At 40.8% G+C, this 288358-nt stretch overlaps 6 protein-coding genes and 2 long non-coding RNA genes across 19 annotated transcripts in view; 3 read left to right on the forward strand and 5 right to left on the reverse strand.

Moving 5' to 3' along the window:
- Positions 1-26900: 26900 nt before the first annotated feature.
- On the forward strand, positions 26901-44113 carry TMEM123 (transmembrane protein 123). Its single transcript, XM_061457837.1, has 6 exons — positions 26901-27117; positions 32795-32863; positions 35613-35678; positions 40897-41088; positions 42517-42670; positions 43609-44113. The coding sequence occupies exons 1-6, from the start codon at positions 27045-27047 to the stop codon at positions 43631-43633; spliced, it is 579 nt and encodes a 192-aa protein (XP_061313821.1). The 5' UTR covers positions 26901-27044; the 3' UTR covers positions 43634-44113.
- Positions 44114-54491: 10378 nt separating this feature from the next.
- On the reverse strand, positions 54492-62548 carry LOC133271584 (inhibitor of apoptosis protein-like). The gene is made up of 8 exons (XM_061457812.1): positions 61072-62548; positions 60872-60971; positions 59639-59717; positions 59026-59065; positions 57760-58002; positions 56116-56370; positions 55919-55960; positions 54492-55126 (listed from the first exon to the last, which is right to left on the reverse strand). Exons 1-8 carry the CDS (start codon positions 61943-61945, stop codon positions 54933-54935), a joined length of 1827 nt encoding a protein of 608 aa, XP_061313796.1. The 5' UTR covers positions 61946-62548; the 3' UTR covers positions 54492-54932.
- Positions 62549-63004: 456 nt separating this feature from the next.
- LOC133271586 (uncharacterized) lies at positions 63005-64924 on the reverse strand. The gene is made up of 2 exons (XR_009744193.1): positions 64758-64924; positions 63005-63150 (listed from the first exon to the last, which is right to left on the reverse strand). It is a non-coding gene; the product is annotated as an uncharacterized LOC133271586 (long non-coding RNA).
- Positions 64925-65705: 781 nt separating this feature from the next.
- Positions 65706-73377, forward strand: LOC133271587 (uncharacterized). Its single transcript, XR_009744194.1, has 3 exons — positions 65706-66019; positions 66726-66786; positions 70651-73377. It is a non-coding gene; the product is annotated as an uncharacterized LOC133271587 (long non-coding RNA).
- A 24538-nt stretch (positions 73378-97915) lies between these two features.
- On the reverse strand, positions 97916-184048 carry YAP1 (Yes1 associated transcriptional regulator). Of its 8 annotated transcripts, none has more exons than XM_061457814.1 (9): positions 183384-184035; positions 180336-180583; positions 136483-136598; positions 128287-128400; positions 116698-116879; positions 115193-115240; positions 104962-105092; positions 102606-102718; positions 97916-102005 (listed from the first exon to the last, which is right to left on the reverse strand). In XM_061457814.1, exons 1-9 carry the CDS (start codon positions 183699-183701, stop codon positions 101767-101769), a joined length of 1509 nt encoding a protein of 502 aa, XP_061313798.1. In that variant the 5' UTR covers positions 183702-184035; the 3' UTR covers positions 97916-101766. The 8 variants fall into 8 exon arrangements, with proteins under 8 accessions (XP_061313798.1, XP_061313797.1, XP_061313802.1 ...); XM_061457813.1 differs by having other exon boundaries at positions 116686-116879; XM_061457818.1 differs by lacking the exon at positions 128287-128400 and having other exon boundaries at positions 116686-116879; positions 183384-184048.
- Positions 184049-184821: 773 nt separating this feature from the next.
- On the reverse strand, positions 184822-207213 carry CFAP300 (cilia and flagella associated protein 300). Of its 4 annotated transcripts, none has more exons than XM_061457825.1 (8): positions 206778-207111; positions 206460-206565; positions 206259-206340; positions 204526-204598; positions 198731-198897; positions 196131-196303; positions 189263-189329; positions 184822-185131 (listed from the first exon to the last, which is right to left on the reverse strand). In XM_061457825.1, the coding sequence occupies exons 2-8, from the start codon at positions 206552-206554 to the stop codon at positions 185000-185002; spliced, it is 789 nt and encodes a 262-aa protein (XP_061313809.1). In that variant the 5' UTR covers positions 206555-206565; positions 206778-207111; the 3' UTR covers positions 184822-184999. The 4 variants fall into 4 exon arrangements, with proteins under 4 accessions (XP_061313809.1, XP_061313807.1, XP_061313808.1 ...); XM_061457823.1 differs by lacking the exon at positions 206778-207111 and adding an exon at positions 206655-206741; XM_061457824.1 differs by lacking the exon at positions 206778-207111 and adding an exon at positions 206655-206671 and having other exon boundaries at positions 206482-206565.
- Positions 207214-235112: 27899 nt separating this feature from the next.
- Positions 235113-276275, reverse strand: CEP126 (centrosomal protein 126). Its single transcript, XM_061457826.1, is given in 10 exon segments — positions 235113-235313; positions 236984-237048; positions 239455-239664; positions 245812-247948; positions 259601-259799; positions 264003-264035; positions 264037-264106; positions 265432-265577; positions 274739-274864; positions 276101-276275. Coding segments are annotated over 10 exon segments (3144 nt in total). The 5' UTR covers positions 276199-276275; the 3' UTR covers positions 235113-235253.
- Positions 276276-278961: 2686 nt separating this feature from the next.
- ANGPTL5 (angiopoietin like 5) overlaps positions 278962-288358 on the forward strand; it is a 19982-nt gene continuing 10585 nt past the window's right edge. The window contains exons 1-5 of one of the 2 annotated variants that reach the window (XM_061457828.1): positions 278962-279188; positions 280198-280238; positions 281926-282073; positions 283077-283180; positions 283730-283823. In XM_061457828.1, the coding sequence (XP_061313812.1) occupies positions 279134-279188; positions 280198-280238; positions 281926-282073; positions 283077-283180; positions 283730-283823 (442 nt within the window). In that variant the 5' untranslated portion in view covers positions 278962-279133. Of the gene's footprint in view, positions 279189-279526; positions 280239-281925; positions 282074-283076; positions 283181-283729; positions 283824-288358 lie in introns of those variants that run through there. The other variant, XM_061457827.1, reaches the window with a different exon arrangement.

A 288358-nucleotide genomic window follows, 5' to 3' on the forward strand; every position in this document is an offset into this window, starting at 1 on the left:
TACAGAGGACACTGACACAAAGTTATGTCGCCGAGACCTGCAGAGCCCTGAGCAGGGGTTACCCATGTGAGTGACTGTTGCTGCTGCTTAGTTTGCTGTCCTGCCTTTTACAATTGCAGGCCCAGACCAGGACCGGACCCAGCAATGGCGCTCTCTTCTCCTCCACCACACTTCCAGAGGTTAAACGCCTTCCACAAGGAGAAAGACCAAAGATAAGTCATTCACTGCGGCAGAGCCATGCGCAAGACTCGCCATGGTGAGTCAGGGTGTCTGATGTCTACATTCTTATCCTGTTTTAAACAGCTTCATCCCCAACAGGGAATGGACCAGACCATGGTGCGCTCCTGTCCTCATCCACACAGTCAGAGAGTCACTTCCTTCTACGGAGGACACTGACACAAAGTGAAGTCGCCGAGACCTGCAGAGCCCTGAGCAGGGGTTACCCATGTGAGTGACTGTTGCTGCTGCTTAGTTTGCTGTCCTGCCTTTTACAATTGCAGGCCCAGACAAGGACAGGACCCAGCAATGGCGCTCTCTTCTCCTCCACCACACTTCCAGAGGTTAAACGCCTTCCACAAGGACAAAGACCAAAGATAAGTCATTCACTGCGGCAGAGCCATGCGCAAGACTCGCCATGGTGAGTCAGGGTGTCTGATGTCTACATTCTTATCCTGTTTTAAACAGCTTCATCCCCAACAGGGAATGGACCAGACCATGGTGCGCTCCTGTCCTCATCCACAGTCAGAGAGTCACTTCCTTCTACGGAGGACACTGACAGAAAGTTAAGTCGCCGAGACCTGCAGAGCCCTGAGCAGGGGTTACCCATGTGAGTGACTGTTGCTGCTGCTTAGTTTGCTGTCCTGCCTTTTACAATTGCAGGCCCAGACCAGGACAGGACCCAGCAATGGCGCTCTCTTCTCCTCCACCACACTTCCAGAGGTTAAACAACTTCCACAAGGACAAAGACCAAAGATAAGTCATTCACTGCGGCAGAGCCATGCGCAAGACTCGCCATGGTGAGTCAGGGTGTCTGATGTCTACATTCTTATCCTGTTTTAAACAGCTTCATCCCCAACAGGGAATGGACCAGACCATGGTGCGCTCCTGTCCTCATCCACAATCAGAGAGTCACTTCCTTCTACGGAGGACACTGACACAAAGTTATGTCGCCGAGACCTGCAGAACCCTGAGCAGGGGTTACCCATGTGAGTGACTGTTGCTGCTGCTTAGTTTGCTGTCCTGCCTTTTACAATTGCAGGCCCAGACCAGGACAGGACCCAGCAGTGGCGCTCTCTTTTCCTCCACCACATTTCCAGAGGTTAAACACCTTCCACAAGGACAAAGACGAAAGATAAGTCATTCACTGCGGCAGAGCCATGCGCAAGACTCGCCATGGTGAGTCAGGGTGTCTGATGTCTACATTCTTATCCTGTTTTAAACAGCTTCATCCCCAACAGGGAATGGACCAGACCATGGTGTGCTCCTGTCCTGATCCACAGTCAGAGAGTCACTTCCTTCTACGGAGGACACTGACACAAAGTTAAGTCGCAGAGACCTGCAGAACCCTGAGCAGGGGTTACCCATGTGAGTGACTGTTGCTGCTGCTTAGTTTGCTGTCCTGCCTTTTACAATTGCAGGCCCCGACCAGGACAGCACCTGACAATGGCGCTCTCTTCTCCTCCACCACACTTCTAGAGGTTAAACACCTTCCAAAAGGACAAAGACCAAAGATAAGTCATTCACTGTGGCAGAGCCATGGGCAGGACTCGCCATTGTGGGTCAGGGTGTCTGATGTCTACATTCTTATCCTGTCTGGAACAGCTGCAACCCTAACAGGGAATGGACCAGACCATAGTATGCTCCTGTCCTGATCCACACAGTCAGAGAGTCACTTCCTTCTACGGAGGACACTGACACAAAGTTATGTCGCCGAGACCTGCAGAGTCCTGAGCAGGGGTTACCCATGTGAGTGACTGTTGCTGCTGCTTAGTTTGCTGTCCTGCCTTTTACAATTGCAGCCCCAGACAAGGACAGGACCCAGCAATGGCGCTCTCTTCTCCTCCACCACACTTCCAGAGGTTAAACACCTTCCACAAGGACAAAGACCAAAGATAAGTCATTCACTGTGGCAGATCCGTGGGCAGGACTCGCCACTGTGCGTCAGGGTGTCTGATGTCTACATTCTTATCCTGTCTGGAACAGCTGCAACCCTAGCAGGGAATGGACCAGACCATGGTGCGCTCCTGTCCTCATCCACACAGTCACAGAGTCACTTCCTTCTACGGAGGACACTGACACAAAGTTATGTCGCCGAGACCTGCAGAGCCCTGAGCAGGGGTTACCCATGTGAGTGACTGTTGCTGCTGCTTAGTTTGCTGTCCTGCCTTTTACAATTGCAGGCCCAGACAAGGACAGGACCCAGCAGTGGCGCTCTCTTCTCCTCCACCACACTTCCAGAGGTTAAACACCTTCCACAAGGACAAAGACCAAAGATAAGTCATTCACTGTGGCAGATCCGTGGGCAGGACTCGCCATTGTGGGTCAGGGTGTCTGATGTCTACATTCTTATCCTGTCTGGAACAGCTGCAACCCTAACAGGGAATGGACCAGACCATGGTGCGCTCCTGTCCTGATCCACACAGTCAGAGAGTCACTTCCTTCTACGGAGGACACTGACACAAAGTTATGTCACCGAGACCTGCAGAGCCCTGAGCAGGGGTTACCCATGTGAGTGACTGTTGCTGCTGCTTAGTTTGCTGTCCTGCCTTTTACAATTGCAGGCCCAGACAAGGACAGGACCCAGCAATGGCGCTCTCTTCTCCTCCACCACACTTCCAGAGGTTAAACACCTTCCACAAGGACAAAGACCAAAGATAAGTCATTCACTGTGGCAGATCCGTGGGCAGGACTCGCCACTGTGCGTCAGGGTGTCTGATGTCTACATTCTTATCCTGTCTGGAACAGCTGCAACCCTAGCAGGGAATGGACCAGGCCATGGTGCGCTCCTGTCCTCATCCACAGTCAGAGAGTCACTTCCTTCTACGGAGGACACTGACAGAAAGTTAAGTCGCCGAGACCTGCAGAGCCCTGAGCAGGGGTTACCCATGTGAGTGACTGTTGCTGCTGCTTAGTTTGCTGTCCTGCCTTTTACAATTGCAGGCCCAGACCAGGACAGGACCCAGCAGTGGCGCTCTCTTCTCCTCCACCACACTTCCAGAGGTTAAACACCTTCCACAAGGACAAAGACCAAAGATAAGTCATTCACTGAGGCAGAGCCATGCGCAAGACTCGCCATGGTGAGTCAGGGTGTCTGATGTCTACATTCTTATCCTGTTTTAAACAGCTTCATCCCCAACAGGGAATGGACCAGACCATGGTGCGCTCCTGTCCTCATCCACAGTCAGAGAGTCACTTCCTTCTACGGAGGACACTGACACAAAGTGAAGTCGCCGAGACCTGCAGAGCCCTGAGCAGGGGTTACCCATGTGAGTGACTGTTGCTGCTGCTTAGTTTGCTGTCCTGCCTTTTACAATTGCAGGCCCAGACAAGGACAGGACCCAGCAATGGCGCTCTCTTCTCCTCCACCACACTTCCAGAGGTTAAACACCTTCCACAAGGACAAAGACCAAAGATAAGTCATTCACTGAGGCAGATCCGTGGGCAGGACTCGCCATTGTGCGTCAGGGTGTCTGATGTCTACATTTTTATCCACTCTGGAACAGCTGCAACCCTAACAGGGAATGGACCAGACCATGGTGCGCTCCTGTCCTCATCCACACAGTCAGAGAGTCACTTCCTTCTACGGAGGACACTGACACAAAGTTATGTCACCGAGACCTGCAGAGCCCTGAGCAGGGGTTACCCATGTGAGTGACTGTTGCTGCTGCTTAGTTTGCTGTCCTGCCTTTTACATTTGGAGGCCCAGACAAGGACAGGACCCAGCAATGGCGCTCTCTTCTCCTCCACAACACTTCCAGAGGTTAAACGCCTTCCACAAGGACAAAGACCAAAGATAAGTCATTCACTGCGGCAGAGCCATGGGCAAGACTCGCCATGGTGAGTCAGGGTGTCTGATGTCTACATTCTTATCCTGTTTTAAACAGCTTCATCCCCAACAGGGAATGGGCCAGACCATGGTGCGCTCCTGTCCTCATCCACAGTCAGAGAGTCACTTCCTTCTACGGAGGACACTGACACAAAGTTAAGTCGCCGAGACCTGCAGAGCCCTGAGCAGGGGTTACCCATGTGAGTGACTGTTGCTGCTGCTTAGTTTGCTGTCCTGCCTTTTACAATTGCAGGCCCAGACCAGGACAGGACCCAGCAATGGCGCTCTCTTCTCCTCCACCACACTTCCAGAGGTTAAACACCTTCCACAAGGACAAAGACCAAAGATAAGTCATTCACTGCGGCAGAGCCATGCGCAAGACTCGCCATGGTGAGTCAGGGTGTCTGATGTCTACATTCTTATCCTGTTTTAAACAGCTTCAACCCCAACAGGGAATGGACCAGACCATGGTGCGCTCCTGTCCTCATCCACAATCAGAGAGTCACTTCCTTCTACGGAGGACACTGACACAAAGTTAAGTCGCCGAGACCTGCAGAGCCCTGAGCAGGGGTTACCCATGTGAGTGACTGTTGCTGCTGCTTAGTTTGCTGTCCTGCCTTTTACAATTGCAGGCCCAGACCAGGACAGCACCTGACAATGGCGCTTTCTTCTCCTCCACCACACTTCCAGAGGTTAAACACCTTCCACAAGGACAAAGACCAAAGATAAGTCATTCACTGAGGCAGATCCGTGGGCAGGACTCGCCATTGTGCATCAGGGTGTCTGATGTCTACATTTTTATCCACTCTGGAACAGCTGCAACCCTAACAGGGAATGGACCAGACCATGGTGCGCTCCTGTCCTCATCCACACAGTCAGAGAGTCACTTCCTTCTACGGAGGACACTGACACAAAGTTATGTCGCCGAGACCTGCAGAGCCCTGAGCAGGGGATACCCATGTGAGTGACTGTTGCTGCTGCTTAGTTTGCTGTCCTGCCTTTTACAATTGCAGGCCCAGACAAGGACAGGACCCAGCAATGGCGCTCTCTTCTCCTCCACCGCACTTCCAGAGGTTAAACGCCTTCCACAAGGACAAAGACCAAAGATAAGTCATTCACTGCGGCAGAGCCATGCGCAAGACTCGCCATGGTGAGTCAGGGTGTCTGATGTCTACATTCTTATCCTGTTTTAAACAGCTTCATCCCCAACAGGGAATGGACCAGACCATGGTGCGCTCCTGTCCTCATCCACAATCAGAGAGTCACTTCCTTCTACGGAGGACACTGACACAAAGTTAAGTCGCCGAGACCTGCAGAGTCCTGAGCAGGGGTTACCCATGTGAGTGACTGTTGCTGCTGCTTAGTTTGCTGTCCTGCCTTTTACAATTGCAGGCCCAGACCAGGACAGCACCTGACAATGGCGCTTTCTTCTCCTCCACCACACTTCCAGAGGTTAAACACCTTCCACAAGGACAAAGACCAAAGATAAGTCATTCACTGAGGCAGATCCGTGGGCAGGACTCGCCATTGTGCGTCAGGGTGTCTGATGTCTACATTTTTATCCACTCTGGAACAGCTGCAACCCTAACAGGGAATGGACCAGACCATGGTGCGCTCCTGTCCTCATCCACACAGTCAGAGAGTCACTTCCTTCTACGGAGGACACTGACACAAAGTTATGTCGCCGAGACCTGCAGAGCCCTGAGCAGGGGATACCCATGTGAGTGACTGTTGCTGCTGCTTAGTTTGCTGTCCTGCCTTTTACAATTGCAGGCCCAGACAAGGACAGGACCCAGCAATGGCGCTCTCTTCTCCTCCACCACACTTCCAGAGGTTAAACACCTTCCACAAGGACAAAGACCAAAGATAAGTCATTCACTGCGGCAGAGCCATGCGCAAGACTCGCCATGGTGAGTCAGGGTGTCTGATGTCTACATTCTTATCCTGTTTTAAACAGCTTCATCCCCAACAGGGAATGGACCAGACCATGGTGCGCTCCTGTCCTCATCCACAGTCAGAGAGTCACTTCCTTCTACGGAGGACACTGACACAAAGTTAAGTCGCCGAGACCTGCAGAGTCCTGAGCAGGGGTTACCCATGTGAGTGACTGTTGCTGCTGCTTAGTTTGCTGTCCTGCCTTTTACAATTGCAGGCCCAGACCAGGACAGCACCTGACAATGGCGCTTTCTTCTCCTCCACCACACTTCCAGAGGTTAAACACCTTCCACAAGGACAAAGACCAAAGATAAGTCATTCACTGCGGCAGAGCCATGGGCAAGACTCGCCATGGTGAGTCAGGGTGTCTGATGTCTACATTCTTATCCTGTTTTAAACAGCTTCATCCCCAACAGGTAATGGACCAGACCATGGTGCGCTCCTGTCCTCATCCACAGTCAGAGAGTCACTTCCTTCTACGGAGGACACTGACACAAAGTTAAGTCGCCGAGACCTGCAGAGCCCTGAGCAGGGGTTACCCATGTGAGTGACTGTTGCTGCTGCTTAGTTTGCTGTCCTGCCTTTTACAATTGCAGGCCCAGACCAGGACAGGACCCAGCAATGGCGCTCTCTTCTCCTCCACCACACTTCCAGAGGTTAAACACCTTCCACAAGGACAAAGACCAAAGATAAGTCATTTACTGTGGCAGATCCGTGGGCAGGACTCGCCATTGTGGGTCAGGGTGTCTGATGTCTACATTCTTATCCTGTCTGGAACAGCTGCAACCCTAGCAGGGAATGGACCAGACCATGGTGCTCTCCTGTCCTCATCCACACAGTCAGAGAGTCACTTCCTTCTACGGAGGACACTGACACAAAGTTATGTCGCCGAGACCTGCAGAGCCCTGAGCAGGGGTTACCCATGTGAGTGACTGTTGCTGCTGCTTAGTTTGCTGTCCTGCCTTTTACAATTGCAGGCCCAGACAAGGACAGGACCCAGCAATGGCTCTCTCTTCTCCTCCACCACACTTCCAGAGGTTAAACACCTTCCACAAGGACAAAGACCAAAGATAAGTCATTCACTGAGGCAGATCCGTGGGCAGGACTCGCCATTGTGCGTCAGGGTGTCTGATGTCTACATTTTTATCCACTCTGGAACAGCTGCAACCCTAACAGGGAATGGACCAGACCATGGTGCGCTCCTGTCTTCATCCACAGTCAGAGAGTCACTTCCTTCTACGGAGGACACTGACATAAAGTTAAGTCGCCGAGACCTGCAGAGCCCTGAGCAGGGGTTACCCATGTGAGTGACTGTTGCTGCTGCTTAGTTTGCTGTCCTGCCTTTTACAATTGCAGGCCCAGACCAGGACAGTACCCAGCAATGGCGCTCTCTTCTCCTCCACCACACTTCCAGAGGTTAAACACCTTCCACAAGGACAAAGACCAAAGATAAGTCATTCACTGCGGCAGAGCCATGGGCAAGACTCGCCATGGTGAGTCAGGGTGTCTGATGTCTACATTCTTATCCTGTTTTAAACAGCTTCATCCCCAACAGGGAATGGACCAGACCATGGTGCGCTCCTGTCCTCATCCACAGTCAGAGAGTCACTTCCTTCTACGGAGGACACTGACATAAAGTTAAGTCGCCGAGACCTGCAGAGCCCTGAGCAGGGGTTACCCATGTGAGTGACTGTTGCTGCTGCTTAGTTTGCTGTCCTGCCTTTTACAATTGCAGGCCCAGACCAGGACAGGACCCAGCAATGGCGCTCTCTTCTCCTCCACCACACTTCCAGAGGTTAAACACCTTCCACAAGGACAAAGACCAAAGATAAGTCATTCACTGCGGCAGAGCCATGCGCAAGACTCGCCATGGTGAGTCAGGGTATCTGATGTCTACATTCTTATCCTGTTTTAAACAGCTTCATCCCCAACAGGGAATGGACCAGACCATGGTGCGCTCCTGTCCTCATCCACAATCAGAGAGTCACTTCCTTCTACGGAGGACACTGACACAAATTTAAGTCGCCGAGACCTGCAGAGCCCTGAGCAGGGGTTACCCATGTGAGTGACTGTTGCTGCTGCTTAGTTTGCTGTCCTGCCTTTTACAATTGCAGGCCCAGACAAGGACAGCACCTGACAATGGCTCTCTCTTCTCCTCCACCACACTTCCAGAGGTTAAACACCTTCCACAAGGACAAAGACCAAAGATAAGTCATTCACTGTGGCAGATCCGTGGGCAGGACTCGCCATTGTGCGTCAGGGTGTCTGATGTCTACATTCTTATCCTGTCTGGAACAGCTGCAAACCTAACAGGGAATGGACCAGACCATGGTGCGCTCCTGTCCTCATCCACACAGTCAGAGAGTCACTTCCTTCTACGGAGGACACTGACACAAAGTTATGTCGCCGAGACCTGCAGAGCCCTGAGCAGGGGTTACCCATGTGAGTGACTGTTGCTGCTGCTTAGTTTGCTGTCCTGCCTTTTACAATTGCAGGCCCAGACAAGGACAGGACCCAGCAATGGCTCTCTCTTCTCCTCCACCACACTTCCAGAGGTTAAACACCTTCCACAAGGACAAAGACCAAAGATAAGTCATTCACTGAGGCAGATCCGTGGGCAGGACTCGCCATTGTGCGTCAGGGTGTCTGATGTCTACATTTTTATCCACTCTGGAACAGCTGCAACCCTAACAGGGAATGGACCAGACCATGGTGCGCTCCTGTCCTCATCCACAGTCAGAGAGTCACTTCCTTCTACGGAGGACACTGACATAAAGTTAAGTCGCCGAGACCTGCAGAGCCCTGAGCAGGGGTTACCCATGTGAGTGACTGTTGCTGCTGCTTAGTTTGCTGTCCTGCCTTTTACAATTGCAGGCCCAGACCAGGACAGGACCCAGCAATGGCGCTCTCTTCTCCTCCACCACACTTCCAGAGGTTAAACACCTTCCACAAGGACAAAGACCAAAGATAAGTCATTCACTGCGGCAGAGCCATGGGCAAGACTCGCCATGGTGAGTCAGGGTGTCTGATGTCTACATTCTTATCCTGTTTTAAACAGCTTCATCCCCAACAGGGAATGGACCAGACCATGGTGCGCTCCTGTCCTCATCCACAGTCAGAGAGTCACTTCCTTCTACGGAGGACACTGACACAAAGTTAAGTCGCCGAGACCTGCAGAGCCCTGAGCAGGGGTTACCCATGTGAGTGACTGTTGCTGCTGCTTAGTTTGCTGTCCTGCCTTTTACAATTGCAGGCCCAGACCAGGACAGGACCCAGCAATGGCGCTCTCTTCTCCTCCACCACACTTCCAGAGGTTAAACACCTTCCACAAGGACAAAGACCAAAGATAAGTCATTCACTGTGGCAGAGCCATGCGCAAGACTCGCCATGGTGAGTCAGGGTATCTGATGTCTACATTCTTATCCTGTTTTAAACAGCTTCATCCCCAACAGGGAATGGACCAGACCATGGTGCGCTCCTGTCCTCATCCACAATCAGAGAGTCACTTCCTTCTACGGAGGACACTGACACAAATTTAAGTCGCCGAGACCTGCAGAGCCCTGAGCAGGGGTTACCCATGTGAGTGACTGTTGCTGCTGCTTAGTTTGCTGTCCTGCCTTTTACAATTGCAGGCCCAGACAAGGACAGCACCTGACAATGGCTCTCTCTTCTCCTCCACCACACTTCCAGAGGTTAAACACCTTCCACAAGGACAAAGACCAAAGATAAGTCATTCACTGTGGCAGATCCGTGGGCAGGACTCGCCATTGTGCGTCAGGGTGTCTGATGTCTACATTCTTATCCTGTCTGGAACAGCTGCAAACCTAACAGGGAATGGACCGGACCATGGTGCGCTCCTGTCCTCATCCACACAGTCAGAGTGTCACTTCCTTCTACGGAGGACACTGACACAAAGTTATGTCGCCGAGACCTGCAGAGCCCTGAGCAGGGGTTACCCATGTTAGTGACTGTTGCTGCTGCTTAGTTTGCTGTCCTGCCTTTTACAATTGCAGGCCCAGACAAGGACAGGACCCAGCAATGGCGCTCTCTTCTCCTCCACCACACTTCCAGAGGTTAAACACCTTCCACAAGGACAAAGACCAAAGATAAGTCATTCACTGAGGCAGATCCGTGGGCAGGACTCGCCATTGTGCGTCAGGGTGTCTGATGTCTACATTCTTATCCTGTCTGGAACAGCTGCAACCCTAACAGGGAATGGACCAGACCATGGTGCGCTCCTGTCCTCATCCACACAGTCAGAGAGTCACTTCCTTCTACGGAGGACACTGACACAAAGTTATGTCGCCGAGACCTGCAGAGCCCTGAGCAGGGGTTACCCATGTGAGTGACTGTTGCTGCTGCTTAGTTTGCTGTCCTGCCTTTTACAATTGCAGGCCCAGACAAGGACAGGACCCAGCAATGGCGCTCTCTTCTCCTCCACCACACTTCCAGAGGTTAAACACCTTCCACAAGGACAAAGACCAAAGATAAGTCATTCACTGAGGCAGATCCGTGGGCAGGACTCGCCATTGTGCGTCAGGGTGTCTGATGTCTACATTTTTATCCACTCTGGAACAGCTGCAACCCTAACAGGGAATGGACTAGACCATGGTGCGCTCCTGTCCTCATCCACACAGTCAGAGAGTCACTTCCTTCTACAGAGGACACTGACACAAAGTTATGTCGCCGAGACCTGCAGAGCCCTGAGCAGGGGTTACCCATGTGAGTGACTGTTGCTGCTGCTTAGTTTGCTGTCCTGCCTTTTACAATTGCAGGCCCAGACCAGGACCGGACCCAGCAATGGCGCTCTCTTCTCCTCCACCACACTTCCAGAGGTTAAACGCCTTCCACAAGGAGAAAGACCAAAGATAAGTCATTCACTGCGGCAGAGCCATGCGCAAGACTCGCCATGGTGAGTCAGGGTGTCTGATGTCTACATTCTTATCCTGTTTTAAACAGCTTCATCCCCAACAGGGAATGGACCAGACCATGGTGCGCTCCTGTCCTCATCCACACAGTCAGAGAGTCACTTCCTTCTACGGAGGACACTGACACAAAGTGAAGTCGCCGAGACCTGCAGAGCCCTGAGCAGGGGTTACCCATGTGAGTGACTGTTGCTGCTGCTTAGTTTGCTGTCCTGCCTTTTACAATTGCAGGCCCAGACAAGGACAGGACCCAGCAATGGCGCTCTCTTCTCCTCCACCACGCTTCCAGAGGTTAAAAACCTTCCACAAGGACAAAGACCAAAGATAAGTCATTCACTGAGGCAGATCCGTGGGCAGGACTCGCCATTGTGCGTCAGGGTGTCTGATGTCTACATTTTTATCCACTCTGGAACAGCTGCAACCCTAACAGGGAATGGACTAGACCATGGTGCGCTCCTGTCCTCATCCACACAGTCAGAGAGTCACTTCCTTCTACAGAGGACACTGACACAAAGTTATGTCGCCGAGACCTGCAGAGCCCTGAGCAGGGGTTACCCATGTGAGTGACTGTTGCTGCTGCTTAGTTTGCTGTCCTGCCTTTTACAATTGCAGGCCCAGACCAGGACCGGACCCAGCAATGGCGCTCTCTTCTCCTCCACCACACTTCCAGAGGTTAAACGCCTTCCACAAGGAGAAAGACCAAAGATAAGTCATTCACTGCGGCAGAGCCATGCGCAAGACTCGCCATGGTGAGTCAGGGTGTCTGATGTCTACATTCTTATCCTGTTTTAAACAGCTTCATCCCCAACAGGGAATGGACCAGACCATGGTGCGCTCCTGTCCTCATCCACACAGTCAGAGAGTCACTTCCTTCTACGGAGGACACTGACACAAAGTGAAGTCGCCGAGACCTGCAGAGCCCTGAGCAGGGGTTACCCATGTGAGTGACTGTTGCTGCTGCTTAGTTTGCTGTCCTGCCTTTTAAAATTGCAGGCCCAGACCAGGACAGCACCTGACAATGGCGCTCTCTTCTCCTCCACCACACTTCTAGAGGTTAAACACCTTCCAAAAGGACAAAGACCAAAGATAAGTCATTCACTGCGGCAGTGCCGTGGGCAGGACTCGCCATGGTGAGTCAGGGTGTCCGATGTCTACATTCTTATCCTGTTTTAAACAGCTTCAACCCCAACAGGGAATGGACCAGACCATGGTTTGCTCCTGTCCTGATCCACACAGTCAGAGAGTCACTTCCTTCTACGGAGGACACTGACACAAAGTTATGTCGCCGAGACCTGCAGAGCCCTGAGCAGGGGTTACCCATGTTAGTGACTGTTGCTGCTGCTTAGTTTGCTGTCCTGCCTTTTACAATTGCAGGCCCAGACAAGGACAGGACCCAGCAATGGCGCTCTCTTCTCCTCCACCACACTTCCAGAGGTTAAACACCTTCCACAAGGACAAAGACCAAAGATAAGTCATTCACTGAGGCAGATCCGTGGGCAGGACTCGCCATTGTGCGTCAGGGTGTCTGATGTCTACATTCTTATCCTGTCTGGAACAGCTGCAACCCTAACAGGGAATGGACCAGACCATGGTGCGCTCCTGTCCTCATCCACACAGTCAGAGAGTCACTTCCTTCTACGGAGGACACTGACACAAAGTTATGTCGCCGAGACCTGCAGAGCCCTGAGCAGGGGTTACCCATGTGAGTGACTGTTGCTGCTGCTTAGTTTGCTGTCCTGCCTTTTACAATTGCAGGCCCAGACAAGGACAGGACCCAGCAATGGCGCTCTCTTCTCCTCCACCACACTTCCAGAGGTTAAACACCTTCCACAAGGACAAAGACCAAAGATAAGTCATTCACTGAGGCAGATCCGTGGGCAGGACTCGCCATTGTGCGTCAGGGTGTCTGATGTCTACATTTTTATCCACTCTGGAACAGCTGCAACCCTAACAGGGAATGGACTAGACCATGGTGCGCTCCTGTCCTCATCCACACAGTCAGAGAGTCACTTCCTTCTACAGAGGACACTGACACAAAGTTATGTCGCCGAGACCTGCAGAGCCCTGAGCAGGGGTTACCCATGTGAGTGACTGTTGCTGCTGCTTAGTTTGCTGTCCTGCCTTTTACAATTGCAGGCCCAGACCAGGACCGGACCCAGCAATGGCGCTCTCTTCTCCTCCACCACACTTCCAGAGGTTAAACGCCTTCCACAAGGAGAAAGACCAAAGATAAGTCATTCACTGCGGCAGAGCCATGCGCAAGACTCGCCATGGTGAGTCAGGGTGTCTGATGTCTACATTCTTATCCTGTTTTAAACAGCTTCATCCCCAACAGGGAATGGACCAGACCATGGTGCGCTCCTGTCCTCATCCACACAGTCAGAGAGTCACTTCCTTCTACGGAGGACACTGACACAAAGTGAAGTCGCCGAGACCTGCAGAGCCCTGAGCAGGGGTTACCCATGTGAGTGACTGTTGCTGCTGCTTAGTTTGCTGTCCTGCCTTTTACAATTGCAGGCCCAGACAAGGACAGGACCCAGCAATGGCGCTCTCTTCTCCTCCACCACGCTTCCAGAGGTTAAAAACCTTCCACAAGGACAAAGACCAAAGATAAGTCATTCACTGAGGCAGATCCGTGGGCAGGACTCGCCATTGTGCGTCAGGGTGTCTGATGTCTACATTTTTATCCACTCTGGAACAGCTGCAACCCTAACAGGGAATGGACTAGACCATGGTGCGCTCCTGTCCTCATCCACACAGTCAGAGAGTCACTTCCTTCTACAGAGGACACTGACACAAAGTTATGTCGCCGAGACCTGCAGAGCCCTGAGCAGGGGTTACCCATGTGAGTGACTGTTGCTGCTGCTTAGTTTGCTGTCCTGCCTTTTACAATTGCAGGCCCAGACCAGGACCGGACCCAGCAATGGCGCTCTCTTCTCCTCCACCACACTTCCAGAGGTTAAACGCCTTCCACAAGGAGAAAGACCAAAGATAAGTCATTCACTGCGGCAGAGCCATGCGCAAGACTCGCCATGGTGAGTCAGGGTGTCTGATGTCTACATTCTTATCCTGTTTTAAACAGCTTCATCCCCAACAGGGAATGGACCAGACCATGGTGCGCTCCTGTCCTCATCCACACAGTCAGAGAGTCACTTCCTTCTACGGAGGACACTGACACAAAGTGAAGTCGCCGAGACCTGCAGAGCCCTGAGCAGGGGTTACCCATGTGAGTGACTGTTGCTGCTGCTTAGTTTGCTGTCCTGCCTTTTAAAATTGCAGGCCCAGACCAGGACAGCACCTGACAATGGCGCTCTCTTCTCCTCCACCACACTTCTAGAGGTTAAACACCTTCCAAAAGGACAAAGACCAAAGATAAGTCATTCACTGCGGCAGTGCCGTGGGCAGGACTCGCCATGGTGAGTCAGGGTGTCCGATGTCTACATTCTTATCCTGTTTTAAACAGCTTCAACCCCAACAGGGAATGGACCAGACCATGGTTTGCTCCTGTCCTGATCCACACAGTCAGAGAGTCACTTCCTTCTACGGAGGACACTGACACAAAGTGAAGTCGCCGAGACCTGCAGAGCCCTGAGCAGGGGTTACCCATGTGAGTGACTGTTGCTGCTGCTTAGTTTGCTGTCCTGCCTTTTACAATTGCAGGCCCTGACCAGGACAGCACCTGACAATGGCGCTCTCTTCTCCTCCACCACACTTCCAGAGGTTAAACACCTTCCACAAGGACAAAGACCAAAGATAAGTCATTCACTGCGGCAGAGCCATGGGCAAGACTCGCCATGGTGAGTCAGGGTGTCTGATGTCTACATTCTTATCCTGTTTTAAACAGCTTCATCCCCAACAGGGAATGGACCAGACCATGGTGCGCTCCTGTCCTGATCCACAGTCACAGAGTCACTTCCTTCTACGGAGGACACTGACACAAAGTTATGTCGCCGAGACCTGCAGAACCCTGAGCAGGGGTTACCCATGTGAGTGACTGTTGCTGCTGCTTAGTTTGCTGTCCTGCCTTTTACAATTGCAGGCCCAGACCAGGACAGGACCCAGCAGTGGCGCTCTCTTTTCCTCCACCACATTTCCAGAGGTTAAACACCTTCCACAAGGACAAAGACGAAAGATAAGTCATTCACTGCGGCAGAGCCATGCGCAAGACTCGCCATGGTGAGTCAGGGTGTCTGATGTCTACATTCTTATCCTGTTTTAAACAGCTTCATCCCCAACAGGGAATGGACCAGACCATGGTGTGCTCCTGTCCTGATCCACAGTCAGAGAGTCACTTCCTTCTACGGAGGACACTGACACAAAGTTAAGTCGCCGACACCTGCAGAGCCCTTAGCAGTGGTTACCCATGTGAGTGACTGTTGCTGCTGCTTAGTTTGCTGTCCTGCCTTTTACAATTGCAGGCCCCGACCAGGACAGCACCTGACAATGGCGCTCTCTTCTCCTCCACCACACTTCTAGAGGTTAAACACCTTCCAAAAGGACAAAGACCAAAGATAAGTCATTCACTGTGGCAGAGCCATGGGCAGGACTCGCCATGGTGAGTCAGGGTGTCTGATGTCTACATTCTTATCCTGTTTTAAACAGCTTCATCCCCAACAGGGAATGGACCAGACCATGGTGAGCTCCTGTCCTCATCCACAATCAGAGAGTCACTTCCTTCTACGGAGGACACTGACACAAATTTAAGTCGCCCGGACCTGCAGAGCCCTGAGCAGGGGTTACCCATGTGAGTGACTGTTGCTGCTGCTTAGTTTGCTGTCCTGCCTTTTACAATTGCAGGCCCAGACAAGGACAGGACCCAGCAATGGCGCTCTCTTCTCCTCCACCACACTTCCAGAGGTTAAACACCTTCCACAAGGACAAAGACCAAAGATAAGTCATTCACTGAGGCTGACCCGTGGGCAGGAATCGCCATTGTGCGTCAGGGTGTCTGATGTCTACATTCTTATCCTGTCTGGAACAGCTGCAACCCTAACAGGGAATGGACCAGACTATGGTGCACTCCTGTCCTCATCCACACAGTCAGAGAATCACTTCCTTCTACGGAGGACACTGACACAAAGTGAAGTCGCCGAGACCTGCAGAGCCCTGAGCAGGGGTTACCCATGTGAGTGACTGTTGCTGCTGCTTAGTTTGCTGTCCTGCCTTTTACAATTGCAAGCCCAGACCACGACAGCACCTGACAATGGCGCTCTCTTCTCCTCCACCACACTTCCAGAGGTTAAACTCCTTCCAGAAGGACAAAGACCAAAGATAAGTCATTCACTGCGGCAGAGCCATGGGCAAGACTCGCCATGGTGAGTCAGGGTGTCTGATGTCTACATTCTTATCCTGTCTGGAACAGCTGCAACCCTAACAGGGAATGGACCAGACCATGGTGCGCTCCTGTCCTCATCCACACAGTCAGAGAGTCACTTCCTTCTACGAAGGACACTGACACAAAGTTATGTCGCCGAGACCTGCAGAGCCCTGAGCAGGGGTTACCCATGTGAGTGACTGTTGCTGCTGCTTAGTTTGCTGTCCTGCCTTTTACAATTGCAGGCCCAGACAAGGACAGGACCCAGCAATGGCGCTCTCTTCTCCCCCACCACACTTCCAGAGGTTAAACACCTTCCACAAGGACAAAAACCAAAGATAAGTCATTCACTGAGGCAGGTCCGTGGGCAGGACTCGCCACTGTGCGTCAGGGTGTCTGATGTCTACATTCTTATCCTGTTTTAAACAGCTTCAACCCCAACAAGGAATGGACCAGACCATGGTGTGCTCCTGTCCTGATCCACAGTCAGAGAGTCACTTCCTTCTACGGAGGACACTGACACAAAGTTATGTCGCCGAGACCTGCAGAGCCCTGAGCAGGGGTTACCCATGTGAGTGACTGTTGCTGCTTAGTTTGCTGTCCTGCCTTTTACAATTGCAGGCCCAGACAAGGACAGGACCCAGCAATGGCGCTCTCTTCTCCTCCACCACACTTCCAGAGGTTAAACACCTTCCACAAGGACAAAGACCAAAGATAAGTCATTCACTGAGGCTGACCCGTGGGCAGGACTCGCCATTGTGTGTCAGGGTGTCTGATGTCTACATTCTTATCCTGTTTTAAACAGCTTCAACCCCAACAGGGAATGGACCAGACCATGGTGTGCTCCTGTCCTGATCCACACAGTCAGAGAGTCACTTCCTTCTACGGAGGACACTGACACAAAGTTATGTCGCCGAGACCTGCAGAGCCCTGAGCAGGGGTTACCCATGTGAGTGATTGTTGCTGCTGCTTAGTTTGCTGTCCTGCCTTTTACAGTTGCAGGCCCAGACCAGGACAGCACCTGACAATGGCGCTCTCTTCTCCTCCACCACACTTCCAGAGGTTAAACACCTTCCACAAGGACAAAGACCAACGACAAGTCATTCACTGTGGCAGAGCCATGGGCAGGACTCGCCATTGTGCGTCAGGGTGTCTGATGTCTACATTCTTATCCTGTTTTAAACAGCTTCATCCCCAACAGGGAATGGACCAGACCATGGTGCGCTCCTGTCCTCATCCACTGTCAGAGAGTCACTTCCTTCTACGGAGGACACTGACACACAGTTAAGTCGCCGAGACCTGCAGAGCCCTAAGCAGGGGTTACCCATGTGAGTGACTGTTGCTGCTGCTTAGTTTGCTGTCCTGCCTTTTACAATTGCAGGCCCAGACAAGGACAGGACCCAGCAATGGCGCTCTCTTCTCCTCCACCACACTTCCAGAGGTTAAACACCTTCCACAAGGACAAAGACCAAAGATAAGTCATTCACTGCGGCAGAGCCATGCGCAAGACTCGCCCTGGTGAGTCAGGGTGTCTGATGTCTACATTCTTATCCTGTTTTAAACAGCTTCAACCGCAACAGGGAATGGACCAGACCATGGTGTGCTCCTGTCCTGATCCACACAGTCAGAGAGTCACTTCCTTCTATGGAGGACACTGACACAAAGTTAAGTCGCCGAGATCTGCAGAGCCCTGAGCAGGGGTTACCCATGTGAGTGACTGTTGCTGCTGCTTAGTTTGCTGTCCTGCCTTTTACAATTGCAGGCCCAGACAATGACAGGAGCCAGGAATGGCGCTCTCTTCTCCTCCACCACACTGCCAGAGATTAAAGCCTTCCACAAGGACAAAGACGAGAGATAAGTCATTCAGTCTTTCAGAGTCCTGGGCAAGGCTTCTCCTTGGTGAACTCTGATGGGTAACACATAGTTTCTTCTTCTGCCTTTTGCAGATGCAGGCCCGGACAAGGACAGTACGGGACAATGGCGCAGTCTTCTCCTCCACCACACTGCCAGAGATTAAACACCTTCCACAAGGACAAAGACCAAAGATAAGTCATTCACTGCGGCAGGACTCGCCATGGTGAGTCAGGGTTTCTGATGTCTACATTCTTATCCTGTCTTTAACGGCTGCTAATCCGACAGGGAATGGACTAGAAAAATGGTGCCCTGCTATCCCCATCCACACAGCCAGAGACACTTCCTTCTATGGAGGACACTGACACAAAGTTAAGGCATTGAGCCTGGCGGAGCTCTGGGTAGATGTTCCAGATGAGAACAAGGGTGGCTGATGCCATCTCTTGTCCTTCCTTCTGCCATTTCAGCTGCAAGCCCAGACAGGGAATGGACCAACCATCGTGCACCCCTCTACACAGCTACACCGACAGAGTTTAAATGCCTTCTACAAAGGACACTGACACAAAGTTAAGTCATTGAGCCTGCAGAGCCCTGGGTAGGGAGGTGGGTGCCGGGCTGCTGGGCCCGGCAGGGAGGCAGCTGCTGTCCCATGGGCGGCAGAGGGTGGCTGCTCCTCCTTTCACTTCCAGAGCCAGAAGCTCACACAAGGACAGGACCGGAAGAGGGCGCACTCCTGACCCCGGCCACACAGCCAGACACTCGCCTCCTGCTGCACGGACACAAAGTTAAGTCTTGGCGTGTAGCAGGGCCCTGCGCAGGGGTTGCGCGTGGTGAGCAGTGGCGGTTGCTCTGCAGTTCTCCTTTTCAGCCACAGGCACGCAATGGGAAAGGATCGGACCTTGGTGTGCTCCGGTCCTCAGGCACTCATGCAGAGAGATTTGCTGCCTTCCATAAGGATGCTGACACGAAGTTAAGTCATCAAGCCTGGCAGAGCCCTGGGCAGGCGTTGCCTATGGTGAGCCAGTGTGGCTGCTGTGTCATTTTTTTCTCCTGCTTTTTGCAGGCACAGGCCCAGACAGGGAATGGACCAGGCCACTGGGTGCATACAGAGCCAGAGATTCACTTCCTTCTATGAATGACGCTGACACAAATTTAAGTCAACTCTTGCTGAGCCCTGGGCAAGGGTTACCCAGATGAATGAGAATGGCTGCTGCCTTTGCTTCTTATCCTTTTTTTTGCAGATGCAGCCCCAGACAGCAAATGGACCAGACCATGGTGTGCTCCTGTCCTCAGCCACACAGACGGAGAGCCTGGATAAGCAGCTGATTTTCATGCTGTTGAGGAGAATGAGGATATCGACGGTGACATGCCACAGTTGAAAATTTAACTACCTGAACTACGTAGGCCCAGACAAGGACAAGATCAGACCATGGCACACTCACTGCCTTCTCTTCGCAGCCACATAGCCAGAGATTTCTGTAGCGTTCCATAAAGCCATTGACCTAAAGACAAGGAACCAGAGCCAGCCTGCACCATGCATCTTCCCTCAGGCATCTGGAAGCTCCCGACAGCCATGGATAAGGGGATCTCTCTGCTACTCACCCTCCCTGTGTGAAACTGACCTGGAATAAAATTTTCTGATTCCTGAACCAGGCTGATTCTTCTGCTTTGTGTGGGTTTTGGGGGCAAATCTGCTGGGCCCTTTCCTTATTATCATACAATTATAGAATGTTTTAGCCTGGAAGGAACCTTCTAATCCAACACCCCTGCCATGGGCAGGGACACCTTTTGCTAGACCAGGTTGCTCAAAGCTCCATCCACCCTGGCCTTGAACTCTTCCAGGGATGACACAGCCACAACTTTTTGGTCAACCTGTCAACCTGTCCCAGTGTCTCACCACACTCTCACCACACAACTTTTCCCTAATTTCTAAATGTACCCTCTTGCAGTTTAAAGTCATTCCCTCTTGTCTCATCAGTACTTGCTCTCACCAAAAGTCACTCTCCAGATTTCTTGTAGGCCCCTTTAAGTATTGGAAGGCTTTTGTAAGGTCTCCCTGGAGCCTTCTCCTCTTCAGGCCCTACAAGCCCAGCTCTCTCAACCTGTCTTCATAGGAGAGGTGCTCCAGCCCACTGATCATCTTCATGGCCTCCTCTGGACTTGCTTGAGCAGGTCCATTTTCTTCTCATGTGGGGGGCCCCAGAGCTGGATGCAGGATCCTCCTGGACCTTTTCCTTATTGTCCTGTATACACCAAATGGCTGTATCTTTGCATATGCCTATGTTTTAAAATACAGGTATCTTTATATAAAGACATATAGAAAGTGGACATTTCTTTTCCTGATGGGAAGGAAGTTAGGAGCCAGCCAGAGACTGCTTTGAGATCATGTAGGTAGGACACTTTTAAAAGAAATCAGGCTACCACTGGGTAGTCTGAAAACACAAATGGGAGCCAAGATCAGTGTCCTTGGGTCAGTGTGATGAGGCAGATATCAGCCTGTGGTACACAGGCTCCATGCACACTTCTCCACAAGTCGCTTTTTGTCAGTTGTGCAGCTGGGATGTTCTGTGCAAACTTACAGGCTTACAAGAAAATCAGGACACTTCTAGCAATGGCACTTCGGCCTAATTGGGCATAAAGATGTATGCGACTTTCTAGAAGTGTTTTTATTTCTTCTTCTTTAAAAATGAAGTCATTATTAGCAATCTGTTTTGATTTACAGAACAGTTCATTAACACAAGAATTCATAAAGGCAAGACTTTAATACTTAGGAATATGCACCCAACATTCTCTCAAGCAACCACTACTGACAAGTACCCTGGCTGCTGTGTTAGAAAGAAATGAAGAAATCTGATTTAAGTACAGAAAGAAGAAGAGCAAGGCCTGTGAAGAGCAAGGAGCTAGACTGATGTACATGGGCTGGTATGAAAGAATGGATGATAGCAATAGGCTAAAGCAAAATGATATGGCAATGTGAAACAAGACATACGGTTGCTCCAAGGGCTGTGCCATTAAGGTTCCATAACGAACTTTGTTAGAATAGGTGTTTCTTCATCCCATCAGACTGGCCAGGCTCTGAAATCCACTACTCACTTCCAGATCACTGAAATTTACCTGAAGTTCCAAGTAGGTGTCATGGGTTCAGCAGTAGCAGTCTTTTTTCTCCTTCTTGGTAACTGGTGCAGTGCTGTGTTTTGACTTTCGGCCTGGGAACAGAGCTGATAGCGATGTTTTGGTTCGTCCAAGGACTTTGTGAGCCTCATGCTCTGCCAGGGAGGAGGGGAAGCCAGGAGGAAGCAGAGGCAGGACACCTGACCCAAACTGACCAAAGAGGTATTCCATACCACAGCATGTCATGCTTGGGGTGAGGGGTAACTGGGAGTTACCCGGAAGGACACGGGCACCAGTTACCAAGAAGGGGAAAAAAGACTGCTACTGCTGAACCCATGACAGTAGGGTATTCTGTTGTTGCTGTTTCATTTGTTGCTTTTTTTATTATTTTCTGTTTTCCACTATAACAAACACCTGCGGTATCATCTCTGTAAGGTGGCTGCATTGCACTCAGCCAACAAACTTCTCTTTCAGTCACAGCACAACAGAATGACATTAGCTGTCTTGCTGAGCATCTTAAACTCCCATTCATCACTAAATTATCTGTGCACTTTCACTGGAAACTGTATAGTCAAGAAGTCCACCACATTTAATTTTCATAAACCATTTTCATCAATGCTTCAGTGTGGAAAAATTGTTGTGTAAGAGGAAACCACTCTATATTTATCATTTAAATTATCCATTCAAATTATGTCAATTATGACTGGAATTTTTTTCCTTCTGATAACCACACCACCACATAAGAGGCAGCTGGTTGTCACACTCAGTTTCTTACTCATTAGAGTACAAGACAACAGAAAGAAGTGGCTAAGGACTTGGCAGGTATGGTTCACACATTCCTGGCCATTCATACTCCAGACTCCATACAAGGCTCCATGCTTTACCAGATTCTTGGCTGAAAGGATGCATGCCTCAAGACATGCAAGCAAAATTATCTGCCAGGCACAGCACCCACAGAAATACAATGCTATTCAGTTTTAGTACAGAATTTGCTATAGGAGATAGCATTATAGAGTTTCCAGAACAGAAAAGACATCATGAGGTTCACACTTAACACCAGTACCATACAGTGATAAAAAAAAATTGGTGAATGGATTGGAAAATTTAAAGCTGTCCAGGAACAGAAAGAGTTACAGGCTTTTCAAACAACCACTCATACAGATCTTTCTGACTGAAACACTATAATTATGGCTGATTTTCATTACAGTTGTTCACTTCTGGGACAACACTGAGCTCAAGGAAACACAGTATTCATTCATAGGGTGACAATTCTTCATGTGGGCACTGCTGCTTAACAAAATATGGCTAATCCTGGCAGTATCAATGTAATTTAGAACTTAATTCCTTACTGTTTAAAATGTATGCATAAAAAAAAACCCTGACTAAGGAGACTGCCAGTGTGATCAACCTTGGTTCTTACCACTCCTTCTACAGAGCTGAAGTGTTAACTCTGCATTGCCAAGAAGCCTGAAGCTTAAAGCTATCCTTTGCTACCCAGCAAAACACATTGCATGTTCCAGTCTTTTCCTGATTAGAAATACTTTGCTGTTAGCTGGCAGTGTTGCTCTAACTCTGATGACTAAGAATATAAAAATGACACTGTCTGTAAAGTGAGGTGTTACCTGTTATATTTGGAATAAGACATTTTGGGGTGGGGAATAAAAACTTGTTTACAAGGTTTTTTTTCTGTCACAGCACAACAGAGAGAAGCTAGCCATCTTGCTGATCATCTTAAACTCCCAATTATCACTCATCTGTGCACTTTCACTGGAAACCAGAAACCGTAGAGTCAAGAAGTCTTTATAGTCAAGCACAAACAGCAGACATCAAGGTAAGTACATGTTGGGAATGACTGTTCTGGGTGTAACCTAAATTAGTATTCAAACACAGGAAGTCTGCTGATCAAGTATGTCAACTAGGAAAAATGACAGCCTGTGGAACAACAATGCGTTAATAGTTGATGAGATATATAGAAAACTAGTGGTCATAAAACTTTTACTGAACAAATAGCAACTCCACAGCTTTCAATACTGAGTGGAATTGGCACTTCTGGTTCCTAGGTTTGCCTTTGTAGGTCTTTCCTGAGGATCAGGTTTCAGACATGAAAAAAAGTTTTCCTTGTTCCAGCTGAGTGTTTCTGGTTGTTATTGATAGTCCTTGTGAGTTAACCCTGCCCTGGAGCTGTTGAATAAAGAGTTCTTGTTCCAACTGGGTGTTTCTCTTTCTTTATTGATCATTATCTTTGTGGGTTAACCCTGCTTTGGAGCTGTTGTTTAGTTTCACCTGCACCATCTCCACAAAGACATTTCAACATCTCATGGACAAAATGGATCTGAGATGCTTCTGTTTAAAACCCATGGATTTTGACAATTCCACTGTGGGACTTTAATACTTGTGTGAATGTCCTAGAAGTTATACACCTACCTCACCTACACCTACCTGATAAAGGACAGCCTTTGCCAATCAAAGACATTCCTCTAAGAGGTCAGATTGTACCTCTGAGTGAACTGCCTGAATGTCAGGGCCACGAGTGCACTAGTAAGCCTTACAAGGTTATAATAAGCCTTGACCAACCTCCATCCACATGCCCTCTGCTCATTCATCCAGGAGTGCTGCTTCAGCTCTGGCCTGAGCCTCAAGTCTGCCTGAGCTGCATCATAGCTGTGCCTGTCCTCAGCTGCCCTGATTTAGTGACTGCTTTTCCTGGAGGGACTCCAGACTGACAATCCTGTCTGATACCCTGTCCCCTGGACTGACACTGGATCTATACTATAACCTTGTTTGTGAGCCATCTCCTGCTGTTCCCTCCCAGCTGGACTCCCTGGATGAGGCTCATCACCTTGACTTGGCCAAGCCTGCCAGTGGACCCTGCCACTCTCACTGCCCTGCTCACATCCTGTGGGACTGTGCCTTGGTTGGTGACCTCCTGTGGCCACTCTCAGCACCCAGCTCATCTGCACTGTAGGGTAGCCCCATTCTTGCTGCTGACACTGGATATTGTGCCTAAAATTAGGACAGAATTTCCACCTCACCAATCCTATTTTCATGTGGGAATCCATATGAGAAATCATTCAGTATGCCATGTACCAAAAGGAGACGATAACTTCCTTGACATTTTCCCAGAATGCTTCCTTCTTGGCATATAAACAACTTCCAGCCCCCTCCAGACACACTGTCAGAAATTTGCTTTCCACAGAACAATAAATACCAGATCAAACAAGATCATGCCAAAGCAATCAACACAAGACCTTCCAACACCTCTGCCTTTACACAGGAAAGAGCCTTGCAACACAGCCTAGTTCCTGCTAACTTACCACTTCTGCTGTAGTTATGTCGCTATGTCCCACAAGGCTATGACTTCTCTTTGTTCCATGTATCTTAGCTACTCTTTTCCAGCAGATACAAGTTGGGCAACGTCAATTAGGCTGCTCCAAATTAAAATTGCTTCCAGTGTGTTCTAAGCCTGACATTCACTGGAGTTCTGCAAGAGCATTCGTATCTTTATCTTCTACATATACATTAGTTTAATAAAAATTATTAGAATCATAGAATAGTTAGGGTTGGAAAGGACCTTAAGATCATCTAGTTCCAACCCCCTGCCATGGGCAGGGACACCTCACACTAAACCATGTCACTGAAGGCTCTGTCCAACCTGGCCTTGAACACCGCCAGGGATGGAGTGTTCAGAGCTTCCTTGGGCAACCCAGTCCAGTGCCTCACCACCCTTACAGTAAAGAACTTCCTCCTTATATCCAATCTAAACTTCCAAAGTTTTAACCCTTTACCCCTTGTCCTATCACTATAGGCCCTATTCTTTCTATGAGCTTTGCCTCAGTAATCAGAGGTCTTTTATACTTAGCTGCATATGGGTTACTAGTATTTCTAAGCTTTACTGCAGTTAAGCTAGCTGCAGATACTACTCCTACTGTGCTCATAAAGAAAAGCTTTGGAAGATGATCTCAAAAAATTCACAGGAAAAAAATGCATGTTAGTCTTCAGGTACCTCAGTCATGAGAACCACACAGGAAACAATGCAGAACAAAGGTGCAGGAGAATGCTGGAAGTATAACACACACAGCTATTTTCACCAAATGAAAACTATGGGACCTATGTAGGCTAGAATTATTTAAAGCAAACAAAACAAAATCTTCATTCAACATTTTAGTTTAGCACTGGCTTGCTGACACTTACAGGGCAAATGCCTGTATAATTCTGTCATTAAGGAAGGGAACCAGATTTCACACAGTACCCAAGTAGTTTCACAGCCTGCCTGTGTGCTCCCAGGCCAGTCACTTTCTATTGCTGGCTCAGATGCATCACTTGACATGGAAACATCACTGTGCTGCAACAAACACAAATGTAGTAACATGTGGCAAATATTCTACCGCATTTTTGGTGATGATCACCCTTACAGTTATCCAAGTTACAAGTGGTTTTTTTTTTCTAATTTATTAGAAAGCAATATTTAGCAGTACGTAATTTTCCTTCCTTTTAAAAATAACCTGCAAGTTTGATTTTACTCTTAGGAACATATTAATAAATTCCCTTTCAAAGATGAATTTCTAGTATCAACTCTCTCTTAGATGGACACAAGAATTGAACATGGCTGCTACTTTTCACTTTTTCTTACTGCCTTTGTGGTTGGTTTCAGAATTTTCTAAGCACATAGTGAAATTTCAGAATACCTCTACTGCATTAGCTCTGGTGATTTAGCAGCATAAAACCCAACCAGAGAGTGTCTGAAAATTGGCACCACTTAAACAGGCTGTGACCACAGAATCATAGAACCGTAACTAGGTTGGAAAAGATCATCAAGTCCAACGGTTACCCCAGGACTGCAAAGTCCACCACTAAACCATGTCACTATCGGCCTCATCTACATGGTTTTTGAACAGCTCCAGGGACGGTGACTTCAATACTTTGCTGAGCAGCCTGTTTCAGTCACCCTTTCAGTGAAAAGAATTTTCCTAATATCCAATCTAAAGCACCCCTGGTGCAGCTTGAGGCCGTTACCTCCTGTCCTATCACTTGTTACTTGGGAGAAGAGACTGACCCCACCTCACTACAACCTCCTTTCAGGCAGTTGTAGAGAGCTGTAAGGTCAGCCCTGAGCCTTCTTTTCTCCAGACTAAACAACCCAAGCTTTCTTAGCTGTTCCTCAAAGGACTTGTGCTCCAGACCCTTCTGGAGCAATCAACAAAGCAAACAACCAGTTTTGTTTCTCTTCTTTGGACATGCTCCAGCACCTCAAAGTCTTTCTCGTAGTGAGGGACTCAGAAACAAACACAGGATTGAAGGTGCAGCCTCAACGATGCTCCAGTACAGGAGGATGGTCACTGCCCTGACCCTGCTGGCTACGCTGTTGCTAATACAAGCCAGGATGCCGTTGGCCTTCGTTAACACCCGGGCACAAGCTGGCTCATGTTAGGGGGCCGCCAGTCAGCACCTCCTTTTCCTCTGGGCAGCTTTCCAGCAGCTCTTCCCCTAGCCTGTAGCGTTGCGTGGGGTTGTGTGAGCTAGAAGGGACCGGCTCACACCAACAAGGTGAGCACTATTTGCAAGCCGCACTCCTGCTGCTCCCCTTGCGCCCGCTGGCACTCGCGGTGCCCGAGCACCTCCTCCAGCACTACCTGGTCTCTCCTTGCGGTACCACAACACGCCACCGGCCCGCCTGCTGTAAAACCGGCGGGACGATGAAGGGGGCGGACCTCGGCGGGACGTCCCCGTGGAGGGGCGGGCTGAGGTCGCGGCCTGCGTTGGGAAGGCGGCACCGCGCGGCTCAGCCTTCCGCTTCTCTCCGCTGTACCGGCCGGGGCAGGTGGCGCCCCGCGTGTTCCGCTGGTCCCGCGGATCCTCGGTGGCCATGCGGCTCCTCACCGGCGCTTCCAGCGCAGTGCCGACGGCAGCACTACTGCTGCTGCTGCTGCTGGCTCCCGGTTCCCGTGAGTAGCGGCCGCGGCTGGACGGGCGAGCGGGCGGCGACAGCGCTGCTTCTCTCTGGTAGCCGTGCGGACCCAGGCCTTGCAGTGCAGCCGGGAGCGGGGCCGGGAGTGCGGGTGCGCCCTCGCTCCCCGACGAGTGCCCCTTGGCTCGGGTTTCTAGCTGCAAGCTTGCGGGGTTGCCGGTTCCTTCTTCCCACCGGCACTTAAGAGCCGGGAGCGCACCGTGCGCCGGGCCGTGCCGTGCCGGGACCATAGCGAGAGTCTCGGCACTCGGGATGGGTTTGAAGTGCAAACCGTAACTGAAGAGCACAGAGAGAGGGATGGGTGGGGTGTGGGGGTTCGCACACAGCGGGGGATTCACAAACACGCCCGACCCTGCCCGCTCGCGGATCCCATCTCCTTGCTCCCCTGCGACTGCGAGCCTGAGCTCGGAGGCGGGGCGAGCGGGAGATGTTCCCTAGAGCCCGCAGGTGACGGGGCCTGCCCGTGGTGGTGTCCGGATAAGCGGGTCTTTGGAGAGCCGAAGAAGCTGCGGTGCCCTAGGCCGGGCTGGGAGGAAATGCTTCCCTTGCGTGTTGTCGCTGTTCCCCGAGGCACGCTGTCGCTGTCATTGTGGCCCGTGGGTTTTTGCAGCTTCGGGGATGTGGTGGTTTTGCTGCTGGGGCAGATGGTGTGTTTTGTTGTGCTTCTGCCGGACGCTTGCAGCGATGCCTCTTTCAACGGCAGATTCTAGTCAATGCAAAGCCTCCTGTTTTCTTGTGCGTTAACTCGGGTGGTAGGACACCAGATTCGGGGGATAACGATCGCCATTCATTCAAATAAAATGAGAGACAGAAAAGTCTGAGCTCCTAGAACTGCCTTTTCAGAAGACTGAAATGCCCCATAATTTCCCAAAGAAGCCAAAAGATAGGTACAATAATTAACTTGCCATATATAATGTTGAGGATTATCAGTCAGTCCAGCAGTGTTAATATGTTGTCTAGTCTAAATTATAGATCGATATTAAAAAAGTAAAATGAGGGACATGTACAGCTTTATAATTGCCCTAACAACAAAAAAAAAAAAAAAAGAGAAAGCCCCAAGCCAAGCTGTTTTTTAAGAAGTTTATCAGTATCCTGTTTACTGCTTTGCCTTTTGGATCTTATGGCCTTCATTTCACACAGTAGACTGTCATTTAATTTCATGTAAGATTGGCCTGATTTTCTATCATGCTGCTTCCTGAGTGCATGTGCTGGTTTAACTGAGCAGTTAGTGCCGTCTCCTGGGGCAGAGATGATCTCATCTGACTTTTGATGGTCAAATATAGTCTTTCCTTTATATGTGAATTTCTGGTATAGACCCTGTTTATAATGTATGGAGAGCTGTGCCCTTTTAAGGTTCAGTCTAGTGTGTCTATTGAAGTATCCTTTTTTTCTGCACACTTAATCAGAAACTTCCAGAAGCGGCTGCTGAGATTTGTGTTGATCTCAGCAAAAGCTATGATTCGCTAATGAACACACAAGAGAAAGTGTGAAACGCATCAAATACCACAATTCGCAAAAAGTGAAAGTGGCAGTAAGTTTGCTCTTACTCCCAGTAGATTTCTCCTTACTCCAGTTAATTTTTTGGGGCAAGCTGGTTTTTTCAATTTAATTTTGTTCTTTTACTCTGCTGGACAGTTTATTTCAGTATGTCGGTAAAGTCAGTAGAAGAAAGCTCACCAAAATGTTACGGTTTAGGAAAAATCCTTCCCACTATTATGTAAAGTCCAGCTGGCTTCCTGATATCTTAGCGAATAAGAAGAATCATGCTCCCTGGCAGAAAGGTGCTCCCATCCTCTTCCTGTTCAGACCAGATAGCTAGCAACGTCTTCCAAGAGCTTACCTGTATACAAAACGACTTGCAGTACAAAAAAGCAACAGCAGCCTCCAGACCTGAAAACAGGCATAGCATCTCCTTACTTCTCTTAGATTCAACTTCTTTTAGAAACAACAGCAAAAGATGTTCTTTTTCATTCTCAAATTGACCAGCGCTGAGGATTGGTTAGCTTCATTTATGCTTTTCCTTAAGCATCTATGCAATGGTGTTTACACTTCATTTTGCAAGACTGTGAGATAGTTTCGCAATGTTAAGGCATGTCTGTAAAGTTGCTGGGGTAATCCTGCCTGACCTTTGTCTCAGGATGACCTACTTTTTTGGTAAGTGAAGAATGCCACTTCAAATAGGTACCAAAAGGCCTTCTTGTGTCAAAGGGAAAAGAAATAAAGTTTCCAGATAGCAGGGATTTGATTTAAAATTTGTTAAAATTGCATGGCAGATGTTACAGGAGACTTGGGGTCCTGGGTTGTTTCTGTTTTAATCTCCAGAATTTGAGTTTCATTCATTTCAGCTGAGAAGAACGAGTATCCTGATGGTGGAGACTCTGTAGGCCAGAGTTATACTGAAGTTGCTGCTCTTACCATCTCTGCTTTAGCCATTGCAGCACCTCAACTGTTACTCATTTAAATTGCTTTGAGGTTGGTGTCCCAGTCTGAGATCTTCCTGATGGACTGTGCATTGTCAGTGCCTCTGTACTTTCTGGTTTTTAAACCAACAAAACTGTAATGACTTGATCATAAACCTCTCTTACTTACCAGCAATGTATCAAACTTGAGAAGATACAAAGGCAAAATTTTATGTATGACTTTTGAAATGTCCGCAAAATGAACCTGTAAAGTTGTGCTTAGCAAAAATGTGAGTTTATGTATTAATGTCTTTCTGTAAAGAGGTTCAGTTAAGACTAGACATAAAGCTTACAAGTCCTTACAGATACGTTTCTTTGTAAATCTTATTTGTCAAGATAAATATGTTTATCTTAAATAACTTTGCAGGAGTGGGTAAATTGACCCTTGTCAAATGCAGGAAATTGAATGAGTAGTAACCACCCATCTGTGGATGCTTCTTCTACCAGACTTCATCTACAGAGAACAGTAATTTTGTATTTGCCTGAGCTGGAAACCGCAGGTTCCTAACATTAAAGGTTCATGGGTGTTACCCACTGTGTTGATCTTGTCATGATCTGCCGAAATCAAGTCCATTTAAAATCTTGTTGTGTTCATTTTCAGTAAGTACCGGCGCTATCCCTGTCACCCTGCAGCTGAAAGAAGGCAGATTCAGATGGGGTATTAGGAAGTTCTTTACTGTGAGGATAGTGAGACACTTGCACAGGTTTCCCAAATAAGTTGTGGCTGCCTTTTCCCTGGCAGTGTTCAAGGCCAGGTTGGATAGGGCTTTGAGCAACCTGGTCTAGTGGAAGGTGTGCCTTTGGCAGAGTTTGGAACTGGATGATCTCTAAGGTCCCTCCCAACCCAAACCACTCTGTGATTCTGTGTGTTTAGCACAAACTTGGATCTTCAGCTCCTGTCTGACTGCCGCTTCTGGAAGCTGAATTCCAGCTATAAAGCTAGAAAAACTGTCCTAATTTTGCCCTTTTGAAAGTTTGCTTATCCGGATTGTCTCCAACTTCTGTCATCTTATGCAGTAGAGCAACAAAACTGCGAGGGGCCCCGCAGGCACTCGGTGTACCAGACTGTGCATTAGTGTTTCACAGGAAGCACACTTGCCTTCAGATACACCCCAGCCAGCCACAAGCAGTTATATTTTGAGCTGCAGCTGCACCTAGCCTTAAACACAGGAAAACAGTTGTTTGACAAAAATGTTGTTGATGCCTTTTCTCTATTCTTTTCCAGTATGTGGTGTGCAGTTTTACTTTGGGTATTTCCTTGGTTCGGTTCTGTTTCAGCATGAAAAATTAACAGGGAGATCCTTCGTTTCTCCTCGCCTTCCTCTTTTCCCTGCATCACAGGGGAAACAAGCATCAGCATGGAGTTTCCCTATCAGGGTTTGTAGAATCAAAACTCACACCTGTATGTGTACACCTCGGTCAGTGCAGAATTCTGGCCTTGGCACTTCTGCTCCCTGGAGAAGGCCAGAAACCCACACTGTTTTGCTTTGGGCCAGGTGCCCTGTGTAGTCTGTGGTCTTGAATGAGTCTCTGGCTCTTGTCAGAGCCATTGCTGTGTAAAAGCTTACACTGCTTTTCCTTTTGCCTTAACCCAGGAGTTCTTCCTGCCTCTCTGGATGAAGTCTCCTACTGTCCCTGCAGTAATACACACTGCTTCAAACCCAAAACCACAGTCTGAGGATAGACAGCAGTTTGGGAATAGTGTCATATAAAGATTTTCTTACTTGTCTTACTCAGTGCCATGTATTGCAGTGTGGCATATTCTTTTGCAGTATCCCATGTTAGTATGTGCTTGTATTTTGGAGCAGCTGCTAGTGATCCAAATTAAGAAACCTGTCAGTGTTCAGGGTTTTTTTGAGGAAGGAAAGAAAAAAAAAGTATCTTTTAAGCTGGATAAAGTCCTTGATGTCTTTTAAGGTGTGCAATCCAAGCTGATCTGAACTAGGACTAATACAGTCCTGTCTTCTCTTCTACCTCTAGTTCTTGCTTCTGTCTGTCATCTAATCATGCAGGGAGCACATTCTGCTGGTTGAGGCAGCAAAAAAACCCATTGTGTGCTGTTGTTGGCGGGGGGGGTAATGTTCTGTTGGCTTAGCTTCCTCAGATCATTGTTTAATGTGGGGTGACTTTCTCTGCAGGATTGGGTCCTTCGTTGGGAAGCTTAGTTTACCTATGTCCCATACTCCTTTTTTTCTTTTTTTTTTTTGTTTGCTTGTTTTGCCTAAGATCCCTAATTAAAAAGTCTGACATATCTTGCAGCGCTGCCCCCAGTCTTCATATTACAGGGGTAAGATACAACGAGTGGTTTGCCATTTGTGTTTGCAAATTTTACATTTCTGAGATCTTAACTAAGGTTTTGGAACCACTAAGAAAATGCCCTATTGCTGTGATACTTAGTTCAGGTTATTCGCTTGCCTTTAGCAGAATATTGTTGTAAGTGATCAAAACTGAACGCTGCTTAGCAAAGGCAGAATCCACACAAGCGATCCTCTTGCATGCGAGTGCCAGACTTTTCTTTTTGTGTCGTTTCTAAATTTTACCACTTGTCTGTAGACCAGGCCTAAGGACAGAGGAACCTTTTAGGGTATGATGATACTTCACTGGAGATGTGATCCTTCTCTATCCCACTTCCCACCTGTCAAATGCTCTGTGGACACATTAGCATGCTGTTAGCCCTAAACTAAGCAATGTAACTTCTGAATGGAGCTTAACTGTTTTACCATGCTGCCCATGTAGGGGCAGAGCAAGTGCCCGTCTGCCTGCAAAGGCCTTGCAGGTTTTATAGGAAGCGATTTACATGGGAAGTTCTTTCTCTTCTGCTGTAGGTAATGTGAGTCATGTTATGACTGAAGGAAGGCCTGATTTTCTGCCTCTTCTTTCAGTCTCCTTTCATCTCAAGGAAGAGAATTTGGGATGGCAATGATGGGGAAGATAAAACTGAGGATGGGAAGGAGTTTCCAGTTCATTTGATGATTGAGTAGTGCAGGTGTCATTTTTAATGTGCTAAGAGCAGGCTGTAGTGGTACCATGCTTTTACATCATCATTATACCTAACTCCTGTCCATAACAGTTTAGTCACTTCTATGCCCAAAGCAGTTGACAGATGCTGTACAAACTTCCTCCCCTCTCCCCCCACTTCTTATTAATAAAGCACCTAAAAATATCTTGTTTTTCTTGGGTTTTATGTAGGAAGTAAAGAGATGATGAATACCAGCAGTACTACACCCTTCACAACGATTCCAGACCCTAAGTTGAAAGGTAATATGCATTTCTGTTGGTGTTCCTCAGTAGCATCAAGAAAAACAGTATGTATTTTGTATACCTTAAACTGCCCTGTAATAGTTTTCCCTTTATTTCATTTTATTGAATTGTGAATAGTTGCAGGGTAGGAGGGAGGTACTCTAATTGCCACATCTATTCCAGGACAACTAAAGATATTTAGGAATAGCAGAACGCAACTTAATCCTCATATACTTAGGTACCCCAGAGCAACAGAGAAAAGAGAAGTGGGAAAATTTGATTTCTAGAACTAGAGAGACCAATTTACAGTTAAAAAGAGAACCACCAGCTCAATAAGTCTGCTAGGCTGGAATTGAGTGCTCTTGAGAAAAAGACAAGGCATTCTTTCATTTTATTTTTAATGTCAGAATGAATTCTAGGTCCACTGTGCTTGAATTCATTGCTAAAGCACACATTTATTTCATAGTGTAGTCTCACTTTGACAGCATTAAGCTGTACACCTTTAAGCATGTACCATGCAAAAGGCATATTCCTTGAGACATTTTTGCCCTGTACTCCTTCACTCATACCACTTGCTGTTGGCCATCAAGTGGAATATATAGCCAGTACTCTGCTCATTGACTCACTCGGTCATGAGTTGATTTCATCGCTGACTCCCAAACTCCACACCCAAATCGCAGGCTTCTTTTCACCTGTATAAGCATGCAGTCCACATCCAGTTGTTTTCCCAGGATTGCAGAAGTAAGCACTCTTAACATGGGGGAAACCCAAAGCTGTGTTCTGGTTACAGTAGTGGGCCAGTATGGGAAAGGTTTAGCCGCAGATATATCCATGGCTTACGTTGTTATAAAAGTCATCACATCCAAGAAAAAAAATGTATTTGTAATTGTACAGTCACAGACTGTTTCTCAAAGGCAGTTTAAATCTGCAACTTAATATTCCAGCTATGTCAGTATGTATCCAAGGGTTGTGTGTGCAGTACGCAATGGTGGGTGTCCTGGATTCAGCAGTAGCAGTCATTTTTTGTCCTTCTTAGTAGCTGGTGCAGTGCTGTGTTTTTGACTTTCAGCCTGGGAACAGCACTGATAACACTGATGTTTTTAGTTACTGCTCAGTAATGTTTACTCTGACCAAGGACTTTCTGAGCCTCATGCTCTGCCAGGGAGGAGGGGAAGCTGAGAGGAAGTAGAGACAGGACACCTGACCGAAACTGACCAAAGAGGTATTCCATACCACAGCATGTCATGCCCAGTATATAAACTGGGGCCAGTTACCCAGAAGGGCGAGATCACTGCTCGTGTCAGGCAGGGGATCGGTTGGCTGGTGGTGAGCGGTTGTATTCTCCTCCCTCGTTATTACCTCATTATTATTGGTGGTAGCAGCAGTGATTTGCGTTATACCTTAGTTACTGGACTCTTCTTATCTCAACCCGGGGGAGTTACATTCTTTTGATTCTCCTCCCCATCCCTCTGGGAGTGGGGGAAGGAAGGGGGGAGTGAGCAAACGGCTGCTTGATACTGAATTACTGGCTGTGCTTAAACCACAACAGTGGGTTATGTCAATGAAAACGCAAAGTGATTCCCTCTGTAATTTCCTCCCTCCTCTTTTTGGTAGGTGATATAAAGATGAAAATTTGTTGCATTTGTTTTTACACCTGAGCTTGTTCAAAACATATATGCAATTGCAAAGAGGGTTGCCAGAACTGGTTGAGACTAGACTTCTCCAGTGGTAAGAACAGCACGTCTGTTAAAAGGAAATAGGCTTCTTGATTTTGGTAGCTGTGTTGCTGTTCTCATCGTCTCTGAGGTCATGCGTTTTATTTTCCAGCTATGCCGGAAAGCAGTAGAGCTGCTGCAAGGCAGATAGCACTAGCAGTGTGGGATGATGCTGTAAAAGATCATTCACTTCAGAGAAAAGAATAATCACAGAATGGGCATAGACAACAGTGCAGAATGAAGGGAGGGAAGTACGGACAGTGGTACTCCCACGAATGGGAGTTACCAGAAAGCTCAGTAGCTCTTTGCCTGGAGGAAGAGACCATTAATCTGTAAGAAACTTGGAAGATGGGTGCAGCAATGAGGACAGAAGTGAGAGGGTGCCTGAGAACCTAGAAGTAGCATGAGTTGCTGAAAAGAAAACTGGTAAAGTAGAAGTGAAAGAAAGGAAGGAAGGACAAAACCATTAAGACTGAACCATGGTTTATATTTTAAGTTTTTGGAAACAGGTACATTCGTAAGACCGTCTTTGTGTAGAAAGAGCTTAATCTTACTGAAAGATGCTTCCTAGGGCATTGGTCTTTCCCTCCCTGACTACTCTGTGCCAGCATGAGACCAGTTTGTAGCAGAGATGGGGAAAAGTGAAAATAAAAAAAAAAAGATTGAGGGACAGGAAGCAGAACTGAAATAGAGGAATAAAAGCTAGGGGGAAAAAAACCCTACAGTGCTTATGTAGGTCAAGAATGTCAGTGACAGTATGGCTGGTAACAGCAACTGGAATAGGACATGGTGTAGACATGGATGAGAGAAAAAAGACAGGATGTAAAGAATTCAGATTTGGGCACTGCTGTACATACACTGTAACAATTTTCTTGCTGCGCTGAGATCTGGAAGCATTTTGCAAAGGAGTAAACCCATCTGGTTTGGGATGGAATACTTTCTGCTCTGCTCACACCTGTAGCCTTCAAACAGAGATAGCCCGACTATTGTGTTGTGGGTACATTAAAATGAAAATTAATAATATTTCTTTTCTTGTTTTGTTTTCCTTGCAGTCAGTAGTAGTTTGCCCTCCAGTCTCACTGTTTCATCATCTACAAAATCAACAACATCTACAGTAGGTATGTATGTGTTCATTTGTGTGTTACTATGAACCTAGAAGCTAGCTGCAAGTATACCCCAGATAACTCCAAATTTGAATGAAATACCCAACAAAAGTGGGTATTTGAGAGAGGCATTATCATTTTAGGGCTAAGAGACAACCTGTAAAACAACTCTGAAATTAAGCTATACTGTTTTTCAGGTTTAGATAACATGCTTCTCCAGTAGGAGCAATGATGTTTCTGGTGCCATTGAAAAACAGTTATCAAAATTAACTTTCAATTCTTCCTTGCAATTTTATGTTAATTTTTTCACTCTAAGTAAATTTCTTCCATTTTCATGCATCAGTTATTGTGCAAACAGTGTGTATCTCTTTAATGTTATTTGACACTGAAGAGATTTAGGGTATAATGAAGTCCTTACTCGTGAGTTTCAAGAGTAAGAGTCCGTTTCCTTTTAGGTAAGACTCATGGCGCCTTATACCATAGAAAATAGTCCTTATAGAGAATAGTCCTTATAGAGCTCATAACACCAAACACTGGAGTTAAGTGAGACACAAGCAGCAGATCTAGGACAATCTGTCATGGGTACTTTTCCCATTGTTCTACGACTGCCCTCTTCCTTCACAACTTGGCAAAAGAACTGTAGGTGAGCATGATTTCCCAAGGCAGCAGTGTTGTATCTGTGATGCTCCCACCTAAGTAATGTGTTTACAAAACACATCTTTGTAGGAAGCTTGAAAGCAGATATTTAACCTGTGACATGAACAGTTCATCCATTTGTATATGCAGTGCTCCAACTGTTGGATATGTCAATATGAGATTATTTTAAAAAGAAATAAAAAAAAAATTCATCTGGGCAAACTTCCACAGGCATATTTCACCACATCAGTAAAGATCAGATAAGAATTAACGTCATGCAGTTGTTCAGTCTGTGATGCACAGATCAAAGGTTGTATCTGAGGGAAGAGAAGCTATTTCCATGCATTAACTGGATCCCTTTTGTGCTAAGAGCCATGTGGAAGCAGGGCAGAAATATTGTGCCTACCCTAGGATTCTTTGTGCGTTTGTGGAGCTCTATGCTGATCATGAGGTCCCAGCTATGTCATGCCATTTCCAGTACAACTCTCACTTTGTGTCTCTCTAGTCTGCAGATGATAACCTCTGAGCTACCACACTCAGAAGTTGCTTGTTACTCATTTAAGAATAAAATACCCGTGGGGAGGGAAGGGAGGAGGAATCTCTGCAAAGATGCAAAGACCTTCCATTTGATAGCAAGGAAGTAGTGTGGTGTCTCATTCCATTGCCTGCAATGTACCAGTTTAAGCATGTCTAACTTGAATAGTGGAGAGAATTTTATAATCCCCTTCTTGCCTTAGGGCCTTCCAAACGAGTAAAGTCATTGTTAACACAGGTGTTTCATCCACCCTGTGTTCCAACCCTTCCACCCTCTGCTCCAGCACTGATTATGGGTTTCTTGCAGAGGTCTGAGCTTTGCTGTGTTTGGATAATAACAGTAAAAAGAGGCCAGAGCCTTTTTAAGCACAGTACAGCCTAACAGACAGCTGTGCCTTTCTTCACAGGGTTTATGATTCATAAACTTTTTTTTTTATTTACTTTGTTAGAAACTTCATAGATTTTAGAACATCCAGTTCATCCAGTGTTCATCCAGTTTGATTATCTGTCTTGACCTCTTCAGAGTAAAGACTGCAGGATATGTGTACTTAATTTTCTTAAAGTCTTTTTTTCTTTTAGTTTTTCTTTTTGGGGGGAAGCTTTTCATGGCAGAAGCAAAAGTCTCTTCCAGTTATTCCCCATGCAAAAGAGAGTATTTATTTGTTTTAGGAAGAGCATTCAGTAGTAAGTACTTTCTGTGTCAGCACCGTGCTTATACAATTTGAGTAGTGTTTGGTCTTACTGAGTTAGAACACCAAGGGAATAGTGCATGCTGCTAAGAAATCTTATCTTTATACTACATATATAATTTGATGGATATAGCATATCTAATAAAGACAGCATACAAAGTAAAACACTTATTTCTTTTAAAATAAAGCATCATAAACCTTAACTACATGACTGGCATGTCTGCTTTTTTAAATAATAAAATTCACTCAGGCAGTCTGGGTTTGATTAGAGTGAAGTTCTGTGAAGCCCAGCTGTCTTTTGGGTAAAAAATAATTAGGAAAATAAAAGATAAAAGGACAGATGTTGCTAGAAAATGTTCTTCATCTTAACTCTGTTGGTAAAATATCTTTCAAATACACAGAAGAACAGATTGGTGCCCAGTTCATGTTTGCTTCCCAAATTCTCCAGCTGCCTCAGTGAGCCTTCCACTGATGTTTCGAAATGACTGATGCTAAATACATCATGAAAGATAAGTCTGAAAGGGATTAACCAGATTTTGCTCTTTATGTTACATGAGCAAGTGCTGTAATCTTGGTAAAGTAAGAAAAATTGCTAGTAGGAGAGGCAAAAGGTAACACACAGATTTGCTGAAATTCCTCATGACAGCTGCTTGGATATTGTTTTTGCTGACTCAGGTTTTATGTAGGGTAATTTAATGTTTGTTAAATAAACACCATCTTTGTGTAACATCATTTGATAATGTTACATGTGGAACAATTAACCATTATATTGCTCAGAAACAGGAGCCAGTTTGACACTCAGAAATTATGGCTTAAAAAAAAAACCCAACAACAATAAGAAAAACCCACAGAAAACTGACTGGTTGACACTTGCTTTCAGAGTTACCTTTTTTTTTTTTTTTGGTATCCTTTCTATTAGGAATGCAGTAACCAGGTCTGGTTTCATGTCATATAACTGTAGATGGTTTCCACGTAGACATTTCTTTGCTTATTTCCTACAACGAAGAACCATTTGATATTTATAGATCATTGTGCCTTTGGGGAGTTTACCTGTCAAGTGTTAAAATGTGCCCTGAATTTTATCTGATGTATTTTACACATGCTTCATAGAGGAACTGAATTTCCTAATTGTGACAAGGTAAGCACATGAGTATAGTACTCCAACTGTTCCATCGCAATGAATGCTCATTTCAAAGCGTTTCCCAGGGTTATGGCACAATACAATTATAACATCAAAGAACAGGAAAATAAAAAACATTTCCTATGGGACTGAACTGGGCTGCTTAAGTAGTTTTAACGTTAAATGTGTCAAAAATGTTGTGTAGATCATTTCCTTTCTGAATGCTTACACTGTCATATTGTTTGGGTTTTATGTTTTTGATGTTCACATCTGTATTGTAAGAAGATATACATAAGTCTTAGCAAAGACACCATTCTGTGTGTAAGTTCACATGTTTTAAACAGTGCTTAAAGGAAGATTGTTCGATAGAGAAGAATTTTAGATACTGCATAAAAAAGCAGAAATTTATTAAGTGTGCAGTGGTATTGAGATGAAACTACCTATTGTTAGTTGTTTTAGAAAGTTTGAAGAAAACATGGGTATAATTAAACATTTGAATATCCATAATGAAAAGCTTTTGTGGCATTGAAAATTAATCCAGTTTGTGTTAGGTTATAGAAATAATACAGAAGAAGAGAAACTTATCATGGTTGATGAGAAACTTAACATGAGCTGCAGTGTGCACTTGCCACTTTCTGCCAACCGTATCCTGGGCTGCATCAAAAGGAGCGTGACCAGCAGGTCGAAGGAGATGATCCTGCCCCTCTACTCTGCTCTCGTGAGACCTCACCTGGAGTATTGTGTGCAGTTCTGATGTCCTCAACATAAAAAGGACATGGAACTGTTGGAACAAGTCCAGAGGAGGGCCACGAGGATGATGAGGGGACTGGAGCACCTCCTGTATAAAGACAGGCTGAGAAAGTTGTGGCTGTTCAGCCTGGAGAAGAGAAGGCTGCGTGGAGACCTCATAGCAGCCTTCCAGTATCTGAACGGGGGCTACAAGGATGCTAGGGAGGGACTCTTCATTACGGGCTGGGACAGGGACTGATAGGACAGGGGATGACAGGTTCAAACTTGAACAGGGCAAGTTTATAGATTGGATATAAGGAGGAAGTTCTTTCTTGTGAAGATGGTGAGGCACTGGAATGGGTTGCCCAAGGAAGTTGTGAATGCTCCATCCCTGACGGTGTTCAAGGCCAGGTTGGACAGAGCCTTGGGTGACATGGTTTAGTGTGAGGTGTCCCTGCCCATGGCAAGGGGTTGGAACTAGGCGATCTTAAGGTCCTTTCCAACCCTAACCATTCTAAGACAGCTGCAAAGTGAGCTTCTTCCTAAAATTCCTTCATACATAAAAGCCTCATACTGTCTTCTTAGAGAAATACTAGTTGCATAACAGTCTTTATGTTTCTTGTTTGTTCCTTCTTAGAAAAATAGGTAATTATTCTTAAAATCATTCTAGCTGATCGCCTTCTACTGAGGTTCTAAAGATTTTGCTATAAATATCAATCTCTATTATTATTGAATTTTGCTTCATGGCATTCTGAACAATTCATTATTGCTTTCTGAGGAGGGAAGGGGAAGTGTTAAGTAAAGCAAAGTAAAATTTAAAAGACATTAGGTGTCACTTAAACTTGTGAAACAACATTCCAGTCTTTGCTTTAACCTTGAAAGAAAGCTCACTACTAAGTAAATACCAGCCAGCAGATTTACTGTAGTTGAACTTCTGTCACATGTGGAAAACTTTTTGAACCTTAAGCTTAACATACATACAGAATTCTTTCTGGTAAGTTTAATATACATGCAGCCTTATTAACATCAGTGTTTCATTCAGAAGCAAATTAAAGATTAAATCATTAATAAACAGAGGTGGGAGGGAGGGCATTTTCCCACGGAATTCCTTCTTGTCAGAAAAGCTTACTTTTCTGGAAGGTTGTTTGCTTCAAATGGAAAGCTAATCTTGATCCAGGATTTCATCACATTTTAAAATACTGTAAGTTTGGCATGATTCTATGGAATTGGAGAGTGTTACAGGACCCTTCTTCTAAAAGTTATTAAATATTATCCAGATTTTCTTTACTACTTTTCCTTTGAACCACTCTTGACCTTGAGCCTTAGAAATCTGAAGTTAGGTCTTTCCAAATGAAATGCATAGGGGAAGAGTCTGTATGCAAGCCTGGATAGCCATGCAGTGGCATTTTCATTGTTACTCTGCCATTCTCTTTAGCCATGATAAATACTATTTTATTCAGTGAGTATGCAGTTTATTTTTTTAAGTATATTTTTCTGTGTGATATCACAAATAAAAATTTCCCAGGTACGTCCACCCATACTACTCACCCAACCAGCACCAGTCAGCCTGTCAACACCACTGTGTCTGTCATCTTGACGACTCAACCCACCAAAACCAGCCAGACAACAAGATTCACCACAGCTCCATCAGTCACATCATCACAACCGAATATTACAGTGGTGACCACTTCCAAGATTTCTTTCACTTCTGTAACAGGTGAGTTCACATTTCAAGATGCTCATAAAGGTTTGTGTACGTGTTGGCACACGTTATACATGAGTTTTTTAGAGTTGGTAATTTTATGAAAGAAGGCATTTGCATGCTGAAAAATGAGAGTAAGGTGGGGTTCTGTTAACTGAGTTGGCTACAATGATGTTGCTCTGAGCAATCCACTTACTTAAATAAGGCTTCGCTTAATCTGAGAGACCTGATACATTTAGGAAATAAAATGCAAGTGGTTTGAACCAGCAGCTACCAGCAAGGAGATTAGCAGTATTAGGAGAAAGCCTGGCTTTTAAATACAACTTCTGGATTTGTTCAGCTCTCCCTTCTGCAGCTTACTTGAACCCGTCTCTTAATACTTCCTTTTTCACAGCTGATAAGTGGCTCGAAATATGCCTGCTGCCTTGATAGAAAGACTGAGTTTTGTTAGTAGTGTACTGAATTTTATCCCTAACAGAGGATAGGGTATGACTATGAATGAATCTCTCTTAATGCAAAAGTTGTCAATACAGTTTCACAGTACTCAAAACCAGGTGTAGAATTCGGTATTTCCTTATGGTTAGTTCGCACCACTTCATGCTTACTCTTCCAAACAGGTTAGGGTGACTGACATGTCAGCAAAGTGTTGTCAGGTAGGTAAAGCTGTCATCAGCAGAACTTCTCGTTAGCCACGTAACACTCCCTGTAGCAGATACAACTAGAGACAGGCACAGACCAGGTCTTTTCATGGGAGTTTGTAGCAGATAAAAACAGTTTTCACACCAAAACTGCTACAGCTTACCTCAGGTCACATTATCTCTGTCAATATTTGTGTTGGCCTGCAGAGCTGATCTCACTTGGAGAGTGAGAGTACAGTTCCATGAGACAAAGTAAAGCAATCCAACGGCTCATTGCCACCAAAAGTATTTTACTCCCATCACATAACTACACTGGCTGACTTGGTGGTTGTTGGATCACTCTGCAGGCTGATGCATTATGCTCGTCTGATTTAAAGCAACTTCCTTTTCTTCTTTAGTTTCATTTCTGGCATGAATTTCAGGCCAGCTCGGTGAGTTAAATTGGCTCATTGAAGGGTGTATGAAAAACACCAGAACAGGCCTAAGAAGGGCAGGAGCTGCATGTGTGGAAAGAGGGGAGAGTAGGGGAGAAAATAGAAGGGGAAAGAGGGAAGCGGAGAGAAGTTACAGTCAGTCTTTCAAAGACAGCAAGCAGTTGAATCCTGTGTAACCAGAATCTGGCTCTTAAAAATGGAGTTCTAGGTTTCCGTGTGCTTGGCTGGTGTCCTGCCAGTTGATGTAAGTTAAAGTTGCCTGACTGGGTCTTTAGATGATATATCAGTGGGGTGGGCACGATATAAACAAGTCCCACAAAACACAGTTTTGCAAGCTCTGTAAAAAGTGCCTTTTGTTATCTTTTTTTCAGGCACATCAAAATCTAAGGCTGTCATAGCCAAAACCTCCAGATTTGATGTGGGCAGTTTTGTAGGTGGCATTCTGCTGACGCTTGGAGTCTTAGTTATTCTCTACATTGGATGCAAAACCTATCACTCTAGAAGAGGCATTCAGTACAGAACCATGTAAGTTCCCAGGGGACTGTCCTTGTTAATGTATTACTTTCTTGAGAAGACACAGACAAACTAAACAAGGAGAATGAACTGTTGCACACGTTGGTTTAATGTACATTATATTATCATCATTAAGAGGTTTAACTGTGATATTTTGTCTTTCACCACATCAGCTATTCCTTATTATTATGCCTCTCCTCTGTGAGAGAGCTTTGTCTTGTACCTCACCCCTTTTGTAGTGAATAGCTCAATCAAAATTGTACCATCTCATTTGCCATTTATACTCAGCTCTACATAGTTTTCTTCCAGGCTTCTAGACTTGCCTCCTTGTCTAATAATTACTTTAAGAACTGTGAATTCTGAAAAACAGGTTGCTTTTCTTTTTCCTATTGAGTATCCTCCGTCTCGGTTGAGAAGCTTGTTTTAAGTGAGGTGATGTCATTAGACTTGTTGGGATGTTACTGTTTAGGCCTCATGTTTTCTCTCTATCTTGAATTTTGCTTGGTGGTCATGGAATTTAACCAGTCCCTACTGCACATTTTCCCATGTTGGTGTTTGAATGGATATTACAGAATTTATATCAACAGTATCTAAAACAAAGGAAATCTGTCGCTGAGCTTTTAAACTGGCTTTGATTGCCTGTCACTACTGCATGTGGGTAAGATAGGATAAAAATGGCACTGCAACAGCTGATGTAAAAATATATACTTGAGTGAAAGCCAAAATGAAGCTAGTGAAGCTGGAGGAGTGTTGGCAAAATGCAATTGTTCTGTTAACTTCAGATTTGGCTCAGAGAGGACTGTAACTCCCAGAGCAATGTGCCCTTAGTCCTTCCAGCAAGATGTTCTCTGTTCACAAAATAACCTCCTCAGTTAGCAGCAGCTGGGTGGCTCTTTCTCATTGACAGTTGCTTGTACTGCAGAACATTAATTACTGTGTTTCTATTACAGTGATGAACATGATGCCATCATTTAAAGAGACTTCAGGGAAGAAGAAACCCATTCTGTCACAGCTGTTTAACTTGCTTCTGGAAGAGTATCTTTCATAAAGATGATACCAGTCTCTAGACCTGCCTTCAGTGTGATCCTGCAAAATGTTGAAAAGCTCTTTAAACATCCTGATTTTTTTTTGCATTGGCTTTCATAAGGAGAAGAGGAACTCAGTGCTCTGTAGAGACAGTATTTTCTTTTTCCAGTATTTGTAACCAGATGTAAAGAAATGCACATCTTGAGTCATTTTCAGGTACACACACAAGTCTAAAATAGCACAGTGGATCGCAGCCTTGCAATTAAGTTTAGTTATTTCTCACATACTTTATAAATCCAGTGTGTTCTATAATGGATATAGTAGATCTAATTAGGATACATTTGAGAGTAGGCATAGGTTTTTTGCAAGTAAAATGGAGTATTTTTTTTCCTAAGATTTTGTATTAAACTTATTTATTTTGAAGTTTGATGCAAACTATAGTTTAGAAATTTTGGATTTTGAACAACTCGGTTAATTTTTATTGCGCTATAAGGGGATGTGGTTTGCTGACTCTGTAGAAGGTAATAATGGGTAAAAGGCCTTAAGCTGCACCAGGGGAGGTTTAGATTGAATTTTATAAAAAACTTCTTCACCCCATCCGGAGGTTGTCAAACACTGGATTAGACTGCCCGGGGGAGTGGTGGAGTCACTGTTCCTGGAGGTTAAAAGATGTGTAGATGCAGCACGGGGACATGGTTTAGTGGCATGGTAGACTTGGCAGCACTGAATTAACAGTGGGACTTTATCTTTCTTAAGGGTCTTTTCCGACCTAAATGAGTCTGATGTGTACTTATAACTTCAGTTATTATCTCACCAGTGACCTGCAAAGACTTTCCTGAGCCTAGCTGCAGGAAGCGTGGACAGGCTGGAGATACCCCTCCATCAACCCTTTCCTCCAAATGGGTGCTTACAAGAAAACAGCCTATATGATCCGTAGCTTCTTCCTTATAGCATGTTGTACTAATGAAGCATGTGCAATTGAAAGTAAAGTAAAAATGGGAAAATCTAATTGCACCTTCATAAATATGAAAAAATATGAAAACGGCTTCTGAAAATTGGCTTTAAGTTGAATGTAGCAGTCCCTTGAATCTGTATGTAATGTTTTAGCAGCATTTGATAAGCACTGGAAGTTACAAAGAGAAGTGGAAAATGTGTAAGATAGCATTTTAGAAGAATATAATTTGCATTTTTACAACTATTTTCAGAACTTGGTACTGTTGCACACGTGTACAGAGGCCTGGTCAAAAGGCCACTGAAGGCAATGGGCCATGTCTTAGAAGGCCTTTAGATTAAGGCCCAAATACACTGGGGGTCCTATGGAAGATGGCTGATGCTGCTTCTGTATCAATTCTGCACTGAGGTTAACTGAGGTAAACCTGCTGGCTTCAGTAGATGGGCTCCTGATTTACACTGGTGTAAGGACAACTAGAGCAAGAAACACTGAATAATCATTCAGTCCACTGAGTTAGTGTGGGACTTGACCATCCTGGTTACTGCTGGCACTATCCATCATGCATGGCCCAGTGGGGAGGTAGGCACAGCTAAGGAAGGTCACAACAGGAACTGCATGTACCCCTGTCAGGGAAATGGGATACAACTCATCAGGGAAAATAAGACTACAGCTCTGACACAGGTTAACTTTTTTGTTGAGCAATAGTTTATTCTGAGATGCAATGTTAAAGTGGCTGTATTTTTCCAAGTAGTAAAACTGTTGAGTCCACGGCACAGTTGACTCCAGCAAACCATGGCTAATGAGTAACCTTAATAGCACCAGCTAGGCACCTGATGTGGGCATAGCAGGTCTGGTTTGGTTTTTACTGAGGTCAAGATCCAGGGCGAAGAGTAATTTGCAGTAACTTTTTATGATTTCTTCTAATTGCATTGTTTAGTGGAAAACCTGGGTTTGACTTGAAGAGTTTGTAAACAATTCTTCACTAGAACTGTAGATCCTTTATAAAAATTAAGAAAAGTAAGTGCAGCTCAGTTACTGGGATTACCTCTATTGTACAGATGAGTAAATAAAATTTAATCTTTGGAGTTACTATATCAAGTTTAGTTGGATTTTTATTTTAGTGGATGGTTTCATAATTCCCTCAACCTTTTCCAGTCATAACTACTGATTAAGAAGTACTCACTTGCATATAACTTTAAAATCTCAGAATAGCAGCTCAAAGGCATTTTTGCCCATCTCACTCATTTGTAATGTATTTTGCAATCGCGTTGCTATAGTAAAGCAAAATTATGTGCTTAAGACTACAGATATGTCAGTGCAAAGGTAGAACCTGGCCTCCTTCAGGTGTTTGGGTACTAGACAAAGTAAAAGTGAGGTGCAACTGATAAATGTAAAATTAAAGGTGAGATTTGCTTCCCAATAGTAAGTGAAAACCCAGGTTTGTTACTGTCCTGGGTTCAGCAGTAGCAGTCATTTTTCTCCTTAGTAGCTGGTGCAGTGCTGTGTTTTTGACTTTCAGCCTGGGAACAGCACTGGTAACACCGATGTTTTTAGTTACTGCTCAGTAATGTTTACTCTGACCAAGGACTTTCTGAGCCTCATGCTCTGCCAGGGAGGGGGGGAAGCCTGGAGGAAGCAGAGACAGGACACCTGACCCAAACTGACCAAAGAGGTATTGTGTACCACAGCATGTCATGCCCAGTATATAAACTGGGGCCAGTTACCCAGAAGGGTGAGATCACTGCTAGGGTAGGGCTGGGGATCAGTCAGTGGGTGGTGAGCGGTTGCATTCTCTTCCCTTGTTATTTCCCTTATCATTATTATTATTGGTGGTAGCAGCAGTGATTTGTGTTATACCTTGTTTACTGGACTGCTCTTATCTCAACCCGTGGGAGTTACATTCTTTCCATTCTCTTCCCCATCCCTCCGGAAGGGGGGGAGAGTGAGAGAGCAGCTGCGTGGCTGACTGAGTTTAAACCACAGGTGTAAAGTGGGAGGAACAGGACAAAAACCCCACCTGCAATACTGTGTTCAGCTGTATGGCCAGCAACACAAGAAGGATGTAGAGCTGCTGGAGCAAGTCAAGAGGAGGCCACAAAGATGCTCCAAAAGCTGGAAGATAGGCTATGCTCTGCTATGAAGAGGCTGAGAAGGCTGGGGATTGTTCAGCCCAGAGAAGAGAAGGCTCATGGAGACCTTAGAGCAGCTTGCAGAACCTAAAAGGGAACTACAAGAAATCAGGGGCATAGAATGAAAAGGAAGGATGGATTTAATCTGAAAGAGGGTAGATTCAGATTAGATACTAGGAAGCTCTTTCCTGTTAGGGTGGTGAGGCACTGGCACAGGTTGCCCAGAGAAGTTGTGGCTGCCCCATCCCTGGCAGTGTTCAAAGCCAGGTTGGATGGGACTTTGAGCAACCTGGTCTAATAGAAGGTGTCCTTGTCCATGACAAGGGTTGGAACTGGATGATGTTTAAGGTCTCTTCCAACCAAAACCATTCTGTGATTCTATGACAGCCTTTCAATGTATCATACCACCAATTAAGTACAGGTTTAGGCCTCAGTCCTTAATGTCACTCTACAACACTGGAAGAAGCAGTGGACCTGAATTTAGCTATGCTTTACACAGGTAAAGGGGTTGACTGTATCAGTAATTTAACTGATTTAGCCTCATAATCAAAAGATTATGTTAAATAAAGACTGGTACTTAGGTTCTGTAAGGAAAACATACCTGAAAGGGTTTGCCACAGGAATCTACCAAATTGTAGACCAATATGAAGTATAAAGCTGAAGTAGGAACAAAAGACAGAGAAGAGGTCTTTTGGCTCAGACTTAAGTCCAGCACTAGCCCAGATAAGTGGGGAATAGAAAATATAATAGTTTGAAGGGATCTACAATGATTATCTAGTCCAGCTGCCTGATCACTTCAGGGCTGGCCAAATTAAAGCACATAAGGGCATTGTCCAAATGCCTCGTAAACACTGACAGGCTTGGGGCATTTACGTGTTCCAGTGTTTAAGTATCCTCTCAGTAAAGAAATGTTTTCCAAGTACAATCCTTCCTCGCAGAAGTATCTTCCCATTCACTTCTCTGGTGATAAATTATTCTAAATTCAATCACAAGTTTATGATTTGTATTCATTTTATGCCACAATATTCTAGCATAAGTAGCTCCTCCCCTTCTCTAGGTATACTTACTGTACAGTCAGTCTTTTCAGCTGTTCCTTAGCTGAGTTTAATAATATTGTAAAGTTGATTCAACAGTTTGTAGTTTATCCTCTTGGCAGGACTGTGTATCTGTTGCCAGTACTGATGGCTGAGCCATGTAGTTCATAGTTCTGTCTTGATTAGGAGCCCCTCTGGTGACATAATAGAGAATTACATTTACAGTATCATGTTTTAAGCCCATCACCAGCATTCATCACCAGTCATAGTTGATCACTACATCTCAGTCACACAATTCCTATATCCATTCTTAGTCCAAACATTCATGGGTTTGCGCTTCATATCAGAATTTATTTTAGTTAATACTACAGGCTTGGGAAGTCATCTGGTGGCTACAGAACATAGCTGCCTTGAGTCAGGTATCATGAACATTGCTTTTGCCCTTCAGACACCTCAAAATCAACCATATGACCACATCTCAGGACTGCAGCATCCTGCCTTCCTCCCACAGTGCTTTCCTTTTTCGGCAGCTCTCCTTCAGCCTGTGTTCCACTACCAAACCATAGCCCTTCCACTGTAATTGCTTTGATGGGGCCCTGCATTTAAAGGCTTCAAAGCAGTCCAGAAATGCCGCAGTGATAGATTTGGGGGTTTAATTTAATTAAAAATATATAGAGAGAGATATTAAAGCATGTTAATGTGTTAATATTCAGTAACTTAAACATTAATTCTTTGTAAATCTACTTTCATACCTTTCCTTTTTATTCAGAGACTGTTAACACTCTTACATACACCACTCTGGTTTTGCCCTGAGGACATACACAGCATTCTTAACGTGCTTTATTGAAAAACATATAAGCAACAGAATGACAATATTGCCAAAAGCAAAGTGGAAGAGCACCAGAAAATTGCCTGCATAACTCAAGAGGTTAAGAATTTAGCTGTGATATGGAAGCAGACAATGAGAATGGATCTGTGCAGGATGTAAATATGCTCTCTGGGCACCACTGAAGGAGTCCCAGTTGGTGTATGACCAAGATAAGTCTTGAAACCCAGGAAAGTTAAATGACCTTAGGAATCTGCATTTGACAGTTCTCACAAACAGCATAGCCACAGGGACTGCCAGTTCCTGGTGTTGATCCTGCAGTATCTAAGCTTCAGCTTGTGTTAGAATTTTGTGTTCGCTTAGCTATTGAAACACTACTTTGAAGATTGGATCAATGATTAATTTTATCCTTCAGTGTCAGGTCACCCCTACACTTCAGAACATCCAATTGAGGAGCTCCAAAAATTGAAAGTACACAAGTGACCCCAAGTTCTGGAGGCTCTTCAGTGTCCTTTTAAGAATACCAAAAGGAAATATATTCTTACCCCTAATACTCAACCTTCAGTTTATCTTTTGTTCTGACCTTCTCCACATCAAGATGAAAGCAGTTTGGAAACCAAGGTGTTGGACCTGGCCAGCACTGAGATGATCGGTGCTTCTAAAGTGCTGGAAGAAAAACTATGTAAGCCTTTCTTGTCAGAGTTCATAAAGAAAAGCCACAAGTGTCTGTACAACTGAGGTGTGTTTTGGTTTTGATTGTTGCGGATATGACAACCCCTTCTAAAGACTTTATTCTTCCCTTAGAATTGAAGCTATATTCCATTGGGAGATCACAACCTTAACTAATACCCTATACTTCATAAATACCAAGTATTTCATTTCGCTACCTGCCAAATGAAGAGAGCATCCCAAAGATCTTCATTCTGACCAAATCTGCACCCTCCAACATGTAAGCTTGGAACCCTTCGGGAAGTTCTCCATTTTGTTTTGCCTAAAAAAAGTTTCCCCAGGCCACAATTAAATGTGAAGGCTACTCCTAGGACATTACTTATTGTGCAATTTCCTGTTTTGTTCCAGCAGGATTTGGGGGGGGGGGGGGGGGGGGGGGGGGGGCAGAAATACCTCACCTGCTTTTTTGAAAATAGCACATCAAGATCTGTTTGGATTTCTGTTCTTCCTCACACAGGATGCATGCAGTACCCTAGATTCTTGGGCTTCAAGGGTTCCGTGCCAGCAGCCACCAGTGAGGAAGCAGGGCTGCAGCACTGGTAGCTTCTGTGCACATGCTCAAAAACAGAAACAAAAGACTGGTGCTTTAATGCTGTCTCAGGAAGTTAACTGCCTGCACCAGTAACCTCCGGAACAAGAGCAACAACTGCGTGTTTTAAGTAGTTCAGCAGAACAGGGAATACCTTCAATGTCCAGAAAACATGTCCTGCCTAAATTCACATACCTGAGGTGGCTCACCAGGAATAACACGCAGCAAGAAAGCAGAATTTACAAGCTCAGTCCATCTGCAGCATTAAACACGATACTGCACACCCAGCCTCACTACACTGCAACCACCACAACACTGAATTAAAGGCAGGTGAATACAGTTTGCAATTTCATGTGCTTTCCTTCTGTCTCATGAGGAATACAGCAAAGAACCAAGTTCTGAGAGCATGGTACTATGGAGTTACAAAACAACCACAAACTCTCAGCTACAAAAAGCAGCAATATAAGAATTTTTGTTTCTCAATATCATGCTAATGCAGTTTCCAGATATTTCATGTATGGCCATTTATTTTGGCATATAAAGGCAGTGCCCTGTTACAATGAGGGGTGGCCGTCCAATCACTTGTGGGCACTAGGCCTGCATGCTGGCTTCAGTCTGAAGAGCTCTGGGCTCACTGGTCAAACAGAACAGAAAGATCTGCATTCAGTTAAAAAAACACGCCACACATATACATGCACAAAAAAACAAACCCAAAAAAGAAAACCAAACAAACAAAAACCAAAAAAAAAAACAACCAAACAAAAATAAACCACAAAACCACCCCCCAAAAAAAAAACACACCAAAAAAACTACCACCACACATGCAGGAAACTACTAAGTAATTACAATAAAGCTTCATGGTACTTTGCTTAACAAAAGATACAATTGCTACCTGGGAAGCCACTGTACCTTACAGTATCCCAAACCAGTATCAGAAACTGCAAGTGCTCCAAGCTAGATCCTTTGCAGATAGGATAAGCTTCATTCAGGTAAAGAAATTGCTCATTTATAGAGGCTGGGAATATCATCTTAGAATAGAATCATAGAATCATAGAATAGTTAGGGTTGGAAAGGACCTTAAGATCATCAAGTTCCAACCCCCCTGCCATGGGCAGGGACACCTCACACTAAACCATGTCACCCAAGGCCTCATCCAACCTGGTCTTGAACACTGCCAGGGATGGAGCATTCACAACCTCCCTGGGCAACCTATTCCAGTACCTCACCACCCTAACAGGAAAGAATTTCCTCCTTATATCCAACCTAAACTTCCCCTGTTTAAGTTTTAACCCGTTACCCCTTGTCCTATCACTACAGTCCCTAATGAAGAGTCCCTCCCCAGCATCCCTATAGGCCCCCTTCAGATACTGGAAGGCTGCTATGAGGTCTCCACGCAGCCTTCTCTTCTCCAGGCTGAACAGACCCAACTTTCTCAGCCTGTCTTCATATGGGAGGTGCTCCAGTCCCCTGATCATCCTCGTGGCCCTCCTCTGGACTTGTTCTAACCTTCATTTACAGCAAGTCTGACCAATGATACCAAGCTTCCCACCCTCTAAACCCCCTAAGCTGTGCAAACATGCTCAGCAAGCTCATGACAAGCTCCAGACCTAGAATGCTGACATCTGAAAAACCTGAGCTGCTGGGTCAGCAGAGTTGCACAGGAAGCTGAGGGCACAAGGGCTGTTTGCTGCTGTTTAACCCAGACAAAGCTCTGGAAAATGCTTTTAAAGGAGGAAGTGGACAGAACAAAATGTAAGTGTGGTCAGCTTGTTCACAGGGAACAGAAGTCCCTTGATCCTCTCCAAACTTGACACTATGCAGGCAGTCTTCTCTGTGGTTGAAGATTTTGCTAAGGTGCTGTTTGCAACGTGCTACAGAGTCAGTTTCATTACAGCTGTCTTGGAAAAGTACCAAGGAGAGCTTGACTGCTCATGCAGCACTAGAGATCAGGGCAACCACAACCATCATAGTGTGGAGTAGTTGAAAGCCATAACCTAGACAGGCCTTCCTGCCAAAACAAGGTCAAAGAACTTTACCTAGCAGTTTCTGTATCATTCACTTCTCAGAAGGTAGTTCAGGTGCCCAGATGCAAGCAGCCAGTGCTGACTGGAGTTGGGCTGACAGGTATGTTGCAGGCCCAAAGATACCCTCAGGCACCACAAATGACACCAAACATCTGCATCACTTCTGAGCCCCAGCATATCCTGTCATCAGATCTATATGTAGTAACAGCAATGGTTGAAAAACTCTAATTCCCTATGGTTCTAAAGAAAAATGCGTTAAAAAAATGCTTAAGAAGTCTGCCTACTACTGTTTTCCCCTATCTTCTTCTCTGTTCAGAAACACATACTAACAACTCTACACTTTCCAGGTGAACCTGATCTCTCCAGCTCCTCCTGCAGACCCATCTTAATTTGTACTAAGCACACTTAGGGTTCCAGTATTACCAGTTCCTAGGTCTGAACATCAAATTTCAAGTCATTTGCTTTATTCCTTAACAAGCTTTCATAACCTTTGACAACTTTTTAAGTTGCTACACAAAAGAGCCTTCAGAAACATTTCAAGACCAGAAAAGCAAACATATGTTAATCAAAACTGTTTAAAACTACATGCTACGTTTGAAATATTTACATGTTTAACACCAAAATTAAAAGGAAGACATGTACATGTAATGAAGTTGGACAAAAGATATGAATTTAGAAGAATTACAGCAAGCCAGCTGACAGTTAAAGAATCCTATGTACAAGGAACATATTCCAAAGCATTGAAACAAGTAGTGCCAGCTAATGCACAGCATTAATTGGTGCTGCAGAAATTATGAAAACATGGGTGAAACCAAACATCATTGTTGCTGAATTCACACTAAAAATGTTTAAAAAGACAAACCAGTCCATATTCTTACACCTCTCTCCTCACCCCCAGACAGCAAAGCAAGACTTCTCAAAATGAGCAACTCCAGTAGTATTTTGATAGGGACTCCAGCCCATGACATGCTGCTTGGAGATACAGGATAGATGGCAGCTAGAACGTATTTGTGTCTTCCTGTGCTCAACTGTCCTCACCAAATTTAAAGTGATAAGCTTTACTGAAACAACCTGAATCTATTAACAAATCAGCCTCAATCGTGTCATTAACAAATAAAAGTACATGGTTTTGCCCTTTTTAGCTATCCAAAACTTTGATATAACATGCAGGCTGCAATTATGCTAGAAATAAAATTTACTGTTAACTTTGCATACAGCCTAAACCCCAAACGCAGTGGACAGATTGCCCTAGATGGCAGGTGATTATAGAAGGAGATCCAGAGTTTCCCTTCACCGACTCAGAGGGGGACTTTTACTAACTTACAACTCAGATGTACCACAGGAAAGATGTCTACAAGCATCAAACATAACAGCACCTCTAAGTGTTAGTGGGAATTTATTTGCTAGTGACAAACATTTCCCCCCACTAAACACAGGCCTTGCTCTAAGCATTGGGCAACCATTACAGAGGGTGAATCACGAGGAGTCACAAGCTGCATAGCCCACGCAAGCTCTTTTCAATGTATACACTTTACTTTTTCACACACACATGGGGGGCTCTCCTTTTAAAGGATACACATGTATATCTAAAGCCACGTATGAAGTGATGAAAGCCAGTTACACGCACACAACTTGAAGTCTGAGGAAGCCAATGTTTGCAAGGTATTTTCACCTCACACTACAGAATGTAAAGACACCACAGTACAGTTAAAAACATCTTATTTCTAGCAGGGATGAAGATTGAGAGATTCACACTTGGGCATGAAGATACGACTGAAGACAGCTGACATAAGAGCCAGACAAACCAAAATCACCACTGCAGGATCTGATTTCATCCTGCATTCCAGTGTTTGACATTGAATCCCTGTAAAATACCTACGAACCCCCTTCCCTCCGTGGGTATCTACTATGCAAGTCTACAGATACAAAGCTTAAAAGGATAAAGTAAGAGTCAAAGAGTAAAGAAACAGAAGTCCCTGAACTACCAGCTTACAAAGTAAGACCCCATGACTTGAGATGGGGCTAGAAGATCCTATATAATTGTACAATCATAATTAAGTTCCAAACACAGAAAAGTAGCTTTTACATTTTAAGCCCTAGCATAAAGGCTATACTGCTGCATAGCTACCCTCTGCCTCATCTCTAAGGTCATGGGGGGCAGGATTTCTATTCTTTGAAAAACCAAGGAGAAGGAAGTTCCAGATGCCATTACGGTGGGGTTTTTTCATGGGGTTTGTTGTTTTTTTAATGAGGATAAAAATCAAAACCTTTTGCTTTACCAGTGGGAATCACCAAGCAGCAGACTCTCACTCTCTGCTCAAAAACGAATAAAAGACACACAATTAAATTTTATTGTACTTTTACAGGTAAATAACCAACCCCAAACTTCTGCCAGGAGAAGCAGTCTACAGATAAAAGCCAACAATGGGAAGAGAGAAAAGAAGCGCTTGTTTGAGAAGCAGAAATATTTTAATTCAGTCTTCATATACACTATAATTAAATACACATTACACAAGTATCTACACAAGGCAGAACTTTAAAAAAATAACTCCTGCTGTCCCTGCAACAGATACCCTCTTTTCTCCTCAAGTCCACAATAAAGCCAAAACAGAAGCCAAAGCAGTAACTGAAGTTAATCAATATTAATTATTAATAAACAGCAATCTTAATGTATTTCCTCACATCCACATGGAGGAAACTCATGAGTTACACCAGGCTCAATTTTAAGATCCAGAATTTTTTTTATTCAAAGTGACACAAGGGCACATGAGTGAAACTGCTTTCCTTAAAAAGGAAAGTTACACAAACTTCACCTGAGTACTGAGCTAGCTTTATGAACAGAAAGTCTTTGGCAAGGATGGGCTGGTATCCCCATAATGGTGATACAGTTTACTATTACGCAACAGTGTTAGGTAGTTGATTAATCGTCTTCTGTATCACAATTTTCCATTCTTAGGACACTGCTGGCTTAAGCTTCAGCAGCTGGAAGATAACACTACCGAAGACATTTTGGAAGTTTCCCTCTTTATGAAAGGAACGTACGAACTGTACCCTTTATTGTCCCCCTGCAGATAGGGCATTTTCTAAGGGATGGTGCACAATGTTTGCATACCACTAAGTGACCACATGGAATAAAAACAATGGAAACTTCCCTGTCCATGCAAACTTTACATGTTCTTTCCTCCTGCAGTCTTCTTAATTGCTCTTCCATAGGTAAACCTGAAAGAAAACATTTAACTTTTTAACAAGCCTGAACATATACATCCATGTTACCCTTTCTTTCCCTCTCTGTATTCACTAGACAGCAGTAAGACAGTAAGTACATTTTCAGAGTTCAGAAAGTGGCATGCAAGGAACTAGTCTGTACATTCCACTTCTGTGAGATAACAACAGCTCAAGGGTTGGAGGCCAACCCCATGTTAGCATTTTAGCAAATGCTGTACTTTTCTTGCTTGGGTATTTGAAGCCCAGAGCACAAGCTGACTGGTGGAAGTGAGCTACGTTCAGGCTTGTATACTTTTCTGCAGTCTATTAACTTATTAAACTACAGGACTAAGAACCAGAGCAAACTCAGTCCCACATCTGGTAAGTTTTTAGCTACCCCACTGTTGGTCAAGCTACATTTTAGGACACCTATAACCTACTCTGTAAAAGCAGAGATGATGACACCTGTTGTGAAATGCTAACCTATTCACTGTCCAGTCTCTACCAAATCCCTGGAAAAAAATACTGTACGAGGATCAAGTCCAGTACGTGCTTAAATTGTCAAGCTCCAGAAAGTTCTACCTATGACACAAAAGCGTATGTAAGAACATAGCTTGCAGCAGACACACTTGCTTTCAACTTTGCGCATGCACTTAACTTCTTCAGGTAAGTCCATTTTACCAAAGCAGAATTAGGGACAGTGTAAAGTGCAAAACCTATTTCTTTAGCAAAGTCATTTTCTTCTTTAAGATGTTAGCTGTTCGTCTCACAATACCCTTTAAAGTAAGAAGGTAGAGTCAGAGGTACCTGAAGCATCTTCTGCGGGAATATACTTCAAGTTCTTCTCCACTAAAATAAGAGAAAAAAAATCCTTAGTCATTTGGCTAATCTACATTCAAACAGCATCTGACTTTTTTTTTTTTTAATCTTTAGGTTGCTATGACAGCACTGATTATGCATTTCTACAAAGTTATACCTTTAAAAAAAGAAAGAGACACACATACCAAATAAATCTTGGTACAGTATGGGGTCACAATCTTGTAGACAGTTTCTGAATATGCTGGCTGCTTCATTTCCTTTCACTAAAACTGTATCTATCAGTTCCCTTGCCTGCAGTGCTGTCTGAGTCTTTTGCTTAATAACATCATGCGTAAGTTCTGTGATCACTTTGGCTGACAGCAAACTCTCGAGGATTGGAAGTACACATGTTAAACGTTGGAATAAAGCCATTCGGTTCTTCCGGATTAAGGACAAATCATCTGGAATGCAGAGAATTAGATGTTTGTTAAGCAAACACTACTCCAAGTTGCATTTCTGCTTAACAATAACTGACACGTATTTTAAACTGTTTGAAATGTTCACTTACTACACATTGTTGATTAAGAACCGAGTACGTTTTAGTGGCACTCACACACGCAACAGACTTAAGAAAACCACATACAAGCAGCTTCTGAGCTGAAGCCTTTTCACCAATGAAGCCTCCTGCTCCCACATCTAACTTAAACTATCTGAGGGGATTTTGTCTAACTTCACACTAGCAAGACTCACTTAGAATTACAGAATACCAGGTTGCTAGGGACCTCAAGCATCATCTGGTCCAGTCTCTCTTGGCAAAGCATGACCTAGACTAGATGTTCCAGCACCCTGTATAGATAGATCCTAAGTGTCCAGTGCTGGGGAATCCACCACTTCGCTGGGGGCATTACTCCAATGGCTGATTGTTCTCATGTGAAAAATTTTCCTCTTCTGTTCAACAGGAATCTCCCTGGGAATAATTTGTGCCAATCACCCCTCATTTTTAACACGTGACTCCTTGTAAAAAGGGAGTCTTCATCTTCTTTGTAGGCATCCTTTCAACTTAGGTTCTCCACAGAATTTCAAGAACAATGCCTCTGCATAACACCAATGCTGACTCACTAACAACCAAAAGGTTTAGTCAGTGGCAGTCAAAATCATGTCCAAGATGCAGATATAAATCAAACTTTTCTAAGAAGTGTCCAACAGAATTATGTGGAAGAAAATCAAGTACAGCACAACCAGACTTGTGAGATTGCCTTTTTTTATATAGATTATCACAAAAAAAACAAAAAAAAATTTATGAAGATTTAATGGCTGAATTCATCTGTGTTTTGATATAGAATGCAAGTAGGAAAGCAGCAGTCTTAATTCAATTTATAACTGAGAAGTTTCAATACTGCTTCACAGACTCAAAAACAGTAGGTTTTTTTTAGGCTTCAAAACTTGTATGTTATTAAAGCAGTAGGAAACATTAAAGACACTTAAACACAGTTAAATAGCTGACCTAAACGGTTGAGTCAGACACAGAAAAAGCCGAATTTTAGCAGTCTTACAGAACGTAAATTTGTAAAAATTTCTGGCCTCTTCTATGAGCTGGGTATGGCAGCTTACCAGCAGGTGAAGAGGGTGGGGTGATTCTGAACCCTCAGCACCCATATGAACCATCCTCCTGAAGGGAGATGAAACAATTCCCAGACTGCTAGCTCCATACAGATACCCTGACAATGCTTTTAAAGAAGACAATCCTAACAGCAATTAAGTAAATCACTTACTGAATAAAAACAATTATAAAAGCTCTACATCACACAAGACACTTCTGCTTTCACTTTTTTTCAGTGCTTCATGCATACCTGATGCCACTTCTTCAGATTGTTTCTCTTTCTCTTCTTCCCTCTCTTCATGTTCAGCAGTGAGCAGATCAGACACAAGATCATGAATATCCTTGTAGTTTTCCCCAGTGGCCAAGATTTTGCTTTGCACTGTCTGCTTTATTAGCCTTCTACAGAATCCCATCTCCAACGCAGTTTTAACCACAGGTGTGTTCATCATGATTACATCTTCTGAATGACTCTCTCCAGGTTCAAAATGAAAAACTGATTGGAGGAAAAATACCATCAGTAAAATACCTATACAACCCAGAAGTCAGGCACAGCAACATCATCCACACATATGCATATATACACGAATACCTAGCATTAAAAAGCTTTAATGGTTAAATAGCTGGTTTTAAGTAGCTAGTTCAAAAGTAGTTAGTTAGAAGCCAGTTTCTTAAATACAATTGAACTGAACACATACTAAACACCAGTCCATGTGAGGCTTTCACTAAAGAGAAGTCACAGATAATTCCATTGTTTCTTAGCAGCGTTTTTTATACTTATTAATAGCCTTGAAAAATGTTGGGGGTGTGTCAAAATTCAAAGTTCACAATAAGACAATTGTTCTATTGCAGCTCTTCAGTATTATCAGTATTTTCCATTCAACATACTAAGCACCAGACACATGGGATTCCAACTCGCTGTCCTCAACCAGCAGGAACTCCGATAACCCACTCACCCTCTGGGAGGAGTTTACTTCCACCGTAACTACAGTCCAACTCAGAAAGATTTCACTCTATCAGCTTGTCCTACCCTCTCCTTGACCACTACTTCTCAACTCTGAGCATTTATCTAGCTACACTAGTAAAAATGGAGTTGCGTAACTACATAGTCATGACACCCTCTAGCAACCGTTCCACCAAGTTCTATAACATAACCCAATTTAACAAATGCCAAATTGATTTGTTTAACCCAACCATGAAAGTAGAAAACACAGATACAGCAGATGCCAAATCTCAGTGTGATCTGTCAGTGTGAAAATAAGAAAAATGAAAGACGAGATATCTTAAAGGTGCTTCCTTAAAGTTTGTTCATGTAACAACATTAGATAGAAAATCTTTACAATAGTGTTCTTTCCAAGAAAATGTAAGAATTGTTATGCAAATCACCTCCGGATAGCATATCATTAACTCTGCAAAATAACCGCATCACAGAACAGCTTGGGGTGGAAGGGACCTTAAAGACCATCTAGTTCCAACCAAAGTGCTGAGGAAGTTTAAAAACACATTTTAATATACATACTTGGGGGATGAGCGTTTTCATCTACAGAGGTTAACAAGAGCTGTGAAAAACAACAGAACGACATTAGTATCAAAGTATTGCTTTTCCCACTACATAGCTTTCTAACACATTCTTCCTTCATCAACCATGCTAAGATTTTTATTTGAAAATGTATTTGTACAACTATATAATCAATATAAAGTTAGCGCTGATCACTTTCATGAAAAAGAACTTCATGAAGAGTTCTTCTTCCATGAAGAAGTTCGCTTACTCTTGCCATAAGAGTTATGGATGGAAATAATTCAGGCTATCCACAACGGATTTCTGAAATAACAATTACTGATTGGCATTACTCACTGAAATTTATATAATCAGAATTTCCCTCTCCTGACACAAAGGAGCTCACTGGCTCATGACACTTTCCATACATACCTGTACAGGTTAATCTCTACTAGTCCCAGTCCATTAGCCATGGTTCAACACTGGCTTAATTTCTGTGCTCATGAAGAGCATTTATCACGTCAGACACCTAGTTGAAAGGTATGCAGAAACGAGGCAGAAGGATGGACTGAACTCCCCAGAAGAATGTAGCAGTCTTTTTGAAGGAAAAAAGTTACAGAACAGTAAAGTTTACCTGTTCAAGAAGATGGGGGAACCTGGCCTGAATTTGTCTTACAAACTCTCCTCCTTTTACACGAAGCAGATACTCACATCTGAAAGGTTAAGTAATACTGAATTATACTTTCTATTGCCAAAGGGGAAAAAAAAAATACATAAGAACGACACACTTTACAGTAACACAGCATAACTTAATTATATATTTCTTTTCCTTCATAAGTGAAAAAGTTCTCTTAACTGGAAGCTTGATGTAGCCTGGTGACACTTGGATAAAGCTTTCCATGACATTCAGCCATCAGTAGGCTTAGGTATATAAATGCAGCAGCTTTACATTCTGCTACCACTTCTAATCAAAATAGCATGTCATGAGAAATGACACAGTGTCAGCATCACTACACAGTACACTGATAAACTGTTTTTATTTCACATCTTGGCGTTCTTATCCCCCACTTAAGTAATTCAAAATAAGTTTGCAACATTTAAAACCACTATCAAAGCCACACCTACTTCACTAATGCAGAATGGATCTCTTTAGTTCATCTACTGACGGATATAACACAGAAGGTAGTAAAGGTGTCATTTAACTCTATGTATATCATGTAGTCCAACAGTAGCTGGTAAATTGCCCATGAAAGACTAGTTGATCTGTGATGTAAATTATTAGCTTTCCTGAAATTAAGCACAGCTATCTGTCATGTAGGCAGAGATTTCCACAGGCACAGAGAGCAATTAAGTATGCAACTGCCATTTAATTATGGGGGATGTTAAAAAGTTACATAATTTTTCCAAGAGACATATTAACAGCTGCTGAAATCTTCACAAGCCTTACCACACCCATGAAACTAAACTGCATGAGCTGAAAGACTGGTTCAATAGCTTTCAGCATGGGCACAGAACTAGAGCAAGAGGGTTAGATGTTCCTTCTACTTCATTTCTCAGCAGCTTTTGCTCTCCCCAGTCTGCCTGCTGACTGCTTCTCTTAGGTAGGTATTCTCATTAACAATGCAGCCTCACAGCTTTTAATTATGAAGTGGAAAGCATTAAATATCATGCTTAATGAAGAAATGTTTTAAGGTCAACTTAGCACTTCAGAGCTTTTAAACAGAGGTACATGAAATACATCCAAATAAAGGAGTGAATTTGTACATCACATAATGAAGTTAAACACAACTATGAACCACAGTACATATCTGTCCAAATCAGAAGTATTAAGGATGTGAACAAATTATGCTAAAGATTTTCAAGTTACCTTGGAAACCACTTTGCATGCTCAATCCATGGATCATCTCCAGATTCCCAGCACCTTAAACCACCATCACAGCAAAAACACCTGACATCATCATTGTGGCCTTTAAAAGAAACAAGGCAAAATATCTAGCAAACATTCACACCATTTATGTAAATGATGACACAGCAATATGAATAAACCCAGAGACTTCAGTTTCTTACCTACATAGTAGAAACCAGCATCTGCAAGCTGTTCAGGCTGAACTAGAATTCTAGTTGGCCAATTTATGAATGTTTTAACACGCGCTTCATGAGTTTGCATGCTCACGTTTGAAACATTGAAACTTTGCTGGTCTCTGGTGAGGCTCTCCAAAAAATGGCAGTTAGGAAAATGTCTCCGATGTTCTGACATAGCATTATCTTTTGGTTCCCAGTTACTCAGCTGACCACCACAGCTGAAACAAGCAACTTTGTCTGCTGTCCCCAGGTAGTAAAGTCCAGCCCTTGCCAGATCAGCAGGTGAGATAAACGTCAGTGGCCATGAGTGAAAAGTGCGTAGCCTAGCATCTTCTGTACTCATGTGAGGATTGTGAAACTTAGGTCTCAAGAATGAAAGATCTTCAACTGCCCTAGCAGTTACTGGGTCTTGAGGAAAACTGAAAAAAGAGCCACTGAAATATCCAACTTGTTCTGAACCTTGAGAAAGTGTCATGGAATGTAGAGATGGCAAGAGACTGTTTACAACTGGAGACGAAAAGGTAGAATGAGAGGGCACTCCAAGGTTGTTAACTGAAAGCATGCTTTGTATAAAACTGCAGCTAGGATACAGCTGTTTGTGTCTTTCCATAGCATTATCTCCTGGTTGCCAGTTGTCCAATGTTAAGCCACAACTGAAGCACTTAACTTTATCTTGCACACCAGTGTAATAAAACCCAGCCCGGGCAAGACTCCGTTCTGACACCGGCACATTAATGGGGAAAGTAGAAAATGTTGACATTCTGTAGAGTTCACAAGTTAAGTCATATTTCAGCTCACCACACACAGCACTCCGCTTCATGATGCTAGCCAAGAAAGGGCTGTTCTCCACTATGTTCATAATGGACTATATTTGGAAGAATGGGACAAGTCTTCCTCTGGGAGGTAGTTGTGTGCACTAAAGGCAATTTGGAATAACCCGTCTGTACAAAAGAAAGCTTGAAAATTAAATACTTTAATGTGCAACTTTGAATGCATATGTGAACAGAATAAGTCCCATGATTAACAGCCTTTAAACATCCAGGAAGTTTTTGTATTTTAGTTTATACAACTGCTATCTGTGCAAAAGCTGCCCTATCCCATTTTGGGAATTGAAGAAAGCATGTCAAAAAAGACTTTCCCTTGTAAGATCTAGTCATAACATGATTTCCTTGTACTGTATATCTGGGAAAGCAGTATCAATTTGTCAGGCTAGTGGAAGTGGGATCCAGACTGGGAAAACCTCAAATGGGTTTACCAAAACCCTTTGTCAATAAAGAAACTAAAATGGGGAGCAAGTAAAACTACACCATTTTTAACTAAAACATGTATTACGTGATTTAATAACTATTTCACCATAGACAGCTTACACATGTAAAGATTTTAGTTTGTGTATCTCATTAGGAGGCTGAAAATAATGGTTTACCAAGCTCAAATGGCAGATGAAAAAAAAGAGCCCCTGAACTGATCTGGAGTATTTGCTACTACTAGACTTAAAAAAAAAACAAAAAAAAGCCACCAAAAAAAAAACCAACCCTCAACTTCCGTGTACTGTTGTAACAGTTGCTGAGACTAAAGAAGTTAGTTTATACTCAAGTTCACATATCTTGACTATTCAGCTATGAGATAAATCCTCTACACTGCCTCTGATGCATGAATTCTCCATTAACAAGCCTGGAGTAACTCCAGGCTTTTCTGTTTATAACACTGTCAGCACAGAGAGCAAAGCATTTCAGTTTTAACCTGGTGCCTTAGTTACAAGTATAGAGTAATCAAATTTAAGATAAATTAATTGCTTTGTGTCAGGACATTCTGATGCTTTATGCCACTGAATTAAGTTGTTCCTGTATGCCATCCTTATGGCTTACAGAAGCAAACAGAATCCTCAGATTAAAAAAGAAATAAAATTTGAAGCCTTAGTTTCTTTGTGCACAGAACTACCTCCCAGAGTTCAGACCGATGTCCCTTTAAGGTGCCTACGCCTCCATATTTATGCTGAGTGTTCACAAGAAGAAACTGTAAGTATTTATAGTTTCAATCATTGAATTTTTTCGGGCAGAACAAAACCTGCAAAGAAGAGAGAGGAGCGTTTCAAAATACACAAAATCAGGATAGTGTAATGTCTATGCAAACAGAGACTACACAAATTGAAATATTAACATCTCAAGATAAACTTTTTTTGTAATGTTAGCTGGAAAGCTTCAGGGATCCAACTTTACATACTGTTACATGGAGTGGATTTTACACAATTTCCCAGTTCCTGACATATGCAAATCTATTTAATCCACAATTAAATATTAAATCCACATTCACCTTCTAAACACTTGCTAAACCTTTCTGGCAAGTGGATGAATCTTACAGTTTGATCACAAGCTGTATAACCGAACACAGTATCTTGTAGGAAAGAAGATGCATCCATTTAAATGGATTTGCAGATTCTCAAATAATGACGATCCAGTTTTATTGCACTAAGTTAAATTAAGAGTACTGAAATTTCTTATTTACGCAAGTCCAAAGATACCTAAGGCACAGGACACCAGCAAAACTGAACTTCATAAGAAATTCAGGTAAAAGCAAAGATGAAATTCAAACATTTTTAAATACATAATTTCACATTTATTCATATACAGCAGTCTGTTTTACAGTACCAATTCCTTAGAAGTTCTTCCAGGAAAGACTCAAAACAGATATAGTTGTCATGATCAGAAGCAGCCCTAGGAAAAACACCTACTGGAAAACATCTTAGCATTTCCTATTCATCTCAATAGCTCTCAGCAGATTTGTTCTTAAGATGGTCACACTATTACTACTAGCTTCTTAATCACCGAGCACATTAGTTACAAACGTTTTAAACCAATCCACTCCTTTAACACCAATGGTAGGTCTAAAGGTATCAGCACAGACATATTCTGCTAATCCAAGAAATTAATTCAGTTTCTGTACTGGAAAGTCAGATCCCTCAGAGCAAACGCTGGAAATACCAGAACAAACCGAGACCCTAGTAATCTTAAAACATTTAGGTTCACTTAAAGATGAGATACTGAGGTCATTTTCTGCCAGACACTCTTCCAGTATTATCCTCCACTATAGCCCAGAGTAGCCATGATTTCCACAGCTACACAACTGCTCTGAATCTCAAGGGCATTTCTTCTTCTGTTATCCTGCAGTATCACCAAGAAGTTAGTTAAGTCTAGAGCAGTGAAATTTAAAGTGCAGCAACCTCAAAGCTCGATATTCTTCTGCTCTGGCGCTATAACCCAGGTAGAACACGTTCACCTTCTGAGCACTTTCCGCTAAATTCACAGATCACGTCACAGCAGCTGCCCCGCACTCCTCCGCGGTCCTCACCGGCACGGCCGGGCCTCGCCCGCTGTTCTTCCACCCTCACGCTGCCGCCACCCTCCTCCCGCAGGGACCAAGTCCCGCTCCTGAGCGGCCATCCTGCAACGTCCCCCTCCTCCACCGGACACCCCTGCTCGGGGCAGAGCAGGCCCTTAGGCCGTCCGCCCTTGTTCTCCACAGCCCCCGCCGTGCCCAGCGGCGCCGCTGGAGCGCATCTCCCTGCCCGCCGCCCCGTCAGCGGGCTCAGCTCCCGTCACGGCCCACACAGCAACAGCAGCGCAAACCCGGCAGGGCCCCGGCCCTCCCCGCCCGCACCCTTCCCTCACACTCACGGTCTGCGGCCGAGCCTCTCACAGCAGGCGGCCCTAGTGCGCGCCGCAGCCTATATAGAGTGCCTAGCACCGGGACCGGGAAGGGAAGAATCGCCCCCCGCCAGCATCGCCCAGCCCGGGAAATGCCGCACCGGGAAAGCCCCGGCAAGGCCCGGACGCATGCGCGGCCGGAACGGATGTCGCTTCCGGTATGGGCACCTCCCGCTAGCCCCCAGGGTTCTCCCTTCTCTGGACCCCGGTACCCCAGCGAGCGCCTCCGTGTGCTGCCGCCGGCGAGAGTAGCGTTCCCCGGGGCTGCCCGTACCCTTCACCCCTACCCCTGTTCCTTCAGCCCTACCCCGTTCCTTCAGCCCCACCCCTGTTCCTTCAGCTCTACCCCTTCAGCCCTATCCCTGCCCCTTCAGCCCTGCTCCCGCAGCCCTACCCCTGCTCCTTCAGCACTGCCGCTCAGCCCCTCTCATGCGGCTTTGACGAGGCAGGGCGCCGGCAAGGCAGGGGCAGGCCGTGGTGTCAGCGGGCCGTTAGGTACTTTCCTCCCGGCCGGGGAAACCCGCCGGAGGAGCGTGCTTCCCCGTGGTGGGGATTTCCAGCTGCGTGGGGTTCGTGGGCGGCCCGCGTGGCCTCTGCACCCCGCCGCCGGGAAGGGGAGCGGCCCCGGTCCGCTGCCTTGCCTGCGGGACGTCGTGCTGCGCTGACGGAACCGAGACCGGCTGCTGCAGGGGAGGCCTCGGGTCGCAGCTGGGTTCCCACTGGCACTGCTCTCCCCACAGAGACCGGAGCCCGCTCCTACAGCTTTGCTGACCGCGAAGGAGCGGCCAGGAGGGGACTTGCTGCAAACGCGGCAGGTTTACCTTGTTCTCCTCGGCAGCAGCGTGAAACTGGCCATTTTTACTAACACAGGCAGCTCTGCAGAATGCAAGAGGGAAACAACACTGCCGGTGAAAAGACTTTAGTTACTGAGAGTCACAGGGGAAGACCAGAAGAAAGGCGAAACACAGTATAACTTTCCCCTGGAGGGGATTAAGACAGTGTCTGTGCGTATAGAAATGTGAAGAACTTCCACAGCAGGTACCAGATCACTGACCGAAGCTCAGAATCTCCCCGCAGTCATGGTCTTGTCATTTCTTGTAAAGAAACAGCAGATGCATTTTAAGAAGCCCCATTTAGTAATGTCAGAATGGTTGAAGGGAGTTTACATAACTGAGAACTGAAGAGTTAAAATAAAGGAAGTATAACTGAACAGAGCATTATGACATTGGCAGGTAATTTTCTGTAACAGAGTTCCAGTAAGAATTTGCAGGAGACTCAGTCATATATTTCCTAAAATTGTTTCAAATTTCCTGTAATGTGATGACATTTATGGTGTATAACAATATTGTCAAATTTCAAACAGCCAGCTGCAGTAGCAGCTAGTATAGCATAGCTTCTACTGCGACACCGTTTAACTCCACATAATTATAGACATAACATTTGCTGTTTCAGCAGTTGCACAAAAATACCTCTGATTAAAAACTCCTTTTAAGAGTTTAAAATGGTTATCAGATCACTCATAAGCCATTTTAAGGAAGCTGGTGACATGGAGAAGACAAGATTTAAAAACTGAGACAGCTGAGAGTGGTGGGGTATGGGATTTAGAGTTTTATTGGATGTGGGGAACTGTTAGGAAGCCAAGCTCTGCATATGTGTATGTGTGTGTAGCTCCACACATAGCCACATATCTGCCCATTCCCTCTCTGTACCCTTGCCTCCTTCCAACTTGCCAATAAAAATCGTGCTTTTCCTCCGCTCCCAGGCATCCAGGTTAGCAGTTTCAGGCCCTCACATTCTGCTTGGCAAGCCTCCTGTCGCAACGAGGAGGGAGTCAAAGGGGAGAAACGAAATGGCAAGTTCAAGTGCTTGTAATAGCAGAAAAAGAGGTGTAGCTGCCCTGAACTGATGGACTCTTTCTTCTTGTTTTGTCTCTTCCAGTATAGTAGCAGCTCCCCAAGTTCTCCATTCCCAGCAAATCCTTAGCTTTTCAGAGAAAGAGGTAAGAGGGAATGTTGCCCACCAACTTATCTGCAATTATGGATACTCATTTCCCAAAGGACATGAAGTAAGAACATGACTATAAGTTCCTTCTTAGGACTGAAATTCCCGAGGAACAGTGCGTTATCATCAGCATCCTGAATCTGGCTTCAACCTGGGACCACGGTCACTCTCCAGAGGCAGAGAGAGAGGACAGCAGTAGTGCTCACGTCCTACCTGTGAAGATGGAGGCACAGACCCAGAGGTAGAGTGCAAGCTGGATCGTTTATTGAAAAGATTACACGATATTTATATGCTTCCAAGCAATTAGCAAAGCACATCTGTGTTTGCCTTGCGGTTACATCAGGTGAAAAGGCTATCTGACTTTCTTATCGACATCCTCTTTCCAGTTCCGACGTCCTTGTTCCTTGCCAGTTCCAACATCTTCCAAGTACCAGTCAGGGACAGGTCACTCTTAATTGCCTGCTGTAGTTCCTTCTTCTCATGGTCACTCTTAATTGCCAGCTGTAGTTTCTCCTTCCCATGGTCTCTGACAGCTTTGATACATTCCAACCCCCACACCTACCCAAGCTAAATGCAGGCTTCAGCTTTGGTTCTCAGGCTGTGGCACATCACAGTGGGACTGAACCTTATTATTCCAGCACTTTTACCTGCTGCAACAAGCTTTCAAGATCACAGTTTTGACTTAAAAACCAGTAGGATTAATAAAGTGAAGCAAGACACTTTGCAGACTCTGATAAAGTCCTGCATTCAGAAAATGTCCTCAACCAAAGGAAACTGCTTTCTTACAGATGTCCATCTAATCACAGAGGTGGAAGTGCTAATCAAAGTTTGGCTGCCACATTACCACAGGTTATGTAAATAGACCTAATGGCAGAGTTGACTGAAACAACAAAGGTGATGCAGCAAATTTCTGGAGGTGAAACACAGTAACCCTACAACATCAGTGCATTATCAAGGCCAGCATGAAACAGCAGAGACAGCCCTTAAAATACCTGATGTACCACATTCCCTCTCTTCTCCAAGGGGCCTGATGAATGTCAGTCTCCCCAAGCTGTCATCCTTCTCTGACACCTTCTTCAGTGTTCTGTCTTCCACAGCATTAAAAAGCCTGGCTTTAATGGTGCCTCTGTAACACACCCCTAAACATCTATGAAGGGGAAGAGAGGAAGAAAAGGCACTGTTACTTTCCTTTCCACTGCTAATGCTCTTCTCTCCCATAAATTACAGAAAAAAAAATACTGTTACCTAGTTTCTCACCACCGTAAGTGACTGTTGGAATATCTCAGTAGGATTTCAGTTACACAACTTAAGGACAACCTTAACAAGTTGACATGCACAAATATTAACTATGAGTTTTATCTTGTGTTTTCTGGAGATAGAACCAGCTCAAGAGTAGCCAATTTATCATGTCAGTGCTACCAAGGATAAGATAAAAACATAATCTGCAGTTTCAATGATACTGCTCTGGTCTTTAATCCTGGCCAAGCGTTCAGGTAGGCAGGAAAACAGACTCTCTAAAACATTAAATGTATTACTTCAAGTGTTTCTGTAGCCTACCTCACTGTTTATATATAGAAATTACAGAAACTATCTTAATTCCAAACTCCTTTTATGAGTGAGAAACAAGGCATTTCTCCAAGGCCTCACAAGGCTTCATCAGGAAGCCACACAACTCAGCTAGTGAACTGAGAGATGGAAGGAGACTTCTATACCCACTCTCCCACTAATCTAAACCCACCTATAAAACCTGTATTAAGAAACAGAAACAGTTATTGCAGGCTAGTGCCCACAGTTTTCAGCTTACCAAAGGTATCAAATGACTCTGTGGAACATGATCTGCTTATTTTGAACATTGGAGCATTAGCTTCATCTTGAGCATCAAGCCCCTTTCCAGCAGTAAAGGGGTGGTTTTTAGTTGTTAAGCTGATCTAAGATGGCAGTTAGCACTCCACGAAAAACTACTGAACAAATTTTCTTTGGAAGATGTAGTTCATCAACTCCTTCAGGTCTTAAGGATAATGATGAGAGAAATAGGAAAAAAATAGATATTAAGGAAAACTTAGGAAAACCCAACTTGATGCAGAAAATATTAACTGCAGGTAAAGTTGCACTACGCATTTAATTTACAAATTAATCGAAGTCTCAAGAGCAGAGTAATTCTGACATGCTGTAAACATGAGATCAGCAAACTGTGTTTTGATAAATTAGTGGATGCAAACTGCCCACTGTTTCAGCTAAACACAGCAACAGGGCACCTGCTTCTAGACTATCAGTAACTATTAGTTTTTTTTTTTAAATTAGACCTTTTAATTTGCATTTGGGCATATAGCAAAAAAAAAAGTGTAAAAAGCTCATAAGACTCAAATATCATATCTAGACATGAAGGGCACCTGTGACTCATTGCAATAACCTCAAATGTTCAAGGGATTAAAAAAGCAAAACCCAGAGCGTACATCTCGCTGCTTCCTTACTGAAGGTCAGTATATTTGCAATCTGGAAAGTTTCCATTCCCTTTTCACTCAGACAGTTTTGTTTTCCACATCCTCCTACTCAAAGGATCATGAGTACAAAGGTTAAAGTTTACCTGAATCAGTTGTGGGTTTTCTCAAGTTTAGTGCTTAGTTAAATTCTCCCATAAGCCATAAACAGTCTCAAAAATGTATCAAGGTCACACTGAGTAAGTTGAGGCTTTTAGATCAGTCAAACTCTTTCATTGTTACTTATTTGGATGATAAAAAGGGTTGGAATGAGTTGCTGAAAGATCTTGGTAAATGCTGAGTTCAATTCCGTTTTTTTAAGATTTGAGAATCTACTGACTTTCTCTGCTACCAGGAAGACAATTTTGTTCTTCCTGATGGTAAAACAAACATTACATTCAGCAGGAGAAAGGAATCTGAGAAATGCCAAAACAGAAAGGATTGGACTAAAATAAGCCACATTTATATGGGAAGAGGACCACCTATATATCAAGGAACTTAAAAGGCTGCTATTCAGCTGCATTGAACTGTGTAAATTCAGAGCTCCACATTCCTGGTTCTTCCAAAGGAGTCCTCTTTCTAAAAAGCAGGTTTCTTCCTGCTGTCATAGTAAGAATATTTCTCTAGATCTTATTTCCCTCATTCCTCGTCATTCCTCTGCAAATTTTACATCCTTCCTAAAGGGTTTAATTTGCTTTAGTTGAACTAGCTGTTGCTATTCATGTTCTTGGGGGATCTTGTATGTCAATACTCCTTCAACTGAAAGAGAATCAGATGTGGCACTGATTTCCTGAGGATAACACTGGAGATTTACTACTAAGACTACTACTAGGTCCAGAAATATACAAGTGGTTTGTGAATCACGCTCAGTGTGACTGCATCACACCTGACCTAGGAACTGGATCATTGCTGTGCTGAAGCATTTTATTTAAAAAGCCAGCTACCTCAGAAATTAAATCAGAGGTTAATATTCAATTTGTGGCTGCTAGCCAGAAAATACTAGCTTAACCTCTTAGCAAGGCTCATCATCCTTCTTCTTCCTCTTGCCAATATGTTTTTTCTTCAAATACACTCTCATGAAAATATTACAAATTTAACATAAAATCTGTATGTGCACTATCTAATATGCACTATGTAATGTGCGCTTTTCTTTCAGTAGTGCACATTAGATTACTTCTCATTTATTTACTCCTGTAAGTACTGAAAAGACAGGGTTTTCAGTACAACTGCAAGTCCTTTCTCAAAATATTCTTAAGAAACACAGTGTATACAAAAAGAAAAAGCTGAGCTTTTTTGTTTGTTTTGTTGGTTGGTTTTTGTTTGTTTTTGTTTGTTTGTTTGTTTGTTTGTTTCCTTGTTGTTTGTCTGTTTTTTTTTTTTCCTAGCATCAACCCAAGCCTGCACTGACTTAAAATCCATCTATCTCAGTACCAGCCAGTACCAGCCATCCCAGGTAGCAGATAATCTGTTTATGCAGTGGAAGCCATATCTACCTCTAATGCAACCATTTGGGCCTATTACCTGAAGGTCAGTGTTACTAATTATGATAATCCAAAAGGTCACTCAGGTCCTTTTTTGGAGAAAAAAAAGCTTGCATCCAAATAGAAACATTCTTGGCTCAGAAATTTGAAGTACCTGTGAGTGCAACTGGCTGGAGGAGCAGCAGCTAGATCCTGAGTTCATTACCCTACAGTGTTGCTGAGGCGGAGGATACAGCAGCCTTGGAAGAGCAAAGGGTCCTTTGTTACTGTGTTGGGTAGTTTCAGCAGAGAGAGACAATTTTCAGCTGGAAAAGCACTGTCCTAAAAATCACTGGGATCAAAGAATGGGAAGAGAAGGGATGAAGTAAGATTCTCCTGTCTTTCCATTATGTGAGATTAAAGAAACAAAATAAACCACCCCATTGCTAACACCCAAAAGCAATGAGTGCATGTTTTCAAGAAAAAGGAAAACCTGGTAAAATATGCTTGTACAATGTCTGGAAAACAAAACCCCAGCCTCTGAGGCTTTAAGAAGTCATTACTTTAGAAAACATTAATGTCATAACTAGATCTGAAATGGATTTTATCCTGCTTGGAGAGTAAGGCACAGACTTGAAATAGACAAGACCACCAGTTGTGAGATTCAAGGTGCTGTGCTTTTTTCAGGCTCTGGTAATAGTGAAGATTAAATTACTGTCTGAGGGCTGGCACAGAAGAAATCTGTCCCAATATCACATATTTCAAAGCTTTAAGCACACAGGATCACTTCTAGCACCACCTGCCCATTGAGAAGTACAAATGTAAGGGTCTGAATACAAACACTTTGTGGTTTGATACTGGCCTCTTGCCACTTCCTTACGACTTCCTTGGTTTTATTCTAGAGAAGGTTAACTCAAGGCTCTTCCTAATGCAGTGTTGAATGTGTATCTAACTGTGAGCCTGGTTTTTGTCTGAGCTTTGTTAAACACATGCTGTAGGTCTCCAGAATGCTGTCTCCTTCATTTGGCCACACAATTATAAGCATAAAATAAGCTACTGTGAGAACATATCCAAAATGAAGCAGGATATCTTTCTCCGAAAGAATATACAACAGTTTGGCATCAGCCCAGAACTATAAGAGTTTCTGTTTTCTGCAGGTCTGTTTTTCTTACTTGGAAACAATAGTGGTATTCATGCCTGGGCAGCTCATGAGGTTACCACTTCTGAAGCTGCATGTATCAATATGCAGCAATCACTATAAAAGATGCATCATCATACTTCAGACCTTAGCACATTCAGTGTTACCCCAGTGATTTCCCTTCTGCTGGGTCCTACGGGGTAATTAAGAAATTAATTTGTTTTGAAGTGAAACATTGCATGTACATATGAAGCAGCTCAATCCTGCACACAGACATGTAGATCTGTGGGCCAAGGCTTTGTAGGCTGAAATACATGTACACAGTGAGGGCTGTTCTTTTGTTTCTGCCCTTTCAAATCTCTCTTTCCCCTTCCAGTCAGCTTCTTTCTTGCCAATGTTAATCTTATGCACACAGAAAATGAGCACATTTATACAATAACCTGTTTGTCAAACGTTGTTTTGGCCCTTTAGTTATTCCACACAAGTGGTTTTCAGCTGACAAGTTGTCAGCTACATCGTTTGCAGGTTGTCAGGCCTCCCAAGTTACAGTATATTTGCCCAGCCCTAGCGAGAAAGACTATGGCTTTTTCACAGACAAAGATAAGCTACAAAATTCATTGCAAACCAATTTCTTCTGCTCAGTAAATAGTTGAACAAAAGGCAAGCCTCTGCAAAGCAATGCATGTTTGTCTTCTGTAATATAACACTATGTCAGACACCACAGAAAGCTATAGAAAGCAGGCATGCTACAGCAGCTCTGAAAACAAAGAGAGATGCTGACCGGCAAAACTCTTAGGAAACACCAAGAAAAAGGGTGCAGAATTTAAATGTCAGGCAAGAGAAGAACAAAGGTTTCAATGATGCCATTAGCAAGAGACAATAATCTAGTAAAATGTGGAAACACTGTAGAATAGGTATATATATCTGATCAGTCTTTACAGTCAAATGAGGAAAAAAAGGTGCATTTAGGATGCATTTTTTATTAAATCCTGGAATAGATGTTTAAAAATGGATTAAATGCACCATGCTGAAATGCCTTTTTCCCTATGTTAATTGCCAAGGAGGTGAGAGTGTTAAGTCTCTAGTGAGCCTCTTCTGAGGCTATTAGGACAGATAATACAAATCTGGTTTTTGTCTCATGTTTCTGTAACATCATAGGAGACTAACGTAACTAAAATAGGCAGATGAGGGAAAACTACAGATAAGTCAATGATTGCTCCAGATCTACATGCTTTTCAGTATGTGTTTTATGAGCCAAAAGCAGGAACCCAACAGTTGTTCCCATGAACTGGACCAGTGGTCTGACTGGGGCACTCTGCTGCTGCTTCTAGGAGCTGCAGAAAGTACAAGAAATTCTACAGCAGAAAATTATGAGTAAACACAGCAGATCTTCAAATACCTCTGTCTTTTAGTTTCTGTCCATTTTCACTTTTGTTTCATTAAATACAGGATTTGATAAAACTGCAGAGAAATGAAACTGAAATGTTCCCTTCTGGGTCAAGTGATCAGAACCTATGAGCTAGTTGTTTGTTTTTTTAAACGTACTGCTTGGGAGTGTGTTTTTTTAAGAAGATGATCAGGAAAGGGTCATTGTTTTATTGGAATAATTACACAGAATGAGCAATGACAGTAACATATTCTTAGTAGGACACTAAAAACTATCTGTAGATATCCACTTGGCCTGACCGAACTCATACAACACCAGCCCAGAAGGCCCAGTCTTGGTAGCCACATGCAGTGGTCCTAGAGAGCCTCTTCTCAGCAGGGAGCATCTTCTCTGGGGTTGGGCTGCTCCTTCCTGTGGCTCACTGCTGTCCCCACTCTGAGCATCAAAATGCCAGGTACATGGCAGCTGCATCTCTCATGTTAGCAGCAGTTCTGCCATCTTGTCCTCATTCTCTGTGTCCAACAAGTAAATGCAGTAGGTGACTACTATTTAGGTGGCCAGACAGGAAGAGAGGGCATAGTGATAAACTGCTCATGGGGAGGATGGTACTGCAGAAAAGCGCTGCGGCATGTTTCACACATCAGGAGTTTGGAAAGCTGAGCAGTCTATGGGCAGGTTCAGACACATAGAAACTTTGAACTTTGAACACACTTAAGAAGTGTGGCATGAAGGCAGATTTCACAAGACAAGAGTCAAGCTAATCAAAATGATCTGGCTGTTCCCATCAAGGGCTGCATTTTCTGGAGTATGATCTGTCATGCAGCATGACAGTGGGATTTTATTGACAAAGAGGCATCAGTGGAATCCTCAGTGAGGTTTCAAATTGGTTTCTGGGGAACCACCTTTCCAGAGGAGGCAGGAAATTTGGCAGGATTACCCTCAAAGTTTGTGAGAATCATATTTGAGGCTGAAGGGATGAGAGTTCATGGGCTGAAGATGGATCTCCTCAGCCTATGGAGCCAAGGACACAGAGGAGAGAGGCACACTGCTGCTGCAAAGCCAGTGTTTCTGTGGTGAATATCTGTTTTTCCAGCAGAAGTGTGTTCAGCAGCAAAAGTCCAGCCCTAGGGTTCCTCAGGGTAGCTACAGCCATCAAAACACTACAGACCACACACCTCTACAAAAAAACTGCTGTGAAGAGAGGGCAGCGATACAGCCAGACACTCACTCCTTTGCCTTCTCCTTAGCATTCCTCTTGTCCCCAAACCCCTCACTCCTTCACCTCTTGCATCCAGCCACTGCAGAGCTCATGAGGCCATGAGGCTCATGAGGCCCCCATCTGTGCCCCAAAAGGAGCCACAAACAGCCATCTCCCTACCTGAAAGAGCAGAAGTTACAGGGTCTTGTTGACTCGCAGCACAAGAGAAGGCAGGATTGAGGTATATGCATGTTTCCTGGGCAGCCTGTGAACTGGAAGAGGTCCAGCCCTGGCAGACCACGGGCACTGCCTGACAGTGTCACCCACATCATCCAGTGTGGTACCCAGTGCAGAGGACAACATGGTCATGTCTCTGGCACTGGACCACACTCCTGGAGCAAGAGCTGTTTCTTGGGCTCTTCACATAGAATTTAAATGTCTAAGAGGTCAGTGCACAACAGCAAGTCATAAACTATAAGTTAGGCCATTAACCCAAACACTGCTTCTGGTCACAGGAAGTTAATAAGGTAAAAACTGGTAGGAAAAGGGAGAATAAAGTACAGCATTATCTGCAAGTATTTAACCACCCATGTGCTGATGAGTGCTGGGGGTGCCTGGAGTTGGGTTGGTTTGGTTTGTTTTTTCATAAAACCAGAGTTCAGAAATACTATTGCAATTGTCCACAGAGTTATATTACAAGAATTAATACAATAGATGTAATCACATCACATGCTATGTAGGTTTTTCTCACCTATTTTAAATTCAGAGAATCCTTCCCTTCAGACATACTGAGTCACTTTCCATTTGGTAAGTTGTTGACTGAGAATTAGGTTAGGAAACATTTCTGGCTGTTCAAATCCTGATCCTTTTTGCTTGGCTCATCTCTCATACTAGTTTAGAAGTAGTTAAACTTGAAGAGGTGTGTGTCACATGTTAAACTTCATTTTTTTTTCACCCATCTTTCTTGTATTAGCTGATTAGGAGAAAAATTATGTTTCCCCTCCCCCAACCTTTGCCTAACAGTGTCAATTCTTTGCCAGCTATTTTTGAAAACAAAAGTAGTTTTAGTAGTGACATTACTCCATTTCTCTAAAACCAAGATGGAATCACAAATTAATTGAATTACAATCAACATCAGAGGAAACGCTTGTGGGTTTCCTTATCTCTTCCCATGTAATTAGGTATGAGTCTTTTGTGTTGCTTATCTCTGTCCCATTGGAAACAAAGCACCAGAGTATGAAGCAGTGACCCAGGAAGCTCATTAGTTTTCCTGGCTATTGGATTTGCAGTGGTAGTTTTTTGAAGTGGTGACTTGGACATCCCTGAGGAGCGCAGACGTTCTCTGCCTGACACAGGCCAGTGAGGAAGTGCAGAAAAGGAGCTGGTGGTGTTTTAGCACCACCGAGTGGACAAATAAGGGAAAAGAAGTTCAATTTTGAGACGAGATGCACGGGTGTCCTGGGCAGACAGTATTCCCACCGTGGGGCTGGAACCCCAACCTCACCCACGTTCTTCTTTCCGACAGGTATCTCAGAAAGCTGTCATACACCTTGTCACCAAATCATAAAATAGTTTGTGTTGGAGGGGACCTGAAATGTCATCTGGTTGAGCGATGAGCAGGAATATCTTCAACTAGATCAGGTTGGCAGAACCACATCCAGCCTGGCCTTGAATGTCTCCAGGGATGGCGCATCCACCACCTCTCTGGACAACCTGTGCCAGTGTTTCACCACCCTCATTGTAAAATACTCTTTTCTCACGTTCATCAGCCTGAGTCTTCCCTCTTTTGGTTTAAAACCATTAGCTCTGTTGTTACACTGCATGTGGTCACGGGGCCTGGGAAGTCACTCTAGAAAACATCAGAGCTGTAAATACAAACATGATGTCTATAATAAATATAACTGCAACACAAAACCAAAAAAGTGTGTAATTTGTAATACAGAATTTCAGTTGTCTCAGAAATAGCTCAGACGTCTCTCAGTATTTTCTGCCAGTTCTGCCTCCCTGGAAATCAACGCCTCATGAGGTAAATGACTGTGTCATTCCGTAAATTACAGGAAATAAAACCCTTAATGTAATGTTTCAAAGTGTTTCTTATACCTCAGCTGTTCTGTGGGGCTTTGGACTCTCGTGGGTGGCTGGCCTTGGGCAGCTTTTAATGCTGCTCACAGAAGATATATGAAGACACGTAGCAGCTGTAGCTAAGAACTGCTTTCCCCTGGCACCAGATAAGATATAGCTTGTTGAATGAGATAAAAGTGCACTCATCCCTCCCCCCACCATATATTCCCTCTACTTTACTGGCACGCTTTGAGCTTTGGCCAACTCTGTGACATATCAGTTACGGATCTATATTTTGGGTTATAGTACAGCCCAGAGAGCCCTCTGTGCTGCTCCACAAATGCACACACTGTCTCTTTACCAAAGCACTTAGGGTTGGCTGAGATAAGCCAGGGAGAAAATGAAAGCATGGGTTACTTTTGTTTTCATAGCAGCTCTGCAGCAGGAGTACCACAGCAGCCTGCTCCATGCAAGGAGTCTCGGTATCCTCCCTTACCAAGATGGTGGAAAGCAGGCAGAGATGGCTGCTTTCCAAGAGGGGCTCTGTATGCCCCTCTTCCCAAGGGCAGACTATATGCCGGTGTGGGAGACAAGGAGAGGCAATATCCCTGAAGTACGTCCTGTAAGAGATTAACACTCGGGTGACTGGTGAGTATCCTTTGGGATACACCTAACTGCACTGCTGCAGCCAGCGGAGCTCTCCTGGGCGAGGAGACTGCACACATCCTTTCTGCAAATTCCACTTTAACAGCATGTTTGCTGCTTGCTTATCACACACAGCCTGCTTAAAATAGAAACATCTGAGAGACAGCTGACAGCACAGGTCCTCTCTACTTTGAATGGAGAAGAAAAGTCCCCTTAAGAGGATTCAAAGGCTACAAATTATTAACTTTTGCTGGTACTTCTCCTTCATCCCACACACACACCTCCAAAGGTCAGGTGAACACTCAGAGCCAGGTCTGGCAGTAGATTTCTCAGCTGTTTGTAAGACATCAGACCACCTAAGTCCAAAACAACACAGCTGAAGAAAGCAAAAAGGGGCCTGAATATTATTTTCCTTGTTAGGCTGGTTTGGTGGAGGAAAACCCATCTCCTACCTACCTGTCACCCTCCGACATCAGAGGAGGCACTCACATCTTCAGCCCCAGTACTCTATAATACTTGATTACTTTATAGTCCAAGTATAGCAACCGTGGTATTATTCCAAGTTATCTATAACCCAGACTTGTTGGCTGTACTTGTTTAACCCTTTAGAGCAAGGAGAGAATTCACAACAGGTCCTGCACATCCTGGGCGTATGAGCTGTGCAGCAGGCTGCTAGGCCAGGTGGGCCAGCATGGTGACACTTCTTACTTGCTCATGGGCACTGTGCAGCCCATGGGACTGGAGACCTGAACACATGGGGACTCCAAAATTACACAAAATAGTTGAGATGTGGAATAAGCATGTTAGATGCCACACAGTATTCCCTATCATGACAAACTCAGCCACCTTCTATTTTCTAAAATAAGCTTGGCCCTTTCTTTCAGGACTGAAATGAATTGCAAAGACAGCAGGGGTCAAAGGAAGCTTCTGAGCTATGGACCTTAAGTAAAGCAAGGCAATGAAAACTCTGAAGGGCAGATTTTTAGTCTATGCTTGTCCCTGGAACTTCTTGCTGGTTCGCTCCAAGTAGCTTTCCACAAAACAGCTTAGCATCAGGTGCCTCTTGCTTTACACATTGACATTTTGGATTCTTTTCAGATCATCAGAGTCATCCTAAATGTTGCATACAGGGAAAGTGAGTGCTTAACGTGGGGTTCAGCTTCCGTTTCGCATGGGAAGCTCCTTAAAGTCCAGCTTTGCAGTGTTCAGTTTGTAAGCACATAAATTGTCTTTTACATCTGGTTCTGAACATCTGGGAGATCTATTAGCAAGCTTGTTTAGAAAGTACATTTGATCTCAGTTCTGGCTAGAGCAGAGCATTTTGTCTCTCCTCATCCTGCATTGCCCAGCTGTTTGTTTGTGTACCAGCTTTCTGTGTAAACAAACCTGCTCCTGCCTGATTCATTCAGCAGTTTCGCAAGCCAGCATCCGTGACTTTGCAATTCCCAGCCCCCCCCCCCCGGAACAAGGCTGATTAAAAGAGAGCTTGTACTACCCCACATCTGGCCTGGTACCTCCCAGTAATGGGAAAAGGGATACCGATACCTACGACCACATATGCATTTGAATACAAAGAAGAGATTGTTCCAGCTCACCCAGCTGTGGCAATGGCATTAAGGACACCAAAGTCTGTGCTATGATTTTCATAGTAGGAGGTCAAAGGCTTTAGAAAGCACGGATAAAGTACGTTACTTGGGTGTCTCTTACGCATCTTGCCATGTGGCTGGCTCAAGCTGTCAGGCTCACTTACCTACTGCAGTTGCATTTCAGAGAGGTAGCAATATGGTTTATTTCCCAGCTTAACCTTGATGGAAATGCAGCTTAGAGAGCTAAACCTGGCTGGCTTAGCAGCATCCTCCATCTCCCTGTTTCTTCCCTGTATCTGGAAACCAGCTTCTCAACCTGTCCCCACCTGACCCTCTCCAGGCCCTGATCCTCCCCAGGAGGCACCAGCAAGCAGTTAACCATTCTCCTTCTGAGCTTGTTTCTCACAAGCACTGTTGAATGGTCGGGTAACAGAGAACAGACATGGAAAGGAAACAGGACAAGACCAAGCCAACAGCTGCCCACATGCATCACATAATCCTACCACTATGCATCCCTCTAATCTGTAGTGCTACCTACCAAACCACCCAACTACATGTGCCTTCTCCAGAAGACAGTGAATGAAGAAACAAAAAAAAAGCATGTAAGAAGAGTTTTAAATCATAGAAGAACATAAATAAAGAAAAACAGTGATTTCCTGCAGTTCTGATCATTCTATCTCAGTCACTTTTCCGATGACATCTGCAAATGTCTCCAGAGCAGGATTCAACAGCTGTGCAAAGGCAAACACCTCCTCATTGCAGCATGCTCCTTCTGCTCCGTGTTAGTGGGAAGGGAGATTTTCACTAATAGAAGAGCCAGGTAATTGCATGTATTAGTACTTTAACAGTAAATTGTGTAAATTAGACTGCAATTGAAATGTAATAGGCTGTTTTCACAGCAAATGTTCAACATCTGCAGGTGGTGGAACAGTTCTCATCCCAGTGAGAAAAAAGTTTTTTTGCTGGGTAACAGACATGTCCATTAGTATGACTGTGATTAAACTGCTGGTGTTACCTAGCAGAGATTACATCACAGGGATTCATCACCAGCTTTGCAATGAGTGCCAGCCATCACATGGTGGAACATACAGCATGGGTTCATGAAAGGCAGGTCCTGCTTGACTGACCTGATCTCTTTCTACAGCAGGGTGACCTGCTAGTGTATGACTGAAAGGCTGTGGATGTTGTCTACATCGGCTTCGACAACATTCAATTGTTGTTGAGCAGCCAGTTTCTCCAGGAGAATGCTGTGATCATCCCCCTGTACTGGGCGCTGGTGAAGCCACAGCTTGAATCCTGTGTTCAGTTCTGATCCCTCACTACAAGAAAGACTTTGAGGTGCTGGAGAACGTCCAGAGAAAGGCAATGGAGCTGGTGAAGGGTCTGGAGCACAAGTGTGATGGGGAACAGATGAGGGAGCTGGGTTTGTTTAGCCTAGAGAAAAGTAGGCTCAGAGGAGACCTTATCGCTCTTCCTGAAAGGAGGTTATAGCAAGGTGAGGGTCAATCTCTTCTCCCAAGTAACAAGTGATAGGACAGAAGAAAACAGCCTCAAGTTGCACAGGGAAGGTTTAGATTAGCTATTAGGAAACATTTCTTCCCCCAAATTTATTCCCCCAAATGGTTGTCAAGCGCTGGTGCAGGCTGCTCAGAGAAGTGGTTGAGTCACCATCCCTGGAGGATGTGCCACTGAGGGACATGGTTTGGTGATGGAGTTGTCAGTGTCAGGTTAAGGGTTGGTCTTGTTGATCTTAAAGGTCTTTTCCAACATAAATGATTCCATGATTAAGGTGCCAACTATTTAGCTAAGTTTAAGTGCTCACAAGTTACACCCATAGTTATCCTGAAATCATTACAGATGCAAAACCTGGGGGGTCATTACTGGGGGATCAGTGTGTGAAATACCTAGAGCTACCATAAAATTGTGCCTGAATACTGCTTTTTCAAGAAGATTAAGGTCTGAGTAAACATCAGGCCAGGGAAGCCCCACAGCCTGTGTTATGCAAGATACCAGATAAGATAACAAGCCTGTCTCCTGGATTTACAGCTGTGAAAGGGCTGAATCCTTCCTACAACTGACTGGGCAGAAGTTTAACCCTTTGTGAATCCAAGCAAGAGCTGGCCAAGCAAGTTGACCTCACAGGTTGTGCTAGTTCATCCTATGTAGTTGGTGAGCAACAGACTCTCCGAAGTATCTCACTAATGTTTATTACCTTATATTTAAGCTTATATCTGGAGATCATATAAATGAGATTCTAACAGTGTCCACAGTTAGGGGTTATAGATTATCAGGTTTTTTTAGTTGACTGTCTGAAGCTCATTCCTATGCTAAATTGCAAGCTTCTTCCTTGCTTCTCACATAGAGGTTGTTTGCTGCATCATTCTCAGCTGAGTTGGATAAACCATTTCCGAGATTAATATAAGCAACATGAGGAGAAAAGTAAAAGCAAAAGAGAAGGATCCCAGATAACGATTTTAGCTGAAAGCTGACATTCGGGTGTTGATAGAATACAAGAACACTGTTCCAGATGGCAGGAGCTGCAGAGGAAGAAGAGCACAACTGCAAGAAGTAACAAAAGGAAGCTAGCGATAGATGAAGTCGGATGAGAAACAGACACTCCAAGGCATCCATCCAGTTCTTCAGGTTACATAAAATTAACTTTGCCACTTATGCACTTCGTTCCTTTTCTGGGTGATGCACATTGCAGATGGAGTTGGTAGCACTGCTTGTAATTACCACCGCTTGACAGTTCTCATTATGAACTCCTGCTTTCTGTTGCTGGTAAGCTTGTTAGATGTTACTCATCCAGGCTGAAATGTCTTCTGCCAAGGCTTGGCCTCGGGCTGATTCTTTCCCCCTCCATTTTCTTTTAGGAGGAGGAAAGGGGAGGGCAGTTTCAGTAAAAATGGTTCTGTGCTTTTCAGGGCAAGATTAGGCAACTGTTTATTTGAGCAACAGGCTGAAATTTGGCAAAAGAGGAAGGAGGTCACCCTGATGCCAGAAGACATAGCCAGGATATAAATGTGTTTTTAAAAAGCCTCAGCTCACGTACTTTAGCAGAACCTTGTCAGCTTGGCAGATGAATTTGTAGGGGGCTGTGTCAGAAGCAGAGGGCACGCCGTGTCCCCTGCCAGCTCCTAGGCCTGGCAGGACTGTGTCCATTGGGCAGTAGACTGGATGCTGCCTGCACCCAGTTGAGTGCTTCCAGCCCCGTGAGGGGCAACACTTTCTGTAGAGTGCCCAGGGTGCTGCTGCGATGGAAGCATCAAGGCTGAGGGTGGATGTGAGTGGGGAAGTGGGGCTGAAGTGGCAAGCTAGAAAGGCACTTGGATTGCAAACCAGCGAGAATAAAACTGTGATGACACAAGGAGGTGGAAAACAAATACTAGCACCCCAGCTTAGTGAAGAGCCCAGGACCTGAACTGGGATGACTGGTGGGACAAGAGGAGCAGGGTTGTCAGGAGGAGGAGGAGGGAGAACAGAAAGGAGAGGGGAGAAAAACACCTTAGTGATAGCTACCATGTCCTTTCCAGAGCCCACAGCAGAGCTGAGGTCGCTCCCTTCCTCTTTCACCAGCAGAAAAGTGGAGATCAGCCAGCATGTATGGTTCTTCCTGCTTGCAGGGGCTTTTTGCACAGGCTGAAAACCTGTCACTCCTGTCCCTTGGTTAGATCTAAAGCCTCACTTCTCCACCAGGGATATGCATTAGCACTTCACCTTGGTGAAGCACCTCAGCCTGGGATGAGGACAGACTTCTTTGCCATCTGTCATGAATGCTTTCTCCTGATGCTACAGGGGAGATGAACAGTGAGACATGGTGCACAGGCGGACGAGCTGTCTGTGCTCCCTTCCTTGCTGCTTTGGAGTGGAGAACAGCTGTCGCCAGGCTCGGCTGCACAGAGATGATAAAAGGCCCTAGTACCACAAGTTGCAGCAGGCCCTGAAGCATGACATGGAGCACTTACAGAGGAAGAACTTGAAGAATGGGAAAAAGCAATGGCCATTAACCATATCCCTACTCACATGTCCTAATGATCTCCTTCCACGCTCAGCTGCCAGCCTCCCCTCACACTCCCAATATTTTCAATCCCCACAAAACTAAAGCTCTGCCCCAGTCATGTCAGTATGTCCTTGTTCTGCACCTCAGCATCATCCCAGTACCATTGCCACCAGTGCCCGCTATCCCTCAGGCCTTTTATCCCCAGTACCATCTGAGTATCCCAGCACTCTCCCAATAACTCAACCCCAGTGGCTGCACCCAGGAGCCCTTCAGGCTTTTGCATTACACCCTGTTTAATGCAATGTAGCCTCTACACCTTCACACCGCAGTCATCCCCGCATGACAAGTGATGCTGCTCACATTCAGATTTATCTGTATCATCTTTCTTAGATGTCTGTTCCTACAAGAACTCCCATATCCCTGGTGCTGTCCTAGCCTCCAAGGTCTAGTTCCCAGTGTCATCTTGTAAACCTTCTCCAGCTGCTTCCTATCCTCCATGTGAAGGGAGCTGAATGCAGAGACCTCACCAGCAAAACAGCACAATACTTTCTTGTCTTTCTTAGATGCAGTCAGCTCAGTCCCAAGGACTGGGGTTCCTCCCAGCTGACCTTAGACACCCACATGCAGCCAAGTGAGCTTCAGTTTCCTTTACAGTGGTTGGAGATAACTGGACACTTTTAGGGCACCATTGGTCTAACTCAGTTTAGACATTTACTTTGGCTGCCACAAAAGCACCATTATCTCTGTAATCACTCTAAGTGGAGAAAAGGATTAGCTCAGTTTAGATATGTCCTTTGTTGACTTACAAACTTTGTTGAGATGACTGCATGCCAAACAACATTGCATATTTACCCTTATTTCTTAATTCATGCTCAGTGATGATCTTCATTTACCTTCAAAACAACATTTTGAGTTTCCAGGTGAGTGTCCTATGTCATGAGCTTGCTGGCTTGGCAGCAGCACCCTTGGCTGATCGATGCCATCAGCACACAACAATACCACACCACACCGTACCACACCACACCATACCATACCATACCATACCATACCGTACCGTACTGTACCGTACCGTACCGTACCGTACCGTACCATACCATACCATACTATACCATACCATACCATGCCACCTAGTGGCAAGAGTTTGGATCTCAAAACGTGGTGTAGAAAAAAATTCATAACAGTTGAGCACAGAGATGCCAGGGTGGTAAGCCAGAATAAAGAAGGGCAGGAATAAAGAAACGATACAGGAATGACTTTTCCACTATTTCCATCCTTGTTCCTAGGAAGCTGTTCTCAGCTAGGCATCATTTGGAATACACTTAAATGGTCTCTTTTGTTTAAGGTCAGTATGTACCAGTTTGATTGGCTTGATCAAAATGAGTGAGAAGTTATAGAGACTAGAGAATGGAGGTGACAGCATTACACACTGGAGAAATCCAGGTGGGCTCATGTCTGGGAATCTCTCAGCAGTTTTGTGTATTGAAAATGATTGTGTAAGAAATTGAAAGGCTCCAAGAAGGGCTGTAAGAGTACAGAGGTTTGAAACCAGCTTCGCACAGGGAGTGTTGAACAAGCTACAGGTTTTCATCTCAAAAATAGAGAGGTCTAAGGAGAAAAAAGATGAAATTTAAATAGGAATAAAGTAATTAGGAAACTATTGCTCACCCTCCCTTCTGTTACAAAAGTCAGACAACATCAACTGAAATTGGCAGGGACCAAGTTCAAGACAAGCAAGATGCAATGGCTGTTTACACAACAGTTAACCAAGCAAAGAACGGTGTAACTCTGACACATGAAGCAGTGAATAGTGAAATGCTTCCCTCCTGTCAGGAGAGCGTTCAGGGCTCCTACACCATACACGCAGAGTGCAGTCTGTGGTAATACTTCTGTGCTCTGGACTTTAGACAGACCCATGTACATGTGTGCCTTCCTGTGCTTGAAACCCGTCTGCTGTTGGCCATTGTGGGCAATGGGGTACCTGCTTTGGCAGAGCTTTGCTTCAGGAAGGGAAGATGTTCTTAGGGAAAAAATTGTGCTTAAGTATGAAACAAAATCCAGAAACAAAAGCACAGTGTGCAAAGATGGAGATGATTTTCTTCAGTTGATCTTGAACAGTTATTTTCCAAGTTTTACCATAGTTTTGTTTTTTTTTTTAGTTGTGCACTGAAACAAGAAAATCTGAAGTAACATCATCTTTCAAAAATTAACCTTGGCTCCAAGCTTCTTTTACATAGTATAGGTTACTCATTCACGGAGTATTTTCATTATGTGCTTCTGTAGTGAAGATAATTCGTAGCCATATTTATTTGAAGGGTATATTACAGTGAATAAGTATATAATAGATATGAGAAGGCAGGGTAGGATTGTCTGGCAGCCTTCAATCTGTCATTCCCATGACTGCTAAGTTGGTAATATCTTAACATTGCTCTTTGTGTGGGACAAATAATAAACCATTATAATCCAGAGGTAAGGCTTTCATTGCCTACATGGTACTGAATGTATTTAGTTTTCAGTTCCATTTAAGTCCCAAGTGCTGTCAGAGTGCCAAAGTTTCAGTCAGTATGATTTTTCATATTGCAAATATGCTTTGTTTAGTTTAAAATGAAGCTGTCACTTAAATCCAAATGCACAGTGTCCACAGCCTTTCCCTCAGCAATCAGGCGGGTCACTTTATCATAGAAGGAGATCATGCTGGTCAAGCAGGACCTGCCCTTCATGAACCTGTGCTGACAGGGCCTGATCCCTTCATTTTCTGGCATGTGCTTTATGATCTCACTTAGGATCATCTGCTCCATGACCTTCCTGGCACTGAGGTCGGGCTGACAGGCCTGTAGTTTCCAGGGTCTTCCTTCTTGCCCATTTTGTGTAGCAGCATCACACTGATTGACATCCAACCCTCTGGGACCTGCCCACTAGGCCAGGACTGCTGATAGATGATGGAGAGGGGCTTAGCAAGCTCCTCTTCCTGCTCCTCAGCACTTCTGGGTGTAACCCGTCCGGACCTGTGGACTTGTATGTGTCACCCACCTTCCAAGGTGCTTTCTAAGGCACTTTCTCCCTTTTGTATATGGGCAGGTAGTGGTTTGCCTGGGAGCTGGGCTGGGAGCAGACCTAATACTCTCCAGCAGTTCATTCCCTCCTTCTTCGTGTACAAGTGAATAGGGAAGGAGGAAACTGAGCCACTTCTAGAGATGCAGCAGCTGAAGATCCAGCTTAAGCTGCCAGAGATATTTCTTCTTTATTTACTACTGCAGAACAAAATCCAATTACCAAGGATTTGATTAACCTATCATAAGAAAAAGAATCATTTGACCTGGAAGGCCAATGCTTTTCTTTATATCACTACATCCTTGTGCAGTTTCAACACTGGTGGCATGAAAGTTTTACCAATTAAAAAAGCTAAAGTGACCACATTAAATTTGTGGGTATGCACCATGAACAAAATAAAAATAGCTAGCGATGCTAGAATCATTCCAAAGCAAACACAACCTAAAAATAACGAAGCTAAAGTTAAATTTAACAGAAATCAAATATATTGAGATCCAGGAAATCTGAAGCTAAAAAAACTCTACTTTGCTCTGAATCTTGAAAAAGTTATTTCAGGATCATGAACAGTATTTGGATTGATAATGAGCTGGGATGTTTTTTATGTCTTATCTATGTAGTTCCTTCTGTTTGAGATTCTGTCCTTTACAAATGTTGAACACTGGACATTTATGAAGCAATTAAGCATTTAGAAATGAACATTCCCTTTCGACTGTTATGGTTAGATTGCTTTTTATGAGGCAAAGGCATGAGGACAAAGGAGATTCTTCAATCTAAGACAACATCTGCAATCAACTGCTCTGAAGTTGAGCACTGCTCTGCAGAGGAGAAATTTGCTTGAATAATGAAATTTTTAAACAAAACCAGGGAACATTAATTAATGCTTCACACTTGGTAAAACTATCATTCAAGCACACAATTAAATGTAATCTTTGATGATCTCTCTTCTGGTTTTCAAAACATCAGCAAGAAGATATTCAGGTTGTACATTTTGGGTCCATGCTGATGTATTACGTTTTCAAAACTGGTGTGATTGTTACCAGTACTCCTCTGAAAAGCCCCAAAGTTTCTGAATTGCTGTTAGGGTCATCTTACTTACCCTGGGGTCCGTGGTTTGGTGGGTGCATGAGCTAACAGTGCTGTGTAGGATACACTTCCTTTTTCCTTTTTAGGTAAGCAGCTTGTACAAACTCCATCTCTTTAATAATTAGTTATCAAGTATTCTCTTAGATAGTTTCTTACATAGTTTTTATCTATCTCAGTTTTCCATAAAGGTGGGTTGAGGGAGCTGTTCTGTTTGGGAAAACAGCAAAATTCACACAGAGTCTGATGTTTATGAACTCTCTTCCCTGAGGCAGCCATGAACCTAAAAGCTGCTGTTGGCACAAATGCCACAAAATAAGGAAAGTCAGCTTCAGCTGGAGAACAGCCATTCTCAGCCAATTCCAACAGCTCTAGTGCCATAAGGACCTCTCACCAGGGGTTAGTTGGCGGCTTCTCCAAACCCATCAAGCCAAATCTGTCAGTGCACGCGTCTTTACAGATCTTCCTAAGATATTCTTCCTAGGGGTCTTAAAAAACTTAAAAATTCCCTTGCCTGGCTATAGTACTGCCACAGAAGACCAGCGTTTTGGGGGGATCCCAAAATCCAATCGTTACTGGATTTAATGGGTTAGTTCAATTATTCTTTCAGCTGTGTGGGTTTCCGAGGACTTTGTCAGGCAAGGCTGCTGGAGCCTGAGACACCAAATTCCTGCTGGGACAGGAGATCCCAGCCTCTTCTCTACAGTGCCCTGTGTTGTGGGGGGGTCTCTGCTGAAAGTGTGAAGCACGAAGGGCTGTTTGAGTATCCTCAAACAGGCAGGAACCATGCTGGCAGGAACACGGATGGTTCGCAGCAGATTGGCATTGTAGCATTTGGATTACTTTTCAGTTCCTCCTAGAGCTTTTAGCACAAAAGTGGAATTTACACTGCAAAGGGAAGGTTAAAAACATGGAAACATTCATCAAGCAAAACTGGATTCAGTTTGTTGGAGGTCTGATACGCAGATCTGTGATTTACTTTAGGCTGGAAGCAGAGTTTAGAGTTCGCTGTCATGGCTGTTAATTACATTGTGCAGAGATCCAAGCTTATTTAAAACTGTAGCAGACAAGTGTAATTTGTGTGTTTAGGATCAGGGTGATTCACTCAGCCACATGAAAACCCATGGCCTGCACTGGCAGGGGGACAGCTCGAGCTCTGCTGAGAGGGGGCGCTGCTGGTGTCAGCTTCAGCTATTCTCTGAATTATTTAAAGCCAAAACCAAGGAGAAAATTGAAAGTAAAAGATGTAAATTAATTATTACTATAAACCAGGGGGGAAATCCAGCTAATGGAGAAATCGCTTTTAGAGGATGCACCTCCTGCTGCCCCCTCAGCTGTGCTTCAGGGTAAGTTTTTCTTCCCCCAGCCAGAAAAATAAAAAAGGACCTAAATCAACAATTGCATTATTAATTTTCAATTTATGGCATAGCAATGGGTCTCCAAAAGGATGCTGGATTAGTTGACTCAATAGACTCATAGAGTCAATCTGTGTTTGCATTTATCCACATTCTGGAAAGCTGAACTTAATTCAGTGTGAAGTTTTAACTATAGTCACATTTTGATGATTGAACTACACCCTGGGAATGGAGTTTATATACGTCTGACACCTGGCTATCACACCCTCCACTAAAGAATCCCAGTTGAGGTAATGTAATGATTTTCATGTAAGTGATGTAGAGACTCCACATACCTACTGAATGGATGAATCAAGCAATTCACCTTTCAGCAAGAACATCTGAAGGAGGTTTTACAGGATTAGTAAAATTAATGGGAAATAACAGATGAATGACTTGTGCTCTCATTGAAATAATTGTACCAGGCATGACTGCATGCTTACGCTTTTGCAACCATGGTTTTCATTACTGGGACTGACTACAGATTTCTGCTTTCCTCGTCTCACTAGATAGAATGGCATTGACAGGTTTATACCGAACAGCAAATATGAGGGAGGAACACCCCAGGGAGAATATGCCAGGGTCTGTACTACTGTGGTATTTCATTGCTACACCCATGAGTTGACCTAGTAGCATTTTGCTCCTCTTTTTTTGTAGAAAAAGCTGCATAGAATCTGAAACACCATCAAGTCAATGGGCAGATGAGAGATACCAGGATTGCCTGGCAAGCCAGAGTTTCATGGTGGATGCAAGTGTTGCCCAGCCTATGAAGGTGACACCGTTGACAAGCTGGGCTCCAAGAGAAGGCACTTGAAACACCTCTACAGAAGGGCAGGCCAAGCGCACCTTGGCTCCCAAGGAAGCTTTCTGGGCCAGGTTTTTACACTTTCAGGACATATTTGGATAGTTCTTAGCCCTACCTGTTAGCTTGCAAAGGGAAAGAAACCTTGAAATTACTTGATCAAACAAGTTATCGTCACACTGGCAAATTAACTCATTTCACAGATGAGGCATGTGAAGGGAGGAGATTTGCCAGAAGCCTGTGCTCTATTAGAGTTCAGGGTTTGGCTGTGACCCTGTGTGATACTGCTGCCCATCCACTCACCAGTGACTACCTGACTAGTCAGATGTATCACGTTACTGGGATCACTGTTTGCCTTTCCACGCAAAGCAAACCAGAAAAGCTTGCTTGTATAAAATGACTGTATTTTGAATCTTTTCCGTATGAAGGAATCAGGAGAATCAGTGCATGTTGCAGATCAGGCATCTGGATTGCTGGCATTGGTGTGGGGTGTCACACAGTTAACCTCAGAATGATGGTGTGTTGTCTTTCATGCAAGATGGTAGTGCACAGGAATTACCGAATAGTTAGGGTTGGAAAGGACCTTAAAATCATCAAGTTCCAATTCCCCTGCCATGGGCAGGGACATGATTTTGTTGCAAATGATGCACAGACTCCATATACCTACTGAATGGATGACTCAAGCAGTTCACCTTTCAGCAAAAACTGGTTGAGTGTTTTTTTTTGCTGTGTCTAAGGAGTTCTCTGCTAACTAGACTCAAATACCGCTTGAAAGGAACACAGTGTTCCCATCCCCCTATCCAAAAATAGAAAGGGGAGAGACAATACTTCTTCAGGCATTTGCCAAAATGATAAGGGAGATGAACAAAAACCACTCCCTTCTCTGGAGTCTGCTTTAAGCTCACCAACATGCTGCTTCACCTACTCCCGTGCTGACGCTGCTGATCCCGAACTCCCACATGTCCCACCCGCCAGTGTGGGGCAGAGGGAAGCAGCAGTGCTCTCTTGTCTGCATTGTAAAACAAAGTCGTTGGGGGAGGAAGGGGGGATGGGGAAATGCCAGTGAACTTCTGAAGGAAGTGACATCTCTTCGATGGTATCACCTAAATTGGCGTGCCCAGGCTTGAAACTCCACCTCTAGCGTGTTGTTCCCTCTACATTTAGGTCACTGAAGTACATCTCCAGGGAGGGTTTGTCTCCTGAAAGCTTCAAGATACATACATTGCTTCCTGTCTCCCTAATCAGCTGCGCAACAGGGTAAATTTAGAAACAAAAGGCAGCGCAGCAGCGCTGGCAAATGTGTTTAGTGCACATTAAAACCTGTTTTGGAGAAGTCAGAACAGGTCGTGCATGTCTCCAGCTCAGGCAGAACTGGCAGGCTCTGAGCAAAATAATAAATGACTTGCATACATTTAGCACCTTTCATCTGAGGGAGCCTGAAGTATTTTACATAACAGGAGTTATCGCCTACCCACCCATGAGCAGGCACCTGCGGAGGCCAGGCTGCATGAGCCAGATGGGGTACAAGCATCCTAGTGAGGCAAGTGAAGACTATCACCTCCTCTATTCAAACATGCAGGAAGAATTCAGGTGGGCACATGAATTAGCCAGGTTGGGATTTAGCCAGGAAAACAGTGTATGAAATAGTCCTTGCTTGGCAATAAGTACAGTGAATTATTTAATAACCCCAAGCCAAACACAGAGCATTTCATCTTAACTTACTGAAATGGCTCCAGAGTCCCAAACAGATTTATATTCCAAAAACATTCTTTTTCAAGTCTTATGAAGCTTGTTTATTCAAGGGCAGAATTGCAAAGAGCAGAAAGTCAACTGCAAGGAAGACCTTCCTTAGTAGGGAAAAAAGAAAAAAGATACCATAAAGAGAAAGCTTTGAGGTAAAGGGGGTGGGAAATACGCCACTCCATTAAGGGAAACGTATTCCAGTAAACAAATGATGTATAAGTCTGCAGGCCATAATTTTTACCACAGTGCTCTGCACTGGAGAACGTGCAGAAGACTGTTTCATTAGAAAAGACCACACACTTCTGCTGCTGGATTTTTTTTCCCCTTTTACCCAGTTTGATGCTTTTGTTTTTGCCAAGACTGGTATCTGGGCTTCGCTTCAAGCTCATCAGTAGTTCCCTTAGATTTTCAGCCAAAAATACATCTTTTCCACAAAGGCTGGATGATTTTCAGGATGATTTTACTTCTCTGCAGGAGGTTTTTCTCCTACTAAGTGGGAGCTGTGCTCAATCTATTGTATCTTGGCCACACTCAAACTCAGCTGGCTGGGTTAATTCACAGACAGATTGAACACATGCAGTACATTTTCTCAGAAGACAGATAGCACTAAAGCACCCTTTACCACAGTGGAAACATTTTGTCCAGTATGTTAAAGCAGTTGAGCTTAATTAAAGCATGCAAATGTTTTCAGTAGGAGAAAAGAGGACTTCTTAAGCAGAGAAAGAACTAATGTTTGGAAACCAAAACTGGACAAATGTAAATAGCAAGTAAACGTGTTTTTTCTCCCATTTTTATACCATCGGTGTGATGGTCTGTTGTAAGGAATTACCAGATGAACTGATAGAGGCAAAATTGCCCCTTGCTGAGGTGTTTACCTTCACTAACAACAAATTACGGGAGCAACTCAGGTTACTAGTTGAACCAGAGGTGGAAAGTGTCCCTGACCTGAGACTCTGGGGACCTGCCTTTTCTAACCTAGTGCTTGAGCTCTGACAATGGCCCCAGTTCTTTGAGACGCTGCCTGAGAGTGGACCTCAGAGGTTGGCTCAATCACCTAGCACACCGAGGCTGGTCAGCTCTGACCCACTCCTGACAGATGCTCATCCAACTTGTTCTTTGAATTCTCCCAAGACAGAGCTGAAACAGCCTCCTCAGCCACCCCAACAAGGCACCCAGAAAACATTTTCCTAACCTAAAGTTTACCGTCCTGCTGTGTAACTGATGACTTCTCCTGTGCCCCGTGGTTAACAGATTCATGGTAGCAGTTTCTTTTTACTTGAAGATCATCTTTAACCATTTCATTAACTTTTCTCTAGATAAATGGCCCAACTACAGTAACCTCATCTCCTCATCTGTACTCTCCTCTGGACCGTCTTCAGTCCATGCCTTTCTTCAAATGCTGCAACCAGAAGGCTGACTGGCACTCCAGCTTCTCATGGATACAAACCAGTGTAGAATTGCTTTGTGTCTGCTGTATTTACATTTGTGCACCTCATGAGAGCATATGCATTTCTGTAACAGCAAAAAACAGACAGAGAAATTAAATTTTATGATGTTCTCCTGAGCCACGAAATCCGTTTTATCTACTGAGCTACCTCATCTTCAATTCCTGTAACTGGCTGTTTCTGAGCAAATACTTGTGTATTGGTCTTCAGTGGTTTGCCTCCATTTTTCCTCCAAGCAATTCACTGTCTGATCTTGTCTTACAGCACACTCAGAGCCCCTCCACATTTTGTGTATTTCAAAATACAATTCACAAACACATGCAAACGTATTAATACTTATAAATGCACAAAATGGAACATCCCTGCTGAGATCTGAGTATTTGAATAACAGGGAGGGTACAGCATACATTTTTACAAACAACACAATGGAAAACAAGAAAGAAAAAAAAAGAGCCTAAGAGAGTGGCCACTGGAGTCAGTGCTAGCGGCGTTTAGAGCACCCAGCTTGCCTATTATGGGATATAAAAATCTCCTCTTTGTTCCAGTAGCAGGCTAGGTCCTATGCAAACACAGCACACTGTCCAAAAGGCTGATTTGAAACCTAAGGTCACCGGCTTTTGACTTCAAAAGCACCCTGAATCAGCTTCAGATGCCTGGCCATCAGCTTGTCATCTTATGTTCCAGTGCTACAGTTCTAACAAAGAAATACCTAGCAACAAAAGTTGCAGCATAGAAAGAGTTATACTCAAGTGCAGAATAAATCCACATGTTAATACATTCTAAAACACTCTAGGCCCACCCATGGAGGCAGCTTAAATCTTCAAAAACAAAAGAAACTCCAGCAACTGTCATGGGATCTTTGGGGTGGGGAAGTAATCCAAAATCATCTTAATCTCTATTTAAAAAGAATAACTCGACCAAGTAGCATAGTATGCGCTATGTATCAGTGGAACATGGCACTCGGCTCTATTAGGTATCCACTAGGGGTTTAATGCTGCCATGAGCAAACATTTTGCTCCGTAACATACCAGTTCTCTCTCCTTAACCATTCAAACATCTTTTTGTTTGTATACGCATGTATATGACTATGCAGTTGCAGAATGTGCATATGATAAGATGTGTAGCGTGGATTATGCATTAAATTTGAAGGTAAACTCACAGAATCTTAGAATGGTTTGGGTTGGAAGGGACCTTAAAGCTCATCCAGTTCCAACCCCCCTGCCAGGGCAGGGACAACTTCCACTAGACCAGGTTGCTCAAGCCAACTTTCCTTCTGTCTCAAAAGCAAGAGATGAGCTCCCACAGGAGAGGAGTGACTGGCAACCCATATTCTTTTACCCCACCCCTTTGGGCTTAGGTTGTTTTGTGTGCAAGGTGCCTTTAAGTCCCGCAAAGCCAAACTAACTTACAGGAGGCATGCTACTACTACTCCAGCCTGATTTCTTGAGAGCCAGCACAGCTGAGTAACATGTGCATACACATTCTGTCTCCATTGTGGTTTTCTGATTGAAATGTTCCTACATCACACCTAAAAACCTGAGAATTTAAAAATAAGCAATGGCCATGCAGACTTTATAACTGGGATGGCACTTTTATTAGGTTTGTTTTTTTTTTTCCTGATGAGCCTAGAACAAATATAATGCTCATGAGAATCTGAGTTGTCTTTAGACAGGAAATGAGGTGTTTACATATAGTGTCTATATATAGATATACACACACAAATGCATGCAGCATTACTCTGTACATACATATGCATAATGATGCAAGATTGTTCCCCCCTCATGCTCATAATTAATCAACATACTTTTAAATCTGCAAGATTACTTTGGCTTCTCAGACAGAAGACCAGATAAAGGAAAGCTGAATCTGAAAAACAGCTAAAAACCTAAGGACTTGGACACAAAGGTTTTCAGAGACCGAAGAGCTGGCGTACATTAATCTGTCAGTGGTAACTGTGCATCAAATACAAGGTTATTCAAGTTAACTGGTGAGCAGCAGGGGAGGGCTTGCTTGAATCAGCTCACCCTTCCCACCGACTGCTCACACACCAGTGAAAGCTATCATTTGATATGCAATGACGTATTACCTGTCTGCAATGTATTTATGGGTTTAAGCTAGTAGAATCAGATACCTTGTACTACATTGCAAAAATCATATTCCTTTGTGGTGATGCCACTTGGTAAAGACCCACAAAATCACACATTTTAAGAATGAATTAATAGAAAACACTTAAATAATGCTGTACCCTCAAAGTATTTTGCAAACATTAACATTTCAGTGCTCCCAGGACACAAGTAAAACCACACCACATAGTCCTCCTGGGAACTGGTAAAATTCCACACTTAAAGGCAGAAAAGGAGGTCAGATGTGCCACTGCACATCCTCTCTCTCCAGGGCAGTGTGTACCCAGCTGTGTACCTGACTGCAGTTTAAAAACCATCTTTACCCTTTGCTTCAGTTGTCACCAACGTGCTCACTTCAAAAACGTCGTCATCTGTTAGATGTTAGCGACATTAAAAATAAAATACAAGCAAATGTGAAGCCAGTTGCCACAAGGAAGCAAGCCCACCAGATGTCTTCACTCTGTTAGAAGACGTTTCTAAGAGCAGCTAAGAAACTCTGCCCTTGTACAACAGCACAGGTATGCTTCTTTCCTGCTTGCAGGCCTCACCACACTTCAGTATTTCATTTTTAAGGTGATGACAAAGCAAAATCATCTTCATGTATCATGTATCACAACAGTAAACTCCACCAGCGGAGATCACAGTTGTAAGGAACCTGAGTCTTACTGCTATCATAGATGTTCATGGAAAACTAGTTTATTTTCTGAGCCATGGCTAGTATAGGGACGGCAGGACCTTGGATACCGATAGGACTGTGTGGGTGACAGGTTTTCTAGCAGTCTTGCCACTAACCTGCACAGAGAAATTTCTATTTCTATTGCTGTTCGTCACATTCAGATTAATTCTTCTGAGGAATCTATAACCATACAATTATCAGATCCTGGAAGGCAGTTTGCATGAGCAAAGAGCTTCTAAAGGAGAGTTATGTCTTAACTGAAAAACCAAAGTTAAGAAATAAAGGAAGCCATACAGTTCTACATAGTGGTGTACATAGATCTAAACCCCAGGGCTTTAAAAGCAGCTGTTGGAGTCCCGGATAGGCTAGGGGTAGAGGTGCTGGCCGGTGCAGGTTGCAGCAGCAGGGCAGCTTTAGTCTCTCCATTGGCACCTTTTGCAGGCACCAAAACTTTTCTCAGCAGCAGTCCAAATCTCTCCTGTACAGGAAGTGTACGGCTGACACACAGGAATCCTTCTGCCAGACACTTCCTGAACTACACAGCCATGCATAGCCCCTCGCAGCCTGCAGGCCACAGGCTGAAGGGCGCTGGTCTAACTAACCAGCAGGCATCTCAGAGTTACTGCTGTTTGCTGTGAGGTATTACCACCTAAGTCATGCAGTTTTTTATGGGTCTGGGATGTTGTCATGCACACGCATGACCAGTATCTCATTTCAACTAGACTTTGAAAGTCCAGAATTGGAGCTGAACCTCCAGGTCACGCTCCTCAGTGGTGGATGATGGGTATGAAAGGATTATATTGCTTGGTGAGGTCAGAAAAGGGTCACTTGTTAGCCAAGAGAGCTGAGACAATTGTATTTGCATGCCGAACAATGAAACTATGAGTGGAAGACTGCATAAAACTGGCACCTCTAAAAAACCCCACTGTTAACTCAGGTGGAGGTGCTGGTTAGCACAGCACTGTCCATAGGGACAGTGCCCCTGCTATGACAGAGAGTTGGCTACAGGAATCAAAGTAATGAGATAGGAAAGATAAAACTTTTCCAGTCTCTGGGAATTCAAACCAGAACAGGAATCTAACATCATTCGAAAAAATGCTTGCCAATAACCACCCTGCAACAGTGGCTGGGCAGCAAGCGTGGAGTCAGACTAACTTCTGCACTGTATTACAGACTTTAAATGGTGACAGCTGAATTCCAGAGAGGAAGAACTCTGCTCTCCTTTGGGAACCAACAGCACCTAGTGCTACAGTCCCAGTCTTTAAATAACAGGCAAACAAAACTCACAGGTGGTAAATACAGTAATCCAAAACCTGCTAGAGGAGTTCAGAAATAACATATATGGGAGAAGGAGAAATGGCATTTCAGGAAGATCCATCTTACCACTTATATGGAGCTCTATTTTGTTGTTGCATAACAACGAATAAAAACCTCTTGGGGCTGCTCCCGATTTCCTCCCACCTTTTTTTTAAAATTACTTGCTAACATGATAACAGGAAAATCCACTAGAATTATTTTGCCTGTCATGTTCTAATACAAGCCAGTTTCACATAGAAAATACTATAACGAGTGACCAACTTCATTCCTATATAGAGAAAATACCGCCAATCAGTTAATTACCTGTATGTGTAGCATTCAGTTACAGCCTCTGTCAGGAGAAATAAAAATCATGTTTTCCACAAACACCCTAGGCAGCTTTGTCAGATGTACTGGTATTCATACTTTCCTTATTCAACATGCTTCCTCAATCTATTTTCTTTGGAGAAAACCATACTGGCTTTTTTTGTTTTAGAGGCATTAAGTACTGCATACAGTGGCTGGTACAAAGCTCTACCCTATTGTCTAAAGACAATTTGTCATTTCATGTCAATCCAAAGCTCTCATGCTGCACAGATGTCTTCCTATTTCAATGACATCTCAATTTAGTGGGTGTGGATAACTACTGTTAGCAATTAAGTAGTGACAACAAGGGGCAAGCAGCACACCTTTACTCTTCAACAGGGACATATAAACTATGGATGCTGATACTCTAAATAAAATTGATGGCCCCACTTTATCTTGCTATGAGCCTCCAGAACAGGAGGTGCCAGACAGATCATAGCCTCATCTCAAGTAATTATTTTGTTAATGATCCTAGGTGAAAAAATGGTGGGTTTTTTTTTTTTTTTTTTTTTTTAGCTTATAATGTGCACATCAGCACAGGGAAGACTCAATGCTTCTGTGGAAGCACATTTCTGGCTTACCGAAACAAATACTTTTTATTTCTAACTAAGCCTTGAGAATATTTCAAAAGGAATTGCCAAGTGAACTTGGAACACCTGGACCAGATATCCTGCTTTGCTGGAACAGCCTCAATTTTGGGCTTCCTAAGAAGGTCACTCATACTTCAACTACTGCCGTATGTCACTGCCTTGTAATTGAGATAAAGCAGTATCAGCAAATAAAATCAGAGCCTTCTCATGCCCTGGCACTGGCTCTCCACTGCACCATACCAGGTGCAAAGTGTGATGTTGGGTTTAAATTTAAAGGATCCAAGTGACTAAACCTAGCTATGAACTCAGGAGTAAACCACAAAATGATAGAAGCATCAAGCCCTGGATCTTTAACTAAGAAAGGACACAATGACACTGAATTTCACAGAGCTGAGGCATTTCAGTGCTGAACAGTAACAACTTGAATTGCTAAAATGCAAACAGTGTATGACTTCAGCCATCATGAACTGCATTACATTAAAAAACATCTTTCAGAATCTCTGGTTTACAGAAGATTAAAATTAATGAATATTGTCAAGATTATTTTACACTTAAATCTTCAGACACATTCAAGGTATGTCATTACATATTCCACAATTCAAAAGTCAAAACTTGGAAATGAAAATAGAGTGTCTTTATTGATAGTCTGCCACAAATTATCGTATAAACTTAAGAGTTAGCCAAAAATGTATCTGCTACGTGGGAAGATCCTGAACACTGCAAGCATTATCTGCAAAAAGCAGATGCTTTCTTACAGTAGGTAATGGATGTTCTGTTCCCAGCTCACTCTAGTGCCATATGCAAGGATTGTTTCACACAAGCTGTACGAGGCTCAGCAGAGTCACTGTCTCTTCATTATTGCAAACACAGAGATGTATACTTTAGTGTTAAGTCTTCGCTGACTTCAGTGGCTCCCTTGTCTCTTAGGTGAGACTGGGCACAGTGTCTGCAGATCTGGAGTGTGACTAAAAAGCAGCGACAAGGGGGATGAGAACAGACGTACTACAATAGGAATTCCAACAATTCAATGCATCCATCTCACTGAAGGAAGTCAGTATCTTTACATACTACTGAATGTTAAAAACAAACAAAGACGTTTAAGCACAAAGTATATATTTATACCAAATAAAACAACTGAAAAAGTATTACATAAAGAAAAATAATGTAACAGAACATACTAAGTACCTAACTTACAGTCATGCTCATATCTAAAAGTAACATTGGTAACTAATATATATAATTTTTGACAAGGGTGCATTTAAGAGTTCTCTAACATATAACATTCTAAATGTGGAGAGTATTTTTTCCAAGATACAGAACACACATTATTTTACACAGGCACACCTGTTAATTTGTATAAAAAACATGCTTGTAAGTGAAAAGGTCACTTTAGTACTAATTTACCACCTGTGTGAAAGCTATGTAGTGTTAATCACGTTGAAACCATCTCTTCTCCATTTGCATTGGTGAGCGCCAACACTGAATGGTACAATATTTGATCCGTGTAGTTTACTGTCATTGCAACCTGTTGCCAAGCAGTAGCCCTGCCCAGGTGTTGAACAGCACAGTTTTGTACAGCCCCATCTGTCTGCATATAGTGTATTTATAACTAACAGCTATTACAATTATTACAATGATTTCTGTTTCAATATATACATCAGTATAAAATACTACCCCAAACACTTTTGCATTTCAAACGATTTTAACCACTTCATCAAACAATGTGTTTGCAGAATTAAAAAAAAAAATCCAAATTAGTGTTGATTGCCAACAGTACAGCATCTCTATGGTATGTTTCCTAATAAATGAGAGAACGGAAATGTATTAAAATCAATTAAGTATCACAAAACATAATTCATGTTAGAGCAGTTCAAGGATTCCCAGTTTGTCAGTATCTACCCTAAGCAGTGCTACCCAAATACAGTATAAGCTGTTTAGTGTTTCTACAATGAGAAGAAAACATTCAAATATTAAAGCTGTGACAAACACACAAAAGCAAGGAAGGAAAATTTGTTCTGTACTCCCTGCTGCTGTAGCAAGGTACAGCATGTCAAGAGTCCGCACTCAGTGCATCGTATGTGCTATTGTACCTGGACACAACTGCGGAAGACAACTGAAATGGAATCAACTCTGAATTTCCTTGCTGTTGTGGTTTTATGTCAGACCATTCAAGTTACAAAAACTTAGTGTCTTTTTTTTCCTGAAGGGAAGAAGAGAGAAGAATTCATAATGAAACTGTAAAAATACTACTAAAACCCCTATCTTGGACACAATATACTGCTTCAGGAGCTACTGTGTCATTGCACAACATAAGTGGCCTATTAATCACTGAATTATTGGTGTAGCAGAATATATTTGTCATTGTGGATGTGTTTGGAAAATTGGTATTTTAAAACCTGCCTGTATCCCATAACAAGCCACAAACAATTTTGTGTATTTCAAACACTAAAATCCTTACATAAAGTAGTAAATGTACATTTACAGCAGCAAATTTAAAATCTCTCTGCCTCTGCTGCTTCAGTTTTTAAAATGAGACTTGATTCAGAGTTTTTATTCTTTACATTATCCTAAATCAGAACTATTCCTGAAGCATTAGAAATCCAGATGATAATAACGATATGGGGGGTTGTTTTGTTTTGCTGATTCATTCCTCAAAAAATAATCAATGTCTTTAAAAAAACGCAAAACAATGAACCCCCCAAAATCTCTCCCCAGGAGAAGTCCCTGCTAGCTGAGATTTTTTCTCAAAACCAAGTTTCATGATTACAGTATATTTATAGTCATGTTAAACACCCTTGAAAATAAAGGCTCATATTGAGGATGGTGACAGGCCCTTAGTTATAGAGGTGTTAACTGGTGACACTGTTTTTCATCAGAAAAATACCCTAAAACCCCACAATACTTCATAGCTTATACTGAAAGTTTGATTCATGCTCATTTTGTTCATTTAAAAATACTCTTTGGAAACTGTGTCAACTCCTGCAAACAACTTAGTGATACATCTTTTCCTGTAAAATAAAGATAATTCATATTCACCTCTACCCCATACTAAGCTCTACCACTAATATACACTTCATTACCTGCTCACGTCACCATCTAACACGTATCTTTACATTCTTCTACATATAGTGTCCAGGGCTTATTTTTCACCAAACAGGATTTGATAACTATTACATTTACGATTTTTCTTGAGGATTTGTTTTTTGGTGTTCTAGCCTTTTCATTGCAACTTAAGAGTGGTATTAATAGTTCATACTTCTTCCATGCTAATTTATGAGAAACTTTTCATAGTTTCTTTCCCTATTAAGGACTTGAAAATCTAAACTCAGATATCAAAACTGAAAACCAGAAGAGAGATTAGATGCATCTGTCATTTTAAAATGGTTTCTGCTACTTTACAGTATGTACAAGAATTGTACGTATGACTGTTAGGATTCTAACTTTTATATTGCTGCAATCAGATTCTAATTAAAAATCTTGCAAATAAACATGAAAAATAAGCCACTGGTCATGAATTCTACTGATTACATTCAAAGCTAGCCTTAAAAACAATAAAAAAGTTACAGGCAAAACATACTGGTTTACGTACTCACTAGCTTACCAGGCTACAATAGGCATGTTTTAAGTATAAAAAAAGCAGACAATTCAGATTTAAATAAGACTATGTGAAATCAGAAAAAAACTTAGATTTCACTAATAAAAAAAAAAAGAACACCTAGAATTACTTCCCATCCTACAGCTACAGTTAAACCAACCAACAAAAATAATCAAAGTATTTCTGACAAACAAAAGTTAGGCTAGAATACGTGGCAACAATCAAAGTTCATATACGTTTCTATGTAAAATGACTCATGATTTACTATAAAATATGAACAAGAGCACTTTGTGACTAATGAAAGAGCTACTAGTAGAAACACTTAATGCCAAACAGTCTTCAGCCCTCCTTTAAGTCATTTCTCCAAATCAGTATTGACTTCTTTTGACCAGATACGTCATTTTTGGCTTGTCACCCCAGCATGTCATGTTTTACCACTTGCCACAGGCAGCAGCAAACAACTAGCTGAGCAAACTACAAGCAGTGACATGCAGAAATTAACTCTCGATCTGAGTACTTAGATAAAATGATATGCAAGCACATACTAGGACAAAAGGAATGGCACTCGTCATCCAAATAGGCTCATCGTCCCTCCCCACCCCCCTTGAACAGTAGTTGCAACAGCAATAGAAAAAGATCAAGCAGATGTCTGTTCTTCAGAGTCAACTGTGGAAAAAAGTCAGCAATATATAACAGCAGCGATGGACAAGGAAGAGCAAAACAAAAGAATCTTGTTGAGTATTTGTTCATTTACTTTTTCTGAACACAAGCCCAAGTGTACCACACTGGCTTGGTCTGAGCTTCAGATACAGATGTCCTAATCTCCTTAGATCCTTCACAGATTCAGAATTCAGTCTCCCTGAGGCCCCTATAACCAAGTAAGAAAACTCTCTTTATCTAGCTTGGTGGCTGCCAAGACAGATTCCATGTCATTAAGGATGTCAGAGCTTAAAGCCTCTTGCAGACTTGGCATCAGTTCTTCTCCTTCTATATTCATCCCATCTCCTTCCAGTGTCCCAAGGTCCACATTTGTCCCTGGAATGGCTTCAAGGTAGTCTGGGAAACGGTTCTGATGGGACGGTATGTTACTTTGGCTGATACTGTCACCTGGTTATAACACAAAGCAAGACAGGTATTACATATACTGGAAGTGCCCAACCCACAATACATCAGGACAACTGCATCTCTTGAATTACACTGCAATGGGATTCACAGAAATCCATCAGAAAAACCAAAGATGATTTGACTGCACACAGATGTACAAAGTACATGTCCTTTGTTTCAATCTTTTCACCTACTGACCAAAGTCTTTACACATCTTTGACGTCATTTATCTTGTTTTAATTTTTATGCTTAAAGGAAGAAGACAATACTGAGTCAAATATTGTTTTAGAGCAGTATTAGCAACACTGGATGAGATACTACTCTTAGCGCTGAACAAGCAGTATTACTTAGAAAAGCAAATGGACACTCAAACTCCTTATAACAGGAGTGATACTATATACAAGCAATCGTCCACCCTCCCAACAGAGCTAATTACAAGTGTATGTCTCACGTGTCTATCCGTAATATTTCTATTACAGAACTAGAAGGTGGCAGTAAAACAATGCAGAAAGCATCACAGGTTCTCAGAGTTCCTCGTTTTCATTGCAAATGGACGCAAGTGTATTTGTAAAAAATGCGTTAAGGATGTACACAAAACCAGACCTGTATCCATCTCATCCACACTGTTCAGGAAGTCATCAGGGGTTCTGGGTACACTGTAACTGCTCATGCTAAGTCCACTGTCTGTGCTTTCATCTCTGGAGTGATATGTTCCACTGTAACAGAAGAAAGGGAGCAACAAATTAGGGTAGTGCACCTATTATAATAAATGCTTGGTTTTAGAACCAATCCAAGGGCTCTCAAAACACTGCTGTCATGAGAAATACTTTATTCCAATCAAAAACTGAAGCCTTTGCCTGTGTGAGACATCTGAATTTTGTTTTATCCAGGCCCTTTCCAATTAAAACCATATTATTTAGATTCAATTAAACTTAAGTAGCTTTAAAAAACTGCCTGTGTTCTGCAGTTTTAAGCTTTTCACACCCACCCACAGATTAAAACCATTGGAAGCATATCACAGACATTCCCAAATTACTTTAGAAGTAAAAATAATAATGGCACACCCTTTCACACTTCTATAAAGATAAAAACGATTTCTAACTACTAATGTCCCCACGTTTAATCAACCACTGCAGTGTATTTTTAGGTCACTGCTGTTATAAATAGGTGCTATAGTTGGAACTCCTTTAGTGATTCTTCAATTGCTTCCCACAGTTGCATTACTACCAGTTCAGTCATACATGTCATGGCAAGAGAGTGCCCTAACATAAACCAAAGACTGGTACAGAGCCATCCTGTAAACAAACTCTGTTCAGAATAATCTTGTTGACAGAACAGTTAACAAAACAGTGATGGCATGGGGCCTTACATGCATTCGATTTGTTATTGCCATCTTCTTGCCAAAGGAGACAGCAAGATCAAGAAAGCTGCAATGGCAAATTTGGGATGGGGCACAGAAGTAGGCCAGTGTACTGAGTTTACATAGCAAGGTTTTTATAGCAGGTGGGCTGCAGCGGTGGCCTCTGTGAGAAGACATCAGGAGCTGAACCCATGTCAGACATAGCTGCTTCCAGCTGTCTCCAAAATGATCCTGCTGCTGCCCAAAGCTGAGACCATCAGTGACAGTGACGATACCTTTGTGATAATAAAAATGTATTTAAAGGGTGAAAAAATTGTGCAGCAGCATCTGGAAGACAGGAGTGAGAAAATCTGAGAGAAACAGCCCTGCAGACACCAAGGGGAAAAAGGGGAGGAGGTGCTCCAGGCACTGGAGCAGGGATTCCCCTGCAGCCCATGGTGCAGCCCATGGTGAGGCAGGCTGTGCCCCTGCAGCCCACACCAGAGCATGTGGATGTGCCCTGAAGGAAGCTGCAGGCCATTGAGAGCCTGTGCTGCAGCAGGCTCCTGGAAGGACCTGTGGACAAGGAGCCCTAGCAGAAGCAGTGAAAACACTACTGTATATTTACTCAAACTGCTCCAATGTAGCAATTCTGTTCAGAAATTTTTTGCATGTTCTGATTATTTAGGCAGTAGAAAATAATTCAACTACCTACACTTTGGATATCTAACTTTGGTACCTAAAGTTAGGAGGACTGTCTCACCAGGAACTTCATATATACCCTATAAAGACAGAAAGAAGCATTTCTCTGATTCTGAACTTCAACTTAACAGCAACTACTCGATACTGCTGAAATGTTTGTAGGTTCTTACTCTATTAATTACAAGTTTATGTGGCTTGGAGATTTAACTCCTTTACTATTTTCATCTTTTTCTTTCCAGCATGCTAAGCAAAAAATACAGATATGACTTATCTCAAGCTTCAGCAGTTTCTTCAAAGTTGCAATGGCTAGTATGAAGCACTTGCAAGCTGTAATTAGAACCATATTTCCAACAAAACAAACACTCCACCTCAGAAGGATTAAGAAGAAAGTTATATGAAAAAGATAAGTCTATACTGTAAAATTCTAAATCTTGAATTAAAAGACCCATGTCAAAATAATACAGCATTTAAACTGAAACATGCCACTATTTGCAGACCTAACATTAACAGAGTGAAAAAACTGCTAAATTAAAAACCTGGAGGGGAGAATAGAGAAACCTTAAAATGAACCTCAAGGTGTAGTCCTAAATGTGCCTCACAGTTCATTTGATCTCATAGCAAGCTATTCACAAATTCTTTTCAGTCAGTAATTTGAAATGACTGTTAGTCAACAGATTATGCAGAGGCAAACATGTTATGACTTTGAATAAAAAACCTTCCTACAAGTCTGAACAGACTACTTCCTCCCACAGGAGACAGCTTTTAATCCTCAACTTTTACTAGACTTGCCATTTAAGGAAAGATTCATTTACAGCTGTGGCTTTTGGCACACACAGATGTTCAAAATAAACTATTACATGTACCAAACAGAATTTTAAATCATTTTTTTCCCCGCTTCTCGTAGCTACTCCTACAAACCTGTTAAGAAAGGGATCAGAACTATTTGTAGTCATTGTTCTCAGTTCCTGAGACATTCCAGGAGATGACACAGGATTTTGAGATCCACCGTCTTGTTCCATTGTTGGAAGCTGGCTACGGAGAGCCAATTCCTAGAACAGCAGGAGCGGGAGAAAGAAAGACCGTGTTAGGCATCTGAAGGCATTTTTCAGATACAAAACCATGAAATTATAGGTAATTGATGCTTTTACTGTTTCCAGCTACAAGATTTGAACAAAATTACTTTTCTGAAGACAAGGCAAGAAATTTTACTGCCTTCAATGACAATGAAAGTTCCACCAGTTAAACCCAGTATTAGAGAGACTTCACTGTACCTGTATTTATAGATTTAGAGATCTTTTCTAGTTCACTTTAATATCTTTTGCTAAGTCTATTCTTAAGATCAAAAAAGAACTGTTAACACTTTCTGACCCCTAAGATATGTCTGTGAAGCTCTGCTGACTAGAACTTTTTCCCCTGTTCCTTTCCCCCCCGTTTCTTTCTCCCCCTTCTGATTTACTCCCTGGTTTCCTTTTTACCTTGCTTGCTTTATTCAGCAAAGTTTAGAGTCTGTCCCTGCAGGTTCCCATTCACTCCTGTTTGAGGCATGCATTTTGAAATTTCTGATTGATCAAACCAGTGATTTGTCCCATATGTACATCTTAGAGCTCCCCAAATCCCTTGAAGTTTCTAAGTAAAACCAAGATGCTGCACTTCAGAAATTACAAACCTAGACTACATATGCATTTTTACGCATCTGACTGTGCACTAACTTGAATCAATCCATCCATAAAGCTTGCTTAATGAAAGTAAGTTTTAACATAAAATACACAAATCTAAAGGCAGGTGGTGATAAGCAGCATTTTATATAATTTCCAGTGCTCCCCTCCCCCCACCCATTTTTAAACAGGTAATCCATGAGTTACACATGTGAAAAATACAGTAATTTCGTTCAAGCAACTCTCCTACAGCATCATTAATGGCTCTCCAAGTCTCTGCTTTGTTAATGTAGAGACTAGCAAAGAAATCTATTCACTATCTTGTTACCATTATTAGTAGTAAGTGATTTCCAGGCTGTGGCTGGGAAGTGAATATCAAGCAAAACCAATCTTGTCAGTCTTGACAATACTCAGTATTTCACTTGTAAAATGAGAAGTCTTTATCTATTCTTAGTTATGACCCTAAGGACTACCATAGACTTTTAATACATAAAAATAATCCTTCTCCAATTCTTGTTCAAAGTTGATTAAAAAAAAAGTCTAAACTTCATTCTATTTTCCACTAGATTGTGCCAAATATTGAATGCTTCCCTACCACCTGCCTTTGTTTTCCCTTTTCTAATCTGCATATGTTTCACTCCCATTCCTGTGTATTATGATTCTATAATTTCTTTAATTCCAAGTTTCATGTCCTGTGTTAGAAAGTTTTCTAAACCCAAAAGTTTCAGACCTTTGTAGAAAGTGCACAAACATACCACTGGCTTTTGTGTTCGTTACACCCAACTGCCTACTCCAAGTAAATCCATTTCTCTGTTCACCAGCACTTACTTGGCCACTGTTCTAATAAATAGTAACAATACTCCTTATTTCCAGATCACGGGATAGTAGGCACCTTTTAATCATTTCTATAGGCTTATCCATATGATTTGCATTTGCTATTTGCTTATGTAATAAACCCATTGTTTACTGGAGAAAAGAAATCTCCTTTCCAAGAGCTCCTGGCAGCAGGAAAGAAATAACCCACAATTTTCTCTTCTGTACCTGAATCAAAAAAAAAAAAGTCAGTACAGAGGAAAAAGCAACCTGGAAAAATGGGAAAGTTACCTTTGCATTTTCTAAATCCTTAGAGGCCTAAGAGAGAGATTGAAGTTCCATCAATGTATGAACTCAGGTAACAAGATAAAAATAAATATAGCTCAGATCCTAGCCATCTTAAAAAGATAAATAGAAATCACACTTCACTGAAGCCTCACTAAAAAGAGCTGTACTAAACCAGGAGAGAGAACTGTATTTTGCCTGTTCTTTGGCATGTACAATGAAGTGAAATATGTCTCTTTAATATTATTACTACTTTTAGCCTTGTTTCAACAACAACATTGCTAAAAGTACAAAACTATAACTATTTTTAGCTATTAATAAGTAGCATTACTGCTACTTCTTCAGGAAGTTCGGGAGGCAGAACTACAGCACTTCCCAACAGAAAGAATGTTATTCCATTACTCATTCAAGTAGTAAATTTATGTCAATCTGGGAGGCTGAAAGAGAAAGGAATTACCAAAAAAGATGATCTATTCAGAAACACAGAACAATTTTTAATCATACCCTAAGATAAGCAATTTTTTTACAAGACTAAAGAATGTATTAAAATTATTTTTCCTAAAAGGTGCATGTAATGGAAGCTAAACTTGTGTTACTTTAAGAATGGTCTTTCAATTTCTTCATCCTTATAAAACTGATTGTTTCCTATACTTAAACAAAGTATGTATGGGAGTGTACAAGCCTCTCCCAGCTCCAAACACAGTAATGTGAACTCTAGGCTTTTAGTTCATGCTTTAAAATACATCCTTTATTGGAAGTATTTAAAGTCTGGAGGCAAAAATAAAACCATGACAAAATCCTGGCTTAGATTTCTATTACTTGATCTCATCCTATTTCTGTAAGTATTTTAAAACTTTTTTTAAGTACCTCTGGGAAAATAAAAGCTTAGCATTCCTATTGTTAACACAAAAGCTGAATTTTGGTTATTACATAAAGATCAAAATGATCTGTCATCTCCTTTAGCAAAGTCATTTTAAAAATAAGGTCAGCATTGTGTAATTTATCTGGCTGACCTTACCTTTTTTTCATAACTGCATACAGATTTAGTTTTACATGAAGTTCCAGGTCATTCGTACTATGTCCAAATTAGCTTTATAAAGTTACTCTTTTCAGAGCATTTTTATCTTCATCGTGCATTTGAAGAAAGGTAAAAGGCTTGCCTGGGCAACTCATATATCATAGTCTCACTGTACTGAACATATGATATGCTACTCTAATTGATATATCTTTTTTATGATCTTAAGGTCCTTTCCAACCCTAACTATTCTATGATTTATTTAGTTTAAAAGGGTGAATTGCAACATTTCTGTCCCTAAACATTGTTCAACTATCCAATGATCCACAGGATTCACTGGGATGGGAGAAAAGTGTTGGGGGAAAGACCATGGCACTTACAGACAAGACTTACAGTACCAGTTATTTCTTCAGACTAAGTATTTATGCTCTTGTTTGAGGCCCACAAAGTTTCAGCATGTGTACAAAAGAAACAGGGAGAACACATGGGTAGATGAAGACAAATGAATTCAGCAATGAAGAGTTGTGCCATTAGTGAAGAGTAAGGGGGAAGTATAAATCTTTCAGCATCGCCATCATGAATACCATCAAAATTAATTTAGGAGGCTGACAGAGTGATAATTAATTGCATTGTATATTGGCAAAGAACTCAATGCTATGGAGAGCACTGCAGGCACAAGTAAGGCAGCATAAAATGGAACAGGCATTTGTAAAGAAAGTTTCTTGTCTGCCTTTGCAGTCCTTTGCTGCACCACTGCTTCATGCTCCTCTTGCTATCCATCTGCCCATGGGTCTACAGTGCACCTGCCCAGCCAGGAGCACCAGCAAGGCAGGTATGAGTCAGCATGAGTCAGCACTCACGGAGCCCGTGCAGAGCTGGATGGCCTCTCTCTGCCCAGTTTTGTTTCCTTCTAGCAAAAGCTGTTATTCACAGCCATCTCAAACTCCAGGTCAACATGACTCATATCTTCTGCTAGCCAACTGCTTTAGCAGTACTTCTGTGATTCAGTTTTGCAACTGCAATCAGCACCAGCAACCCCATGAAATCCTCTGCAGTGAGCAACAGCTCTTATACAGACACGAAATGTGTCCTGAAGCAATTAGAGGCATAAAAACCAGGCAAAGGGAATGAACACAGTTCTGATTTACTCTATAGACTTTTAGGCAGGTTATTTATCCATAAAGACCTACATTCACAAGCGAGCAATAGAATGATTTTGCTAACCCATAAAGTTTAGGTGCAAGCAGAATCAGAGCTTCTGACTTGAAGTTACTCACATAATACAAGCATTTTTCCTACTGTTCAACTTCTAGCTACTAAGACTCAGCATTTCCCACTCAGAACAACAGAGTATGAAACCCAAATTTTACAGGTCCTGCCACACAAACTAATGAAGTTTTGCTTAGATCTGTGGTTCTCAATGACGAATGAAGCTATACTATTTCAGAAGCCAAAGAACATTCTAAGCACCAAGTTCCCAAGCTGGCTGAATAACAGCAATGTTGGTTTTGCAGTAAAACCGAGTTCCACGTTTTGTGTATTTTGATGGCAGCCAACATACCCCCAAATCCAGCCACACAGGACTCCCATTCATTAACACTTTCCTATTAATGTCCAAACATACTTGCATTTTCTAGGCAGCATTTAAAGTAGTACCTTAGTGGACCGTAGTAGTACATTAGTAGTACCTTAGTGCTCATCAGAAATACCGAAGACTTATTATTTCATTAGGTCAAGGAGTATCTTCCTAATTTCTGCAGGATATCCAACTCTAAGCTGAAATTCCAGATGGGTTGACAAAACTTCCTGTTATATTTAATAGTGTTCACAAGTTTAGTTTGTTACTTAGGTCAGAAGAAGATGTGTGCCTTGACCTCTTAATCATTGTGCTCACAATCCAGGGGCAATTCCAAAGTGGCTTTTACTGATAGTTACAGATGACCTTTGACTGCATATTCTTCCTCCAGCTTCAGCTGGAACTAGCATTTGTATGGCCATACGCTTAAGTCAGACAACCGACCTAGCTGAAAAATGGTCAGATCAGATGTCTGATCTATCCTGCAGTGTAGCCACACCAACACTTTAACTAAGAGATTATGAAAATACATTAGACACATCCTGTTCTGCTGCCTTATTATTAAGGCAATCTCTGGCAGACAGCTGAATTTAATGGCTTAAACTGCTGCAGTCTCTTTTGCCAGAGTGTGTCTACCAGACCTCAGTCAGAAGGTTCTTTATTAAGAAGTAAATATTTTGCTTAAAAAACACCACACAAATCCCCACCTGCAATCTTCACCCTGGTTTAGGATGGCTCTAGACAGCTGGTTATGTCTTCTTCTGAATTAATTTCTAAAGTCACGGCACTGCATAGGTGTGCTGCCTCATGTGCAAGCCCCAAGGTACTCTGACAAAGCTCTCTGCAATCACTGCAGAGTGACAGCTACCTAAAATACAAGTGCCTTCCTAGAAACAGATGTGTATGTATAGACAACATGCTAAGGTTTTTATTACATGGTGAACTTACTGCCACAGATTGAAGAAGTCAGTTCATTAATTACCAAGATTTTTGGAAAGCAGTGCAGTGAATAACAATGTCTCGCTACCTAATGAAGTAAAACATACCTGCTAACAGTAACATATCACCAGTTAAATGAAAACTGAGATAAATGCATACAAACTTGATTTTTGCCTACTTGGAACCTTCAAGTTACTTATGGTATCATACATGCTGCTCAGGTCCTTTACCTGTGTGACGGTTCTCCATGATATTCTGTTACTGATTTTAGAAAGTAAGAAATCAGTAACAATTTCTGTTCACTGTGCAAAAGAAACATGTAATAGAAACTTCAACCACAAGGGACAAAGAAAAACTTAGTACTAGTAAAAAGAGCTATCAAGTGAGTAAAACACAAGGGGGACACAACATTTACTTCCACTAAATTAAGAAGTTTCAGTTAATATTTGTGACTATTGGTTTAAAAAAGTTCAATTGGAAGCAAAAATTTTAAATGGGAAACAAACTTTGTTGGAAAGACTCCTCACTGTGTCTTAGCTAACCCTCCTCAAATCTTCCCACATAATGGACCTCTTCAAAGTATTATTTTCTCTATCAAATACCAAGCAATAAGGCAAATTAAAAGCATGGGACATAAAACATCTGGGAATTTCCTGCAACTGACTCGTTATTTTCTTCCTGCCTCTTGTAAATATAATTTTTAAAAATGTTTCTGTATACCAGTGGCCATGTCTTCACTGGTCAAAAAAGCCATGTTCGAAGACCAAATGGCTGGCTTCAGTGCCTTATCTCCATTAAAAAAAAAAGCACAAAACCCAAGCCCACAACAAAACTGCCCATTAAAAAAAAACCAACCAAACCCCAACCTCAAATGCCCCCCAACAAGAACACATTGATGAAATCAAGACAAATCATTTACCTTGTTAATCTAGGTCAGCTCCAGATAACAGAGGGATAAGGGAGATTCAAGCGATAACACTGTTTGGGATTCACTAAGAATCAAAAATAACTGTTGCCCACCATTTCCACTAAGATTTGAACACAAGCATATCTTATTATTGAAAGACATTACAAGATTAAAAAAACCCAAACCCAAAACAAAACAAAAAGTCCCCCAAACCAAGTCCTCAGTGAAACTTCCACCTTCTCTAACATCATGGAAGTTCAAGAGTACAGAGTTCAAGACTATACTTGTTTTTAGTGATGCCTTCCTTACTTTCTAGAAAATGGCCACACCTGACAGCAACACTGCTTTGTACTGGTATAAATGCAAAGTGGCTTTAAAAAAAATCTCTTACTGAAAAATAGTAATAGTGTCCTAAGAAATTAATACTTTCCTGGAACAGATTCTCTGAAGATTCTTCACTGAGTAGGGGAATTTCCAGAATGTCACTCAAAAGTTGATAAGCAATAAGTCTGGGGCAACAGGACAGAGAATATGAGAGGTAGTTCATAAAATATAAAGGACAAAAGAATGAAGACAACAAACAGACAGCACATTCCAGGTATGCAGAACTACAACGAAAGCAGCACAGAGATAACAGAAAAGTAGTTGGAAAGCACAACTGAGCAGAGAAGCAAGGAAGCTGGGCTGTATCTAGTTCTCAGACAGGTATCTCCATTTAATGCTAGAAAAAAAGCAGTACATATGGAATGAGCAAACATATACAGAGGAACTTACCACATAAACAGCTGTGTAGTATGCTGATCTTATTATAGAAAGTACCCTAATATTAGTGGCAGACAAGCGATCTTCCAATCTCAGCACAAGAAAGTAGTCTGCACACAACATCCAAGAATAATGCCATCAGTACCTCAACATTATTTGCCTCTACCTCAGCCATTGTATACTGGAAGGCAAGAAATCTGTTACCTAACATCTAGCCAATTTTATGATTTATACAAAAGTTGACTGACATCTGCTTTAGGTGAGACACTGTTGACAACTGGATGTCAACTGCAGGAAAATGGAAGGAGAGCTAGTGGGGATGGAAAAATAGTCAAGTCATTCAATCTCTTAACTAAGAGAGGCAGGCATCTTTAAGATGTTCATAGGTAACTGATGATGATGAGCATAAGTAACTGGACAGATGTATGCCCCTGGATGTACCAATAGCTCCTGTTTATATACAGTAAGTATGTGAGTTATAATTTTTGCTTCAAATACCTTTGACCTGGCCATTTTTAGAAACATAGTAAAATACATCCTCATTTAAACAAGATAAATACTTGCAACAAAAGAAGAAGCTGGGCAATTGTTAATCTTTCCAGAAGGTATTTAAGTGCTAAGGCCTCCACACATAACACCTGGAGTGTTATTGTCACTACAGGATATTATAGTATCGTGGCAGGCAGATAAAAACTGGCAAGGGCACAGTTCAGTACCCAAGAAAAACTTGCCAAGATATCAATACAACGATGGCACTGCATCCAGGTTGCACAGGCAAAAGGAAGAGGAGGTTGGTCTGGATGCAGGATGTTGGACTGAAGGACGTTCAGCAATCCCTTCCAGCCTATTTGATTCTGGAATTAAGGAAGGCTCAGAGATCGGATTGAAAGTTAAGAAACATTTCTCCGGTTTTTTATTTCAAATAAAAGAGACACTTCATTAGAGCCAAGCTTCAAGAATGCTGGTATCATAACATTTCTTTACAAACAGAACACCTCTAAAATAGACTTAGTCTTCCCAGAATTAAGAGCACTGAAGATATGTAAATTTTATTTTCAGTATTCCTTGAGAAAATATCTACAATTTAGCAAGAGACTTTATCATTCCTCCCCCAAGCACAACTTCGTCATCACAAAAGCAGATAATTTCTCTATAAACTTTTTTTTTCCACAAAGGAAAGAAATGATCTGCCAAAACAGATGAAGTTGAGCAAAGAAAAGTTAGTTCTTTCCAGAGATTCTTCACAGATTTACAAGGTTGGATATGACCTTCTAGGATGTATAGAGTGGGACCTCAGTAATGGCATCACTGATGAAGACAATGACATCTGCCTAGTACAAGGCCTCAAGAAGCATTTAGAGAACAATTTCCAGAATCAGTTCCACATGTGGCTGCTCATTACATGATTAAGTGATGCGTGAAAACACAAAAAATACATGTAGATGATACAACACAATTAATGTAGCATTACAGAGATTTTAAGTTGACACGATTGCCTACTTTTCTATCCACCAGATCACTCAAATGCAGCTTGACTCATAAAACTGATCCCAGGCAGGTGAGTATACAGGTAAGCCTGGTGTGCAGCCTGTTTATATGTAACTGGAATCCTGATTTTTGCATAGATCTTTCATCAGTTCCCATCACAAAGAATGTAGAGTGACTACTATACGTACATTTACTGAATTACTAATAAGGTCCCTTTGAGTTTTTGCAGCTTTTTAGTATTTTAAGCCAAAATTTCAAGAAGTTCTGCTTTTACCAAGTATGAAACTGATCCCAAAGTTATCAATCAGCTGCATATTTCTGAGTTGGGAGTGGGAATGAATTACTGTGGAAAACCAAACAGTTGTATGACACAGCTTCAGGCATACAAGAAAACATAGAATACCCTTTTGATGCTCAGTTAAGTGTCCCGTCTGACCTAATTATGGTAGAAGATTAGGTGTTTCCAACTGGCATGGAGGAATGTGCTTCTCTGTTTATTCCCTTGTATACCAACAATTCCTAAGGAATTTTTTTCTCCTCTGTAATAGGACCTAGTATTGATTGATAAGATCATTATGTGGTCAGTGCTCTGTAAGTGAATCAAATTATTATGCCTCAATTAAAATGCTTCTGTTTTAGAGCTGCACTGATATTACCAAACAGGACAGTACTTCCATGGTGTCAGTACTGTTTCTAAGATCTGACGTTCCTATTCTGAAGATGATCTTCTCAGGAGAACTACTAATGTACAAATTTTGCAGTACTCTTAAGAACGCGACAGTATACCAGTACTCATGACTTCCAAACACAGGATACTTTCTTTTACTCTTTTTCTTGCCTAGTGTGTAGAGTGTTTTTTCTTAGAAAAACAATTTACAGTATGAGCCAATATAAATATTGTCCTAAGAACCAGCAGATTAGGAATGTTAGCAATAGCAAGCAAGAAGCTCTCTGAATATATCCATAAATCCACTTTCAGAGATTCATTCCATATTCAACTTCTTAAAAGCCTAAACAAAGTCTACATTAAACTTTATTATCCTTCACATTTGGAGAAGTTTTCTTTTGCTCTGAGCTTGGGAAGCTTCTGAGAACTATCGTTTTCTACACAGAAAACAGATCTATGCAGGAGCCTGTCAAACTGGAATAATTACGTATTACATCCCCATAGCAGTTATTTTCCTAATGTAATCTCTTAAATAATTCTGCTACACTGTGCATGCTTAAAAATCGTAAATATTTTAAGTGACTTTTTATCAACTGCTTACAGCTATCCATCTTTAAGATCATACCTGTTTAAATAAACTGATAAGAACATTCATATGAACAGTACTTAAAAGTCACAAACTACTACCTTAGATATAATGGGGAGGTTTGCTTTAAATACACATCTTGATGACATCAGGACTGGAACCAGCAGTATCCTCAAGAATGCTAAACAAGAAGGTTGTTTTCAATGCAGAAAAGTGTGCAATGAATTCCTCATTTGCTTTTAAGTATTGATATAAAGTTGTGGTAGTGCAGCACTCTTCAAAACTATGTTAGGGTCATGGCCAGAAATGGTCCAAAAATGTGTACAGCAGAGCTAGTAGGGTTTTTTGTTCATTTGCCTCTTTTAGAATGCCTTCACGTAGCAAAAAGTTACCCTGCTAGCCTGATTTAACGCTTCTATTTTTCTAATTATGCTGAAACATCAGTTAAGAGCCTACCTGATGTTTTGGAGAATTTGCTGTGCTGGGATTGATATTCCGCAATGCCTAAGAGTAAAAATAAGATGGATAAAAATTACTTTAGCTGCATGGTTTGCCTATGCAGGCTGTCTTTATAAACACCATCTTGTAGTATCAAGCCCCCAAACAGGCCAGATGAGACAGAATGAGGGAGTCAAGAAACTATGAAAATCACAACACATTGAAACAGAACTCAGAGATTTACTGACCAGGGAGAACAACATGAAGGGAACTGGCTGGCTCTCAATGACAACTGAGGCAAGAAGACAATTAGAAGGCCTACCTAGAAGCATGCTAGCACAGGGTAGAATGTCTGTTGGTGGATTAGTTGCAAAGCAGGAACAGCAGAAGCCCAGATGCTTAAGCAGAGAGAAAGTCCTGATGCCACCTTTGCAATGTATTCTTAACCTAGAGTACTATAAAAAGTTAATGGCTGTAAAGATGACCCATCTTACACCAAGAGATGCTGAAGATTCCTACAAAACAGAACTTGACTACAAAGTGGATAACGGGAGTCAGATTTCAGGACAGAATACTACAGGTGATGAAGAATGAGAAAAGCTGTCTTTGAGGACATTAAGATATCATCCTCTCCTGAAAGAAGGCCCATCACCCAAAGTGAAAAGGGAAGAGGGTAAGACTTAAGGTTTTCTTCAAAGAAAAATTAGTGCTTTCTCTACCAGCGTCAAAAACCCCAAAGAATATCCTAAGAATCTAGCACAGACGATATTAACCCTTGAAACATTAAGATGGGAAAATTGAAGCAGAAGGCTTAAAGTCATGCCCGAATCCAAAATCCAGAGATTCCAGGGTCCAGTCCTACACTTCAACATTTGCTGCAGCTATATTCATACAGTAGAAAAATACTGAAAGGAATAGCTCAAAGCCTCATTATCAAGTTTGAAATTCTTCAGCATAAGAAAACCACAGGTTCAAAATGCAGCTCGAGTAATTCACTTGCTTCATGCTCCGCTCCACTCCACTGTTTAACAGGTAAGATTTTATCAACAAGGTGTCTTCTCAATGCATCTTGCGTAAACTGTAAAAGCACTTTGAAATCATACAGACTGAGAAGTTCTAAAAGTGAAAGACTTTCCTCCACTTACGGAGAACTAAAGCAGCTGTGGGAACCAACTTCTTGCTTTTTGCATGTCTCAGAACTCAATGAACATGAAATACAATCTCACGAGGAATATCCAATCAGATCAACAGTCCATGATGTCATCCTAACAGTAAAGAAGCCTCTTCTTGGAGAGTTTTGTTAGAGCAATGAGGGAGGAAAGCAAAATCTTTCAGTCTGCTAAGTCAGATGCTTCCACTACCAAGCTGATACCAGTAACAGAATGAATTCAGACCTTTTTAGATCTCAAAGCTTTTTGTACAGTCATTGGTATTTAGGACTTACTGAAACAACAGCTTAAGAGAAAACAAAGCACAACATACAAAAGAAATAGTGGAAGTAGGTGTCTAACCTGCGGCCTCACCTGCCGAAGCAGTTCTTGATGCTTCAGTCTCAGCCTTTCCTTCTCCATCTGTAGCTGCTGAAGTCTCATCTGTTGTTGCTGGTTGGAGCTACTGCCACCCATCACACCACCCTGGGGACTCTGAGGGGCCAGAGGAGGTGGTTGTTTCACTGGAGCACTTTGGCTGATTCGCTGATTCATGGCTAAGGAACCAAACCAATAAACATTTAAAAATTAAATACAAAGACACGTAAAGAAAGTAGTATCCTTAGAAGGCACAGATTAAAAATTTTAAAAATTACAAGCCATGACAGTACAAAACATGCAGCTATGTTGATGTTCAGAATATGAAATGTTTGCTCATATGTTATTCCTGTAAAATCAATTTAAGAGTCTCATGCTTAAGAGTACACACTTGCTCCAAAAGCTTCTGAAAACACTCAAATGTGTAAGCTGGTGAAAAATTCAAAGTATCAGTAAAATATTTCAGGTTTAATGAGAAGGATCTATCTTCTTCCTAATAAACTATTCTCAATTTAGACACGAATAATACAAAATCACTTTTCTTATTCATGTGAAATCTTAGAATCATTACACTTGAGAACACACAGAATAACAAAACATCTCACTTATATCAAACTACACTTGATTAAAAGCTACCATTCTTCTCAATGTGGTGCGAGTCATAGAATCATAGAACAGGGTTGGAAAGGGCCTTAAGATCATCTAGTTCCAACGCCCTGCCACTGGCAAGGACAACTTCCACTAGACCATGTTGCCCAAACACTAGACCATGTCACCCCAAGGTCATGCAACAATCATTTACATCGCCGTCACATCAAATTTTGAGTGTTACGGGCTCCACTGAGGGCATCCTGTTATGCAAAATTAGAGCTGGTAGAGAAGCACCTTTATCATCAGAAACAGATGAATTACACAGCCAAAATACTGCCATCAATACAGGAAACGTTTTGCTGATGCTTCATTTTCTTTTACCCCACAGAAGTACATGATGCATCTTTTCTGGGGTGTGGAGAAGAAAAATTGTCATCTTGCATGCCTAATGCACAATGAGAACTCATCTTCCCTTCCCCCAGAAGGGCAAGACATAAGACAGTTTTATTTTATAAAATAATGCATTACTGGGATGCGTGTCTTGACAGCCCTTTTTTCCCCACTCAAGACCTGTATGTTTAAATTCATCAGAGGCACTGGAGTTCCCATAGTGAAACAGAGGGCTAGGAAAGCCTGAGGGATAGGAAACAGAGGCCTAGGAAAGGCTGTATTACCAGGGCACTGTTTTCAGGGGCTTTCAGTTTTGGAATTAGCTCTCTATCCTGTTGTCGAGAACAGCCTGAATCTGTTAACATTCACAGTATGTTGCAGAATGCATTTGTTGAAGCAGTGATGGCAGAGTGGTATGGATTTCTTTTTTTTTTTCTTTCCCTGGGAATGAGGATTATGGTTTATGGGAACTAGGAAAAACAGGGAATGAGCTTCTTTTAGGATGACAGGCTGATTCGGTGCAAAGAAAGCCATCTGTTGTGTCAGTCTCAATCAGTGTTTTCATCATATAGAGAAGATTCCTGGAACATTAACACTTCTACCTATCAGAATAAAGGAGAGTTCTCACAAAGGATCAGTATCATTTTTTCTCTGAAAAGCCCTTCAGTCTCCCCTGTCTTATGAGTGTTTAACTTAATTTACAATAGTGTTTTTCTTCTGTTCCACAAAAGCCTAAATACATTTATCTCAACAGTAAAACTGGCTGCTGCTTCACAGGCTTGCTCCTTTCTCCTCCTTCCACAGCTCATCCTTCCTTTGAGAGGTAGCACACGAAGAGGAAATGCCATATCCTCACTGGGGTGAGAACAGAAAAGTAAAAAACCAGTTACTCGTCTCTCTAGTCTACCTTTTCAACTATTCTATAGGCCCAGCACAGAATCAGTAGTCTAATGGAGAGATGAGTCACATTTTCATGAGTCAAGTCAAAATTAAATCAAGTGTCAGATAGCTTGAAGCAATCTGAAATAGTCTTGTGTAGTTACTTGCAAGAAAGCTTCATACATACGATCATGATAAAACTTCCTACAAGTAGAGTGCACAGGTAAAGTAGGAATAGAAACTGAATCTCAGTACCAAGTAGAAACAACAGAGTGAATACAAAGCATTAGATGTTCAAGCTGAACAGACACAGAAGGTTCACATGGCCCAAGACACCAGGAACTGTGTAAGTTTCAACAGTACCAGCACCAACAGCTGTCCTGCAAGGATCTGAGCAGTGAACTATTAATTACAAGCTCCACTTGCCCTCCACTGGGCCAATCCCTACTGGAAGACTGACAGCAACAGGAATAGCTACATTTACCAAATTAGGCTGAAGTTGAAGCTAGAAAGCCCACCTAGCAGCTTTTAGACAATCTGCACACCACTGGAGTAGGGAGTATCTGCTCCTTTGTCTCTTTTACCAAGAAACATATCAAGTCTTGACCAAGGACCACGCGTTTTGTTTTTCATATCGTTAACCTGTTTCACTTTAAACGCAGACAAGGAAAGGGCTAGTATGAGACAACAGAAAACAGCCTTCTCTTTCTGTTAGCTAATTCTGCAACTCAAGCAGAAGTCTGTGCTACATTTCAGAAGTTCCAGGATTCAAACCCTGCTATTAAACAAGATGGAAGGTCAATTACAGTGGAAAGTAAAGAGGGACAAAGGTCAGAAAATTACAATCACCTGAAAGAAGCACATCTAAGCTAAAAGCAAACTACCTAGCTTGTAAAATTTAAGTACCCAAAGCTGAAGAATGTCAATTTTCTTTTACTTAAAAAAGCCACCTTTATGGCCTCGTCTCCAACTTATATAATCATGGTTTCGGAGCCCCTGCCTCATGCAGTTCACAGCCAAGTCATGTTACGGATCACCTCATAAAAATTTAACAGTTTCTAACCTTAGTTAAACACTTAAATGCAGTATCCCTAACATCCCTTCAACATGTTACGAATTTGGTTTTCCTGCATGTACCATACAAGTGTTACTATGGAACTAACTTCCTTCTCATGCCAAATTCTTACTATTTTATGTATTCTTATCTTTCTGACAGCTGCTTGTATTATTCTGGCTCTCTCTGATCACGGTTTGCTTCATTCTTCTCATCTACTGACACTGCAACTAAAACTGTAAGAAACAAATCATGTTTGACTGATGTTTTTCACTGTATTCCCTCATCCTAGATCCCTGAAATGTCTACTAATGTGCATTTTCAAAGTAATGTTTCTAAACTAGAAGTGTATCTAAACCACAAATACCATTACAAGATACTGAGACTTCAATGTATATTTAATATTCATCAATAAATATTTTGGGAAAATTATTATATAGTTTTGTAACTCTTCAGAACCTGAACCTAAAATTATACTTTCTAGACCTCATTCAGGTACCCATTAGAAGGATTTTTCTGAGCAGTTTATTATTTCAAGAATGCAACTGCAAAAGACTTCAAATTGACAAGATTTTAAACTGTCCTCAGAACAGACCAGGGAGATGTTTTTCACATAATGGAATTATTTTGACTGTAAAATTAAACTTAAAAGGTTGGACAATTTAAAAAGATACTGCTAACTGAATTTTACTGACTTAACAACACACCCAAGTGAAGGGTCAGGTGAAAAAACCACCAACGCTAGTAACACTGAATGATTTTCAGCCATCTTGGCTGATTACACAAGTATCTTCAAGGCAAACAGGAAAACAGAATTTAATTCTCTATAGTTTCCAACACAATATTTAAAGAAAATAGGGAAAATACACTTCATTTCCAGTGACAGGAAAAAGCAGTGGGGTTAAAGTTTTTATTACTGTTGGGCTTAGGTTTTTGTTTGTTTTGGTTTTGGGTTGTTTTGTTGTTCATGTGTTTTTTTAATTCACAACTCTTCCTTAGTTACTAAGGACACAACTGTAGAAATCTGCACTCTAAAGAACACGTTTATCAACATCATCTCAGATAAGCACATTTTATTTTTCCACACCTTATGGGTTTGTGAGGATCCTGACACGCACAGCTCTTATTAAGAAATTTGAATTCAAAGGCAAAGGGCTTCATTTATCTATCAGTTAGGACTCACCAGTTTTCTAATGCATCCTGTTCCTTACCTTCTATGGCTATGGAAAACATTTAAATAAGGGGCTCTGCACCCACACAGCAGAGTCTGCAAAGACCTCACAAGCAGAGAAGGAACAAACAAGTCTTTGTTTCTGGAAGAGGGGGATTTGAGGGAGGAGGAGGAGGAGGGGCAGACAAGTTAAAAACCATGGGCAACTTAAGACAATAAAGATCTTGCTGTCCTAGAATATGGCTTAGCTTCATTATCTGCAGAATACAGCCAACTGTAATAGCTGCAATATGCTGTTCAGAATAGAGAATTAGTGGTCTTCAAATGTTACACGTTAAAAGTTCTATTGCCCAAACTCAACAGCAAAATGCCCATTCTGTACTGTAGCAGATAATATTTGACAGTTACTGAAACAAGTTTAGACTGCTGTCTACATCCTTAATGGGGGGGGGAGGGGGGAGAGGGGGACCAAAACCAACTCAAAAGCGGGAAACAATTACCAGTCATCAGAGTTGGAGAGAAAAGGCCAGCAGATTGTTAACAACTCAAAACATAAAAGGCTAATTCTCTCCCAAGATCCTATGCCAATTAAAATCACACATCCCATGGCACAGACAGTTTGCAGTAACACAGCACCTCAGCACCGTTCTCCTACGCAGAATTTCCAAAGACTGCTGTAGAGCACCCATAATGATTAACAGACACAGCTGAATGTTTGATGGGTTTTCTTTTGTATTTATCATTTCATCCTTCAAAACTAAACCTAATCTTAATCTGCAAATTTAAAGACATTAATTATTCAAACAACAACAAAGCTCAGGGTTTGAGCATACTATAACTTACTGTTCTTCCATTGAAGGAACTGAAAGAGAGCACTTGTCCCCTTCAGCTTCATTTGGAAACCAGACAGCTTTTTTGTTCATCATTTTTTGGCTATGGCCAGGTTTATGAATGGTGCTAGTTTGCAGCACTGCAACAAAGGCAAAAATCCTCTTTGATTAAATTGAAAAGAGCCGTGAAGAAAAAAAAAAAATTACCAGCAGGATTTGAAAGAATGAGTCTCGGAAGTAATAAAAACTTGTTCCCAGTGGCTTTTTTTAGAGAGACTTGGTACAACAATTTGTTGTTTAATCAGGATACAAGTCATGTTTCTGGACTGCACTCTCTATCATGCATTGCTATATTACTTTAAGGAAATTCCAGTTTCAGTTTCATAATGCTGCTGTTACAAAGCAACCCAAAAATTAGCACAATAAAATATTCTATTGTTTTCAGTCTACAGTTAATCTGAGAATCCTGGAGTTTACAGTAAGGGTGAAGCCTGAATGATCTTCTCCAGATCATTTTGCTGTCTTAAGTGTACAAACAAATCTAGTGTATTAGGTAAAAATACACATTCACACACTCCTGAGCTGGACCCCTAGTTAAAGCAAGATATATCTAATGAAAATACCACCTATTACAGAAGCATGTCCAAACTGCGGAAGTTATGAAATCCAGTAAGAAATACTCTAAAAAAAAAAATAAAATCAAGTTTGCTGTCAAAAAACCAAGCAAAACTGTTTTCTGTACATAAGAAACAAATCGTGTCTCAACATGACTGAATTCAAGGAGGAAAAAAGCTGACGCTTCTTTGAATTTTAGATTATATATGATTAGATAGAGAGTACATAATTATTGTATGTGTGTATGCATATATTTAGATTACAGATAATGAATGATGTGTTCAAAACGATCCACCTTCAATTTTTAATGTAGTAGGATGCTCATTAATAGAGACGTGCAAACTGCAGCATTAAAAAGATATGGTGGAAAAATGCCCCCTTATTAAGAGGGCAGCTTGCTTTCATGGTCACAGCTGTTCTAGCCCAGCACTGAAGGTATGCATTATCTTTACTGGTATAAAGACACTATTACCAACAAATCTCCTTTCTCAAACAGGATTAAATTATTGTGAAAACAAAACAAAACCCCAAACATGTATAAACTGCCCTGACAAATCCCTAAAAAGTGAGGGGTTCTTTTTTTCCTTTTTATTAGTATATAAATCTACACAAAGTAGGTAACTGCAACCTTACACAATACTTGTGGGCAGATTTAACAATTTCTTCTGTGAACTATGTTCAATGGAGATACCGAAATACATCTTGCTTTTGAAGAAACAAGATTTCACTTTCTGCTGAACAACTACTAAACTTTTATTGTCACTACCATAACAGGAGCATCCCCTATTACAAAGGGATGCTTACCAGTGAAATTTCATCCGCCTCTGCAGATTCACAAGCAGCTCACTTTGACACAAGTCGCTTGTTCACTGAGAACTGCTGCTGCTCCATCTGACCACATTCCCTGACACACACGCCAATATACAGAAACCTTTTCCCCACCCTAGCAGTCTCCTGAAATTGCTCTTCTGGAAGAGAGAGACAGGGAAGTGAAAAATCTAATACCACTATACCTTTCAGATGAGTCAAATCCACTAATTTTTTTAGAGAGCATGTAAACAAGAATATGCCACTGCATTTGCAGATCAAAACCAAATTTTACTCATGCTCTGCTTTTGTGCATTTCTGCAGATCTGGAACTTAAAAAACCTGGAATGCCACTGTGACCAGACACAGAAAATATGCATCCAGTCTAGGGCTCCAGTTCTGTCTTGCCCACGCATATGCCTCTGGCAAGGATCCTACAAACTAACTTTAAGATACGCATATTGAAATGCTAGTCAGGTAAAGAATAAGAAAGCAACAGTATGGAATACTTCCATTTAATTTCTGATACTTGAAAATTAGCAGATGCTCTGAATCTTAAGCACATTTCAGATTTGGTGTGTGGTTTATTTTTTGGGTTTTATTAATGGAAATGATAAAAACATGTTTCAATTAAATCTACAAGTGCACTTTACTTCAGTATTTCTGCACAAGCCCTTTTCATCGTTTCAAAGGCTCTTGCACTACAAAAAAAGGAAGGAGAAAATTCTGATGTGCATTCTCTATACTCCCAATTCTTATCACTTTTATTCCTTTTCTTGTGTATTGTCAAGCAGCTACTGTACACAGAGCCTCTATGGCCCTTTGCATAATGATATTAAACACTGTCTTTCCTTGCCTTCCCCCTCATTCAGAATTCATACAGAACTTAAAAAAAAACCCAAAACATTAACATAATCTCTAAGTGGAAGTGATAAAAATAAAGTTGTGGTAATGATTTCAATCTGAGGTCACATCTTTTGCTTTATTCCCCATATGGCAGCTCTGATACTTGAAAGAACAGAAGGAAAAGGACTGGACATGTGTAGCACTGCTATGATCACCAGTAACAAGCCTATAAAACTGGAGTCTGGAATAAAATAACAAGAAAACTGAAACAGTATCTTGTTTTACTCTAATTCCTGCAGACAGACTTGTCTGACTTCTCTAATGGAGTACTACTGTTTAAACACAAGACACCAACTCACTAGACATGCAGAAATAAACTGCCAGTTTCTGGTATTTTCCCAATTCATGACCCATCTTTGAATAAAAAGTTTCCTCAAAAGGCAAATCACTTTAGAGTTGCATTTCAAAAACAAGCCTATCATCTGCAAACTTAAGTAACAGTTTAAAATCACATTAATGGTATTTGATACAAAAGCCAATTCTTTGAAACTTGTAGCAATAAAACTGAGCGATTCCAAACTTCAACTGGTTCTAGGAAATTTAATTTTACAGAAAAACATATGCTCTACTTCACCAACTTCAGCCACTCAGAATGCACAGATGACCTGCCTCCTACCCTCACGTTCTTTTACTATCAAGGTAACTTATTAACTTATCTGGAAGGCTTAAAAAGAAAAATCAGTATGATCTGTGAAGTATGACCAATAAACAAGAGTAGAAGGTAGTGAAAGACAAACCAGTCCAAAACACAAACTCAACCTGACAGTCCAATTAACTTAAAGAAATAACCATATAAATAAATAAATGTATAAATAAAAGTAATTTGAAGCCTCTTACTATGCAGCCTGCAAAGGCACTGAGAAGGTAGGACAGCATGTTTGTACCAGATGCTCCACTAGACAAGAATCCTGCTGACATAGGCCTAAGGACCCCCCCTTCCATCCCCATTCCTTTGATCCCATATCATCTTTTATGATTGACTGTGCTTGGCACAAGAAGACCCTTCTCTCATACTTAGTTCTTTTCTAGATTTTAAAGTTTGTGAATTCTCCTAACCTAAAACTGTTCTAAAGTCAAATACATAGACTTGGATGATCAACATCTGAGCTACAAGACTTCACTGCTGCTTAAGTGGTATAGCTGAAGACCTCAAGCTCACTTCAAAGACTTTAGCTGAGTCTTGGAACAAAGTCCTTATCTTCAACTTGGAGCACTAAGGTTTTAGATCCAGACTACTCCACAGCGGGTATTCGGACTGGGACTCTTATCTGACACATCAGTCTTAAAAGCCTGCTCCAAGAAAGAATCCATATTAACTACATCCTTTTATTTCCTGTTTAAAAGCATGAATGCAATACCCAAATTCCCCTTACCAAGTCAGTAAGTAGGTGTGTATGCCTAAAACAATTTCTTCTAACTGATCCTCCTTCCTCTCTCTTTTCTAGCTACATGAATGGAAAATTACCAGCACTACTTCTTTGAAAAAAGAAAAAGGAGGGGAGAAAAAAGAGGTACATGCACACCTACTGGAGAAAATAAAGATGAATGTAAAGCTTCTATCCAATGAGGAACATACAAAGACATAAGGGCTGTCTCCCAGGAAGCTGGGAATTCAGAAGCGTAAGAGCAAAGACTCTTCAAACCTTCTGTTTCTGAGTACTGGAACAGAAGAGTATGTTTGCACATACCATTCAACAGCTTTATTGTTTTCAATGGTTCTTCAGATTCATGAAAGTTGCATTATCAAGGAAGAAATGAATTTCTCCTTCTGTTTCAATCAACATTAATATCACTATACTAATCAAAAGCTTCAAAATGACAGAGATGAATCCACTTAGGATTGCTTCTGAAAGTGTTAGTAGTCAAAAAAAATAGTGAAATCTAAGCTCTTATATTAAAACACAGTGATAGAAAAGGGAATGATAATCCCCAAGGGGAAAAAAAAACAGCAATTTTCAACCTATATGAAGCAGAGAAAGGTAAACTTCTGAGTCATTCACATGCTATTTAGGATCACAGCACATATTTGTTGAGGATCTCCACACGATAAATAAATGCAAGGCTCAGTAAGCTCGCTCTGCCAAACAGATTTTTTTCTTCTTTACTGGAGTGACTTAAGGAGGTCACAAGTAAGAAAGCAAGATGAATAAAATTTTGTATTTTCTTGGCTCAAATGATAAAAACATAAACCACAATACAATACATACAACTTGAGATTTCAAGGAAAACTCCTTCAAGCTCAACAGCAGCTAGCAGCTTGTCTCTATTTGCCGTCACTCTAGATCAGAAGAGCCCACATGCTTTTTTTTTCCCTTTCCTGCCCCTTTCAGTTAAACTTGAGCTCTTTGACTGAAAAGGTCTGGAACAGATTAAAAGTCCGACCACAAAATAAAGAGCTTTGGCATATACTCAAGCCTGTCTGGGATACACATACGCAGTGGGCCCAAAAAGGGAAGCTATGCAGCAAGAAACCCTCATGCAGTCTTTTGGCCATTACTATCTTCTTTCAATTTAACTGCACAGCCCTAACAGTTGATGGAGTTTCAGCATGCACAAGACAAGTGGCTTTTGCCCTTAACAGTTAAACCATGGTATTTAAGGGAGTACAAAATAGTTCTGAGAAACAAGATTCATTTAATTGACCTCTGTCAATTAAAGCCTTTTCCACATTCCTTTTTAATTTGAGCTCAGCACTGGAAACTATAAAGTAATATAAGGAAAAGAAAAATACATACCCTGCAAGATTACTTAAGTAAATATAATTGACCTGCCTCTTTTAACTGCAAAAGGCAACACTGATTTTCAAGATGACTGCTTCCTTTTCAGCCTTATTCACATATTAAGTAATTGTGAAGTTGCAAATTATCCACACACTCCCCTTACAACACGCAAACAGGTCTGCAACTCTGGCTGGTGCTCAAGCCAGCAGGGACATTTGCCAAAGCTGACAACCTTCAATACACGCCCCACCTTTGGGCTCAAGTTGCACAGTGGTTCAACCTGTCTACAAACTGGTGAGCAGTTCATAAACAAAGTGTGACAACCTGGTGCTCTCCAGAAGAGCAAACGGATGTTTAAACTAAGCACTCAAGCCTACAGAACAAAAATGCTGAAATTTCTAACAGCCATTTCAGGAAAACAAACCAGAACAGTGACTGTGAGTTTTGCAGCTCTGTGTTTATATATGGCATTCATGGAGTTAATGCCTCTCCCAAAAGGGGCCCACAGTTGTTGTTAGGTCAACCCCTGTAAAGCTTCAAAGGCTTTGTATCCCCTCAGCCTGACCTACTCAGTGATCTGCACACTGTTTTCATTTAGTTGCATCGAGTCCAAAACTAAAGCCTGGAAACCACAATGATCTCTTCTATTTTATTTTTTTTTATTTTTATTTTTTACCCCTACTGTTTTTTCCATGGCTCTGGAAAAATAACTAAAATCCAAAGGAGTTGAAAATAGTAAGTTATTGGGAAAAAAAATCAAGGCCAAATTAATACAACTAATAAAGCTTACATACACCAGTCATGGCTTTATACGAAAACTAAAGTTGTAATATCACCTTAAATACATCAGAACAATCACTTGGGCAATCTAAGGGACTAGTTTAGTCTCTTAATATTATATGTATTGCTGTTCATAATCATCAGTGCCAATGTTTTACTGAAACATCTGCAGCTCTGCAGTTCATATAGATCAAAAACATAAAAAAATGAGATATCAACTCTATTTCATTACATTTTTACATCTAGACCTTGTGATCCCTAATTTATTATTTCTATTTCCAGTATTATATAGTCTTTACCCCATAAGAAGATTATTAAAGTAGAAGCAACAAAACCTACCATTTATCTCCATATCGTTTAAAACAAAGTTTTGTTATGATCATCACTATGACAAGCTGGAATTATAAGCTGGTGTGTGTTTCAAGTGTATTTAAACAGCATAAATTATTATTTGACAATGCCTTCTTCTTGAAGACAGCACAAAGGAGCACAAATATTTGTTTGTAAAGTTAAAGATTCCTGCATGGTAAAATTTTGCAATTTTATAAGAAAGAGTGAGCTTGGCTGAAACTGTCTCTAGACAGGTAATTTCTGAATGCCACCGATTTTGGGAACTGTATGGATTGGCAAAATACCAACCCCTAGCATTAAAAACCTTTGTGACATATACTCCTAAAGGAATTATGCTTATCCATTTAGTATTTTTTAAATTAATGATTTAAATAAGGTCTCTATAATTCAAATTAAAATTGTACTATAAGAAGTTTTACAAAATATGCCTGAAATATTAAAGTTGAATGAACTGAAGCAAATCAGAAATTCTGAAGCGATATGAACTTTTACCAAAGCGTGGGTCAAGCCTTGGGTCTAGCCAAGATGTGGTCTTGTTCTTATGGTTTATGTAGTAAATTTCTCCATCCTGGGTCATAGCTTGTTCCCATCCATCGGGGAGTGGGCCTGCAATATAGAAGGAAGGAGTTGATGGCGAGCTCTTGTTTGCTCCAGCTGAAATTGATCTAAAAGAAATTCCAACATTTTACATATATAACAGTACATGAAACAGAAGAGTTTCAAGCTCATGTCTAACATCGCTGGGATAAGCGCAAAGAAGTGGTGGGTGGGAAATCAAAGAACAGAAAACACTTCTATCACTTTGATTTAGGATTTGGAGTTTAATTTTATAACTTGTTTGCATCCTTTCATATGCTTTTGACACTCCCTGTTGCTACAGCATTATAGTACAAAACCAGCAATAAGTCAAGCCTGCCAGAATGAAACCAGCATAAGCACCAGAAGAAAAAAAAGCACAGAGAGATTCTACCTCTCATGTGGAAGTTCATGTGGTGAGTAAGGCCCACCAACAGCAACAAGGTAATGCTGATGAAGTCCTGAAATAATTCTCTGTCTTTCATAAACAAAGTGTCAAAACTAATTTTCCCTTTTCCTCACACTCTTTCTGTGAAAGTGTTAGAGGCTTAAGCAAGCGAAACACAAACCTGAAGAACAGGAAGCAAACAAGCAAAGAGTACACCAGGAGCAGACAGACACAGTGCTACGCCTCTACAGGCAGGAAGGCACAGGCAGGGAAGCCAACATTTAGGAAATGGTAAAAGGGAGGTAGGTGATGGTGTTCTGGAGTCCACTGAAAATGTCTGAATACAGAGTCTTGAGGCATGTTTCCCTTAAATTCCAAAGAGCAGCTTTTAAGAAACCACCTTTTGTTGCTATACCATTCATAAGCCACTTATTCCCATCTCTATATGATCGTGTACATTTATGTACACTGCTTAGACTGAAAACTCAAAAGTTACATTCATCTCATTTCATCTGGTGCTATACAAATACATGTTTTTCAGTTCTTATTCTCACATAGATACAGACTTCTGAAAATATCTAAATTGGATACAGGAATATATTTAGATTTAAGTACAAACCTAAGATGATATAGCAAAAGATCCGCTACAAATGTTAAAAATGTAAAAGAAATTAGAACAAGACTTGCCCCAGGAAGCCATCATATTTCAGCCTCAGATTCAGATATACACACAAAACAATGTGTATCTGATAAATGCCTGAATACCTACTGTATCCATGTTCAAATTACAATCTGTCATTTTGTCCTAAAGTCAAAGCTCCTACTGAAGATCTCATTGTCTAAAGCTGGTAGGGGAAGGCGGAGGATAGATTTGTTAGCTTAATCTCAAAAGCTGTTCTTGGAGAAATGTCAAAAAGAATAAAATAATCATTCATTGCATTCCAATAATATCCCAGGACAAGAACTTTATTGTGGTCTTTGAGGAACCCCTGAAAACTACATTTCTAATTTAAACTCTTATTTTGTCTCAGAAAACTATGCCTTTCTCTAGAAGCCTCACTACTCCACCACTAGTTCTTTCATGTGAGGAAAACCAGTGATCTAACCATTGGACATTTCCTTCCCATACTTAACACTCACAAGCTTTCAATGCTGTATACAATTAACAAGAGTACTTCAGCTTTGATCAGTAGCTAGTGAAAAGAACAGGCAAGAAAGGGTGACAACACTGCAAAACATTCATAAATCCTTACATATTCACAGTATATCAGGACTCTGATGCAGAACTGAAAGCTCAAGTGCAAAGAACCCTGTGTTTTGTTACCATACCCAAAGAGTTGCCACCTAACCAGTAAGATGCTGTTGTACAAAACTGGGGCGCAGGAGCACAGCAACATGCCCCACAGCACCCAAGCGTAGAAGCCAATGAAGAACCAAAAATGTTCCTTGACTGCTAAGTCAATATGCTAGCCATGAGGGCAGACACCTTGCTACCAGTCTTCTCAGAGGCCTTATAAGCCACACATCCCTCGGAGACGAAACTCAGCAAGAAATTCTCTTTTGAACTGCAAAGCAAAAACCCCAGCTGGCTCTAGGAAAAACAAAACTAGCCTTGGGGTGTCAGTCCTGCTGAACACTGAATAAAGTGTATACTGATCCAGCATGTTCCTTTGTAGTAAGAATAAAATGCCTTTGAAGCAGGATGCCAGGAACCGATCAGTCCACCTACCTGGTAGAACAATACTGTTTATGAGATTCAGTGATCTGATGAGTACTAGCTTACTAGAGACAAACCTGGGCAAGGTTCTCTTTCTAAATAAAATGCACAGCTGTGGTCAGGACAGGAAAGGTCTGTCTGCTCACCTGGCTGTCCTAGTAGCAAGTCTTCCTTGCTAAGTGCCATCAACAGCTGCAGACAGAACTTTTCTCTCTAGAAACTTTTGGCATTAATTGCAATGTTGCTTTCTTCCTTGGCCAGTAAACTACCTCATACTTCTCTTGTCATCTTTACATGTTGAAATGGTAGTTCAAAAATTGGTTAGTCCTGTTTTCTAGAATTCCTATTTGGTTTTGTGAGCAGTTGTGAAACCAGAAGACTGTCAAGTCTGATTTTGTAACTGACTGACTGACAAATGCTGTATTAGAGACAAGTAATGGAGGAAAAATGGGAAACCATGGTGGAGAGTAGCAGACACATTTACTCAGAGCATCTAGGAAAATGCCTGTGCAATTACATGCCCTTTCCCCCTCCTCAAAGGCTCAATAGGAACAAAATTCCCAGCATTAACTTATGTTTTTAAGTGTCTTAAGTTATATACGCTCTATGTTGCTGCCCTTCAGACCTTCTCACCACTATTACCACATCTACAGTAGCTCATGTTCTACAAAAACATCCATCCTGGGTCTAACCAACAGTCTGTTTATCCCAGGCATCCAGTCTGGGATAAAGGTCAGGTCTTGTTGCTGAATGCAGCTTGTTTAGTGACTGTCACACTGTATAAACTTTTAAGTAGAGCACTGAATACACATACAGACCCAAAAAGTGTAGTGGCTACCAACAGTTACTTGGACTCCCAGTACCTCAGGTGATTTCTTGTGCCAGATTCTGTCTACTTGCTAGGTGCCAAAGAATCTCAATGTTTTCCAGTCTCCCCTTGAGCCTTTGTAAATATTTATAACCAACAATATCCTGGTAGCCTGAACTCCTACTAGTTCTGTTTGGTGCCTTGTAGGTCAGTTGCACACAATCACAACCATAAGCTTACAAATCTATGTAGTTATTTGCACAGGGAGAGACAACTCTTCAAAGGAACTCTCAATTTACTATGGTACTTTTAAAGACAAGATTATTAAAAAATTATATTCCAGTTTCCAAATATAAGCTATCCTTACAGAACTACTGATAAGGCATACCTCTGTAACAAAATATATAATGGTGTAACTTTTTCATATGCCATAAAACACAGAACCTTAAACACAAAGCAGTGCTCACTGCTGGCAAAGAGAAAGCAACGGGAAGAGGAACAAAAGTAAAAATGTACTAGAGATTCCAGCTATGCTAGGATACAAAGTAAATCTTGCAAGTCCCCACAGTCTGTGATGTTTATGTGTAAAATAAATGTAAATAAAGCTATATTTTATCAAGAAGCTAATGCATATAAGGGCACCCTTATCAAGATACTAAATATTTATGGACAACCCAGGAACTGGAACAGTTACATTCAACAGCAGGAATCACCTGCACCTAATGCAAACACCGATTTCTAAGAACCTTCCTAATCTTTCTCTGTGAAAGTTGAAATTTCCCCCTTCTATCACTATCACTGTGATTATAAAACTTTTTAAGATAATATCAAATTCTACAAAATTTACCTGAAGACCTTCATTCTGTCAAATCAGTTAAACTTACAAAAAGACACTATCAAAAAGGGGCATTTTTTGCAGATGAAGGAAGAAATGAGCATTACTGTCACGCAGATACTTAGAAACTCCAGTTTCACAACAGATCATATGCAGTGTTGACTGTACATGAAGCAGGATTTGTAGTATGACTGGTTACATAGAGGAGAAACCAGCAACCGAAACAAGCAAGAGTCTTAGAGAAGAGCTAGCAATATGAAGTTACTGGCATGTTCCTCCCTACCAAGAAAAACCCTCAGGAGTTTTGAATGAGTGTTCATTTTCCCACCAACCTTTAATATGGCACTACGGTCTTACCCTAAGAGGCAATGGAATTACACTAGGTCTACAAACCTTTACCAGGATGCCAAATCCAGAACTGCAGTATAAGTGTGAAGACAAAAGAGGACAAAGACAGGTCATCTGCTCCAAAGCTCATTACCTAATGTCTACACACAAGCAGAAGAGACTGAAGTAAGCTGTGCTGTCAAGCATAATTCAGGAAGTATCTGAAGAATGGAAGTCTGTAAATACAATTACTATCCCATCTCTGTTATATCAACTCTAACTGTACAAGAAACATTATTTACTTTCAAATTTATAACTTCACCTCAGTAAGAAATGTATAGGAGAGGCTCCTTAGAAGGACAACAAACTGTTATTATTTCACTGTTTACTTTTTTTCTTTTCCAAATCAAGACAGAACATAGTTTCTCCTGTAATACCTTTAAGGAAAAAAATTGTTAGAAACACATACACAAAAAATCATTAACAGTCAAGACTAAATGTTATACATAAGTTGCATACTTAGAAGTAACAGGCTTCTTTTCTTTCCATTACTGATGTGAAGACACTATCACGTTTCACAGAAGATTAATCGACAAATGCCATCTGAAAGAGCATTGTTTGTTTCTCTGCGTACATAGTGCTTAAACCATTTTTGTTGATTATATGAAGTTCAGCAAGACTGAGAGCAAAAAAGAAAATTAAAGAAACAAAAAGAGCGGAAACCCTCCCCACCTCGCCACTTTTCATATATCAATGCCCTCCTGTAAAGGTTTTACCCTACCACTCATAAAACAGTTCATTCACAGAATCTTGATAGGATCAGATGAAGCTGTTTCAGATGCCTATTCATTTCCTTAAAGAAACATGACTTGCAGAAAGCTACTTGGATTCTCATACAGTCTTAAGCTGCCTCCAGAGGTGGGATTTCTTAAGAAAAACAACCTAAAAACCCCAACCTTATGCAAAATGACACCTTCCCTGTTTTTATTTTAAAAACTCTTTTGACTTGCCTTCACCTATATCACACCTTCCAGTTTTGCATTCTTCCCATTTTCCCTCACCTCCACTTATCCTAATTAACCGGAAAAGACAACAGGTTTATATTCAAGATGCAGACAGCAGCTGTCCAGGTTCAGTTCTCTCTCGCTCTTCAGTTTGTTTTCCGGTTCTTAATTCTAGTGAATGCCTAGAATTGTAATGCTGGCTAAATGGCTAAAGCTTCTAATGGCTTTCAAGACAGCTCCTAAAAATCTCTCAATTTCACCAGAGCAACTTAACTCACAAGCTCGTATGGCAGTCTGTATAAATATAAATAATAGTATAAATATACTAATGCTTGGGACAGTAACTGCTGATTAAGGGCTACAACTAATGAGTTTTTCACAGTCTCTTTCATGAAAGGCTCTCAAAGCACCAGGGCATGTTTCATTACCAGCAATATTTCATAGCGGGAAACTTCTGTCTTAAAGGTATCAGTTTTATTTCCCAGTTCTTGATGAATATCCAAGTTGGAACACTAAGTAATCTTGTATTTTTAACACCAGAACTCAGATTTAAGTTGCAGAGTGCTGAATTGGTTAACAGTTACTTGATTTTTCTGTTTCTCTCAAAGATTCTTTACTACCAAGGCCACCAAGGAAGCGTAAGTTACCATGAACAGCAAAAAGTAACAGAGCCAGATATAACAGACTTTAATAAAACAAATATACAGTCATAATTTAAAGTTAGTACACAAAGATTTGCCAAATCAGGTACCAGAAACAGAATCATATCCAATAAATGCAGGTTAATTATTATTTAATTCAAACCAGACATTGCATTTTTGTTAAATGCAAGTAAGTTAAGGGTAAGCAGGTGCATCTAAGGAGCCAGTTCCAAGCCATACTACCTCTGATTTAAGCCTTAAAAAAAGCAATGCCATGTAAACACACAACTCAATATAACCAGAAGTTCTGATTTCTTCATGCACTTTACAAATTCAGAGCACCAAGGTGGAAAAAAAAAACAACTTTACAAGATTTTCAGTTCATATTCAATATGGTATCATTTGTGAAATTTAAAATAAATTCAATGAACTTGTATGCAGATAACTGCTTTCTCAAGTCACAAGACAACCTACTTGAACATCTTAACACTTTTTTATTGCATGAGCAACAATATCTATGCAGAATCACTTGCTCATATGCTTACATCAGTCAATTTTATGTAAGTTACCGATTTTCTTTTAAAAAATAATTCTCTTGTATCAATTGCTAGATTGTCTTTTAGATTTTTACCCCTCACAACTAACTACTTTATTTTTTTGCTAAGGACCCTTTCATTTCCTGTTAAATACATAAAAAGAATCCTACTTCACTATCAACATTTTTTCCTGTTAATTCTTAGTAAAACAGAAGGTTCAAGGAGTTATCTTAAAACACAGAATTTATGTCAATATTCAAACGGCAAACATCTAGTTTTAGCACAAAAAAGATAAGCCAAAGGCAATACAGACCGAGAGAATTGTTCCTCTCTCCTATTTTCTGTTCTTCTGAACTATCCCTGCAAAAACATGTCATCTCTATTGCTGCAGGTTTCCTGGGCTATTTCCAGAAAACATAATCACATGTATTACACTTTCACACCAGAGCCTGAGACCTTAATTGCTCTGAATCATGACTTCCTGCACTTGAACAGGAATCTCATTTGTTTCAGGATAAGCCAACCTCCTGGCCTAGGCAGCACAAAGTTTGATTAGCTTCCTCGCTAACACTCAGTCATGAACAGTACAGTTTGGTCACGCCTCTTAATCTTTTGGGATTGTCTGCAGCATGTGAATTCCAGCATGACACAAAGCTGTCTGAACAGACAACAAAAAGCAGCACCAGAGAATAACCTTTGTGAAGCACAGGAACAGCAGACATACACAAAATACAATCAGACTGTGAGAAAGTAAATAAAACATGAACCTCAGCAACAGACAAAAGGTGCCAAAGCATAGAGAAGACTGAAGCAGCCAAACCAGCACAGCACCAAGTTTATCTGCTTGCTCAGGATCAGAGAGCTCTGAAAACATACAGCAGATTCTGTAGCAAGAACAAGCACACTTCTTTACTGCTGTCTAGTGAGCACAGAATCACAGAATAGTTAGGGTTGGAAAGGACCTTAAGATCATCAAGTTCCAACCCCCCTGCCATGGGCAGAGACACCTCACACTAAACTGTATCACCCAAGGCCTTGTCCAGCCTGGTCTTGAACACTGCCAGGGATGGAGCATTCACAACCTCCCTGGGCAACCTATTCCAGTGCCTCACCACTCTAACAGGAAAGAATTTCCTCCTTATATCCAACCTAAACTTCCCCTGTTTAAGTTTTAACCCGTTACCCCTTGTCCTATCACTACAGTGATGGCCTGCCCCAGCTACCTGAAAACCAATTCTATATTCCAGGAAAAGATACCAGGCTTCCTCAGTTACAGTATTTTGGATATTATAGGAAAAGAAGAGGACAACAACAAAAAAAAAAAAAAAAAGAAAAGAAAAAAAAAAAAGAAAAATCAAGATTTTCCAGGTGTCTGCTTTATTCATTTAGGGAAGATAGGGGGTGGGGGGGAGAGACTGCCTAACAAATGTAGGAAATGTAAATGAATGGGAGTATACCAAGTCTTGTAAGTGAGCAAGGGGAGGTAGAAGACACTGCAGAAGCACAGTAGCTTTAATATAAATTGGCACTAATTTAATGAAAATTCTGGACTTCATCAATTTAACAGCATTTCCAGTCAGAAGCAAGTAGACAAGAATTCTGCTTCTTTAAAATACCTGAATTATCCATTTGAAAAAAATACAAACCAAAGAACTGGAGGATTCTTTCTGCTGACATCATATATAAAATTCTCTTACCTCAAGTATCAGCCTCTTGCTTGATGCATCAGGCATTAATAAAGTTTAAAACCAGGATAATTAGAAGGACAGTTGAGAGATCTAGACTCCCCCTCAATTAAAATAGCTAGCGGTATTTTCATTTATATGATCTTTTTCATAAACACAAATCTGGCTTACCTGATGCTGAGTTCATGATGTTCTGCTGCACAGAAGGACTGGTGGGAGCTGTAACATTCATCTGGGAAAGCATGGCCTTCCTAGGATCCTGCCATGTTGTTGTCTGATCAATGTGACTACGACAAAACAAAACTAGAGTTATGACAGTCATGCATTCACAGCAATGTCCTGCTAGCACAGAAAGTTTAAGAACAAAAGGTTAAGCATGCCAACAACAGCCACATTCAAAACCAAGTAAGAACTGTTTGGATTCTTTCCAAGCATCACCCTGTATCAGATTCCTCAATCCCTTACTCTGGCCACCACCACTTCCGCAACAAACAGGTGTAGCAATCAGAGCTAGAGTGATGGTGAGATAAGGCTCAACATGAATATCATAATTTAGGTTGTTGTACCATAACTAGCTGTTTTAACCTTGAACCAACCATTCTTTCCCTTTTCTTATTGATTAGGTACTTGTCGTTCCTAACTGTGACTACAGAGTCTTTCAAACAAAGCCAATCACATCTGGCATCTCAAGCACAGTCCAGTAACTTGGCATGATGAGTTCATACTGAAGTGTCTAGGGAGTTGTAATGAACTGGCTAGTGAGTAAACATTACCCTCCCCAAACCTTCTATGCATAGACCACATCCTCAGATTATCTGCTGGACTCCTCCCCTCACCGTTGCCAACTGAACAATCTCTGCAGTAATTTAAGTAACCAGTCACACTACAGCAGTAGTATGAAAGTGATGTGCAGCTGCCTCTCAACTGCATGTGAAAAGACGAGGACAGCTGGACTGCCAAGTAACACAGCGAGCCCTTTGCACAACCCAATTACACAACTTTCGGAGCTAAGATTTATGTGTTTTGAGAAAACTGGAAACTACATTCAGCACTGTCATTCACAGAAGTATTCAATACAATGAAAATACAAAAGCATAGTGAGTGATTATGTCACCTTTTGAGTGTGTGATTAGCATGTTTTGCTAATGAATAAGTAATGCAGCCTATTCATAACAAGCATCAACACTATCTTGATGCCATTAAGCAACACTGCTCCCAGAAGTATACTGGAACAAAAATTAAAACTATTAATACACAATGAGCACTGACAAAAAAGTTTGTTATTGATTCATTTAGAACTGGTATCAATTAAAACTATTCTAATAGTACTGTTACCAATTAGAATCCAACACATCATTAACTTGGTACCATTCTTTCTTTATATTAATAACCCTTACAGCTACTTTTTTTTCTGGATTGCATGGAATGCCCATTTTCATTCACTTCAGCAAAAACACAACATTTAAATCTGAAATAAATTTGATTGGTGATCTGAGTTCAAAACTAGGTACTCCAGCTCATATCTCTGCTTTGTACCCATGTCTTGTGATTTGTATGGATCTTGGTGGATCAATGTGTATTTGTACTGAACTATCAATCAGGCTGTAAATTTTCCATCATTTTGTTTGGATTAAATAACAATTGTGCAGCAACTGTTCCAATTCACAGTTTCTCACATTTTAAAGCATATTCAAGTTTAGGAGCTGCTACTGCATTATTTTAGACATTCTAAAGGCATAAATAATTTAGATTTGTCACCTCACCACTAGCATCTCTGTGGACGTGACATCTGACCATGTCACCTTGCTTTCCACCAAAGAGAAAGGAACCTACACAAGGTGAACGTACTGAAGGTAAATCAGGCTTGTTTACTCCTTCAAGAAGAGAACCTAAATTAACTAGGTCAAATACAGTAACAAAAGAAGAGATGAATCTCAAACTTTGTTTATGTATTTGCATGACCACAATATCCAAAAGCTGCGGTTATAAATTAAGACCTCATCACATCTGGATGAACAAAACAGTATTATTTTCTTCCTGCCCTAAGCAACTAATTGCTATGCCTAGAAACTTACTAACAAAAACCTTGACTCCAATTAATAAAAGCGCTCCACTGAATTATTACATATTTTAACATGATCTTTGATATTCTAAAAGTTGGTACTTTCCACCAAAATACTAAATTTTGCAACTAACTCATCATTCTAAGCAAGTGAAAATGAATAGACACAAGATCAGAAGATAATTAAATGGAGCAGCTGTCACCAAAATAACTACTTACGTGGAATTATCTATCACATTCTAATCATTGAAGGGACTGTTGTAAGGTAGAAGGTATCACAGAGTGGCTTTAAGAAAAGTTTAAGACATGCATATTTTACCCTTCCTAAATACGCACACACAAACAACTCCAGGTCAGAATGTTATAGACCCACTGTAGGCAGGGTCACAAAACAAGCAGAAATGATACTTGTACAAAAATATAATAGCAAACAAAGTTCTAATTTGTCTGCATGTGGCAACTACTGACAGTTTTCCCGTGTGTACTGAAAACCCCCCATTACTACAGCGTTAATTAAACTGGTGTCACTGCCATGCTGGTTTCCACAATACAAATCATTTACTACAGATACTATTAATGCAAACTGCATCTTTGGTTGCACAGGTTTTCCAACATTCAGGTCCACTAAGAAACATGCCACATGCAGCAATTATTTCTTTTTTAGCCTAATTATTTATTAAAAAAAACCTATTTATTTATAAATTTGCATTTATTTATTATATTGGACTGGACTACACATAAACCTTCATACTGGGGAATATTTTTTTCACTTTTCCACAAGTTAATTTTACAAAGCAATGAAAGCTGGTAAAGAAAATACAGATGTAAAAACACTGCCCAGTAATGCTTCACAGACTCTGTTTAAATTATAGTACCACCATGTGCTACTCCTCCCCTCTATTTATGTTATACTTATGCAACTCAGTTCTGGGAACACTGGAAAATGGGAGAACACCACTGCAACCCTGATAACACATTCATTTATTTCCATTTAAATCCGACAAAAAGCCACGTAATGCTATGAGCTTATAAAATGTCTAAGGTGCATATTTTATAGCCTTTGTTTTTATATGCTACTTGAGCGCAGAGTACGAAACAAAAGGAAAAAGTTGTCTCACTGCATTACAGAACCATTTTTGCAGTTAACTGTAGGAACACACTGAAACAATATTCACCAGTTTTTCCAAACACAGCTGGATATGGGATAGATGGACTGTGGAAGAAGCAATTTTGAGAGCCAGGACAGTATTAATGATTCCTCAAGACTGTATAAGCATACCACACAAAGTACATTTAATGTTCCTATGGAGCTGTTAACATGGAGAGCCATTATAGGCAGTAGCACCTTCCGACTTTTCCCTAGCTGAGTATCTCTTGGGAAAAGTTGGCAAGTCCTTACTTGACCAACTGAACTTCAACCAGTAGTCTCAGAGAAAAGACAGATGAAAGTCTCAAAGTAAGCAAACTGATTACATTAAAATCATACTAATGATCGTTCAATAAGGCAAACTCTTTGTTCTCTCCCATTCAGCTCTCCACTCTGTCTACACATTTATTCCCCCCCCTTCCCTCAAAATGTTTCTCTTCAACCTCCACCTAACCACAGTCCTTACGCTTACCTCCATATCCTGAGTTTTTAATGCTATATACTAAGAAACCACATAAAATACATTGCAATAGATGAGTCCTTTTCCACAACTTCCAAGTCATGCTCATCAAATTAGGGGATACAAAGCAGGCAAACCTCCACTTACATGGATGAAATGTTCAAATAAATCCTAGTACTACAGGAAGGAATACAGGTCTTCATTTTGTTCGTATCTGCAGCATGTGCAGCACAGCAAGTTGCTATGAGCAGTGTGTATTTCTCAAAGTTACATTAAGTATGGAAACAGGACATTCGCCATAGGAATGATCTTTCCCTCTGTTTTGAACAGCAGTGCAGAAAAAGTCTAAACGGACAGAACAAGAACACTGACACAACAAACATATCTTTCCCTACATTAACGTCCTGTTTCAGCTGGGATAGAGTTAATTTTCTTCCCAGTAGCTGGAACAGTGCTGTGTTTTTGGATTTAGCCCGAGAATAATGCTGATAACACACTTATGTTTTAGTTGTTGCTAAGTAGCGCTTACCCTGATCAAGGACTTTCCAATTTCTCATGCTCTGCCAGTGAGAAGCAGTAGAGACAGGACACCTGACCCAAACTAGCCAAAAGGGTATTTCATACCACAGCACATCATGCCCAGTATATAAACTGGGGAGAGTTACCCAAAAGGGCGTGATTACTCTTTGGGTCAGGCTGGATTACCAGTCAGCGGGTGGTAAACAATTGTATTGTGCATCACTTGTGGTTACTGGATTTTATTTCTCCCTCTCTTTTTATTTACCTTTTTTGTTAATAATATTATATTTTACTTTTTAATTACTAAAGTGTTCTCTTAATTACCAACCAGTTTTTTTAAACTGTTTTTATCTCAGCCCATGGCTTTTACCTTTTTCCAGTTCTTCTCTGAATCTGTAGGGAAGATGAGTGAGTGGCTGCCTGGTGCTTAGCTGCTGGCTGGGTTTAAAGTACAACGTCCAAACAGATTCCCCTCCCTATCTGCTCTCCCAGTAGCCGTGTTACGTGACAATTGCCCCAGCCCTTACATTCAGTATCTTCTATTTTACATGACCTGAGCTGTACTGTGATCAAGTGCTACTATCAACCTCAAAATTTTTAAGAAGTATTAGCAAATTATATCAAATCAATGGAACCTATAAATCAGCCATTACACTTCATACTGCATTATCAAATTAAATGCTACATACTCATGAACTAGAGTCACAGCTCTGTACTGTGTGCACAGGAACAAAAATGGGTAAATATTCTCAGAATTAAAATCAACATTTCTGGGGCAACCAAGGAATGCAAGACATGTTACTTCATAAACAAATGCACAAATCCAATATCTGACACTATATTATAGCTCATTTATGTTTAGGTGAAGTGAATCCTTGTTAAATGAGACAAATGTTGAATATACTAAGGAAATCAACTTTGAATGTACCATAAACATAGATCTAGGGTAACAGGCCTTAGAAAAACAAAGTGAAAACACCCAAAACATGCTAAACACTTGTCAGCAAAATCATGTCAATTTTGGTATCAAGAGTGACTGCCCCAAGGCACACCATCACACACACACCAAAAAGCACTTTCAGAAGTGCTACGCGTTGTGAAGAGAAATGAGTGGCCTCTCCCCACCCATCCCCAAGTTTTACAGTGCTATACGAAGTATTTACACATTGATAAGAACAACTTTAAAGAAAAATGTTCTCATTTTATGCACACAAGGAGCATTTCTGCAGTTACTAAGAATCAGAATTTCTAACTGAAAGAAATCTTTATTGGCATTAAACGCTATCACATACCTGAAGATTTGTCAGATTATTTCTAACCTAATTTTAAAGAGTTCTTCTGGTGTTGTTGTTTTGTTTTTTTTTTTTTGGGGGGGGGTTGTTTTGTTTGCTTGTTTGTTTTAGGTTTTCTTGAGGAGAGAGTTGGGTTGTTTGGGCTTTTTGGGGAAGGGATGTTCATTTTATGTGTGTGTGTTTCAGAAGGGTGGTGGGTGGTCTGGGTGGTTGGTTTTGGAGGTTAAGTCATGTCAGAATTGAGCTAACACACAAAGCACACTCAAAAAATTACTCAAATCCCTCAAGAAAGACTCAAGGACTAAAAGCCCTTCAGTTTTGATATTTCATACAACTTATTCCCTCTACAGCGTCCCTCTTGGTAGGCACACTTTCCAAGGTATGTTGAGGACTTAATTCATAACAGAATTCTCAGTCATCACAAGAACTTTCCTTACGCCCCTCCCTCTTTTCCATTTATTAGCATAAAGTCACCTTACATATGGTGCACGTCTGCTATGCTATTTTTAGTGAGAATTTAGGATCTTCTCAGAAAAGATATTATTAACATAAGCTGGTCAGAAATTGCCAGATTATTTTACTGACTTGTGCCATTAGGAAGAAAAGCAAAACACAGCCAACAGGTATTTTAATGTTAGGTACCAAATTAACATTCTATATGAAATTTCTGGAACACCAAAAAAAAAAAATGGTAAAAGAATAGAAACAAGGCAGAATAAATCACCCATTGCTTCTTTTTGCAATCTTAGTACATGATTCTTGATAAAAGGACATTCAAAAAAATAGCCACAAACATCCAGAAAGACAAGCTGTTCTTCAGTATAAAAGCATTACAATAAAAAAGCATCTCTCAGTAAAGTAATCCTTGTGTTTTATAAAGTAGACAAGTCTTATTTTATGCTTGTGAGAAAATGATTTCCGGTCTCTAGTGAAGCCGAGATGACTAACTTGTATTTTGGTTTTCTGATTTTTGGGACTGGTTAAGGAATTCACTGGAAAATCCTGTTTTATTAAAAGTAAAACGCAAACACTCACCACTGACCACATCATGACAGACCTACCAAAGCCAATGCTGACTTGGCATTGTGTACTTCTTATGTTGGGAATGGATAGAAAGGCCTCTGTGTAACACAAGCAAGTGCACAAATTAAGCTAAACCTAATTATTTTCCAAACTTCGTGTGAAATTTCAACTTTTCATTATATACCAAACATGAACTGTTCCATTGTCACCTATGATTCTGTTTTACCTTAAATAACCCAGCTAAAGATCCTATTATTTAATTTTTTTTCCTCTGTATTCCTAACCAGCTGGTTTCCTCAATTCACATAATGCATGACTTTCTGACAGGTTCTCCCTTTTTATTTCTTTCCATCTAAGAACTTTAAAGACTAGATGAATCATGACCGGATTAGTTTCTCCTCAAAAATGCCATTAAGGAATTATTTTAAAGCTACAACCATTACACTAGGATTTGATGTACAGACGAAAGTTACTTCTAACCCCTTTGTCAAATTGTACACGAATTTGTCCTGTGCATAGACAGTGCAGGCCACTTGCAGATATCTACTATACCAGGCAGAGAAAACAACCAGAATACCTACTTCTGCAGAGGCCTCAGCGTGAACTGCTCTGATTATCACTCTCAAAAAAGGGTAGCATGCAGAGATTACTGGGTTATGTTAGAATGTTACACACAATGGCATGGATTCAGCTTTGCCTAAGGGTCAGAGCCATGACATTGTGCACCCTTTTTTCTACTCTAGGGAATTTCAAGAATCGGGAAAGATTAAAACATGAAACTAAGTCTTCAGCTATGCAAGTAATTTTTAATTAGGCATTGCTAATGTAAGAGTGAAGTACATTTCTTTGCAAATGGTGTAACAAATCTAGTAGCATTAATACATTGTTTGAGATGATACAAATTCCAATTCCAAGCAGCAACAGTAAAGTAAAAATCCTGAGGGGAAAATGAGATAGCTCTGTTATCAATTATCTCTACCCCAATTCAGTCCTCTGTAAACACTCCCCTAAATCTCCACCAGCACTACATAAGGACACACTCTTTAAGTGGCTGAAGAGCCTTTAAGGACTTTCCAGCTGTCTTTGTAAATAACATCCAACAAATGCAAAAGCTATTGGTCACACAGCAATGAAAATCTCATATGCCAAAAGATATCCCACCCATTCCTTGTCCTCTCCATACTAACTTGCAATATTTCCTTATGCTTCAGGATTATTATCACCTAAGATATACATAAAAGCACACAGCAGTAAAATTCGTAATTTCTTAATCTGTGTGCAAACAAACCCTGAAATTTCTAACACTGTTTGTCTCTTGATGACAGAAATGTCTCCAGGCATGGCTTAACTGCCTCAAAGAAATAGAAACATAGATAAAAGTTCCTGAGTATTGCTGCAATACATAATATGGCTGTATTTTTGAATTTTCCATGGAATTTCTTCTGCTTGGCAGGTTTTTGTGTGTTAACTGAACAAAGCTGGTGTTGGACTACTCCATCTATGCAACCAATTATGTCCTCACCAAACCATACCAACAGGCTTATCATGACAGAGAGAATACTGATGATACGATGATAGACAGTTCTATCCTACTTTCAGGTTGCAAAAGCATACCTTAAAATCAACATACAATTGTTCAGTTTGCAATCATGTGTTGTGACATAGCTGTGATTCCATTGACTTTGAGAACCAAAACACATGAACATCCTGTCGATCAGGTGGGAAGAGAGCCTGACAGAGCTCCAGCCCCTTAATCAAAGTTTGAAACAGAACCATATATACTACCCTACATAACTGCAGTCTCAGGCAGCAGAAATTCATTCAACAAATTAGTGGTTTGAAACTCAACTAGAATAAAGCAGTAAGGGTAACTTAAATGCCTCAGAAGTGTCTGACAAAGTCTAATTGGTGCAGAAACAGATTTTTCATGTAGTCATTAAGAGTTAGGCAAGTTTTTCTACAAACCCCTCTGGAATTTATTCCTAAAGTGGTTGCTGCTTCCAAGATGCTAAAAACTACCAGAAATTCCCAAAAGCATGGCCCAGAAAGTCATGGATACTGATACACAAAATAGAGAGTTTTTAGAAATACACAAAATACAACAGCTAACATTAAGGTGTTCAAATGCAGTCTTCATTAGAGCACAATACACACACCAACTACTTAATACTAAACTTACTGATCTGCTTAGAAAAATCATGACAATCTGAAGTTGCACAACAGCATTGCCCTTCTTAGGAAAGCACTCACAGAAAGGTCCTCACTTCAAGAGTGTATTATTACAGACCAGTCAGTCTCACTTCTGTGCCTGGCAAAATCTTGGAGCAGATTCTCCTGGAAGGCATGCTAAGGCACATGAAAAACAACAAGCCAGCATGGCTTCACTAAGGGGAAATCCTGCCTGACCAATTGGGTGGCCTTCTATGATGGGGCTACAAAACTGATGGACAGGGGTAGAGCAGTTGATGTCATCTACCTGGACTTGTGCAAAGCCTTCGACACTGTCCCACACAACATCCTTGTCTCTAAATTGGAGAGACATCAATTTGATGGATGGACCACTCAGTGCATAAAGAACTGGCTGGATGGCCGCACACAAAGAGTTGTGGTCAATGGCTCAATGTCCGGCTGGAGACCAGTAACGAGTGGTGTCCCTCAGGGATTGGTGTTGGGACCGGTCTTGTTCAACATCTTTGTCGCTGACACAGTCAGTGGGATTGAGCACGCCTTCAGCAAGTTTGCTGATGACACCAAGCTGTGTGGTTTGGTTGATATGCTGGAGGGAAGGAATGCCATCCATAGGGACCTCGACATGCTTGTGAGGTGGGCTGATGCCAGCCTCATGAAGTTTAACCATGCCAAGTGCAAGGTCCTACACCTGGGTCGGAGCAATCCCAGGCACAGCTACAGGTTGGGCAGAGAAGAGATTCAGAGCAGCCCTGCGGAGAAGGACTTGGGGGTGTTGGTCAATGAGAAAATGAACATGAGCCGGCTGCAGTGTGTGCTTGCAGCCCAGAAAGCCAACCATATCCTGGACTGCATCAAAAGGAACGTGACCAGCAGGTCGAAGGAGGTGATCCTGCCCCTCTACTCTGCTCTTGTGAGACCTCACCTGGAGTACTGGGTGCAGTTCTGGTGTCCTCAACATAAAAAGGACATGGAACTGCTGGAACAAGTCCAGAGAAGGGCCACGAGGATGATCAGGGACTGGAGCACCTCCCATATGAAGACAGGCTGAGAAAGTTGGGGCTGTTCAGCCTGGAGAAGAGAAGGCTGCGTGGAGACCTCATAGCAGCCTTCCAGTATCTGAAGGGGGCCTATAGGGATGCTGGGGAGGGACTCTTCATTAGGGACTGTAGTGATAGGACAAGGGGTAACGGGTTAAAACTTAAACAGGGGAAGTTTATATTGGATATAAGGAGGAAGTTCTTTCCTGTTAGGGTGGTGAGGCACTGGAATAGATTGTCCAAGGAGGTTTTGAATGCTCCATCCCTGGCAGTGTTCAAGGCCAGGCTGGACGAAGCCTTGGGTGATATGATTTAGTGTGAGGTGTCCCTGCCCATGGCAGGGGGGTTGGAACTGGAGGATCTTAAGGTCCTTTCCAACCCTAACTATTCTATGATTCTATAATGCTAAAATGAATTCTGGGCAGCAGGAAGGCTAACCATCCACGTATGAGTAACAGAAGAGATGAAGATATGATATGATGTTCAAAGGTTTACCAAATAGGTCCACTTTTATTACAATGTACTCTTGAAACAACTGCCATTTGACAAAGAGAAAACAGAAGCAATAACACATTTATTTTTACATTTATTATTCCTTTTCCTCCTGTTCATCGTCCCACCCTGCACACAGAGACCTCATCTATAAAAACAGGGGTAGTATCACAATGCTAAGGCATATTTTAAATTGATTCTCAAAAATACAGGTGTGTCAGAGCATGTTTGTTTGCAGGGCTTTTCCCATTACTTTGAAAGCTGTAAGAAGCAGCAATATTACACAGGCTATAAGAAAAGTCCTTGCTCTTACAGTTCTTATTATAGTCCTTATACCAGTTCAATCCTTTCCCAGACTCTGTAAGGGATTAAATGCTGTGATCAAATTCTGCATCACCAGATTTATTTAATTTTAAAGTTGTCGTCTCATTTCCACAGTACAAAAATAAGCTGCATTTAAAGAAAACCTCCCCTTCTCTTCAGCCTGCCCCCCAAGTTAAGAAGTTTGTTTCCTGTGGCCAAGTCACTCAGCATACTCAGAATTCATCTCTCCTTCATTTTAAACAAAAGAGATAAAAGACATATCACCAAGGAGGGCAAATCTGAAGAACAACTGTCTTTGCTGCAATATCAAGTGAAATGACTGGATTCCCTCCTACAGCCCTGCTTAGCAAGCACAGAGGCCTCAGGATACAAAAATTTTGTCTTCTCTTACACTAAGACAAGATTAAACAAAAGCTGACTTTCACATTATTAAGGGAAGGGCAGATGATTTCAGTAGTGATGGGCCATAGAATCCTTTATCACTTTCTTGTCCTTTTATCTCTATGATTCTATCTCATTTCTCTCTCCCTAGTTAGCTCTTAAAAGGAAACAAAGCAAGCAAGAGGGAAATCAAATGCCTCTTTGAATGAACAGGAGCCAGGCAATTTTACACCCCTTTCTATATACCCTATTTCTGTTGCCTGAAGGTTTTCAAGTCAGAGAAACTTGCCTAAGCATGCTGCAATAAAAGCTGCTATAGCCAGCTGCCTTAGTATCTAAAGGGGGTTCCTAGCAATACTGTTGAACAACCCTAAGGCTAACCACCACCGAGGAAAACAAAATATTAAGATAAAAAGATTCTTTAGGTTGTTTCCTTATTGCTCTAAGTAGGAAGTCCCAGAGGGCAGTTCAAACTGGTTGCTTCAGTGTTCAGACAATGATCCCTCCTAGATGGCCTTGACAGGATGAGCTGACTCTAAGAAATAATTGGTTAGGACCTACTGGAAATGACTGCATAGCATTCTGCTACAATGAATAAGAGAATCTGGCTTTCTTGACATTAATTAATATTGACAACTATTTTTAATGTATGCTTCAGAACTGACACTTCACACCTTAAATTGATCAGCCGTTTAGATGTTCTCAGTTTCAGTCATACAAATAGCCTCATGGACCATTTTTCCCCTTATTTGAGACTACAGTTCAGCAAAAAACCCAAATCTCCTATTTTCCTTCTCTACTTACGTGGGGTTTATGTTTGTTGGGTTTTTTGTTTGTTTTTTTTTTCTTTGTTTCTTTTTCACTTCCACTTCCTTGGCAGTGTTTCTGGGGGTTTATTTCATGTCTCAGGGAGAGCTTTTTATTTTTCCAGTTCAGACAAACACTACCTGCTGCTGAGGCTGGGGGTAATTACTCTTGCCACTGAAGCCTTTGGGGATTGCCATGTAAAACAAAGAAGAAATCTTCCAACAGCAAGTTGCTGCCTGAGTCATGACTGGTGAGATACCTGCTCAGCCAACTCTAGGAAATCTTACATACTCTATTTTTTGCCAGCAAATTATCCTTTTTTCATCCCCCACACCTCAATTCCTGGAGACAGATTTCCCAAGCTGCAATACACCAGAAACAACAGATTTCTCAGTACCAGATATCACACACTGTCTAAAGGCTATGCTTTGCAAAGTTATTTTTATTTACCCATTTAACTTAAAGCAGCAAAGACAATACAGAGCAAAAGGATGAGAAGAAATTAAGCTATTTAGATTTTATCATTTAAAATGATAGCTGTAATAATATGTATAGTATACTTAAATATAATAGCAACTATATTTAGTTTTAAAAGTGAGCTAAAAATGTTCTCAACCTGAGGATTTTCAGTTCCAGGTTCTATATTTTCCTTCACCAGACACAAAGAGTTTAAAGAGCATCAGTTTAAAAAGTATTTCTGAAGTATATCCTTTAATAAGTAATGCAAAGTAAAACTGATTTTAACTCAAATTTCATTGCATGTTTCTAAAGTTATCAAATGGGAATTTCATTTCTGTTTTATTATTAAATATTTGGGAAAATAACAGAGAAAGTTTGAAATAATCATCAGCAAAACAAAATACCTTTTTTCTAGAAACAAAGACCCATGTATTCCTTAAAGGGGAATACATGGAATAATTTATTCCATTAAATAATGGAATAATTTGTTCCATTAAATCAACATAATAAATACCAATACCTCAGCTTTTATGTATTTCATTTGCAGTCATTTGATTTGCTTTCTGAGCTTCTTTTGGTAGAGAGGGAATTAAAAATAGTGGTTATAAAAAGTAATAAGCAAGGGACTGTATTTAAAAGCACATCACCTAAATTACTAACAGTACTTAAATACAGATTTCATTTAGAGATATGTAAGAGCTTAGGTTTTGCCAAAGTTTGCAACTATTACATTTTATCAATAAACAGTTCAACCCAACCCCCGCTTAGATGCAAAACAGATCACAAAACAAAAGTCACAGATCTCCAACTTTCACTAAACTTCAGCAGATTTGTATGAGCTGAAGTTCCCAATTAATTCCTAAATAATTTAAAATTAACACTTTAACTTAGTACAAGTTAATTATAAATTTAAAGTCCCTGGCATTCAACCACTGGGGGTTTGAGGGAGGATGTGCTGCTGAGTGGGAGAAGGGGAAAGAACTTATTTACTTATTTGCATACATTTTTAAAAGCCATGCTCATAACATTTATGTCGAGCATTTCAAATCAAGCTTACTAATAAGTGGTCTCTCTATTACAATAAAGATATGCTGACATCCTACCCACATAAAAGATCACAAAACAGGTCACACCAGAAGTTAGTTGTGTGTCGTTTTTAATGGCTAAGAGCATAATTATAATCAAGCTCTCCTCCCAGCACAGTCTCTCCCCACTTCCTAATCGTCCAGTTTAGAGACCTCCCCAACCCAAACTTTATGCTGGAATAGTACAGGGTTTATTTCCCTCTTAGGAAGTGAGGTCAGCTCTTAATACAAGAACTCCCTTATAGTGTTTGCTGACCATTAGTCAGCACTTCCCTATGACCTATCTCTTTTCCTCCACTCCCTTTCAGCTCCAAATGCTGCCATTATCAATTTCCAGCTTTTCCTTTTTTTGCCTGCAGAATTCACATACCATTTCAGAAATTCCTTTCATGGTGTAGAAGTTTTTTTTTCAATCAGTATTAAGTCACTTTGAACTCCTGGACAAACTGAGTTCTTTTAATCTCATCTTTCTATAGGTGTTTTATGGCTAAAAGTCTTCTTACCGCCTTTCTACAGGGCTACATTTGCCCACCAACCACGTAGCCCAAATTCCAACAGAATTGTACGTACGTGCAAGCCCTGAAGTTTGTTTAGGTTTTGTCTATTTCCTTGAGTTTGGCTCATTCAGTAGCTAGCACATAAAATTCTGAAGACAAAATGTATTTTTTTCATAACCTGTGTTTGGAAGATTCACTGCTACTGATCTCAGACATGCCGGTACGCACTATCACATATCAGTGATTTCAACAGCTGAATAACTGAGACACAACTTTTCTGAATTTTAAGAAGCATATTAAAGAATGCAGTCAAAGGAACACTATTCATCTCAATTATGCCTACTAATATAAACTCTGGGCCAAGCTACGTGAACTGAAATGAGCACACAGTTACAACACAGCTCACTGTTACTGAAAGCTTCAGAATACCCACTCTTGCCCTTTAAACTAAGTAAGCTAGATGGTAATCTTCAAATTAGAAGATAAAAACCAGTACCTGCAGGAAAAAAAAAAAAAGGATGTATATCTCTGGAGGTGAATGAAAACACCCAGTATCTTTTTAAATTAATATTCCTTCATGTCATCCATAATTAGCCTGTTAAAACCTAACACAGAGTTAATATAATCCTTTCGGTCCACCCTGCTGTAGTAATTTTCAACATTCTCATAAAATGTCCGATCTGTATTTAGTGATCTGAATCAACTGCTTCTAGTCACCACATACTAAAGCCTTTTTAAAACAGATGTTTTTTCACATCCATTTTGTATCCAGAATTACAAAAGGAAAAAAACAAACCACTCTGCTCTTCATCTCCCAGTTTCTTTGTTTTGAACTAAGAGTCTTGAATAAACCAACAAAGTAAATATTCACTTGGCTAATGCTTTCTGAGCTGTGGTTTAACACTTTATAGTTTCGGGTACTTAACCAGCAACTTCCTTCCAGAATTTATCACTCAAAGTCCAGTAGCAAACATGCACTGTTTAGTGTTATCTTTAGAATTTGTTTTATATCACGACACAGGTCATAATTTTAAACTTTATCTCAAAACCTTTGAAAAGTAAACTCTACATTAAAAAGAAATAAATCTATTTCTAGATACAGTAACTCTAGTTCTATTAACTGACATATTACACCTTCTACTCACTCTTCTCTGACATCTTGGTATCCTTTAAATAGATTTTCAGAAATCTGGTTCTTCAGGAAACTGTTACAAAATATTTCTGTTCAAATGAGACTTGAAAAGGACTGTTACGTATCAGACAGTATCATGTTCTTGCATTTTCATGTACATAAAGAAGGAAAAAATGCAACAGCATAAAAAGGGCGAAGATTATGCTGCAGAAGATGGACAAAATATTCAGAATGAAATCAAAAAAGCAGGCAAGGCCCTGGAGCTGAGTGGCTCCATTTCTTTGTGCTGTTTCTCCTGACCTCTGACTACTGATATTCTGAACTCCTCAGGATTACAACTGTACTTGACTAAACTGACTTTGATTGCAGTAGCCCTGTAATCTAGCAGCCTATCTGGTAACTCACCTACTCTACTACAGAGAGCAGCTGCTTGGAGAGCAAGCATCACGCATGCAGCCAAATATCACCTTCTGTGCTGGAGCGTGTACAGGGCTGGCTGGAAGCTATTCCTGACAACACTGCTTCCACATGAGAGGAGGAGGAGGGCCTGGAGGCACACTCCTCCTGCTCACTGAACAGGCCAGGAACTGCTCTTTGATGATTTTGTCAGTGCAGTCAAAAGGAAGGTAGTAGGCAGTTGTTGGATTGGTCCCTTAAATACAGTAACTGCAGTGAGACCATATCACACTACGAGTACACACAAGACAAAGGGATCCAAGTCACTCTGCTACAATTTACTTAGACATTCACTGGTGATGAGGGACTTCAAGCTAATCAATTTCCTGGATATCTTCATCAGATACTAAGTATCTTATCTGAAAATCACTGACTATGCTGAAGTAACAGATGTCCTGTAGGTGAAAGCTGCTGACAGTCTAAACAAAAATAAATCATGTCCATGGAAAAGGAGTTTGCATCCTATCCAGAACAGTGCAAGGATCTAATAAACTGTTTAATTACTGAACACCTGTAGCTATTTAGTGAGACAACAAAACTAACTGAAATTTCTGCGCTTGCATAAAATTGAAGGGCACCACACTCCAAAACAATGCAGATGTGAAAACATGGTTTACCTGGCTCCCTCAATGTGGAGCTGATTATGTGTTTTCAGTCATGTAAGAGAGAAGAAAATTGCTGTGAACCACTTCAGCACAGCACTAGTGATGATTAATTGGGGAGTGGCAGAGGAAAAGTTGAAACATCAAAAGAAAGTGAACAGTGGAAGTCTAAAAGAAGAAACATGACTTGCAGAGGAATCTGGCAATCTGGTAATATCAACATCTCCTAAGAAGCCAAGCTTCATGAAGAGAAGCTAAAGCAGCCAAGGAAGGACACTGAAGCCAGCAAGTTTACAAACCACAGGAGGAATTCTTGTTGAGAATGAACAAACTGTTGAGTTCACTGGACAGAAATATACTGGTCTAGGAGATTAACCTGGAGGCAGACTCTCACTGGAAGGAAGTACTGAAAAAAAACATAATGAATCCTCTTCTACCTTCAGGCAGAGGAAGAATTCCTCTTCTGTTTTTGAAACTTCAGCTCAGGTTGAAGAATTAACCCAATTTGTGAACAGAAAACTATCACAGAGGAGGAACACAAGTTATCAGAGAGACAAGGAGCTGTAACAGAGACCAGCAACTATAATAGAAGGATACAGACATGTTTAATTTCAGCAGCTGAAGAAGAGTAAAAAGAACATAACGAAGGAGAAGTTAAATGATGGTATAAAATTTTCTTATTGTAACAACATATGTTGTTTTTAGATCTGCACAAAACTTCACATACTTGCGAACTGAAGCATAAAGCATCTGAAATGCATTGTAGGCATCACTTAAGAAACAGAAAAACATCACCAAAAGCTGCAAAGCAGTAAGTTTTAGAGTGAAAAATATATGCCAGCTGCATAAAACGAATGTCCACTTCCCAATGCTAGAATTATTTTTTAAAGTGTTGTGCAATTCCTTGTATTTTGAAAAACTTTTCTCACCCCCCAAAAAAAGAAAGAACAAGTTCAGATCGCAAATTATTAGATGAAATACTTTCACTTCACCATAGCTGGCAACAACCAGGACTTTTCCCCTTAGTTTTGAATGGAAAAATTCTCTAAAACTATGCAACAAGTATCCCCAGACCTTATGGAAATGTGCATGTATTCTGTGTAAGGTGGTAAGGCTGTCTCAGTGCAGAGAAAGCCAGCACTGACTTAGCAGTTTTGTGCACAAAGCTGCCCATTTGCTCCTTGCTCTCCTTGGTTTTGCTTTGCTGATCAAAGGAGTTGCCAAGTTTTTTTCTTTACCATTACAAGGCAGGAAAAATGGCTCGCCTCGGAGAGGCCCCTTGCGAAGGTCACAAAGGTTAGCTCCACAAGCCATGGAGTCTGCTCTGATGCCGGAGTGATTGGCTGGCTTCCCTGCAGTTACCCTGCATTTCCCCTCCTTCACAATAGTGCACTGGTTATGGAAACTAAATATGAAAGAACATGGTGGGGGAGGAAAGAATTTCTATGGAGACACAGTCAAAAACACTGAAAAGTTCTACTTGCTTGATCAGCCTGAAAATCTAGCACTTTAAAACATTTCTGGAAAACTCTTAAGTATTTCAGCATACCCCCCCTTAACAAAAATTAATTGAATGAAAAAAATTGCTTTTCCTTATAAAACAAATGTATACTTTTCTGGAAAAAGTTACTGAAGATGTTTACTTGCCCAATCCCTGGACTTAACTGGAACCCACAGGTTACACCCTCTTAACAAAGACTGAAACAAAGCCAACTAATCAAGATTTAGATTTGTAGCACTTTCCAGCCACTTAGCAGCATCACACCAGAGCCATTTTTAAAATTTTACAGAAAATATGAAAGCTAATTTATAGGCATCATACTCCAATTACTTTTAGGTCCTAAAGTTAAGTAATGAAGAAAATGTGGAATATCCAGCAAAGCAATCATTACGTTTCAGATGGCTGATTAAGTAACACTCCCAATTTTCCTTAACTTCAAATCTACCACAGCCAGCCACAACTATTTAGGTTTTTCTTAAACATAAAAAATTTAACCTGCAGTGTATACACACTGAAAGCTTGCGCTGCTTCAAAGCATCTACTCCTAGGAACCAGATTCAGTGTTGGTCTAAGTAGGGGAAAGTAGCATAAATTCTGTGAAGAGAGAGCATTTTGAGACTTCGTATTTTGGGGGCACGATTTCATATCACTTTACATATAAAATCCTGATTCTCAGCATTGCTCAAAAAACCTTCTTAGCACCCTGAAAGTCAAGGCAGGCTCCTTCCCCTCTGCGTAAGTGTAGGTGTCAAGTTCTGCCTCCAGTGCCATCACCCATATGTTTGGACAGGCAAAGCGAATTAAAACTCAGCCATCAGTGCGTTTGACACTGAACCAACCTCTGCAGCTGTTTTGTGTTCATTATGTTACCAGGAGTCAAAAGTACTTCCAGAAGTAGTCAAGTTGTACAACACCACTAACCAGGTATTTCAATCTGTGTAAGTACTCCCGAGATTTAACAGTATCCAGTAACAGAGAGCTTCACAGTACAGCTTTTTCTTCTGAGAAGGAATCAACAGGCTTCCTCTTCTCACCCAGTCACCTCTGTTCACAAAACATCTACGAAAACAAAACTTCTGTACTGGAAGACAGTGATAAATAACTGACAATGCTAGAATCCTAAGGAAAATAAGCTGAAAACAATAAAATACATCATTAAAGAAGGAATATCATACTTCATATAAAAGATAGAAGCACAAGAGGGATTTTGACCCTGCTACTGTGATCTATTCACCCATAGAAATGCATTACAAAAAGTACAGAGACGTCAAAGAGTCTCCAGAACTGCTTCTACCTGCAAGTCCAAATTCAAATGCAGGAGCATTAGGAGAACAAGGAGAAATCAGCATGATACGTACACCATAACAGAAAGCAAAACTATCTGTAGGAAAGAGCTGCACCTGATCATCATGATTATTATTATTTATTGGAGAAACTTCTAAAAAAGCACAAAAACACCATACCAAATTCCTGTTCTCCAGGAGAGCTTCCCTGCCCTCTCAAGCCTCTTTTGAGGAGGCTTCAAAGACCAGCGCACCAACATCTACCAAACATATGCCTTCCACAGCTCCCATACAAATGCCAGGTGCACAAGCACTGGCCAGAAGAAGACACAGTCAACAGGTTACCTGAAACATTTAAAATGCCAATAGATGACATACTTTTCGAACACGCCAGGACAATAAAACCCAAGAGGAGAAAGAACTGAGTCAATAACATGTTATTTTGCTAGCAGGCACATCTTTGCCCACCTCAGTATGAGACAAAAAATTCTTATGCCTCTTGGCTGATATTGCCATGCAGGAAAAACATCTCCCATGGCATATCCTGTGCCAAGATGAAGGCACTTTTCCTGACCATGCCTTTGTTACAAGGCAAAAATCTTCCTTCTGCCATTACCTACCAAATCCAGGGGGCTCTGCTGTTGTAACATTTTCTGAGGTACTGACTTCATGATTACATTAATCCACTAGTACCTAAGGAATTAAATAGGTAACTGGAAAAGGTGGAACAATGTCACATTCCTGCAGCTCCTGTATCCTTACAGACACCACAGCTAAGAGGAAGGAAAAAACAAAACAAAATTAAAATATCTGACAGACAACACCAATAAATGAAACAAAGACACCTCCATAGCAGCAAGACCAAGCTCCCACCCAAACCTGTAAGATGGGAGAAGGCTAAAGTTTAGGGCTATGGTTTTGTAAGCTTTTATGTTAAAGGTTCAGATTGCTGTAATTCTTTAACGATGACACAACTGGGCCAAGGAACAGACACACTGCAACCAGCTTTTTCTTTCAGCTGTATGGAATGCCAGAGGAACTTCCAAGACAGTCATGGAAAGCAACCCCCTTCAAAAAGACATTTTAAGAAAATGCTGGGTAATTCCCTGACACAAGACTCAAGCAATACAAGAATCCATCGAATGGATATAGTACCAAGTGCCCTACATCAATCCTGCAACTGTACAGAAGAAAGAAGTGCAGAGCCTTTTTCTGAGCAAGTTAGAATTACAGGGAAATTACTAAAACCAGTAACACTCATTTTTCTCAAAATTTGAATGGAAGAGTTCCACGTATGGCAAAAAGCTTAAACATCCCAATAGGTACCTAAAACTCTTTAAGTTTTATGGCTTATGATGAAACCAACAGGTCACTAAGCTCATAATTTCTAAATTAAAAATTTCCATAAATTTATCACCGAACACTTGAAAGGAGAATAAGGACCAAAAAAAAAAAAAAAAGCAACAAAGGATGCAGATCAAAATCTGCTCATTCCACACTTTCTATTCCAGCAATACGGATGGCTCATGCTGAAGGAGATCCAGTCCTAAAAATTCTCCACCAAATACAACAGGATTGGAGAGGCGGTCAGAGCAGGAAAAGAAAGTTATCCTAGTACAAAGTCAAATCCAAGTCTAGAAGATAAAATCATAGCCAGCAATGAAGCCAGGCACGACCTAAAAGACACAAGTTACTACAAAGACAAAAAAGGTCTCCCCCATTCACTGCTTGCTGCAAAGAAGGAATCCTTCCACTTGCCACAATTTTAACATCAACTCACATCTAAGGGGTGACCAGCTAGTCACTGATCACCTTCTAAAAACCTCTACCTCAGAGGATCTGACTTTAGTTTGAAGAATACTCTATTAAGAAAACAGAGCTATAACAATTATACAGGTACTAATTTCTTCTAGATGTTACTACTTTTTGCCAGATAAAACAATTAGGTGCTAGGAATGTATTTGAGCTAATGAGAAATGGGACAGGTAGGAAATTCAGCACTACTCCTCAGGATTTCTGAGTGATTAGGCCACACTATTTCATTTCTGCATGTGGATAAACAGGAAAAAAACCTACCTAGGAAAACAAGAAAAGAATATTTTGAACAACTTCGCTTTATTTTGACCCAATACTCCCCAAGCATGTAGTAGCAGCAACACCAAGACAGTCATCAGCAAGACTCACATTCTTCATCAGTACAGTTGACTTAAAAAAAACCCCTGGTAAAGTGGCAGGGGAAATTATGCCCCACTCACTAAGTCTACACTTGTTATGTGAGAGCGCTATTTATAATGTCACATGCTGGAACTTGTTCCCAAACTAGCTAAACCTACATGCTTAGTTGACTCAACAGACAATGCCACATTGTCAAGACTAATCTTTTCCTACAGGCTACAGTTTCTCAGCCATGAAAGCTTTCATACATTTCCATTTTCTTAGCAGTTCCGAAATCAGAACACTTCCAAATACATATGCACATATATATGTACACACACAGTATGTATTTGTGTAGTTACTATATTGACTACCACTAAAATTCACATATCCACATGCAAACCTAAGTCACCAGAAAGTCCAGGAAAGAACATGGAACCCAGCAGGTTCTTTAAGTTACTATTTCAGACACCCAAGACAGAAGGGACTAAGGAAGAAAAAGGCCTGGAAATGGATTCATGTCACCAATATATATTGTGTGATGCATGGAGCAGCAGCTCTCACATCACACTACATTTTGACTAAGCCACTTTATGAAGTGTTCATTTCAAGTTACTTCCCAAGAGTGAGATTTTGGGAAGAAAGTAAGCTATTTCTAGTTAGTTTAAAGTCTAGGAGTTGTCAATTAAGAACTAATTTAAACAAAGATTACCTGGAATGCTGCAGACAGACTGGACTGCCAACGCCTGCAGACTATTTTTTAGTCATATTGATGCAAAATGCTTTCGGGGAAAAAAAAAAGCACAATAAGGATAAAAAAAAAAAAAAAAAGGCGATAGGAAGATATGAAGTTTTGCACCATAAACAAGTTTTATGAAGTAATTAAGCAGTGAAACGGAAATTAAGTTTTCAACATTTGTCCACCAACTATCAAAGCAATTGCTGAATTTTAGGAATTAAAGTGATTCAATCATTATTTATTTAAAATAGCAAACTTGAATTTCTTCCATAACCAGTTTCAGAAAGCTGACATTCAGTACCTCAGGATTCACCAAGGAAATTTCAGTGTTTTGTTTTTTGGTTGTTTGGTTTTTTTTGTGGTGTTGGGTTTTTTAGGTTTGGTTTTTGTTTTTTTTTTAATATTACTCCTGCTTTCCCTGAAATTGATGAAAAGAAACACCTTACACAACACACCAGTAAGTTTCAAATGCTTTTCAGCAGCTTTAGGAAAAAAATAAATAAAAAAAGAAAAAAAAATTAAACTATGCCTTCTCAAAATACCACCAGATACAAATGCCTACCAGAACTGAAATCTTTATATTATGGCCAAGCAACTCCGAAAAAGAGCACTTCAGTTCTTGAAGAAGCTGAAAGTCAATTGTGATCAAGTGGTCTAAAAACCTATAAACCACACAACTGAATACATCAGTTATCAAAAATACAGAGACTAGAAGTCAAGCTAACATTAAAGACATCCATGTACAGATGTACATGCATGTTTCTGTACAGACTGGCTGTTTAATAAGTACATTTCAAAATTTTATACTGAAAATAACAAAAGATGGTATTTGAACTAACTCTTTGCGTTGCTAGTATCTTGACAAGATAGTACTCAACAACAAAAACCAGTCTTCCCCTTTTAAATGGCGATGCTGTAAAGACAGCCTTCAAAAGGATGTATTCAAGTACATGCAACCCTTCTTGAATACAGCAGTCATGAATGACATTGCTGAACATGTTGCATCCAGCACACTGCTGATAAAACCCGTTTCAGTTAAGTATGCTGTATCTCATGCTTCATTAACTCAAGTTGAAAACAACCTTTTAAAATGAAGGAGGGTTAAATCAACAACCATCATGTCCTTCCTCTATAATGCATCTCATTCCGATTCTCCCATACCAAGCCGCTGTGAGATTTATACTGCAGGACAAAACAGCTTTAAAAAACAATGTATTCTTCCATCTAATAACACGCTGAAGGACAGCTGGTCCTATTTGTTTCACTTTTCTCTGATATTCACAAGACACAATTATTCAACCTGACTGCAAAAATTAAGAAGTTGTAGATAGAAAATTTCTGAACTACTTAAAGCATCAAAAAAGGACTCCAAAAAGCCAAGAAAAGATGTTCAATTGCCACAGGGTCTAATGATATTTTGACAAGACTGCAATTATGTTTCTGTTACAAGAACAGATCTTGTTCTCCACGTCTTGCCAGGATAATACTGCTTTTAATTAATGCTTTTGTTGTGAAGTGTACCCTCAGGCCGTAATAAGTTTTATAATAATTTCAGTATGAAGCATGTATTTCCCCACACCATTTATTCAAAATTTCTCATCATTCGGCCTCATAGATAATGCCCATGCCTCTACTTCCCAGAATTCTTCAAAACATGGCTAACCACTGTTGTGGTGACCAAGACACTGTTATAACATGTCTCCAGATTATTGTTTTCCTCTGCTTCCCTCAAGAAGAAAGAAACATTACATGCCTATCAGACTGGCACAACCACAAGAGAACCCAAATTTCTTTTCAAACATCAGTCCTAGCTTCACTTTCCGGAATCACCACACAGATCTTTCTTCTTTTCAAATGGCTGATACGTGCTTTCAGTGTATTATCTTGTAAACTGTTAAAACCATTGCCCAAGTGCCATAAGGTGCCTATCTTCAATTATGTTCACTGATCACTAAACATAGGTGAAAAAAACACATAAATGCAGCCTTTATTCTTACAACCCTCTGCATAACCCACCTCTCAGATTTGAAAAGTCACGCTAAAGGAAGTTACAAACCACACGCTAAAGGAAGTTACAAACCAGAGCTTCAGCAAACAAACAGGCCATTACTGAAGCCATGGAAATCGATAAATGTATTTCTCCAAAGCCTGAGACAAGTAAAGTACTGTGTGGGAAATGTTATGAAATCCCTGTCAAGAAAACTAGGCCTCAAATTTAATCCACTGCCTCTCTCTACCACAAACAGCCGTGAAGTAACTAACTTGTTCTCCATTTAAATGTTACTAATTCATAAAACATGACTAACTCCACAAGAAGGCAGGGAGTTTCAACCCAATTCTTATGCGCCGATTAAAACTGGCTTTACAACATGTCTGGAGAGACTGCATTAATTTTGAAAAGTCAGTATGCAAGCTGCTGCCTTTATCTGCCACATATTCTCTCGCCATATTCTAGAGAATAAATTAAAATTTTAGGTCCATTTGGAGTATTCACACTTTTTTTTTCAGAAGTGGTGTCTATATTTTGGTAGACTCAGTCCCCTAAAGTGTTCGAGCACTAAAGGCAATGGTAAGTTTATACCTTCAACAGAGAGAGAAGTTAACATTAAATATTATTTCCATTTATTTTTCTTATTTTGCTGGTAAAACAAACCAAATATTCTGCCTAACCTCTCAAAAGAGAAATTCATTTCAGAATCCTATTCCCATTTCACACAGAAACAACCTTCAGTTTGCCCTGCATGTTCTCTGCATGACTCCACTGAGAGTAAACATTTAAATAGAGCAGTATTTGGTAAGAACAAATGTACGTATTGTCAACTGCAGAATTCATGGATTACGTTTTGTGTACAAACGGGTCAAATAGGTGACAGCCATCTCTACTCTTTCCAGATTCTCTTGCAGTTGCTGGAAGGTGCATCTGTCTGAAAAGGCACCACTTGAATTCTTTAGCCAGGTTGGACTTGTTTGTGTAGCCCAAAATCAGATGAACTAGTAAAAACAACAGCAGGTTGAACTACTAAGCTGTGCGATTTTGATTTGCAAAAGCAACCAGCAGAAGAGTTTCAAGGCTTGCAACATGAAAGAAAAAGAAGTCATTTAGTATGAATTCTATTTAAATAGCTTAACAGACATAAGACCACTCACACACAAACAATGGAATTGTGTATATGTAATTAATTTTTAGAACCAAATTACCACAACTGTGACCTTTTGCAATCTTAACTGCAAGTTTCATCTACACTACTGATACATTTGCCCAGCAAATAACTCCGGATGGACTTCATAGGAGAGATCAAAGCCAAACAAAAAATAAAGATGCTAAGCACACAGGCTTCCCTTACAAGATGCGGCTGAATTGCCAATCAACAGAAATCCACTGGTTGCCTCTGAACATGCATGTATAAGCATTGATTAAAGAAATTATCCTTTTAACTCTTCCCCTTTTCTTTAATGCCTTACCACATTACTCAGTCCCCAATATGTTTCTTTGAATGCAGGAAAACAACTTTGGAATGAAAATGGATTTATCGAACAAGAAGACTGAATGCAGAGTTAAAATACCAGATTTCCGGTAATCAATCTTTAATAGTATTAACATCAAATAATTCACTAAAGAAGGCTGTTACTGGGTGTCACTACAGCCATAGAGTATTACACAACATAGAGTATTAAAAAAGTGCATAACTCATGACCAAGATTTCCTCCATTTATGAATTTTGCCACACTAGCTAAGCTGCATAAAATTACTCTGTAAAGACTATTAAAAACCACATGAAATAATTTCAAATAAAAAAATTTCCAGAATCAGAACTACAACCTCTGGATCTCAGGCACACCTGATAATTTCTGCTCTGAAAGAACAGCAATTTCATGCTATACAAAGTCCTTGACTGGATTTTCACACAATATCAAATCTAGCACTGTTATACCTTTTCATTCCAAGGATATGCTAATCACTGAAATTCTACACTGAGCACTGAGAATTTTAATGACACTTATTGCTTAAAATGTGTTTGTGTGATTCTGACTTCTGATTAGAATAAAGCTGTGTAAGCCTTTTGGTTTATGTAACTGATTGTATACATAGGGGTGAATAAAAGGTTTTCAGATGAATTGACTACATCTTTCTGTAATGACCACATACACTGAAACTATTTGCTCTATCATCATATAGTAAGAAAGTTAAATAAAGCATTCAAAGTTTACTTTAGTTTTACACAGCACAGCAGTTAAACCAAGCTGGTCAACTGGAAGAACAAGTCATAAATCAGAAAGGAGCTGTGTACAGCAAGGAACAGCTTCATTTTTTATTCTGGTGTTTGAGATGAACCATAACTGCAATAACTACTTACATTAGGCACAGAGGAGAAGAGATTTTTTAAAAGTATCAACCTCAGAAAACGTATTAAATACTACAGTTTATTCACACTTTTAAATGTCTAGTGGAATATCTGAAGACAGACAATGGTACAGGCTTGAATTCTTCCTTAGTATCAGTTCTTCCTAGAACAAACCATGACAAATTCCTTTACTAGCAGACCTGCACCTACATGTTTTTTGTTTTCTTGTTTCCCCACATCAACTCCTGTTGGTCAGATAGTCAGTATTCTTCATCTTCTTCCTTTGCCTATGGCAAACACAGCATCCACCTGTATTTCCTGAGCAAAAAAATCAGCATAAAACAAGCCTACCCCTCCTCTTATGCTTCTATATCAAGCCTAACTTGACTACAGGAAATAAAGGAGTAGCATGCTAGTTTTATTATTTAAAAGTGTAATAAACTGTATCGTATAGGCACACATTTATCCTTTCAAACTGTCATTACTCCTTTAATACTCGTTTTATTGCTCGTGTGAAACAACTTTGCCTCAACACAAGAGAGAAATAACAATGCCAATTCTACATTATTTTCTGCCTTTGTAAAAGCATTTTTTTTCCTCCATTGGTCAAACTACTACTGAGAATGGTTTTGTCCCAACAAGGCACGTATCATGGTGGGAGTCTGTTATAGAGTACCCAACCATGATGAAGAGGCAGACGACATCTTCTATAAGCAGCTGGGAGAAGTCTCACGATCACTAGCCCTTGTTCTCATAGGGGACTTGAACTTACCAGATGTCTCCTGGAAATGCAATACAGCAGAGAGAAAAGAGTCCAGGAGGTTCCTGGAGTGTGTGGAAGAGAACTTCCTGACACATGTGGTGAGGGAGCCCACTCAAGGCGCTGGACCTGTTACTTTTGAAGAGAGGACTTGTACATGATGCGATGGGTTGGAGGCTGTCTTGGGCACAGAAATCATGAATGTATATGAATATGAAATGATAGTCTTTGATTCCTGGAGAAGGAGGGTGGTCAGCAGATGGGCTACCTTGGACTTCTGGAGGACAGACTTCGTCCTGTTTAGCAGCTTGGTTGCCAGAGTCCCTTGGGAGGCAGTCCTGAAGGGCAAAGGAGTCCAGGAAGGGTGGACATTTTTCAAGAGAAGGGGGGCTGGCACAAGTACTCAACTCAGCCACTTTCCATAATTTATCAGTAGCCCCAGCTAAGCAGAGAGGTCCCAGTTGACTGGAAGTCAGCAAATATGATGCCCATCTACATGAACGGTCAGGAGGAAGACCTGTCAAGTCTGATCTCTGTGCCAGGGAAGGTTATAGAGCAGATCATCTTGAGTGCCATCACACAGCATGTATAGAACAACCAGGTGATCCAGTCAGCATGGGATATGAAAGGTACGCCCTGCTTGACCAACCTGATCTCCTTCTGTGACAAAGTAACCTGCTTAGTGGATAAGTGAAAGGCTGTGGATGTTATCTACCCAGACTTCAGTAAAGCCTTTGACACTGCTTCCCACAGCATTCTCTTGGAAAAACTGGCTGCTCATGGACTGGACGGGTAAAGAACTGTTCATGGAGTAAAAAAAAAAAATGGTTGTATGGCCAAGCCCGAAGAGTGGTGGTGAACAGAGTTTAATCCAGTTGGCGGTCAGTGACAACTGTTATTTCCCAGGGCTCAAAATTGAGGCTAGGTCTGTTTAATATCTGTATCAACAATCTGAACACGGGGATTTAGTGCACCTGGAGTAAATCTAAAGGTGGGAGTGTTGGTTCTCTTGAGGGCAGGAAGGCTCTACAAAGGGATCTGGACAGAATGGATCAATGGACCAAGGCAAATCATACGAAGTTCAACAAGTCTCGGTGCTGGGTCTTGCACTTGCACCACAACAACCCCATGCAATGCTACAGGCTTGGGAAAGAGTGGCCAGAAAAGTGCCCAGAGAAAAAGTACCCGTCAGAGGGGTGGTGACTGACGGCTGCACAAAATGAGCCAGCTTGGGCTCAGGCAGCCAAGAATGCCAATGGCATCCTGGCCTGTATCAGAAATAGCATGGCCAGCAGGATCAGAGCAGTGATCATCCCCCTGTACTCTGCACTGGTGAGGCCACACCTTGAATCCTGTGTTCAGTTCTGGGTCCCTCACTACAAGAGAGACATTGAGTTGGTGAAGCAGGACAAGAGAAGGGCAACGGAGCTGGTGAAGGGTCTGGAGCACAAATCCTATGAGGAACAGCTGAGGGAATTGGGGTTGTTTAGCCTGGAGAAAGGGAGGTTCAGGAGAGACCTTATCACTCTCTACAGCTGCCTGAAAGGAAGATGGAGAGATGTGGTGTCAGTTTCTTCTCCAAAGTAGCAAGTGACAGAAATGGCCTCTAGTTGCAGCAGGCAAGGTTTAGATTGGATTATCAGGTAATTTCTTCACCGAAAGGGTTGCCAAGCATTGGCAAAGGCTGCCCAGGCAAATGGTAAAGTCCCATCCCTGGAGGAATTTAAAAAATGTGTAGGTGCGGCACTAAGGGTCTTGATTAGTGGTAGACTTGGCAGCACCGAGTTGATGGTTGGACTCCATGACCTTCAATGTCCTTTCCAACCTGAACGATTGTATGATTAAGAGTCACTCATAGATCAGTCAGTAGCTGAGCTCAGTATTTTCTTCTTGCAGTAAGTTTTTAATACCAGGTGTAAAAAATTTACAGTTAATAGACTAAAATTAATATTCTGATCTCATTAAAAGTTATCTAAGTTGTTAGTTCTGTGTAGATTTTAACAACCTGTCGAACAGGCGGAAACTCTGCTGAATGCTTGTAGGCTTAAAAATTAAACACTTACACACAGTGACAAAAACCCAACTCTTTTCCCAAAATCCACAGCATTTCAGATCTTCCAGTCAAGAGCTTTTTGCACAGATAAATTACAGGAGGAAAAAAAAAACCAAACATTCTATACAAAGGCAACAAAATTTTGTTTCAAAACAGCATTATTAGCATATTATCCCCAATAGCATAAACACATACTGGCCAACAGCTAAACTCAATGCCCAAGACAGTTTTGGATTTTTTTTTTCAAAAAAAAAAAAACAAACAACAAACACCTAAAACAAAAAAATTCAACCACAAAACCACCACACACACACCTTGCTGACTTCAGCTGAATCTCATTCACACATCGAATTTCTAAGTGCAGCAAAGCCAACTTTACATATGTTGTGTGAGCTTTGTTTTGCTGCTTTTAATTACCAGTCCTAAGATGTGTATTGGTGGGACTGGAAGAACCATTGCGTCACCCTAGTTCAGTTTCTGTGCTACAGAAGGTGGTAACTCTACACAGATGTCTGCAATAAAACTTCTTCAGTTTCAGTTTACAAGTGAAACACCGACACTTTTAATTCCCCCTCCCCCTATAAGGCTAATTAAGAACTGCTTTTCCCCATGATTTTATTTGCCAGGTTTGAAGTTCATATTAAACTACATGTTAATGCATGGCTTTTTTTTTTACTAAGAAAAAAAAAAGCCCACAAACAAAAAACTCCAATAGCCACTACCTGCCCCCCACCCAAAAAAAAAAACCCACCATCCAGACCAAAGATGTTACACAAACTTGTTGATGCAATTGCAATTGACGTACCACATACTCCTTGGAAGAAGACTGACATCTTCTGTTAAAGACAGTGAAATAGGTCATCATGCACCACATGTCAGACTACTTCATTCAATGAAATTTGTGCTTCTATAAACAGCATGGGAATGCAAATTCCACAACAGAAGATGTTGATCACGTATCTACAGGAGCTCAATCATAAATTTGTGGGTTTTTTTTAACCAAATGTCTCAAAAAATAAAGAGTAGAACTTTGTAGACTTTTAAAGCTAATTTTCTTGAGTACTGCAGTTTATCAGCTCTTTGAATTTTAGATTGAGAATAGTTTTGTTGAGCATCATCATAGGTGCTAGTATGTGGGTAGAAATTAACTGAGAAACCTCTTTTCTGGAGGTTCATAATAGACTCTGTATTAAAGGAAGACAAGAATAGATGTTATGCCTTATTACGGGCTTACTCTTGGAATAAGAGTGTTTAATATTCACCATGAATTTGTTTGCAACTAGAAAAAAGAATAGTGCTTAGAAACTTGAGTCAAGAATTATAACATTCAATAATTTTTTTAAGTATATACATCATATCTCCTGTAAATGTAGTCTTATCATTCAACTATTACTTGAGTAAGTCCCATGACAGAAGAGTAAGAACAGGCTTCAGTTAAACCTACTTACTGCAGACAAGAGACATAGATCAAATGCTGTCTGATGCTGCCTGGGTTAGAGCAATATAGAATGCACCTATTCGTCCATAGGAAATGGTAAAGTATGATTTTGCTTTGCAGAGAATAGTATTGACAGTAATTGTAAAAAACAGGCAAATTAAAAAATAAAAGCCAAAAAAAGAAAAACAAACCCCCCCCCCAAAAAAAACAACAAAAAACACCCCACAACCAATAAGCTCATTCTCTAAACCTCAAAATCCATTTAATACCTCCCAAAGAGTAAATCAAAACTGGTTTACTGGCTCCAAAATTGTATTTGGTATTCTAGGAAAATATCACTATAAATGTGGGGGGAATACATAATTTTTTTTTAATGGCTCATATCATTTAGTACAGTTCTCTGATAAAAGTCACCAACACTGGACAAATTATTTCAACATTTAAGAATAAAGTATTTGAGGTTTGATTATACTGAATTTTAGATTAGCAATACTAAAATGCATCCACAGTACTTTATAGATTAGTGGCTTGTTTTGAGTAAAAAGTAAAACTGAATTCCTGTATCAGATGGAAGGACTCCACATGCGTCTCTCTTTAGTGGTTAAATCACTGATTTAAGGCTTAATTTACTCTCATGCAGTGTCCATCTCTACTTCCTCCTCTAAGCAGTCACACCATAAACTGGATCAAAGAGTGGATCCATCTGAAAGGATGAAAAAAAAGTCACTGAAGAAAAAAATTTGCATATGTCTCATGACACAGCTACTCAAGTAGTTATGCCAGCACAACAGCAGCTATCAAATTCAGGCTGCCACAAAGTCTACAAATGAAGCTGACTTTCCCTTCTCAAAGCCAACCTATCCATAAGTTAAAACATCTTTAACCTCATTATGCCCTGCTCTCTTCCCATGAGTTTCCTTATTCCCATCCCATGGCACTTGAAAGTTCTCCAACAGCTGACTTGCAGGGAAAAGTTAGAAGAGTAACTAGCAATAAGAAGCAGGGACCAGGACCTGCAATAGACAAAGTACCACTGCTGATGAAACAACTGCATCCATGTATAAACAGCTTCCTTAGATTATAGGTCCACTACTTGACTCAGCTGTGAAGTGATTTAAGACTTTTTTTCAAAATCAAACTACATTACAAACAAAAGAGTCACACTCCCAATGGAAATATGTTTATGTTCCATCTAGTTCTCTCTTTCCTCTGTGCTATCTTGTAGGGAAACCTGTAATTACAGAACACCAATGTACAAATATGGAGGATGATTTCAGAGACAAGCAGCAACTTCTTCTATTTTGAACAGGATTCCCTGATATTATGACTTAACACACAACATACAGATCATTTAAGCAGCCATGTCACGTCCTAGCTGAAATAAAATTACTGTTGTTACACATCCAGTAACGTGCCAGAGCTTCAAACAAGTTAAAAGGAATGGCATAAATATGATCACAACGGTAAACAATAACCTAGAGAACCAATATACATCAACTGGGCATTCCAGAAGGGAAGTCCTGTATTAACAACTGTGCACATACAGGACTGCAAAGCACCGCACAGTCATTTGGATAACATATTCAATGAAAGACAGAATGTGGGATGTCACCACACACAACTACCTTATGTATATGAAACAGACTGAGCAAGCATGGTGTGTTGACCCTAGCTGGGCACCATGTGCCCACCATATCTGCTCCATCACTGCCCTCTCCTCAGATGGAGAGGGAAAAAAAAAAACAATGAAAGGCTCATAGTTTGAGATGAGGACAGGGAGAGATCACTCGGCAATTACCATCACAAAAAACAAACTTGGCAAAACAGACTTGACTTGGGGAAATAAGTTTAATTTTTTACCAACAAAATCAGAATATGATAATGAGAAATAAAAAACAATTCTTAAAAAGAACATCCCCACCTCTCCCTTCTTCATGAACTAAACTTCACTCCCAAATTTCCCTACATCCACCCCCTCAAGCAGGGGGCAGGCCGGAAGACAGGGAATGGGGGCTGTGCTCAGTTCATCATGCATTGTCTTCTTCCACCTCAGGAGAACTCCTCACTCTTCCCCTGCTCTACCATGGGGTTTCTCCCCAGGAGACAGTTCTCCATGTAACATGAGTAGTTCCCATAGGCTGCAGTTTTTCATGAACTGCTCCGGCCTGGGTTCCTTCCATGGGGTGCAGCCCTTCAGGAACAGGCTGCGCCAGCATGGGTCCCTTCCACAGGGTGCAGTCCTTCAGGAACAGACTGTACAGGGCCACAAGTTCTGCCAGCAAACCTTGACCACTGGAAGAAGAAAGTGCCCATATGAACCACTGAAGCTTTTTTCTGACTCAAGACAACTGTCCCTCATTATCTGATTATTCACTGATGCCACACTTGAAACAACATATTCAATATCACAAAATCGACTACAGATGATCGACAACCTTAATCTCACAAATTTGGAGAGCCAAATACTTCTGGTTACTGAAACATTGTGAAATACAGACACACTGCATGGCATATTAAAGTAAGGCGTGAGCACCTGATACTGAGATGCTGGGAAGGACAGCATGGTACAGACAGAAGCTATTTTGTAGCTAAACTTAAAACTATGGTATGAAACAGCTCTGAAACAAGGTTGTGATCAAAGTTCTTTCAGCACTGCTAGAACCAAGTATATGAAGAAACATAACTCATCTCCCAAATACCCTGACATTGCTTACTTCTCTAATGACATACCCATACAATTCAAAACCTACATATGTGCATTGTATCAGTCACAAGAAATTTTATTCTAGAAATGCATCTCACTTGGATCTTTTCTTGAATGACATCCACCACATCATTTTATCACACCAGCAGACTCCTGCTTTCTTGGAGCAGCTCCCAGATATAAGCTGGAAGCAAGTGCAGATGACCTTTCCCTTTCAAGATGAATGTACCAATAGAAGTATTTGCACCCCAAAGTTCATACAGAAGACACAACTTCTGGAGACACAGTAAGCATAGCAGGCATTGTGTTCCAGAAACTGATGACTAGAAGAGCTGAACAAAAAAACCCAACACTTGCTGTTCCTAATTAAAAAGACACAACAATAAGCAGCTACAGGTTAAGGACAAGTCCTGATATGACATGAAAAAACAGTTACCAATAAGAAATAAAGAAACAAAAACAGAAGGGGGGGAGATCTGGCAACTTCAGCACCAGATCTAGGCCTCTGGCAACTTCCATAGGGGCCTATACACTGGGATCTATACAAGAAAGAGAAGCAGCATCACAGAGTTTCACCATGACACAAATTTACTCCTGGTCAACTGCTAACTGCAAAGAACTGAGTGGGGAAAAAGTGTAGAGAATAAAAGGATAAGCAGCAGAAGGAATAAAGTGATTTTTTATTTTTTTTTTTACTTTTTAAATGAAAGGATTAAAATGGTGGCTGTTGTAAAACATTAACCTTTCATCTGAAAAAAAAAATGGAAAAGGCTTACAGAAAGGGGGTCACTGAGGAAACCTATCCCAGGAAGACCCAGCATGTTAGGACTCATTCAACTTTCAAAGGAGGTAATTTCCAGAAGAGAAGATAGCAATCTTGAGCAGAACAAATATGCATCAACTGTTAATTGTCACTTCCAAAATAAGAACTGGGCACCACTGAATGAAGCTGATGGGAGCCAAGCTTAAAACAGAATGAAGGCGTTCCTTCATGTGCTGGATCGACAACTAGTGAGATTCTTTGCCAAAGCATGCAGCAGATGCTGAAGGTTTCTGTGGCCTCAAGGGAAGAAAGCACAAGTCTTGGAGGACTGCTGGAAGCTGCAATGGTTCTTAAGGTATCACATATGCTTGCACTATTCATAGCTGTTGAAAGAAATTTGCTCATGACCACTTCTGGCAACAAGATACTGATCTGGACAGACTTGGTTTGATACCTATATGAAACAATACAGCATTACCATCTGATACTGCAATTCAGCCTTGCTATGTCTGCCAAAAGCCAAATACTGGTTCTGTAGGAGCCACTGGAAGGGTAACAGCTAGGAAATTCTCAGCTGATACAAATGCTGGGCAGGCAAATGAGCTAAACAGCTTTGACAAATAAATCGGTTTTGAGGCAGAAACATTGCCTCAAACAGCACAGAAGTGTTACACTGACCTAAATGAAAAGCTACTAGTCCTAATGAAGTGTAAATTAAAAGATTACTTTATGAAGCACAATGCAACAGCACCAGTTGATACTGCACAACAGTCTGTATATATTCATGGAATGGCTCGGGTTCAAATTAGATAATCTTTAAGGCCCCTTCTAACCCCTGCCATGAGCAGGGACATCTTCCACTAGACTTTACATTCTTGATAGAATAATTGCTTACAAGAATTTGCATATTCTTTTGCTGCTTAAAAAATAGACAAGCTAGAAGTCAAAAACTGAACAGCATCTACACAATAAAAGAATGTGTGCATCTGTTATTAGAGAAGGTGTATCTTACAGTTTGACTAAATGAAAAGACACAAAGTATATATCTACCTACATATGGTTGGAATACTTTCACCAGCAGTGCATATGTAACTGAATGGTTTGTATTCTAAGCTCTCATAACGTCCTACCACAACTGCAGATAAGGGCAATAATAAATTCAACCATACTTACCTGCAGAAATTGTTAAGAAGCTAGTTATTTCACTAGTTATGAAGTAAAAGTATCATGCATTAGCAAAATGGTAAGTTCACTTATATCTTTAATTAAAGGATTTTACAAAGTTACAGGTGAACATTACCACCTACAATTGACATTTAATCCATTGAAACAACGAACTGTACGAGTTCCTCAACAAATACAACACAAAGCTCATCACATCAAGACCATCTAACAGCATAATGAAAAATGGGCACAAATTTGAATTGTGAACTATTTTTTAAATGAACGTAATTAAGACTTCCTTTAGATAGTTAATAGGGATGCTAAAATGCTAATTCTTAACTGTTTATGCTAAGGTCTTGTTTTTTCTTTCCTTATGCCTAGGCCAGTGACTAAATCACATGGATATTGTGAAATATCCAACAGATTTTTTCCACCTATTAGTCATTACAGCTTTAAAAAAAAAAAAAAGACAAAAAAAAAACCTCACAAGCATACAATTGTAACAGTTCACCTAATACCACAAATCTGGAAGCTCCTGCCCTCTGTTACCTAGTAATTATATGGTGCCAACATCTTAGGTCTGCTTTAGAATAATTTCAGAATAAGATTCACATAAGAAGTGAAAACCTGAAAGACCAGTTACAACGGGTAACCCTTACTTCAGTCCAAATGTCAACACTCACTGGCTAGAAGAGTTTAAGTGCCATACACAGATGGAAATTAAGGATTAAAAATCATCACCAAATTATGCGTGCATCGGATACTTAGGTTTATAAAGTTATACATATGACTGATTGATGGCTTGGCTTCGCGAGCAAAGATAGTTATAGTAACTATACCATCAGCACTGTTAGTAAACACATAAGAAATTTCTCTTTTATTCTATTTCTTACCATTCTAAAGAGACTAAACAAATGTTGGAATGAAAGTAATTGCAAAGGAGTTGCCAATCAAGCTCTTCAAATAGGAACAACAAATAAAAAAAAATAAAAAAAAAACACCCAACATTGAAAAGTGAGGTCCTTTGAGAAAATATACCTGTGAGTTGTTTCTTTCCTTTACCCAAAGGACTCCATTTGCCTCTACAACCAAGGATTGTTTACTTTCAGATAATGTCTTATTACGTCATAAGTGTCCGATTTTACAACATGCCTGGAAAAGGCAAGAAGTTTACTTAGCATTTCAGTTACAACAGGTAATCAGAAAGGGAAAGGCATCCTTTAAGCAGTAACACTCCTTAAATAAGCTTGTGTAGTGCAGACAGGCTTCCCACAAAGCTCTCCATAAATCAGAACCCACTGGAAATAAACTAGCAAGAGTAAATGACCTTTGACGTTCTTACAGAACAGTTCAGTGGAAAAAAAAACTGGCTTCACAATCACAATGTAATAATCAATAACAAACCTTAACCACTAATACTGATCTAAGTTACCAAACAGCACGTCAAAGGCTCAACAAAAGTGATCTGGCCTTTCACTATGACACAGCAAGGTCTCATTAGTGAAATTAAACCAAAGTCCAAGATTGTTTTCAAGACAGCTTTGTCTCCTTAGCAACTGGCATGACTGGCAGGCACTATACTGGTAAAAGTCTTACTTTACAAGGCAGCTTTATATTATTAGCTTGAATTAGCCAGCAATTTGGAAAACCTAGCTATACTTGCCCCAAACACAGCCTGAAGTAACTCGGTTAAAAGCCAAATAAAACACCAGCAGAGTCAATCCCAGAAAACAGACTCCAAGAAGCACGTCAGGAGGCAATGAGACGACACAGGCTAATCACACCTTTCAAAAATTCCTGTTCTCCAAATAAAACTTCAAGTTTTATTAAAAAAAAAAAAAGCTATCAAGTACAGTTTTCATAATAAAGATATATTGCTCTAGATTCCTTTTTAAATACTTCACAAAAAAAAAAATATAGTTTAGCTGGTACATTTCCCAATGTAGCCTTACATCAAAATGAGGTTTAAAAAGTTGTTTGTGAGAGAATGTCCTGCCATTACACGGCATCTATCCGTTAACATTCCAATATGCAGCCTCCTCCCAAGAACTGTATTTCACATTATGCTATATACCCCCAGGCTGTCACATTTCCCCTACAGACAATTCTGTCTTTCTCTTGGGTCAACTACATGGTATCCTGACCACATCCTGGGGGCACCTGTCAGAGGATTGCTACTCCTGTGAATTTCCTGCATTCAGCCAAGTAAAATTTTCTTTAAAAATTTAAAGATTTAAAATTGACAACTGAATTTCTCTAAAATTATTTAGATCATTTCAACATTAGGGTTTACAAAACTATTCGCAGCTGGTGAGGGGGGAAAGGTAGGAGGTAAAAAGGAATAAATAACCCACACACACATTAAAAGAGGGAATAATATTTATACAAATAGTGAAAGACAGTGAGTTCCACCATTAATGAGCTTTACTGTGTATGTACCTTGGATTGTACAAACAATAAATGCAAATATATTGGAATTTATCAAAATAAAAGAATGCAAAACAAATAGAAGCGAGTTACTATCAGTTTCAAAAGGTTAAACTAAATCTAATTACATCATCTGAATTTGTTCCCAGCTAGGAAGATAAACACATCCAGTGTGTCTGGCCACATATAAAAAGCAGAGAAACATCTCTAGTTTTGGCTGTCAGCTCTCTATAGCTGTTTACCTCATTTTGTAGGGGGAGGTGTCTAGTCTTAATCAAGAGCCTAAAAGAAACTGCTTGCAGTTAATGTCACACTAGTTTTAACAGTTACTCTTGTATTTCAACCCCAAGTAACACATCTTGCTCTCCTGGGTGTCATCCAGTAACTGATTATGTTTGATATGTGAAAATATTTCTTTGGGAGCAAACTTTAATTTTACACATGACCCAATTTAGGTCCTGCAATTCAGTATTTCAGCATCCCCAGTGCTAGGAAGTTGCTTTCTCTGACAGTCTACTGTAAAAATGCACAAGCTGGGTAAAAAAACCCACTTGGCTTGCTCTGTGACAGCTTTTAAAGCTTTGCAGCTGTTGCACCACAACTGCAAAGGAAACTGAGCACACTATAAATGGAGGGTTTCTATTTGGAATTCATTTCCAGAACAGGAAAGATAAGTGAGAAATGGATCTTGTAAAAGTAGGTATGATTTTACCCACATATGCCATTGATCAATTCAATTGAATTTACCCATTACAAGTATTTTTTTGCAAAAGCTGGTGGGGTAGTGCCAGTCTTACTTTCACAGGAACTTTCAAATTAACATCCTCTTATTATTTTACTGCTTTCTATCAAGTTGGAATTTCCATGATGTGACTGATGGGTTACAGATTACCCTATGCTACAAACCAGATGACTACTAAAAAAAAATGCAACTGTAATTCTTTGCCATCTTCAACATACAGAAGAAGAAAGGCTACAGGATAAGAGTCCAGAAGACACTCATCTTGATTTAGATCAAATTCTTGTTTGTCTTTAGAAAAGGTCAAAACCTGAGAAAACAGAAGTGGTTCCATAGTGGTGTAATTGCTCCCACAGAACTCAACACTACTACTTTTAACCAAATATAACCTGACAACGTCTTTTCATAAGCAGAATTGAGGAAGCATCTTTTTTAAACATAAAATTCTGATTAAACTTGTATCAGAAGCCTCATTACTGATCAGAGAGAGACTAAGATTTTTCTTACATAGAAGACTTATAAATAAGATCTCTATCACAATTATAGCTTTCAACAGAATACAAAGTTTACAGACTTAGGTAAGATAAAACTGTTCTCAAATTTGATTCAGGAGATAAGAAAGTATACAAATCAAAACTACATCAGTGTTCTCAACAGCTAAACGAGATGTAATTCCGATCAAACCCATAACGGAAGTCATCTTTAATGAACATTTGATTAATACAACCCAATTTTTCCAAGCATGCCAGTACCTTCTCTATCCACTGCATGTATATTCAGATTCTATTTAGATTTCTAAGACATATATTCTACAGCTGGCACATCCTCCCCTACAGTATCAGGAGCTTTCAGCAGATGTTTAATTCAGTGCTTTCAGAGTTTACTGGAAGATTACGACAGGCATCAAATCAGACACTATAAAGCACAAGGATTAATTTTATGAGAGAGATACTGAAAGGCCAAACCTGTAGGAGGAAGAAAGGTACAGATCACCAGCTGATTTAAAAAAAAATAAAATAAAATAAAATCCTCAGCGATAAGGAATGCCAATATGCTTACAAGTAAAATTCAGCATGTTTTCAGCCTACCTTAAACCACATCTATTAAACTGCTGCTGCAATAGTCTTATAAAATCACCTTGTATGGCAGAAGAGCACTGAAGGCATGGACATCATCCTCTGCAATTTTTCTTAAGCAAAACAAAACCAAACACAAGAAAAGCACCATGTGCCATTGTTTTCAGTGATGCCCACCCACTAAGCTGGCTATGAGTTTTCTGAACTCAGAGGGCTGACTATGTACTTTATCCTCCTCCCAGCTCAGGCTCAGTGCTAACACAAACAAGGCAAGTTTGCCCTTATTATTCTTCTGCCTGTTTAAAGATACTGTTCTTTTGCAGGACTCTTCAAAAGTAAGAGGTAGAAGATACGCACTTAGTAGTACTGTCTTCCAAGACAAAAAAAAAAAAAAACCACCCACAAAAAACCCTGAAGTTGCCAAAAAACTTCCTATAGCATGTTTTACTGTAAAAGTTTAACTAGTATTTTTCCTCCAGTTACATTCTGAAACTGACAGTGCCCATTTTCCCCTGCACAGATTTCGTGGCCTTTTTTTTCCTCCAGATCATGGATCTTACGAATGTTGTCATAAACACACAGAAATCATCAATATAAAAATGAAATTAAGTTGATACATTACAAATAAATTTTAACAAATGAAAAGTCTTCAACTGCGTTTCAGTATAAAAGGTGTAAAAGAGTGGACAAACTCATCTAAGAGCAGTGGTTGCAGTTTTGGTTTCCTACGATACAACTCTTAATGACAAACTAGCCTGAACTGTAGAACCATAAACACAAGATGTTCAGAACTGATGGTTCCAAACATGCATTTCCCCAGTATTCAATAAAATATGAAACTGTGACAGCAGTTTTTCCTCTACGTATCTTCAGCCCTGGAAGACTTAAGATTACTTTGGGGGGTTGGGGGGTAAGGTGAGAATGAACAGAGCAGATTGTATTGGTGTTGTTAGTGGGCGGTTCTAGTCCAGGGCAAAAAGGGGACCCAAGAGAAATCTAATGGGGTTGCTGGTTATTTTTCATGTGTGACATGAAGAAAAAAAAAAGCACAGCAACAAACTTCCCTCTTATCTTAAAATTATTTGGTTGCATAACATCCAAAGCCATGCCTCTGATGGAGCACATAAGAAACATGTAACAACAATCTATTCTTAAAGTTTCTGCCAGATGGGTAACCACCTCAAACACACCCACAGATACTAACGAAAACCACCTTGGCCTCCTTCAGGAAGTCATTCAACACTTCAGAGAAAAAAATAGGAAGTTGTTGATAAACTGCTTGCAAGAACTACTTCCTGTAGGAAAAATAATTACAAGACTTGTTTGCTAGACAAGCATTTAACTTCTCCTCACACTACAAAATGAGAATTATCACACAAGCTTTGTAATAATTAAAAGCATAACAAGAAGTTAAAACAATACAACAGTAATTCTAAAACAGAGCAAAACTTTTTTCTCTCTGCAAGTTGCTGTCTTCTACTCCCATGGCATATTATCTTTTGCCTAGAGAGCAATCCCCTATCTTTCTCCATAGTTCACTGAAATGTCAACCAGCAGCTGGCTAACAGGAAGCGGTTAAAAGCAATGTGGTTGACATCACCACACAAACCAAGCACATCTTTTTTACTGCATGTTTAAGAACAGTGCTAAAGCATTTCACACAGCAATGCCGAGATGACTCAGATGTAACCACTTACTAACCAGGCAAGGCTTAGCTTATGAGTTGTTTAAGTAGCAGTTTGAGTAAAAAACAGTATTGGTTTCACCAACTGTTTAGCAAGCGTGTCTTCACTCACTGGCCAAAATCATCTGTATTTCACTAATAGAAAACTATACTGCAGAATCCTACTTAAAACAAGGAGATGAACACCAATGACTGGAATTCTGGCAAATCATATGTTGGGCATTCCCACACAGAGGGGTCTATTTGTTAAGATGACGGATCGATTTGCAAGAGTAGCTCTTGTTCAGACCCTATACTACCGCTCTCAACCTTTTGTAATGCATATGTATACATGTGGTGTGTATACAAAATACCTGGCCAAATAACTCTGTGCATGCGTATAAATATACAGACAAGTATTTTCACTCCTATATGCATTATTTTCGTTTCTTTGTGCAAACTACCATGCTTGCAGTCCTTGACCTATTGATTAGTGAAAGTGACTATATTCCAGTCCATATTAAGTGCAGTACTCGATTTTATATTAGTCTGTTTGCACTATAGTATATTATGATAACTATAACCATAAGGCTTACTGACATCTGGAAAAAATCTAATACTGTTACCTATTCTGCAAAGATCTTTCTAGAGCCCAATTACTAGACTGTTCATGGAGTGGCTACAGAACAGTGTACATGGAAACAAAGAGCAATGCAGCCAATCCAATAAAAAAAGCTGAATACTTGGAAGACACACCAAAAATCTGCATATGGTAAAAGGAACCACATTAAATGTATTTAGCATCAGGAATCTCAGCATTCAAGCTCTGAACAAATGTTTAAGGTATAACTACACATGATATGAGCTTCAACAGGCTTGTAGAGATGAGACAGAATTTACCACTCAACACTGAAAAAAGCTCCTGAAATACAAACTTGCTACTTAAAAATAATTCTTACATTTCTTTGGATTTCCTAAATATGCAAGCAAACATTTTGCTAGTACTTGAAATGCTTTCAGCAAATCTTCATAACACCATAACACTAGTGAAGTTGGTGGATGTCACCTGTAGATACTAGTAAGCAAACTTTTAGGAACAAAAAAAATGTTCTTCAGGTGCTAATAGAGCCTTCAGAACTATCCTTGTTAGACTCTCCCTTCCCACAGTATCACCCAACGAAAGCAGAACGAAAACAGCCCGTTTCACTGTTTATAATCTCCCAAGGTCAGCATGTGACCCGGCAGAGAGAGGTTCAAAAAGCACAGCCTTTATTTTTCTTCCTAACAACCTGGTTTGTTTCCACTCCTTTCCCCATCAAGACACATCCTTCACAGCTAGCAGCTCTTTCAATCATTTACTTTGGATGTCTGCTTGAGAACAAACGATCTTGCTCATGCAGATGAGTTTGCCAGACTTGTGTGTACTTTCCAGTCTCAGTCTCTTTATTGTTCTTTCTGAAACCCGACCCTTTGAAATGGATACCAGGACACCAAGAAAGGACGAAAAAAAGAAAAAAACATGGCAGGCTAAAAAGAGTTTTGCGGTAATAGTGAAACTGCAGAAAAGCTTTCTGGAAAAAGAAAAAAGTATCTTTCACTAATTTTACCTGAATGAGCATAACTTAAAGAAAAATCTGCTGCAAGAGTGTGAAGTCATTCTGCATCTCAAACTTCTACTTCCTGTAAAATTAGCAGTGTTATCAAAAACAAATATTTGTGACAGTAAAACTTTAAATCAGCTATCTATTTTTCACACTTCATAAGCTGCTTTTTAAGAGCTCTCACTAGCGCAGTCAAAAACAAGGCTTGCTTCTCATTTCCAAACTCAGTCTGTGCTTTCCTCAAGGTCCGGTGAGCTACAGGTCTCAAATGGCATAAACCTACAGGTTCCAAAATACCTGTATTTGTGCACGCTGAAGAGCTCATGTTGCAGAATACGCCAATTTGTTCAACATCACCAAAAAAAAAAAAAAAAAGAAAGAAAATCATATATTTAAGATCTACAGCTAACACTCATTTTCACACTCGTAATACAGAATGATTGTTTTCAAGAAGTAACCTTCAGGCTCAAATAGTAACTCTTTTTAGTAAAAAAAGTGATGCTAATTTCTCTGTATGGAAACACCATTGATACAGGAACAAGAAACAGTTTTAAGAAGTTGTGCAAGTTCCATTTTCATTGCAACTTTGTTTTTGAAGCTACAAACAACCACTGCAATCAAAAGCACGTATTAATGACAATGTTTTAGCAAGAAAGGTAGGGATAAAGATGTTTCTCTTGGCTGAAAAGTTTTATATAAATAACACACTCTGGTAAACCTCCTCTCTCCCGGCCCTGAAAATGATATATAATGGTTTATTTAGAGACTTGCAGTTTAATTAACTGTTCAAAATATAGTCAAGATATTTGAGGGCCAATTCTATGTCTTGGTGGGCACACTTTCAGAAAGAAGGACAAGCTCCTGCTGTTTTAGAAAACTACTCAGCATAAAACAGAATGCTTCCTGATGGAATAGGTGTCAGATGGCTGGCATGTGTAACTTCTCTTCAGTTATAGAAAAGGTGATACTAATTTCACCATGTGAAAAAGCTACAGCTGTTAGAACAAGAAATGATGTTAAAAGTTCTGCAATTTCCCCTTCACTGCAGGGAATGTGGACCAGTTCAGAGTTACAGACCCAGCTATTGCAATCAAACATACGCATTCATTTCCTCACGAGTAGACAGCAGGCAAAAACGTTTCCGTTGCTTACTTACACTACTGTCCTTATTCAAAAAATAACGTAGTTGATATAGCCTCACTACAATTGTTTCTAAAGTTACTCTGTATTTTTACATCTGGATCACAAAAATGAGGTGAAATGTACTTTGACCTGTGTAACAACTCTGGCAAGATTCACCAAATCCAAAACTCACATTGTTTAAAAATCACTGTGTGCATTTCACTGATTTTTAGCACACAACACAATAGATAACATTCTTCAGCTAAGATTAAGATAGGGTAAATATTCACAGAGTACCATACAGTTTTCAGAAACAGCAGAGAGCCGATTTGGAGGAATACTGGAGTTGTAGGATCTCCTACTTAAAGTCAGGCGCGTGTTTTTCAAAACATGTGTTTTAAACCCAATGAAATCTACTAAAATTCAAATATTATAAAATAAAACAAACAACAAAAAATGTAACAAAAAAAAGTCACCACCAACAAAAAAGCATCAGAGATACAGCCAACTGAAGACAAGTTTTACTTACTTAAGGAAGTATCTCTGTCCAGATGGCGTCTTAGCCATCTCCCAACCTGGTGGCAAAGGCACATCATCAGGGATCTCAAATGAAGACTGGCGGAGATGTTGAGAGGCTGGAGCTCCAGGTCCAGTCACTACTCCAGAGGGTGTAAGTGTCCCTGGAGAAACAGCTCCCAGCTGCAGCGATGCTGGAGAGGAATGAGCTCGGACATGCTGTGGGGTCAGGGCTCCTGCTGTCCCTGCATCAGTGCTGGCCTGCCAGGAGTGAAATTATTCCCATTAAGACTCTCATATTTCATCAGAAATGCAGCTGTCAGACGACATTTCATTTTAAAGGAGCCTTTCAGAAGAAATTCACAAGTTCATCATTCTAAAGTTCTACTTATTTTCCGCTTACTGCTGGTGAAGAGAGCCTCTAAGTAGGCTGGTAAATTAGCATCACAAAAGCCCTTGTGTAAGTCAAGAAATATTAACTATAAGTACGTGCTAAGTGTCTTTCGTTTTATTTTGAAAACTGGAGTTCTTACTCCCTGTTGCAGGGTTAAGAGAAAAGCTTGCCCAAAGTCAGCAGACCTCATACAGCACGTTGCATGGTACGTTACCACCCATTTCCATTGCACTCACTGCCTGGTGGGGGAGTCAATCACAACTCTCCTTTTGAAACAGGGGTCAAGGGCACCCACACATACATCCTCTGCAAGTGTTTAAAAGGTTTCACAAGGAGAAAAGTAACAAAGAAATGCCAACTGACAGCAGTGAGATCCATCAGAGAAGACTCCTGAACTCAACCATATAAATCAGCTATACCACAAAACTGAAGACAGAATTTCCTAACCCGCACACCAACTGTGCTTTTAAGGGTATAGGGAGCTTATAAAGTCTGTCCATACGTCAGCCAAAGCAGAGGTTCAGCAAACTGTTTACACAATCACAAATGACTCACAAAACCATTCACCAGTTACCAGCCATAAGTACACAGAATTTCCCTGCGAGTAGTGTACCATGAAACAGCAGCTCTGAAAATGGATTAAATCAATATCGAGTTTACGTTATATATTTACTAATTAATTTTGTAGATACACCAGAACAATATGGACACCTACAATAAGATGCATGTATCACAGCCTTTGCCACACCTCTCTACTCAAGGTATTGCACCATGTAAGGCCCCACTTGCATTCCTACAGAGACTGACAATTCTGTAGGGAAGTTTCACGTATTAAACTGGAAAAGAATTAGCTTACATTCACATTTAGACAAAATACACAAGTTGTAAATCAGCTGAATCTGAGGCATATTAATTCTTGAAAAACAGGGCAAACTACAGAAACTTAAATACTTTTTCTGTTTAACAGAATACTTCTGTGGCACAACTAAACCAAAAAAAAAAAAATTAAAACAGTTGTATTTTAAAAGACAGTCCACAGTGGAGCAAATTATTCTCTGGCTTTAGCCAAATTTCCAGTTTATGTTATAGGAACCACCAACTGTTACAAGGCAGAGTGATCCAACTAAACATGCATTACAGATGAAGAAAAACATACACAAGCAAGAGAACGCTAAGCTTAAAAGTACAAGGTGTATTAATGTCACACACATTAAGTGCATTTCAAACACAATAGCTATTTCACTACAGTTACTGTATTTGACACAGCACCAAGCGTTAGCTGAACATATACCAGAGTTCACATTTGTACACAACGGAACTGTGGTAAGAGCTGCACAACTTAAGAAAAAAAACCCTACACAAAATAACCTTATTCCTTGCTGGATTTCAGTATGCTATTAAAGGCCTGCAACTCAGAAGCAAACAAAACTACAGGAGCAACTCAGCCCCACCCCGTTCTATTTTCTTTTCAGTCTTGCAATATGAAGGCCAGACTGATTTTTTCTAGTATTTGGAAAATGAATTAACTCCTAGGCCGAGAGTATGTGCCAAAGGTTCAGACTGAAGTGAACTTCAGAAGCCAAGTCATAAATCCTTCAAAACAGAAGTTTAATAATGGAAATGTTGACAGACCCTTAACAACAAGGGTACCAGTACACAGAGCAAGTTTCACTCCTACTGGCTACACAGACAAAGCGACAATAGCCAATAATAAAACGTATTTTATAGCTTAGCAACAAAGTTCATTACTTAATAAAACACTCGAGTAGGCACAGCCTCCTTCCAAAAAGTCGGTAACTGCAGCCTAAACATTAACTCTCAGTCGCACTCGCACCAACACTTCGGTCTGGGCGCAAAAGTCAGTCGAAGACCAAACGCTCCCGGAGGCCGAGCCCCGGCCCGGCCCCGCATCCCCCCCTCCCCCGCCTTCCCCTGGGCCCGGCCCCCCACCCCCCGTCCCGGCCCCGCCGCTCCCGGCCGCAGACTTCAGGGCCGCTGCTGCCCAGGATGCAGACCCCTACGCCGTCGGATTTGACGGGCCGCTCGGGAGTTAACTCCTTAAATTAACGTGTGTATTGGGGGGTTTAATCCCACTCAGCCCAGCACAGCGATGAAATGGTGGCACAACTCCATCCATATTGTTTGACGGCGCTGGGGGGGGGGGCGGGGGTAGAAGTTTGGCACAACCGCGTTACCCTCCTGAACAGACGGGCCGCCCCGCGCCGCGGGAGACTCGGACCTCACAACGAAACCCTCCCCCTCTTCCGAGCTAAGAGTTTTCACTTCAGTTTTAGGGGCTCCCCCACCGCCGCCTCCCCGGACCGGCCGGGAGAGCAGCCGGGTCTCGCCACAGAGCGGATGTGGAGTCCGAGGCCCCGCCGGAGACCGGGCTGGGGCCCGCGGCCGCCGGCTCCCCCTCAGCGTCCTGAGGCGCGGGCGGCGAGGGGCCACACGGAGGGTAGGGAGGAGGAGGAGGACGGGCTACCCTCAGGGCGAGGGAGGAAGCGCGGCAGCGAGCGCCCCGTCGGGCGCCCCCCGCCCCGCTCAGCCCCGCAGAGAGCGGATTCCCGCCCCGGCCCCCCTCCCCCACAAGCCTCCCCCGGGAGGAGCGCGGCGGCGGCGGCGAGGAGAGCGATCGCACGGACAGGCCACCCCCCCCCCCCTCACCTGGCGGGAGTGGGCCTTGGGCTCAGGCGGCTTGAAGAAGGAGTCGGGCAGCTTCCGAAGCCGCATGGGCAGCGTGTGCGGCACGTTGGCGCCCTTGGGGTTCATCACGGCGTTGAACAGCGCCTCTAAGTCGGTCTCCGAGTCGCCCCGCACATGTACGATCTGGTGTCCCGCCGGGGGGGGGCCGGCGCCTGGGGGCTGCGCCGCGCCGGACGGGGCCCCCGACACCGCGCCCGGTGGCTGCGGAGGTGCCTGCTGCGAGGCCGGGGGCTGCGATGCCTGCGGCGGCTGCTGCTGTTGAGGCTGCCCGGGATCCATGGCTCCGTCGGGACCCCCCGGCGCTTTCCTGGCGGGGCTCGACGGCTCAGAGCCCGGATTCCCGGCCCCGCATGCCCCGCTCCCTGGGCCGCGTCTCGTCCTTGCTGTGGTCGGTGCTTCTCGCCCCTCGGCAGGGAAACCGACCCAGCCGCAGCAACTAGCAAAACAACTCTCAGCGTGCGGCTCTTTCCCGAGTGCGGCCCAGCCCGGCCGGCGCCTCTGTCCCGGCGGCGGAAACTAACTCGCACAACACACCAAACAAAAGTTCGGAGTTACGCCCGCCCGAATCACTCTCCGCCGCCGGCTCCGCCCCTCCTGAGCCCGCCCGCACCGTATCCGACCGAGGCAGCCCGGCACGGGCTCAGCCCTCCTATGCGCGCCCGCCTGCACCGCCTCCCGCCAGGGGGCCGTCCGGCGCTGCCCGCCCCCTCAACCCCCGAACCGCGGGCACGCCAAAGCTGCCTTACGCACGCGCTCGTGCGTCTCCCCAGCACCCCTCTTTGAGGCCCGCCCGCCCTCCGCAGCCACGGAGTGGTGCCGCCAACCAGAACTTTTATTTTCCCTTCCCGAACTTCTATCCCAACTTCCAGGATCCCGCCCCGCGCCAGCCCGCGACCCGCCGCTGCGCACGGGCTGCTCCCGACCGCGCGTCCCGACCGCAGCGGGAGGGTGGGCTTCGAGCCGGGATCCCCGCTCTGGGGCTTCCTCCGCAGCGAGAGCGGCCGCTGGGGCCGGCCTTTAGCACACCCAAGGGAGGCCAGACCCTGCCTGGCAGCCCTCGGTCCCCGCCTCACCTGGCGGCGGCGGCGGGGTGCGTCACAGGGCTTCTGCCGCTGCTACTGCGCGGGATGGAGCGTGGGCTGGGGACTAGGGCCGGCAGGCAGGGAAAGAGGGATGGAGGGATGGATGGATAGATGATGGATGGATAGATGGCCGTCTGACAGACTTTCATCGGGGATTTCACTGGCTCTGGAGCCTCTCCATGCATTTGTGCGTCTTGATCTGAAAACCTGGGTCATGAAGGGACGAGACATCTACAGAAGAAGCTTTTATTTGATCAGAGCTGAACGGAGATGTGACAAAACTGCCGAGAAAACAGCTTCAAGAACTATGCTGCTGCTTAAATACAGAGAACCTTTTATCACTAACCATAGTCACATCTACGTGAACGTGTAACCCTTCAGAGCGTGTTACTGAGGAGCGGCCCTTCCTCGCAAGACAGCTGGGCAGTTCCTGCTTGCACCTGTGCAGAGAGAAGGCCACTCCACTGTAACACCAGAGGACAGTCGGGTTTGTAACTAGTCCCTAAACAAGCCTCCACCGAAGCTGTGATACAGAGTGTTCACGTGCCGCTTGCAGGAGTCCACAACCAGGTACGCAAAAGTCTGCTTGTGGCTTTTGCTTGAAGGGTAACACAGGCCATTAATGTCCTGAGAGGGAGTGGAAAAAAACCCACAGTATTAGTGACAACGTGGATACCCATGAGAAGCTCATAAAATCTGACTGAAATTGTCATTTTGTTCCAATTGTAACGTTTTATTTCATGGCAGAATAAAATAAATACACCATGGTTTATTTCAGCAGTATTAGGCCTCCATGAGGATCTTGGCACTACAAAGTGCACAGTTGCTATGTCTAAACAGTTCCAGTTACCTTGAGGTAAATGTAAAATTAATATAAAATGTAAAATTAAAATGTAAAATTAAACATGTAAGCATGTGTTTACGCAGAGCCTGAAATACAGATGATATAATGATCCAATCGTATTTCCTTTTAAAAATAAACAGATTTAGGAGCTCAATACATAAAGCTGCTCTATAAACTGAAGAAAAACCTGTAAAGCTGGCTTTAAACTGACAGAGGGTAGATTTAGATTAGGCATCAGGAAGAAATTCTTCACTGTGAGGGTGGTGAGACACTGGCACAGGTTTGCCCAGAGAAGCTGTGACTGCCCCATCCCTGGCAGTGTTCAAGGTCAGGTTGGACGGGGGTCAGAGCAACCTGGTCTAGTGCAACGTGTCCCTGCCCGTTGCAGAGGGTTGGAACTGCATGAGCTTTAAGGTCACTTCAACCCAAACCATTCTATGAGTCTATGAGTAATTCTTTTTCACTGAACATTCGCTACTGCATCTGTTCAGTTTCAAATGTTTGTGTTTAAGGAAAGCCCTCATTACAGCTCTTACTAACAACTCTGAACCATTACTAAAAACATTCTGTATGTCAGTCCTCGAAAGGGGTCTGGAGGGAGTCTAGGCACAGCACCTCGCTCACAAATCCTTATTCTGAAAGACCATGTTGAGCTGACAACCAAAGCAAGAACTGGGCTCTTTAGTTTCATACCCTACATCTGCACATGTCAATAAAAGCTTCAGCATTGATAGGGCAGCACAGCTTGACACATGCTCCTAATCCAGTCGGGATCCAATAACTATATGGGGGGAATTTTGGAGGGTTTACATTTAGTCTGGTAATTGAACATCTGAAAGATCAACAAATGCGTGGCTGACACCTCCTTTAATTTAGAACATGAGTATCTCCTCCTGCTCCCCAGCACCTTCACACAGCAGTTGAAAAAATACAAGTTCTGCTCCACTTTTCCACCTGAGGGAAACAGCTATATTGCATGTATTGTCCATTTTCTCCAGGAACAGTTGGAACTCCCAGATCAATGACTATTCCAGATTAGAGGCACATCTCACACGTTCTTTTGTTGAAGCCGTCTTCCTTTGCATAAAATAATCCCATCTTTTATTGGACCAAGGAAACATGCAAACTGTAACATCTCCCCATGGTTTAGGCTCAGCTTAGAAGGAAAAGGTCAGGGTTCCTCTTTATACCCCAAGAACTACTTTTTATGGTGAATTTTATCCCAGAGCTGTTTGTGACACCACATTTTATCTCCTGGTGTTTCAAAGAGGATGACCCCCCCTTCTGTATGTTCTGGTATCTCCCTTTGGGGGACTATTCAGGATCCTAAATATTAACTTAAGGTATGCACCACTATACAAGCATTGTTTAAGACTGTTAGAGATTTGACAATATTTATTCACAGCATTTTCTGATGGTAGTCAAATGCTGCAAGCTAGAAATACCATGCTGGTTTTAAGCAACACAGCATACTAGCTCTGTAGCTCCAATTTTAAGATGCCTGGCTCTCTTCAGGTGTTTTCTAGAGATATATGTAAACCAAACAGTGGATTCTCAAGTGCAGTAAGGAGAGCAAGCTGCAAGGTTTTACAGTAGTCAGCATCACAATGCCTTTGGGCCTTGATCCATAACTAACCTAAGCTCTTGCACAAGACTGGAAAAGGAGCAAGAGAAGACCAATGTCAAGATGTGGTTGCTAGTTAAACATTTTCCCATTGCTACTGAAGATCCAATTCCTGCAGTCCTTACAGAATTGACCGGGGTTCTGGTGATGAGGCATTTCAAGAAACTCTTTCATTATATGCAAGCCCCAAAGCTCTCAGGGGTATTTGGAGTTCCACAGAGTACTTGGACACAAGATTTAAAACTCTTTCTCTTGTGATGCTCAAGTCTATCCGGTTGTGATGCTAAATGGATCTGCAGACATGTATAATTACACCTTAACACCTGGAAATATTTACATCTCTATAGCAGCCTTTTTTAGATATTGTTTCCAAAACAAGGGCTTCTTAGCCACAGCTTAAGAACAAAATAAAAAGGAAGGGATGGTATCAGGATTGTGTTACATACAGTTCTTAATCTCCAGGTCCATTTGTACTTGTGCAAATACGCAAGTATATATATTTGTCCACTAATCAATCCAGCTTGCAAAAATGTGTGTTCTGGTTTCTCAGCAGCTCAAGTCACTTTGACCAGAAGAGCTTTTTATTATTTCTATCAGACTAAGAGGGCATGACCATTTATTTCAGATACAAACCAAGACAATAAGCCATTTTAAAAATAGTCATATTAACATTCACATTATAATAACACACTCTACAGTTATTTACCAGAAGCCAAAAGCTAAACCTACTTTTCATCAGAAGCATGACATCTGTGCTCCAGTAGGTGCCCTTCCTGTAATTTCCAAGTAGCGTTTAAGAAACTTTGGTCCACATAGCTATCACATAATCTAGACATACCCTTTTAAGCCCTTCTCTGTTCTGAGAGAAAATTCCAGGATGTTCCTTAATGGAAACCAGAATTTCACAACTCTCCTTTATCTCACAATTTTTCAGAATGTGCAGAAAAGCCCAGTTTTCCCCAAGGGCTACAAGGAGGAGAGCCTGCTCTGGATTTACACTGGATTTTCTGTTGTCCATCCATGGTTTTGTTTCAAAAAGTTGCCAAAGTCTGTCTTCTCTCTCCTCTCTCTTTTCTCTGTCCTATCCTCTCTCCTGTTCTCTCCTCTTGCTTTTCTCACTTCTCTTTTTCACCTTATTCTCTTTTTCTTTTTTTTTTTCTCCTTTTTTTTCTCTTTTTCTCCTCTTCTCCTTTCCCTTTTTTTTTTTTTTTATCTTTTATTTTCTCGTCATACTGATGATTTTTAATGTATGGCAAAGGCAGTTAGGGAAACTCTCGAAAAATACCATTCATCTACCTCAGCATAAAAATCTGTGAAGTTCACATCAATACATTTGATTCAGAGATGGGGAGGAAACCGTAGTAATAGAAGACCACCAAGTTACCAGTGTTTTGCTTTCTTATTTTGTTTTTATTACAGTCTGCAACCTAGAAGAAAGGCAAATTTTGCTACTTCCATAAAGTGCTTATTTTCAAAAACCTTTCAAAAGCCTTTTATGAATCACACATAAAACTTAACAGACCATGAGCCACAGGTGAACACTGGGCTGTTGACAGTTTACAGGGAAGTCTGTGCAGTCTGAAATGACATCAGCTAGTTCTTTTGAAAGCAGGTACATTATCTGACATTTAATTATTACATACTCTGGTTACTCAAGAAGAATTTGGAGGAGTTCATCCTACTGTAATGCTTAAATGACAGATACGCTGAATCTAGTAAACATGCCAGTTCTCAGACTTACCTTGATGGTAAATGTATGATTTTGCAAGAGAAACAGATAGGAATGAGACTTGGCAAGGGAGGGAACAAGAGGTGAGCAGTTGTCTCACAACCCCAGCCTTTCTCCATGCTAAACTCCCCTGAGGTCTTTACAGAAACAGATGCGACGCAAGCTATTTGGAAAGCTCTAGCAAAATTTCTAAAAACAGAACTATACAAAGTCAAGAGTGGATTCTTAATCCTTACTGCTATCTCGAGTAGATCTAAACTCAGAATTACTCAGATCTTTTGGGGTCTTTTTTTCACAAACTAGTTTATGGGTGACTATTACAACTTCTAGTGTAATCCGGTAAACCTATATTTAGTGAGCTACCAAATAAAACCTTAGTGGCTATTGATGAAAAGTTAGTAAAGAGGATGAGAAAACAGGATGGGATATGGGAAAGAGTTAATGAATAAAAAATAACAACTATGGAAAAATATCCCTTAAATATTATGATTTCTTTGTGTATTTTCATGTTATGCATGTTACTTCCAGTAAAGTCTTGTATCAAAAATTATTAATACTTACATATGCAGACACTCTGAAGACTGTAGAAATAATACTTATTTCTTTTGTTTCAGGATTCTTTTGAACACTGAAACACAAGGGAGTAATACATACTTAACACATACACTGGGAAATAATATACTTAATACACACACTAAGCACTGATTATTAAATTCTACATTTAATAAATACTTTTTTATTGCATGCATTGTGTTCTTCCTCAAATTTGAGCCAAATCAGTACTTAAAATTCATCTCATGTCACGTTGACCAGGAAAGCAGCATTGGCCACTGTTAGACAACATGGATATCATGACATCTCACTGAAAACTGTTGAATGTGTCTTGTCAGCTGAATTGGTTCTATTGTTTTCAGCTACTAAATCACAGCAGTATTAGCCAGGCCCAGATGACTCCAATATAAAGTTTGCATTTTGATAGCTATGAGAAGTTATTCAGCTAAACATTTTGTGAAACTCTTTTCACATATTCTTTAAGGAAAAAAAAACAACAGTGAACTGCATCTTAATACAGAGCACAAGAAGTAGCAGCAGTACTGGTGAAGAAATCCAGACTTTAGCTCATTATGAATTAATATAGCATTATAGTTTGGGTTCATTTTTTGTCCTTTGGAATGTTGTATATATAGATAGCTGTGCAACTAAGGATGGTATTAGTTCTGAGTATTTACATTTCTAGACTGTTTGTTGTGAAGACTGCCATTTCTTGCATCACCATCACTAAAAACATTAAGATATTATTGCAAACATCCAGGCATCTCAACATATCTTACACTTAAGTATTTTTAAATGTGTAATTTTACCTTGTGTCTGCTTTAAGTGATGTTTACATTTCTTCATAATTTACATCACATCTATTAATTTATCTCATTTCACAGATCCCGATTTACATTAATGCATTGTGGAGCAGTTGAGCCTTATAAATGCGAAACTTACACAGTTCCAAGAAATGCATAGCTCAAAACCTGCCTTGTCACAAACAGGTTCAGTTCCCAGGAAAGGTCCCAATACAGCCCAGTTGCTGGAGCATGTGTGTTAAGCACAGCCCAGTTTACACCACACCAGCTCAAAGCCATCTGCGACAACAGTCCCCTACTACCACTGCTTTCGCAAAGCTTCTTTTTATAGGAACAAGCCCCAAATTAACCAACATCACCTTTGCTGATTCAGTCTCTCCAACTAGTAAAAGAAATTGACTCTCTGATTAACTGATTTCATCGGTAGAGTAATGACACAGTCACGTATGAATTAAGCCGCTACTGTGGAGTTGATCTTTCCTGTGGTGAGTCAGTAAGGAGGCTTTCTCAGAACTTTCTCTTGCAGCTGGCATGTTGATATACTCAACAGTGGATTGAGACAGCATTGCTGAAGCTTATACTGACCCCCGTTGTCTGCTTTACTACCCCTCAGAAAGCACTGCCTTCCCAGCAGGAACAGCTCAACAGGCTCATGACTCAGCTGCAGTTTACAGACCAGCATATTAAGATAAACTAACAGAGATGTCAGTTTATGCTAACGTATCAGGCTGTAAACCACAGCAGTTCAGAAGGTCTTTAACCATCTCTGCTGAAAGAGTGACAACTTTCAGGACAAGGTATAGAGGGGGTATATAAGAGGGGTCAGCACTTCCTACCATATATCACCACCCCAAAAGACACAGTTGCATTTAAGTTACTCTGGCTTCACATTCCTGTTTTCAATTTCTGGCTTTTTAATTTTTATGTTCTATGTATCTAGGATACCAAAGTAAGGGGTGACAAAGAGTAAGCCTTCCTAGTTAGTCTACTGCCTTGAGAAATTTTCCCCTCATGGTTAGCTTCCTGTAAGTCATTTTTCAGACTGTTTATTTTTAGTACTTCTTAAGGCAAAAGAACGTATCTGCCAAAATCAGATGAGAGTCTTCCCTTGCTGACTTGAGAGAAACCAGGAGGTTGCCTCTGACAAACTTACTTGCTTTATTTCTTCGTTACTTTTTTTTCTAAAAGGTTTTAGAAAACACTACCTTGTCCTCTTGAAGAGGATAGTGTTGCCTTAAAAATAGCCTTCATACCCCACTTTGTTCTTTCAAATTGTTAACTTCTAAACTATTCACCAAATATGGTGGTTCCTTCATCATTTTAACATGCATCTATTCTCCTTTTATGAAGGGCAAACTTCCTCATGGTCTCTCAATTCATTTTGGGTTCTATTTGTATCTTAACCTTACAGGCAATATTTTATTAGGCTTTCAATCACTAAATAACAATTCTTTAAATAAATTCATTTATTATGGGGAAAAGGGCATGGAGATGGCACAGAAGGAAGGAGAAGAGGACAATGACTACAAGATACTGCAGCAGCTGTCACCATGGAGAGACACTGCCAGAAAAATAAGTTCAGAAAACAAGATTTAGCAACAAAGATTGGCAGATTATATTTTAATTAACAAGTTTTTGTCATGTAAATGTATTTTAACTAAACCAAAATACTATGACAAGGATGTTGAAATTAGTTAGGTTATACAAGTTATGACAACACATGGTGTCCTCAACATAAGGAGGGCTGTTGGAGCAAGTACAGAGGAGGGCCATAAGAATGATAAGGGGCTGGAGCACCTCCCATATGAAGACACGCTGAGAAAGTTTGGGGCTGTTCACCCTGGAAGAGAGAAGGCTGCGTGGAGACCTTATAGCAGCCTTCCAATATCTGAAGGGGGCCTACAAGGACGCTGAAGAGGGACTCTTCATCAGGGACTGTAGTGATAGGACAAGGGGTAATGGATTTAAACGTAAACAGGGGAAGTTCAGGTTAGATATAAAGAAGTTCTTTACTGTGAGGATGGTGAGGCACTGCAACAGGTTGCCTAAAGAAGTAGTAAATGCTCCGTCCCTGGCAGTGTTCAAGGTCAGGCTGGACAGTGCCTTGGGCGACATGGTTTAGTGTGTGGTGTCTGTGCCCATGGCAGGGGGGTTGGAACTAGATGATCTTAAGGTCCTTTCCAACCCTAACTATTCTATGATTCTATGACACTTCAAGTTAAATTTTGTATGAATTCAACTGGTCACAGACTAATCACTGCTGTATTTGTAAGAGGAGACAACAAGCTGTATATTAATTCATTAGGAAGGAATTGTTACTCTTTTTACAAAGGAGAAAATGTCTGCCATTTAATAGTTGTATTTGGAAGTCCCCAGATGGGCTTGTAAAATATCAGGAAGGGTTAATTTCAAAAGATTGTTGCATTCTTTCATAATAAAGCACTGCACATGGACATGCTTTAATAAAATGAAATCTCAAATCTTTTGTCACTATTTTGAACACTTGCACCTTGGCGTTAGAACTTAGGAAAGGCCGGAGAAAAGGCTGTAAGAAAGAGAAGTGGGGGGAAACCCGTACCAGGTCTGCCACTCCCAAGCACTAAAGACACTTTTGTGGATGTGCTTATGCCAAGGCTCTTTTCCATAGGAAGACTGTTAAAGGAGCAAGCAGAGGTGTTTTATACCTCTACAACCTTATCACCATTAAATGTATTTCATCTGTGGGGGCTAATTTTTCAATGCAGCTAGCAGCTAGTAATTATTGCACTATCCATTTGGTTTTCACCAAGCCTTTGGAGCCCTCAAGACATAAAAATTAAAGTTTAAGAAGAGCACATTTTACAGAATTTTTAATACCATAAGAAATATTTAATACCACTTTACAATAAGTAGAAAGTGTCCAATGGAGTTGCAATCCAAGATGAAAAGAAAACAGATGGAGGACAGCAGTCTAAAAAAGAATTATTTAAAGAATAGTTGGTATTCAACAGAAATTTGAAGGTGATCTGTTTGGTAACCAGAATTTAAGAGATCACTAACCTCCTTAGCAATTGTTCACAGAAGATAAGAGGTCATAATAAAATAATTTTCATTGCTTTGTTTTCTGGTGTAATTTGTGCAAAAAAGGAACTAACACAGTGCACAGCATGGACTAGAAATTAGTAATTAAGACTGTGGCATGCGTGTTCCTCATCAGGGCTGCATTGCTTATGCTTTCACTGGCCTTTTCTCTCAAGATGGTGGTAATAAAACAGCAACATCATTTTGGATAAATTGGGGGTAGGTAGAAATGAGACAAAGCAGGAGACAACAGTGATTGTGAAGGGGAGGGAAAGTCTAAAATGTCAAGATCAAAAGCTTTTCTCATGGGTCCAACAATAACAAAGGAGCAAGAGAAAGATTTTGTTAAATTGTGAGTTTCTTTTTCAACTGGTAGTCAGTGTTAATGCCACCTCCACTGACAGTGAGAAATCAGCAGGCATTATAGGCACAACAATGGAGAGACACATGGCAGGTAGATACTGAAGATCAGTTATGTCACATGAACTGAGCAGATGTACTTCAGAACTCAGGAGAATAAGCAAGCTGCCAATTGGGAAAACAACCAACCAAACACCAAAACAACACAGGAATGGTTCTGGAAAGAAGCAGCAGCATATGAGAAAAATCACAGAAATATATAAAAGGCCAATAGGGAACAAGTTGAGGGTATAGAAAAAGCAAACCTTGAAAGCAGCATGAAATCGTGGGGAAGGGTTTGGCAGATATCTTTTTTTTTTTTTTTTAAGTGATGAAAACTACTAGACATCACCGAATTTTACATCAGGAAAAGGAAAAAGAAGGGGAATAGGGGGGTAAAGAAAAGGAGTGGCTTAGAACAAAACTTGAACAAGTTGAGGAGAAAACAACTCAAAAGCAAAGTGGAGCAATAAAGTGGAGGAACTGATTGTATTTGTGCTTTGTCCTGGGTTAATTCAACAACACAAGAGCAGAAACAGCTGTAGTCAAAGCAGTCAACTAAATCTGTAGATTTAGAGTAACAAACAGCCTGTTCCTAGTGCAGTGCACTGTTTAAAAGGAAAGGGAGGGTAGAGCTGGAGCACTGATGGATCCTTTTATGTCATATTCTGTATTTCTGAGGAAGCCATTTGATTTCCATCTATGTGTGATATGGAAATATCAAAACTAATCAGACTGATAAAAAAGCTCTGGTGACTAATCACAGTATTCAAACTCATACATGCAGCAATCTAAGTTCATTATTTCTAAACCATCTTCTTGGAATATCACTAATGCTCCATTTCGGTTTCAGTGGTTTCTCTAAAAGTATAAACTGTCCTACTGCTACTTTGATCACTTATTTTTGATGACCCTGGGGTACAGCATGTGACTAAATCAACTTGCACCCTGAAAAGTACTGACCATTAAAAAAAATCTGAAAGCTACTTAGAAGTTATTAAAGATCTGTAAGCTGCTTTGGTTAAGTATTACAAAAAAATCCCCAAACCAGCCAAATATTTCATTTTAAATATTTTGTTTGGATACAGCAATCTATACACAACTGCTACAAAAGTAAAGAAATATTCAGGTGATGAAGAATCACTGGATCTAATCCTTTCACTGTAGCTTCGTTCAGACATAAGGTTTACTCTTAAGTTTATCCAGACATTTTAAGAACAGACTTAATGATGAATACATCTTACATAATTTTTTCCCTAATATGCATGTGTATAATCTTAAAACAGAAGATGAAATAGCAATTGGCCATCACACCATTCCAAATACAGCTGAGAAGGGAGAAAACCAGCAATTCCTACTTGAAGTAATTTGAAGCCTTTGTAGTGTACATTGCTGTGCATCACCTAGTATTAGCAGAGTTCTCATGCTGTCTCTCATTTCAGAGGTTTGCAACTGTTTTCAATTGTTCAGGTTAATATTGTTCTTTTTACTATCCCACAAATACTTATTATGAGTGGCAAATAACAATATAATATCAAATTTGGTAGTATCATTCATGATCTTCATATTCCCATTGGCTCAGCTGGGAATTTGTCTTTGCATAACTGGTAACTACATTCCATTTCCCTCTAATCAGGAAAGAAGAAATTTTGTCAATTGGAGAAGTCAGGATATGAATATATCAAAACAGAGGAGAAAAAGCCTTTTTTTCCCCAAATTTGAACCTGTGATCAATCATCTCTAATCTCAATTAAAAAAAAATTCATAAAATTCCAAATAATTCTATATACCAGACCTGCCAAAAAGATGTGTGTAACTCAAGTCCACTGTGTCATGTTAACAGCTAGGGAGAGTAATGAGACACTGGACAGGTTGCCCAGAGAAGCTCTGGCTGCCTCATCCTTGGCAGTGTTCAAGGCCAGGTTGGATGGGGCTTTGAGCATCCTGGTCTAGTGGAACATGTCCCTGCCCATAGCAGTGCAGGGAACTAGATGATCTTTAAGGTGCCTTCCAACCCAAACCATTCTATGATTCTATCACCCTTAGCTTTATGCTGCAAGAAGTGTATTTGTGGAATAAAGAATACCAAAAGCCAAATGCATTAAAAAAAAAAATAATAATCAGTTGGAATAAAATATATAGAAAACTTAAAATTTTGACTGAAGTATCTCAATTTTTAAATCCTAAGACAAAAGCAGCTTGAATGTAGCCCAAGACTATACATCCAAGACTTAATTGTTGATATTTATCAGTGACAGTAGGAACACAGTCTGGTTCCAGTGCCATGCTGTGTTTTCAACAGATAATTACAGAAACAAAAATCCTTGAAATGGGATTGAATTATAAAACATCAATGTCAATATATATAATATAAGAAAAGGTTTTATGTGGGACAGATGCCATTAAAATGGCATAGATTTTGGCACTGAACTACAACCACTGTTACACATTGTTTTGATAGTTGAAGATGAATAAGGTTGCAGATTGATTAAATAACAGCCCCATTCCTGAAGCAGTAATGCAAATGAATTTACACAAATTGACACAAAGTATCTATGTGTATGCATATGTATGCAGCGCATACATATGCAATGGTATAACACAGAGACACTTACCTAACTAAGTCTTTATAAAATGCTTTTGTAGTTTCTAAGTATGGGCCAACTACATCTTCAAACTGGCAAAGAGTTCCTCCAATGCAAAGGTGCTTAAAAAGACAGAACAGAAATTCCTGGCGATCCAATGGACTGAATATGTCATAATGGTCTGAATCTTCCAGAAGCAAGACCTTGTGGAACAAGAAAATAACAAGGAGGTCAAGTAGATGAAAATTTCTTATTTGAGATTAAGTATATGAACAATGCAATTACTTTGCTGTGTGTCACAGAGTTTATGTCCATATAAAATAAATGCAATAAAGGTGGCAATAAATAAGTACTCCTGTCTAAATTCTTCTTCCAATGATGCAGTTATGTCCAAAATTTACAGATAATATAAAGCAGAATCACTGCCAGATGTGTGCCCACAAGACCTAAGGGGAGATTTTTTTCAAGTGCTGTTTTTCACTGCTTTGTTGCTCATCATGCTAACAAAAGTCAGCAATCTGAAAATGAACAACCTGTATTTCATAGCATGGTGTGGGTTAGAAAGGACCTTAAGATCATATAGTTCCAACCCCAATGACATAGGCAGGGACACCTCACACTAAACCAGGTCATCCAAGGCTCTGTCCAATCTGGCCTTGAACACTGTCAGGGATGGGAGCATTTACCACTTCTTTGGGCAAAGAAGATTTGGCATGTCAGTTACTGCCATTTAGTTTGTCTTTGATAACTTTGCCTACTTTTGCTTTTTTACTCTAAGTTTACACAGTTATCTCACATTTGTAAAGGAATCACAAGGATCTCTCAGGGGGGATCACTCAGACTCGCACCATTCTTTAGTACAGACTCTAGTGAGCCTTTGTCTGCAGCCTGGATTAACCCGACATACAATCCAGCTGCCTCTATGTGTCTCGCCTGCCTTTTGCTGCAATATTATGTGAACATAGAAGATGTGCTAGATTAGCCCCAACTGCACACCCTGGTAAGGGTGGACAGGAATTGTAACTTAGTGTGGCTAAAAGGCCTTCTAGTACATCAGCTAAACTGCAGATGCCAGCCCAGGCAATCAGGTGAAAGCCAGACATGAGCTCACTGCTCTCTGGCTGTCTTTATAACATCAATGCACAACCTGAGTTAAAAGGGGTCAGGGCAGAAACTGCTGCTGATGGCAACTTCATAGGTATCCCAACCCTGCTTCTTGGTTTGAAGCAAGAGAAGACAGGGCAGGTAGGAAAGATATGTGGAGTTCTGCAGCAGAGGGCCACCCTGACATCAGCAGACAGTTTCTGCCCCCTACAGTCTGCCCTCCCACGGCGCTGGCTAAGTCAATGTCAGGTTTTGACTGAAGTTTCATTACTGGAAGATTTTGACTCTTAATTCTTTCTGCCATCTAGGTCTTACAAGTAGGAGTCACATTTATTTCAAATAAATGTGAATCCTTCAACTTGCAAATGCAGAAACACACATTGGTTCCAAGGGAAGGAAAGTGGAAAGAGACTGAAACTCCAATTATTTCTTATTTTAAATGTTGCCTCTAACTTTTCTACATCCAATGCACTTAATTTTCAAGAGACATTTCACATGCACCCAACTTACAAATAAATACTTAGTATTTTGAACTGCTAGGATACAAACCATATCTGAAATTCAAACATGAGCTTGAGTTCTCTCCTTTTCCCAGAACTTTACAAGACAGACCAGTATTTCAGGTCACATCCTGTAACCAGTGTCACTGGTTCAAATACATTGCCTTCAAAGGATTTGCCGAGTGCAAATGAGTGCAACTCTATAATTATAAGGTGCTTATGTTGATTATATATACAAGGAAGAGCAAAATCCAGTTCTCCCACACTATGCTTTGCTAATGCTAAACAAACATTAAAAAAAAATGTTTTACTTATGAAGTAAAAAGAAACACAGGGAAGACACACATTGATTAAGAAGGTGCCACTGAGAGAGAGAGATTCTTTTTCAGAATAATCTGCTCTCTGACACCTCCACTGGAGTATAACAAACAGGATTTACCTTGCAGGCCTGTTCAGGGGTTATATTTAGTCCTTTTCAAGTGTGCACTGAAAAACAGTTTCCCTTCTCATGATTTTCTCTCCTTTGTTTCAGGGACAAGACATGAAGATGACTTTCCTTAAATGCCTTCACACACAATATGATCAGCGTTCCTGACCAGGAATGCTTCTGGATGTAGCTATCAGTCAAGTACATTCAATTTCATCTACTACCTGGAAGGCTGGATGACCCCACAATTCTGGGCATCAAAGAACCTTTCCATTGGCACCACTTGTTTTCCCCTCCTAGGCAAATGAATAGCTGCATTTTCCCCACACGCCCCACTAAGCACTGACTACTTGAGACAAGGGCAGGCAGAAGAGGGTTTTACCTTTTTCTCCCACCTAAAAAGGAAAAAGGGTCCACCTGGAAACCAGCATTGCTTTCACACATTCAGGCACTGCAATGCCTTACTCATTTTAATGCGCATTTTTACCATGGAAAATACGTATCGCCAGAAAAAGAAAACAAACCACTAAAAAAATGTGTCCTTCTAGTACCTAATAGAATATGAAAAATGGTAAGAAATTATTCATTGCTATACTGACCTTTCTTAATTCATCAGAGATGAGAATATCATCGTAATAGTCATCAAAACATTTTACAATATCTCCAGTTTCTCTAACAATTCCTTCAGAGTAGAGCCGATCAAAAAATGACATGGAAATCTCTGTACAGGGCACCAGTGTAGCTTCAATTTTTGTTACTTTGGAACCTGCAATATATAGGAAGGCTTCACTCCAAGTCTCTTGCAATAATTAAAATGGGAGAATTTCCATGTGTTTTCCAGTAATTTGATACAGTGTGGAAATAACCAACTTGTGCATGGGATACTCTGTAAACAAAGTACAGATCACAGAAGCATGACTCAATCACAGAGTCCCTGAGAAAACAAAGCAAGCTAAGAAAGAAACAAGCGTAAAGAAAACATTAAATTCATCTGAATGATACTTTCCATTAAGGCTCATGTGTCTGCTCCCCCTGTTGGTAATACTATCAGCTGGAACAAAAGAGAGATGAAACACCGTGTGAACTCAACAGCATGTTAGATCACACCCTTAGAAAATCACATTCCACAGCTTAAGCCTTAAAGAATTTGAGGACAAATACCAAATTCAGCCTGATGCAGTATAAAAGTCAATAGCTGCTAACAGCACCCCACAAAGTAAAACCCAAAGTGAACACAGCCTTGATGAATTTTTGGTTTGTTAAGTGTTATATCTGAACTTCTTAAAAGTTATGCTGTAGCTACTGTAAGCTTCACTAACCAGCTGTTTCAGAAGATGAAAAAGGTATTATCAGCACCTTTTGTATGAATCTGGAGGATTATCTCTGTACTCATTAAGTGCTGAGTACCTTTTTCTATCATTTTTCTGTATTCTGTGCTTGCAAGTGATCTGAGGCTTGATCTGTTGTTCATAAACATCTAGTGGGATTTGAGATACCCTACAGTATTTTTCTTAGTGAGGTATTAGCCCATAAGGGCACATATCTTCTTTATATACAGTGTTACATCTACAAATCTGTATGTGTGGCGTTGGATAACTTATGGCATCTCAAATAGCGTTTGATTCCATGTTTAGGAAACTTTGGACTCAGTCCAGTTCCATCTGACCTCAACGGGTCCAAGTGTTCAGACCAAATGTGTTCAGATGCATTCTCTGCTCATCTCCAAGTCCCCCTGAACACCCTTCGAAGTGCTTTTGGACAGCAGAGGGGAGCACAGGAGAGCATGAACACAGGTGAGCATGCAACACAAGGGCAATGTGCCTCAGCAGAGATAATATTCACAGCATTACATCTTTCCATGACTTTTCTCCACTGCAGGTTCCCTTAATGGGAGTCCAGTCACCAACATCACAATATCAAAAGGCTTTTGACCATACAGTTAAGGATAAAATTAGGTGTCCTGACAAACTGATCTATAGGATCACTAAAGGAACACTAAAGATTAGTGTTCAGGACGTGTTCAATTTCACCCTTGATGGCACTATTTCAGGAACAGAAACATGCCAAAAAAGAGATGATGCTTCCCAGAATGTCATTTCATTCTCATTCTAGTCTTTGTAAGTGTAGCATAACAAATTTCTCTTCCCCCCAAAAAAACCTCTCTGGGATTTCTCCCATACATTATCACATGGAGACTGCTTATTCATAGGTTAAGTAGGGCTAGCATTTTGGTATCTAAGACCAGGTAACCTGTACCATTTGCCTCAGCAACACTAAGAAAATAATTACAAAGAAGTTACAAACTGATGGCTTCAATATGTGTCTGCTTAAGCTAAAAATACTGTCAAGTAACTTCATAATTATTTTACTGGGCCAATGTGATGTGAAGAAAATTCATACAGAGATTTGCTACAGATTCACTTGGCATCTAATGGCCTGTCTTCACATCTGCAGGTATGACTATGAAAAAGGGTACCATTTATTAAACAAAAAAGGTTTAGAACATTGTCCTACCTGTCCATATAGTGACTATCAAAAAATAATCAAATTATGTAACCAAAATCACAAGTCAGAAAAAAAAACATGGCATGCAGCCTCACAGCCTAAGAAAAAACACAAACTGCTATTGATTGATTGATTGATTTGTGCTTCCTCCCACCCCCCCCCACTTTCAGACTCTTCTAACTTCCATTTCTCCAGCTTTCTTTCACAGGGATAGGATTTTTATTTTATAAGAGATTTAATAAAAGCCAAATCAGCCTCTAACATAGAAATTATTTGGTAAAGACCTATAGATCAAAAACTTCATGAGTCAAGACTAATAAAAATCAGATGTTAAATAACCTAAGAAAAACAGAGACATCTTACATTTTCCCAGTTATTGAGCTCAAAGTATAAGAAACTGAGCTATTCAGATGCCTTCAAATTGTTAGGATTTTACTGGGTGAGGGGGAGGAAAGGAGACACATTTGTGCTTTGAAACAAGATTTTATAAAAACTTTCATCAGGAAAAAAAAAAAAAATCGAGAACCTTGTAATCTATTCAGTAGTTCAGAAAAACAAACTATAAATGGAAAGGTTTAAATACACTGGAATACACAATGGAGAATAGTCTCCATCTGAGAGGTGAGATTTGAAACTGCAGATTCAGAATTTCCTGGAGGAGAGTAACCTGTTTTAATACTACTGTAAAAGCAAGCAATAAAATAGGAAGAAGAAATGCCTTGAGAACTCTGCAAGTGGAAAACAAAGCTGAAAAGTACTGAAGCAGTTTAAGCTTCTTGTAACAGCTAGCTCTGGACTACCTATGCCTCCAGTATACTTTTAAATGAACACGTTGCATATCTAGTGTGTGGCAGATAAAACCCCAATTAGGTATATTTAGAATTCCTCTAAAGTTTAAGAAAGATTTTTACCTCAGGGAAACATCTTGTAATTTATTATTTACGAAACAGTTTATATAAAACATACATAATGTACATTCAGTGCTCTCCACTAAAGAAATGGTATTTCAATATTAAAAGGTGCAGGTTGCTGATTTATAAGTTCAAATGACATCTAAAATCTTTGCAAATTATAACCTATAACAGTAGTCTAAAAACCTGCTGATTTAAGATTATCTTCCAGATTTTAAAACCCCATTCCAAAGACAGCAATCGTTAGAACTTCAAGTACATATGGCAGCTCAAGAATCCTTCTTAGGCAAACACTAAGTTTTATTTGAACAGAAAGACAGTAACCCTATCCCTTTGAAGATATCTTTTCAAGTGTTAATTGAGCTTAAGCAGATACAGTCCTGCCTCCCCAAGACTGCTGACAGGTGCAAGGCCAGTAATGTGTCCAAGGAAAAACCACAAGTTTTCATTGCAGCTATTTAAAAATACAAATCTCAAGAGATAAGTTGGTATTCATCAAATTTGTTCCTTTTGCTGCTTCTGTTTTTTACATAGGAGAGTAATAGGTGAAGGGAGTGTGGTGGGGGCTTTTAAAGCCCATGGCAGAACTATCAGGTACTTTACCAAGCAGTCAGAAGGAGAGGAAAAAATATCACTACTACAAGAGGCAAAAAAGTGTGGTATGAGAATAGGTCATTAAGAATCTGTTGATCAGATGAAGCACACTAGAGAATATCTTTGTGTATTGTTTACCTAAAATGTTGTATTTCAAGTAGCGTTAAAGCTGGAGTCCTTGAGACAATGTACTATTGTGGGATTTCACCAGGAATCCCAACACATGGGGCAGCTGAGAACGGAGATATATGTTGCATTCCTTAAAGGAGGACACCACATTCTATGCAACCTTTTAACCTAACAGAGATTGAGGATATTATGGTCTGCTAATACAAAGGTGACGATAAAAAGCAGCCAAAAGAAATAAAAAATGAGATTAGACATAGGGTAAAAAAGTAATAAAGAACTTTTAGGAACAGGTTTTAGGAAAAGGAGATAGACAAGTAACAGAGAAGAGGTAGAAATAAAAATGAAAGTGAAACCATGCCACTGAATTAAAAAGAAAAATAAAAACAAATTCTTAGTGAGAAGGTAAAAGGGGGCCACAGACTGGAAAAGACAAAAAGATTATGAAAACACACACTCTCATAAAATAATATTATTTTGATGTTTTATATAATGTTGACATCTTTCTGTGGGTCCATAAATACTTTCTGCCCAAACTCATAGTGAGAACAGAGTTTTCTAAGAACCTATCTAAATCCTACTTAAATTATGCATCCAAAATATCTTCCCCCTGCAAAAAAAAAACCAAAAACCTAGCATTTTTGTTTGCAAATATTTGTATCAATCTAGATTATGTAATTTTCTTCATATTTTCTGAAAAGTAAAATAATCCCATTTCTAGTATTTTCGTTCAAGAACAGGATAAAAAAGTTACTGTACAGTTGTAAATAATAGTGTATTTGGATTAATATACAAGCATGTCTGAAGAAGAAAATACTAGAAGATGATCTTTTACCTCTTCCCACTCAAAGCTAATTCTTACTATATTTTCAAAAAATGCACATGAAGACTAAGTATAGAAAAATGCGCCAACATTCCTCACCAAAAATAGGCAAAGAATGGGAAGATGAAATTTTAAGAGCAAATGGGGTATACCAGCTGTTCAGGATTTAGGAAGGGAACCCTTCCAGTCTTCAGAACAAAATGTATTACTTCTGTGCTGCGGAAGATTGAGCAGAACCAGGAGCTGAGCTGAGATACTTGGCAAGTGACCCTCTGCTCTTCACGCAAGGTATGTAACCTACTGACCTGCACTTACAGGGACTGGCAAGTCCTAGGCTAGACAGATAGCCTAAATAAATTCCTGCCTAAAGCAGGAAAAGGTTTAGCCATAGTTTGAAATACATTTATTTTATTTCTGCTTGCCAGAATGCAAAAGAGATACCTGACATGGGACTTGAGATGTATTTTGCATCTTACATATTTCAATTGTTTTAACGACCATATACCATATTTGGAAAATGGATTTTTGCTGTATATAGAGGAGAAAACCTATGCCAATTCCAGAGAACTGAAATGGAAAAGGTAGAAAACTCCCAAAGTTCATTAAATATTTACACACAGTAAAGTATTTGCAAACAAATGAAAAGAAATGAGGACTTCCCACTATGCTCGTTCAATATATGCCTATTAAAGAAAATCACCAGAATTCACATTATGCATAAATTCCATTACAATATAACAAGCAATTTCCATGAAACTGTGTTTCACTTACATAATCAAAAATACAATTTCAAAGTAGTGCCACAAAATCATGTGCTGTTTGCTTTTAGTCATTTTCCTTTAGTGTCTCATCTCCATCTACAGACATATTCAAGCAGTTAATGATATGGCAACAAACTAGAAGTCAACTTTACACCGTGATTGCAACTAAAGTAACCTATGACAGGGCTCTTCCCGCCTGGAACACTCTTGTGCAGATAGCATAGTTACACAAGCTCAGCAGTGCGCTCTATCTAATCTTCTCTTTCCACTTCAGTTTGAAACAGAGCAATAATTTCAGATCTCTCTTCTACAGAAGAACGTCTTTGTCCAAATATTATCTGAATAAGATAGCAATATAATTCCACAATTACCGCAGTTGATTATCTCTGGATATATGTTTGGGTCAGCTGGATGACACAGACTAATTAAAATAAATTCTAGTAGCTTGGTTTATGGATTGATGCAGAGGTCAAGAAAAAAAGTGGAACATCTGATAATTTAGTAACAAACTAGGTAAGAATATTTTCTTATTTTTTAGTGGAAGTAATTCTTTAAAATATTTCAACAAGGTAAAGATACACATATAAGAACTGTCATTATTACAAATGGCAAGTTAGAGAAGAATAGTTACAACACAGACTTTTTTATTTAAGATTAATTTATTCTAAATTTACCCAGTGTAGTCCATTGTCCTGAAGCTGAGAGCAACTTCAAGCTAGAGTTCACATTTTGATCATTAAAAAATGCCTGTAATTTTCAAATAAGAGAGTCCAAGTTAATGAAATGAAACATAAATTCATCATTTATAATGACTTGGATACTTTCAAAGCAAATTATAAGGATCCAATTAGTAAGTAGATTCTGTATGATCTTTCAGTTTGGATACTAAATATCACACTACCAAATACATGGGCTTGTAACTTTGTGTAGCCAGTGTCTTTTACATATCCAAGATATCTTCATGTATTTTTATATGCAGTATTTACAGTAAAGCACTTTCAGTCCAACAACACACAAAGAGTTTGCATGAAATCCTTAGAGGTACAGAAAATTGAAGAAAATATGACAAATTTCTATCTCTGTATTCAATGTTGTTGAAGTAAAAAAAAACAACAAAACAACCTAAATATGATTGTTAAATTTACATTTTGTTAATAAATTTGAAGCTTGGAGGACTGTAGAGACACACAAAAATTATTAAACAGATGCAGAAAAATCCGTAAGTTATTGAATGGAGAATATGTTCCACAGTAAGATTTGAAGTATTCAATGTTAATGATTTATCAATTAAAAAAAATGAGACATACATAGTAATATTGGTGGCTGACAAGTTTAAATGATAGATAAGCCGATTAAGAAAACCCATACATATATATATATGCATACAAGCAGAGTAAATAATTATTGAAGAAGCTGCTAAGAAAATGCTGAATTTTTCAGTCTCTGCAACACCAAATCTCTTTACCACCTCTGTGTAATACAGAGGTCAGACTATATAATGTAATGGTCCCTCTGTTCTCAATTAATTCACAGTTACTCAGAGTTCATCACTTCATAGTGATATTTTTACTTTTTTTTTAATTCAAAAAGAGACAAGCATTGAGAAGGTAAGTTTTGTAAACTTCAATCATTTGACATGTTTAGCAGTGGGAGATGAAATATTGGTGTACTTCTGTGTGAATTTCTTTAAAATAGAAAAAGGCTGGATTCTTTATCCAGGATAATATAAAGTAGATGTACAACAAATCAAAGAGTTGTTTTTAAAACAACATATGTTAAAAACATGTTTTTTTTAAAAAACACAGACTGTTATTTTTTTCTGTCTGCAAACATATGAACGCATTTGACTTTGCAGAAAACAAAAGTGGAGGATACAAAATCAGGAAAAGACTTGAGTCCCAGAAAGCTGAAAGCCCAAAATTCCAGTGTAAAGCAATGGTATCCAATAAACTTTAAACTTTTGCATTTTCATAAATGTGCTGCATATGCACATCTATTTGCACAGTGTATTTACTGTGACAAAGCAGTAATAGCTGTGAGCAAGGTGCCAACTGCATGTACACTGTTTAAAGTCTCTCCATGGGTGGACTTCCCAACATTAAATGCAGTGGCCAAGACCAGCATTCAGTTCAGAACCCCATTCTTGGGAATCTTGAATTACTAAATTCTTTCCTCTTAAAACAGAGTAATATTAGTACAGACTAAAATATTTGTACTGGACAATACATTTAACCGACAAAGTAAGTCTTGAGCACCACACCTAAATCACCTACTTTTAAGGAGACAGTGAGAAAGTGAATAGCGTGCTAACACTGCTATAATATTTGCTGTTACTCAGCTTTCCAATGGCTATAATTTCATGAGGAAAAAAAAAGTCAACCTATAATATAAAAAAACTTAGAACTACCGTAACAAATTCATCCTTTTGATAGGGTTTAAACTGCTGGTCAAAACCGAACGCTTGTGCTGTGATCCTGCCTTGCATAGACCTGAAACGGTAAAATGAGATTAAAAATTCTGCAGACATAATAGGTACTAACCCACTCTGTAAATTTCCGTAAGTACACTACATAAAATACTATTCTGACCAATGATTATACTTTTTTACTTTTCATTTTTGTCCTTCTCACTTACAACCGGCTCCCGCCCCTCCTTGGAGAGGCGGGGAAAGCCCAGCTGCTGCGCTGCGAAGCTGAGGTACATCTTGGCTAGCTCTGGAAGACAAGGGCCAGGCAGTTTACGTGCCTGAAAATTACTGAGGAAAATTCCAATTTAAGGCGGCGAAGAGGGAAACAGGAGAGACCCTGGCCCGCCGCCACCAGAGCGGGCGCCCTGAGGGCGCGGTGACGGCCCCAGCCCTCAGCACCGCCCGCCTCCCGCGGCTCCCCAGAAAGGCGCCTCTCGCAGAAGGCTTTCCCCCTCCCACCATTTGTGGAGCCGGTCCCGGATGTCCTTGTCCTCCAGGCAGGGGAAAGCTTTCTGGGGCAGGGGGCGGAACGCGAAGCCCGCTGCGCAGCGCCGATCCCCGGCAGACATCTTCCAGTGCCGGCGGCGGCCCGGCGGTTGCCATGGATACGGAGCCGCTCAGGCGGTGCGCTCCGGCCCGCTCCCGCCGCGCGCTCGGGCCCCTCACAAGCGTTCCGCCGCCCGCCGAGTGCGCGCTCGGCCGCTCCTCGTTCGGAGAGGTTTAATTCAATCACTGCTATAAACCCCCTAATTAAACAGCAGTCCCCTTCCCTCTGCTCCTGCCTATGCACCGGGAAAACTCAGGTTTGCCAAAGGAGAGCCTAGCAGAGCAGCATGCAAAAGGAGGGACTGCCAATGCCAGCTTAATCAACACCACCCCTGACAGCACAATGCCAAACCGAATTATAAAAAGCACAGTTATGAATTATGAAGCTCCAATGAGTCAGGGCTGCTGCTTGCTTCCCAGGGTGTTGGGCTCTTTGGGAATAGCAAGGCCATGCTTTCAAACTCTTCTCAGTGGAAAATTAAGGAAAGTACGTCGTTACTTAAGGAAGTTATTTTTAAAAGTCCAGTAAAGCAAGAGACACCTTGCAAAATTTGGGGAATTTCCTACCCTTTGCAGGGAAAGCAGTGAGAGTTGAAAACTGCTGCACATCTCACGTTATACCCTTTAGCAATCCACCACCCTCCAAAAACAGCTGTTTGCTGCACATCTCCAAAAATGTCATTTTCCCGCTAGTCCGCTGCCCCGTTTCTAAGAAGTTTAGCAGTAGCTTTGTATGTTTCCAATTAAAAAAAAATAAAATTAAGCTGAATCACGTCCTATTTCATTAGAAAGCAGAGGGAAAGGTGCAGTGTGCCGTAACAGCAGGGAGCAAAGCCGAAACTGCGAATGTGCACTTCCTTGCCTCATCAGCCTCTAAAAGATGTCCTACAGATTTAACTTGTAAGACATGTTAGTCAAACAGGCTTGTATCAAAAGACTCCAGAAGAAATAGTTATCATAAGCCTGTTGAGAAACCCCGTTTTAGCATAATTTCAGTAAAACTCATTGCTCACTACATAGTCACTAAATTTTCTAAGAGTGCTTACACCAGTGGGCTGCAGTTCAGCAGACGAAGTAATTCTGGAGCAGCTCGGTGACTAAGAAGATACAGGATAGTCCTGTATATTCTCCATTCTGTTTTCTCCAAGTGTTTCCCGTGTGTTTCCGTAATTTTTTTTCACTAAAATTTTATTTCCAACTAATAAATTATAGAAAATAAAGACATGCTGTACTTCAAGATGTTTAAATGGTAGAGAAAGTTCAAAAGTGGGATAAAGAAAAAGTGTGTGTTTTCTTTTAGCACTTAAATACGATCTGAAACACATTATTATAACCTTATTCTTAGCATGTCTCCACCTACTCCAGCACTACCCCATCTGTTAAATTCCTCTTGCCACAAATATTACTAGCCAGAGATTAAATAGCCAAAGTGAAAGAACTGGTTTGGGCAGGTAGCGATGCTTAGTGACAACTTCCAAACATATAAATTCTCCATTTCAAGTTATGCAGACTCAAATACAAGATTAAAAAAAAAAAAAAGAGCTAAACTTTAGGTCTTTTAGGGCAAAACTTCCTACTGAATTTAGTGAGGATTTTCTCTGATTAAAGTGCTGAATCAACAAGCATATGCTTAAATCTCTTTGAAATCTAGAGCATTTAAGTGCTTTGATGAATCAGGAGTAACGAAATGAGTAAGGACATCAGGACTGTGTCAGGAGACTCAAGACAGGAAGCTCTAAACTATGGGATTAATTTCTTTAATGTTGTGCCATTTACCTAACGCAGTTTTATAATTCAACATTTCCAGTTTTAAGCAGTTTACAATAATAAAATTTAATCTGGGACTTTCAGCTTACACACTGACCACATTATCCTCTGATACCGTTCACAGCAGCCTGAAGCGGAAAGTCAGGCACAGTACTCTTTTAGACACAGACATTTAACTTTTTTTTACAAAATAAGGTTTTTATAGTCTCATAGAAGATATTTGGAGGGTAGAAAATACATTTTTCTGCTGTCCCTCAAACAAAAGTAGTCCCTCACTTTTGACCGGAGTAATTTTCAGCATTGTTTGTTTTCCACATATTTACTTATATGTGATTTTGAAGAGTTTTACAGTCCTGAATAAACCATGGGCCTTAAGTGCAAAGCAAACAAACCAGCCTTTCCATGGAAAACAAAAATCAAATTACAGAGGACTAGACCTGTTGCACCTTTGCAAAGTGCACCAGTCTTTAAGGCAAAGGTCAGCTGGTGACGGAGCAGCAGCCTGTTCCAGTCGGGGAGGTAGCGAAGAACCTGAACAGCAGCTCCTCCCTGCCTCCTGCAGAAGTTTTCAGCATTGCTGAAGGATAGTCAAGCCATATGAATTAGCTGAGTGGAGAAGGAAAAGGATAATTACCAGTATACATCTGTGGAAGAAATTAGTCTTTCCAGTGTTATAATATTTAGGAAAAACCTGATGGGGAGTAAATTAAAATCTAGATCCTTGTCCCTAGTAAGGACTATAGTAAGGAACCCCCCAGAACAGAAAGCACTGTACACTATGGTGAAGCTCAGATCCCAAAAAGATGTATAGGGTATCAATGTCCGATTCTAGGCACTCCAGATTCAACTCTGTGGGAGAGACAAAAACTAATTAAAAATAAATTAGCAAATAGGAAAGACTGTGGTATATTTTAATTCCCCCTTTTGTCCACCTCCACCACGAGTGTTACCGTTCAGTAATCAAAGAATGCAAGGCAGGAGTGATTGTCTGGTCCAGAGCCAGGCTCTGGATCCTCAGGGTGAAGACAGGTACCAACACCTCTGCTTGGAGAGAACTACCAGAAGTTTTCTTTTAAAACACAACCAGAGGGCTCAGGGTGGCCATGTGAGCCCTTTGGTTCATACTATGCAACAAAAGCAACAAAAGGAGATCTGGGGTTTACCCTCTTTTGACATCAGGAAGTCCAAGCTCACATCTAAAGTGCCTCATCTGCAAGGGCTGCTGTCATGTCCCCTGAGTTAACTTTACGCTTGCACTAGCAAGCTTATTTCTGTGTCACAGTGTCAGGACGCTGCAGAGATACTGCAGCCACTTTTTCCCAGTAGTGTGGCTGGCTGCACTTAAGGCTGGTTCTGCTGTGATCTTGGATGAGACAGCTGAGTGGGACAGAGCTGCAAGGCACCTCAGTGGCAGCCTTGTCCTCTGGGCTTGGGAGCTGTGTTTGAGTCCCAGCTGCTGCCCCTACTTCTTGCTGCAGCTGTGTGGACAGCATGCCCGCGCCTGGCCATGAACCCACCTATCCTGAGCATGACCTCAGGCTCAACCTGTCTCATCACTATGGACTGGTCTGGTGATCTGGACTCACGGCTGAATGGGATCACCGTCACCAGACCTGTTTTGCTGTTCTGGTTAAGGTGCTGTGACACAGGGCTGTGTCAGGGAGGGCACTGCCTTACTATCCTCACTGTCCCCACCAGCTCCCAGCTCAGCCCAGTTTACAGAGCAGCCCCTTCTTGCTGCTGCCTGACACTGTATGTGGTAAAATGATGGTTACGTTTATGCTAGATTTGTCCATGTTGCCTGTTTTCATTTAATCAGCTCACCATATCTGAATGACTGTTCCATCAATAACCTCTGCTTTCAAAGGCCATGTTACATGTGGTGCAGCCTATTATAAAGCTTAATTCAAAAAGCAATGCCTAAACAGATAATTTACAATTTGTGCGACAAAAAGTATTTAGAGATAAGTAGTAAAGAAAATGTGTGAGGCTAAATACCAAAACTGAGCTTAGGCATCAAAACAACAAGCAATGCAATGCCGATATTTTTTTTTGTCCTCAAAAAAGAAACATGAGATGCTGGAGCTGCATGTTTAAAATTAGAGTGAGGCCCAGGAAACTCAGCACACTATCCAGGCCAGTCTAGAGGGAAACAAAGAGGATTTGTATTAATACAACTATTATTGTTTTTTTATTGTATTTTTACAATTCCCGTACTCCGCTGGAGATTCACTGCCTCACAGCTCTCCTTTGAAGGCTGGTGTCTGAACACCCTTTCTGTAAATCAGGTACTGGTTGTTATTTCTTTTAAACCCAGGAGAAAAGGGTTACTGAGCTGCTATTCCTCTTTTCAAGAAATACATGAGTAATTCATATACACAAGTAGCAATTGAGATGCCCAGTTTCAGGCTCACCTTGTTCTTTGAGAGCTCAGCGCTATACCTTCTTTCTTCCAGGACTGCAAGCCAAAACCGCACAGCTTACATATGTAGTTTCCCTACACAATTTACATACAAAAACTTAGAAGGCGTCTGGGTAATTGTATCTCAGAAACTGGTTCACCATATAGAAACTAATATTTCACTATTGTAGCTGGACAATATTAACGTGAATTTGTCTCTACAAGTTCTTGGTTAGGGCTTTAGGAGGGAGGGATCAACTCTGGGGCCTGTCCAAATGCCAAAGACTGTTTGTTACTTTTATCCAGTAACTGCTCGGCTAATATGAAATGTTGAAATAATGTTAGATTTAGGCATGCAGTTTATTCAGCAATCGTGTTTTAAATGCTTTTTACAGATTCTAATTGTGTGGTTTTTCATTGTTCTTTGTAGACAACTGTGTAGCCACACTTCAAGGTGTTCTGTTAGCTACCCAGCATAGTTTTTACATGTATATTAAGAACTAAATTTTGCCTATATACATGATTTTGTCTTCATTGATTTTTGATGCTCACATCTCCTGTGTCAAAACCAAATTCTTTTAAGCTGTAACAGTTCCTCTTCCTTCTACATGCATGAGTACAGCAGTACCAGGCTACCAGATGCAGTGTTTTTCTCTGGACAGCGATCAGGGTATTTGCAGAAGTAAGTGAAGTTCTAGATGGTGGAGGCTTGATTCAGTTGCTTGAACTTGGTGTCTGCTGCCACTTAAGATCCCTCAAGGGACTGGAACATCTTCATGGGGCTGTCAGATATAATGGAAAACCTAGAAGAGACCTGGTGGCTGGAGGTCAGGTAGACATTTCAAATGGCACTAGACCTAGAGGTGAGAGCTGAGACCTGTGGGTTTCAGCTTCAGGGATTTCATGCTAAATGTCTACTTGTAGATGATTACAGGTCAACTAAGCTTTCATTATCATCAGGGGAGATAAAGATCTCAATTTAATTGCAATAGCATCATGGAATAGTTAGGGTTGGAAAGGACCTTAAGATCATCTACTTCCAACCCCCCTGCCATGAGCAGGGACACCTCACACTAAACCATCTCACCCAAGGCTCTGTCCAACCTGGTCTTGAACACTGCCAGGGATGGAGCATTCACAACTTCCCTGGGCAACCCATTCCAGTGCCTCACCACCCTTACAATAATGAACTTCTTCCTTATATCCAATCTAAACTTCCCCTGTTTAAATTTTAACCTGTTACCCCTTGTCCTATCACTAAAGTCCCTAATGAAGAGTCCCTCCCCAGCACCCTTATAAGCCCCCTTCAGATACTGGAAGGCTGCTATGAGGTCTCCATGCAGCCTTCTCTTCTCCAGGCTGAACAGCCTCAACTTTCTCAGCCTGTCTTTATACGGGAGGTGCTCTATCCCCTGATCATCCATGATATTCCAACAATTCCATGTCCTTTTTATGTTGAGGACACCAGAGGTACCTTTCAGATTGCCCCAGATACCTCTTTTCCGATTTTCTGGAGTGGCAGTTAGAGCTGAGTCTACTCTAAGTAATGATATATCTGCGAGCTCCATAAAAGTGATACTCTGCTTTGTCTGAGATGGAACTAAAGTTACAATACAAGGATGAACTCCAGCCGTGGCGATGCTGGGTGAATGACTGAAAAAGCACACTTGTCCCTTTTATTGTAAATTTACTCACTATCCCGCTTAGTTCTGTATACCTTTTTCTCTATCTGTACTCTTGATAAAGCATCTGAGACTGTTACCTTCCCCACCAGTATGTTGTACATCTCAGTTATGCCCCCCCCCCCCCCGCTTATGAGCACACTACAGCTATCTCCATGATCCCAGTTCCTGTGCACCTTCCCTCACCCCCTCCCTGCTGTGGCATGTTGTACCCAGCCTTGGATTACTTTGTCCCTTCTCCTCTCACAGAGATTTTTGCATACTATGCTTCTCTCTGTGCCATAGTGTTTGTATCTCACTCACAGCTCCCTCACTGTACATACCAAAGCCAGACGGCTGTTGACTTTCATTAAAAATAGATGGCAGAAATAACATCACTGTCTTTTTCACCATCTTTTCTTCTCTTTTAGAAGGGCTATATATGATAATGTTATTATATTTAAAAGTATTGTTTCTGCATATTTTATATTGGACTTGTGAATTAGAGATGAGCTATAAGCTTATTACTAATGTATGTTCCCTGGGTGCTTATTCTGTTACTTATTCACCTTGATGTTACTTGGCTCTCCTTACTGGTTGGGATTTTATGGGCTTTCCATTTTGGGGTTATCAAATACAAACTTCAGTCTGAGGGCTTTACATGGAGTGATACTGCATTTGAGAAGTTTCTAAAAGGTTTTGGTGAGGAAACAGGAAAGTCTCATTTCAGAAGGGAACCAAGTGTGGTTATCCAGCAGGATATATTTACCAAAAATATTTTTAGGGTGACTTTGGAGAAATGTGTATGTGTTGAAATTACCAAGCAACAACAAAGGGTTGCCTGCAGTATTGTTTTTACACTGAGAGGGATGCATCAGTGATAAATCTCAATGTAGTTTGGCATGAATACTTTGAAATTAGGATATTTAGGACCCATAGAGACCTTGATTTCTTTCCTGCAGTGGATATGAGCTGAGTATTTAAAAACATGTTCCACATGTGCAAGCTAACCATCAATATACTTTGCTTTGAAAAATTTGCCTAGTGAAAAAGAGTGGTCTCAGCTGCTGTAAAGTCAAAGGCTTTGAAGGGTTAAACCCAATTGATAAAGAGGGTGGGGTTAAGGCAAGGAGGGAGGCTATAAACATGTAAGATTTGGAATGTAGCACTGTTGCCTAACAAGACCTCTGTCTTTGACATTAAATTCAGCCTTTTTTTTCAGGGCTGGCAGGCAAAGCAAGTTCTATTGCTCTCTTAAAAGCTGGGAAAGAAGTCATGTGACTTTTGCTTTCATAAGAATAGTTTTTATTGCAAAATCCAGTTTCCTTTGTCTGCTGTTTATACTGTTTAAACAGTTTATGAAGCATTATAAAATATGGTACTCAAATGTTGTCTTCCGTTCAGTCTGACAAGCATCCTTCACTGCATAATCACGAACCTTAACCTAGGCCATCTGAGAGGCTGGCAATCTAAACCCTGAACCAGTTTGTGAGGGTGGAGAAGCTGCTCTGGTTTCAGATTTGTTTACTAAAATTCTGAGATCTTCACTGAACTGCAGTATTTGTTCCTTGACCTTTATAAAATGCCGTATGTTTGGGGGAGGGGGGGTGTTATTTTAAGCTATTTAGTCTAAATTCCTATGCAGATTTTTTCTTGCTATTGTTTTCAGTCATGTAAGAAAATGTAGCCCATTCTATTATGCCTAGAAAGGGGAGGAAAAGATGGGCTGCACTGTGAATTGCTTCTTTTGGGCTTTGGAGGACTGAAGTCAGTTCCCAATATGAATAACCACAAAGCTTCTGTTGCAATTAAGCAAGTAATTTAGCATGAGACCCACAAAGGACATAGAAGGTTAGTGTTGCTGGGCTGAGATGCCCATCAACATCCAGATTCTTGGTTATATGTCTGGGCTACCACTTCAAAATGTGAATAGTTTCCCCCTCCAAAAAAGCCAACTCTAAGCAAAAAGGTGCCTAAACCAGCCAAGGGAAACAGTATCTGACAAAAGAACTATGAATTATGAGAACTGAAGTGTGCCTTTGCCTTTCCACTGAAGTCTCCCTGCTTTCAGTTGAATACTCAGGCCACTAGTTGTGCAGTCATTTTTATGCTCTTCAGCCAACAAGTGTTACGTTTCTACACAAAGATAGATAGTTTCAACAGAGACCGATGGACATCTGTCCTACACTGCTTTGTGATCTGGAAGTTCTAAAAGGTGATACATGAATACACATTTCCCCTGTGGGTAAAATCCAGCTTTATCCAGACAGATGAAAGGATAAGAGTAACACAGTCACTGTCTCTCTTGGTTTATGCAGGATTCTGTCTAGCAGGGCAGTTCAGGGAATGCTTACTCAAGTGGGCTTGGAAAGCCACATAAAAGAGGAAAGTCAACAGTTTGAATCCTGATGCTATTTAGGTGTAAGACAGATGTTTCACAAAGTCAAGATTAATGTCATTGTAAGCTTGTCCATGAAAATAAATACCAAGAAAAGTGTCTTTTTGAGGAAAAATATTTTTTTCCTTTCTTTGAAATTTTCCAGCTGACTGGTTTGCTGCTTTCCTCCACAATTATGACTTCCACAGCAGCCAGTAGACTATTGGCCAAGACATTTATTTCTTGAGGTTATGCCAGTACCTCCTGTCATGGAAAAGGCAGAATATGAGAGATGTTTCATACAATTTGATCTGCTCAAAGTGAGGTTCAGATTCTGACAGAGAGCTGGTGATGATGGGTTCCTTACTAAACATCAGGTATAATGACTGTCCTTGTTCACCCCTGCAAACTGAACACTAGGACAGACAAACATGTCTAGGGACCTACAGATAATAAGTACCTGGAAACGGATTGGCACCCATGTAAATGGCTAAAGCAAAAGGTTCTTGTTATTCTACTCAGCCTAAGAGACAGACTATAGCAGTCAGGACTAATTGAAGAGTGAGGGCAGCTTTCCAAGGTTATCTATTTTGGGTGCATTAAGGCAGAACAGCTAGAAGCCAACAAATACAGGGTCAATTTAGGAAACACTGGTGTTGTCAAAACAAAACTGTCAGCCAGTTTGACGAAAAACCTGACATTTCTACGTGTCCTACAGAAGAGACAGGAAGTAGGTTTGGAAATAGGTAACCATTTTGGTTTGAGTTCCAGCAAGTCTGTAGTTAATTCTCACCTGTTGGTGAGTATGGGGCTTTTTGTCAGTATTTTAAAAAATTATAGGGTTTCTAGTAGTCAGGAAAACACCGTGGAGTCTCCCAGGACAGAGCTGAAAGTCTAAAACTTGAATTCCACAGTTTATGATGGAAGTCACCAAGTATCCACACTTCTTCCTCACCGCCCGGGTGAAGCCCTCATTAGAGTTAGAAATTTTAGGCTCTGGCAACAACAAACAATATAGAGTCTAGAAATTGAGACCTATCTGCACAATAGACCTGTCTTGGATTCACAGACCAGGGAAGACCATCCTTGATTATCCTACCAAGCAGTGGAGTTTTGGTGGCAGGAAACCAGGAGGGGTTTTATTTAGAATTCTGCACAAGTTTTGGTGGAGGTTGTTTTGGTTCATACAGATGGAGATAAACTAATGAAAACCTGCTTATCCAAAACCTCTAGTTACACAACAGTATAAAATATCAGGGAATGTGATTGCTGTGTTACCTTTGCAAACTCCTCCTCATGGACCATTTGGTGGTTTTCTTTTCTATTTGCTATTCTAAGCTGCTGTGTGATTTGCTGTGCGTGTTAAATACTGATCTCCTGACAGCAGAATGCCTCAGAATCCATGTTGAAGAAAGCAATTTCCGTCTCCAGATGCAGGTCCAAGACTGTGAGGAGTGTGAAGCTCTTGTTTACGGGTATGAAATATGTGGCCTAAATCTTGTGCATGTCTCCTGGTAAGTAACCAAATCAGACCTCACCATTTTGCCTACAGATGCCCCTAGATAAGAAGATAAGTACACTAGTTTGCTTCTGTAATTTATCTGGTGAGAATAAATTTCCACCTGCAAAACAATTGAACAAAAAGGCTGCTGCAGATCCACACTAAGTATAGCAGAATAGTATACTTTGCAAGTGCAAAAATTCTTGTAGGATCTGCCCTTATGTTGTCTTCCCACCAGGTGTTTCCATCTCCTTTCAGTCCTCGGGTCTTACAAATCATGCTGTGTAGTTAGAATGTCAGAGTCAGTCCTGCCTTCCCTTCATCTCCATTCTGAAAGAATCAGTATGAAAGAGATGAGCTTCCTCTTAGCCTTCCAAATGAGTGCATATGGCTCAGTTACTAAAGCAACACTGTCCTGATGAGGAAATGACAAGCTTATTCTAAGATAAGAGGTAAGAGTCTCACTTGTTTGTTATTCTGAACAGTATCATTTGAATAAAATGATATGCAAATGCTTTCTTGAAGTGTTTCCAAGAATATATGCCTTTCACTTGGAATAAAAAGGAGCCAAATTGAGCCACAACCTAGGCAAAATGATGAAAACCAATCAGTTTCATCCCCCACAAAAGCGACTTCACTGTCCTTCCTGTTCAGCTGGGACATGACTGGATTATCTGTTTTTATTCCTTAGCAACGAGTCTGAAAGAGGAGTGGCAACATTTTATTTTCATTTTAATGTTTTCTGTATTTCAATGTCTAAATTTTTTTTTTTTTTTTTTTTTGCCAGAGTTTGAACTAAGAAGTGATTGCTAAAGGTTTCAACTTACAAACTTCAAAATCAGAAGTCCTGACAGAAGGTCTGTTTCTTCTGAAGAACACTATTTATGGTGCCTAATATGTCTCACAGAGGGAGCAGTAGTATCATTGCTATTTTCTCTGAAGCAGCGGTTGTCTTCCTAATCATTTTGCAGTTCAGCGCAGGAATATTTAGACTAGAGTGGTAAATGTTTGGATATTAAGGCTCTCTTAGGTAAATAAAAATGTATCGGGGAAGCAACATTTAGATAAAATATTTATATAACAATGGACCAAGATATCCTTGCCAAAATATAGACTAGTTGTGCCAAACATGTGCATACAATAAAAGATTTTGCAATCTGAAGGAGTGGTGTTCAGGGGTTTCAAGCCTGTACTCAAGACACAAGTAAGGGAACCAGAAGGGCTGAGGTATTCATCAATTTTTTTGCCTCAGTCTCCACTGGCAATCTCTCTTCCCCCACCTCTGAAGTGGATGGACCACAAGACCTGGGACTTGAAGACCAAAGTCCTTCCCACTGTAAGAGAAGATCAGGTTCATGACCACCTGAGGAACCTGAATATACGTAAGTCTACAGCACCTAACAAGACGCATCCCAGAGTCCTGAGGGAACTGGCTAAAATAGTTGCCAAACCACTCTCCATTGTATTTGAGAAGTCATGGCAGTCAGGTGAAGTCCCTGGTGAGTGGAAATGGGGAACACTGGACCCATTTTTAAGAAGGGTAGAAAGTAGGACGCTGGGAACTATGGACCTGTCAGCCTCACCTCTGTGCTTAGGCAGGAAGATCATGGAACAGATCCTCCTAGAAGCTATGCTAAGGCACATGAGGGACAGGGAGATAATTCAAGACCGCTAGCATGGCTTCACCAAGGGCAAGTCCTGCCTGACCAGCCACTCTCTGATGGAGTGGCTACATAAATTGACAAGGGAAATATTGCAGATACCATCTAACAAAACCTTGCACAGCTGCTCTTTGGAAGATAAGAAGTACTCAAAATGTAACAGACTTGTGAGTGGGAGTGCAAGGAAGACGTTCTTTAGTGTGAGGGTGGTGAGGCACTGGAATGGGCTGCCCAATGAAGTTGTGAATGCTCCATCCATGGCAATGTTCAAGGCCAGGTTGGACAGAGCTTTGGGCAACATGGTTTAGTGTGAGGTGTTCCTGCCCATGGCAGGGGGGTTGGAGCTAGATCTTAAGGTCCTTTCCAACCCAAACCGTTCTATGATTCTATCTGGACTTCTGTGAGGCCTTTGACAACGTCACTCACATCTTTGCATCTAAATTGAAGAGATACGAATGTGATGGGTGGATAAAGAGACGGTTGAATGGTTGCATCCAGAGGGTAATGGTCAACAACTCAATGTCCAGATGGAGATCAGTGACAAGTGGTGTCCCTCAGGGGTCTGTATTGGGACCAGGATTGTTTAATATCTTCACCAGTGACATACACAGTGGGATTGAGTGCACCCTCAGCAAGTTTACAGATGACACAAAACTGAGTGATGCAGTTGACACTCCCGATGGATGGGAAGCTATTCAGAGACTTAAATGGGCTTGAGAAGTGGGCCTATGTGAACTTCATGAGGTTCAACAAGGTCAAGTGCAGGGTCCTGCACCTATGTCAGGGCAACCCCCTGTATCAGTACAAGGCTGGGGATGAAGGGATTGAGAGTAACCCTGAGCAGAAGGAGTTGGAGATAATGGTGGATGAAAAAAGCTGGACATGACCCAGCAATGTGCGCTGGGTCAGAATTGGCCAGAAGGCCAATCCTGGGCTATACCCAAACAATTGACCAGAAAGCCAATCCTGGGCTATATCCAAAGAATTCATAGAATCATAAAATAGTTAGGGTTGGAAAGGACCTTAAGATAGAATCATAGAATCATAGAATAGTTAGGGCTGGAAAGGACCTTAAGATCATCTACTTCCAACCCCCCTGCCATGGGCAGGGACACCTCACACTAAACCATTTCACTCAAGGCTCTGTCCAACCTGGCCTTGAACACTGCCAGGGATGGAGCATTCACAACCTCCCTGGGCAACGCATTCCAGTGCCTCACCACCCTTACAGTAAAGAACTTCCTCCTTATATCCAATCTAAACTTCCCCTGTTTAAGTTTTAACCTGTTGCCCCTTATCCTATCACTACAGTCCCTAATGAAGAGTCCTTCCCCATCATCCTTAGAATGATAGAATCATAGAATAGTTAGGGTTGGAAAGGACCTTAAGATCATCTAGTTCCAACCCCCCTGCCATGGGCAGGGACACCTCACACTAAACCATCTCACCTAAGGCCTCATCCAACCTGGTCTTGAACACTGCCAGGGATGGAGCATTCACAACCTCCCTGGGCAACCCATTCCAGTGCCTCACCACCCTAACAGGAAACAATTTCCTCCTTATATCCAATCTAAACTCCCCCCTGTTTAAATTTTAACCCGTTACCCCTTGTCCTATCACTACAGTCCCTAATGAAGAGTCCCTCCCCAGCATCCCTGCAGGGCTCCTTCAGATACTGGAAGGCTGCTATGAGGTCTCCACACAGCCTTCTCTTCTCCAGGCTGAACAGTCCCAACTTTCTCAGCCTATCTTCATACAGGAGGTGCTCCAGTCCCTGATCATCCTCGTGGCCCTTCTCTGGACTTGTTCCAGCAGTTCCATGTCCTTTTTATGTTGAGGACAACAGAACTGCACCCAATACTCCAGGTGAGGTCTCACAAGAGCAGAATGGCGGGGCATGATCACCTCCTTTGACCTGCTGGTCATGCTCCTTTTGATGCAGCCCAGGATACGGTTGGCTTTCTGGGCTGCAAGCGCACACTGCCGGCTCATGTTCATTTTCTCATCGACCAACACCCCCAAGTCCTTCTCTGCAGGGCTGCTCTGAATCTCTTCTCTGCCCAACCTGTAGCTGTGCCTGGGATTGCTCCGACCCAGGTGTAGGACCTTGCACTTGTCATGGTTAAACTTCATAAGGTTGGCACCAGCCCACTTCACAAGTGTGTCGAGGTCCCTCTGGATGGCATTCCTTCCCTCCAGCGTATCAACCAAACCACACAGCTTGGTGTCATTGGCAAACTTGCTGAGGGCGCACTCAATCCCACTGTCCATGTCAGTGATGAAGTTGTTGAACAAGACCTATCCCAACACCAATCCCTGAGGGACACCATTCGTTACTGGTCTCCAGCCAGACACTGAGCCATTGACCACAACTCTTTGCGTGAGGCCATCCAGACAGTTCTTTATGCACTGAGTGGTCCATCCATCAAATTGATGTCTCTCCAATTTAGAGACAAGGAGTTGGCCAGAAGGCCAATCCTGGGCTATATCCAAAGGAGCATGGGAGGGGATTCTCTCCCTCTACTTTTCTCTGATGAGACTTCACCTGGAGTACTGCATCCAGCTCTGGAGTCCTCAGCACAAGAAAGACGTGGTCATGTTGAGTAGGGTCCAGAGGGGCCATAAAAATTATCAGAGAACTGAGCACCTCTCCTATGAAGACAGGCTGAGAGAGTTGGGGTTGCTCACTCACCACTTCCCATCAGCAGGCAGGTGTTCAGCCATCTCCAGGAAAGCAGGGCTACATCATGTGTAATGGTTACTTAGGAAGATAAAATGCCATAAATCAGAACTTTCCACTCGTCCTCCTTCTTTCCACAGCTTTATATGCTGAGTATGATGCCATATAGTATGGGACTGTATCTCTTTGTTCAGCTGGCGTCAGATGTCCTGGCTGTGTTCCCTTCCAACAACTTGTGCACCCCCAGCCTACTCACTGGTGGGGTGAGGAGCAGAAAAGGCCTTGACTCTGTGTTAAGCACTGCTCAGCAATAGCTAAAACATCCCTGTGTTATGAACACTGTTTTAGCCCCAAACCAGGTACTATGGAGAAAATTAACTTTATCCCAGTGAAAACCAGCACAATGGCCTTTAAAGGTCCTTCCAACCCAAACTGTTCTAGGATGCTAGGATTTTATAAGATAAATTTCATTATGTTGGAAGCACTGAAGGTCATGTTAGATGTGTAAAGTGGCCCCTGCATGGAAGTATTCAGATGTTAACAGAAAAACTTCAAGCTCATTGGCATCTAGTTCCCTAAGGAAATTGAAGAAATAGAGTTAACTTATCCCCATTCATTATGCAGTTAGCAAGCAACTTAAAAGGCTGGCAAGTTCTACCTCTTCCCCTCTGGGGAAAAATAAACATAAAATTAAAGCGAATGCCCTTCTTAGGTTCCTGTTTATTTTGAATGTCTTCCTTATTGCAGACTTTTACCAAAATGTTGATTGCATCCTAGTGAAGCATTGATAGTAAACCTGAACACTCCTTGCAGAACAGACAGATTTCTCAAGCTCTCATCCTATCACTGGACAAAAGCCCTCAGCTAGACAATACTTGATTTGTGGGAAAGGCGATGTTAAAAGCCCTAAATTGGCGTTAAATGGAATCAGAATTGTTGGCTCCTTTTCATATCATTGAACATACAGACTGCTTGGCTGTGTTTATACTGCTGAGTTGATTCAAGCCTCGAGGCTGAATAGCACTGACTGGCTTGTGTCCACACTTCACAGGGTCAACTCCCTCTACAACTGACTTCTCTTAGTGACAACTGGTCTAAAGCAGAGTCAAGGAGAGATGGAATTAAGCAGTGTGACATTAAGTGTAAATGCCTGAGTTCATTACCTGGTCCTCTTTTGCTGAGCAGTATAGATATACCCTGAAATAAAAAAATATCAAATTGCTGTGAAAACTCAAAAAACAAGCAACCAGAGCAACAGTGAGGATGAATCCATTAGATGTGTGAGTCGACAGAGGTACATGTCACAGCCTAGGGAGCGGGATCCTCCCTAGGATTTTCAGTAATATTCATGTCTGAAGAAGCAAAGCAGACTTATTTCTCAAGATCATGGTCACAACAATCATGTGTCACAAAGAACTCTGCTGCAGCCATGCATACAAGGATCACATATACATTGGCATAGTCTATGGGCCATGCCTGCCTGTACCCAAGGGCTGGCTACCCCTCCTGCAGGTGTATACATACACATATACATACGTGAGACAAAATTCATACACATGCAACATAGATATACATATAGATATATGAAATAGAACCATCACTGCTCTCCAGTTTGTATAAAAGCAGCTTGTGCTGTGGCACCCAGTGTAATTTTAAATTGTTGCTAAGAAATCTTCCCAACAGTGGAGCCATTGATTTAAATATGGTCCTTTTAAGATGTTGCCCTGGTCTGCTGTTGGGAAGCTGCTTCACAGGCTGCCAGATACATCTTTTTGTTGTATAACACCAAGGGTGGCTTAGGAGATGAGGCTGTCTGAAATCCTGGTTAGTCTGGGAGAAGCCAAATCCAACATGAATCACATACTGTATCTTCATGCAGTGTGGGGTGGGACACTGGCACACACCATCTCTCAGCCTCTGCCTAGTTCTTCCCAGGCCAGAAACAACTGAGATTGCTCCAGAATGGAGCTGGAGAGTGAACTAACACTTATGCAACAGGGACATTCAGGAGATAAGACTTGGGCACAAAACTCTAGCAGACACCAACAGGACAGTATAGATGTACTTTTTGTTTACTAAATTTGAGGTAGCATTTTTCCTATGTGTTATATCTTCTATCTAGAGTAACCCAAACCTTTATAGCAGTGTTGGTCAGGTTGGATTGGGGAAATTATTTAGATAACATTGAAAATTTTGCCTTGAAAAACTGAGTCAAGAGACTAAGAAGGTGTAATATCAGAACTCCAGTCCAGTTTAATATTGAACACGCAATATATTGTTTTCACTCGATATGCTCATAGTGTGACATAATACTGAAATACAGCCAATTGTCTAATATTGATGGCCAGATTGTCTTTGTTAATGTTAAACCATGTCCTAGCACAGAGATGATCTGCCTGCCTTATGGAAACTGTAACCCACATTCACATGACAGTATGTCTAAGCGAATATATTTCATTAGACTTTTAAACCACCTCTACGGCTAACTGGAAACATGCAGTAATGCAGGGAATGGGCTAAGGCACTGAGCTGCAAAGGTCTATAGAGTTTAACTGGAGGCACAGTCCCTGGTGTGGTATGGGATGTGCCACCTAGCCCTTTCCCAGGCAATGTCGAAGCCCAGCTGAGGTCCTGGCACAGTCCTGGGACTCTTCCTAAATGCAAGGTATACAAAGCCACCTGCTCTATGTGGAAAGAGAGTTTAGCTGTAGAATGCCACTTGCTTTTGGAGCTAGATAATTGGCTCTGGTCTATTTTATTTACTGATAAAGATGTAACCGAACTGATCTATGCAGAGTCAGCTTAGCTTCTGTACACTCAGTGGACATGTTAAGAATTAAAATGCAGAGATTTCAAACTTCCTTGGTTTAGGTTTGGAAACAGATTTTTTACATTTACTTATGGAATCCCAATGCTTCAGTTACTAGGATAAAGGAGAATTGACTGCAAGTGAACAAAGTTGTATCTACAGGGACACAGCCAGTTTGGCCAGGATATGCCACAGGTGCATATGCTTTGATGAACATCAAGTTCTCATGTTATACATGCTTTTATAGATAACTTGGGTAATCTTATCTTAAGATCTAGCTTAAAACCCCTCAAACAACACAACAGTGTGCTGAGAGAAAAAGTGAAGAAGATCAGTAGATCTCTTCTGAGTCTGCCCACAGGTCATCTACCTTTTACACAGTGCCTGTGTTTGAGCTAATCTCTAAATTCTCTTTCAAGTCATTAGAGACACATAGGTACTTTTAGAGACTGATTCATCTGACCTATTTTAGATAAATAGGGGCAGATGAATCATACCTTAAAATTGTCTACTTCTCTCCAGTTGTTATAAAGGAAGCACATGGCAGTTATCTTACACATAATTTCTACACATCTGCAGGAGACATAAAAAACTTCTAATTCTTCAGTCTACAGTGGTACCAAACAATGATGTTTAACATTTTCTTCTGAATCTTTCTGAATCAATCCACCCACAGCAGCAGTAGACCACCAAGGTGGAGCTTTCGTGGTGGCCAGGCAGTGAAGGTGAAGACCTCAGTGGGTTGTGGGTGACACATAGTGGCCTGGGGGCAGCTGGGGGCCCTCCTTAGCACCCAGAAAACACAGTGGCCAGGACCTGGGGGGACTTGGGCTCTGCTACAGCTGCAGATTTACGGCATGTTAAACCTCCAGCTACCCAGCTGCCAAAGGAAACATGAGCAGCCACAGTAGTTACATTCTTTATAGGAAGTGAATAAGCACAGAAGGGCCATCTGATACCCCACATGCTAATGTGTGAGTACTGTCTTATTAAGGACAAAAGAGATCTGAGGAACAGGCAGAGATGTCACATCTAGTACTTCTGCTTTTTAAAATATGCTAATAACTTCATCTTCCTTAACACTTCAGGTTTTCTCTTCCCTAGAGAAAAAGAAAACAAACAACAAACAAAAGCCAACAAACCCAAGAGTAACTTCTAGACTCATTTGGTTTAATATATTTTTCATGTAATAATACCAGAAGGATCTTAAAATGCTGTCTTAATTATAGGCCAGATGTTGTATACAGTGCCAAGCTAAATTGATAGGACTGTTCAGGGTTGTAAGTGCTGTGCCACAAAGTTATGTGTTTGTAGTCAGCTCTCAGGGGGAGGGTAACATGGCTCCTTACCACTGAGAGAGAATTTTAACCAAGGCAGACAGGGAAAATCTGTATGATTTTAAGAATTACGTTATTTTTAAAAATCTCTTTTGCATGACTTCTGGAAGGATTTACGCTTTGCTATTCAGGAACCGAAATAGGCGTTTCCATTGGATTCACCTTGATCTGCTGCAATGTGCTCTGTACAGTTACTGCTCTTTTTGGGTGCTGTTCAAGTAGAGGGTTTGTACTTGGTTTATAAACCATACCTGAGATGTTATGTCGACCTGGAATGTGGACACCCAATTTCCATTAAAGTGACTGGGACTTTGAACCCTGTCCCTTCAGGGGAGGCCTAAACTGAAAATAAAACAAGCTGCAATCAGAAATTTTTGAGTTATTCACCTATAGCCACCTCTACGTATCTGTGCAGTCACTGTCCTGACACGCAGTTTCCGTGTTGGAAATGGTCTCAGTGTGGTGTTTATTGTACTGCCATCTCCTCTCCTTTCCTGTCATGTCCTCATAGCCAGGAAGAGCATAAACCATCTACCAGGTCTGTGGGAAGCGTGGGGTTGGGTGGGTATTGTGAGCGTACCAGGGCTCTCTCTTTTCGCAAGTATGTATTTTCTATCCAATTACTTCTTTGAATATGCCCTGTCTAACAGCACATGAGGATAGCCTGGCAAACAGCACTGCTGTGGTTTTACTTCCAGTGTTACCCAGGACAAGGCTTGTGAGTCAGAACCCTAAGGTGCACCAGGTCCCAGCCCAGCGTGTTAACTAACACTGTCTGGGCTGTGAAGTAGAGCTGAGCCATGGGGATGTAAATCTCCAGAGATAGAGAGGTTGGATAGATGAGGCCTGTGACTTCCTAAGTGGTCTAGGGTATTTAGAGCCCAAATCTACACGTCCCTGCATATATGTGCTCTGAAAAATGAGGTACCTTTAAAGTACACCCAACAGATGAAGTAACACGGAGCACACATCAGAGCAAAGGGGCACAGATGAAGTGGGTCTGGTTGACTTTTGTGTAGGGGTCTAATGATCAGAGCAGTCCCTCAGACAGTTTGCCGTAACAATTTGCTTTTACTAACAGGATCCTTTCTGCAAGTTTATATGTTTCAGAATCAAAGCGTGTGGATCTGATAATATGGTTCTTATCATTTTGGTTGAGTGTGTGAATACAAAATATGATTTATGAAAACACGTTGTGGAGCTTAATTACAAGCTAAAGTCAGAAGGTTCTGCATAGCATCCTCCTGCATAAACTCAGCCTTGCTCTTCCCACTCTGGGAATAGGTCCTCAGAAACATGGAAAGTGCACTTTTCAGCAGGGTGGCTTGGTGGTCAGCTGGTAAGTGCTGCAGTAGGAAGGTGTGAGTGGAGAGCTTTCCAAGAAGGGAAACACGGAGGACAAAACTATTTTTATTCTGAAGATTTAACATAGGATGCATTGCTTTAAGCATTGCTTCCTCAGATCATTGCACCTTGACAGAGCCTGAGTAGCTGGAATAGACAAACTCTTGATTGTGTCTTCCAGCTCTTTGTACCAGAGGAAGTGTAAAATGGTAGAAATCAATAGCGCTTTGGATAGGAAACTTGTAAAGGAGAACTTACTTGATGGAAAAAAAAGATTTATGGAAAGTGTGGCTATTGTGGGGGATAAAAAATAGTTAATAAATTGGGGGGGGGGGGGGGGGGGAAAGGTTCACATTTTTCTGCCACTTAACACTGAACGTTCAGCCAAAGGGAAAAAGGTATGGATTAAGAAGAAGACTGCCAAAGTTAGTTAAAGCTTATCATTCACATATTGCCTTAGAAAATGTCATCCATTTCTGTCCTAATTATGCCATATTTGGTCTGTCTGGCATTCAGCAGCAAGTCATTAGCAAGATAGAAAAGCTGCTAGTGCAGCGCAGTCTGAACCCTGACAGGAAAAGCTTACAAAACAATGAATAGCACAGAAAAAGTGAGCAAGATGTTCCTAGCTCCCCAGACCCACCAGAGAGCAGAGGTACATGACATGCAGCTGAATCCATTTCAAAATCTGTTTAAAAAATGAAGGTAAAAAAAAAAAAAGCTCTATAACAGAGAGGCCAGGAGCTGATTGGAAGGATGTTGCATTATTTCTTTTAATCTCTACAAGGGGTTCAGGCAGAGGAGACCAGTCTAGCTACAGTCCCACATCAGGACAGAGGGATGATCTCTGTTGCTAATTCAACATGAAAAGACTCAGCTGTTGTACCTTTACTGGGGAGAAACCGTCTTATTTTCACAGAATAAATCAAACATACCAAAGACATCGCTGTCAATCTTCACAACACCCACTTTCCCCCATGCTACTGCTCTGCACGGTGTTACTCTCTTTGTTTCTATGTATGATGTGGCTGATCAGATTCCCTGCAACAGTAGATGCTCTTTAGCAGCATTTGCCATGATGGCTGCCATGGGAAGATTTGCCTCAAGTGTTTCTGCTGCCCTGTCTCCTCACCTACTCTCAGCTGTTTAATATATGCAAACTGGCCATCAAATCTGGGGTTGAGCAGCCTCTCCTCCGACATGTTCACCAGCTGCCTGGGAAAACAGAACTTATGGGAGTATTACTACAGCACTCAATATTTGACAGGACCGTGAATAACAGGCTGATTGCACTGTGTGCTTATTTATACCAGCAACAGCACAAAAGTCATTGCAGGTGGAATTGGGAAGTCAAACGCCTTGATAATGATAAAGTGTCCATGTTTCACAGGAGAATGAAAAAGCGGTGATGACAGCTGGGTGGCATTTAGTGACTTTGAAGCCAGAAGACTCCTGTATTCCAGATATGCTGTTCTTTAATCTCCTAAGAGCTGTGCTGGATTTTGCTGCGCTCTGTGTGACTTCATCTTTTGTTGTGACACTCCGAGACAGCCTCCTGCTGAGGCAGCAGAATTGGACTGCAGGCTTCAGAGCCTGTTTTCTACTGGTCAGACTGGAAAAGAACCTCTATTTCCTTCTTACTGGTGGTCAGACAAAATTGTCCAGCAGCATTATTGAAATATTAATTAATGTTCTGCATGCATGATGACTACTCGACTGTCAGTGAAGAGGAGGTTCCAGGCCATGTCTTTACATCCCTTTATTTAGCAGAGAGGCTCTGGGGTAGCAGGAGGAAAAGCAGCTCTCAGGATTTTATTGTTATTCCACCCACTAATGGTTCTTCTGCTCTCGAAGACCATTCTTTCAGTGATTATGTATTATTTGCAAATAATAAGCTATCTTAGAGTGACTCAACTGTCAGGAAACATAAATATGTGAAAAGGCATTTTAAGCCGTGCCTCCATAAATCTTTACATGTAATAAGCTTGAGTGTGAGGTTTGATCCTGTAATCATTTTGAGACTTATTAAGGCCAGAAACATAAGACACTGTAAATGCAGATTGAGACCACTCTATGTTTGACTAGCTATTTTCCTGAGAACTTTCTGACCTAAGTGTGTGACAGAAGCTTTCTTTTTTAAATAACTTTATGAATGTTTGCTGGCATGGCAAACCAAAAGAGCAAGATACAATAGCCTCTTGGTATAAATCTCTGTTAATGAGATCAGGACTAGAAACCTCATTGTTCAACTCACATTCTGTCTGAACGCAATCTGCTTCTCAAATTATAAATCAGGGGCAAGACACTGTACCATTGTGTAACCCTACACCCCAGCTCTGGAATGTTTCCTAGTCACAAGAGGATTGTCATCATTTCATTTACCAGAGAACTATCAAACAGGCTTGGGCCATATTTGGCCTACAACCCCCTCTCAAATGAAGACAAATCCCCCCTTCGTAGCAGGGTATTTTTGCAGCAGCAGCATCAGCACAGAAGCTTGCATTATAGTGTGCCACGTCCTGAAATCGCAAAACAAAAACTATTGTGTCTATCACTCTCAGAAGCAGCGCTAATTGCTAAGGATTAAGAATTTGTTTATATATGCCCTATATATGTCCATCCATTTAGAAGACAAGCACACATATGTGTAACAAGATCATTGAATTGGAAGGTTTAGCTGTGTCTGCAGAGGCATACTGTGCGTGCAATCCTCTGCTGTCCCACAAGCACATTCTGCTTCGGAAAGCAGATCCCTTCTGATGGTCACAGGCAGTCAGAAAGAGGGACTTAGTCCCAGGGTGCAGATGGTGCAGTAATTTCAAGAGGTCTGAAGGACATAATTGCTTTCACATTTTCATCCAGTTTTCTAGCAATCCAAGAAAAAGGGGGAAGACTTACTCTATTAAGTCTGGTTTAGGAGCTGTCGGAGAATTCCCAAGCTTGCTCTTCAGCTCCACCAGATGTAGGCCATGATACACTTAACCCAAACGCCCAAGCTCTCTGTTCAGCCAAGCCACCTTTCATTTCAGGTAGGACTCAGTCTGCAGGAAGCAAATGAGGGTCACCCTTAGCAACCTGTGGTCTGCCTCCCTAGTTCTGACTGCTGTTAAGAGTAGTATCGTAAAAGGTACATGTAAATACTTGTGCTTCCCCCCATACTCCCAGCTGGAACCTCCCTGAGCTGTTAGCTACTGAGACCATCTATGTTGGTACTGCCACAGCAGCTGTGCAAAGCAGCACCACACAGCTCTGTTCTCCAAAGGGAGTCTGTGGGCATGGGCTGGCTACAAAACAGAGGTCAGTGTTGCGACACAGATAGCTAAGAGAAAATAACTCCAGCAAACCAACCATATGATCTCTAAGGGTCATGTTTTCCAGTGCCAAACCCTTTGCCTACAGCTAGAACAGTGTTCAGACCACTTAAATAGATCATGCAAATGCTTTTTGCTTTTTATTATATGGCCAAACTGAGAAATCAGAAGGGGAAATAATTTCTACTGGCAAGAAATTACCAAAATATTTAAATAGACCTGAAGAAAAACATTTCACATAGCTAATCTGATCAAGCTGATTTTAGACTCAAAACCTGATACTGAAGAAAAATGTCAGACTTTTAAATACAAACAGAAATATTTCAACTTCAGTGATTTTTTTTTTCATTAACCAAAACACTTTGCTGAGTAGTAAGTTTATTCAGAGCATTTTCTTCTTTAGAAATAAATGTTTTCATTTATTTCAGCTTAATGTCACAGTTCTTCAATGACCATCAAATAACAGACAATGGTCCATTCTAGTGGCATTTTTACCTGACTGCATCATGGCAGGGACACCTCACACTAAACCATCTCACCCAAGGCTCTGTCCAACCTGGCCTTGAACACCGCCAGGGATGGAGCATTCACAACCTCCCTGGGCAACCCATGCCAGTGCCTCACCACCCTCACAGTAAAGAACTTCGTCCTTACATCTAACCTGAACTTCCCCTGTTCAAGTTTAAATCTGTTTCCCCTTGTGCCCAGTCCCTGATGAAGAGTCTCTCTCCAGCATCCTTGTAGGCCCCCTTCAGATACTGAAAGGCTGCTATGAGGTCTCCACACAGCCTTCTCCTCTCCAGGCTGAACAGCCCCAACTTTCATTTGCTCCAGTCCCCTGATCATCCTCACGGCCCTCCTCTGGACCTCTTTTTTTTTTTTTTTTTTTTCTCTTTTTCTCTTTTTCTTTCTCTCTGTTTCTTCTTTTCCTGTCACTCTGAAAGAACATGAACTATTGGATACAGATTAAAGAAAAATGTTGAGCAATTCCTTCCTTCTCAAAATAAACACAAAGTTAATATATACAATAATAGAGACTTTATATGTAGATTTCTGTCACCCACAGCCACTTCTGTCACCTGGATCATTGCCACCATTGTTGCTGGCTTGGGATTTATATTCAGTATTGAAGGAATCCTGTGGTTATGATTTGAAATACAATTCCAAAAACACTGTGGAGTCATTGCTAGTTATATGGGGTCAAATTCACTCTGGGTGAATTATCTCTTACAAAAGCAGCGGTGTTGGAGCAAGAGTCGTTATGAGCCAGGCCATTATGGATATTCTGATGAGAATGACTGAAGGATACAGAACCTCCCGTATACTTGATTGAGCAGATTGAAGTGTTTCAGTGTGTTTGATGACAAGAGAGGCTGATTATTTCCACCCAGCCATAGCCATGTTTTAGGTGGCAGTCCTCCTACTCACTCTGCCCGTATTTTGCTGATTACTAACGTGCATTGTCATTCCCCTTTGGTCTGCAGAATCTGACAGCAGCACTCATGTTCTCCCTCCCCAGCAGGAGGTTTACTACAGCTTCTGCCACACAGCTCAAGACTTGTGTACTGAATACTGGCCTTGTGCAGGTAAATGCATATTTCAAGGGAGCCCTTTAGTCTCAAATGCTTTGAGGTACCCTCAGTCCTAACAGCCTGTGTCTGTACAGAACAGCAGTGTTCACTGCTGCAATTTCACACCAAAGTTTGCTGTCATAAAGGCTCACTTGTGCCCCTTTTGACTGCAAAACAGTGTTTAAGATGCTTGAAACATGGAGCACAGCTGTCAGTCATGGCTCTGCAAAGGCCTTCATCCCTTCACATGGCTGATGTTCTGTTAACCAGTGAATCCGGTAGCTACAGAACATACTTCTTCCCAATGAAAGCAACTTGGCCAGGAGCAGTGGCTGAAGGAGGAAGGTCTCTGGCCTCTCCCAGTCTCCCTCTTCTCTCCCATTACCACTGCAGTTCTTGCCACCACCAGGACCTGATCAACCAGCACAGGTAAGGCCCCTGCTGCCTGATGCCCCTGGCTGGCAGAAAGCTCCAGAAGAGGATGGAGATTCAGAGTCTTGTTCAGAAACCCCAGGCTGCCATAGCAGCTCCAGCTCTAGTCCAACCAGTCCATGTCTCCCTGCCTGTCCCTGCCAGCACTGAGCACATACATAGTCCCTGTTTGGCTGAAGCTTCACCAACCCCACATCCACAGCACCCTTGTGGAATCACCACTGCCTCAAGAGCCAACAGCAGGCAGAGCCCCTTCTTGTCCTGAAGAGAAGGCCCCAGGTCCATTGCCTCCTGCCACCTCAGAACCACGCTGCAGGCACTGGGGTGGGTGGTGGCTGCCAGCCTGTGATGTAGAGGCAGATAATATTTCTCCTGGCATCTTCTGCTGCACAGGTGATGCAGGAGAAGGTGGACCTTGGCAAGGGTGCTATCACACACTGCAAACACATGATGGGGTGTAAAGATGGTGTTAATTCAACCCCTTTCTTCTAACCCTGGCCTTGCCCTGGCAGTGTCTGCCCTCATCTGGCTCTGCTCCACTGCCATTTGCAGCCCATTTGGGACATTCTTCCTGACTGCTGCCTTGTATCATAGAATCGCAGAATAGTCAGGGTTGGAAAGGACCTTAAGATCATCAAGTTCCAACCCCCCTGCCATGGGCAGGGACACCTCACAGTAAGCCATGTCACTCAAGGCTCTGTCCACCCTGGCCTTGAACACTCAGCTATTGTAACTTGTCCTGAGTAAAACTGGAATGGGTTTGTCATTACACAGCCCATCCTGCCACGGAAGAGCTATGGAGCTGCCATCTCCTGCTGAAATCTTGCCTTCATTTGATCCTGGAGCCTTACTGCTTTCTTGCAAGCCTGGCTTTGTGCGGTGCTCATCACAATCAAGCTTTCTGGGGCATTGCAGTCATATAAATAAAAGATTATGCCACAGGTAAATTTCCCCAGTAAACCCATGATTTATGCATGGGGCAGTTTACTCAGTGTTGCAGCTCAAGAAGCAAATGAGACTAAGGAGGGTGTCTGAATGTAAAGCAGTAAAATCTTTGAGAGAAGAAGAATGATTTTTGTGAAATATGAAAGTTTAATTTTATCCTTGAAATATCAGGTTTGTGCTCTGAATTCCCTGTGCAACTTCATGTGACCTGTTGGCCTTTAGCCTTTTGCTTAAAGTACAGTTGGTCACATGGGAGAGATGTGCTGAGGATACATGGATATTTCTGGGGATCATTGGCATGTAAAAGCATGGAGGTGTGCTTTCACCTGAAACCATCCCTACAGGCATTCAATCATGTTGAAAATCTGGCACAATGGTGCACATTTAGAGCAGCTTTGTGGGTGTTTTGTATTTAAGCTTTAACCTGGTTAAAGTTTTGTGTTAACTTTAACCTGGTTTTCATGCTTTCTTTTCATACTAAAATGTCATTGTAGAAAGAATATGAACTAATTTCTTTAAAAGGCAGGAAAAATGGTAGGCAGAGGAAAGAGGTTTTGAAAGAAATCAAAAGTACACAAATTCTAGCATGTTCACATCTAAACTAGATAGATTTTAAGAGTTACTTCTCCTCATACTTGGAAAATAAAATTAAGCCTTTTATTTTATTTCCAAATAACCCTCAGCTAATGGGAACAAAAGCCTTTGTCAGCTCTTTGCAAGTGCTCAGAATCCAGGAGCTACCTGTGGGTCGCACACTCTTGCAGTGCATGTTTGTGGTGCCTGAGAGTGATACTGGCTGGACACCTAACCAACAACTAGCCTTCAGCATTGTCAAGAGAGCCAAAGTGATCTAAGAAACAAGGTGATTGTCTCCGAGTTGAAGCCTATGACCCTAAAAGAAATAACTAATTTGAAAATATTTTCCTAGAAAAGTAAATGCAGGCACCTGTATTTGACTGCAGTCCCACTGTGTAATTGCGGAAGCTGACTCATGGGTTTTGCTTTTGCCACCTAAACCCAGTAACTGGAGAACAAACCTGGTCAAGCTGGTGTTCTGGCTTGCTGACTAGCAGGGCTGGTTTTGATCCATGGCCTCTGGTATTTGGATTGTTTGCTTTCCCCTCTCTTAATCTCTGTGGGGAGGCTTTTCCTCACTATTTAAATATTAAATACTCGCCGTACTGGAATGTTGCAGTGTACTGCATACAAAGAGAGATGTAAGGGCTCAGTATTTTCAGTGCAAACCAGTTTTGAGTTCTATCTCAGAAGGCCTTTGTTCATTTGCTCTGAGGATACACAAATCTCTTTTGCTAGGGATTTTACATGTATTTGAGCACCAAGGTCCCAATAAGCACTGACATCCATCAGAATCCTTTAGGCACATGAACTGCAGCTGAAGCTTCCCTTTTCTGTCAGCAGTGTCAGGACAGACAGCAGCAGCGAGTGTAAGACAACAACTTTCTGCGATATTGATGTCTAAATACAGTTCATATTAACAGGCTCCAGACTGAAGTCTGCCGCTTTCAGTCTATCAGATTTTTCCTCCCAAGGCATTGCAATGCCTAACTAGAACCACAGCATCATTCCATTCTTCAAACCATTGTATTGAAAAAAATCAATCTTATCCTAATCTTCCTTTGTAAAATTTCAGGTGCTGACTATTCACTACACATGTAGCTCACCTTATTCTTGGCTGATACTACACACCAGCTCTAATCCCCTGATAAATTGTCTTGTTATAATTTTCCTTTTCTCTCCCTTTTGCAGGCTGGTTACTTCCTAAGCAATGGAGGCACTTAACAAAGATAATGGTACGATGATCTTGGTATGATGGGGAATAACAAAGTTTATAGTCATTTAGTTGCTTCTTTTGGGAAGGTATATTCTCTTCAGAGAAACACCATTCCCCTGGTAAAGCACTGAGCCCGCTTCTGAAATACAACTCCCCTATGCTCCTGTACACTGTAACCAAGATTAGCAACAACACTGAGTGGGGTACAGGCATATCCCTGGCAGAAGTATCTTACATCCCCAGACAAACCTCACAATTCTTACTATATAGATACAAACAGAAAATCAAGCATCTAATAAGGAGTTAAAAATCCAGAGAGTTAGTAATTTGCTTTTATTGCTTCTCTGATTCTGTGCACTGCATACACCTTCTACAGTTTTTTTCAATGTTTATCTACTTTGCACTGAAACAGCAGAGGAAGGGCAAAGGGAGGAAGTTAAAAGTTACCACTCCGTAGTAACTAACTTTACAGATTTAGGTATCATGTTAGTTAACTGAAAAAAGGCCTCTAATCTAGAACCAATGTGACAATGCAGACAGGAGTTTTAAATAAATTTTACAGTAAAGTGCATAATAAAATACAGTTAACTATCCTAACAGTGCTTACCAGTCAATTGTTTTACTGCTTGTTTTACTATTTTTTTACTATTTTACTGCTTTCATCTTTATTTTGTTGCTAATTTTGTAGTGTCAGATGGTACATGCATTACGTAGAAAGTATGTACACGTGCAATATCCTGGAGCAGACACTGTCAGAATCTTCTATACAGCTGCAGTTGACGGCTACCTGAGGCACTGTGCTACTGCTGGGAGGCTGTCGCCGCGTGTGCCAAAGGGGAGGAGATACACTGCTGAACGCTCTATAATAACACAGAGAATAATGAGGGGTTGGTATTACAGCATACAATGTCATTCACACACATTACTGGGTGAATATCTACACTTCATGTTGATGTTCTGAAGCTAGGAGAGCTGAAGCAGGTTGCTCTCTTGGTGAAGTAAAAATTTCAAATCTCCTTGCTTCTCCTAGCAGAAGATTTGATGAAAATCTCAGTCAGCTATACTTTTTCTGCATCTGGGAACTTGTATGACAATAGTTTACTCTTATCAGCAAGAAGAATTGCAGGCCAGTGCCTGGGATCTGAAAGTGTATGTACAGCTGTACACGAGTACATACGTTTACTGCACATTGAGTTTAAACGCCCAAATATATACTTGTAGGGAACAAAGGGGATTAAAATGTCCATTAGAAAACTTACACTTCCAAAGACTGGACAGCCTGAGTAATGTCTACTGTTTGTATCTTATTCATGAATCAAAGATCTTGTAGATGAAGAATTAGAAGGAGAAAGCTTTTGTCACAGACCAGCCAGCCAGGAAGTCTGACTACTGAAAGCCAGGAAAATGCACTGGTGAGGGAACAGCTCTTTTTTAAGTAGGACAGGGTATGAAGAAAGCTGGGAAATGTTTCAGTAAAACACAGATCCGATAAAGGTAGCTGTGTTACACTAATTGATGAAAAATAGAAAATTCACAAGTTGCTTAGCCATAACAATTACATTTAAAAGACAGGAGGCAGGGGAGATGAAGCTGAGGTTCTAAATCACACCTAATACTAGGATTCACAAGACAAGAGGTAATTATATGCTGTGTTCTTTTTACAGTCCCACTTCAAACAAGGCAATCATTTTGAATGTAGGAGCCTGGATTCTTTCCATTTTTTTTTTAGTCTCAAACTCAGTAAGTGGCAAAAGCCTTCTGTATAAAGAGAACTTTCTCTAGCAGTTTTGGTAACAGTTTATCCAGTAAATGAAATATGTGAAAGTATATAAAGTATGAAGTTTAGAGTCATCTATTTTTTTTCCTTGGTACAAATATATAGTAAAAGAGGAGACTGATAATACAGAATTATAAATACTAACTCCTGCATTATAAACTGAACTTTGAAGTGTAAATTTTACACTTCAGACACTAATCTGCTGATTCAGCTCTTTATGTTCTAAATATCATGACTATTTTGTTTCACATTGACATGTATGAAATAAAATACAAACGGTAATTGAAGAAAGGTAATACCTGTCACTTACGGAACATGGCATATCTGCAGGTCAAAGTCAAAATTCACTGTATTACCAATTATCTTATACACCACCATGCACCACTCCCCATTTCCTCTCTACATTATTAAGAAATACAAATTAATTATGAGCTATATATAGTTTAAATGGACCATGCTAAGTTATTATTGCTTAGAAGTTCTTGGAACTTCTGGGACTTTGCAAGTGTCTTCAAATTCCAAAAGGAAAATGAAGCCAGAGCATGAGGCAGTTTGATAGAAACCTAATGTCTGCTTACAGTATTACAAAGCTCATACGTGTTTGGTTTCTTTTGTAGAGTAAATATAAATATCAAATTGTCAGTCCAATCAGCAGATTGAAGTCAATATTTTCAATTATATTTTTATTATGAAATAAGCCAAGAAGTCAGTTTGTAGGAATGAAAGCTGAACATACTTAAATTAGATACTTACTAAAGGGGTGATTATCTGCAAAATATTTGAAGCAGATAGGTTTCTAGTAATGGCTTCTTGAACATCTAAAAATAGCATAAAAGTAAATAATAAATATTACGTAAACCAAATATACAATAGAAATACGATTCACAGTCAAATATTCAACACAAAATTTCCCAAACATTGTCAAAATGGAGCTTAACAGCACTATTCCTTTTTCCCCTACCAACAGTTGCTGAAGTATAAGCTGTGTCTGCATTTTTAAGATTTGCAGCTAGATATTATTATCTGAACATAAAATTTAGTGTCAGTAAAAAGAAATCTAAAGCTAGAGAAAAGAATGGCAGCCACCCTAAGCTGGCAGCAAAAATTCCAGACTTAGACTGGTAGATGAGTAACTGTTATTCATTAAAAGGACCGTTATTAAGGTACACAATTTTCGCCACTTAATTCATAATGTGAAAACAAGCCAAAAATTGGGGTTCAAAAAGGTTGTGGTTTAAAAAAGTAATGTGCTTACATGACATGAAAGTACTTACACCACTTTACTTACTAACAGGTATGTACTTACATGTACTTACATGTCCTGTAAGTCTACCTATAAAATTTCCCAGCTTCTTACTACCAATTTTAATCCCTGAATAATTAAGAAAGCTAATTAAACTTATGAGTTACACTTTTTTATATATATGTATTACATTCATTTTCACAGTTCATTTGCAATCAGTTAACTCCAATGATTCTTTCACTGTTTCATGTTCTTTACAGTTTTCATAGTTTTCACACTTTGCAAACTCCGGCTTTCTTCCAGTTCTTTTGCTACATTTACCTTTGCTTCTATTTATTTCTCATTTCTCTGTTATTTATACAACAATTTGTTTTCTGTTTTCTTGTATTTCTCTTTTCATATCTACTTTCTTAACCCAAGCACATCATACAACTCCTCAATGACAAAAGACAGAATTCTTCACTTCTATTTGCCTGGAAGCAATAACTATGAGCTATGATGTAATGAAATTCTGAGCCACTTTGATGGGAGCAGGAATTGTAAGCTACAGCTGCAGAAAGTTTTTAAGCAGCTGCAAAAACCTTTTACTCTGCTGTTGCAGTTTACAGGAAACTGAAACCCTTTTCCTCAAAGTCAAGCAATCCACCATTTGATGTAGAAATGTATGGATAGTGTGCAGAATCTTAATAAGCCCTGGTTTAGTTTGACTCTAGTCAATAAGGGGGTAAACTTGGGTAACCTGGTCATGAAATGGTGCAGCTTAGAAGGAAAAGTAATAGAATAATAAAATCAATGGACTTCAAGAAAGCAGACTCTTATAAATTCCAATAATTGGCATGTAAAATTTCATATGAAAATAGTTCAAGGAAAATGTAAAACTCAGAAGAGTTGGCAGTTCCATAAACTGCAGAAATGGCAAGCAGAAGTTATTCCAAGGATATGGGAAGCCAAGCAGTCCAGTGGAGAGACCACATGGACTAAGTCACAAGGTCCCCCTGATTTCAAATACAGGATGGAACACAGAAATACAGAAACTATGTCAAACCAATTACAGTGTTTGTCAAAGACCCATATGATCATGTAGATCAAAGCAAATATTAACCATTAGATAGAGAAGCAAAAGATGATAGAAGTTTGTTCTATGGGTATGGTAGTTACAATTGGAATACAAATGAAATGTTAGCTAACTAAGCAATGGAGAGAAGTAACTATCAAGAACAAGTACAGGCTTTCCCCCATACCCTTCAGCGAAATGAAAGCTGTGATAGGGACACCTCATGTAAAAAGCACCAGAATAGAGCAGGTAAGAAAATCAGCCTGGCAAAGGGAAAGAACAGGCTGGAGAACACTTTGGTTAAGTTTGACTTTTTAAAATAGTTAAGCAAGTGATATTCATTTAAACATGCAGATTTGGCTTCAGCAATCTCAGAACTCAGTATCTGTTATCTTTAAGAATTCACAGAGAAGATGAACATTCTAAAAACTGGAAGAAAGAAAATGAAAATCCATTCATTATAAAGGGTACATTTGCAAAAAGACAAGATACAGAATATAAAGGACAATTATTTGCAAAAATAATTGGAAAAAAAAGAAAGACAGATGAGTATTGGAACAGATTCCCAAGTGAAGCTGATACATCTGAAAAATATTTAAAGAACAATTTTGACAAACATCTGTTAGTAACAACAGCTACAGTTGGGCTAAGCCATTTTCTGAAGGTGTCCTCCAGTCACATTTTGAATAGGTTTTTTGACCATGACAAAGTCACCATTATTTTAAAATAATTTAATTTACTTTAAGAAAGGTTTAATGACTTTGATCTACTGTTTGCTGCATTTAATAACAATAATAATAACAATAAGAAAATAGAGGAAAAAATTCTATCACAGGATTCATGTTTTCAATTCAAATTAATCTATGACAACAAAATATAAAATTACTTAATTGCTTGATGCAAGATCCTCTTTATTATCAAACTTACTTTGTAGCCTTTGATTGAGACAATCAAGAGACTGCAAAATCCTCATTTCTTCTACTGAAAGTGCACTCATGCCTGGACACGGAGCCCTGTTAGGCAATAAGGACCAGCTGGCTGGTTGCACACTTCCCAAGGCTGCCAGGATTTCATCCTCTGCAAGAGGTCCACTTGCTAGTTTTTCTGCCATGAGAAACTGAATGGTGCTCTCTGAAACTGAAGAGATTACAGGGGTAACTTCAAACAAGAAGAGCTCATGATTTTTAAATATACTGCTTGCTTTCATTACTATAGGTTTGTGAAACACACAACATTCACATTAAAAGATCAAAAAGGTGGCAAAGCCAAGAAGCATGATATGTTAGAAAATTACATAATTAAGATCAGTCATGCACCTTACAATTGGCACTGGAACAAGTTCTACTGACTTCAGAAATACGTAATGATAGCAAGCAATAACTGTCCATCTTGTACAGTTACATGTGATACATACAGCTGTGATACAGGTAAATACAAACAGGAATGGAATGAAATTTGAGCATATGTTGAAATACATTTATAAAACCATCCATGTAATGACACATGATGCCATATATTACATTTCCACTAAAAAAAAAAAAAAAAAGTCTAGACAACAAACTACCCTTTCTTAGCATCACTGAGAGGCTCAAGAGGAGGGCCAGTGCAAACCTCATGAAGTTCAACAAGGCCAACTGCAAAGTCCCTGCACCTGGGTCAGGGCAATCCCAAGCACCAATACAGACTGGGTAAAGGATGGATTGAGAACAGCCCAAGGATTTGGGGGTGCTGGTTGATAAGAAGCTCAGTATGAGCCAGGTGTGTGCTCTCACAGACCAGAAACCAAGTGTATCTTGGGCTGCATCAAAAGGAGCATGACCAGCAGAGAGGTGATTCTCTCCATCTGCTCCTCTCTGGTGAGGCCCCACCTGCAGCCCTGCATCCAGCTCTGGGATCCCTAATACCAGAAGGACATGGATTTCCTGGAGTGAGTCCAGAGGAGGCCACAAAGATGATCAGAGGGCTGGAGCACCTCTTCTATGAAATCAGACTGAGAGAGTTGGGCTTGTTCAGACTGGAAAAGAGAAGGCTCCAGAGAGATCTTATAACAGTCTTCCAGTACCTTATGGAGACCTACAAAAAAGCTGGAGAGAGACTTCTTACAGGGGCATGTAGTGACAGGATAAGGAGGAATGGCTTTAAGCTGACAGATTTAGACTAGACATCAGGAAGAAATTCTTTACTGTAAGGGTGGTGAGGCTCTGTCACAGGTTGCACAGAGAATCTATGGCTGCCCTATCCCTGGCAGTGCTCAAGGCCAGGCTGGACAAGGCTTGGAGAAACCTTGTTTAGTGGAAGGTATCCCTACCCGTAGCAGGGGATTGGAACTGGATGAGCTTTAAGGTCCCTTCCAACCCAAACCATTCTTTGATTCTGTGATATACCAAAAGAGACAAGTGATGTTACACAGTGGATATATTATATCACTACTTTATGTATACAAAGAATTGAAGTGAGATGTGTTACTATACCTTCATCAGACTTGTAGGTGTTATTCCTGGTTTGTACTGGATCAAATGTAGATTGATCAGGACTCACCTGGACAGTACAGAGCAAATTCTATTAAAAATATAATAATATTTCAAGTATAATTTAATGTAACTATACTGCTTTCTGAACATTTTTGTTTATTATTTCATATTATTAATTGTTTTCAAGTGCAAAAATATTAGTATATACTAATATAGTGATGTATTCTAGTTGGTTTTACTCTTTCCATTAGCAGTGACAGCAAGTTGACCAAACACATTGATTCAAAATTGTGTGACACTGAACAAATCTTTGATATTCCTGAAATTCTTTCCTTTTCCAAGATAAATAAGCTTTTTATTTTTTATCATATTTAATATTTACCTGTACATGATGAGTAGGTTTCCATCTTTTAGAGGCTGTACTTTGGCTTCTGTATTCTGGAAAACCTCTATGTTTATTTTCATGGTTGTCAAAAACCTGCTTTTTTCTTGTAACAGGAGTGACACCTTAAATGACATGCATACAAAAGAAACCCAAAAATATGTAAAAACATGATAAAGATAGGAGTAGCAAAACTAATAATGATGAGTAAACATCTCTGTCCAAATTTAGATGTTTAGCTTGAGTATGTTTACCTTTGATCTCACTAAATGTATTTTCTTACAGTGAAGAGACAAACAGGCACTTCTAAGGTATATTTAATTTCAGTTAGCATAGGACTACATGATACAGATGTGAATTATATGTGAACATTTATAAGCAGGTTAAGTGAAGGCCAGTGTTGAATCCCAGATAACAAAGATGGTCTGTGCAAAAATACAAGGTGGTCTTGCCAAGTAAAAGGAAGAAAGAACAGTGAACTGTGATATAACAAATATCGAATAATGTCCCAAACCCTGATGTTTTAGAAAATAAGTTGCATTTAGAGTATAGTCATGAAGTCTAAAGTCCAACATTGCCAAGTTGCTATATTGTATACCATAATAGATTCAACGTTTGTTAAGATTACACTGTGCAGAAAACATGTACTAGTTCACACAGTTTATTTGATTCACGGAATCACTGAATGGTTGAGGTTTGAAGGGACTTCTGGAGGTCATCTGGTCCAACCCCCCTGCTCAAACAAGGCCACCTAGAGCTAGTTGCCTAGGACCAGCTTTTGAGCATCTCCAAGGATGGAGACTCCACAACCAATCTGGTCAACCCTCTCCCAGTGCTTGGTCATGATTATAGTAAAAAACGTGCTTCCTGATGTTCAGAGGGAACCTCCTGTGTTTCAGTTTGTGCCATTTGCCTCTGGTCTATTCAGTGGGCACCACTGAAAAGAGGCTGGCTCTGTTCTCTTTGTACCTTCTTTTCGTGGTACCTTCTTTTCGATATTTATGGACTTTGATAAGATCCCCCTGAGCCTTCTCTTCTCTGGCTGAACAGGCCCAGATCTCAGCCTTTCCTCCTAGAAAAGATGCTCCAGTCCCTTCTTGATCTCTGTGGTCCTTCACCTGACACTTTCTGGTCTGTCCATATCTCTCTCATACTGAGGAGCCCAGAACTGGACTCAGTCCTCAAGGTGTGGCCTCACAGGTGTGATATGAATGCAAAGTCGCAGTTTAAAACCTTAGTTTCTACATTTTGGGATTCTACAGTTAATCTCGCTAATTTATGCATCTCTGTACTAATTTTCAAGACAGCGCTGCTGTGTTGCATTTTCCCTTGGGTATAGAGGCCTATCCTAGACACTATACCTCGCTTTTGTCTGGTATAATAATACATTTTTCAAAATTAAAGCCTCAAGTTTCAAAATCAAAAGTAATTTCTTAATTAAACTTTCATGGATATAAATTGAGATGCAAATCGGCATTTTCGTATGCAAGTCGGGAATCCACATATCCAAGATGTTATATTCTCATTTGTAAACTCAGTTCAGTTACTTGATTTGTAAATGCAGTTACAAGATTTATACTTGGGAAGATAAATTATCTATTTGTTTACATAATATATATTTAGATGAGCAGTTTAATGTACAGTTCATAATTAGATCAAGAGGTCTATTAGTGATTTTAACAGAATTTTATTTCTCTAGTTGTTATTTTGGTGCTATTTAATAAAGCAGAATTCTTACTATTTGCAGAAAAAAGAAAACAATTGCTTGATCCTGGAATCAGATTTGAAACTAGTCATATGGCTGCTGCCATCAGTGAGAACATGGGACACACTAGCTTTAAAAGGTTGACATTAGTTATATGTGAACTATTGTAATGTGACACATGGTTCTGAATAGCACCTGGAAAGAAATGTGATCACGTTATATTGAATATAGGGGAAATTTTAAAAGAAGCAAAAAAGAAACTTCTGCCTTTCACTACAAGAGAGATATTGAGATGCTGGAGTGGGTCCAAAGAAGGGCAACAGATCTGGTGAAGGGTCTGGAAAACAAGTCTGATGAGGAGCAGCTGAGGGAACTGGGGTTGTTCAGCCTGGAGAAAAGGAAGCTCAGGAGAGACCTTGTCACTCGCTACAACTACCTGAAAAAAGGTGTTCAAAAATGTGTAGATGAGGCCCTTAGTGGCATGGTTTATGGTGGCCTTGGCCCCATGGGATAAAAGTTGGACTTGATCTTAGGTCTTCTCCAATCTCGCTGATTCTATGATTCTTATATTAATAATCACATGTTTTTCTGAAAAATAAAAGTTGCTCTATTGATATGCATCAACACCTAATTTAAGTCGATTGCAAGACATGATAGACCTTTGCCAAGGAAAAGACTCCTTTGAGAAATGTAAGACAGAAATATAATAAGCAATAATATCTTGAAGTGCATGAAATACTGAGCATTCTATACTTGTTTAACTAGAAATACGTGAATTGGTCTGATATTTGTTACAATGTAAATGTTGAATACACTTTTTAAAGCATTTTACTGACTGAACACCAAAGGATATTAAAAATAATAAAAAAGGATAAAAAAAATAGCATCCAGATACAGTATGTGTCAGCAAGAAGATACACAACTTAAAGCCCAATTAAAGAAGATTCTCGTGGATGACAATTTTATTTATTCATCCTGTTCTGACCTTTTCTTTCTGTACATGTGTCCAAGCATTGCAACAGATCACATTTTCTACAGGGTCCTCACAGACCTCACCGAACTCTGTAACAGTGCCACAGCAGGTATTTTACTCAAGAACAGTGCAGCATTCAAGCTTTTATGGCAAGCACTTTAGGGCAACTACTATGGTGATCTATGTGCATTTGCAGGCAATGGGACAAATAATAGCAAGTCATTAAGAGTTATTAGCATATTTAAAATAAAGAAGACTTTCAAAATGAAATCTAAGCAGATACTGAGTGAGGGCTCCCCATCCAAATCTTAAAAAGAGGTTACTCTTCCTCTAAAAGAGCTGGAGCTGTGTGACACTGGGGATGTAGCATTTTAAGTTGCAGTGAAGACAGTATTTGTAGGGCCCACAACTTTGACCCAGTACCTTTCCTGATTCATTTATCTGATGTGCAAATAAGGACATCAAGAGGCAAGCACCTCTGCTGGAGGCAAGGTGTGGTAATTCAAGACTCCATTCATTTCCAATGTAAAATCAAATACTTTAACTGGAGCCCCACATATCTTAAGCTCATCTGTTTGACTTTGAACTGGAATGGACAAGCAGATAACATTTCTCGTTTCCCACCCCTGCTTTAGGCCAAGAATATTTACCTGCGTATGCTCTTAACAACGGAGCTGTTTTGAATTGCTCCATACTTAAAACTATGTATTACTGTAGATAAAATTTAGGTTTTGTTTTGATTTTTTTTTTTTTTTTAAGTTATGGGAATTATTCACTTTTGCTAGAAAGTATCTTTGAGCTGCATGGCCAGACCTTGGGGTGATCCCAGTAGATGAAGTGGTTTAGAAAGCTGCTTTACCCTGAAGCAGGGTCTACTGCCCTGAGGAGCTCTGCCTCCAGCTGCAGCCCTCAGAAGGAAGCAAACCACCACACAATATTCAAATTACAAGCACAAGGATGCCATCAGTGCCCAAGGCACAGAATACAGCCAGGCTGCAGAGAAGAAACAAGGCAAATCAAAAAGCATGAAACCTATTTAGAATTGTAAACCCCAGGAGATTAAAGTTTATTCTTCCCAAATTTCTTCTGCTTCTTTCCTCTATCTCACCAATCAATCTCTGCATCATATTGTTCCCAAGATTAGCTTTTAATAAAAGGCAAGACTGGTCCTCAGTTTTCTTGCAGTTCTTTATGAATCAGACATACTTTGTAGCAGAGCAAAATTAATCTGTTAGAAGCTCCTTATTTTTAATTTACTTTTTTTTTTTTTAGCATTAGTTGTGTTATTAGGACCAAAACATAGTCATTTTAGGCATTTACACTGTCAGCATTTGAAAAACATGGCAGATATGCGCTTCTCTCACTCTCGTATCAGTGACCATTGGACAAGAAGCTACAACTCTCAGCTACCTTGTAAAACTTGCTCATAAACTTAGTCACTTCCTTCTATATAATTACTTAGAGCACCTGTCACATCTGCTCATTAGTCAGGAATATAATCTCAGGGAAAATACTTCCTTTTCATTTAATATTGTAGAAAGCTATTAAAAAAAGATACTGATGTTTGAGAGGCCTCTGGGCACCTCTAGAACAGAAATAACAATGACAAATGGTGAAAACTTGTTAAAAGTGCCTATATTGTGTGAATGGATGAAAGGCTGGATGCTTTAACTGAAAACAAACTCGTGATGTAACTGAAATAGACTTTTGTCTGAACATACCCCCTCCCCAGACCCAGAAACATGACTCTTACCAGTAGCAGAGCCTTTTGGATCTTGGGCACTATGTACTCCTTGCCGGGAGGTACTTGTTTTTCCAGCTGCTGGGATATGATGGCGATGTAATCCACTTTCTGTGTTAACAGGTCTTCTTCCAGTGCAGGTTATTGAATGATCCTGACAGGCGCTCATCTGAACACTCTTTGCAGAACAAGTATTTTTTTCCCAAGGTCCGTGCTTGGCCACGCTGCAGCCCGGTGTAAAAATCACAGTGGACAAGTCAGAATGACAAGTAATACTCTGACTGTATTCTGTACCGTTTCTATTTAAAACCTGATCTGCTAACACAACATACCTTTCATTTAAATCATTCCTGCTTGTAGCGGTTGCTGGAAGACTTGAAGGCAGGAGTGGCTGACACCCAGGGCTGGCTGCATTTTCACCACTTCTGCTTCTTGGCAGAGGTATGGATGGTGGGTGAGGTGCTAGGAATTTCCCTGGAGATTTTCGAGTTTTGTTGGTTTCTGCAGCCAACTGTGCTTGGATTATAGTGCCTGTTTTCTTCTCAGTCATAAATCTTGGCTGGGGTCTTGCAGAGATTGTTTTTCTAGCTATTTCTGCCCTATTTTTCAGCTGACTACCTTCATTAATTTTAGAATTATTACCATGTACTGCTGGTTTACTTTCTTCATCATTTGATACCATCCAGGCTTTTTTTGCAGAAACAGATCCAGTAGACATAAACATATTCAGAGATGTGCATTCTCTATTTGATTCTTCAGTATTAACGTTTGGTTTTGATATATGAGAGTTTTCCTGGTGATTTTTTATGAACATCGGGTTTGAAGGTTGAGCAACAATACTTAAATTAATCTTAGGAGCATTATTTATAGCTTGAACATATTGCAGCTGTGCAGAAGATATTTCACTGGTGTTTTCTTCATAGCATTTTTCATTATTTTCTATTCTTATCTGGTTAATTTGATCACACCATTTGATTTTTCTATTGTATTTGTTGTTTTCTGCACTTTTCTTTTTAATTTTTGCCAGTTCTATACTGTCTCTGATAGAAGACATGGGCTGTGTTCCAAAACTGATCCCGTGGTTCATAACCACAGCTTTGAAATGACTGGGTTCATATTTACAATCCTTCTTTAAGATACTACCAAGAAACTTTTCTCTTTCTCTTTCAAGAATATTGTTTTTCAGGTTTTTGTGCTGTGCAGGAGTGCCAGATCTGAACTCTGTATCAGACAGCAGTGACATAGTTTCAATCATATTTCCATTTTCTTCCTCTTTGTTATTCTGTTGTTTAACATCACACAGAACTGAGGCATTTGGTATGTCCTGAAATAAAGATGATCCTGGATTAATGTAATCAATACCTTTAATATTTTCTTCCTTTGTTACAGTAATTTTTCCTGAGGTATATTTTAGAAACTCCATACTGATGTTTTTGTCCTTTGGTAATGTATCAGCTGTGCTGGGAATGCCAGTGGAACATCCCTGATTAGGAAATGAGATTTTAGATGTTGCAATAGGTTGACTAGAGGTTTGCACAGATGCATTTCTTTTTTGTGGGGTCATTTTAAAACTCTGATCTTGCATCAGATCCTGAACTCCTTCTCCTGGAATAGACTCAGGGCTGGCCCAGGTTTTGCTGGGATTCAAAACAGCATGACAAGTGGCTAATGTGTAAGTGGTTCCAGAAGATGGCTTGCTTCTTTCTTCTTTTATATTTTGCAGAAAACTAAACACATTGCTTACAGAGATTTCTTGCTTACCAGAGGTAGAGAACTCTGCAGTATTTTTTCCAGATCTGTCAGAAGCAGTTGATTCCTCCTCTGAAGTGTTTACATGTTCAGCAGGAGTTAGAACATTATGTTTAGCTAAAAGATCATGAGTAGGTAAGTTGTGGTAGTATTGCGAAGCTACATTTCTCACACAATTATTTAGATGCATATTTTTAGAAGAAGTACTTTGAGCTGTATAAAGCAAACCATTATTCCTGGTCAGTGATTTGTCTGGATTGTAGAGGGTACAGTCACACGGTGCAGTCAAAGATGATTCACTTGGTGTTGTGTAATTTCCACTTTGTTCTCCAGCCTCAAGACTGTCGAGGCTTAACACGCTTCCTGAATCATCTGTTTTCTTGACTTCTTGATGAAAATTCTGAAATACAGGCATAAAACCAGACTGTTACATTTAACAGGAACAATTTTTTGCTGATACTATTTTTTTTTTCATTAATGACAGCTTAGGCTAAAATACAATCAATATTGAGCCTGATGTTTTTACAAATTCGGGTCATAGCACCATGAATGCTTCCATCAAGTCAAAATTTACCCATGTTCAATTGCAAAAGGAAATGACGCAGTTTGGGGATGACATTCAGAGGAAAGAGCTGCATAAGTTTAACAATTATAATTGTAAGTTTTATATAAATTCTACAATATCAAAAAAGAAACAAGATTTGTCTGAACAACACTACTGTTTCTGGATTGCCCTATGACACAGGATGCACTCTGTGTCATCTTGTACTCTATAAGGTTATGTAAGCGAGTTCACAAAATAGAAGAGAATACATGAAAATCAGGGCAGATTTGGTAGTGGGTCTACCCCAAACTGGAACTTTTCCATAATACTAGACTGAATATGATTATTTTCATACGAAATGTCACAAGTGATGAAGATAAGCCTTGTCTTGGCAAACACAGAAAATACCTCTCAGCTATTATAATCATAGCGATTAACACCTCTCCGCAGTGAAACCCCTGCTTCTCATCTTTTGGAAAGAAAGAAATACCATCTGATCTAAGAAGACAGATTAGTTGTAAGGGCATGTGGGAGTCCCACCCACTCCCCCAACTTTGTTGAACTTTAATGCAGTGATGAATAAGAGTAACTGGTGCCATCTGAACCACCACTGGGACAACATTATGTAGGTACCATACAGGCATTTTCTTCATTATTACTTCTCCACCCAAACACTGAGATGCCTGACCCTGTTGAAAATACATGGCTTTGAAAGTACAAGATTTCAAAATAGAAATAAACATAAAGGAAAACAAGCATATCAACTATTTTCACAATCTCATACACTCTTGCGAAAGTTCACTTCCACAGAACTCATTTTAAAGCATATTTGAAAAAAAAAAGTCATGAGGAGCTAAGAGAAGCTGACTTAGGTATGCAATATTATACAATAAAGATTTCTTATTTTCATTAATGACTTGAAATGGAAAATGTTTCAAGTAGCAAAATCTGTTAACCTGTTAGGTAATCACTTATCTGTTAGGTAAGTGATTATATATCTGCTAGTAATTATGATAGAATTAACACTTAGAAAACTTACCAAAGACTGCGTACAGTTCGCTAGTGAATAAGAACATATTTTCATAGTAAACATATTTTTTAAAATTCTAATAAAATTGTTAGACCATAATATTGCATAGTTCATAGCTGTACAAATATTTTAAATTGTAAAACAAAAAGCTTAGTGAGTCCTGAAAGACTTTTTATGGTTGAATTATCTCTTATCTTGCACTAAATGTTCAGAAGGTGGTGAAGTCTTCTATTAGAGTTACAATCTGATATAAAGAAACTAAACAGAAGAACAAAGAACCAAGTGTAGGGAAAATTACCTTTAGGGAACATTTTCAAACTAAAGGTACAAACTTGTGTCTTCCTAACAGAAAAGAATAAATAATGTTTTGTTAGTTATTTAATAACCTTTATGTTTAGCTAAATTATATTGTTAAACTCTGCTTGAACTTCATCAAACAAGGAAAAAGCATATGTCCAGTTTTCTGTATCAAGCAAATTTAAGAACTAACTGAAATTTTCAGATGGGAAAAGAACAGTAAAAAGAAATTCTTGGTGTCAGGCTCACTTGTTGTCTAATTTGGAAGCTGCCCCTGCATAGCTAAATGTGTTTCTAAAATTTGCAAGTTAAACAGGGGAAAAATCTTCTAAGGATTGATTTTAAGAATCCTGTTCCACTAGCAGGTTAGCTTAAACTGGTAAATATGGAGGGTACAAGAAATGTTAAAACTTCTAAAAATTAAGATTAAAAAATTCTACCCATTTATATTTCAGAGGCTGAAAATAGACTTGATCCTGCATGATATAAAATTTTACTCTCCTTTTAAAACAAAACCCAATGGCAAGACAAAATCTCAGTTGAGGCAACCTCCAGAAGTGTTAGGAACTAAAGAATAAAGGATTCCTCATTTAAAGACAGTCACTTTTACTTAGTTCATGCAAATTTAGTTCATTTACATTTATTTTGTTGTCTCATACAATTTCACCTTTTCATGCATTAAAGATGTTTATCATTCTCATTAAAATATTTACATATATTATTTGCCTTTCTATCCTCCTCTGTAATGAAAATGAATGTCACATTTTCTTGAGGAAATTCATAACTAGAACTACTTCTGCAGACCTAAAAAAGCATTCAAGAATTATTCATTTTCTAGTGATCAATAGCTATAGGGAAATAAACCTGGAAATCCCAATGATTAAATTAGATTCAATCTGTGAGAATATTCTAGGAAACAAAAACTTTCATAGAGTGTATTATCTTTCCATTTTCTGGATTTGCTTATTTTTTGTGTGATACAAGTACAATTATTTCCATTGCCTGTTGCCTGCATTATTTTATGTCCTACTGCATGAAATCTAAACCCAGCCTGCTCACATACCTGGTATTCTAGGAAAGGGAACACTTACAAGTAGTTGAAGAGGTCACTTGTATATCTCAAGACTTAGAACAGCTGTGTCAAGCCATTTCATTTCAGGAAAGCACTGAGAAAGGACGAGCCTAAGAAATCTTTCATGACACCAATGAAAGAACAACACTGCAACAAGTAAAATTTTAAGAAAACTTGACAAGTGAATTTTCTGCCAAAGGACTCTGTCAGGATGCTATTACGCTAAAGAGCTGCTATATGTATATTTGACATTTTCTGCAAAAGAAGTGCTGAGTGTTCACAATTCCAGGAGGTGAATGGGAACACTCTTCTGAAGATAAATGAAGAAAAACAATACCTATACTGAAAACCCAGGCCCCTCACCTTTCACACTGCTTGCTATTTTTGATCATTTTGACTGGTTTATTTGGAGGAATTTTTGTGTGTTATATGTGTGTGTATAGGATGTTATATTTCAGATTCCTTGCGAAGTAAAAGATACCAATGGCATTTTTAAGATAATTAATTATATTAATTAATATATAATAAAAATTACATGAATAAGTTATACTAAATGTAAATAAGTAAGCAAATAAATAAATACTTTTTTTTCTATGCAAGTTTCGAAAACGTGATGTACATGGCACTACACAGTATTGATTTTACAGAAGATTTGGCCAAGAAAGCAAATGCCACTCAGAAAGGATTTTAGTGATTATATTGCACAAAAGATCCATTATACTGTGCCAAACACACCAAAACAGTTATAGAGGTGTAGGATGACTAGAGAAAAGCTTCCTATCAACACCCCTAGTCTTTACTGCCAGGTACTTCATTCCCCGCCCAAGCTATCTAAGGTACAGAAACTAGCTATCTATGAACCTGAGTATTTCAAAGGACCCAATTCACATCTAGGGTGCTAGAAATACAGGTTCAAACTTCTTGGGATGAAAAGAACTCAAGTTTCCAATCCCATAGGCACTCAGGCACTTCAGTGAGCCATACTGTACTGAATGATTTTAAAAGTGATCTGAACACTCTATCTCAGTGTTTCAAGTTCTGACTTCCAGTTTTAATGAAGTCCTCAGGTAAATGTACAGAACTCTGTAGGAAGCATGTTTTCAGCTAACCGGTTCTCTCCATTGCTTTTTATTTATTAATTTAGCATCTCAGTGCTCAGGTGCTGCTTCTCAGGATCTCTGTTTCAGGTGCCTGAGTCTCACAGACTAACCTAATCATTCACGACTGGAGTTCATAACGCTAGTTTTCAAATACTATTAGAATTATTAAATGATTAAATGTTGAAGCAGAGCACCACAATGTATTTGTCCCTTTTTTGTTTCTAGCCCATTAATAAATTTCTTTTGAGCAGGCTCCATCCACCCCGCAAATTTGATTGATGTGGTTATGTAAAAATAGTATGGGACTGTAAAATTGGAAACTGTCATAAGACAAAAAATGGAGAAAAATTGGGCATGCATATGCAGTATTAATTCTAGAAGTTCTTAACTGCTTAACTAATAATCATTTTAATGTTATATATAAAATCCAAAGACATAATTTGATGAGAACTTTCATAGTTATTTACAATCTATGTTATGTTCAATGTCATTTTGGCTATCTGAAAAAATAAGAATGGAGATCAGGTAAAACTTACCCATTTTCACCTCTTTGAAATTTGCAGGTTATAGGAAAAATGATGTTTTAAAAAATATTTCATAGATGAGGCTGTGTCTAGATGTTACTTGAAAGACAGAAATGAAATGGAAACATTTCTCAGAGACTTTTTTTTTTCCATTTTAAAACAAATAACTAATCCTCTCACTGAAGTTAAGGTCTTAATGAGGAGACTCAAAGCCCTGAAATTATCCTTTTCAGAAAAGTTTTCCAACAAAGTCTGATTTATGGGGGAAGAGGTTAAGAATAACTGATGAAGGAAACTATTTCTTCATCTTCTAGAATCAGAATCTGTCTTCCCAGTTGATTCTTATTCACAAATACACAAATAACAGATTGTTGGCAGATTTGAATGAACTGGAGCTGTTGCATCAGAGAAAAAACCCAACAAACTATTTGACCAGTACATCCATCCTGAAAGACCCAGAACCATGCAGTGTGTGAATGTAATTTAAAAAACAATCCCTAGTTCAGCCGAGGGACTGCCCTAGCAGATCTCGCAGACTTGCTGAAAAATTAGTAAACATTTCTTGCAGTCTATAAAAATGCTGACTTTTAGCAATGTAAATACATTGTGAAGGTAGAACAGTTTTAACATCTTTCCGCTCTTATCTTATGCACTGCACAGCAGCAACCAAAGCAGAATGTGGATTTATACTAGGAAATTCTAAAGGTCAGATACAGAAATACATTCAGAATCACAAAATAGCTTGAGTTGGAAGGGACCCACAAGAATTATAGAGTTCAAAGCCTGCCTCCACACAAGGCAACATTAAACTATACATCTAAAAGCATTTTCTAGTATCATATATTTTTACCTCTCTAGAAATAAGTTTATCTAATGAGACAGTTTCATGTAATTGCCAACATTTACTGCATGCTTCATTGACAGAATCACTTCTCTTGAAAAAGATATTTAGTGACTGTTCTGTTACCTGTTTTATAAATCCCATTTTTTTCAATCAAATGTTTTTCAACACACACGTTCCTCTTATGAGCTTTGAATATGATTTGTAAGAACATGTACAAGATTTCAGCATCTGTCTTTCCCTAAACATCCTACTGAATTTAAAAGCTGACTTTTTTTCTTGCCACTGTTTGAAATAGCATAATTCTTTAAGTTTGTTGAAGATCTTTCAGTTTCCTGGGTCCCAGTTATTCTCTGCTAAAAGTCCTGTTCTCTGAATTCTGGGTGTTTCTTTCCCAGTTTGTGAGCCATACTTCCATATGTAAATACACCGGAATTGGGCATAAACTACACAGCAAAGCTCAAGCTTTCAAATACCACAGAGGGGCTGCTGTGTGTTTATAATAATTAATATTACAAAAAAAAAGAAAAAGTTTAAAAGAATTGATTAAGTTTCTGTGTACCCAGGCTACCATGAGCCTACCAGGACAGAAGCAGAATACTGGATTTAAGTGATTAATTTCTGTTTTCCTTACCACATTGCTAAAGGTTTATCTCTTAAAAAAAACAAAGAAAACACAGGTCTGCCATGTTCAAAGGGGTAGAATTACTCTGGACATTGACACTTTAATCTTGATGAGAAAGCAATAGATTTCCTAACATCCACTTAAGTCATTAGTATACCCTATCTCTGATAACACCAGATTCACATAATGTAGTATAGCATCCTGGCAGAGTATGCACAAACTTTTTTATTTTCCTCTCTCTTGCTAAAAGCCAGCATTTTATTATTAGCATAACTGCAGTAAACTAAAGATCAGATACTGCTATTTTTAACTCTGTTCCTCTCCTTTAGCTACATTTATGAACATTTTACTCTGTTGCAATATGACAAATCACTTAAAAAATAGCTATTAAGTATGGCAGAAATAATTTAATGCATAGCTATATATAAATATTTCATAGATATGTATATAGCCACGAAGATGATCAGGGGGCTGGAGCACCTCTCGTATGAAGACAGGCTGAGAGAGTTGGGCTTGTTCAGCCTGGAGAAGAGAAGGCTGTGGGTAGATCTTGTAATTGTCTTCCAGTACCTAACTGGGGCCTACAAGAAATCTGGAGAGGGACAGTTTCCAAGAGCATGTAGTGACAGGATCTTTAAGGCCCTTTCCAACCCAAACCATTCTATGATTTTATATAAGGACATATGTATTTGAATGTAAACCCAAAAAATACACTAATAAGTATGGCAATCCTTATGAGAAAAAGTATACGCTTATACGCTTTTATCCTTTATGGAGGAGCAGCTATATATTAGATGTCAGTTCTCAGTTTCCCTGTTTCTGCAGTTTGTGAGCTGTGCTGTATGTATAACAATCCTAAGTTATCCGTAAGCAAAGTCTTATTCATGTATTAATCTACCTGTGGAATAACTGTTTTGTACTGAAAATGCTGTTTCAACTTCAATTCTACATTTCACCTGTTCAACCAGGGCTTTGAATTGAGGCAAAACAATCTTCAAATGACTGAACACCCAGATTGTCATATATGAAAATTGTAATGTCATTTTATACAGCATAGGTTTGGAATAAATCACTATTTCAGGTAAAAAAAACCCAACATACTCTTGAGGAATACACAGTCAAAACAAGTTTGAATATTTGGGTAAGACAATTTAGTCTGGAGATATATTTCAATTTTCTTTTACAGCAAATGCGAATTTTGAATTAGTGAAATAACATGGAAGAGTGGTATGTTGCAATATAGGTTGAAAGCCAATAAAAACTGAACCCTCCTGATCTTGCTAAAAGGAAAATGAGTAAGGCAATCACTTGAGTTTGTCACATAATGTAAGTGATTAACATAAAATGTGTTAATGTTCACAGTTACAAGAAAAAAATCGCCAGAGATTGAAGGTGACCATCAAAACCTATTTCAGGATTTTGAAGGTCTCTTCAAAATCAAGTCTGATTTCCGTTCCAATGCCATTTTATGCTAACCCTGCCCTTAAGAGTCTGTTTTCCCACTAACTAGCCCTGAGCATCCTATGAGTTCTTGACAGACTCTGTACATAGGCACTCCATTTTTCCATGCTGGTCTTCTCTATGCCTCTGAATAGTCATACATCTTGCAGAAGGAACCCGTGTTTAACTCATTCCAGCCATACTACAAACACACTTGAAAATGAGTTTAGTTTTTCCATCAGTTACCTGAAACATCTCAATTTCATAGATGCAGCCCAACCTCAAAAGCATAGTAACCCAAACAACTAGCTGTCATAAAGGTCAACTCACTCATATAAGTAAGGCAATGGCCATAACTATGTGTTTGCATCATCAGCTGCTTTCATTCTGTGTTCTTTCTCAGAGACTTACTGAATTCTACATGTAGTGTATATAAACACACATGATATAGCAGATATAAAATTTTACAGTATTAGAAATAATGTAAGAATAACCCTCTGACATCATGGTTTGGGTTTCAGCTTCTGAGAAATTATACTTGTATTCCAGTTCATATATTGGAGTTTTTTATGGCAAGAAGAAATTAATCCCCTTGCAGAAAAACTGTTACTGACTACTTCAATGGCTGTACAATATGCTTGGAGAAAAAGGAGAGCCAAGGTAAAATTCATGCTTCAAATCAAGGGATTTAAATTTGGATTTCACAGATACCACTCTAATAACCTAATTAGGATTATTTAAAGGAGGGAGGAGAAAAATACAATCTCTGTGTTGCAATCTATACCTATTTTGTCTGTGAATTAGCCCTTACTTCCAAGTATTTTGTTTAAAAAGTGAAACAAAAGAGGTAAAAAGTTAGGTCAATTAAACAGTTTAATTCAAGCATAATATATTTTACTGGAAGAGTTTAAAAATATTCTACTGATCAAGTTTGTATGGCCACCAAATTAAAGAGGTGATGAAAAGACGATACAGAATCATAGAACCATAGAACGGTTTGGGTTGGAAAGGACCTTAAGATCTTTTAGTTTCAACCCCCCTGCCATGGGCAGGGATGCCTCACACTAGATCATGTCACCCAAGGCTCTGTACAGCCTATACTTGAACATTGACAGGGATGGAGCATTTACCACTTCTCTGGGCAGCCCATTCCAGTGCCTTGCCACCCTCAAGGTAAAGAAATTCTTCCTTACATCTAATCTAAACTTCCCCTGTTTAAGTTTTAACCCATTAACCCTTGTCCTATTACTACAGTCCCTGATGAAAAGTCCATCTCCAGCATCCTTATAGGCCCCCTTCAGATATTGGAAGGCTGCTATGAGGTCTCCACGCAGCCTTTTCTTCTCCAGGCAGAACAGCCCCAACTTTCTCACCCTGTCTTCATACAGGAGGTGCTCCAGTCCCCTGATCATCCTCATGGCCTCCTCTGGACTTGCTCCAACAGCTCCATGCCCTTCTTATGTTGAGGAAACCAGAACTGCACACAGTACACCGAGTCTCACGAGAGGAGCGTAGAGGGGCAGGATCACCTCCTTTGTCCTGCTGGTCACGCTTCTTTCAATGTGGCCCAGGATACAGTTATCTGAATAATACTATTTCTTGCCACAGTTGAGCCATTTTAATGGAAAATTTCTAAATTATTAAGTTTAAGGCAGGTGCCAGAAGTGGAAAATTTCAACATAAACAGTTAACATTTAGAAAAATTACAAGCACGTGGGAGTAATGTCTTTTGGTGAAAAGCTGGATGCAGCTTTAGCTGAAGACCATGCTATCAGCTCCACCTTAAAGATCTTATTTACAATTGCAACAAAACCAGGAAAGGACAGTGCAATAAAACCTTTGATTGTGAATAAAGTTAACAATATTAATTTCTTTAAAATGGAACACATAGACATAAAACAAGTAATAATTTGGTGTACTGGCTCAGACATAACTTGTGCAAAATAAAATCTACTACTCTCGAATTTTTAAGCAAAATAATTCTGGAGAATGGTGGAAGGGTCACTAAAACCTTTGTCTTATCAATGAAACTACAAAGTTTTATGGATGGAAAGCAGGGAAGACATCAAATCTACTAGTAAGGGTCCACATAGAACATTATTGCCCTATAGGAAGGAAAAGAATTTTAGGAATCTTTATAATCCTGCTGGGCCTGTAAAAATAGAAGCAAAGAGAGGTCAAAGGATCTCAGCGGACGGTTAGACTGCAAAGCATGTGCACAGTGAAATACTTTGACATTAGTTTCAGAAAGGCAAGCACTGTTGAAATGACTTTGGACAACAGACAGTAACTAGAATACTGAAGCCTATTCTTGTAAGAGTATTATAAATAATTATAAATTATAACTTTTATTAGCTAGAGTTTTATAAATACTATTTTGCATCATAGGAAGTCACAATGCACATCAGCACAATCCAAGTATTAAACTTCCAAGTCTCAGGCCTTAGAACAATGACAATACATTTCTTGACTATTTTTCTAATCAGAGTCCACAGCATGTAACTTCAAGAAAGTCCAAATGTTTGAATTACAAATATTTACAATTTGAAAGTGTTTATCAGAGGGAAGAAGCTGAGCAACCCCTAGTGGTAGCAGAAAAATACATACTGGGAAAAAAAAAGCAAAATTTTTCACAGGATCAAAGCATTTTCAAAAATACATTATTTTGTAAACACAAATTCTAAAGCTGATTATAGCATTCAGAAAAACTATAAAAATTCAGGTATGATGCATGGCAGTTTTTCCCTAGAAAAAAGAGCACAATTCTTAGGAGCAGCTGAGGGAACTGGGGTTATTTAGGCTCGGGGGGGCCTTAACGCTCTCTACAACTACCTGAAAGGAGTATGGAGAGAGGATGTGGCTGGTCTATTCTCCCAGGCAACAAGTGATAGGACAAGAGGCAGCAGCCTCAAGCTGCACCAGGGGAGGTTTAGATTGGATATTAGAAAAAAAATTTTCACAGAGAGGGTGATCAGGCATTGGAACAGGCTGCCCAGGGAAGTGGTGGAACCACCGTCCCTGGAAGCATTCAAAAACCTCGAGATGAGGCCCTCAGTGATACGGTTTGGTAGTGGTCTTGGCAGTCCTGCAGGAATGGTCGGATTTGATAACCTTAAAGGTCTTTTCCAATCTAGTTGATTCTATGATTCTAGAATTCTATTTGAATGTGATAATTGTGTTTGATAAAATACACTACAATATAGTTGTCTTACAATGTATTACGAAGAATCTTTTCTTTGCATTTTTCTCAAAGAGAATTTTTTCTCCAATTCTAAGATGCCCTAATGCAGCTACTGCCAAATTCAGCATGATCATTTAAGGAGGAATTTGCAAACACTATACAAATGAAACACACAAAAAAATAAAAGCTTAGACCTTTTTATATTTTCTTTGAAAGTGGTTATCTAGAATCCAGGTTTATCAGTTCCATTCTATAAATTCATTGCAAAGTGTACTTTCTGTCTTCTGAACCTTCTGGAAATTTACTTCAGCTGAATGAGATTTTCTGTGTTAGCCATCTGCTGCTCAAGATTCTTATGAATACCCATCAGAACAAAGCAGGTATAAAGACAGAGATGAATATGCCTGAAAACATCAATATCAAAGAACTCAAAATACATCTGAAACATATACAGTCTTTCAAGAGTTTTCCATGTACAAGTATTAAAAGGAAAAGCCATTGCTCTGTTGCCACCAATGATCCCATGCCTCTAGCCATCACCAGCATAAAGGGATGGTAATTCATAGAGTCAAGCTCATTTCAGACCCCACAAGTCCACATATCAGTAGATAATATTACAGAAATAAAAGAATGGGTCAAAAAGTATGTCCTCTTCTTTCAAAAAAAATGTAATATTGAAGACAGTATGTCCAAAATCAAAGAAAAAATGGACAGACCTAAAGTCACACTTAAAAGTGCAGTCATAAGAAATCACTTTGGAAACGAGCTCTTCTTGATTTTCACTGTGTTTCTAAAGTAACTTTTGAAACTGGTTTGGGGTCAAAAAATCAGTTCAGGCAGAAAGTTAATGTGCTTGTTGCTAGAACACCTGCATTTATTTCAAAGATGACAAAAAAGGCTTTCAAGAGAATTGAAGTCAATCCCTAAAAATTCACAGAACACTGGGAAAAAAGAAACAACCCCTCCTAATATTTATATAATAATTATACTACCATAGCACTTTGGGCTGAACTGTAGCAATCAGCAAAGCAATGTGAATTGCAAGCTGCCAGTTTAACTCTGGAGCTAGCACAAGATTCCTGTGATAGTCTAATGGCTAGATAATTCAGAGCCAAGAATTCTGACATACAAATTTTAAATTCACAGAAAGACAGACATGACAGATATCTGAAGATTTTGTGATAACAGTCTTGCAAATATTTTTAAAGACTTCTGATTTCTTACTGAAAAATATGCATACTTTTACTATAAATAATCTGTTGGCACAGTATAGTGTGCTCTCAGGTGGTGTCTGCTTGGTAAACAGTGCTTAATAGATGTTCCATTTTTATCACCTTCAAGACACTTTTGACTACATTTAAGAAGCAGCATGTAATGAATCACATGGAAATATCATACCTCCACATTGCTGAGATGCTGTTTTTCAAGGAGCTGTTGCATTTCTTTCAGATTTTTCTGGAAGAGAAGTTGGTTACTATCCATGTTTGTTCTACTGCTCTCTTGTATTGTTTTATCCCAGCCAACCATTGCTGAAATCTGCTTCTGATGGCAAAAACTGTTTCTAGATGCTGATGAGGATGAAGTGTCATCTGCGGTTCTTGATGCAAGCAAATAACTTATTACTTTGGCTTATTTCTATGCGTCAACTGTACACTGTTAAACATGTCCCTGTCCAAAAGTACACATCATCAATAAATGCCTGGAAAGTGAAGGACAGCTATACTATACCTAACTACAGGTGGTGCTAAAACTGTCCAACACTTTCAATTTTAAACCTTCTCTTCTGCTATTTATAAATAGTCAGACTTTTCTGATTGGGTTGTTGGGTCACTGCCTCAGGCTGAATTAATCTGGAAAATGTCAGCCAACAGTTTGGTCATTTACAGAAATGGAACATGGAGTGTTTGATTTTGTTGTGGGGTTTTTGGCTTCTTTTTTTTTTTTTTTTTCTGTTTTGTTTCTTTGGTGGCTTTTTTTTTTGTGTGTGTGTGTGTATGTACGTGTGTAGTGTTTGTTTTTTTTTTTAAACAAGCAAAATGGCCTTAATTTTTCCATAAGGTTGGTTTACATAGAGCATAGCTGTATACTGATGTTGTCAGATATACCCTTCAAATAGCAAGAAGGCTTTGTAGTATCTAGAGAGCCCTAATATACTGATGACAGGTAATGTCAGTAAAGGGGGACACTAAGGAATTTATATTACTACCTGAAAAAAAAAAATCTTTGGAGTAGCTGGTGTAGCTGGGTACTGTTGTCAGGGTGAGCCTGGCCTGGTAAGTTAGATAGAGGAAACCGTAGGATGAGAACTGGCAAGAACTATAGGTCTGGTTGACACCCAGAAATCGAAGAAACCAAGAAGCATGTGAAGCCAAATGACAAGAAAAATGTGGCTAGGAAGACAGGAAGCATGTAACAAGATAAATTAAAGAATAAAAAGCAGACAGAACTGGAATGAGGCTAGGTAAAGTCACTAGGAACAGGAATAGGAACAAGCTTTGGAAAAGCAGCAGCAAGACCTAGGTAGATATCAAGGATGACAAAGTAGCTTTAACCAGTAAGAAAGGTAGGCCTTAAAAAAAAAGCAAAAATAACCCGCAAACCAAAACACAACAGCCCATAGGTAGATTAAGTGTTAGACTTCTGGAAGTATAATGATTAACAGGTTGCCAGCTATGCTTGACTTACGAGGTGGAACAGTTTAGCAAAAGATCCTGGCTTTTGGCTCCAACCTGGTTCTAAATGCCAGACCAAGGGCCCTAAATGCCCTTGGTCTGGCATATCCAAAGTGGCACTTACAGAAATCTCTCACTAGATCCATGCTTTGAATTCTGATATCTGTTCAGTAGAACTATTAACCCTTACAATTGAGTAGAAAGCCAAGCCTATGTCTCGCTGGTTTAGGATCAAGTATTTGTTGTACTTCACAATTACTACAAATGGTGGTAGAAGGAGAAAAGATCTTGGAAATAGATTATTGGTATAAACCTCCAGTGAAGTTACTTGCAAAATGGCTATTCCTTTACCAACAAGGAGAGATCCAGTTTTTATTTTACCAGGTTGATCAGGTCCAATATTTAAAAAGATACTTTGCCTCAACAATCACTGGATTTTGAGTAACAAACTAAACCTTATTGTCCATTCAATATGAAGATGCTTTTCAACATTCCCAGGATGCCTTTCTGATATACAATTCTTACATATAGCCTTGGCAGCCCTGGGGTAATGGTTGGACTTGATGATCTTAAAGGTTTATTCCAACTTAGTTGATTCTATGATTCTCTTGCTCATTAGGTGTTTCTGGATTTCTTTTACCGTCTCGAAGAGGAGGCAATACATCTCCATTGCCTAATTTAATTGTTTACAACTTTTTAAACATAGACATTTAGAACTCTAGAACTTTATAAAATTCACCTATCTCCAGTTGGGTCTGCAGCCATATTTATCTTGAATACTTCATACAATATTAATTGCTTCATTTAAAAGGGGACTGCCCATGAATGCTATATATTCTATTTCTGATGGAGGGTAAATTCTAAAGATCATGCAAGATATTTGGGTTGAGTCTTTATAGAAATTTAAGAAGAGATGGAAACACAGAAAGGGATCTACTACCTTGTCTGAGTTAGTTATTAGTTGACACAAAATTTCCAACTAAAGGGATTCTAAGGCATTTTTAAAGCTTTACAGCCCAGAACTGTTGAGTTTTGAAGAACCTCCACCTTTGAGAACCTTCTCAAAATGTTCTTCTGTATCAAAGCTTACTTTGCTGTACTGTATTGCAAGAAATTTATTTGCCCTCTAAGATAATTTTGCACAATTTTTAAAACCACATCTGAAAACACAGAAATGCCACTTCTATGATGCACATAAACTATGGCTCCCAGGCCAACACTAAAAAGAACAACACTGCAATAACATCTTCTGTAACAGATCAGAAGAATCTAGCCTACATGACATGTGTTCAGTTTGAATCTCAGTGCTTAGTAAAGGATTGTGTGAGATGCAGACAAAAATGCAGAGTATTTTCGGTGGCAAGGAAGGAAGACAAATTGTTAGTATTAGTATAAGCAAAGGTTTATTTCATGTTATTTATATACCTTGCCCCTATACATAAGCCTGTACTGCAATAACTTAATTCTATTTGCCTTATTACCATACCCCCAATATTCCTTACATCCTCCTGCACCCACCCCATACGGCTCCTACTAAAGCCTCCTAGCTAACCAGCTGTGAAAAAGGCAGCACTGAGCAGGTTGCAAGATATTCATGTGCTGACTTACCCACACTGACTGCCTTGTGACCTGCCAATAGCTCCATGCAGACTCAACTTTTAACACTTTCTCATGATTTCTTCCTTGCTCAATTGCCAATTTAAAACTTGTAGAAATATAATTATCATTGAGATTCTTAGCTGTCTTTCAAATTTGTTTACAGGGGAACACAAAGTGTAAAAGAATATGAACACATACATTTAATTTCCTTAGGAAATCGAGTTATAAAAATGAAAATCAGGGAAAGAACACTATCGTTATTACAGGATAGTGAATTTTAAAACTAATATCAATATGAATTGACAGCAATGTTATACTGTGGAAAATGGTATGTCGTTTGAAGAGATCCTGAGGGAAAAATGTGAGAGACCCTGAGGCACAAGCAGCAGTTTGAAGAGATGAAAACTAAAGAAAAAAAAGATAAAGGCAAGGGGAAGAGGCACTGAGCTGCCTTCCTTAATCAAGCTATTAGTGAAGCAGGACAAATGATCAGGAACCCTGAGACAGGGGTCAGAAAGATCTGAATTTTTTTTTTTTTCCATAATTTCAATTTATACTTAGAAGGTACAGTTTTTTGGTTTTTTTTTTTGTTTATGGCTGCAATCCTTCTATGTATGTGACTGGCCGATAGCATGAGCATTTAGCTCTAAGACCTATGGAATATTGTCACAATTGCCCAGTTTATCACCTGCATATGTATTAATCAGCAGCAGGTATGTAACCAAACTGAATATTAACATCACAATGAAGGTCACACTGAAGTAGGGAGACTCCTTTTAGACAGAGTTTATCTCTATTCTGAACACCTGCTCAATTTACAGCATGCAGAAAATAATTCAAATAACAGTAATAACAGAAGCAGCAACAACAAAAATAAAATCCTGAACTGAAATGCTAAAAAAATTAGAGATTATGAAGGGAATAATCAGGAACAAATACCAAATACACCAGATAGATAAACTATGCATGAAAAGGAAAAGTGCTTGGGTAGACTGAAAAGACTGCAATGCAAATTGTATGTGATATAAAATGAAATTGCAGGCCGAGTTGTCTTCAAGATGCTCAAGATATATAGAGAGGATGAGAAATTTAAAGGAATGACAGCTGGAAAAAAGATAAGATCATGGCATGAATATACAAATTAACTATCCTTGATTGTCAAAGAAAAAATTTGGATGAGAATAAGAAATAATCTAGACAAAATACTTCATAATTCATAGAACAGCAGATGGTTTGATAACCATGGCAATCTGAGTCAGACTATAACTGAATGGAGACTAGGTCAGCCTGACTATACCCAGAATTCCATTGAAGGGAAAAGGTTTGTGTCATCTCCTCTGTTGTTTTACAAAACGGACATAAACAACGCAAGGATGTTTCATAATGCTTCACTGGAACAGTTCACAGAAATGCTTTCTTTGCCGCAAAAGAAATGGCCTACAACTCCTTAAAGAGTAATTGTCTGCTGTTTATTGAATGCACTAAGCAATTTACTTCCTTTGATCATTAGAGTAAACAGAAATGCTTACCTGAAGTTGGGTTTGTTTCTGCTGGGCAAGCAGTCCTGGTGTTAAAACTGATCCTTTAATTTGTTCAAGAGCTTCTTCTAACTGAGAGGCTGCTTTTGTCTGGACTAGGGTGATTAGAGTGAAAAACACAATGGAAAAAATATTTAAAAAATGGGAATATTTTACCATAAATGGTTTGGTTAAGTTTCTGCAGTTTGGAAGCCTAAATTCAGACTATTACAATAAACTGAGTGGCTTAGCCTCATTTAGATATGCTAGAGCAACTCTTGTTCCTCTTAAGCAAAACCCCAGTCTACTTCAGTGTTTACAGTAACACATGTATTCAACAGGTTAGCTATTCATTTTCAGACTGCACTGCTGAAAAAGTAGGAGGTTAGAAACCCCAACACTGACTTTGTTTTACATGAAGATTATTCTGCTTATGGACTAAGCCAAAGTTATGGCTTGCAGATATTTTATAGAGGCCAAATTGTAGCTTAATAATCAAACCAGTGGAGAAAGAGTCCAGACAGGCACAAGGTGTTGCCTTGTCCAAGTAAGTAGAAGTAGGGTAGAAAGTGGCAGAGTTGCTATAAAGGAAACCTATGAAAAGAAATTGTGATTCATTATATTGCTACACAGTCTGGGCTGTCAGTAGAGCTATGAAGAAGCCCTAAACCAGTACTGTTTTGTAATTTTAATCTGACATTTGATCTTGAAGTCAGAGACATTACCTCACAGTTGGCGCAACTGCCGTTGGGAGAGTAAATCTGTTAAAGAATACCTAAGTAATATACCATATCTTAAGAATTTCAACGCTGGAAAGCTGACTGGAAATCAGACTTGGCTGATGCTGTTAAAAACTCCTGCCAATCAGTGCTGATTCCAAGAAAGCAGGAATGGAGTTGAAGTGATCATTACTTCCCAGCAGCAAGAGAACAGCTTAAGAAGCTGACTAATTCAGCAGAAGTTATGTAACACAGTAAATATATGTTAGGACTGCTTTTATTTAATGATAAACAAAATGCACATTCTAAATTATTTCACATTGGGAGGTTCAAATAGCAGATCATTATATTACCATAGTAACTTTCAGGGACCTTGTAACACTTCACACCCAGCTGTGAAAGCACAGTATTGTAAGCAGTGAGCACACCGCAGTGAAAGAAGTGGGGAAAAAACACAATATCGCAAGGAGGTGATGTACTTACTGTGACAGGAATATAATGAAATACCTCACAATACAATTTTCAGGAAAAAAAAAATAGCTTTGTTTTAATTCCTTCTACCCAATTTTGTCCTATGCATCAGATCTGAGCTTCAGACAGTTAAATTGCTCTTATATGAATTCAATTAGAGTGAAGTTAATAGTTCTGTTTACCTCAATTATATCCTATTAATACAAAACCCAACTGTATTATGAATAATAGTTAAATTTTAATTTACAAACCTATTTGTTTGTGCTGAGAAAAAGGCAGATGAGCACGCTGGAACTTATCAGTTGCTTCCTGAAGTTTCATTTTCCTCTGCAGCAGAACTTGTTGTCTAAATCTTTGTTCTTTCTCTTCAGCTTGCTTTTGTCTTTCTTCAAAGGCTCTGTATTTAAGAAGCGAAAGTAGATGATCCCTACGTTTTCTAATTACAGTTACCAAAATAGTAGTAACTTTCTTACTTATCAATTCACAATTCTAGTGCAAAAGCTTGCTTGTCCATAAATTAAATGCTATAAACTTCAGAACTGGATTTTTATGTTTGGACATAATCAGGCCAGTGGGTGGTGAAGATGAGACACACCATAGTATTATTATGTTTTCAGCCTTAACTAGAAATTCAATTCTTTCTTATGCGTGAATTAACATGCAGACTCAGCTAGTTCTTGTCACCAATGTGACTTTCTACATTACCATGTAAATGTATAACAGCGGTCAGATCAATAGGTGAACAGCAAATGCTCTGTGCCTATACTGTTGGGGAAATAGTAACAATTTAAAAGCTGTTATTCAGAAATAACACAAAGGAACTACAGCTTTTTATCTATAGATATGTAAGAGTTAGTATCAGCTAACAAGAGTTAGTTGTTGAGAAGTTTCCTGAAATACATCAGGTTAGTAGCACAAAATAGAATAAAACAGCAATGTGAAACTATGATTGACAGACTCAGTTATTAGCATCAACTATGTTAAAAGTGTCCTTCTACTGGCTGGAAAGCAAAGCAGGCTCTAATCAAAACCAACAATCATTACCTATGTGATGATCATTGCTATGTGGAAGTTTCATTCCTATTGAGAAACTTGAACAAGCTCCTTGAGCAAAATATACCCAGTAAATTTGTTGGCACAGTGACTATGTAGGCAAGTCACATTTAAATGATGGTTTTAAACTGAAAGAGGGTAGATTTAGTCTAGCTATAAGGAATAAATTTTTTACAATGAGGGTGGTGAAGCATTGGAACATTCTTCCCATAGAGGTGGTAGATGCCTCATCCTTGGAAACATCCTATTCTAAATACGGTAATACTGTAAAACTTACACTCTCAGAGTTCAACTTGTAAAGCCTGCCATGCAAGGATCACTACAACTGGGAGCTTTCCATTTTTAAAGGTCTCTGTGTGTGAGAAATGTGATTTGGCAGATCACTACTACACTACACAGGGTACCACTCCTAGCCAGCATTAGTGGAAAGAAAGGTAGCAATGTTTAGCCATATGCTATTTCTCTCATCACAATAAGATACTCCCCATAACTTTAATCACTCGCAGATCTTTCTGGAGCAAAGCTGCTACTTAACAGAGCTTCTCTTTAACTCAAGCTATTTTAATTATTCTTCCCTTCACTTTTCACAGAAAGAGTTCAAACTGAAATATTCAACTTGAACCAACCTAGTATCCCTTCAAAGTGCTGACCTTTGAAAACAAACAGAAAACTGATCTGAAATAGGTACTTTTTATTTTAGAAAGTCAAAAGGCCATAATTGCACAACAGTAAAAAATAGGAAAACTGCCAACTAATCCCCAGTACACACTTTTACAGGAATATCCACTTTAATCCACTTGGAAGCCAAAGCATAGCAGAGAGAGACATGAGGAACTTTCACTGTTTTGAAAATTCATATGTGCACGGTTATCAAAAACATACTGAAACTAATGACTTGAGATTTCTCAATTTTATGGACAAATTATTACATTTCATTAGTAGAAACTGAAGACAAATAGATATACTTTTTTTTTTCCAAGTGGAAATGCACTTTAAACAGATTCCATGCAGCTATTCAAACCTTAAGTCACAAAGATGACGTTCTTGCTTTCCTGCCATCATTATGAGTGCACCTTAAAACTCCTCCCCATACCATAAGGAAAAACTGGAAGCTGTGTAACATCTGGTCTTGCTTCTTCAGTACTACACCCCCAGTGCTACCAGTGTGAAGCTCAAGAAAGAAAATGGTGGAGCATATGAAAAGCTAAAAGTAAAAAGAGACAAAATGTGCAAAAGGATCCACTGCTTTGCTGATGTATGTAGCACTCTGGATTAATGTTCTCCAAGGTCAGAAATCAAAATGGCAGTAGACTCCCCTCAGAAAGCTCCAGATCTCCCAGCAGCAGGATTCCTCACAATTGTCTTGGACCACAAGAACTGCTGAGAGTAAATCCTGTGCTGTATGTAGGCAGCAGTTTACGTTTTAACAAATAAATGGCAAATGGCACTTAATAGTAACACATTCAAAAATCTAGATGAATTTCTACAATTCTAGGTAGCTCTTCTTCTACAGATGGAGTTCTAAAACCCTACAGCTATAATGAAGGTTAAGACAGAAAACTGACTTTTACAAAGAGAAACAAATTAAAACATGATCCCAACACTTAAAGTTTCATTTGCAAACTTCAGTTTGTTGGCAAGCAGAAATGGCCTTCCTTGAAGCATGAGGTGAAGCCAGACAAGCAGTTATTCAAAACCAGGAAAAATCTGCGGAGAACTATTCACATAAAATGCCTTACTGTAATTTGGTTAAAATTTCACAGGAACTTTAATTGTCCATACAATCCAGAAGTTAGAACTAAAAAAGTAGCATAAGAGTTCATTGTCAGCTTTCAGTATTCCTGTGTTTCAGACATGTTAAAATCTGACACAGAAATCTTTATCCTTACTAAAGAAACAGGGAAATCACAACAGAGGAAACAGACTTGCTTATTAAGGGGATCAAGAAGAACACATTCTTCATGATCCCCTTAATATTTCTAGAAGCTGCTCCACAAGGCCTTTAGTTGAACTGTGGTCGTTAAATCCAGACATGTGGGAAATTCTACAGCTTTGCACCTGGAGTAATTCCAGTGTATAACTCCAAAAAGGAAAGAGTAAATTCTGATAGTCTTTATTTATTTATTTTTTAAATTCTTTTGGAGTATGACTTCGCTGCACTCTTCCACATTCTTAGTAACTGGCATAAGAAAACCCCCTCTTGTTCCATACAGATGGATATGGGGAAGTCCAAATGCTGATGCAAGAGATCTTTTTCACCACAGCTCATCATGATCTCTATTTGGTTTGGACTAAGACATGAAGGAGAAAAAAGATCTTATTTTAAATGTAAGGAAATGCACTAAGGATATTCAGTGAAGCCTGCATCATTAACTTCTTGACCTCACAGAATGTAAATTGTGACACCCAGGTGCATTATGCAAAATAAATAATTTTACAAATGCGCATTGACATCTTACAGAAAAACAGTTAAAGCAAATGTTTGTTCATCCGCTCTCCTTAAGTCACCAGCTTAGGTTCATATCACAGATGTAACATTGGCAAAAGAGTATGGCTTTAAGATGGAGAGTTAGCAGAAGAATTTCCTGACCAGTGTTTTTTTAACCCAGTTTTTCTGTCTACTATAAACAACCCAGCGGTGCAGCAATTTTTGAAATTGCTGCCAAAATGCTTATAGTGAATTTGGAATAAGAAACTTAAAATATTTAGCAGTTTCACATATACAGACATTATGTGGAAGGTATTTTTATGTTAAAACCAGTATGACTAGATGGTGGAACTATGTCCTGGTTAATTTTATTAAATTATCTTCACAGTGAAGTGATGGATGCTGCATTCCCAGGTGGACTAAATGCTTAATACTGCCTTGGATAATGATTAAAAAAAGGAATATATACAGTGCAGCTGGAATGCTACAAAATGAAACTTTTGGTACCGAGTTGATATTATTTATCCATTGCCATATCACATTTGCAAACCAGTGCACAGTAATTTTAAAACTGAGGTGGGATAGTATTTGTATACTTAATGACTACAGCAACATCAAGAAAAGGCTAGAATGCAGTGTCACACTCAAAACCCCCTTCATGTGCAGACAGGAAACACACCTTGCATCTTTAAAAAGATCAGCAGATGCTGCCCATAGGTTTTTTCTTTTAAATTAAATACTTCCCAGAACTACAGGAACATGTTTTGAATTCTATCCCCTCATCTTCGGTTATTATACGCTGAATACAAAAGGAGAGGCCCAAATTGCTGTAAGGGCTTCGGAAGGACTGACACAATGTTGTCGTGGTTTAAACCCAGTCAGCCACACAATTTCTACCCCCCCCCCCTTTCTTTCCTCCCCCTCCTCCCGCCGCCCCCCCCCCGCCCCCCACTCCCGGAGGGTTGGGATAAGAACAGTCCAGTAACTAAGGTATAACACAAATCACTGCTGCTGCCACCAATAATAATAATGATAAGGGAAATAACAACGGAAGAGAATACGATACCACCCTCCGAAATGAGCCCAACAAAGAAGAGAGTGCCCTTCTGGGTAACTCTCAGTTACCTCCTGGGCATGACGTGCTGCGGTATGGAATACCTCTTTAGCTAGTTTGGGTCAGGTGTCTGCTTCCTCCTGGCTTCCCTTCCTCCCTGGCAGAGCATGAGACTCACAAAGTCCTATGGCTAGTCTAAACATCTGAGCAGTAACTAAAAACATCGGTGTTATCAGCTCTGTTCCCAGGCCGAAAGTCAAAAACACAGCACTGCACCAGCTACTAAGGAGGAGGAAAAAAAAAAAAAAAGACTGCTACTGCTAAAGCCAGGACAAATGTTGTGAGGGTTCACTGAGGGCTGTCCTCCAAAATGCCCAAAGGTTTACAGGAAGGTTGCCTGCTCTATCCACCAGTTGCACTTCAGATCTCGTTTATAGGCAAAAAGTAAGCACACCTTATATAAAGCCAAGAACTTTTTTGTTAGTATAATTCAGTCCTTGAGTGTTTAATCATTATTAATCCAGATGCAATTGTTAATGAAAAATAATACAGTTAGAATACTTCTATACAAAGAAAGCCTCAATAACAGTGATAAACCAGTTTGAACTGTTACTCACACATTGAGTTTCTACCCCTTTCCCTAATGCTTATGCTTCCATTGCTCTTCTGTGTCCCAAGGCTGGTAGTTTCATTCTGGTGGTACTGAGGTGCTGTGGTGAGCCGTTAGCATTTGAAGTCCCTTCACCAGGAACAGTAGGATGTTCATGTTAATGCTTTCTTCTTCCTCATCCCAGGATCTGCTCGGAGTCATTTTTATATTTGCTAACATGCTTTTATACCTTTGCTCTTTCTTCATTAGTCTGCAGCTTCACAATACCTCCAAATATTCTATGCATGGTGCCTTTTACATTTATGGCATAGTACTCTTTTGTTCTGTTACCCTAAAGCCAGCTTTGTCATGTCTAGGTCTGCATTCCTTTAGTCAACTATCCATGCACTGGGGTCTCCAGTGCCAAGCCTGTGCACCATCTCTCATCATCCCCTGCCTGCACTCCTCTAAGCCTCCAGTTCTCAAGGCCCCTGCTGCTGTACCAGGCCTGTATTTCCCTACACTACATCAGCATGTTAAAGTCATAAATATCTCATTCTCTACATAGAATAACTGTTTGTTACTGCTATCCATAGAAAACTACAGTCATACCATAAAAAGATAAACAAATTAGCCACAGACACCTGGTCAATTAGAGAAACTGCTGTTACAGCTACATCAAGCAAAACAAAGCTGAGGGCAGGTCAAGAAAAGTTCAGAGAGAGGAAGCTTAGCAAGCATCTGTCCTGAGGCCTTGCAAATTCAGCACAATCCTGTGGCCTCTTACCAGAATGGCACTGCTGCGTTACAGGTCTACGAAGTTACAGTGACCGCTACTTTTCGCAGTTCCATTCTGATGTAGAAAGCAATACAACATTCTTATCACTTTGTCCCCTCCATTTACCAAGTGGTAACATTTTTTCCTGTTTCTGACACTAGACTGCTTTTCATTCTCTATCAAAACCACTGATGAATAATATAAGGAGTTTTTATTAAATAATCAATGAATAATTTAAGGCGTTTTTATTAAATAATCAAAGATAATCAGCCAGTAGGTGGAGCACAAAGCTTGTGGATACGTTGAAAATAAAGTATTTTTGAAAAAAACCCAAGCCAACAGTAATAGGAATAGATTGGAAACTGATATAAATTGAGAAAACATTTCCTTCCCCAAGTACAACACATGGATTAGCTATTTAGATTTCAAGGCAATTCAAAATGCTGAACCAAGATACTAAACTGTAAGGTTTAGTTAAAAGTGCACATAGACAATTGCATTTCCAGAATGCACCAACTACTTGCAGCCAGTAACATCACAGTGAAATGGGATGCTCAAGTTGCACTGAGCAGTAACATCATGAAGGCTACCGTCCCCAGCAAACTGGCAGCTGGTATTTAGAAAGTGTTAGGGTATATAAACACAAAACATGATACCCTGTTCATTTACATCAAGTATGTGCTTAGTCAGGAGCTCTTCTTTCCAGAATAGTAATTTAAACAAAATATCTGTCAGCTACTACCCCAGAGCATATTTAATTCTTAAGCTGATCTTGAAATTGCAACTTCACAAAGACAATAAAGGAATTACATTCTTGGTACTCAGGCAACTTGTGTAAAGATAACCAGTAAGCAGTTTTTTTGTAGTGTTGAAGTACTGCTGGTAACACAAACCTAAGGAGTTTGGTCAGTACAAGAGATGCAAAGAAACTGATGGCATCAGGTAGGAATAGAGGTTCCCCTGAGCATTCACTTCGAAAAAGGCCTGTGACTGGTTATTGAGACTTTGCTTTCCAAAGCTAGACTTGCTCTTTCCTGTACAAGTGATGTTTTTTTTTCATTTATTAATAAACCAATTAACTGAGCACATCTTGACAGAAGGGGAGTATTTTTAATGCTGAAGCTGCTGCATTTTATAAGTATTGACAAGAGATCAATACAACACTGCCAGGGACAATTTCATTCCAAGTACATTTAGAAAAGGTCTAATAGCCCCTCATGCCTAGCCAGGACTTTTTAAACTAATGAGAATTAAGAACTGGGCTGCTCAGTATGACAGAGACATGGACGGACCAGAAAGAGTCCAATGAAGGGTCACGAAGATGATGAAATGAATGGAGCATCTCTTCTATAAGGAAAGGCTGAGAGAGCTGGGACCATTCAGCCTCACTAAGAGAAGGCTTAGGGGATCTTACTGATGTCTATAAATACCTGAAGGGGTGGGTGCAAAAAAGACAGAGACAAGCTCTTTCTAGCTATGCCCAGTGACAGGACCAGAGACAGTAGGTACAAACTGAAACACAGGAGGTTCCCTCTGAGCATCAGGAAGCACTTTTTTTACTATAATCATGACTAAGCATTGGAACAGGCTGACCAGAGAGCTTGTGGTGTCTCCAACCTTGGAGATGCTCAATAACTGATCCTGGGCAATCAGCTCTAGGGGGCCCTGCTTGAGCAGGGGGGTTGGACCAGATGACCTCCAGAGGCCCCTTCCCCCCTCTACCACTCTCTGTGAAGGTTAGAAGTAGAAAACGGACTGTCGTGCTTCACAGTACACTCCTGCCTACTCTCCATATGTTGAAAAAAAAATTAAAGAAACAATTTCAGTTTTGCAATTATAAACCAGCAGTGCCAAGAAAAACATCTGATACATGCCCATAAGCCCTGACAGGGAGAATTTAGGGTGCTGCCAGGTGAAAATGTGGAGCTTAAGGAAGTCATGTTCCCCTTGAGTATCTATCATCATAACTAACACCTTTACATGTGTTACAAAGTGAATGGGTCTTGGCTTATACACAGATTTGAGGTATGACCTGATGATCAATCACTTCCTACCTGCATAACTGTCAAGAAAAAAATATTCAGTTTCAAGGAACTTTGTATTTCCAAACTACTTTCCTTCATATATGCAAGGACCCTTAATTTTTAATTATATTTTACAGCTTAGTAATACTGTATGCAATTAGTACCTTTCTAACATCCGACAACTAACTCCTTTTCAGTTATCAGGGGAAGACTTGTCACCACAGACTTGTTTGAACTGCTTATTACGCTTATAGTTATGACATCCTAAATTATCACAAATGGAAAAAAGTTCATTTTATGAATACCATACTTAAATTTCTAACTGGCTCACCTGAGTAACTTGGGTTTATAGGATGTTTCTTAAGGCTGCAATGAAATACGCATGGAAATGTATTTATGTACCTACAAGTACTAGTTTAACTACACCACTCTGTCAAAAATATGCAGGCTGTCTGGTATTTGCTTTTACAGTAGAGTGTTATATTTCAAGACCAGTAATACAATAAACAGTGTTCATCTGAGATGCATAGTGCTAAAAGTGGCACTGTTCCAGAAAACTAAATATGATATTTAATCTTTTAGCTGAGACTCAGTTTATTATCTGCAAAGGCTGGGGGTTGCACACTGCCTTTAATCACTCCCAGGTGACTCTACTTCCTGTTCCATTTTTCTTTATATTTCAAAACATATGTTGACAGCACGTACTGTGAAGCTAAATGGCAGTATAAACAACATCTACTGCCTCTCTTATGAGTTATCAATGTATTTCAGCAAGTAAAACATTGTACAATGGAAATCATCTGATATGGGAACTGTGGGGATGAGTGTTGATGAGTTTGCATTAAGCAGAAGAACCTGAGGGCTTACAAAGAGGAACCCATACGTCTCTACAGCATACACAGCCGAGACTCCTGTATATGCATGTGTGAACTCACTGCCAGGGAAGAGCCCCCTATGCCTATTAAACTACTTACAGCACTTTGCTGAAACAACTCAGTGTATAATTTACTTAATCCACTTGTCACAGAATATTCCATAACTTTGCATTCCCATGGATATAGGAAGACAGAATATTCAAAGCTCTTTTAAAAATGTCAATATGGGATAAATTTATTATAAATATAATCCTGCACAAGAGACACTTTGCCTTGTGTTTATTGGGAAGTGGAAGCACAAAGCCCCACCATGCAGGGGAGGCTGCATGGCTGTTATGCTATGCAAAGAGAGAAACATCCACCTCAGAAGGCAATGACAGTTGCCTGCCTTCTGACCTGTACTGTCTACCTGAACACATTTTTCAGACAGGCATCGAAGCTAATAAAAACCAGAACAATACCAGAAATACAGATCAGAGACACAAGCTGAAAGTGCTACATACCTTTACTTTATACAGTAAAGGGTGACTACAGGAGTTTCCAAAAAGTAGTGAGTAAATCAGAATATTCTTTTTATGGTTTATTTGTCCTATAGTATGAAACTTTTCAGCCTTTCTTCTAGTTTTCTCTAGAAGAAAGCAGTGAGGCTATTTAACAAAGTGAACAAGAAAATAACAGAAATATATTGAACTGTCTAAAGGTTTTGACTCATTTTTCTCTTTTACAGTCTCCCACCAAAGGAACCCTAGTTACTTACCTTCTTCTTCTGTTTGTCTCTATTGAATATTTCTGTGCCCTACTCCGACATATTTTTTGATCTTCTTTCAATGCCTGGCGTTCTTCTGCTAAATCTTGCTCAAAATGAAATGGTAAAGCTCTATCCCTAGTATTGTGTTAAGGACAATGGAAACTGCATCAAACAGCTCATCAAAGGATATAGTAGCCTGATTGACTGACTTTGCATACTGTTTGGGAAAGGACAAGCTTTATGTATGAGATACAAAATACACAACAGTTGATCCCATAATTGTATATTATAGTCATAACTAACTTTGTGTTCATCCACAAAAATAAAAGTCATTACATTTTACTGTTTACAGTGATTTTAAAAGGCTTTGCAATCATCTTTCATGGTATCAGAAGATGAAAAATCTCACCTTTATTACGCTTATTTGAACAAGCATCTTTCTTTTATCTAAATCTATAACATATGGATACATGTGCCACAGTGAAAATGTTTCAATAGTAAAAACAGTTCCTCCCTACCTAAAGGATTAGTTTACTCTGACATTCATTAATATCACTGGATAAATGCTCTCCACAGAGCATGATCTGTCCTGTCTTACTTCGGTTATAACTGAAGTAGCATGGTACAGGTGGAGCTTAGAACTTTGTCAGTATTTCTTATTACTTAAAATTAAAGGAAATAAGGATCCATAAGTTGGAGTGGAAAACACAATTCCCAAAGGCAGAATCTCCTCATGGAGTCATTGAATGGTTTGGTTTAGAAGTGACCGTAAAGTTCATTCAGTTCCAGCCCTCTTGCCACGGGCAGGGACACCTTCCACTACATCAGTTTGCCCAAAGCCCCATCCAACCTGGTCTTGAACACTGACAGGGATGGGGCGGCCACAGCTTCTCTGGGCAAGCTGTGCCAGTGTCTCATCACCCTCACAGTAAAGAATTTATTCCTAAATGTCTAAATCTCCCCTCTGTCAGTTTAAATGCATGTCCCCTTGTCCTGTAAACTGTCCCTCTCCAGCTTTCTTGTCGGCCCCTTTAGGTACTGGAAGCTGCTCTAAGTCTCCCCAGAGCCTTCTCTTTCCAGGCTGAATAAGCCCAGCTCCCTCAACCTGTTCCACTTCCAAGAGGGAACATAAGAAAAGTCGCCTGAGAAGTCAACTTCCCTACAGCACTTGAAGAAACCAACGTGCCAGTTTTATTTCGATCCACCCCTAAAGCAAGCCCCCACCACCGCCCCAAACCCGCCGCCCCCCCCGGACTCCAGGCTGCCCGCGGCCTAATTCCTGCCCGTGCCGGAATCTCTCCGCGGGCCGCCCCCAGCCATCCCCGACCGCCCGCCCAGCCCCTTGCCTCGGCGGCGACCCCGGAAGGATACACGGCAGCAGCGCACCACGTCCCACCCGCGCTGTCCTGGAGTCCTCCGAGGGGTATTTGCCTCTGCACCGCCCCGCCGCCAGTCCCGCAGGGCTCCATTCAGCGCCTCGGGCTTGCTGCCTCACACCGCAGCGGGCCGCGTCCACAGCCGGACGCCCTCCCGGTGCCATAGCAACCGGAGACGCCGCTTCCTTCGCAACGGGGCGGGGCCGCGGCCGAGGGGAGGCGGGAAACGGGTGAGGGAGCGTAGGGAAGGGCTGAGGGGAGGCCGGGAGTGGCCGCGGCTCGCCTGGAGCTCCCGTTACAAGCCTTCTAATCGGGCGCGAGGTCCAGGGCCGTTGGGGCTCCCCCGGAAGGGAGCGCTCCCGGCGGGGCCGGGCCTCGCGGTGCCCGGGGGTGCCCGGCCCTGGGTGGAAACCGCGCGCACGCATCTCTCTCCGCCGCCGGCACCCTCTGTGTCTGTCGCCTCTTCAGGCACGCCACTGAGGGACCCCTCGCCAGGCTTCCCATCCTGTCTGCACTTGTATAAACAACGGAGTGCCTTTTAAAACTAACAAACAAACCAGCCGGTATCAAAACAAATGACGTTTCCCGTTAGTTTTGCAGGGTTTTGGTGTTTTTTCTTTTTTTTTTTTTTTTAAACACAGGGTGTAGAAATAGCAATGAAAAAAAAATAGAAAAATATAAAAAGTATATAAAAAAGTAAATAAAATTACACAAAGTAAAAAAAAAAAAAGTTTTTAAGACTGCAAAACGTGTGGTTTTTTTTTCCAGGCAAAGCAGGGTGTGTTGTCTTGGGATGTTCATGCCTTGGATGAGCTGTCAGCAGAAGTCTAAATGCCTCGGTGATTTCATGGTGAGACATTTCTTGGCTGTTGTATTTGAGCTTAAACCAATTCTTCTCTTTTTCAGTGTGCAGCTGTTCTATGTCTTTGACTAGGAGGTTAAAAATAGTACTCAGCATTTGTAAAATACTTTTCCCCACAGACTCCCACCTCCGTATTTGTAGCACAGCCTGTGAAGTGTTACTATTGCCATTTTACACACAAACCCACTGCTGCTCACATTGACAAATGTGCTTAATTTATATTAATACATAATTTATGTTATTTATATTTTTATATATTATATATATTTATTTATATATTTATATTATAAATAATACCCCAGTTACCACAGTTGAGAAGATGACCCTAAAATGACAGTTTTCCACCTGTATTCAGAATAATAATTCAGAATAATTTTGTAAGGAGGAAATTCTTTCCTGTTAGGGTGGTGAGGCACTGGAATAGGTTGCCCAGGGAGGTTGTGAATGCTCCATCCCTGGCAGTGGTCAAGACCAGGTTGGACGAAGCCTTGGGTGAGATGGTTTAGTGTGAGGTGTCCCTGCCCATGGCAGAGGGGTTGGAACTAGATGATCTTAAGGTCCTTTCCAACCCTAACTATTCTATGATTCTAATACCAGGCCCAAATTCACCACTTCTTTGCCCGATCTGAACTCTTCTGTGTTGCAGGTGTAAGGCTGTTCGTCACTTCACTACCTTTCAATCCACATACACTTTAAAAATCCCAGTTTGCCTGAAAAAAATGCAGTGCTTCATTTAGGAAGCAGCAGAAGTTTTTACCAGTGTGGAGTCACGCCAACAGGACTGAAGCAGAGCTTAGAAACAGTTCCAGAACTTGAGCCTATGTCACATCTGGGAAGATTCAGGTTCATAGAATCATAGAATCAAAGGTTGGAAAAGACCTTTAAGATCATCAAGTCCAACCATTACCCCGGGACTGCCAAGTCCACCTCTAAACCATGTCACTGAGAGCATCTACAGGGTTTCTGAACACTTCCAGGGACGGTGATTCCACCACTTCCCTGGGAAGCCTGTTCCAATACTTGTGGCAGCTCACATCAGCAGAATTTGAGCTTCTCTAGACTTACTGCAAATTTTGATCTTATCCAGTGCAACTCACAGCTTCACCTTAGATACCTTCTGAAATTCAGAATTAAGGATAGTGTGTATATATATATATATATACACACACACCTTTCTGTCTTTCTTGGTTTTACCTTTTTCTTACTTGTTCATAGCCCTCCTTTATGGTTATTAGATAATTCCTCCTGGTGAGTAACCTCACATCTTTCAGACTGGGGGATGAAAAGGTGACAAGCTGAGGACCATGTATTTCAGAACTGTATGATTATTCTGGGACAGCACACATCCTGGTATCAAATGGTTACAAAATGGAAGGTCCCACTCTGGCAGCTGGTTTGAAAACAGTTTCATAATTTTTACTGTGGGCTAGAGACTGATATTCCAGTCAAGGATAAAGATCAGCTCTCAAATCCTTGTGGGATAGATTCTGAATTTATTACAGAACTTAACTGAAGGCTGGAGCATAGTTATGCTGCTGCAGAAACACATTTTTCTGTCTTCTTTTTCCACCGGGGGATTAATCTGCTAATGCCCTTTAGCTTTCTTCCAAGCTTCAGTTTAACTGTGTAGATGACTGCATGGGAGAGGGAGGTCAGTCCATGTTCTGACCACTTTAACCATTCGTTCCTGAAATTTGTCACCTCTTCTGATTTCTGTGCAGATAAAGAGGAATGAAAACTGTTCTTTCCCCTTTAATGTCATATATGAGTAGCCAATAAAATCTTTTCAGCTTCTTCCTGAGACTGAACTGTAGATCACAACCTGCATCTTCTTGAGAGAGCGTCAACTGATGCACTAGTTAATTCTAGTAATCCTTATATCAGAAGAGCTATGATGTGCCATGAGGTATGTCAGAACAAGTTAAAAAATATTTTGAGATATTTTGAAGAACCTAAGTTCTTAAAAATTTCACAGACAGTCGAACATGCTCCTCTCAGGGAGAGGCCAGGTACTGGTGCTTAGTCGGCTTCAGCTGTTAAGTGAAAGAAAACATTGTATTAAAAACTGGATTTAAAACTGTATTAATCCCTGCCCCCCATTTGCTTTCAAATCTGTTTGTATCACAAGCTATTTCCAGTGTATTCCAGCTTCAGACAGGGCTGGAGATGAACCTCAGTATCAAGACCAATTTGGAACATTGGCTGGCTGAACCAGTGCAAGGTGATGTTGAGCATTATATTCTGATGGAGTATCTCCAGCGGTACATTAGAAGATGAAGTTTCATTTATTCAGCCAGATTACAAGCAATTTAAATTCTCTGATGTGCACGAGGAGTTGAAAATCTGTTGGACCTTTATGAACTTTCCAAATTAACTTTCCAAGTAACTTGCTTTTTGGTTAAAATATCAAACCCAGTTTTAAAGATACAAAAAGAGTGTATTTAAGTGTATGAAAACCGTAATTGCCTCATAGCTTTAATTAAGTTTCTGTGGACTACATTTCATTTTCTTCTTTTTCAGCACATTCTCTCATACTTCGACATTCTTCAGGTATTTGAAAGATTGTCTCACTTACAGTCCCTGTGTTACTACAGGTGGGCTACTAGTGAGACCAAGAGACTGCTTTTGTTCTCCTGGTAAACAGGTTTCTATGTAGTACAAAGTATTGCTTGAAAGTAATATTTTTCAATTTTCTATTTGAATCTGCTTTTAGAACTTATTCTAAAATTGCCTCCACAGCCTGTTCTAGTGCACTACCATCACACCAATATAAACACCTTCATTTTAATGCTAAAAACCTTTGCGAAAGGTGAAAACATTGATCCATACTAGTTTTTCTTTCAATTAGGCCAGACTACTCAGTGCCAAATATATACCAATGCTCAAAAATAGTGCATAAGAAAATCTGTCAGTTTTATCACAATGAAAATACATATGTTTGATGTGTCATGTAGAGGTTATAAGCAGTAATTGCTCTCAGGATACAAGCAGTAGTGTATAAAATCTACTGTGCAATTGAAACATGCTTTGTTAAATCCAGGAATTAAAGGAGTGTTGGCTGCGCTTTGTGCTGCAGACATTCCCAAATAGTTAGCTCAGGACTTCATAGTGTACAATCCTTTCCACGGAAATTTGAAACCCTTCAAAACGTTTGCATTTCTTCAAGTAAAAGATGAACTGCTTTGGGGTAACTTCACTGATTTGTCTCCATATTTGTTTGTTCAGTTTAGGAGAGACTGTCATAAGTAATGGCAAGCCTTGTTCATCTAAGGTAAGATTTTCAATTCCTTTGCTTAGATAAGATAACGAATGTAACTGGATGATTTCTCAGAAAAGCGACAGATGTTTTGAAACTCTATATTGCTTTATTCAGAGTAGACAGGAAAACACAGAACAATCAGATATTTCCAGACAGAGGAAAAAAACTACATTCAAACTGTAGGAAATCAGTTAGAATTAGAGCAGTTATGTGTTAATTACTTTCATCACAGCCCTGTTGTTAGGCCATATTTTTAATCTCATCTGCATGAACAAATGCAGAATAACTATTGTTTTTGGCAGAGTCACAGTTTTTGCTTGAATTGCTGAGGTCAGCTTTAATAGCCTGTTTCATGTTGGCTTTATTAAAAGTAAATATTGATTGAAAATATTTGCTTGACAGCATTTAATTGAACATGTAGTGAGGAGCTGTGATAAAGCCCTGGAACAAAGCAGAGTTCTGAGTGATCTGTTTATAAGCTTCAAGTCAATTTTTCTTCCTTTATTCTGTGCTTATTTCAAAATTAAAGAAACATGTTCTTTTAGTTCTCTATTGTTTATCTCCAGTCCCAAACTGTAATTATATTAATAATTCAGAAACTTTTTTTAATATAAAATCTCCTTGTTAACAGTTTTATCTAATTTCTACTTACAGTTTGTAAAAGCAAGTCAGAAAAAAAACCTGTTCAGTGCTTTGCCAGTGTACTGCAAAAACCAGAAAGAGAAACCTGAAGCACTAAAGGAGAACAAGTGTTTTGAAGATGTATTCAAGTCTAAATGAGTTTTCTTTTTCATTAAAATCTTCATGTTTCTAAGGATCCTATTTACACTTGAAAATACAGTATATTAACATACTACAATGCTTTGCTGAGATTATGGAATCAACAAAGGCTCAAATGAATTTCTTAGTCTTTTGACAATGACACATATATCAGGAATTACTTTTAGCATTTCTGTAAGTGATGAGTCAGAGGCATTCCCATATTTTCTCTCACACAGCACCAGGAAAGAAAAAATATATTAAGTATGAAAATATTATTTTAAAAGAACATTAATATATGTAACTTCTTTTACCAATGTTTTTATTGTTTATAATTGTGTGCCTGCAAATAGTGTCCCTTTATTCTTTCCTCCATAAGAGCATTTAAAATATTTTTTTAATGTTAAGTCCCAGATCTGCTTGGGACTGTTTGTGTGCATAGATTAATACCTTATGCAAGTATTTCCATGATCAGAATCCAAGTAATTAATTTAGGGACTTTCAAGAGTAAAAATGTTTTGCTAATACGTGGTAAATCCAAGAGACTGCTCCTTTCCAGTGAAAATAACTTTGTTAGTATTTGAGATGTCAGTTTGATGTGGTGATTCCTAAAACGTGAGTTCTTAAATGCAAGATTTACAAGTTATTGCCTCATTTCACAGAGCTCTGGTAGAATACCAAACCCCTTGTTGGTATTTTTCAAATTTATAGAGGTTATTCTTTACTCTGACACTCTTTCTTTAGTGTGGGATGGCTGAGCAGAAGACACCTAACAGGCCTTGGTCTCAGCTCTGTCAGTTATAACTTGATAAAGCTTGCAAAACCCCAGGTTTTGAAGGAAGACCCATGGAGTAATCATCTACTTCATTTTGGCAGCCTGAGACATTTTATATATGCTTTATGATCAATTTATTTCCCCCTCCATTGTTTGGTACAACAGGGCACAAGGAATGTTGGAGCTGTGGAGGAACCACTCAAGGCAGAAGAGAAAAATAAATCTGCAGATATTTCAAAACAAAAAGACCAATGCCTTGTACCATGTGATGTTCAAGCTAAAATTTTACGAGGGGAAAAACATTACATGTGCAGTATGTATTCATAAAGAATACTCTCAGCAACAAGCTATGCAATGCCATGCTGTGCAACCCTCTGCTCTGCTCTGCTATGCTGTGCCGACTTATTTTTTAACCTTCTTGAGCACATGTGACAGTCCTTGATGCTGCTGCCTAGGCTGAGGATTCAGAAAATTTGGGGTGCTGTGTTTCTGGGATGCAGCTGGTGCAAGAAAGCTGAAGTATAATCATGCTAGTCTCTATAATCACTGATCAAGACAGGCAAATCCAGGCAGCAGCTCCCCCTGCCTAGATCTGTGTTACTCTCTGAATGTTAGTAGCTCTCTCCATTAAAGAAGAGTAGGGTGTCTGTCCATCATTTAAGCATCATAGTTAGCTGTGGGGGAGTTAAGTGAGAGTTATTTAGTTTAGTTAGTTAGTCAGTTAAACTGGGAGGAAATCTATACTTCAGCTTGCCTTTTGCAGGACATCCTGCCTGATGCAGGACATCCTCTACTCACTGCCTTGACAAACTACACAGCAAAGGATGTAATCAGCCTCAGAAAAAAAAGAAAAAATCAAAATCATTGTATTTCCTATATGATTTTTAATATATTTTGTTAATTACCTGTCAGGTTTGCTTGGTTTTTGTTTTGATTTTTAGCATCATGACAAAAACCAGGAGTGAATGAGTAAATGTAGGATGACAGAATGTCTTATATATTTGTCTTTTATCATTTGCATTTGTATTTCTCTGCTATCCATTAACTGGTCATCCAAGTTGCCCAAGGATAAGATTAAATTCTTCAAATCTAAAGAAGAGCATCACTTCTTAAAATGTCTTCCCTGCAACCAGTGAAGCTGAGGTTTTTAGCATCTTTGGCTTTAATCTGTGGTCTCTGTACTGTGGTTTCACTTTTAAGTATGCTGAGGTTAAACACCTTCAATATTCGCTTAGATACCATAAATGTGTCATTGTTCAGTCAAGAATATTTCTAGATTTATGGTAACAAAGTGGATGAACATATTTCTTTTAAAGGAAATTTGCAGAACTCACTTGTTGAATATGCAAGAAGCACAAAAAAAATGGTAAGGAACATGATGGATGATCAACAGTCTTCTTTGGACTACCTTTCTAATCAGGTACTTTTCTCTTTATCATAAAGATTTTTATTTATTACTTATCACTGCAGGTATTATCTAACTGAGGAAATTTAAGCATTTATATTGTCATTAAAACAGTAGAATTAGAGTCTCTACCAACATTCCTTACATCTTGGGTAGGGTGTGGGTTCCATTTCTACGGGGAGTGATAAGCACCACTTGATCCACATTGGTGGCTAACTCCAGTTCTGTCATATTTGTTCAGATGATGTATTATGTTACTGTTAACTCTCATAGTAGTTTACAAACACTGTGTATCCCTTACTACAGATAAAAAGCCTTATTCAAACTGAAGGACTTCTTTGCAATTATCTGGCATTGCAAATCATCCTAAAAATGATTTTTGATTTAAAAAAAAAAAATTTTTTTTTGTCAAAAAAAGACCGTTGTACCTAATGAAGGGCAAATCACGAGCACATCACAAAAATGAATTTTGGATTATATTTACTAGGAGTAAAAAAGAATATCTTTAAGAATGTAAAAATCCTCATTGCAACCAAAGTAAAGATTTTCTATTTGTATTTGCAGGTAAATGAAGTCATGAACAGACTTCTTCTTTTGAATGCAGAAGTTTTGAGAAAGCATTTGGATCCACTTCCTTACAAAGCAGTTCAGTCTCATGGTAGGTATATTTTGCATTTAGTCTTGGTCTCTTGCTTTTTTATCTTTATATCTTGACAGAGCGCTAATTAAAGCAAAGGGAAGCAATTATAACATTTACAGTATTCTGTGTTCATAACATATAAACCCTGGAAAATTTGTCATCTGTTTAAGAATGTCACCATAAAGACTGCTTTAAATCATTTACAACTGATAATTCTGGGCATACTGTTTAGCATACCAGCTATGACCATCAGTTCATAAATGATCAGATGTTGCTAAATAGCACTTTCTTTTGCAATGAAGTGTGCTCTGCATTTGTAATTTCCTTTAAATATGATCAAAGTTACTTGAACACGGGACAGTTACTTTTCATCATCGTGTCTGTGAAAAACTAGGGACTATGGTATTGTTTATTAAGATTTATGCTAAGCCTGATGTAAAGATTAGACAACAAAAGAAAAGATAACCGTGGTCGCTTGTGCAGATTAAACCAGACACCGCTTGCGCAAGTTTTGAGGAAACATCTGCAAGTTTTGAGGAAATATCTGCAAGATGTTCTAAAAAAAAAAAACTGGCAGACATATGGGTGGGGGCAACTATTGCTTTGCTTAAGTGCTTTACTTGCATAAGTTGACACCAAAATTATTTACAAACCGAGACGCTTACTAAGGGCTTTTGCAAAACAATTCTAAAAATTATTGCACAGCAAGTTGAAGACCATATATGGAAAAGGATATCTAAAGGTAACCGAGGAGGACTTCAAGCCTTCAGCCTCAAGCAACTGGGGCATGCGCAGAGTACTCCGTTGAAGATACGAATGCGGAACTGGAGGACTGATAAAAAGGGACTGTTAGAACTGTTCAGCACGGCAGTTGTCGGAGCGCAGACTCCCCTGTCGTCCAGCGCTGTCTTTGCTCATATTCTACTTGCTATAATTAATAAAATTCAATTGGATTATGATCCGTTGTGGTCCCAATTTATAACAATTTCTTGGTGCCGTGACTCGGATAAGGAACGGTGGGCTTTGGTCCTCCGGGGAGGCGCCCCGCGACATTTCGCGGCCCCGCGACCAACAGCTCACCCCAACCTTACCGACGAACCTAAATTCTAGAATAATGAGCAAAGGAGAAACCGGTAAAATCCCATAAAATTCTGTGCACAGGAGTCCGGACGAAGACGCAGGACGCGTAAGTATATTGCGAAATTTTTCGTGGGTTTGCCGTTCGGGCGGGATTGGGTTTCCTGGAATATAACAAATGAGAGGTTCGATATACTGAACCAAGCGAGTGTGGACCCTTAAGTACTGCGTTTTCCATCTCCCGCGAGGGACTGGGCCAGGAACAAGGGGAGTGACTGAGTGTGTGTTTGTGGATATTCCAGAAGATGGGGGCGAAGGGCAGCAAGCCTTCGGCTCCCATGGGAAGGGTACCTACTGTACCTAAGAATACCCCTCTGGCATATATCTTAGATAATTGGAGATATTTCCCTGGAACCCAAGGGAAAGATAAGCAGAAGATGATAGAATATTGTACTAAGATATGGGGAGGGAAGAAGATTTTTAAAAATGTCTTTTGGCCAGTCTATGGGTCAGAAGAAGATTGGGTAAGACAGCAATTAAACCTCTGGGTTAATAGTAAAAAAAACCCTTAACCTGGAGGAGAGTCAATATGCAGAAGTCTGGCTGGAAAAACCAGGAACTAGACTTTATCCATTGAATGAACTGAAAACTAAATTAAAGAAAAAGGAAGGAAGAATTGGATGAAACCCTTCTGACCCCCCCTCCTTATATTCCTCCTCCTGCTCCCACAGCCCCTCCAGAGGCCCCCAGAGCATCCACTCCCCCACCAGAGTCGGAACAAGAGTCTCCCCCTCCTCCTAGACGCGTAACTAGAAGTCAAAAAGGGGCAGCTCAGATGTATCCTCTAAGGGAAATACCCATGGGGGGACCTCAACCTGTGATCGGATATATTTCTGTACCTTTAAATTCGGCTGACCTACGAGATTTTAAAAGAACCGAGATGGGAAACTTAATTGAGGACCCACTCGGAGTGGCAGAAAGATTAGATCAATTTTTGGGACCAAACCTTTATACTTGGGATGAGATGCAATCTATCCTTGGTCAATTATTTACTACTGAGGAAAGAGATATGATCAGACGAGCAGGAATGAGACTGTGGGATGCTCAACATGTCCAGGGACCCCAAGCAGATATTAAATGGCCACTCCAAAGACCTAATTGGGATAATCAAGATCCGGTACACAGAACTCATATGCAGGATCTGAGAACTATAGTAATTCAGGGAATTAGAGAAGCAGTACCCCGTGGCCAGAATATCAATAAAGCATTTAATGAAATGCAAAAGAAAGATGAAAGCCCTACTGAGTGGCTAGAACGACTGAGGAAAGCCCTTCAGCTGTACTCTGGGGTAAATCCAGACGACCCTTTAGGGCAAGCGCTCCTCAAAACTCAGTTTGTGGCAAAATCATGGGAAGATATCAGAAAGAAGATTGAAAAGTTAGAAGACTGGCAGAATAGAGGGCTGGATGAATTACTGAGAGAAGCTCAGAAAGTTTATGTAAGGCGGGAAGAAGAGAGCAGCAAGCGACAAGTAAAAATGATGGTAGCAGTGGTCAGAGAGGATCGCAAAGGGCGAACTGGTGAACACAGATCTGCTGGAACGAAACAAGGGAACGTAGTAGTAGAGAAGGAACAGAGATATTGTTTTTACTGTGGAAAGAAGGGACATATAAAGAAGAATTGCAGACAAAGGATCAGGGATGAGGAAATGTTGAAAACAGAATAGGGGAGTCAGGGGCTCTATATCTTAGGGGACTGGAGTCATCATGAGCCCTTGATAAAATTAAGAATAGGTCCCCATAAACAAGAGTTCACCTTTTTAGTAGACACTGGGGCTGAAAAATCAACTATTAAGCAAATACCTGAGGGATGTAAAGTTTCCCCTGAAAAAGTACAAGTAATTGGGGCAAAAGGAGAACCCTTTAAAGTAAGCAAAATCAAAAATGTAGTATTCGAAACTGAAAATAAATTTGGAATAGGTGAACTCTTGCTCGTCCCTGAAGCAGAATTTAATCTGTTAGGACGAGATTTAATTGTTGAATTGCAATTAGAAATTAAAGTAAAAAATAATGAACTAACAGTGTCTACTTATCCTTTGACCGTGGATGATCAAAAACAAATTAACCCCGATGTCTGGTACTCTCCGGATACAATAAGTAGACTGGAAATCCCACCAATTAAGATCCAGATTTCCGAACCCCACATACCTGTGAGGGTGAAACAATATCCCATCTCCCTAGAAGGACGGAGAGGATTAAAACCAGAAATCGATCGATTGTTGGCAAAAGGAGTCTTAGAGCCTTGTATGTCACCCTTTAATACTCCCATTCTGCCTGTAAAGAAACCAAATGGGAAGTATCGGCTCGTACATGATTTAAGAGAAATAAACAAAAGAACTATTACCCGGTTCCCTGTAGTAGCAAACCCATACACATTGTTAAGTAAACTAGGACCCCATAATTCCTGGTATAGTGTAATTGATTTAAAGGATGCTTTTTGGGCCTGTCCACTGGCAGAGGAATGTCGTGATTATTTTGCTTTTGAATGGGAGGACATAGAGACAGGCCGTAGACAACAATTGAGATGGACCGTGCTTCCCCAAGGGTTTACGGAGTCCCCTAATTTGTTTGGACAAGCCCTGGAAGAGCTCTTAAAGGAATACCAGGTCCAAACAGGAAATGTGTTGTTACAATATGTAGATGATCTACTCATAGCAGGGAATAATAAGGAGGATGTAAGAAAAGAAAGCATTCGACTCCTAAACTTTCTTGCACAAAAAGGACTACAGGTATCACAGGAAAAGTTACAATTTGTGGAGGAAAAGGTGAAGTATTTGGGACATTATTTGTTTAATGGCAAGAAGATATTGGATCCAGAACGCATTAAAGGAATTCTGGAATTACCTATGCCTGTCACTAAGAGGCAAATTAGGCAGGCATTAGGGCTATTTGGGTATTGTAGGCAGTGGATAGAGAACTACAGCTTTAAAGTTAAATTCTTATATGAACAACTGTCTAAAGACAAACTACCCAAATGGACCCCACAAGATCAAGAGCAGTTTGCCAATCTCAAAAGGGAACTAAGCCAAGCACCGGTTTTAAGCTTACCAGATTTAAAGCGGCCATTCCATTTATTTGTTAACATACATGAAGGTACGGCATTCGGAGTATTAACTCAGGAATGGGCCGGACAAAAGAAACCGGTGGCATATCTATCAAAGCTGTTGGATCCTGTGAGCAGGGGTTGGCCGAGTTGTTTACAAATCATTGTGGCTGCTGCCTTAGTACTTGAGGAAACGAATCGCATTACCTTTAATGGAGAAGTAGTTTTATATGCACCTCATAACATCAGGGGAGTGTTACAACAAAAAGCAGAAAAATGGCTTACAGATAGTTGATTATTAAAGTATGAGGGAATACTTGTAGAATCCCCTAAATTATCTTTAAAAACTATTGGGGCAGTTAACCCCGCTGAAT

Source organism: Pezoporus flaviventris, unplaced genomic scaffold, assembly GCF_033815535.1.
Source record: "Pezoporus flaviventris isolate CSIRO_AGI_PZ_B2104156 unplaced genomic scaffold, CSIRO_AGI_Pfla_v1 ptg000025l, whole genome shotgun sequence".
Lineage (NCBI taxonomy): Eukaryota > Metazoa > Chordata > Aves > Psittaciformes > Psittacidae > Pezoporus > Pezoporus flaviventris.

Bases quoted from the DNA above. Each gene is read 5' to 3' on its own strand.
- TMEM123 (XM_061457837.1), top strand. From the start codon at position 27,045: ATGCGGCTCCTCACCGGCGCTTCCAGCGCAGTGCCGACGGCAGCACTA. The intron at 32,864-35,612 runs GTAATATGCATT...TTTTCCTTGCAG, and splicing joins TCCAGACCCTAAGTTGAAAG to TCAGTAGTAGTTTGCCCTCC. The intron at 41,089-42,516 runs GTGAGTTCACAT...TCTTTTTTTCAG, and splicing joins TTCTTTCACTTCTGTAACAG to GCACATCAAAATCTAAGGCT.
- LOC133271584 (XM_061457812.1), bottom strand. From the start codon at position 61,945: ATGAACATAGTGGAGAACAGCCCTTTCTTGGCTAGCATCATGAAGCGG. The intron at 59,066-59,638 runs GTAAACTTTACT...TGTTTTTCACAG, and splicing joins TCCCCCATCTTCTTGAACAG to CTCTTGTTAACCTCTGTAGA. The intron at 55,961-56,115 runs GTATGTGTGTCT...CTCTTATTTTAG, and splicing joins ACTGTACCAAGATTTATTTG to TGGAGAAGAACTTGAAGTAT.
- YAP1 (XM_061457813.1), bottom strand. From the start codon at position 183,701: ATGGATCCCGGGCAGCCTCAACAGCAGCAGCCGCCGCAGGCATCGCAG. The intron at 136,599-180,335 runs GTAAGTAAAACT...GTTTTGTCGTAG, and splicing joins GGACAGAGATACTTCCTTAA to TCACATTGATCAGACAACAA. The intron at 116,880-128,286 runs GTAAAAGTTCAT...TTGGTTCCTTAG, and splicing joins AAGGCTTGACCCACGCTTTG to CCATGAATCAGCGAATCAGC.
- CFAP300 (XM_061457822.1), bottom strand. From the start codon at position 206,887: ATGTCTGCCGGGGATCGGCGCTGCGCAGCGGGCTTCGCGTTCCGCCCC. The intron at 206,341-206,777 runs GTGGGAGGGGGA...TTACCGTTTCAG, and splicing joins CGGGACCGGCTCCACAAATG to GTCTATGCAAGGCAGGATCA. The intron at 185,132-189,262 runs GTAAGTATTAAT...ACTCCCTCTCAG, and splicing joins TCTTCAGAGTGTCTGCATAT to GACATTAATGGCCTGTGTTA.